Genomic DNA, 288358 nt, shown 5'->3' with positions numbered 1-288358 from the left:
TCTGTGTCCATTACTTCTGCTACACCACCGACTCCATCAAACATTACAGTTGTGACAATTCCTGACAGTAACAGCCCCCATAGCTTTTCATCCATGGAATTCCCACAACTTCCACTGCAGGCATCTGCCAAATCATTACTATTATGATTACTAGTCTGTCTACACTGTTTCCCCACTGTGCCTAATTATTACCATTTAGACCCACACCCATGTGTGCCTCCCCAGCCATGGCAGCTCCCAATAAACAGTGCAGCAGCAGCGGTGGGTGCAGCACAGACTGAGTACTAGGTATCAGACAGGAACCACCCTGTCCCCTACTGCAGGTGCTAGCAGGGCTCCTGGCACAGATCCAATAAACTATGCAGTAGCAGTGAGTGCGCCGCAAAACTCTATTGGAAGAGCAGCTTTTAAACTTGAATCCTGCTGTAAATGCAGGTGCTCCTTTAGGGCTTGGAGCTAGGTGACTCCATACCTGGGGAAGAAGCAGAATCAGTACACACAACATGTGCTGATCCCAGGTCTCCACCATAACAGCACTTCTTGCAACTACTCATCAATCTCTTGAGGTCAGAATAATCAATGGCTAAACAAGATATACATGCTGCAGTATGCTATTTAGTATGTATTTCATTTTTATTATTACACTTTATTTAGAAGTGGTTTGTAGCGCAGTACATATAGCACACATTAGAACTATACAGGGTACACAAAACTAAACTTACTCTAACAGTAACTGAAAAACTAAAACAGAGCATAGGTAACAATTATCACCACGATTCTCAGTACACAATATAACTGAGATGTAGGGAAGCAACAAGGAAGAGCTGAAGTTATAGGTGGAAGCTGAGTAGGAGAAAGCTGTAATTGAAATGTGAGAGGAGAGGGCTGTGAGAACAGGAGGAAAGAAGGACCTGCTCCAAGGAGCTTACAATCTAGAGGGGTGAATGTTTTTGTTCGTATTATTATGTCTCTTAAAGTGTGGTATGTTGTCAAACATTTGTTACGTGATCTGAAATTAAGTTTAAGTTCAAGATCTAAAAGGATGTGGTAACTAGCTAATATGTAGTAGTGGACAACCTTAATAAACAATCTGTAAACAGTATGGTCATGTGAAAATAATGTGTGGCTCTTATTAGGTCAGCCACAATGCACTGTCTGTTGCATAGTTTATGTAATGGATGCCATTGAAGTGTGCATTCTATGTATATTTTATACTTTCAAATGTGCTCATTTATACTGCCTGACCGTCTACTGTTGCAGTCCACAAAAGGGTTAAAATGTAGCAGGAGGTAAAATCATCTATTTTACTCTACTGTGATACATAATGGAAGAGCAGTGGTCACACTTGGATGCCGCTGTGAACCACACAGTTGTAAATGCAGGTGCCCCTTTGAGGGCTCGGAGCCCAGAGCTATGTGACTCCATCGCCTCTGTAAGATACATCTCTGCATCATGACCAGAAAGTCCAGACCAGTCAGTGCTTTCCTCCAAAGTCCCGACCAAACCAGACTCAACCCTCTGAGACTTCACAGTCACCCTAGAAATCTGAATAATCCAGGTATTAAGGACATCCATTGTTAAGCACAGATGGTTTAATCAAAATGAATGAGCTACTAATTAAGTCACCTGTGCTTAAGCATGGAAAGTCTTAAAAGTTAGGGTGCCCTATATTACAAAAGTACTAGCAGTGCCTGTGCCTCTGCTACTAACACTGGTGCACAGTGTGTAAGACCCTGACAAACTCCGAAGCTTAAGGCTCCCATACACTATCCGATTTGGGCCCGATTCCAGTGAGCCCTCCTGTGGAGCAGCCTGGGAAATCAGATCACAGCTGTCCTTAAGACAAGTCGGCCTAGTGTATTGGGGCCTTTAGATGGGCAATGACTGGAGATGTACTATATATAGGCTGGGAGCAAAGGATTTTTTTTTCTCAAACTTTCAATGTTTATTTTTCAATGTTTTATATTATATATAATTACCTGCAGTTTGTATCTTAAAGCTGCATTCACTATGTGGCAGTCTACCAGTTGAACAAAGATTTTTTCCCTAAAACTTTTCATATTCCAAAGGATCAAAATGCTTTGAATGTTCATGTACATGCAGGTAGTATGAATATTTACACTTTTTTGTGAATAATAACTGCTTAGAAGCCTGTCACAAAAGCACTTAACTTTGGAATTTGAAAATCCAATTTTGCCTGTCATCATTCAGAATTGCCTCGGGTTGATTCAAAACATAATTTCCTATACTTGAAACTCATACAGTTCATTATGAAAGCAATTAACATCTCAATACAGTTGTATAGACTTTCAGTTCTAAGCCTTCATCCTCTAATTTCAAAGTGGATGAATTTTAAACATGAGTCAGGTAACAGTAACATAGTAATTAAGGTTGAAAAAAAAAGACATTAGTCCATCGAGTTCAACCTATTTGACTTGTAAAGTTGTAACTTACTGACTTGAGTAAGTCATATCTATAGGCAGGGCTATTTTTGTGCAGGCTCCAGCAGGAACTGTGGCCCTTATTCTAGCTCACTCTTTCTCACAAAATATTTCTTAGATGGACAAAACCATGAGCACTGCAGGTGAGGCAGGTGTTACTTGTGCAGAGATAATTAGATTTGGGTGGGGTTTTACATCTGCCTCACCTGCAGTGCTCATGGTTTTGTCCATCTAAGAAATATTTTGTCAGAAAGAGTGAGCTAGAATAAGGGCCACAGTTCCTGCTAGAGCCTGCACAAAAATAGCCCTGTCTATAGGATTCCCTTAGTGGCCAAAAATATATCCAGTTTTTATTTCAATTCATTAACAGTAGTTGCTGTAACCACCCCACCAGTAATGAGTTCCAGAATTTTACTGCTCTAATGGTGAAGAATCCTCTTCTTAATTCAGTACGGAATTTATTTTCCTCAAGCCTCAGTACATGTCCGCATGTCCTAAGTATAGGCCTGTTAGTGAACAAATCATATCCCAGTTCCATATGATTCCCAATACTGTATTTGAACATACTAATCATATCACCTTTCAACCTCCGTTTATCCAGTGAAAACATATTCCACCTGGTTAACCTATCTTTGTATTCTAGACCTTTTACTAGCTTAGTCGCCCTTCTCTGTACCTGTTCCAAATAATTGATGTCCTTTTTAAGGTGCGGTGCCCAGAACTGAACACAGTATTCCAAGTGTGGTCTCATCAATGCCTTGTAAAGAGGCACTATCAAATTGGCATTCCTTGAATTCATTCCCCTTTTAATGCATCTAGTGTCCTGTTTGCTTTTGCTGCTGCACTTGAGAAGTGTGCATTATTACCCAATTTTTTTATCTATGATGACCCCCAAGTCCTTCTCTACAGCAGAATTCCCTATAATAACTCCATTTAGCCGATAAGTAGCTTGTTCATTTTTGTTCCCATAATGAATTACTTTACATTTATCAATGTTAAACTGCATTTTCCACTTTTCTAGATTATTTAAGTCACTTTGTAGTGTATCTACATCCTCTCCTGAGTTAACTTCCTTACTCAATTTTGTGTTGTCCGCAAATATTGCAATTTTATTCACTATGTCACTTCCTATATCATTAATGAATATATTAAACAAGGTGGGTGCCAATATTGAACCTTGGGGGGGGGCTCCACTTTGGACCTCAACCCATCTGAAATGTATGCCATTTACCAACACTCTCTGTCCCGATTGTGCAACCAGTTATTAATCCAATTACAAATGTTATCCCCTAACCCTAAATAACCTAGTTTTATTAATTACCTTTTATGAGGCACCGTGTCAAAAGCTTTAGCGAAATCAAGAAGTATTACATCAACATATTTCCCTAAATCCAGCCCCCTACTGACTTCTGAATATAAGCTAATTAAATTAGTCTGACATGATTTATTTTTGACAAACCCATGCTGAGCCCTACTTATCACCTTCTCCTGTTCTAAGAAGTTTTGGATACTATCCCTTATTATTCCTTCTAATATTTTCCCCACAATGGATGTAAAGCTGACCAGTCTATAATTTTCAGGGTTAGTTTTGCTACCTTTCTTACATATTGGTACTATGTTAGCTATGCAGCATTTCCTTGGTACCATCGCCAAATTTATTGATTCCTCGAATATCAGATATAATGATAGTGCTATGACAGAACTCAGTTATTTTAGTATCCTAGGATGTATTTCGTCCGGGCCAGGAGATTTGTTACTATATAGGTTCTGCAATCTATTTTTCCTATTTCCTCACTCAAACACAGTTTGGGAGCAATCAAGACCCAAAAATTTAATCTGTGGGAGATCTTCTGAAGGTTTTCCCCTTGTAAATAGTGAAGCAAAAAATTATTGGATAATTCCACTTTCTCTTTTCCTTCTCTTACCAGGGTACCATGCTTATTTTTTAGTGGCCCAATATTTTCCTTCCTTAACCGTTTCCTGTTTATGCAGTATAATTTTTGGGGATTAGATTTTCAATCTGCGGCTACTGTATTTTACATTCAATCTCTAATTTAGCCATCTTAATTGTATTTTTACATTTCTTATTACATTATTTATATGTGGCAAATGATTCGGGTGACCCATCTTGTTTAAACACTTTGAATGCCCTCCTTTTTTAGCTATTTCAAATTTGACTTTGCTGTTAAGTAAATTGGTTTCCTTTTGACATTTGTTATTTTATTTATCCTAGGAATAAATTTATAAGTGCCCACCAGCAGTATTTTTTTTTAAAGTTTGCCACCTTTTAGTAGTATCCATACCTCTAAACAATTCCTTTCAGTTTATATCCTTTAAGGACTCCTCAAACTTACCAAAGTTTGCTTTTTTGAAAATCAAATGTCAAATGTGATCATATTGTGATCACTGTTCCCAATGTCTCCCTTATGGGAGGTAGGTAGATATGCCAAAAAGGAGGCCCAAACAGGACTAAAATAAACTGGCATACACACGGGGCGATTTCATCCCCATTTCTAAGCTATCTAACTAGATTGCTTAGAAATAGAGCACGTGTGTATGGACCGACACGCAACGCTATTGCCTGACTAGATTATGACTGCATGCAGTCAAAATCTAGTCACGCAACGCTATTTCCTGACTAGATTTTGACTGCATGCAGTCAAAATCTAGTCAACGCTTGTGTTCTCCCTAATGAAAACATGGGCAGTGACAGATCATTCAGCACACATATCTGGTGCAATGTTGTGTGCGATCTGTTTTAAGAGATCGAACAAACCACCCGTCGCCTGATTGTACGGGGCTTTAGAGCAATGCATATATTATCTTCAAAATTGTCTTTCAATAATCCTTAATTGGAGGCTTCGAGAGTCTAGTTTATAAGGACTGGTACAAAACACATCTTGAGCATCTCGCTTCCAATATATTACATATATTAGATCTTAACTTTGTCTTTACAAAAAAACTCTACATAGCAGGTTAAAAAAATAACTAAACTTACCTACAATGAGAGGACTACTCCTTCAGCTCCCGAACAGCCAATCGAACACAGCAAGAATGCAAGGTATAGAAATGAGGTGAGGCAAGAAATCCATTCATCACTTGTGAAACAGTTAAAGTTCTTGTTCTGGAATATACTATGTAATTTCACAGGTAGCGGAGTTGCTAAAGGCATCAAAATTGCAGCTGTCATGAATATATCATACTGTACAGAGAATGGAAATCTCTGTTCAAAGAGGCCTTTTGGTAACAACATTTTTACACCGTCCATATATTTTGTTAGAGTGTAGATCCCATGAAGAATTGGAAAGGTTGGTTTTACAATTACCTTACAAAGTCTTCATGGGAAACCCACAAATTTCACAGATGCTCATGGACTTCTAAAAGAGTAGGTGGGTTTTGTTGTGGCATAAATGAAAAATTCATAGATAGCAGTCTCACAAGGCCTACAGTTATGATCTATACTCTGACAAAATATATGGACGGTGTAAAAATGTTGTTACCAAAAGGCCTCTTTGAACAGCGATTTCCATTCTCTGTACAGTATGATATATTCACGACAGCTGCAATTTTGATGCCTTTAGCAACTCCTCTACCTGTGCAATTACATAGTATACTCCAGAACAAGAACTTTAACTGTTTCACAAGTGAACAAGTGATGAATAGTTTAAGGCTATTCTGGAACATAGAAGAGATATATTTTTTAATTTACTAAATATGGTGCGATTATTTTCCACACATAGGCCCTTATTCTGATCGGTGCGGATATTCCCGAATTCTTACGGTGCGGTCCGCACGCCACGCTGTGCTGCCGCGTGCGGCCATCGTCCGTAGAAACGCCCACGTGTCCTCCGCATTCGGACGGACTCACTCTTTAAGAACAGGGCGTGTTTACGGACGACATACAAACCATGCGTGTGCGGGGGAAACACTCAGATTCTGCACGGTATTACAGAGTATGCACGGGAATACCGCATCCGAACGGATGGCAAGTGGTCCGTCCGCACGGAAGCGGTGTATTTACGCAAAACTACCCACTATTATGTCTATTCTGCAATACATCACATGACCCACTTATTCAATTACCTATCCTCATAAAAAAATGTTTATTTGGAATTGGAATCAATTATATGCCAATATATCCTTACAACCATGCCTAACACATGCATTGCACACATTAACCCTTACAGCAATTGAAGTGCAATGGTTTCAATTAAAGCACTGACAAGCGTCCTATTAGTGAGTAATGAGTAAAGGAGTCGATTGTATTGGGTTCAGGTGTTAATGCTTGTAGTCATTAGGCGTTCCGTTCGCCTACCGCAAGACCGAGTGGTTTCCGCAAAGCAATACTTGACTTATGGACACCGCACATTTCTATCGGTTTTGTTCGCGTGCATTCGGAGTGCTATCCGAATGCACGCCCCCCAACATAAGTGTACTCCCCCGTGTCCGCCCATGTTTCCTCCCAGTTTTGCCCACTTTTAAACTACGCCCATGTGTCATTCCGCATGACGCCCATAATACGCCCATATTTCCAGACTGATTGCGGTGCACAGTTTTGTACGGGATTTGGCCGAACAGGTACGGAGTCAATGCGTGGCACATGCGCGTTGCGTTCTCCACGCATGCGCAGACGCCGTAAAGACGCTATCCGAAAGTATGCGGAAAAGTACAAAAGGTTCTATTAAAGGTTCTGATGGACATGTCCACAGCAGCTTCCCAGGAGAGCTCTAACACGATTTGGCACTTGATGTGCCAAGTTTTGCATGTGATAAATTGCATGTGATTTATCATATGCAACTTCCGTCTGAGCCAGACGTTGGAGGGGAGCTGGGGTGGGGTGAGGCTGGAAGCCGGCAGGGGAGGATGAAGAGTGGCAGGCGGGGGACTCACAGAAGCAGTGAGCGGACACAGGTGGGGGGAGAGGGACGTTCTCAGGGTTCTCAGAGAGCCAGGCAGGGGAGATGGGAGATGAGCTGAACAAAAAAAACAACATACAATTGAATAGGAAGCCACTGGTCGGCTAATCTCAGCCAATCAGAGGCCTCCCATTCATTTGTGTGTGTGTGTGGGGGGGAGGGGGTTCTGTAGCTCATCTCCCAGCTCCCGTATCCCCTGTCTGGCTCTCTGAGAACACTGCTGTCTGGCTCGCTCCGCCCGTGTCCGCTCACCACTTCTGTGAGTCCCCTGCCAGCCACTCTTCCTCCCTCCTGCCAGTTCAAGAGCCCACCCGGTTTTGGGGAATCAGAGCCGGCTCAATGAGCCTGGGGCTGGTTATGCTCTGGAGGGGACCCCATGCCATTTTGTTTTACACAAATCCATACACTCCTGTTACTAAAAAAAATCACACAAACATGTACTAAAAACTGCACTTATTTAAAAGACCGCACATTTCCTTTACTAAAAATCACCAGAAATCATAAGTGAATTCTAACTTTGTCTAAAAAAATCGCACCCTATTACATTTGAGAATTTTGCCCAAAAATCGCAACTGTGACGTGCGATATGGTGCAATTTTCTTTTTAGACACCTAAAAAAATCGCACCCAATACATCTCGCCCTATGCCCTCTCTAGGTGAACTCATAAGCTCTTTTGACTATCATCTCTGTGCTGATGATACTCAAATATACCTTTCCTGTCCTGACCTCTCCCCCGCTCTCCTCACTCGTGTCTTCAACTGTCTCTTTGCTATCTCTTCTTGCATGTCCCTGCGCTTTGTTGCACTTAATATGTCTAAACACTGAGCTGATCATCTTCCCACCTTACTGCATAATCTCATCTCCCACAACCTCATTATCTATCTGTCTTGCTCTGAATACTTGATCCCCCTTCTCCTTTAAACCAATCATTCAGCTCCTCTCACAAACCTGCCATTTTCATCATAAAAAATATTTCCAGGATCAGACCCATTTCTTATCCACTCTCTGGTAAACTCCAGACTGGACTTCCGCAATCTCCTGTTATGTGGAATCCCTGACAAATGCCTTTCTCTACTCCAATCTATTCACAATTCTTCATCTTCCTCACCAAATGCACTATATCCACCACTCCTCTCCTACAAGCTCTGTAGCTTCCCTTATCTTTCAGAATTAAATTCAATTCAAGCTTCTCACATTTATATCTTTGACTTTAACTCCCTTTGCACTTTTCATGTGCGCCTCCCTTTCTATGGAATTATTTATCTCTCTTCTTTAGACTCTTCTCTCTGAAAACTCACAATGATACTTCAAGACCCACTTCTTCACCAAATGCAGCCAAATCTCATGCTCACTGCCTACGTCAACTGTGTCAGTCCTGTCTGTCTGGCCCTCCCCTTTAGAATGTAATCTCTCATGAGCAGAGCCCTCTCTCCTTATGTGCTTTTCCTTCTCTTACTTAAACCATCTTTCTCTGACATGCAGCAGGGGCCACTGGGATCACATCGGGTATTAGAGCTTGGAATGCTTGGAGCTAGGCACTTCTCAATTTGTTTAGGGGAGACTGGCTCCTCCCCTCTAAGACCCATCATCCCCCAGTGAGAAAATTGTGCCAGGGAGCCAGGTCACAGCTCTCACTGCTCCTGCAGAATTTCATAAACTGTTTAGGTTTTTCTCTAATTTTCACTAAGGATCCCTTCCCCACTTACTGAAAAGTGTGGCTCCGGGTATCCTGCACCCATGGACTTCCAGGACCATTGGTCAGGACCTCTAAAAGGTTCCTGCCCGGACGCGAAAGTGCTCCTGCCGGCCCTGCTACAGTCACGGTTACAGTGCCTTAAGGGGTGAGTACGGCGCTATGCGCACTTTCCCAACCATCCCCTGCTCTGTCCAGTACAGCCACACTTAATAGCCATGGCTGCTGAGGAGCCACCATTTTCTGAGCGCGCACGCTTCCGTGTCCGGATCCCGCAGCCTCCCTGCTTGTGAGGAGAAGGCGCCGGGTGTCGCAGGAAGCGTGGGTGAGCCGGAGCTCGTGGAGGGCGGAAAAATCTCAGCATCTGCCCCGGAGGTGAAGGCGAGTACTTGGAGGAGAGGGGGGTGTTCTGTGACACACTGAGGTGGGCATGGCATGGCCCAGCGATATGCTATACATTCACACGCACATATATATATTAGCCCTGTGCTTATTCTTTTCATTGTTACAGGATTACTGAAGCCCAAAAGCCTTCTGTGAACCCTATCGGGTTGCAGAGGTACATTGTTAACCTCTCATATTTATATACTAAATATATATATACCCCAGAGGTATTGGTCTGCGGGTGTGCTTTGTGGGTGTGAGTGTTGTGTTCATTACTGTGGTTGGTCACAGGGCCGGGCTCCTTCAGTGACTATGAGGGGCAGGTCCAAGGCCTTGCAAAAGGCATATACTTGTACCATGTGTACAGCAAAGTTTTTGCAGTACGCTGAAGATGGGAGCGCAATAGTCTGTCAGACTTGTTCTGATTCTACATCTGCATCTCAACCAGGGGACACTCCTATACCACAATGGGCTTTGGTCCTGGTGGGTACCATGTCTAAGCTGTCGGCAGAGTTGGCAAAATCTCGCAGAGTGAAACCCACATGGGCGGCTTCCCTGGCGTGATCTGTGGATGCATTGGCTGGCTCTATGAGCAGACCTCAGAAACCTGCCACAGCAGGTCATAAGTGCCCATTTCAGGCCCTGATTCAGGGCGACTCTGAGGAGGAAAACGAACCATTTGAAGAAATGGTGAGTGGAAAGAAGTACAGGATGTCCATCCCGTTACGGAGCCAACTCCAATAGGCATAGAAGCCCTAATTTTGGCTGTAAAGGAGGTCCTACATTTGCCAGAGGACCCACTTCCTGAACCTCAGGAGCTTGCCCTGTTTGGTAATATGCAGAAATCTTCAATATTCTTCCCTTGCCCAAATCAGGACCAGCTTTTAGCGGCATGGAAACACCCAGATAAACGTTTTCAAATACCAAAGCGTTTTCCATTGTTGTATCCATTTGATCCTGTGGCCCTGAGTAAATGGGAAAACCCGCCACCAGTAGACACATCCATATCCCGGTTGTCTAAGAAAACTACTTTGCCAGTCCCACGTGCTTCTTCTTTAAAGGATCCCTTTGATCGCAAAATGGAGTCAACCCTCAAAACCATTTACACGGCAGCAGGAACTCAACTCAGACCGGCCATAGTGTCAGCTTGGGTAAATAAAGCCAACATTAAGTGGGCAGATAGAATTATTGAAGGGTTGGATTCTGATATGCCTCTTGACGAACTGCGCCAATTAGCAGAACACATTAAGGAATCTGCCACCTTCTTAGGCGAGGCAGCAAAGGCTATTTCCCTGATTTCAGCGCGTATTTCAGCAAATGCTATTTCTGCAAGGTGATCCCTCTGGCTTCGCTCTTGGCAGGCGGATGCAGAATCAAAGAGGGCCGTAGAGGGCCTCCCATTCACTGGGGACAACCTCTTCATTTCAGAATTAGATAAATGGATTTCTTATGCAATGGGGGGGGGGGGTTTACCAGCTTCCATCAGCGACTCTCCGGTAGGAGCTCACCTATTGGGCTTTAGAACCCAATGGTTCTCCCTTTCGGATAACCCGTGGGTTCGCAGAATCATCTCAGAGGGGTATCGAATCTAATTCGATGCGACTCCCCCAGCTGTTATTTAACAACAGCATTTCCTGTGTCCCAAGACAAGAGAATCTTCAGGCAATTCAGAGCTTGTTGGAGTCACAGGTCATCATTCTGGTTCCATCGACACAGAGGAACACGGGCTATTATTCCAATCTATTTGTGGTTCCCAAGCCAAATGGCTCGGTTCGGCCCATTCAGGACCTCAAATCCTTGAATCGGTTCATCTCCTATAAACCATTCAAGATGGAATCGATTCACTCTGTCAATGCATCATTGGAACCAAGGGAGTACATGGTCTCTTTGGATTTCAAAGATGCCTATCTGTATATCCCTATTTGGAAGCCTCACCTATTTGGAAGCCAGTGATGCTGTTACAAATGTCCCCAGTGAGTTTTTAGCAAAAAAAAAAAAAAAATTCACTTTCTGGAATGTCTGGTTTTCGGAATAATTCGGATAACGGATATTCGGATACGGGATACTCGACCTGTATTAAAAACAATTAATATAAATTGGACAGAATTATTCTGTTATGAATAGGCTCCACAAGATAAGGAATGCACCAGCACGTAATAGTTACCAGGTGGAGACTGGGTGGCGTTGAAAGTCTCCTTATTTGTATAGCTGTATAGTTTCTGCGATTTGCCATTGGACGAGACCATTTCCAATTCAGGGCTCTGCCGTTTGGATTATCGTCTGCCCCCAGGGTCTTTACCAAGACTTTGGCAGTTATTCAATGGGTAGAATCGCGGGCGGTAGCGAATCCTGTGTAGGATTCACTGCACTTTCGCCGCAATTCTTCCTTCGGGGAGATTCGCCCGGCAGCCACCCCTTCGCCCTATTCAACGTCTCAGGGGCTCTCTGCCCCTGGCAGCGAATTTTAACCCCCCCCCCCCCGGCGAATGCCGCCGGGGAGCTGGGGGAGCTGCAGGCAGGGAGATGGAAGCCTCCCTGCCTGCGCCGGACGCGGTGGGGGTGAAGGAGGGCTGTCGGGGACACAGGGAGAGCCCCCCAGAGCTGGCAGGGGGCTGTGTTAGGGAGCCGCTACACTCACTGGTCCCGATCATGCATATGTAATGTGTGTCAGTGAATAAATGAATATTAATGAGCGGCTCCCGCCACCTGCTGGCGAATATGTAAAAATAAAATAATGATTACAAATATATTCATGTGCTGCAAGCACGTGAATAAAAATAGCATGCCCCTTCACAGAAAAAAAATCTGATTTTTTTGACACCAAAAAAATAAATAAAAAACGCTTTATTTTAAAAGATCAAATTCCAGTTCACCTAAAAAAGATGACGAATATAAAATGGAGAATCGTGGCGAAAAGCAATGGAGAAAGCAGTTCTCCATTTGAGCATTGAATACACTCTCGGGGAATCCCAGTGAAAACCTCATTGAAATACACCAGCGAATTGTACATTGAATAGGGTGAATCATATATTCAGTGAAAAAAATTCACCGCAAGGAATGAAAACAGCCCGATTCGCCGAAAAAACTGTGAATCGGGAGCATTGAATACTGGCCTTTGTCAGTTGTCATCGCGTTGCTCCGGAATCAGGGAGTGACGATAATTCCATACCTGGATGATTTCCTCATCAAGGCTCCATTGAAAGAGTTACTGGAGTCGCATGCACGGCTGACAACCCAGTCTCTCACCAGTCTGGGATGGATCATGAATTCAAGAAATCCTCTCTGGTCCCATCCTAAAGGATCCGATATGTAGGCCTTTGGTTGGATACAGAGGCACAGAGAGTATTCTTACCGGAGGACAAGATCTTCAGCTTCTGACTTGAAGGGTATTGCTTCCTCACAAGGTCAGCCTTCATTTTTGTGTACAACTCTTGGGGAAGATGGTGGCGGCTTTTCCGGCCTTGACGTAGGGGCGCTTCCATTCAAGGCAGGTTCAGTGGGATCTCCACAGGAAAGGAGCGGGATTGCATCTACATCTACACAGATGGATTTGTCTGTTGACCGAGGTGAGACACTTCTTACTGTGGTGGCGCCACAGGGACCACATACACGAGGGAAGACGTTTTGCAATTCAGAACTGGGTTGTATTAATGACAGACGCCAGTCTCCGTGGTTGGGGAGCCGTGGTGCTAGATCTTCGCCTTCAGGCCAGATGGAGGCCCCTCAAGCAACACTTATCCATCAACGTGTTGGAGCACAGGGCGATTTACAATCCCTTACAGGAGGCTCAGGATCACCTTCAGGGACAGCCGGTGAAGATACGGTTGAACAACGCAACAGCGGTCGCCTATGTAAACAGGCAGGGCAGCACGCGGTCTTGGATGGCCATGAATGAAGTAACAAGTATTCTTCAGTTGTCAGAATGGATGAAGGTAGTTCTTGCTGCCGTATTCCTTCCAGGAATAGAAAATCTGGAGACCGACTTCCTCAGCCGGGAAGACCTTCACCCAGGCGAGTGGTCCCTGCACCCCAAGGAGTTCCAGGATCTCACCCGGAGGTGGGGCATTCTCGAGGTAGATCTGATGGCCTCTCAAAAGAATCATCAGCTGCCAAGGTATGTGTTTCAAAGGACCCACACGCCATAGCGGTCGATGCACTGTTGACTTTGTGGGAGTTCGGGTTTGTGTACCTCTTCCCCACTCTTCTGGGTCAGGTTCTCAATAAACTGAAGAGAGAGTCAGTGCAGGCAATTCTAATCACCCCCTGTTGGCCTCGCAGGAGTTGGTTTTCAGACATTCAGACGTTACTTGCGGACGAGCCGGTCCATCTGCCCCTCAGGTACTATCTACTACAACAGGGGCGTTTCTTCCTACAAAGTCTGTCTCAACTTCATTTGACGGCATGGCTGTTGAGACCGCAGTGCTGTGGGCCAAGGGGATTCCACGATTGGTGATCCCAACTTTGTTGAGGGCTAGAAAGCCTACCTCGGCAGCTCACTATCACCGAATATGGCGTTCCTACGCGATCTGGTGTGAATCAGAGGGTTGTAGCTTTCGAGTTTTCAGATTGTCCCGTCTCTTTTTCCCACAAAAAGGATTGGATGCAGATCTGTGGTTGTGATCCCTCAAGGTACAGGTCTCGGCCTTGTCCATTCTTTTTCAGAAACGGTTGGCACTTCTTCCAGCGTGTACTACGGGTCCAACCACCCTTTGTTCCTACAATGTCTCCTTGGGATCTATACCTAGTGTTAGCTTTTCTCTAGTCGGAGACCTTTGAGCCACTTGACAGAGTGAAACTCAAATTCTTTTGTGAAGACGGTTCTTCTATTAGCACTGGCTTCGGCTCGCCGAGTGTCGGAGCTCAGTGCTCTATCATGTAAGTCTCTGTACCTCATTTACCATGAGGACAGAGTGGAGTTACGCACAAGCTCTGAGTTCCTCCCAAAAGTGGTATCTTCATATCACATCAACCAGCCAATTGTGGTTCCTGCCTTACGCGATGACTCCCCAGAACAGACCTAGTTAGACGTGGTGCGGGCTATAAGGATTTACGTGGATAGAATGCGTGGTCTACGCAAATCAGAATGGGTGTTCTACGCAAATCAGAATGCGTGTTCTACGCAAATTATTCGTGTTGTATGATGCTTTCCGCAGAGGTTGGCCTGCGTCAAAACAGACCATTGCACGGTGGATCAAGTTGACCATCCGCAGTTCATACCTGCATGCGGGTCGAGTTCCACCTTCTTCTTTGACTGCTCATTCCACCAGCTCAGTGAGTATGTCTTGGGCCACCAGGTGGAGGGCTTCGGTCTCTCAGCTATGCAGGGTGGCCACTTGGTCATCGCTGAACACTTTAGTTCCCTTTTACCAGTTTGACACTTTTGCTTCTGCTGCTACGACCTTTGGTCGTTTGGTATTGCAGGATCCCCAGTGCTCTCCCTCACGAGGCATGGTCTTTGGAACCTCCCCGATGTGATTCCAGTGGCCCCTGCTGTATGTCAGAGAAAAGAGGATTTTGGTACTTACCGGTAAATATATTTCTCTGAGATCAGCAGGGGCCACTGGACACCCTCCCAGCTTGTGGATCCTGTCTGTTGTGGTTACAACAACAAGCTGGCAGGGTGTGTCAGCTTTGGAAGAAAAGTGGTTCATAAATACAAATATTATTACTGCTGCCAGTGCATGATCAAGATGGCGCCGCTGATGGCTGCCTAGGAGCTGTGCAGCTCAGCCAAATATGTTCCCTGTGTGATAACTGTACTGTCTCTGCTTGTATTGTTACCTACCTGGCTGTTTCGGCGACCAGTGGCGCCGCTGATGGCTGCCTAGGCACTGTTCAGCTTGATGGGTATGTGTTCCCTGTGTGATAACTGTACTGTCTCTGCTTAATGTTACCTACCTGGCTGTAGCAGTGACCAGTGGTGCCGCTGCTGGCTGCCTAGGCGCTGTGCAACTCGGTGGGCATGTGTTCCCCACATGTAATGTCTTAATGTAATGTATGTAATGCCTTCTCCCCCCCCCCCCCCCTTCATCCCTGCTTGATGCTGCACTGTAAATCCACAAAAAATTCCTAGTGTGCGCAAGCATACATGGCCAATAAAATTGATTCTTATTCTGATTCTGATTCTGTTATTGTTTGAGTCCAGTCTTGTTCCTGACTGTGTGTTGTGTGTTTGAGTTTATGCTTGTTCTTTCCTGTTACCTTCTCCTCTAGTGGGCCAATTTCCTCACTGGGGAATGATGGGTCTTAGAGGGAGGAGCCAGTCTCCCCTAAACAAATTAAGAAGTACCTAGCTTCCAGCATTCCCAGCTCTATTACCCAATGTGATTCCAGTGGCCCCTGCTGATCTCAGAGAAATGGATTTACTGGTAAGTACCAAAATCCTCATTTGATGGCACCAAATAAATATTTCTATCACCCTGACATTTTTTTTCAGTGCTGGCTGCTGATGCAGCACTGTTTATGTACCCTGTACTTGTCATTTATTGTATTTAACAATAAATCACTGTTTTATTTATGTACTTTGTATTTATTCACAGCAGATCTCTTGTGGCACCATATACATAAAGGATAATAATAATTTTAATAACAAGCAATGAAACCAATTTGCAAGTACCTTCAATAGAAAAAAATAGCGCAGTGTTAGTTGGATGCAGTGCAGCTGGGATAAACAATAGGGCACTTACAGTGACAGGGGTTGTTGGCAGTGTGGGGGTGCCAGAAAAGTCTACAGTGCAGGGGATGCTTTTCTGTGAGAATTACTGTGCAGGGTCAATGCAAAGGTTAAAATGTTCCACCTCACCATTAGAGGTGGTGGAACTCAGTTCCACCCCATTTCCCTTCACTTTATCCCCTGGGTGCTAGTGATGTCTGTACTGCAAGGGTGTTGGAGTGTTGGTGGAGTCAGCAGTGCGGAGATGTCTGCTAGATCCTCATTGCATTGCTGGCGATGTTGGCATTGCGGGGTGCCAAGGATGATGGAAGTGCATTAGTGTTGCCAGTGTCCTAAATGCGGGTGTTGTCGGCATTGCAGGGTGGCTAGTGGTGTCGGTAGTGCAGTAGCGGCAGTGTCCATCCTGCATTGGGAGCCACCATCTTCACTTTCAAAGGCCCCATTGAAGTCTATGGGGATCCATTTACTGGCTGATAGCCATTATAGATGGGTCTCTCAGCCAATCAGCATTCATCTGCCGATTTTCTATGATAATTTTTCATTGTGCCACCTGAGGCAAATCCTCTAGATCCAACACCGTATTCTAGAGGTTTTGCCCGGAAAATGGATCCGGGGCAGGTAGGGTGATCCGAGCTGTTGCTATCATTTAATTCAATAAAATTTATGTATTTCCCTAACTCACTAGTTCCCAAATTGGCAGGTTGGCAGCTCAATTTATTTATGGTCAATTGATAGGCAAAACAAGTGCTTGTGGCTTCCAATCATACAATTTGCAGACAAAAGCAAATCCTGCTCCTCCTCACATATAAATACAATTTACTGTATTTAATTTCATTCCTTTTTCCTAAATTTCTGAATAATAAAGTTTTGGCATAGGGGTGATGTGAAAATGTTTTTGATGCTCTACAGCACCATGATTTAACAAAAGTTTGGCAACCATTGCATTAACCCATTCATTGATTTTATTTCTACAGTATATATCAATTTCTCATTATCATATAAGCAATATAGTGGGGGGGGGGGAAGGGGGGTATTTATTAAAACTTTGAGAGTGATAAAATTGTAAGAGATAAAGGGGGCATTTTTGTCAATATTCGGTGGAATGTGATATTCAATTAAAGTGACAAAATTTTGACTGTTGGAAAAATCAACATGGCCGGAAAACACGTGGATCGGCAAATTACTAGTGAATCCACATGTTTTAGTTAAAACTGCAGCCATGTTGCACAAGTTTCGACTTTTCACAAAAGGGGAAAAACCATCCTGAAATTCTAGCCCCCCCCCCCCCCAAAAAAAAGGCTAATTGAATTTTCCCCAGAGTAGTAACCTATCAGATTCTGCCTTACATTTTACAGGCTGCATCTGAAAAATGTCTGGAGCTAATTGAGTGGTACTTTATCTCTCACATTGCTCTTTCTACCTATCCACCTAGATCTCCACTATACTGAATTCTGACCACAACTAGACCAAACTTTTTAATTAATTTTTCATTACAGCTTGCACATTGTTGGTATAACTATTTTTAAAGAAAATATGTAGTATCCGGAGCCAGTGAAAAACACACAAACTTGGAACATGCTGGCCACAACCCGCTGTGACAGGGGTCATGGCACCGCCCACCAGACAGACCAAAACCACCCAAAATGTCCCCCCGCTTTGCAAATGCGCCGGATATCACTATTGCATTTTCTTCATTTTTATATCCTGACACATGTAAGACATGACTATACTTTAACTACTTTACATGTTATCCTGATGCATGTCAAGTTTTTAAAGGGAATATGTGTAAAATGTGCATACAGCATTGTTATTCCGTGGTCTCTTCTGAGTGATCAGACAAACAGGCCATATTTTCACTTTTGTAGGGAATGACTGGGGGATATGCCAGCATTTGTGGAAGATAGGGTATATCTGTCCCACCAGTGGCGTAACTATCGCCCCGCAGCCCCCGCGGTGGCGGGGAGGCGCTTGGAAGGTGAGGGCGCCGGGGAGCTGCGGGGCTATTGTTACCGTTCCGCTGCGTCTGCCACGGGATCTTTTGCCGGCTCTCCGTCTCCCTGCTCCGTCTGCAATAAAAAAGGTGAAACACAGAAAATGGCTGCCCCCTTAATGCAGACCGTTTTTGAGGATGCTAGAGGAGGCGGAGGCCTCCTCTAGCATCCTTAAAAACGGTCTGCTGTACGGGGGCAGCCATTTTCTGAGTGACATGTTTTTTATCACAGCAGGAGCCGGGAGAGCAGGGAGACGGAGAGCCGCAGCGCAGACTGATTCGCCGGCTGAAGGTCCCTGGGCAGACGCAGCGGCACTACGTGCAGTGGGTAAGGGGTTGGGGGAGTCGACCTGGCAGGGGGCGCGCAAAAGGGTTGTTGCGAGGGGGAGATTTTTCCATAGTTACGCCACTGTGTCCCACGCATCACTGGTGGCAATCAATACATATTTTTTGGGGAAAAATGGAAAGGTGGTTACACTGTGGCCATGCCCTGTGTAGAATGACACCACTATTGTTTGAAGGTGGGGTAACAAAAACAATGTCATGATATATAGTTAAATATTGGGAAGTATGAATCTCTAGAAATGCAGCTGCAAGGGGGTTTACCTGGCCAAATTATACATACCAGTGTAGGGTGTGAGATACTTGCCCACGCAATTCTCCTAAATTATTCCAGGCTGATGTAATCTTTCTACAAATCCAGTCCTGCTTACAATGAAATATTCTTACCGATGACTTGTGCCTTTTATTTGTTGCATTTCTAAATTATAATCATATACATTATGTGATAATTTTCTATAGTACAGAAATGTCACTAATTCTAGGGATGTGCACTGGCCACTTTTCGCGTTTTGGGTTCTGATTACCTTCAGGTTTTGGGTTCTAATGGGTTTTGCCAAAACACCCCCTCAACGTTTTGGTTTTTGGGTTTTGGGTACTATTTTTTTTTTTTTTAAAGCATAAATTTTGAACACCTCACGCCTCACAATATTGTTTTTATGCCAAAAGGTTGCACAGAAGTAATTGGGTAACTATGATAAGCGACACAAGTGGGGGGCACAAACACTGATACGGCACACTTAATACCACCCCTGGACTGATATGGCACACTTAGCATCACCCCTGGACTGATATGGCACACTTAGCATCACCCCTGGACTAATACAGCACACTTGGCAGCACCCCATAAATTATACAGCAGACTTGGCACTCTTAGCTCACCCCTGGCTCACCCGTCATTACGTCATGCCGCGGTTGGGGCTTCCTTTCCCGAGTCCTGGCGACCGGCTTCTCATTGGACGATCAGATGATGTGACTGTGCAGTGAGTGTGCAGTCACAATGTGCTGCCGCGGCCGCTGGGAACTCGGAGACGATCGGTGGGTGGGCAGCAGGCTCAAGCCTCTCAAGCGGCAGACAGTGAAGGGGCAGGCGGGGGTGAGTGACTACCGTGCTGCTGGGGAGAGTTGCCCGGGCCCCTACCCTCTGTCAGAGCGGCGGGGCCAGGGACTCAAGAACCCTCAAACCCCCTGTCGGTGGCCCTGGTGGGAGATTGTGAGCTTACAAAGAGCAGTACTGGTTGGGGTCTATGGTTGTATATTTATTTATTATGACCACTTATCCTATTTAAATGTTTGAAGCAGCCTATACTATAGACCATTTGTACTGTTAAATATTAATACTCTATTTCATACAGTATCCAGTGTATAAAAATACCAACTTTTAGAGCTGTTACCACTTCCCTAGACTCCAGTACTTACTACAATGTGCTGCAGAGTAGAGTGGGAGATTTTGTATTACATTTGGAAACTCCTCTCTAAAAATCCTGCATTTGCCACTGGACAGTGCATTCACAGGGGAGCATGAACATTTATGCCCATGTGCAGCTGCATTATGCAAGCAGCCATAGCAAATTGGTTTTTCGCCAGCTGCTCGCACACAGCAATGTGAGTGGGGCAGTGGTCATGGTCACATGGCGTTCCCATGAAAACATTAGGTGTTCCCATGGAATGATTATGCAACCGCACGCAAGGCTGCGAACGGATGTTTATTCTAAACATCTATTCACATGCATGCGGGGAAATCGGCGTGCGAGGGGGGGGACATTCGTGCACGCACTGTGCAGCATTTAGAGGACACGCAAATCACTGAATTTCGCAGCTTTGCGGGTTGACCAGAATCACCCCATTATTCTTATAGCTGGGAACCATCAACTGTTCGTATACATATAGTACATGGTATAAACCAGATTGAACCATTTGCTAAGTATTTGAACGGTTGGCTACTTGATCAAGAAAAACACAATTTATCACCAGACAATTCTAGTAAAAGCTAGGATGGTACTGGTACAGATTTATTTTTCTTTTTGTCATTGTAAACTGGAACAATATAAGGAGGCTGTGAGAACTGGGTGAAAACAAGTACATAAATCATGTCGATGCCAAAGTCTGATCTAGACAGAGGGATAAGCTTATAAGGTGTCAAGTATTAAAATGCAATTCCAATGTACTTACACTGCAAAGTATTAAATGCTCAAGTTGCATGGCAACACCGATATGAATACACTACTGTAATATGTACAGAAGGATAAAAGCTTCTACAAACACAAACATATTCACACACACCATAATAAACATTCAAGCATACACACTTGACACACCTTTACAGAAATGCACAAATCTCCACATGTACTACACAAAAAAAACAAATCTTTTGAAGGTACAGTTAGACATCATTTATTGCCACTGAATATTGAAACTCAATCTAATTAAACATGACTGTATAGAAAAAGTTACAGTACATGCATTATTTTATTCTAATTGCCACACTCCCCTGCGTGTTCGCGCAGGGGAGAGATGGTGAACGTCCAGCGTTTTATGGGCGTTCCCATGCTAATGTTTCCATGATGCAGGAGCCGGGGGCGGGCAGCTGACATCAGCTTCCCGTATAGGGCCCCTGCATACCTAAAACACCACAGAGATGTCTTTAGATCTGCAAGTGCTTGCAAAATCTTTGTGTTGGTCAGCAAATTTTGCAGCTTTGCATGTCAACCAGAATAACCTTCCAAGTCTGCATTTAAATGGTTAATAAAAAAAAACCAAAGGTTTCACCCACATTAAAAGATCAACCTGTGTGCATCACATCTAGATAAATATATATATAATAAGCCCACAGAACACTTGGCCTTTGACCCTATCTGTAAACATAAAGTGTGCAGAGCAGAAGATTGGCCTTGCACATACCAGTCACATATACAGACACCACATAGCACAGTACACATTGGAGTCCTCCTCCACAGATAGTCTCTTCCTGACATCTCCATTCTTCCCACAAACTTGTAGTTATTTTCTCATATCAGTTCTCTTGTCCATATGGTTAATTGCAGAATGATGTATACATGCCAGTGTGTTCTGTTATGTAAAGTCATAGGAATGTGGGAAATTTGACATGGGTCAAAGTATGTGAAGATATTCAGAAAGTGGTGTAACCTACATGGTACTAATATCATTGTAAAGAGACCCATACAGCTGCAATAAATGAGGGCAATTGTATGTTCTGGAGATGATTGTCCCAATAAATTGTAGATGAATGGGCTCCCTCTATTGGCGTGGCGATACAGATCAAAAAATAATTGGCATCGCCAGATCAGCTTTTTAAAAATGCTACACTGTAGAGAGGGGGGCTTGGCTATGAGGTCCGCACTGCCCCAGGAATCCTTGGTCTGTACAAACAAGTGTGTTTCCTGGCACTGGCATTAACCCATTGTTAGTGGAGTCCGGTGCTAGTTAGGGGGGTCACACATTCTTTCTCGTTATTTTTAACTATTAACAGAAGGGTTCATTGTTGTGGTAGCAGTGGTGTAACAATACCACCAAGTCCAAGCAGTGGCTTGGAGGATCCAGCACTATGGGGTAGCAGTTTCAATGCGGTCTGGCCGTCTGCATGCAATCTGCTGGAACAGTGGCTGGCAGAGCCGGCCCTAGGCATAGGAAAACCAGTCAATTGCCGAGGGCATTTGCCTATGCCTAGGGGCGACCTCCATAGAGGTGATCAGTGGGGGGGCAGCCGCTGAACTGCTTACCCGCTCACCCGCCTGGTGCTGGCATACAGATGCAGGTGATGCCGCCTTGGGGGCGGGAGCGTGTAGAACTTACCAGGGCACAGTTAAAATATATATATATATTAAAATATATATATATATATATATTTAGCTGGTGGCGGCGGGTGCACTGGGCAGGCTGCCAGCGGAGTGAGCTGTGCTTTGTGTGCAGCGGCGGCAGCAGCAGTCAGCTATCCACCACTGCGGAGCTTTGCAGTCACTCAAGTCAGTGTCTGCAGTAGCAACCCGGGGGGCGGGAATCGGACCGGGTGCCGCAGACCCCGTGGCGGGAGTCACCGCCAGCGGGGTCTGCAGGGAAGCCACACATTCTATCCTGTCACCTGCCCCGCAGACACAACCCTGTCAACCACTACATCTGCCTGGCAGACACTGGGTGGGATGCCCCTTGTGTGACACCCTTTCTGTGTTCTGTACCAAATGGTGTCACTACCCGTCTGTGTTCTGCCCCACCCATTGTGTCACCCCCTTCTGTGTTCTGTCCCAAATGCCACCCCTCTGTGTGGCCCCCCTTTGTGTTCTGTCACCCCCCTGCATGAACCTGACTGTGTTCTTTCAATGTGTGACACCCCCTTTGTCTTTTCTTCCAAATATTGACACACCCTCTCTGTATTCTGTCCCAGCCATTGTGTCACACCCCCATATCGGTCTTCTGCCACAGTGTGGCACCACCTCTGTCTTCTGTCACTGTTTGGCACCCCCTCTGTCTTCTGTCACTGTGTGGCACCCCCTCTTTTTTCTGTCACTGTGACACCCCTCTGTCTTCTGCCACAGCCATTGTGTCACCCTCCTCTGTGTTCCATCCCAAATGTCACCCTCCTGTATTTGCATTATGGTAAGGTAAGAGGCATTACAGTGTGTGGAATAATGCATCATGGGTATTACAATGTGTGGCATAATGCGTAAGGGGCCTTAACGTATGTGGAATAATATATAATGGGCATTCCGGTATCTGCTATAATGTGTAAGGAGCATTACATTGTGTGGCTTTTGTGCAGTGGACATTACAGTGTGGCATAATGTGTAAGGGGTATTATGGTGTGTGGAATAATGTGTAATGGACACGTGTGGTGGAATGGGCAATAACCGTGTGTGGAATATTGTTCAATGGGAAGTATGGTGTTTGGCATAATGTGTACGGGGTATTACTAAAATATGTATACAGTGCATGCTGTGTAATATTTATATGAGTCATTACGTGCTGTGTAATGTGAATATGGGTCACTATGTGCTGTGTAATGTGAATATGGGAAACTACGTGCTGTGTAATGTGACTATGGGCACTATGTACTGTGTAATGTGACTATGGTTCCTATGTACTGTATAATGTGAATATGGATTATTACGGGCTGTGTAATGTGACTATGGGTCACTACGTGCTGTGTAATGTGACTATGGGTCACTATGTGCTGTGTAATGTGATTATGGGTCTCTACGTGCCGTGTAATGTGACTATGGGTCAGTACGCACTGTGTAATGCGACTATGGGTCACTATGTGCTGTGTAATGTGAATATAGGCCACTACCTGCTGTGTAATGTGAATATGGGACACTATGCACTGTGTAATGTGAATATAGGTCACAACGTGTAGTGACCCATAATGACATTACACAGCTGGGTGATGGATGCTGGGTCAAAGATGGCACTAGCGGCTCTGATGCCTGGGTGTACCTCAAACAAAAGGTTGACATCCACATCCCACACCGACATTCACACTGACAGACGCTAGATGTGCAGGAGACCTCTAGCGGCTGTCTCCTTTGCTGCGGAGGCGGACATTTTTACAGGGGAGCAGGGTTTCTGTAATACTAACAGAGATGGCGGACAGGCAGGTGGACGGGTAGGTGGGTGGGCAGGCAATTTAATTCCCCCTTGGCAACGAGTATTTAGCTCCCCCTGGGCAACAACCATTTAACTCCCTCTGGGCAATGAGTATGTGATCCCCTTGACAACAGCTATGTAATCACCTCTGGCCCCAAGCATGTAACCCCCTAAGGCCACAAGCATGTAAACCCCTATGGCAACAAGCATATAATCCCCCTTGGCAACAAGCATGTAATCACCCCTGGCAATGAGTATGTAACCCCCTATGGCAATGGGCATGTAATCCCCCTTGACAACAGGCATGTAATTCCTGTGGTGTCCTGTTATTATGCAGGGGGAGTAGCCTGTGGTGTCCAGTTATTATGCAGGGGGCAGCCTGTGGTGTCCAGTTATTATGCAGGGGGAGCAGCCTGTGGTGTCCAGTTATTATGCATGGGGAGCAGGGGGAGCAGCCTGTGGTGTCCAGTTATTATGCAGGGGGAGCAGCTGGTGGTTTCCAGTTATTATGCAGGGGGAACAGCCGGTGGTATCCTCCTGTTATTATGCAGGGGGAGCAGCCTGTGGTGTTCTATTCTTTTTATGCAGGGGGAGCAGCCTGTGGTGTCCTATTCTTTTTATGCAGGGGAGCAGCCTGTGGTGTCCTGGTTTATTATTATAGTAGAGGAGCAATCTGTGGGGTCCTGCTGCTGCTGCTGTTGTTGTTGTTGTTATTATTATACAGGGCCAGTGCTCTGGTCTTGCCCCCCAGGCTAAAAGTTGCCAGCCAGCCCCTGCTCACAGGTGTCCTTAATGATGTTTGGGTATATGTAGGGGAGTTTATGAATAAAATTGTGGACACCTGTGTGAAAATTAACCATTTCTGCATTTTGCTTTCGGGTCAATTCGCCCATCAGAACCTGGTCTGCATCGTTGGCAAGACACTTTTGAAATGCAAATTCCGTTAGCGCATCCCATTAAATAAGCAATTTGTATACTTTCCAATGGAAAAAAAAATGGTTTAAAAATAAATTTAAACCGGCAAGTGAAATAGTGAGATTTAACGCACAAAATGTGGGATTTACGCGATTTAGCGCACCCTATTAAGTAAGCAATTTCGCCAAAATGTGCAAAAATTATATTTTGTTGCCTAAATATCGCACAAATTCAACTAGCGCATCCTATTATATTTCACCCAGTATGTTCTCAAAACTAAAAAAGAAAGAACATTTAATGGTAACAGTGTCAGTTTCTGTGTTACCACAAAATCTAGGGTGTATAACTCGAAAATGAAACAGGTACAGTATCATACTAAGCTGCAGACAAATAAAGTAATCCCAGGACCTGTATTCCAGCTTGTTCTGCTCCCACACCCCTGAGATTGTTTGGACACAATAACAATAATTATCATATTTTATTGCTTGCTGCAGGGTGATTTCCTTTCTTCAAGGAAAATAACTGTGACAGGGCATTAACTGTCCCGAATCACTAACAGAAGGGGCAGGATAAAGGTGTGTTCTATTAAAACATGTACTACCTAAATCATAAGTCATTTATTTGGGAAGCAGGCAGCTTTCAATGGATTTGTATAATAAATGAAAAAAAATAAAAAATGAGAACAAATATTTATGCAGGTATTCAATACTTTAATTCCCCTTGTGCAGCGAATCCTGTTTTGGATTCGCTGCACATTCGCCGGGTTCCGGACACTGTGGAGGTGAAGGAGGGCTGTCGGGGACACAGGGAGAGCCCCCCAGAGCTGGCAGGGGGCTGTGTTAGGGAGCCGCTACACACTGGTCCCGATCGTGCATATGTAATGATCGGGACCAGTGTGCAGTGAATATATGAATATTAATGAGTGGCTCCTGGCTCGGCCCCCTGCTGGTGAATGTGTAAAAAAAATATATATATATATATATATATAATTGTTATAGCAAGGTGGCACACAAGATTATATAAGTACAGGTGGTGCAGGGTCCATACAATAATTTACAGCAGCACTTTTCTCCTTGAAAGGAAATAAAGACCAGCACTCACGGTTTGAAGGTGAAAGAAGTAGAATGTATTTCAAACAGACATGTTAGTCAATCAGCCTGTCAGCAATCCCGACGGCCGTTTCGACCGGCAGCATGCCAGTCTTCCTCAGGGGTACACACTGCACATCCCCATAGGGTTTAAATACGTTCAGGTAATTGAGATATGGCGCCAAATCCGCCCCTTCTGGAGCGGAGCTGTCAGTCAGCATCTCCCGTGTCGTGCGCGCGGCTCCGGCTGGGAGAGTTGGGGGTGTGTTAGGACGCGTCATGGGAAATCCCTGACGTAGCGTCTGGGGATGTCAAGCGGTGCTTGCGGGGGCTGAGGACTCGCAACTTCTACAGGGGAGTGAACAAAGGGAAGGGAAGAATGACCGGTGTCTGTACAAGGGTTAAGTAAACAGACAGGTATTAAGAAGATGTGTGACTGTCAGCTCCACTGGCGGTATCGTCATTAGTACACTGCGGCACATCAAATAACAATAGTGAAGCCCACATTCTTAAACAGCACCCATAACCTATACAGGGGTGGGTGAGAATGGTAGGGATGCATAGATGGACCACGCTAATCAACCGAACGGGATATCCAAACAAGGGAAAAAAATTGATGGGGTATACTAAGATACCGTTAGTAGGATGCAACCCTCTAGTGCGACGGCACAGTGGGGGTATCCTCCGAAGTATGGTAGTGTCTGGCTCTGCCACCAATATAGTGACGGTCTGTTTCCAGAGTACATAGAGGATGCAACACCCAAAACCAGAAGCATATATACAGTATTGTGTTTTTTGATACCTTACAAGAAAGGAGGTACATTCTTTCCAGAGTACATAGAGGAGGCACCTCCCAAAATCAGAAGCATATATACAGTATTGAGTGTTTAAGGATTCCTTACAAGATAGGAGGTACACTGCAGGTACCGTATGTGGAGAACGGCACAGTAGTGTAAGCCACACTATGTCAACTCAAGTGACAGTTATTCATATACGTCAAGCACACGGCGGTGCTAGAAGGTTATGGTGCACTCAGGTACCGTACGTAATGTTGCACACTTTCGGGGCAACAAGGTGTCAACACTAAAATGAAAGTTACTCATATATGTCAAGCACACGGCGGTGCTGGGAAGTTATGGTGCACTCAGGTACCGTACGTGATGTTGTACACTTTTGGGGCAACCGGGTGTCAACACTTTCGGATGTGGGGAGTCTTACTGGTAGAATAGTTTCAGATAAAGCATCCCATTTTGAAATCTTCGTTCAGTCCTTCGGGTGCTAGGCAGTTCAATCTATAGATCCATTGTAATTCCCTTTGCAGTAATAGTTTGTCTCTATCACCACCTCTATGAAGTGGCGGTATATGATCAATGGGTGAACATTTTAGTTCACCCATTGATCATATACCGCCACTTCATAGAGGTGGTGATAGAGACAAACTATTACTGCAAAGGGAATTACAATGGATCTATAGATTGAACTGCCTAGCACCCGAAGGACTGAACGAAGATTTCAAAATGGGATGCTTTATCTGAAACTATTCTACCAGTAAGACTCCCCACATCCGAAAGTGTTGACACCCGGTTGCCCCAAAAGTGTACAACATCACGTACGGTACCTGAGTGCACCATAACTTCCCAGCACCGCCGTGTGCTTGACATATATGAGTAACTTTCATTTTAGTGTTGACACCTTGTTGCCCCGAAAGTGTGCAACATTACGTACGGTACCTGAGTGCACCATAACCTTCTAGCACCGCCGTGTGCTTGACGTATATGAATAACTGTCACTTGAGTTGACATAGTGTGGCTTACACTACTGTGCCGTTCTCCACATACGGTACCTGCAGTGTACCTCCTATCTTGTAAGGAATCCTTAAACACTCAATACTGTATATATGCTTCTGATTTTGGGAGGTGCCTCCTCTATGTACTCTGGAAAGAATGTACCTCCTTTCTTGTAAGGTATCAAAAAACACAATACTGTATATATGCTTCTGGTTTTGGGTGTTGCATCCTCTATGTACTCTGGAAACAGACCGTCACTATATTGGTGGCAGAGCCAGACACTACCATACTTCGGAGGATACCCCCACTGTGCCGTCGCACTAGAGGGTTGCATCCTACTAACGGTATCTTAGTATACCCCATCAATTTTTTTCCCTTGTTTGGATATCCCGTTCGGTTGATTAGCGTGGTCCATCTATGCATCCCTACCATTCTCACCCACCCCTGTATAGGTTATGGGTGCTGTTTAAGAATGTGGGCTTCACTATTGTTATTTGATGTGCCGCAGTGTACTAATGACGATACCGCCAGTGGAGCTGACAGTCACACATCTTCTTAATACCTGTCTGTTTACTTAACCCTTGTACAGACACCGGTCATTCTTCCCTTCCCTTTGTTCACTCCCCTGTAGAAGTTGCGAGTCCTCAGCCCCCGCAAGCACCGCTTGACATCCCCAGACGCTACGTCAGGGATTTCCCATGACGCGTCCTAACACACCCCCAACTCTCCCAGCCGGAGCCGCGCGCACGACACGGGAGATGCTGACTGACAGCTCCGCTCCAGAAGGGGCGGATTTGGCGCCATATCTCAATTACCTGAACGTATTTAAACCCTATGGGGATGTGCAGTGTGTACCCCTGAGGAAGACTGGCATGCTGCCGGTCGAAACGGCCGTCGGGATTGCTGACAGGCTGATTGACTAACATGTCTGTTTGAAATACATTCTACTTCTTTCACCTTCAAACCGTGAGTGCTGGTCTTTATTTCCTTTCAAGGAGAAAAGTGCTGCTATATATATATATATATATATATATATTGTTTCAAAAAAAAATAATTAAAATATATTCATGTGCTGCAAGCACATGAATAAAAATAGCATGCCCCTTCACAGAAACAAAAATCTGATTTTTTGACACCAAAATAAAAATAAAAAACGCTTCATTTTCAAAGATCACATTCCAGTTCACCTAAAAAAGATGACGAATGTAAAATGGAGAATCCTGGTGAAAATCATTGGAGAAAGCAGTTCGCCACTTTAGCATTGAATACACTCTCGGCGAATTCCACGGAAAACCCCATTGAAAACCACCGGCGAATCGCGGTGAATCACAAACGGCGAATCGCCAGACATTCGCTCTTCATTTGCAGCGAATTGTGTCCATTGAAGAGGGCGAATTGTTTTTTCTGTGAGAAAATTCCCCAGAAAACAAGCGAATTGCCAGAAAAAAATGGCGAATCAGAGGCATTGAATACTGGCCTTAAAGGAACAAAGATCTATTTCATTTAAAACTTACATTAGATTTATATAACATAGATATAACTAACTACCAGGCTAATGGCAATAGGGCTGGTTTAGAATTCCACCTACAGTATGTCCATGATCCAGTGATGGGAATTCTGCTCCACTAAATACTTGAATATTGATTAAAATATTGATTAAAAAATGTGAAAAACATGATTTAAAAAAAAAATCCAAATTGAAAAAAATGCTTTACTTAACTAATAAACGCATTTTCATTGGTTTTTGTTTTACCATTTTCACCAGATATAGGGCTTATCATGCTTGATAAACAGAGCCATTAAAGAAGCAGATTTTACTCTAATCTCAATTATTATCAATGAATCAATAGGTGGCAGCATATTACAATATTCCAGGTGAAAACATAATGCAGATGCACACTCTATAGTACCAAACACTGATCATCAGAATAATTATATTGAACTCTGCAATCTAAATCTGGAAACAAACAGAAAGATGTATCTGTCCAATCTGTCTGGTGGGAACAAAAATCTGAAAATGTATATGAGCATATTACAATCAACATTTGCTCCCAAATACTGGAAAACAGACAAAAACAATTGCTTGGGAAAATTTGTTATATCAGATTGATCTAAACAGTTTGTCTAGCTGATATATCTCCAAAATAAAATAAAACCATTGAAGTCTGTGTTTGTAATTTAATATTTAAAATTTTATAGGGTAGAATAGATAATGCTGATAAATGGAAAGTGTATACCTATACTAATATCAAAGGAACAAAAGCAGTTGTATTGAATCTTCAAAGTGAAGGAGAAACATAAGTAATAGGGCCAATTGTTTGTGTGACTTGGGCAGGGCCGGTGCAAGGCTTCTCAGCCCCCTAGGCAAAAGTTCAACCTACTGCCCCCACCATACTGCCACCAATACCCATTTTTCAACCCCTTAAGGCATACTTGCCTAACATTCTGGAATGGTGGGGAGACTCCCAAAAATCAGGTGGTCCTCCAAGCCCCCCCGGTAAGGTGGGCATGTCCCCTGCTTTCATTGTAGAACCCCCTTTACCAAGAGTACAAGGAGTAGAGGGTAGCAAAGTAGAGAAGTATGCCTCAAGGGAAAGTATGGAGGTGATGTCTTAAGGTGAGCCAATTTGGTCCGATTTTGGCCGATTACTACGGATCTGGCCATGAAATCGGACCAAATCGGCTGTGCGTGACATGCTGTCGGGTGCGATGCGCGGTCCCGTGCGCATGGGACCCTGTGGTCGCACCGGCGGGACGTCAGATGTCTCGCAATCAGACCCATCAGTGGCACATTGCAGGTGCTTTTTAGCACCCACGATGTGTCGGGTCCGATTCAGGTGTGTGCCGGCGGTGAAGCATGTTGATGATTGTGTTCAATTTTGCGCCCAAAATGTTATCTATAGTCCAGAAAATGAGAATATCTTATACCCAAGACCAAGGAGAACCAGAAGAAAAGTCAATGTGGAGAAATGAACTGAAAAAAAAAGAAAGTCAAGAGATTTTAAAATAAAGATGGGGCTCTTATAACCCAAGGTGTTATGGACATACAAAACGATGATGTCTGCATATGCTGTACATTTTCCCTGCTACCAATGATAATGCCCTGCCAAAAGTTGTTATAGTATTTATGTATGTTCATTGTATTTTGTAAAATATGCAGTGGCTATTTACAAAGTCACAGATCCTTATGTTGTATAAAGGCATCGTATTACATGCTTGATAATTCAGAGCATTCTGATTCAATCCTACTGTCTATGTCTATACTGTTTCAATCCCATTGTGTCTAAGTGTCTCTCATTGCTAGGACTGTCAGGTCCTGCCCTCTCCACATCAGTCCTATTCATCAGCACCTATCTCTCTATCCAACCCTTATGTATGGGAAAACACTATGGGGGTCATTCTGGTTGGCTCGCTAAGCAGCGAAAGTTTGCTGCTTAGTGAGCCATCTAACACCGCCCACCGGGCATGGGAACGCACTCCCCTTGCCATTGTCCTGACATCCCCGCTGCTTTGCGAATGGATGTTTTGCATAAGCATACATTCACAGGGTTGCATATGGGGGCAACATCATTCGATGGTTACTAATTTTTATGCTACACACTTTTCTTTGTATACATGATTTCACAGTCTGATTGCAACATTCATTTAGAGCTATAATGTCTTAGTTTCTGTTTTATTTGCTTGCCCTGTGCTGATACTGCCACCTGCTGTCTGCCCTTCCTGCTGCATCACAGATTACACCTCAACTGTTCTTTTCTCTCTCTGTAACACCCGACTGCATTTTAAACTTCTTGGAACTGCTCACCTAGGGCCTGTATCAAGTCTGCTCGCTAAGCAGCCGTCGTTCACTGCTTAGCGAGCAGATAAAGGCCGCTGACACATCCCTTCTCATGCAAGCGTACGGAAGAAAAATCAATCGATGGTCGCCAACTATGGAATCATTTTTCACCCGTTCGCATATAAAAGTCACAGAAATGTCCGAGATTTCAGCAGGAGCTGATGTCATGTGTCACCTACCACGCCTGCGTTCATATAGGGATGCCCAGCATTTTTCTGGGTGCATCCACCATTTTTGTGGGCACACCCAGGAAAAACTGGGCATTCCCATGTGTCAGTCACCATCTGCCCACTGCCCGTCCCCCCTGTGCAAACGCCTTTGCGAATGTGGTAGTCCCCGAAGGCCTTTGCAAATTGGCCCTGCATGTGCGCATAATCGGCCATACGCATGCGCAGAGCCGCTCCACCGGTCCACGGATTTAATACACTGGAGACCGATCCAAGCGGAACCAGGACCCAAGTCCACTGTAAACCATGTAGTGCACCCTAGATGGATGCTTCAGTTAGTACGGTACTTATGTAGTTTCACGGCACCACCGCGCGCACAGTGAAACTTTGAAACTTGGCAGTCTGCCAGACTCTGTGTTTACTGTGCGCGTGCCGCTCTAGCTGTTCTCAGCGCAGCGCGTGGCTGCTTTCCTTATGTAAGCTACATTATCAGCGTATCGCTGGGCAGCAGCAGCGCACGCTGCCCAACGCTGACAGGTCACTGTGGTACTTGTAGTTCCACAGTGAAATAGGCAGTCCTGAGCACCGCTGACAACCCGGCAATTTAGATGCTAAAGCGTCTAAATCCAGAGACTCCCTGAACCGGACACCCCAGCAATTTAGAAGTCTAGATTTAGACGTCTAAATTCAGACTCCCTGCAAACCGCTAAGATGGGGACATCTAAATTTAGACGCTAAAGCATCTAAATTTAGTAGGGTCTAGGGGTACACTATTAAACCTGTTCACAATGACACTAGTCGACGTAACAGCTGTCGACCTTGTTAATTCCACTATCCACGCCAACCCGAAGCGTGGCGAGCGCAGCAAACCCGCGAGGGGCGGCGGTACACGTCCTACGACCTTTTCATACCCCCACTATCCACGTCTGTGTGGAGTTGATTTTATAAAGTGTGGTGAGTGCAGCGAGCCACCGAGCCCAAAGCGTGGTGAGCGCAGTGAGCACCGCGAGGGGACGCGGATAACTTCACAGGTATCCGCGTCCCCTCGCGGGCTTCACAGGTATCCGCGTCCCCTCGCGGGGGTCGTTGCACTTGCCACGCTTCGGGCTCGGTGGCTCGTTGCGCTCGCCACACTTTATAAAATCAACTCCACGCCAGCGTGGATAGTGGGGGTATGAAAAGGTCGTAGGACGCATACCGCCGCCCCTCGCAGGCTCGCTGCGCTCGCCGCGCTTCGGGTTGGTGTTGATAGTGGAATTAACAAGGTCGACAGCTGTTACGTCGACTAGTGTCATTGTGAACAGGTTTAATAGTGTACCCCTAGACCCTACTAAATTTAGATGCTTTAGCGTCTAAATTTCGATGCCCCCATCTTAACGGTTTGCAGGGAGTCTGGATTTAGACGTCTAAATCTAGACATCTAAATTGCCGGGGTGTCCAGTTCAATTGTTTGTGTGACTTGGGCAGGGCCAGTGCAAGGCTTCTCAGCACCCTAGGCAAAAGTTCAACCTACTGCCCCCCCCCCCCCCCCCCCATACTGCCACCAATACCCATTTTTCAACCCCTTAAGGCATACCTGCCTAACATTCTGGAATGGTGGGGAGACTCCCAAAAACCGGGTGGTCCTCGAAGCCCCCCGGGAAGGTGGGCATGTCCCCTGCTTTCCTTGTAGGACCCCCTTTGCCAGGAGTACAAGGAGTAGATGGTAGCAAAGTAGGGAAGTATGTCTCAAGGGAAAGTATGGAGGTGATGTCTTAAGGTGCCCATACACTGAGCCGATTTTGGCCGATTCCGACGGATCTGGCCATGAAATCGGACCAAATCGGCTAAATTGCCGGGGTGTCCAGTTCAGGGAGTCTGGATTTAGACATTTTAGCGTCTAAATTGCCGGGTTGTCAGCGGTGCTCAGGACTGCCTATTTCACTGTGGAACTACAAGTACCACAGTGACCTGTCAGCGCTGGGCAGCGTGCGCTGCTGCTGCCCAGCGCTACGCTGATAAGGTAGCTTACATAAGGAAAGCAGCCACGCGCTGCGCTGAGAACATCTAGAGCGGCACGCGCACAGTAAACACAGAGTCTGGCAGACTGCCAAGTTTCAAAGTTTCACTGTGCGCGCGATGGCACCGTGAAACTACACAAGTACCGTTAGTACTTTTAAAGGCCGTGCCACAAACAATGGCACATAGTTTGGGAAACACTGGTAGGTACTTGTTTCCTAGAACGGCCACAATAGTTAGTAATCGTGTACCTTAAGTGAAGGTACACGACTAACGCGATGGACCCGATTTCCTTTGAAATCAGGTCCATTTTGTCGGCAAAGGCAAAATCGCGTTGATCGCGTCGGTCTTGTGGCATTATAATGGCACAAGATGCGATGGACGCGATTAACAACATTTTACATAGCAAACAATGGGAAATGGCCCAATATGGGCCATTTCTCATTGTATATGCTCCCGTCATGGCTATTAATTAATGCCCCCCCATTGTGAACGACACCCCACGATTGACGCGAACCCGAAGCGTGGCGAGCGTAGCGAGTCCGCGAGGGGCGGCGGTACGCGTCCTCCGACCTTTTCATACCCCTACTATCCACGTCGGCATGGAGTTGAGAATATAAAGTGTGGTAAGCGCAGCGAGCCACCGAGCCCGAAGCGTGGCGAGCGGACGCGTATACCTGTAAAGTTATGCACGTCCCCGCTCGGGGCTCGCTGTGCTCGCCTCGCTTCGGGCTCGGTGGCTCGCTACGCTCGCCACACTTTATATTCTCAACTCCACGCCGACGTGGATAGTAGGGGTATGAAAAGGTCGGAGGACGCGTACCGCCGCCCTTCGCGGGCTCGCTGCGCTGGCCACGCTTCGGGTTGGTGTCAATCGTGGGGTGCCGTTCACAATGGGGGCATTTGAGCCATGAGGGGGTTAAAATTGGGGTCTGGGGACAATTTTACATTGAATCCAATGTAAAATAGGGTCCCAGGGACCCTATTCACATTTGAATCAATGTAAAAATCGGGTCCATCGCGTCGGTCGCATCACATGCGATTTGGTCACATGTGATGCGAACGACGCGATTTTTCCGACCCGATCAAAATCGGTGTGGCCGTTCTAGGAAACAAGTACCCACTGGTATATTGTGTTCCTTATATGCAATTCATGATCTAGTTGACATTGTAGACAATACTTCATTTAGCTATGGACATACTTTAGATATAGCATAATGTGATGATAGCAAACTCATCTAGCTATCATTAAATGTTTCTCAAAATGTCAGTAAATACATTTTCACCAATAAGCAGCAATACTGAGCATTTTAATGCTTATGGAAAGCTACACCTATTAACAATTATTACAACACTATATATATATATATATATATATATATATATATATATATATATATATATATATATGTGTGTGTGTATATATATGGACATATGGATAAAGATAGCGGCGGCTAATTACTGTGCTAATAAGACTGCAGTATAAATAAAATTATATTTATTTTGGTGATAAAATTTATAAGGACATAGGTAAAAAAGAGACAAAAAAATACAAAAAATACAAGGAGGATAGGACAAAAAGTTGTAAAAAATATATATATATATATAGACAAATAAAAATAGGAGTAAAAATATACATACATAGATCCGAAACCTCTGCCGCCTTCAGCGCTTATTTACACACACATGTCACTGTGATATACAGTTCATAGTCCAAAAGTGATCATAAAGGAATTTATAAACTATAGGTTTTAGAACTCTTGGAAGGATTTCAGCTAGATTTGCGTATAAATTGGTAAGTGAGGTTCACCTCCCTGTGATCCCCACACAGCAATAAATACAGTATGACGAGTATTTGCCTTACAGGCTGCAGTCACTGGTATCCTAATCTGTCCATACCAATTATGACTCTTGGCTGAACACTGGAAAATGATTATACAAAAATGTCATTAGCTCAGTCTAAAAAAAAATAATGGAAGTTTTAATGTACTTTCTCCAGGATCTATTAATTTGCAGATAATCTGTTGAGAGTCACCAGCATTATTTATGGGATGACAAAAACAAACATGATCTTTCCTAGCCTCTGAATGGTATTACTTTATTATTGATTCTAATGTGGAAATTGCCAGTAAAGGGGAACGTTTGAATTGCTTTAAAAATAGATCAAAACAAACCAACCAAGCACATTCTTAGGCTAACAGGTAGAAACAGTGATTGGGAGCCTTGTCCAGGGCTGACGATGTTGAGGATGATGTTGTTGTTTGTTTCAAGGCACCAACGAAGACAGTTGTTGTCCGGGGTATGAAAAAGCCCATTCTCATGCCAGGGCAAAAGACAAAAAAATCCACCTCGTATGTATGGAATTATTTCTACCCAAATCCGGGCAACAACTGTCAAGCCGTGTGTGGCGTTAGCAAAGCTATTGTGAGTAGAGGTAAGGACCTTGGGACCTCCTCACTGTTACGTCACTTGCAGCGCATCCATCAGAAGTTTTTGTCAAAAGAAACTGTGAACAAACATGTAGCAGCCTGCCCAACGTCACCGTCCTGCTCCCCTGTCTCTTTTAGCTCCAAGGGCCTGCAATCTCCTCAAACACCTGCATCATCCACATCCTCATCGATTATCGGATTGGGAAGTAGTCCTGCACCCAATGTCATGAGCCTGACTGAATCCTCTCCTATCCTGGATTCCTCAGAAGCATCCTTAAGAGCTACACCTGTTGCTTCTGCTGCTGCTGGTGCTGCTTCCAGGAAGGGGACCAGGAATGGTAGTCCTGATCAGTTAACCAAGCAATTAACTGTACAACAATCCTTTACAAGGGAATGAAGTATGCCAGCAGTCACCTAGTTGCACAGCGTATTACAGACGTCTTAACAACTATGTTGGTATTAGACGTGCGCCCAGTATCCGCAATTAATTCTGTGGGTTTTACCGAGTTGTTTGATGTCCTGTGTCCCCGGTATCAAATTCCCTCTAGGTTCCACTTCTCCAGGAAGGCAATACCCAGACTGTACACGGACATTAAAAATAGCATTGTTAGTGTCCTAAAAAATGCCACTGTACCGACTGTCCACTTAACCACAGATATGTGGACAAGCGGAACAGGGCAAACTAAAGACTACATGACTGTGACTGCCCACTGGGTAGATGTATTGCATTCAGCAGCAGCACCAACAGCAGCAGCAGCAACATCATTTCCCATTGTCATTCAGAGGCAGGCTACTCTGTGTATCACAGGTTTCAGTAAAAGGCATACAGCTGAAAACCTCCTAGAAAAACTACGGGAAGTCATTGCGCAATGACTTACCCCACTTGGACTCTCCTCGGGATTTGTGGTATCCGACAATGCCACCAATAATGTGAGTGCAATACATCTGGGCAAATTCCAACATGTCCCATGTTTTGCTCACACAATAAATTTGGTGGTGCAACATATCTTGAAAAATGACAGGGGTGTTCAAGAGATGTTGGCAGTTGTCCGGAAAATTTGTGGACATTTTCGCCATTCTGCAAGTGCGTGCAGGAGATTGCAACACTTGCAAGAAATTCTAAATTTGCCCTGCCATCAGCGGATTGAGGAGCAGCAAAAGGCCATCCAAAGCTACACCTCGACCTATGACATAGGGAGAGGAACGGGAATGTACCTGAGTCAAGCTCAGTGGAGAATAATTTCCGTGTTGTGCAAGATCCTGAAGCCCTTCAAGGTTGCTACACGCAAAGTTAGTTCTGACACTGCCAGCTTGAGTCAGGTCATTCCCTTGATAGGCCTTTTGCAAAAGCAGTTGGAGAAATTGAAGGAGTTGAAGCAGAGTGAATCTGCTAAATATGTAGGACTAGTAGATCACGCCCTAATTCACTTTGCAAGGATCCAAGGGTCGTCGATCTCTTAAAATCAGATCATTATATTTTGGCGACAATACTGGATCCTAGGTTTAAGTCTTACATTGTGTCTTTGTTACCAATGGGCACAAATCTGCAGAGGTGCAAAGACCACTTGGTCCAAAAATTGTCAGCTGAAGCATAATGTAGCAGGCACACAACTTCTCCTTCAGTTTCTCCCACTGGGGTTGTGAGGAAAAAACTAAATTTTCCTAAGAGACCCACTGCTATTCAGTCCGGAAATATATTTGACATCTGGTCTGGACTTAAGGAGCTTCCTACCATAATGGACATATCTACTGCTACTGCCTATGATGCTATCACAATTGATAGAATGGTGGATGATTGCTTTAGCGATAGCATCGATATAGGTATGTCAGACTGTCCATTCTATTATTGGCAAGATAAAAAGGCAATGTGGCGGCCTTTGCACAAACTGGCTTTGCTTTATTTAAGTTGCCCACCCTCCAGTGTATATTCTGAGAGAGTCTTCAGCGCAGCTGGAAACCTTGTTAGCGATCGGGGTAGGAGGTTACTTCCACAAAACGTGGAGAAGATGATGTTCATAAAAATGAATTTCAAATTCCAACAACTAGACCTCCTTCACCAGCACTTACATCTTAATACACACAGTCCTCCTGTATTGGTTGATTCCAGCGACAACAAATTAATTGTGTGTGAAGAAGAGGATGAGGGTGAGGAATCGGATGCTGAGGATGACATCTTGTAAAACCAGTTTGTGCACTGCCCATTGCCATCTTGTTTTGTGGAGGCCCAAACAAACCAATTGTTTCAGCCACATGTGACAGTCCCTGCCACTGAAGTCCCTGTCGCTGAAACGATTGGTTTGTTAAACTGTGCATGTCCTGTATACAACATAAGGGTAGGTGGGAGGGCCTAATGACAATTTCATCTTGCTCCTCTTTGTATTTTTTGCTCTTTGGGCATTTTTCTTTTAGGATGACGTCTTGTAAAGCCAGTTTGTGCACTGCCCATTGCCAGCTTGTTTTGTGGGGGCCCAAACAAACCAATTGTTTCAGCCACATGTGACAGTCCCTGCCGCTGAAGTCCCTGTCTCTGAAATGATTGGTTTCTTAAATTGTGCATGTCTTGTATACAACATAAGGGTAGGTGGGAGGGCCTAAGGACAATTTCATCTTGCTCCTCTTTGTATTTTTTGCTCTTTGGGCATTTTTCTTTTAGGATGACGTCTTGTAAAGCCAGTTTGTGCACTGCCCATTGCCAGCTTGTTTTGTGGGGGCCCAAACAAACCAATTGTTTCAGCCACATGTGACAGTCCCTGCCACTGAAGTCCCTGTCGCTGAAATGATTGGTTTGTTAAACTGTGCATGTCCTGTATACAACATAAGGGTAGGTGGGAGGGCCTAAGGACAATTTCATCTTGCTCCTCTTTGTATTTTTTGCTCTTTGGGCATTTTTCTTTTAGGATGACGTCTTGTAAAGCCAGTTTGTGCACTGCCCATTGCCAGCTTGTTTTGTGGGGGCCCAAACAAACCAATTGTTTCAGCCACATGTGACAGTCCCTGCCGCTGAAGTCCCTGTCTCTGAAATGATTGGTTTCCTAAACTGTGCATGTCTTGTATACAACATAAGGGTGGGTGGGAGGGCCCAAGGACAATTTCATCTTGCACCTCTTTGTATTTTTTGCTCTTTGGAGCATTTCTCTTTTTTTGGGGTAGTTTATTAAACTGCCACCCTGTCTGCCCCTGCAGTGCCACTCTGCTTCCAAGATGTGCCAGGTTGGAAGTGTAAGGTCCACATGTATGTGATGCCCACTGCTGTCGCTTAGCTTAGTCATCCAGCTACCTCGGTATAACCTTTTGGCCTAACTACAGTAAATTCAAACAATTTTGTGAACTGTGAAGTGATCAAAATTGACTAGAAATGAGTGGAAACTAATGTTATTGAGGTCAATAATACTTTAGGGGCAAAAACAGGCCCAAATTCTGTTATTTTAGCCATTTTTAGCATTTTTTCATAAAAATCCAGATCCAAAACCAAAACCTGCAAGGTTGGTTTTGTCAAAACCAATCCGGATCCAAAACACAAAGGGAGATCCAAAACCAAAACCCGAAAAAGTGGCCGCCGCACATCTCTAATGTCAACATTAGGCATAATGTTTACTTACGTCTGTCATCGACATTCTCATTTGCACTCCTGTAGATGGCATGGGTGGGGAGGGGGGACCAATGAGGGAGGAGGCAGTGATGGGAGTAGGGATGAAGGTTATGGGGTGTGGTGGGGATTGGTTGGGGTTGGGGTAGGTGGTGGGGAGTAGTAGGGGGGTTGGAAATAGGTTTGGGGGAGTTGGACGTGGTATGAGGTAGGGGAGTGGGTGGGGGAAATGGAGTAGGTGGAGGCAGGGGAGTGGGTGGGGGAAATGGAGTAGGTGGGGGCTGGGGAGTGAGTGGGGGCAGGGGAGTGGGGTGAGGCAGGGGAGTGGGATGAGGCAGGGGAGTGGGTGGGGGCAGGGGAGTGGGATGAGGCAGGGGAGTGGGATGAGGCAGGGGAGTGGGTGGGGGCAGGGGAGTGGGATGAGGCAGGGGAGTGGGTGGGGGCAGGGGAGTGGGTGGGGGCAGGGGAGTGGGTGGGGGTAGAGGAGTGGGTGCAGATAGGGGAGGGGGAGCTGCTAATGCCAGCAGCAGGTGCAGCTTCCGAAGATTGGCCCTCTTCCTCCTGCTGTGCTTCTCTGGCTCTCATGCTCGCCCTGGCGCATGCTGTGATGTGAATGTTGGTGAATGTTGATTGAAGTCATATTGATGGTGGTGGGATATACAATGTGTGGAAAAAAAAACATTATTAATTAAAAATTCAAACATAATTTAAAATTAAATATTGTGGCTTTATTTAAAAAAAACATAACATTACTAAACACCTATACACACACATATACACCTATACACATATATACACACTTATACATATAACACGTATGTGTACGTACGTACGTACATACATACACATACACACACATAAACACACATATAGCAAACATTCACATGTACATAGTGGTTAATAAATATACATTACTTACAGCGATTCACATAATGCCGGATCCGGCACAACATCTCCGGCTGCCTCCTGCGGAGGACATTGCCAGCAAGCTGCTGAGCACTATTTTGTAGCAAGGGGTGGAGAGTGGCAACCCCAATGAGCGCCAATTGGTATTGCTGGCGAAAGTGGTTGCTGCGATCGCCGATATGTTGCAGCAGACCAGCCACCAGAATGACATTCTGGCGGCTGCCATTAACAATATGGCGCAGCAGACCAGTCGCCAGAATGACATTCTGGTGGACCTAGCCAGCAGTACCAGGGCGCTTGTTGCGGCCCAGGCAGCCATTCCACCTGCTGCCCCACCCCATGCTGGCAGAAGAGGACACCACCACCCCCTTCCTCAGCAGCTGCTCATTGGGTGTGCCTTACACTGCCAATCATGCATGTTTACCATCATCTATTGGTACTAAAATATAAAATGTCTCTCAGCCAGAACATAATCTCCTGCCTATTTCAGTTTCAATATTCTTATTACTCTGTATAACAGTACATGCAATTAAGTTAAAAAAAATCTGGATTATGCAGGTATGTAGTGATATGACAATGGTCTAGTACAATTATCAATGCAGAACATACGTAATTGAATGATGGGCACTAATTTTAATGGAATACAGGTCTAAAAAGCAAAATACTTTGGTAAAAGGTATTGCTGGTATTGCTAGCGGCAGGGAGTTGTTCATAAGGGTGGGCACAGCATTTGGGGGTGCCTGTGCACCCCTAACACTCAATGTGCGCACACCTATGGTCTAAACATACCCCCCCCTCCCCCCCCCATGGCCGAATCTCCCCGGGACCATGTGAGGGGATATATGCAAACACATCTCCGCGCATGTGCCTTCTTCTAAACGGGAACGCCCAGTCTTTTTTGGGGGACACCACCTGCAAGCCCCTGGCCCTCCAGCCCTGCAACGAACAGTCCGGCAAGTGTGTAACTACCCAATGCTGTAGGCTGCCAGGGTTTGCACATGCTCAGAAATGCGCATGCGCAAACCCCGACCAGCCCCTTCACCCAGAAATCAAATGCATTTGCCAGATTGGGGGCCACATGCACTAAGCTTCAAAAGTGATAAAATGGAGTGATAAACAGCCAACCAATCAGCTCCTACCTGCCATGTCACAGACTGTGTTTGAAAAAATGTCCGGCAGGAGCTGATTGGTTGGTTGTTTATCACTCTCCATTTTATCACTTTTGAAGCTTAGTGCATCTGGCCCTGGGACCGAAATATTAACTAATTGTTAGCACCATGTATTGATTACTCTGAAGTAATTGATTAATTGACAGAAGGCTAAATTTTAAATCACAGGTAATAAATTATTCCTGTTTTGAACTTGACCACTGAAGTGATGAAATAGATCTCTGTCAATTCAGTTTTTTGCTCCTTCGGTGTCTTGTTCCTACCATGTACTGTACTGTATTTGATATATTCAAGTAGAGCATGAACTCTGTTCCCTCATAAAGATATGTAGGATACTGCACATTTGACAATGGTTATAATTAAATGGGGTTAATGTTTTAGCTATATTATCATACTTATAATATTAGAATGTTATCTGTTATCTTCAAAGTTTTATTTATAGCACACCACATGACCTTATTTAAGAAGATTAACAACACAACACTGCTTGCATTTGTACCGAGAGGTTTAATTACTAGAATGGGAGTTCTATTAAAGGTTGGATTTCTCTATGAGCAACCAATCAGAATCAAATTTTTATTTATTCAGCACCTTAGAAGATAAAAGAATCTGATTGGTCGCACATAGCAACATTCCATCTCTAACAGAACTCTCATCTTAGCAAATATACCCATGAGTCTCCTATATGAGCCACTCATGGTGCTGCAAGGTACACCTCCACACTCCGCTATTGGGAGACGCTCCTTGAATGCAAAAAAAGTGTAATTTTATGGGAGGCAGCTATATTGATGGACATGGAGGGCCTTTTTCTGGTTAGGTCGGTGAAACGTACGTACGGCCCGTCACACCGTACGTTTTACGAACGCTCGCGGTGAGTGAAAGTCCGCCCACAGAACAGCCACACACGGACGGTCACAAACACCGACAATGGGGAGTGGCGCACACTTGAGCGTACGCCACCGTGTACGGACAGATCTTTCTCTTAGCCACCGATACCTGGCTTACATCAGAGCGTACGCCACAGTGCACGGACGGATCTCGTCCGTTTTCCCACCAACACCTTCCGTATATCTGAGCGTACTCCACGTTGCAAGTAGAAATTGAGTCCAAAAACATCATTGTTGCTCTTAGACGTGGTTTATGTGTCTTTTCCATAATTAAAAACTGGTATGTTTGTGTTACAGTGAAAAAGTTGACACATCTCGACTCCTGTGAATTGAGTGTCCTGCTTTTTAAAGTAGAAAAAAACACTTTCTGAATGGGTGTAGATGGTTATAAAATAACTACCTTGACATATATAACCAGGTCTTAGAATGAATATTACCTAAAATTAAACCAACCTTTACATGTTGAGAAGTGTAGAAAGATAAGGTTCCAATGTGTTTGCGGGCTGTGTGTGGCTTGCAGGTAGTGAAATAATGGTTTTCACTTAATAGCCTGCAGCATTGCTTATTACATACAGGTGTATGTGTTTGAGTAGTAATCAGCGTTAATTAGCAGACCCAGGCATCCGCTCTCATACGGTATCTGTAGGGGTGGTCTGGAGCTATCTTTGGCGTCCGCCTGTTTTTGGGCCAAAATGCACGGTGCGTTCGCCGATCGAGGAGGTTGTGGCACCGTGCATTTTGTGTGCACACCCCCGAGTACGCCCATGTTTACGCCCAGTTTTCCTCATTATTCCGGCCGCTCCCATAAATACACCCACATGCCGCCGACAATGACCGTACTCTTGCGGACAGGTTTTTTCGCACGGAGAGACCCATCCGTAAGCGGTGTGAGGTCGCCACACATGCGCATTGCGAAAGCTACGCATGCGCAGATGAAAAAAAGGCCCTATCCGCCCGTATACGGTCCCACCGTACCAAACAGAATAAACCCCATAGAGGAGATGAGTGGACGTCTTTGGAGGTGTTCCTCTACAGTTTGTGCAAGCCCTGTGCTGCCGTTTAGGTCTGCCATATAAGTCCAGCAGTGCTGCCCTGTGCTGCAGTATAAGTCTGCCATATAAGTCAAGTGGTGGTGTCCTGTGCTGCCATATTAATCCAGTGGTGCTGCCGTATAAGTCCAAGGGTGCTGCCCTGTGCTGCCATATAAGTCTGCCGTATAAGTACAGCAGCGCTGCCCTGTGCTGCCGTATAAGTCTTTCGTATTAGTCCAGCATTGCTGCCCTGTGCTGCCATACAAGTCTGCCATATAAGTCCAGTGGTGGTGTCCTGTGCTGCCATATAAGACCAGCGGTGCTGCTCTATGCTGCCATATCAGTCTGCTGTATAAGTTTTGCAGTGCTGCCGTGTGCTTCCATATAAATCTGCTGTATAAGTCCAGCAGTGCTTCCCTGTGCTGCTACATAAGTTTGCCACATAAATCCAGTGGTGGTATCCTGCACTGCCATATAAGTTCAGTGGCGCTGCTTTGTGCTGCTTTAAAAGTGTGCTGTATAAATCCAGTGGTGGTGTCCAGTGCTGCCATAAAAGTCCATTGGTGCTGCCCGGTGCTGTCCTGTGCTGCCATCAAATCTTTCATATACAGGAAGTACAGTGGTGCTGCCCTGTGCTGCCTTTATGTCTGACATATATGTCCAGCGATGCTGCCCTGTGCTGCAATACAGTATAAGTCTGCCATTTAAGTCCAGCGGTGCTGCCCTGTACTACAAGGGCGTAACTACTATAGGTGCAAGGGGTGCAGCTGCTATGGGGCCCAGAGCTGAAGGGGGCCCATCTTTGCTGTCTAAATTATATGTTTTACATACATTTATCACCATCATTTGCTAAATAGGGGGCCCTTACAAACTTTTGCTATGGGGCCCATGAATATCTAGGTACGCCTCTGCTGCACTGCCATATGTCCAATGGTGGTGTCTCTCTGCCCTATCAGTATGGGGGTGCTGTTGCCTGTCTGCTGTACTGTTGTACTGTACTGGTGAAGACAAACTGAAGTACAATCCGGACAACTGTGGGACAAGGGGATACCGTCAAATGAAGATGTGGTCCATAATCATGGAGCAAGACTAAAGGCAATTAACACAGACCAAGGCCTTAGCCTTTCCTTGCCACTTCATGTTATTGGCAGCTTGTTTTGTCCTCACTGTCCTCTCTTTCTTGCCTCTTCTCATAATGTGAAAAGTCATCAAATATGGAGGTGGTATGTTTGTTCTATGACTCATAGAACTTAGTTAGCTTTTTCCAGGGGGGCCACCTGTCACTGCAATGATGGGTTTAATAAACTTGGAATTTACTGTTTACACAAAATAAGGGTTGGTGGTTGTTTGGGGGCCCAATGACTACTCCATCTTGTGCCTCTTTTCTTTGTATTATGTGCTTTTTGGAGCATTACCAGCTTGTTTTGTGGGGGCCCAAACCAACAATGCTGTGACCTAATCTCACACCTGCCAGTATCATACGTCATATGTCTTCATAAACTCAGCCTACTAAAAACATCCAATTTTCTTCCTCAGATCCTCTTCCTCGTCTTTGCCAGCTCCTACTACAATGCAGTGACATTCTCTCACACCTGCCCGTATCATACTCCAGGATGTATTTGTCAGCTAGGCTATAAGCTTTAATTTTTCATCCTCAGCTCCTCCTCCTTATCTTTGCCAGCTAATACAAAGACGCAGTGACATTATATCCTGCCTAGCGCCTGCAATCTTCACCACTGACATTTTTTTTTCTGAAGGAAAATTACATCTTACAGCTCTCTGTAGCATTGGCAGCTTGTTTTTTGGGAGCCCAAACAAACCAAACATTTCAGCCATAGTTGTGTGGCAGACCCTGTCGCTGAAATGATTGATTTTTTAAATTGTGCATGTCCTGGTTATACAACAAAAGGGCCATCCTGGCCCAAGGTCAAATGCATTTTGCACCTACAGTATTTTCTTATGTTCCTATTTCTTATTATATACTCTTTGGAGCATTTTTTGTACTGTTTTTTTAAATCGCCATCCTGTCTGTCACTGCAGTGCCACTCCTAGATGTCCCACGTGTTTAAGCCGCCTACTTGTGTCGCTTAGCTTAGTCATCCAGCTACCTCGGTGCAACCTTTTGGCCTAAAAACAATATTGTGAGCTGTGAGGTGTACAGAATAGACTGCAAATGAGTGTAAATTAATGTTATTGAGGTTAATATTACTGTAGAAACAAATATTTATAAAAATCTGTCATTTTAGCACTTTTTTAATGATTCCCCCCCCCCCCCCCCCCAAAAAAAAAAAACCCTATCCAAAACCCCAAAAAAATGTAATGGTGGTTTTGGCAAAAACAGGTACTTATGTAGTATCTGGGCTGCCGATTTCTAAATCGGGTCGGATCGGGAGATCGCATCGCATCGCATGCGACCATGCGATTCGATGCGATGCGATGCGATGCGATGACCCGATTTTTCCATAGGAATCAATGTTAAAATGGACTGAGTCCATTTTAACATGGAATTCAATGGGAAAAATGGGTCCTTTTCATACCCCTACTATCCAAGGGGGCATGGAGTTGGATATAAACCTGTGGCGAGCGTAGCGAGCCACCGAGCCCGAAGCGTGGCGAGCGAAGCGAGCCCCGCGAGGGGACGAATACCGTCCCCTCGCGGGGCTCGCTTCGCTCGCCACGCTTCGGGCTCGGTGGCTCGCTACGCTTGCCACAGGTTTATATCCAACTCCATGCCCACTTGGATAGTAGGGGTATGAAAAGGACCAATTTTTCCATAGGAATCATTTTAACATTGATTCCTATGGAAAAATCGGGTCATCGCATCCGATATCGGATGCGATGCGATGCGATATCGCATCGCATCGCATCTGATTGTATGCCTTAACTTAAGGCATACAATCAAAAAATCGGCAGCCCAGATACTACATAAGTACCCAAAAACAATTCAGATACAAAACAGAAATGGAGATACAGATTTAAAAAAAAAAAAAAAAAAAAACAATAACTAGGGTACTTGTGTATTAACCGGGGCGCCCACTAAGCAAATTGGAAAATTACATCTTACAGCTCTCTGTAGCATTGGCAGCTTGTTTTTTGGGAGCCCAAACAAACCAAACATTTCAGCCATAGTTGTGTGGCAGACCCTGTCGCTGAAATGATTGATTTTTTAAATTGTGCATGTCCTGGTTATACAACAAAAGGGCCATCCTGGCCCAAGGTCAAATGCATTTTGCACCTACAGTATTTTCTTATGTTCCTATTTCTTATTATATACTCTTTGGAGCATTTTTTGTACTGTTTTTTTAAATCGCCATCCTGTCTGTCACTGCAGTGCCACTCCTAGATGTCCCACGTGTTTAAGCCGCCTACTTGTGTCGCTTAGCTTAGTCATCCAGCTACCTCGGTGCAACCTTTTGGCCTAAAAACAATATTGTGAGCTGTGAGGTGTACAGAATAGACTGCAAATGAGTGTAAATTAATGTTATTGAGGTTAATATTACTGTAGAAACAAATATTTATAAAAATCTGTCATTTTAGCACTTTTTTAATGATTCCCCCCCCCCCCCCCCCAAAAAAAAAAAAACCCTATCCAAAACCCCAAAAAAATGTAATGGTGGTTTTGGCAAAAACAGGTACTTATGTAGTATCTGGGCTGCCGATTTCTAAATCGGGTCGGATCGGGAGATCGCATCGCATCGCATGCGACCATGCGATTCGATGCGATGCGATGCGATGCGATGACCCGATTTTTTCATAGGAATCAATGTTAAAATGGACTGAGTCCATTTTAACATGGAATTCAATGGGAAAAATGGGTCCTTTTCATACCCCTACTATCCAAGTGGGCATGGAGTTGGATATAAACCTGTGGCGAGCGTAGCGAGCCACCGAGCCCGAAGCGTGGCGAGCGAAGCGAGCCCCGCGAGGGGACGAATACCGTCCCCTCGCGGGGCTCGCTTCGCTCGCCACGCTTCGGGCTCGGTGGCTCGCTACGCTCGCCACAGGTTTATATCCAACTCCATGCCCACTTGGATAGTAGGGGTATGAAAAGGACCAATTTTTCCATAGGAATCATTTTAACATTGATTCCTATGGAAAAATCGGGTCATCGCATCCGATATCGGATGCGATGCGATGCGATGCGATGCGATATCGCATCGCATCGCATCTGATTGTATGCCTTAACTTAAGGCATACAATCAAAAAATCGGCAGCCCAGATACTACATAAGTACCCAAAAACAATTCAGATACAAAACAGAAATGGAGATACAGATTTAAAAAAAAAAAAAACAAAAAACAATAACTAGGGTACTTGTGTATTAACCGGGGCGCCCACTAAGCAAATTGCTTAGTGGGCGATTCTGTGTAACAAAATCACATTGCATTGCATGCGTTTTTTGCGTGCCATGCGATCGCGTGCGATGCGATGCGATTTTCCTATGTAATTTATTCACTGCTTTCAACCCTCGGTCGGTGCGATGCGATCGCACTGCATGCAAAATCGCATTCGATCGCATGCGATTTTATAGGGTCCAATGCCATTTACTTTACTATACATTTCTATGAGATGCAATGAGATTTAGGCACCCCCCACTATCCACACCACCCCAAAGCGTGCCGAGAGGCAGCAGAACATGTCCTCCCAACCTTTTCATACCCCCACTATCCACGTCGGCATGGAGTTGATTTTAAATAGTGTGGCGAGCCACCGAGCCCGAAGCGTGACGAGCGCACGCAGAATACTTGTAACATAATCCGCGTCCCCTCGCCACGCTTCGGGCTCGGTGGCTCTTTAGGCTCGCCACACTATATAGGATCAACTCCACGCCGACGTGGATAGTGGGGGTATGAAAAGGTCGGGAGGACGTGTTCCACCGCCGCTCGCAGCGCTTCGGGGTGGCGTGGATAGGGGGGGTGCCTAAATGTCATTGCATCTCATAGAAGTGTATAGTAAACTAAATGGTATCGCACCCTATAAAAATGCATGCGATGAGATGCGATTTTCCTATGGTGCCGTACATATGCAAATAGGGCGCCCTGCTAATACACAAGTACTATAACTAGTTATAAATAAGGGTTAGTATTAGCACTAATAATATTTTTAAGGTCAATAGTCTTTTTTTTTTAACAATTGTCCCAGGGAATTACTGGGGTCAAACAACTCATATAACCCCTTATGTCCGATTTTGAAAGAGGAAACACTTGTCTTAGAAGTGAGGTGTGAGACATAGACTATTTTATACCGTAAACAAACCGGGGCTCCTTATAAGCAAATACCCCTTCCTTTTTTTATGAAAAGACTGTCAGTGACCTGACACATTTTAAAATGTAAATAAGTAGAGGTATTTTTTTTAATGTGTATACTGTACTGTATGTCTGGTTCTGCAAGGGTTCGGGGTCAGAAGGCCATGCATGTGTAAAACATTAACCTGGCCTTGAAGATATAAGGAAGTTTCTGCAGTTGGTGTACTTTTGTATTAACCATTACAGCTTCGTGTGTGTAATGCTGTCAAACATGAAATAAACGGAATGATTCAGTAAGACTTGGTAAACTGCGTACATTTTCAGCTTAACGAGCCATTAGATGCCGCCCACTGGCCATACAAATGTACGCCCCCCCTTCCCCATACGTTTGCCCACATTTGCATGCGTATGGACGTGCAAGCTCACACATCCTTTCGCATGCGAGTGTAAGGGTTTACAATCATTCAATGGTCGCCAACCAACGAATGTTTGTGCCACTCATTTGCAAATATAAGCCAACCTAGAATGACTTATATTTGGGAGCGTCTAGCACGTAGAGGGAGCGGGCGCTGACATCATGTGATATCAGCCACCCACCCGCGACAGGCACTGGCTCACCTGTTTCGCATGGAGATGCCCAGCATTTTCCTGGACGCACCCACCATTTTTGTAGGCACGCCCAGGAATCGCTGGGAGTCCCCATGGGCCTGCCCCCTGTCCACCCCCTGCCATGCTCCAATGCTTGTGTGATTTGTGAACAGTTCGGTGACTATGCAATCCATTTGCACAGGGTGGCTGCATACGCACATAATAACAGCTCACGCGCAGTCCCCATAACATCGGAACGGGGATGAACTCGCAACATTGTGAGTTAAGTTGAATCGGGCCCATAGTTTTATTATTAAACAGTAGTGGGTGCAGGGATTGGCTTTAAAGCAGTGATGGAAAAGATTGAACTGTTAAACATCTGTATGTATGAGCTATATACACTGAGAAAGCCTTACCTACATAAAGTACATTCTCATCTTTGGATATCAGGTGCAAACAGGGTAGTTCAAGCAGTTCTTATTTGCTGTCACAATCCATGCACAATTGCCTGCCAGAAAAAGGAAATCTATTAATGTTATGTGCCTTAAGGGTTAATAGTAAAGGATTTCCCTTCATCTTAAATAACTGGAGGTCCTGAATGTGCATGTTTAATTGACGTCACCCCCTCCACTTCACTCCCATGAAATAGGATATGTTTACACTCACAACTGCCTGGAAAGAAAAAAAAGGTCCTTTTTTTGACAGAGAACACTACTCTGTACTGATAGAGATTACCTAGCTTGGACTATCCCCAGCCAGCTGTACCATTGCAAGAAACATGGGGGGTGGTGGAAGGGAATAAATCCTATACCGTCAGAAATGTCCACAACATGTTGGGTATCCTGCAAAGTACCAATCATCCAGACTCCACACTCATTAAATATTGTTAACCCTCTGAGTGCCAAACGAATTTGTCAAAATATATGTGAAAATTGTCAAGCAAACATTTGTATCCCTCATAATGACCTGTCATTTTTACCTTATATAGGAAATGTAATTTTTTTTTACACACATTTTTTATTTGAATTTATATAACAAATGTGAGCGACGCTGGCATTTTTAATGTATATTTTGCACATCTCACACAGTGGCAGGAAATAAGTGTTTCCAATATGCAGACGTGACAGTGTCTTTATAACTGGGTATGGGAAAAAACCGGACCAGGACAAGACCCCCAGACCGCCGGACCTGACATCAAAATCTGCAGTCTGGAGCTTGTAGCATCCGGTCCGGGGGGTGTCCTGTCCGGGGGTGTCCTGTCCGAGGGGGCTGCCTGTGACAATTGTCACCAGGGAGAGGAGGAGGGAGAGAATAAAGTCTCCCTGTATGGTCTGGGCATGTAGCAAAAACCGGACGGGCCCGACCACTCGGGGAGGCTGTAATCTCCCCTCCCCCATGTCCCTGGTGATAACTATCACAGGGACCCCCCCGGACAAGACACCCCCTGGATAAGAAAAAAAAAACCCTGGACGGGACACCCCCCGGACTGGACACTACAAGCTCTGGACTGCAGATTTTGATATCCGGTGGTCCGAGGTTTAGTCCTGGTCCGGTTTTTACATACATCCCTTTGTAATTAAGGTGCAATTTTATCATAGAGCTACTCTGTCAAAAGATTTATCTACATGGTAGAACATATTACACAAATAAAATAAATTACTGTTGTTATTCTCGTAGTTGCTTGAGAATCCACTATTCTTTCACAAGGTATAGCCAATAGAAAAATAGCACAGACTGGATTTATATCAGCGTAATACTTTACTCAACAAATAACAGATCACATTTTTAGATGAAAAAAACAATGGAGAATAAATTAATTTAGACTCAGGTGGCTAGAAAATATGAATATTTACAATTGATTGCCTGCACTCTCCCAAATCCTGCTGTCTGAAATACTTGCCTCAGTCTCAATGTCATCAGGCTGCACCTGACCCTTATGCAGTTGCAACAAAAGTATATGAAAACATTGTATGTTATAATTCCAAGGATGTCAACAGGAATTGTACTTCTGTGCCAATGTACTTCTGCAGCAGCAAAACAAACAGTCTGTGAGGAAGAGAACACATAACTCATTGTTGTATTTCTCAATCCTCATTCTGGTTAGAGATTCCCTAGCTGTCAAGGGTTAACACCTTGTATACTTGCAGATAGATAGTACGGGTTAACAAATAATGTCGGACACAATGTGCCAGTTATACCCTCTGTCAGGGAGTGCATTGGTGTATTCCATAACTGTGCAGTTCACTAAAGGTGTGTTCCTTCCAACAAATGGGAGTGTACTGATTGTGTATCTCTAAGTGTCAGCCTCTCTGTCCTCCTCCCCATTCTGCATTTGTCTCTTCTGGGAGGTCATAATTCCCTGAGGATCTTAGTTCCAGAGGCTGCAGGAGAAACTTTGGGGTGCCATGAGGAAGTCATCCTACACAGGTAAGGGGGCTCCTTCAGCTTGTCAGGATTTCACAAAAAAAAACTAAGTTCAATCAGGAAAAGTTGCTTAGTCACAGAACTTAATAATCATTTGTGCTGTGTTTATTCATGAAGTTTTACGGACTAGTATACACATAACATAGATATTAAGAGTTCAGGTAATTACTATTTGTGAATTTGTCAGTGATACAAAACTGTCTTGTGTGAAAACAAAAGCAAAAAAAAAAAAACATAGAAAACTGTATAATGGCATGTAGTGCCTGGCATTCGTTCTGTCCAACCACTAAGACACTACGGAAGTGCAACAACTAAATCTATGTATCAGTAAAAAGCTCACATACAGGAGATATACCACGTATAGTATCGTCATTGCCCTTGTTTAGCCCTAATAACTACATACTGTATATTTATTTATTGTTTATTAACAGTTTCTTATATAGCGCATCTTATATAGCGCATACATATTCCGCAGAGCTTTACAGAGAATATTTGAACATTCACATCAGTCCCTGCCCCAGTGGAGTTTACAATCTATATTCCCTACCACATGTACACGCACACACAGACATTCTAGGGTTAATTTTGTTGGAAGCCAATTAACCTACCTGTATATTTTTGGATTGTGGGAGAAAACCCACGCAAGCACGGGGAGAATATACAAACTCCGCACAGTTGGGCCATGGTAGGGATTGAACCCATGACCTCAGTGCTGTGAGGTAGTAATGCTAACCACTACACCATCCGTGCTGCTGTATATTTGTGACTTCACAATGGTTTGGCACTTAGCATAATTACAGAAATTGGTGAAAAGGAAATTTGACACATACTGTATGAGACATTTCTGCAATGTGCAGTAGGGAAGTCATGAAGTTACTAAAACCAAAGGTAACATAGTGAAAAATGTATTAAGCAATAATCTTATATATAAGTAAATGGTGAAACTATTTAAAATACCAATAAACTTAAACATTTACATTTTCAGATATTAACCAATGGAAATTCATTGTTCAGTGTCAACCATTCCACATCAAATCTAATAAACAGAGCAGTATAACATGCTCCCTTCACTACAGATGGGATATCCCAGCAGGAATGATGTTTGTCATAAGGCCAGCATCCTGATACAGAGAATACTGACAGAGAACCCACTATCACTACAGCCCTAACCCTCCTTGATTGCATCCCCTAGAAATAGCTAGAGCACCACCTATATGCTTTGAATCAGCAGAACTGAGACTACAGTTATTTTAACTGCAGTGCCATTATCATACCTTCCAACTTTGGCATCTTTAAAAATGCATCTGAAAGAGGGCGGGGCTACTGGGTGGGACATGGCCTCAGTCAGAGTGGGTATGGCCCTCAATGCAACCCCCATTTTGGAGATGTTGTGCACATGCATAGGGCATCTCTTCAGAAAACACAGAGCAGAGCAGCAGTGACCTCCAGCTCCCCCAACTGCCCCCACCCACGGGACACTATGACCCGTGGGAGGGACAGCAAGACTCTCTATATATATTATGGGTTGGGTACAGGATGCCGACAGCCAGGACTACCAACAAAATACCAACAGTAGCATCCCATTAATTACACTTACAGTAAGCTGCCTAACCCTATTCCTTCTCTACCAACAGAGTAACCATAAGCTTCCGCCTTACCTACGTTGCACTGCCGGCGGCCATGTTCCTGTAGCCTTTTAAAATATGTCTGCGGGCTGCGGCTACAGAAACATGGCCGCCGGCCTCCACAGCTACGTGGAGGAGGGCCCGGGCCAGCAGCCTGTTCCCTCTGATCACCCAGCACTTGCAGACGCTGGGTGTGGACGTCATGACAATGACGCCTCCCACCCACGCGTCTGCAGACTAAGGAAGCAAGCAGGCACACACGCTGGAGTCTGGACGAGTCGGGGGACTGATCTGTGGCTGCAGCAGGAAAAATTCAGGAAGTGAGAATCAAACTCACTGAGGTGTCCTGAGGTCAACGCAGCCTGTGGTGTCATGGCATTATTATTATTATACAAAAATGCCATGACACCACAGGCTGCTCCTCCTGTATAATATAAAAGTAATGCCACGACACATTATACAGGGGGAGCAGCCTGTGGTGTCATGGCATTATTGTATAATAATAATAATGCCATGACACCACAGGCTGTTCCCCCTGTATAATAATAATGCCATGGCACCACAGGCTGCTCCCCCTGTATAATATAAAAGTAATGCCATGACACCACAGGCTGCTCCCCTTGTATAATAATTTGTGTCATGGCATTACTATTATTATATTATACAGGGGGAGAAGCCTGTGGTGTCCTGTCTTTTACGCAATGGAGCAGCCTGTGGTGTCCTGTTATTATTATAACACGGAGAGCATCCCGTTGTGTCCTATTATATAGGGGGAGCAGCCCGTTGTGTCCTATTATACAGGGGGAGCAGCCTGTGGGGGTCTTTATATTATACAGGGGGAGCAGCCTGTGGGGATCCTATTATTATAAAGGGCATAGGTGCCGATTCTGTGGGTGCTTGAGGGCCCGAGCACCCACGGAAATTGATGAGCACCCACCCACTTGGCAGCGGCCCACCCGCCCATGTCCCACTGCACTCCCCTTTATGTATTTTGCACTGTTGCCATAATTTGAATATTGGAGACAACTGTTCTGCGTAATATAAATCAGTGTTATTTTGTGGCCATTCCCCTTTCCCAGGAAGCCACTCACCTATATTTTTGGCTTGAGCACCCACCAGCAAAAACATAAATCGGCACCTATGATACAGGGAGCAGCCGGTGGGGTCCTACTTATGGGCCAGTGCTCTGGACTTGCCCTCCAGGCTAAAAGTTGCCAGCCAGCCCCTGCCAGTGATGATATGGGAGAGTGCATTAGCGCTCACCGCTTGTCGCTGACTAGTACATACTAGGTGGCTTTTGAGCTGAAAGCCGCTTAATAGACAAAACTGAGCTGTTTTCAGCTCAAAGTCACCTAGTGTGTATGGGCCTTAAGTTACACCGAACAGCAGAGTTTAGAATAGTTTTACCGCTTGCCCAGCCAATTTAGTAGAAAAAAGTGCATCCACAACCAGTTCCTCAATGTATTCTTTAAAATAAATTTAATTTTTTTTTATTTGATAATTTTTTATCATGACCACAGCTGGACATGATAAATTGGCTTCCCCAGAATACCTCTGGTGAAGACTATCACTTGCAATAATAGACTTTCCCAACAGAGGCAATATGAGTCTATTTGACCTTGGGTAGACCCCTATGGGGAAAAATTACAAAGATTCTGTTCTATTTAAAGTTCTATTTCACATGGGATGTTGCTATAGGTAACCAATCAAAATCTACTTCTTATTTAGCACATTCTAGAAGATAGTAAGGTACTTGTTTCCTAGCACGGTGCCCACATTTTCTACGTACGGCACCATAGGGAAATCGCATCGCAATATCACAATATCGCATCGCATTGCATCGCATGTCCCGCAAAATCGCAAGCGATTATTTTATAGGGTGTGCGATGCCATGACATTAGGTATACAATAATATTTTTGTATGTCCCAGGGGGGGGGGGGTGCGTTAGATGTAACGCACCCCTCCCACACACACACTATCTACGCCACCCCGAAGCGTGGCGAGCATCAGCGGAACGCGTCCTCCGACTTTTTCATTACCCCACTATCCACGTCAGTGTGGAGTTGATTTTATATAGTGTAGCGAGCGCAGCGAGCCACCGAGCCCGAAGCGCGGCGAACGCAGCGAGCCCTGCTAGGGAATGCGGATTACTTTACATGTATTCCGCGTCCCCTCACGGGGCTCGCTGCTCTTGCCACGCTGCTCTTGCTGCGCTCGCCACACTATGTAAGATCAACTCCACGCCGACGTGGATAGTGGGGTAATGAAAAAGTCGGAGGACGCGTTTTTTTTTCATACATTTGTTATGTTCAGTTTTACTTTTATGGATTGTACTAACATATTATACTATATATAAACATTTAACTATTTACATCCGTGGTGTGGCATGGTTACATTTCTAAAACACATGTGATGTATCTTTACACTTCATATGGCCAACAGAGCAAGGAAAATTTTGGAGGAGAAGATCCACTGTTTTGAAATGTATTAAACATTTGAACCAATGCCTAACTGGCACATTAACTTTTAGTACTGCATATAATTCAAATTATGTTATGTAACAAATTTGCTGAATTGTGTAAAAATTACGATAATCCTGGCTGTGCATCAAAATATATAATATTTTATGGAGAGACTCTTGAAATATTTAATCTATTCAAAGGTATAGTTAAATCATACTTGCCCAACATTTGGCTGGACGGGACAGCCAAGTAGGCACTGACCACAATTACCAGCACTGTGAAGTGGGGGTAGGGTCATGATTACATGATTCAGTGCTGATCACAGTCATCGGCAGTTTGGACCTCTCACTTCACTCGATGAGGCTCCCAGATGACACAGAAGAGGGATTCAGACACCAACGGGTAGGTAGATGAAAAACAGATACTTGATTAGCTGTAGGGGCGCCTGTAATAAAGTTGCCATGCCAAGCTGCAACAGAAAAAGGGGTGTCACTCCCTTTTTAATAACAAAAGAATATATGGTGGTTGCGCTATACAGATGATAAATAATAACTGTAATACAATAAGATTAAATAAAAAATAGTGTGCATTTATTAATACATATATACTTTAAAAAGAAGAAAATTTATTTGTTTATTAAAAAAAGTTCATAAATGAACAATAAAATTGGTAATTTTGAAGAAATAGCTGCATTCAGTATTAGGAAAGAATAGCAGTAATATCCCCTCAATTGTGCAGAGTCCCTCTTTTTGGGCCCAAAAGAGTTGATCCAAGTTGTTGGTAACAGTCCCTTTGTATGCTTCATTCAATTGGATAATGGAGGTGGCGTTCCTCCAAGTTGATGAAATATCTGAAGCCGTGGGGGTTCACTTGATCCTAGGGTAGGCAGGATTAGAGAGGGTGGCATTCCTCCATAATGATGTTTGAAGCCTAATTGGAATCCTGGATCCTTGTATTGCTCGGATTTGCCCGTCAATGAGGGAAACCACTCCAAATGGTTCAAGGGGTGGTCTAAAGGTGCGTATACACATCCAGATTTTTCTGTCTGATCTATCTGGTGGGAATAAAAACCTGGAAATGTATGGGAGCAAATGACAATCAAAAATTTCCACCCAAATGCAGGAAAACAGAAAAAAATAAATGCTTTGATAAATTTGTTATATCAGAATGATTTAAACAATTTGTTTTACTGAACTGTCTGTTTTCAAGCGTTTGGGCACAATTTTTTGATTGTCATTTGCTCCCATGCATTTCTAGGTTTTTGTTCCCACCAGATAGATCAGACAGAAAAATCTGTACGTGTGTACGCACCCTAACTGGATTAGCAGCGTTAGTGGGGGGGGGGGGGGGGGGGTTGTGGTGTCAATCACCAACGCGTTTCAACAGCTTTTTCAAATGGCCAGAAAAATCACAAATTCTGCTAGGGCATGTAAACTTATGAGCATGGATCTCCACTGTAATATTATTTGGTGTGGTGGCCAGTTTGGGAGCAGGAGTACTGCCATTTGCCCAATATCGCAATGTTCTGTTGCCAGTTTCAACAATGTCTAGATAACAGTTAAACTTCTTCAAATTGATGTGCTTAAGAATCATGTCATTTTGAACTACTTTAACAGAATATTACACGAAATGTAAGGAATACACAAGGGGGTAGACAATGGTAAGATGAATGAGAAATCATTGACTTCTGTTACGTATCTCCTACAATTTGAATCAGGTATCATTTTGCACTCATACATCTCTAATGCCATCCCCCACACTCTGCAATCATCACCGTTATCCCTCCGCTGAGATGTCAGGCAAGAGTCAGCATGCTGCGATGACACAATGAACTAGAAGAAAGGATTTTCTTGCACACCCTGGGGCGACTCCACCTCTGTATCAGGAACGTGCCAAAGCTGACAGAACACAGTGACCCAGAGAACAATGGGGCAGCTAAACCCGCAGTTCACACAGGGACCCTCTTCACATGGTTGGTGGGTTGAGGAGAAAAGCTGAGCGAGAGTAGAGTAAATGACTTACTGTTTATATGCTCTACAATGGGAACCCATGCTTATGACCTCTCCTTCCAATAGTATGTTCTTGCTTCCTGCGTAAATTACAGAGCAATATAATCATGAGTTAATGGTAGCAATTACATGATTCAATGGTATATTGTATCTGCTATTATAGTTTTCTCTCTAATCACCACTCCTTAAGGCTAGCTTGTCACGTGGGCAAACTGGATGCAAACACAAAAAAAGGCTCATCTACTGTAGGTTGGCACTGTACAACTAAATGAATACATTACATGTGCCCAGAAACTCGGACACTGTTGCACATGGACGCAGCTTGTGATGTGATTATGATAAAATAACCTGAGGAAGAGGTATCAGTCAGCATAAATAGCATGGAAGTAAAATGTTGAGTATACACTTTGTTTGTTCTTTACTTGACTATCTAATTACCAGTTGCTTAAATCTACATATTCCATGTATGGAGAGTCATTTAATCCATACACATATATGTAAAAAACCACAGAGAGGGATAGACCATTTATGTTCTCTTCAGTGATGGCACAATGACAGATGTGGACAGCTACAGTACGGGGTCAATTCAATTAGACACAAACATCTCATGCACACAAGCAAGGCTATTTGTAGCATTTACGGTGTTTCCAGATTTGCAGATTTAAATTTGCTACCCCATCAAGCTGCATACAAACATCAGATAATCCACAGTGAGATCGCACTGTGAGGGGCGCGAGTATGGATGCCATTGTCAGATCAATCAATTTGATCCTAATTGAATTGACTCCTATGAATATGCAGCTGAGAAACACCAGTCTTCCTTCTGTTCCACACCATCAACCATATATCATTTAAATAATATTAACGATACAGACAGTATTATTTAGCAATCTTAAGGCTCATACACACAGGGTGACTTCAGCCCACTGCTGAGTGACTAGTTTAGCACAGATCGCTGACACACATGTGATGACACACATCGTTGAAACACATGCCATGCACCACTGATGTGTACTGAGCAATCTGTGCTGACCAGTCTCTGGTGAGAAAACTGGCGATCTGACTAGATTTTTGACTGAATGCACTCAAGATCTCCCCTGCAATGTACATCGCCGTAGGCCATATACACAGAGCGATCCATGATGAATTTCTAAGCGATCTGACTAGGGCTGAAATCGCCACGTGTGTATGGGCCTTTACATTTTGCTATGAATCTGGAATTTAAATGAAAATGACAGTAACATCTTTTCAGGTATTAACTGAACACACTACTATATAACCGATCATCTAGCACTCCATTTTTGTACATTACACATTGTTGTGTCATTTACACTCCACGCCTAGTAAAATGTTCGCTTGTTAAAGAATGCTCTCTATACTGTAAATATAATTTGAATGATAATACTGTAATTTTGTTTGGGTGAAAAGGAAGGGCATTATTTCTCAGATACTCACTGGGGCCCACACCTGTCATCATGTCAACACTATAACTGATGTAGATAAAAACAAGTCTCTCCCCCTCTATGGTTCTTTACATTTATGCGTATGAAAGAAATGACTAGCCATATATGAATAAAGGTTACATACTGTGCATATATTATATGTTGGCTTAAGCTTTTGTTCATTTCATTGTATATGATAGTTAAAAGATTAGAGTGGTAAATGCCATATAAACACATTTAGTCATTACACTGTCACTATGTATTGTATAGTTTTCTACGTTCACATACTCCACCCGTGTCCCTTCTTTCTTAAGGTACAGTATTCCAGTCACTCTACTAGGAGCTGAGGTGACGAGTGACAGAGAGAGGGTGATACATGGGTCACATTCCACCATTATCTGCGCACAAACATGCGATATAGGCATATGCAGACAGGTCAACCTTGTCACCTTCATGTGACCCTTTGTGTCACGTACACCTGACTCATTTCCGCATACTCGCTGTGAATTGGGTGAAAACAAAGCAAAAAATCACAGTGACACTTTCTTTTTCGGCAGAGAATGCACCTACCTCTATGAAGGAAGCATTATAGGAAACTATGGGGCAGATGTATTAAGCCTTAACAAGAGATAAAAACAGGGATGATAAAGAGAGATAAATGTCCAGCCAATCAGCTCCTTACTGCCTTTTTTCAAACACAGCCTGTAACATGGCAGTTAGCAGTTGATTGGCTGGACATTTATCTCTCCCAGCGGCGTAACTATAGCACCGCAGCCCCCGCCACCGCGGGGGGGGGGGGGGCGCTGTGCATGTGGGGGCGCCGGGGGCTGTGGTGCTATAGTTAAACCCTCCCCCAATCCCCAACAGACTGTCACTTACCTATCGCGCTGGTCCCGGTGGCTCCGTTCTTCTGCTGAGGACCACCACAAAATGGCCGCCCCCATATAGCACAAAGTTCTCTGAAACTGTCTGCTGTATAGGGGCGGCCATTTTGTGGTGGTCCTCAGCAGAAGAACGGAGCCGCCGGGACCAGCGCGATAGGTAAGGCTGGGGGGGGGGGGGGGTTGGGGTGCTTGGCGGGGCGGCGGCGAGGGGGGCGCCCCCCCCTAACGGCGGGGGGGCGCCCAAAACATAGCTACGCCACTGATCTCTCCTTATCACCCTTGCATTTATCTCTTGTTAAGTCTTAATACATCTGCCCCATTTTTTTTAAACAAACCTTTGAGAACATTGGGGCAGATGTATTAAGCCTTACCAAGAGATAAATGCCAGGGTGATAAAGAGAGATAAACGCCCAGCCGATTACCTGCTAACTGCCATGTTACAGGCTGTGTTTGAAAAAAGTCAGTAAGGAGCTGATTGGCTGGACATTTATCACCCTTGCATTTATCTCTTTTTAAGGCTTAATACATCTGCCCCAACATCTAAATCTCTTCATCTCTGTTAGGTGGTAGTATGACACAGTGCAAACCTGCACTATCAAGGATTTAATTATGTAAATTCACACAAATGATCTAAGCTTTATGGAAAGTGCAGCAATCACTGGCATCTATTAGACTGTGCACCTGTTCTTAATGACAGTCTGCTGTAAATTCATATTTATTGATTGTTGCTTATTGTTACTTTCAGGTTAGAATACATTTCTTCCACTTCTCTTGTATTAGTACTTAATCTACATTTCAATGGTTAAATGACATGTATGTATTTATATAAATTGTTGTGTGGTAAATGACTGCAAGCAATCACATATACTGTACATGTAAGATTTAATAGGTTGCCTCTTGCCATTGGCAAATACTGTGCCCATATTTGGCTTTTAAATGGAAAATGGTTCTACCATCTGCGGTCTGTTTTAAATGTCCCTCCCTTCCAGTCTTCATTGTTTAGAGTAGATCAGCTGTTCTATCTGTTTCTGGTACAGCTCTGTTTAAGGGTGAATCAGCTACTCTCCAGAACATTATTTCTGGGGAATGTCTCGTGAAAAAAGTTTTATGAATTTCTTATGAGTAAACTTGCTCTCTTTCAAATGATGACTTGTCCTTTGCAACCTTTTATATGTATGTATTCTCCCATGTAGTCATAATTGCCAACAATCCCGGAATGGTCAGGAGGATCCTGAAAATCTGATTGTTTTTTTTTTTTGGAAAACATATTTATTTGTATCCAAATTGCATAGGGGAGTATTTATCACAGCAGAGATCAAGTGAATTAAAATAAACCACTAATACCGCTTTCACATTGCACCTAGTTACCGGGTTCATGCTGGTTTCTAGCCGGTTTGACCCGGTAATTGGTGCGATGTGAAAGGGGTTACCGGGTCCCGTAAACCGGTAGCAACATGCCAATACCCAATGATGCTCCACTGCTCTGCCCCGCCCCCACATGACATCAGCAAACCGGCACTATTGCCGGTTCGCGGAAGCGTTGTGAACGGACCAAAATGAAGGGTTGCACTGGGACTGAACCATTTCAAAGTCCCAGTGCAACCCTGCATTTGCGGTCATTATATAGGCTGTTTGAAAAATGTCAGTAAGGAGCTGATATTGCTTTCCATACTTTGATAAATATTCCCCCTAGTTTTATATTTTAGCATAAAGGTGTGGTGTCCAGTATATAAGAGCAGTTTATGACCATTTCCCCCCTAAACACATTATCCTCTCTGCTTTGCACACAATTTCATTTCTTTATCCACCTTCACTCACAAAATTCTATATCTTTCCCAGAAGTACATTTCAACCATACAGTGCTGTTATACATTTGCATTTTATGTTATATAATCAAAACACCCATTAATCACAATGAGATTTATAACTTCACTAAACATTAACTTATATACAGTTCCAGTTTGTCATGCATGACATTTACACAGAAATCCATAGTCACCCATTTTGCCATAAAACTAATGATGATAAATTACTTTTATACAGCACTCACAAATTTACACTGGACATAGACATAGTCACTTCTGCAGGTACATATCATTTGTTATTTAATGGACTTGCCAGTACCCTTTTCAGTGCCAATCCCTCCATAAATGATTCCTCCTTGGTATTGTTTCTTTACTTATAAGGTGTTATACAAGTGTGCACAGACACATAGGGGGAAATTTACTAAGATATGTATTCTAGTTCACATGTGATGTTGCTATGGCAACCAATCAGATCCTGTCTACCATCTTCTAGAGGGTGCTAAATAAATAAGAAGTAGATTCTAGTTGGTTGCCCATAGCAATATCACATGTGAAGTACAATACACATCTTAGTTAATTTCCTCCATAATGCTAAATATATAGAAGTATGAAAACAATGCAAAACATAGATAAAAACATTAATATAAATATACCAACTGTGTAGGACAAAAAAGTGGAAATGGTAAGGTGACTCACTGTATCTTAAATGAGCAAATAGTGGTGGGTTGCAGGAGTAAATTTAGAACTACGCCTCTGAACCCAACATATAGGAAACAGGGGAGCGGAAGGCAAGGAAGCAGGTCACTGGTGACATGGATAGTGTTAGGGGAGAACTAGAGGGAAGAGGAAGTTCACAGTCTGTACTAAGGATCCCCCTTATTATTGGTGTCCCCTTTGAATGCTCAAAACATAACCCATTTAACAATTTAAAACCGTTCAATGTTGTATGAGTTGTAATTATTTAGCAAGCCTATAACCTGTTACAAACATAACCAAAATAGCCAGCCCTGCATTCACCATTATACGCAGAAGGTTAATCAATTTCTTGTTAAAATGCTTTTATCTTACTGCCAATCATTTTCGCTGCATCTTGCACCTTACCTTTTTAAGACATGTTTGCTGCCTTTTCCCATATCATCCAAATTTTGCTTTCTGATTCCCAGTCTCAAAATCCTCAGCCCAAAATACCTAGCTGCACAGCAGTGGCCACAATCTAAATCACCTGACACCTGAAGCCCTTGTCTCTAGGGGATTTGTGAGGTAACCGTCATAACAGCTTTGGTCATCTAACTGGTTAATGTACTTTGGCATAGTCTACTGTGCAAGTAGCTGGCTGTTGCTATTTACCAATTAGAACATACGAATTCTCTAGTGGTTGTGACAGTTTCTTGGCACTAACAGTATGACTAATAATAATATCCAATTTCAGTGTATTAACCACCAGACTGGGGTTTGCACTGGCAAGTAGCCAGCAAAATGTTAGCGAGGTCACCTATGATATGGTGGTCTACAGAATAGGATTTATATTGTAGAGTGGTCACCAGACTGAACATAATGTAATACGGTATGCTGAGCACAGAAATGCACTCAGTATTTTGAAGAGAACTCTATACCCTTTGCATTGTAAAACATTACACTTTATGGCATCTGCATGATTTTCATACATTTCAGTGCCTGGGTAGCCTGGGTAATACTACATCTATCTACATGTGTTGCAACACACTTTATAAAGCAGGGCCGGACTGGCCATCTGGCACTTCTGGCAAATTCCAGAAGGGCCGATGGCCAGGTGGGCCGAATTTGAGTCTTTTGAGTCTTTTCTGAGGAGAGGATGGATGTGCTGGCCGGCCGGAGTACACGAGACAGAAATCGGGGTACCTTCGGGAAGGGGGTGTGGCCATGTGTAAAGTAGGCATGGCCACAGTTAAAGTGGGTGTGGTCACACCCACTTTCCGAATGTGTACTGTGCATTTTTATTTTCAAGAGGACACCCACCACTCTAGAAAGTGGAGTTTAACACATAAAAAAACACCCAGCCCCACCCCCACACATGCTGATGCTGTGCTACTGCTGCTGCCTACCTTCCCCAGCAGTTCAGCTCAGCGTCAGTCCCCGGCCCCCGGTGTGCGCTGCGGAAGCTGGAGGGCTGGCATTCCCTCACTAATCAGGTGGTGTCTGTCATTTCTTGCATCTCCGCCCTGTGCCGCGCGTGTGTGAGCAGGGGGAGGTGGGCTCGATGAGTCCTCCTGCAGGGCACCTTGGGAGATGAAGTCTTCTTGGCCAGCCACTGCCCTCTCAGCTAACGCTGCCAGAAGAGCAGTACAACTGGGAAACTACAAATAGAAAACTACAACTCCCAGAGTCCGAGGAGCTGGCTACAAAAATACCGCTACATTCGGTACAGTTAGATTTAGCCAATACAGACCATTAAAAAACAGCAATGTGCTGGCTAAATTGGTACAGTTGGAGGGTATGAGACAGCTGCTGCTGCTGCTCTCCTCTCAGCCAGTGTCGCTGCTCACTGCAGTATCGCTGGGTGCCTCTAGGTGTCTCTTGCTTTGTGCTCAGCTTTGAGCACAAAGTGAAAGCTAAGGTGACAGAGGAAGATGGTGTGCATGCATCAGCTCGGAGGCAGGAGCAGGCAGCAGCATGGGGGAGAGACCTAAATCCAGACCACATTCAGGAGCTGGGATCATACAGTAGAAGGTAGTATTATAGAAACATAGAAACATAGAATTTGATGGCAGATAAGAACCACTTGGCCCATCTAGTCTGCCCCTTTTACTAAACATGTTACCTCAAACCATATTTGATCCTTATTTTTTTGTAAGGATATCAATATGCTTATCCCAAGCATGTTTAAATTGTACTACTGTATTTGCGTCTACCACCTCTGATGGTAGGCTATTCCACTTATCTACTACTCTTTCTGTGAAGTAATTCTTCCTCACATTTCCCCTGAATCTTCCTCCCTCTAGTTTCAGTGCATGTCCTCGTGTTCTGTTGCTCCTCTTCCTGTGAAGAAGGTCTCCCACCTGTACCTTGTTAAAACCCTTTATATATTTGAAAGTTTCTATCGTGTCTCCCCTTTCCCTTCTCTGCTCTAAAGTATACATATTAAGATCTTTAAGTCTTTCCTGGTACGTTTTGTGATGTAGGCCATGCACCATTTTAGTTGCTCTTCTTTGTACAGTCTCTAATGTATTTATATCCTTCTGGAGATATGGCCTCCAGAACTGAACACAATACTCTAGGTGAGGTCGTACCAATGACCTATACAGTGGCATTATTACTTCTTTCTTTCTACTGCTGATACCTCTCCCTATGCAACCAAGCATCTGACTTGCCTTCTTCATTGCTTTGTTACATTGCCTACCTGCTTTTAAGTCCCCTGAAATAGTGATACCTAGATCCCTCTCTTCCTCAGTAGTTTCCATTATAGTGCCATTTATACTATATTTAGTCTTTGGATTTCTGAGACCCAAGTGCATGATTTTGCATTTTTTGGCATTAAACTGTAGTTGCCATTCTCTTGACCATTTCTCTAATCTACCTAGATCCTCAATCATTTGTTTTACCCCTCCTGGTGTGTCTACCCTGTTGCATACCTTTGTGTCATCTGCAAAAAGGCACATTTTACCCTCAATTTGAAATATCACCAATAAAGATATTAAAAAGCACTGATCCAAGTACAGATCCCTGGGGTACTCCACTTGTAACCTTTCCCTCCTTTGACTGTACTCCGTTTATTACAACTCTCTGTTTTCTGTCCTGCAACCACGCTCTTATCCATTCAACTATCTTAGAATCCAATCCCAAGCTTTCAAGTTTATTTAACAGTCTGCGATGTGGGACAGTGTCAAAAGCTTTACTAAAGTCTAGATAAGCTACATCTATTGTATTGTATTGTTATTGTGTATTTTATTTACCCCACCTCTCCTTCTCTCTCTTGGTTTCTGTCCTGTCTGTCTCACTCTCTGTCCATTTGTCTTTCTATAGTCTCTCCCACCCAACCACCCCTCTCTGTCGCCCACCCCTCCACCCCCTCTGTCTCCCCCCCATCCCCTCTCTGTCTCTCCCACTACCCCCCACTCCCCCCCCTCTATCTCTCACACCCCCCATCCCCACCCCTCTCTGTCGCTCCCCCCCCACACCCCCCACACCCCTCTGTCTCTCCCCCCCCCCTCTCTGTCTCTACCACCCACCCTCCTCTCTGTCTCTCCCACCCCCATCCCTCTCTGCCCCCCCCCCTTTCTGTCTCTACCACCCACACCTTATTAGTCAGGGGGAGCAGGCTATGGGGTCCTGTTGTTATTATTATTATTATTATTATTATACAGGGGGAGCAACCTGTTGTGTTCTGTTATTATACAGGGAATAAATAGGGATCAAATTTGGTTTGAGGTAACATGTTTAAAAAAGGGGCAGACTAGATGGGCCAAGTGGTTCTTATCTGCCGTCAAATTCTATGGGATCAGCCTGTGGGGTCCAGTTTATAATACAGGGGGAGCAGCCTGTTGTGTTCTGTTAATATACAGGGGATCAGCCTGTGGGGTCCAGTTGTTACTATTATTATACAGGGGGAGCAGCCTGTTGGGTTCTGTTATTATCCAGGGGATCAGGCTGTGGGGTCCAGTTATAAATATAATACAGGGGGAGCAGCCTGTTGTGTCCTGTTATTATACAGGAGGAGCAGCCTGTGGGGTCCAGATTGGGCATTACGGAGTGTTCCATAATGTGTAATGGGCATTACGATGTGTTCCATAATGTGTAATGGGCATTACGGTGTGTTTCATAATGTGTAATGCCTCCTTTTTCTGATGCCATGCCTACTTTCCATGAGACCACGACCCCTTTTCGTGTAGAAAAGGGGTCGTGGTCTCATGGAAAGTAGGCATGGCATCAGTAAAAGGAGGCATTACACATTATGAAACACACCGTAATGCCCATTACACATTATGGAACACATCGTAATGCCCATTACACATTATGGAACACTCCGTAATGCCCAATCTGGACCCCACAGGCTGCTCCTCCTGTATAATAACAGGACACAACAGGCTGCTCCCCCTGTATTATATTTATAACTGGACCCCACAGCCTGATCCCCTGGATAATAACAGAACCGTGGCAAGGGTCCCGTCTGCTGCAGGTGGGCCTGTGTGCTCAAAATGCCAGGGCTGATTCTGTGCCCAGTCCGGCCCTGCAGAGGAGTATCCTTTATTTTCTACTTCTGTATTGTATTGTTGCTGTATTGTCATTAGTTGGGTGAGTGTACTAACATGTAAGTTAATAAGTAGCTTGATGGGGCAACACAGTAAAGCATAGTTAAACTTTACAGCATCAAATAACTATATCAGTTTTGTTTAGATACAGGTCTCAGCCTGCACCAGATGTTAAAATCAATATTTGAGGCACATACTACTTTGACATTCCAAAGCATCTGTGAATGAATAGCAAAGCACCATACAAGAGATTTGTTAAACACAGGGTGTGTGAGAAGTGCAAAAGAAAAGATAACAAAAAACAGCTATAACTATTGACCTCTTATTATATCACTGCTCAACAGTAAAACAGTAGAAATGTATTTTAAGTATTGAAAAAAAACACCAATAATTATTTATTAATTACATGTATTTATCATAGAACGATCCCTGCAATTAAATTACTGTTTGAAAATATGAATTCTTCTCACAACATGATGCTGAAATAAATGCAGATAGCAATAAGTCATATACAAAAGAAATGATGCATTTAAAACTATTTTGTCTCTAGATTTAACATTTAAAGCAGTGGTTCCCAAACGATCTTGATCATGGAGTTCTAGAGTATCAGCTGTATCCCTAGGATAAAAGTTTTTTTAATGATAAAGGATTTTATTTATGGATAAAGCAGGGGTTCCCAAACTTTTTTGAATCACGGCACCCTAGAGCATCAAAATGTTTTCAAGGCACCCCTAGGCCAAATGTTTCTTATTGGGAAATTCAGAAAAAAATATATAAAATTATGTACATTGTGTTTTTTTTATGTCACAGTTATCTGGTGAGGGACAGGATTTGCTCCTGTTTGTCCACATATGTTATAATTGGCAGCCACTAGCATTGCTTTTGCCTGTTACATTGCACATAACTAATATGAATTAATCCTGGTCCACCAACCCAATGCACCCCTGTAAGTGTCCTGAGGCACCCCAGGGTGCCTAGGCACACAGTTTGGGAACCACTGGGATAAAGCATACTTGCCGACTTTTCAATGTCCCTCTCTGGGAGAAGCCCAGAGAGGACACAAAATGTGCAGGTCGGGGGGCAGGGACAAGACTGCCTTATCAAAGCCCCGCCCCCAATCCACGCAAACACCGCGATTTGCGGGTCCGCGAGTAAGGGTGGGGCTAAAATGACATGAAATTACGTGATTTGCATCATTTTAGTCCCGCCACCTCCCCTGGACCCGTGATTTACGGCACTTCTTTCCCCAGCTCTGGGGGAAGCAGAGGCTCTGGGGGGAATGCGGGAGCCTTGCCCACCTTCCCAGGGGGCCGAGAGGGGGACCCCTTTTTCGGGAGACTCTCGGCCATTCCGGGAGGGTAGGCAAGTATGGGATAAAGCATGGAAAAAATATTGCATTTAGTAAATTATGCTTATACAGTATGTAATTCTTGAGGTCAGTTATGTGAGTGGTGCACAATTGTGCTTCTTATTATCCACATAGGTTATGACTGTCAGCACTAGGTTTTGCCTATCACTTTGAAAAAAGGATTTGGTCTCAGATCACCAGCCCAAGGCACCACTGCAACAGCCTCGTCGTACATAGTTACACAGTTTGGGAGGCTTGTCTATCCAATGGGATCATTGGATAGACAAGCATTAGGTCAACAAGCATTAGGTTGACACTACAAGGTCGACATGCCTCAAGGTCGGGATGACATGGGGTTAGGTCAACAGAGTCATTAGGTCGACAGGGGTATTAGGTCGACATGGGGAAGGTCGACAGTCAAAAGGTCGCCATGGGGTTTTTCACATTTTTTTTGTCCCGACACTCTCGACATGGACACTAAAAACATGCACCGCGTCCCCTCGCCTGGCTCGCTGTGCTTGCCATGCTTCGGACTTGGTGCCTCGCTACGATTGGCGCACTATTTTATTCTCCTACCATGCCCTAGTGGATGACAGGGCATGAAATACCGCCTGTCGACACATGTAGGCTCAAGAAAAAGGTGAAATACCACATGTCGACCTTTTGACCATCAACCTTTCCCATGTCGACCTAATGACCATGTCCACCTAATGACCCTGTCAACCTAACCCCATGTTGACCTTCAGTCATGTCGACCTTCATGCCTGTCGACCTTGTTATGTCGACCTAATGATTGTCGACCTAATGCTTGCCTATCTAGTGACCGTATCCCGTTTGGAAACCACTGGTCTAAAGACTAAAGCTGGGCATACACTACTGTGATGTATCCATTGTGGCAGTGTATGGCCACCTGACCCCCTTGGGCAGGATCGCAGTCGATATATCTCCTGCGATCCTTTCACATGCAATGTATCACATGAGACCCCATTTACCTGCTGCCAGGAGGGGAGCTCCGAGTTGGAGGACCTGTGAGAGATAGAAGTACCAACCACTCAGTTCCTGTAATATTTTAAAGACATCCAGTAACATGTAAGGCAGAAGCTGATTGAATGGCACTTTCTCTCTCTCTCTGAGCGTTGATAAATACCCCTTTAAGAGGCGTGTGAATCAAGCTTATTCAGGGGCGGGCTGGGCCGGGGGGCAGGGTGCCATGTGCCCCCCGGGCCGCTCTATCAAGTACTCCTGCGGGCCGCTCGGTGGACCGCAGGAGTTCACCTCCTCCTCCTCCAGCAGTAGGTGGCTCCGGCCGCGGCATTCGGTATATGGCCGGGACTACAAAAACATGGCCGCCGTCCTCCTGTATGAGGACATGTCACTGCCAGGGAGGGCCTCCTGGCAGTGTCTGATGCAGCACAAAGTTTCATGGGGGAAAGAGCTGGCGAGCAGAGGAGGGAGCATGCCGCTGTTTTGTGTCTTCCAGCCCCTCAGGCAGTTCTGCTGCTGCACGCAAGCTGCTGTCAGCAGCACAAGCTCAGTGCAGAGAGGGGGACGCACCGCACCGCAGGGCGTGCTGTGCGCCGGAGCCTCCACCCACCTGACTGCGTGCTGCTGAAAGAGCTCAGGCACACAGCAAGCCCTGCGGTGCTTTCCCCTATCTACGCTAAGCTTGTGCTGGCAGCCGCTTGCGTGCAGCAGCAGCACTGCCTGAGTCACACAGCGTCACTGAGAACCTGAAGGAACCTCACTCTCTAGAGTTACCCCCAAGCACAGCCAGCCAGTAAGTGTATAACATGTTGGGGGGGGGGGGGGGGGGTGTTGATGTAATAAAAGTGTTTAAGTGGTCAAGTGTGATGCATGGAAGTTTTGCATGGTCTCAGCCAATCAATGGCTTCCTATTTGTTTCTATGGGCTTTTTTTTTATTGAAGTGCTCTGCTCCCACTGTGCAGCTGCCCACTGCAGCGTCTTCTCCTTCCCGGCTCACTGGTTCCCTGCATCGCCACCCCCCCCCCCTGCTGACAGGAGCGGCTTCCTCCTGCCCAGCTCCCTGCGCTGTCCCCCCTGCTCTCTCCTGGTAGGTCCCCCGCCAGCTGCAGTCCCCCGCATGGCTCCAGGCAGCACATAAGATTTAGCAAATCTTATGTGCAGCCCGTCCGACCTCCTGACTCTGATCCGATGTGCACGGGAGCGCGCATCGCGTCGGAGGGGATGTCAACATATGCGATTTGGGGCGATTTCACAGCCCGATTCATACAAATCGGGTGAAATCGTGCCCAAATCGCACAGTGTATGGGGGCCTTAACATAGACCGTGAAACTTGCTTGAGCGAGTGACAGCTGAGCTCAATCAAGTATCTATGGTACAATTAACTCCATAATAATACATATTTATTAAACAAAAAAACCTAATTTCTCTTTCAATGGTCCTGGTGACACAGCTTCACATTGGGATGTAGGAGGGTCCGCAGGAGCCAGGCACCTATCCTAAAGCTTTTGGAGGGTAGGCTCCTCCCCTACTGCATCCCAGATTCCCCAGTTCGTGTTAGGTGCCCACTGGAGTGGGTGCTATTCTAAAGGGCTGCCGGAGCAGCCGAAGGAGTAGAGCTAGTTAGGGTTTTTATTATTTTATTAACTTTTACACTAGCTAGGTAGGCACAGTGTGAGGATTCTCATTAGTGAATCTTCACACTGCTAGCGCAGCAGGAGCTGACAGAAGCGCGTCCTGTCAGCTCACTGTGCACATGGGAGACGCTGTCTGGCCTCCCTGTGCAGCGCTTACAGCTTCTTTTAAGAAGCTGCCTGGGCTCCGGAGCGCTCTGAAACCGGCTTCACGCTAGGTGGGGATCATGGGGGACAGGCGCTCCGTGATGGCGGCGGCCATTTTATGCGGAGCTTACACACTGAGCTCCTGATACGAGAGGACAGCAGTGTTGTTACAGGCATGTTCCGAGTGGTCCCCAGCTGAGGGGGAGATACTGGAACAAGGAGATCCTACAATGGGAGCGGCTGTCTGGGGGTAGTTGGCGCCAAAAGTCACAGACCCCGCAGCAGCAGGGACTTGATCCCTTCCCTCACTCTGTTTTGGCGCCATTCAGAACGCTTGCAGCGGAGCTGAGCTGGCTTACAGATCCTGACAGAGTGATTGGATTTCCTGGGCATCGCTTTCCCCATTCTGAAGACTACAGAAAGCTAAGTGAACTGAGTATATTGGTTCTGTATATAATGTTTGTACATTTAATGCTGGGACTGTGTTAATTGAGAACATCAGGTCTGAGCAACAGCCTGTGGTCTTGGGGGAGGGAGCCTCAAATGCATTGAGCGCTTGCAGTGGTTGTACACTGAGAATTGTCCCTGAGGGGGGCTTATGTATTTATATGCGCTGCTGTGAAACCCATGGGGAGTGAACTCCAGAGGGTAGTACATCGGAACTTGCATGGGCCAGGCCCTAGGCAGGTCTGAAAATGCTTTGGTGCATTACTGGACAGGCAGAGTGATGGCTGGTAATTTCCCTAGACCATTGCCATTCTCTCAGCAGTCCCCTAGCTCTGTGCCTCGGACCCAGACAGATCCTGATTTATTACTGGTCATGCAGGATACTGCTATGGGAATCAGCAGGTTTAAATTACTTGTTGCACAAGTTTTATGGTTATTCTGTGGGGACACCTAAAAGGTCTTATTCAGAGCCATTATTAGCTGCTGATGAGGTAGGAGACTACACAGAACCAAACCAGGGTGATATTTCTGAAGAGTCCTCAGCCTCAGGGGTAGAGGATTTTATTACTGCTGTTAAACAGGCATTAAATTTGTCTGTGAAGGATAAACTCCTGCAAAGGTTGTTTTTTATGAGACAGCGTAAAGATTCTGATATCTCCCTGCAAAGGGGCCTAAAAAACCCCTGATAAAAGGCTTCAGATACTTAAAAGATTTCTAAGCCTGTACCCCATGCCTGAGGCGCATGCTGACCTCTGGAAAAAAGGTCCCAGTGGTAGATGCTTCTGTGACACGTGTATCAAGACCTCAGGTGGAGCCACTGTGCTACCAGTACAAGGAGTAGCAGCGTTTAAGGACCCCGCAGACTAAAAGCTGGAGGGTAACCTCAAAGCATTATTTTAAGGGGTGGGATACACCCTACGCCCTCTGATGATTTCAGCCTGGGTCTCTAAGGCCATGATCGTGTGGGCCAGAAATTTGTGCACTATTTTACACGTTGACCCTTGTGTGTTATTGCTTGCAGAGAAGCTTAAAAACGGCTGCAGAGCATGTATTGAAGTCTGAGAGGAAGCTCTCAAAATGGCTGCCAGAGTTTCCACAGTGTCTGTAAATGACAGGAGAGTCCTCTGGCTTAAGGCTTGGGAGGCAGATAATGTGTCTAAGAAAGCCTTAGAGACAATAGCTTTTAAAGGAAAGCTGTTATTTGCTTCTGAACTGGAAGAGGTTATTAAGCAGGCCACAGGTGGCAAAAGTAGTTTCCTGCTAGTCCCTGCAGCCAAGCAGACATCAAGGTTTCTGCTTTCAGGCCAGCCTTGCGGCCCTCCCTTAGAGGAGGTGCGTCTTTCTGAGGGCAGCCCTTCAGGGGAAAGGTCCTAAAGTCTAAATTTGGTTCCTTTCAAAAATAAGAAACCAAAACACAAAGAAGAGGACAAACCATCTGCATGACTGCCAAGGGTTTTGCCCGGCGGTGGTCTAGATGGGGGGACATCTGACACTGTTCAAAGACGCATGGGCATTGTTAGACCGGGATTCTTGGGTGTTAGAAATTACAACCCAGGGTTACAGAATTCCCTTCAAGGGTCTTCTTCCAAGAAGATTCATTCCCACGCCAATACCAAAAGGGGCTCGGCTCCGTACAGCTCCCTTGGGAGCGGCTCATTCTTTTTTAGAGAAGGGTGTGGTGATCCCGGTCCCCAGAGCGGAATGGAAAAAAGGCTTTTATTCCACTGTGTCGGGTGTCCAAACCAGACGGGTCTTTCAGACCGATTCTCAATTTAAAGTCGTTAATTATCCATTTGTGGGTAGACCATTTCAAAATGGAGTCTCTATGGTCAGTGCTGTGAAGCCTGGACCAGGGAGAATTTTTGGCGTTCATGGATGTCCAGGACGCGTACCTTCATGTTCCTGTTCACCCAGGACATCAGGCCCTATTGAGATAGGAGACCATACACTCGCAATTCCAGGCGTTGCACTTCGGCCTGGCCTCAGCGCCAAGGGTATTCACCAAGATAATGTCTGTAATGGCGGCTGTGCTTCGACTGAGGGGAAACACCGTGATCCCATATTTGGACGACCTGCTGTTCAGAGCGGAGTCAGCAGACATGTTGAAGAGTCACTTGGCAAAAGCCATTGGGTTTTTGGCAGGCTCACGGCTTGTTTTTAAACTTACAAAAGTCTCAGTTGGTGCCGTCACAGAGACTCCAATTCTTGGGGGTCATTCGGGTTACCCATCTACATCGGGTATTTTTACTGGAGGCAAAGGCCAGGGATCTGGTTGCCTTAGTCCAGGAGATTCTCAGCTCTCGGAGCGCATCAGTATGGAGGTGCCTCAAGCTGCTGGGGAAGATGGTGGCGTCTTTCGAGACGCGGCAGTTTGCCAGGTTCCACTCTCGGGTGTTCCAGTGAGAATATTTTGAAGGCTTGGTCAGGAATCACACAGACCATGAAATCTGAACAGATAGTGCTGTCTTCGGAAACTCGAGCCTCCCTGAAATAGTGGACAGACGTGGACTCCCTTCAGTGGGGTTGGTCACTGCAGTCCTGGAGCTGGCTGGTAGTCACTACCGACGCCAGTCTCAGGGGCTGGGGGGGCAGTAGTCTTGGACCTGCGTCTGCAGAGTTTGTGGACTCCATAGGAATCTGCCTTACCGATCAGTATCTTGAAACTGAGAGCTGTGTGGAAAGTGTTTTCTCTAGCGGGAGACAGGTTGCAGAGGCTCCCTTTAAGGATTCAGACTGGCAACGCCACAGCTGTGGCTTATCTGAACCACCAGGGAGGCACACGCAGCAAGCTGGCTATGTGGGAGGTGTCCCGAATCTTCTTGTGGGCGGAACAGAATGTTCCAGCATTATCAGCAATATTTATACCAGGAATGGAGAATATAGAGGCCGACTTCCTGAGCAGGAAAGAGCTGATGGAAGGGAAATGGAGCCTGAACCCACAAGTATTCCACCAGATTACATGGAGGTGGGGAACCTTGGAGGGGGACCTGATGGCATCCAATTCATCCATCAGGTACCCAGGTTTTATGCCAGGATGAGGGATCCACTGGCAGAAGCGGTGGATGCCATGTCTATCCCCTGGGAGGGGAATTCTCTTTATGTTTTTCCACCAGTTCCAATGCTGGCAAGAGTGTTGAAAAAGATACAGGCCCTGACAATTCCAGTAATTTTAGTGGCCCCAGATTGGCCAAGGAGGTCCTAGTACTCGAGACTTCAGAAATTCTCTGTGGACTCATGGCGTCTACCTCTGAGGTCAGACCGTCTAAGACAAGGACCGTTTAACTATCTGGATTCAGCTTGATTAATTTTGATGGCCTGGCAGTTGAAACCGCCATTTTGAGGAATATAGGATTCTCAGAGGTGGTGGTTAACACGATGATTAAAGCCAGAGAGTCTTCTGAAAATTATTATAGGGTCTGGAAGACCTATATTCGATGGTGTGAAAGATAGAAATCACACACATCCCGATTTAAAGTGGCTAAAATTGTTGGAGTTTTTTACAGAATGGACTTTCCTCTGGGTTAAGCCTTCAGTAACTCAAAGTACATATCTCGGCCTTGTCAATTTCTTTCCGAAGAAGGGTTGCATTAATACTGGAAGTCAGACCTTCCTGCAGGGGGTTTTTCTTTATTGAACCCTCCCTACAAGCAACCAGTAGCGCCAGGGGAATTATCTCTGGTTCTGGAGTACCTTAAAAAGGCGCCTTTTGAGCCGTTAAGGTTGGCTGACCTTAGTTTCCTTACAGGGAAGCTGGTATTTTGTTGGCGGTGGCGTCAGAAAAAAGAGTATTGGAGTTGGGAGCTTTGTTCTACAGGTCTCCCTCCCTTATATGTCATGATGATAGGGCTGTCTTTCGGACAGTACCCCAAGATTTTTACCAAAAGTAGTCTCTGCTTTTCATCTAAATCAGGAGATGGTTCTGCCTGTGTTTCAACCCCCAGAGGGTTCTAGGAAAAGGGACAAATTGAGGAATTTGGATGTTGTGCGCGTCTTGCGCGTTTAGGTGGACAGAGTTAAGAGTGTCAGAAAGACTGATACTTTACTGGTTTTGTATGACATACACAAAATTGGTTGGGCTGCTTCTAAGCAGACCATTGCTAGGTGGTTGCGCTCTGTTACTGCGTTTGCATATGCTAAAGTTGGTAGGCCTGTACCGGCCAGGATTAATGCGCATACCACCAGGTCGGTTACCACCTCTTGGGCGGTTCGACTTGGGGCAACAGCTGAGCAGGTTTGCAGGGCTGCCATTTGGTCATCTGTTCATACTTTTGCCAAATTCAATAGGTTCCATGAGTTCGCGTCGGTGGACGCATCATTCGGGCGAGCAGTGATGAGAACTGCAGACCTGAGCGTACCCACCCAAAAGGACCGGCTCTGGAACGTCCCAATGTGAAGCTGTGTCACCAGGACCATTGAAAGAGAAAAAGGGATTTTTGTAAGAATTTACCGTTCGAATCCCTTTCTCTGATATGGTCCTGGTGACACAGCGATCCCTCCCTTACGCTCAGTAAGTATGCCAGTGTTCATGATGTTTCATGTTATAATTGGTTGAAAAGTTAAATTTAAAATTGTGCATATGATATGTGCAGGCGTTGTACTGAGTTAATGTATTCCAGTGGCTTTGAAAGATTGAACTGAGGAATCTGGGATGCAGTAGGGGAGGAGCCTACCCTCCAAAAGCTTTAGGATAGGTGCCTGGCTCCTGCGGACCCTCCTACATCCCAATGTGAAGCTGTGTCACCAGGACCATATCAGAGAAAGGGATTCGAACGGTAAATTCTTACAAAAATCCCTTTTTAACGATGCGCTGTTACTTATGGGCCAGTGCTCTGGACTTGCCCCCCAGGCTAAAAGTTGCCAGCCAGCCCCTGAGCTTATTTCCAAAAAAATTATGTCTAAACTGGTGTATCAGCATGCTTTTATCGTTTGTGTGTGGCTATGTTAGTTTGCATCATCTACAGATTGTATAAAAACCTTTTAGCCTATGTGGAATAGTAGTGGAGACAGTGGTGTAGCTAGGTGCCACGGTGCCCAGAGCAAGGGCATGTTTCGCCCCCCCCCCCTCCCCAATTTGTAGTGGGCAGGGCTCTTGCACTGCGTAAAGGGGGCGTGGCCTAACATTATACCACACACAGTAATGCCCATTGCACATTTTAGCAAACTTTGTAATACCTATTACACATAAAGCCACATGTTGTAATGCCAATTACACATAAAGCCACACATGATGCCCATTACATACTATATAACAAACCGTAATGCCATTTATATACTATATAACAAACCATAATGCCCATTACACATCTGACACATAAGTGCTACTTACCTACAGTACATGCTCATTGCTAGGAACTTCATGCTCGATGCCAGGGGCTTCATGATTGATGTCAAGGGGCATCATGCTCGATGCCAAGGGGGACTGAAATAGCTTGTTGCCAAGGGGGACTGAAATAGCTCGTTGCCAACGGGGACTAAAATTGCTCATTGCCAAGAGGGACTAAAATTGTTCGTTGCCCAGGGGGACTAAAATTGCTCGTTGCCAAGGGGGACTGATATTGCTCATTGCCAAGGGCGACTGAAATTGCTCGTTGCCAAGGGGGACTGAAATTGCTCATTGCCAAGGGGGATTGAAATTGCTCGTTGCCAAGTGGGACTGAAATTGCTCATTGCCAAGGGGGACTAATATTGCTCATTGCCAAGGGGGACTAATATTGCTCTTTGCCAAGGGGGACTTATATTGCTCGTTGCCAAGGGGGACTAATATTGCTTGTTGCCAAGGGGGACTAATATTAATCATTGCCAAGGGGGAGTAATATTGTGCTTTGCCAAGAGGGACCCCCTCCCCGCCCGCTCGCTCCCCGCTCTGCCCGGCTGAGCTGCCCCTGTCTGCAGCTATTTTCACTTAAGTCTCCCGCTGGACCGCTAGCTAATAGGTGCTTGCGGTCTAGCAGCCATCAATGCTGTTTCTGATTGGCTGCTGGACCACAAGCGCCTATTGGCTAGTGGTCCAGCAGCAGTCTTAATAGCGGCGGACATGGACAGGGCAGCTGAGCGAAGCCGGGTAGAGCAGGGAGCAGGCAGTGGAGGGAGCTGGGTAGCAGGCTGTACAGCTCCAGCGCCCTTTGATGTCTCGGCACCTGGAGCTCGTGCTCTGCCAGCTCTGCCCTCCCTACACCCCTGAGTGGAGAGCGATCTATCAATCTCCTTGCAGGAAAAATACTGACTGCTTTATTTAACACTGTAATATAGATCTCACTTTGAAGTAAAACCCCACCCAAATCTATGTCTCTCTACAAAGTTACATCTGCCCCACCTGCAGTACACATGGTTTGTCCATTTGAGAAGGAATTTGTCTTTGCGAGTGAACCAGAATAAGGGCCCTTGTGCATTGCTTTGCCTTCAGTGCTATTAAGATAGATGATCCTGGTTAAAACAAACTGAACTTTCTCTTAATAATGTATTATAACTGTCCAAAATATATGCTTGTGTGAAGTTGCTGCATACCATATTTAATAGGGTTGGGCCAACCCCCAAATCAGCACCATAACAGGGAAAAACACACAGAAGAACACTTTCTATGGCCCCAGACAAAATTTTAGATGTCAAATAGATCAAAGGAATGACATTCATTAACGTTTTCCTTTCAAACTAACATAGAAGTTAGGATCAAGAGCTTATATCTTTCCCTCTGTACAGCTGTCATCATAAATTTCAGGTCTCTTTAACAGGAACACCAGAGGGGACACCTCTTCTTTTTTCTAATTTCTTGATTAATATTAAGTTAAAATACAGAATATCTTGAGCGCTGAAAATAATAAATGTGTTATTTCACACCCAGCTTACAAGGGATGTGCCTTTAATACAGTCAATGAGAAAACAGGTCTATTCATTAATGCAAATGTGATTTAGGTAAGAGCTGTCTCCCATATTTATACATGAAAGTAGAAAATAAAAAAATGCATCAGACCTTACCAAAAAAATTCACATCAGATTTATTGTCATGGCCAAAAATAAGTTTCATATAAAAATGTGCAGTTCCTGGGAATTCGGGGGTGAGTGCCTCACTGTGATCTATTGAAAGTCATCCCTCGAGCCAAGCTATTGTCGATAAATTGGTGCGGCCGATGCCTTCTCCATCCCAGTGGGGGCAACATGGCCAACGCCAGCTGAGGTCACTCCAGGGGAGGGCCTCCCCACCCGAAAGGCCCCATCACATGAGAAAAGTCCTAGCCGACAACTTGGAGGGAGGCTTCTCATTCGGCCCACACACCAGTGCCACCATCACCCTGAATTGGGTGAAGGGGGGTTCCCCTGGCATTGCGACTCCTGGGCTCAATAAGGGTGGGGTGGCAGAGAGGAGAGGTGGAGTGGGGTACCCCTTTCCCGGACTTAAGGGTCGGGGAAATCATGACGTGTGGCTAGCCCTCCTCTGTGGAGAGAGCTGGTGCGAGTTCAGTTTCCAAAACCCTGCAGCCCAACTGCAGTAACTTGGCCCGTGGCTGCCCTGGAGTCACTAGGGGCAGAAGAGAGTGGGGTGTCTGCCAGTTCACCATTCACCCGCATGTGTTTTTTTCTATTTATTTTTTCCTTTTATTTCACAACAGGAGACGCCTCTTCAGGAATTGCCCTGCCACCTGTCCTTAAAAAATTTAAATTTGCAAGACATTATAATTGCAGTATCATATGATAAAGCTATTTGGATGGCACCCTCCTCCTCTACCGGCTCCTATTCCACACTTTCCCAAAACTCATCACCTCTCCTCACGGGATGCAGTTAAAATCCCGGCGGTCGGGATCCCGGCAATCAGAATCCCGACGCCGGAATCCCAACCGCCGAAATCCCAACACTTTCTCCCTCCGTCGGTGTCCACGACACCCCTGGAGGGAGAATAAATTAGCGAGGCACCGGGCCCGCTGCATGGCAAGCGCAGCGAGCCCGCAAGGGGAGGCGATCCACGTCCCCCCCTTGTCGGGATTTCGGCGGTCGGGATTCCGGCTTCGGGATTTTGAACGCCGGTATCCCGACCGCCGGGATTTCATACTGAATCCCTCCTCACAGTCACATTCATTATTACACAAAAAAGATGAATGAAAATAGATGGTACACAGAAAAGAAATCAATACAAAGTGACAAATATTACAAGCACACTGCATTCATCAACAACAAAAAAAAAAACATAAATACAAAAATACAAAGACAGGAGTAGGATAAAACTATGGTGCAGCAGCCCCAGCTCTGGCTTGGGGGAGCCAGTGATCTCGGGCCCACTGAAACATACCTGCTGTACTGTACAAATACACAGTTTGCTGTCACTCAGTAGTAGTGGGTGGCGGTGGCTGTGCACTGTAGCTGTGTACCGTAGGTGACAGCCCGCCACCCCCTCCCCAGTCTCCTCACCTCCTCTGCACCTGGGGGTGGCCGGTGTCATTACCCATACACACTTCCGCTAGTATCCCTTGGTGACGGAAGGCTACAGTATGTAAGCGGATGGGATGTCCTGCCTGAGGAGGGACTGGGGGGTGCCACAAATTTTTTGGCAGGGGGGAGCTAAATTTATAGTTATGCCACTGTGTACAGCACTACATAAATATTTTACTACTTTAAAAAGATATATATAGAGACAAATTGGTGCGTTATAGCAAGGTCAGTAAATATCGCATTTCCTAGGCTTAGATGTCCTGACTCATCCCCTTTATAACTTAACTTATGTTATAAACTACTGTACATATTCTATTGTAACCAGAGGCTACATAACTTGCATAAATCATTGTATACTATGTCTTTGGTACTTTAAAATATTTTTTCTCTAATTCGTACATTTGCATGACATACCTCAAAATAAAAATACTACTCTACCTCAAACATACTGTAGCTACCACATGCAACTGCATGTAGCTCTCGTTCACTCCTAGGAGTGATTTGTAGCACATGACATATGAGATATGACATGCTACAGAAATGTCTCACAGAGCACTTTTGTTAGATAAAAGAACATGATTTTTAGATGTACAGTATACAGGAAGTGACCCGACCAAATACACTCCATTGATAGTTTTGTATTACTATCACTAATCTTAACTGATTGGGTTGATTTGACTGCACCAGTTTATATGACAACACTTCAGAATTGTAGAAGAAAGACGATAAATTATGTATACAAATTATTAGGGTGTGAATTACTAGGTTGACAGTCATGCCATAGGTCAATATTGACAAACGGTCAACACAAACAACACACGAAAAGGTCGACATGAGTTTTTTCACTTTTTGCTTGTATTTGTCAGTATTATAATCGCCTCGCTATTACAATCCACCTCTGTGCCAACATGGATAGAGTAGAAAGAACAAGTCAGTTGAAAAAAAAAATAATTGTAAAAAAAATTATGTCAACCTTTTTATGTCGACCATTAGCATGTCAAACTTTTGTCATTGTTAACCTATTTCACGCCATCCTTTGTCATGTGTTGACCATTAGCATGTTGACATTTTGTCATTGTTTACCTATCGTATGTTGACCTTTTTCATGTGTCGACCTATTTATTGCCTGTTGACTAATAGTGGTCAACCTATTGAATGTCAACATATCAACCAAAATTTGTAGAAGTAATATTGAGTGGGAAACTCACCCAGTTTCCACTGTATCAGAGCAGGACCACGCCGCGGCTATTTCAAAACTCAACGCTGCTCACGAGCCAATCGGTGAGCTTGCGCTTCAGCAGCCAATCAGGAGCGGCAGTGAGCTCCGATTCACTCAAGAGAAGCCTTGAGTTTTGAAAAAGCCGCACCGTGGATCTGATCTGATACAGAGGCAGCCGTGAGAGTTGTCATCTTGCAGACACCTAAAGGCCCCCATACACTAGAGCAACTTGTCCTTAGGACAAGTCGCCCCCGACTTCCCCCTGAGCTTCCCCGGCTGCTCCCCAGGGGAGCTTGATTAGATTGGCACTTGATGTGCCATTTTTTACATGTGATAAATCGTCTCGATTTATCACATGTAAAAAACCAGGGGAGCAGGGGGGGCGGGCTACAGAGCCGGGCTGCTGGTGGGAGCAGGGGGGGGCTGGGGACGCTGCGGGGGACACAGGCGGCATAGAGCCGGGCAGAGGGAGCCGGGAGCTGTCAGTGCTAGAAAAAAAAGCCTATACAATGAATGGGCAACCTGTGATTGGCTGAGCGCTCTCTCAGCCAATTGCTGACTGGCTGAGAGAGCGCTCAGCCAATCACAGGCCGCCCATTCATTGTATGGGCTTTTTTTTTTTTATTCAGTACTGACAGCTCCCGGCTCCCCCTGCCCGGCTCTATGCCGCCTGTGTCCCCCGCAGCATCCCCAGCCCCCCCTGCTCCCTCCACCGCGGAGCCGCCCCACTAGGTCCCAAGTCGGGTGGTCGGACGTGCAGCAGGTCCGACCACCCGACGCAGATCCGATGCGCACGGGACTGCGCATCGGATCTGAGGGGACATCAAAACTAGCCGATTTTGGTCCGATTTAGGCCAGATCCGACTGATCTGGCCGAAATCTGACCAAAATCGGCTAGTGTATGGGGGCCTTTACTCGCCAGGCACAACAAGCAGATCCTCGGCAGCGTGACCTCCCACTCAGCCGCATGGCTGTCCTTTTCATAATGCGGAGGCACTAACAGCAGGAGCATCTCCACCACCTGACAAGTTGGTAGGAAAAGCGCAGTACTGTCCCAGCTTTAAGGACTCCTCATTCTATATCAAGGGAGCTGTATACAATTTTGTAACTATTCTTTCTTCCCACAGGTGTCCTTCTTATTTATTTTTTTTTTTTTTTTATTTTTATTTTTGCATTGCTTATTTTTATTTATTATGATTTCTTATTTTTTTATCTTATTTATCAAGAATTTACCACAAAAACCATAGGCCTCATATCCGTTCTATATTGACCATCCCTCTGCCCGTGCATGTTGTTGGTGGGGATGGAGAAGGAAGGGTAATACCCCGTGGCAACGAGCATGTAACCTCTAGCAGAGCATGTTACTCCTGGCAAATATCAGGTTAAACCTTTGTGGCATAATGTGTAATGGGCATTACTGCGTTTGGTATAACATGTAATGGGCATTACGGCCTGTGGTATATGTAATGGGCATTATGGTGTGTGGTATAATATGCAATAGGCATTACTGTGTGTGGCATATGCAATGGGCATTCCAGTGTGTGGTATAAAATGTAATGGGCATTATGACATGTGTGACATGTGTAAAAGGTGAACATTTTTGGCGCTCGTCTTCGCCGCGCAGAGCCCCTGTTTTTAGTTTGTCTGGCTCCTACACTTTCACCCTGGCTCCTAGATTTTAAAAAAGATTTGTCGAGCCCTAATGTATGTAGATCTGGCATAGTAAAAAAATGATAATTCTATGGGGCCAATCTAATTTCAGACGAAAGGTGTGATGTCTTGTTTCCATGGTGTTTTAATGCCAGCAACGACACTTGAATTTACACCCTTTGGGGACTGGAATCAGCTCCACTTCCCACAAAAGTTCTGGAAACCCTATGCGGCAGTGAACACTTTTGTGCGAACCTCGGCTGCCGTAAAGCACAGCCGCTGCCATGATGACTCTCACCTGTTATTGTGTCAGCAGTTGAACTTCTCACAGCAAAGGCATGTCTCACAAAACATTGAGTAGAATAGGATTGTTGACCATTATGGGTGACATTTATTAGAATGCGATTTTTAGTCACTTCCAAAATCGCCCATTATCACACTTCTAAAAATCGAATTTTTTGCCACAAATTCGCATATCAGCCAATCAAGGCTGAGCTTTGCGTCTCCATGGAGACACATCGACCAACCAAGCTAGCAGCCTCTGTAGCGCTGGGACAGTGCTATAGAAGCTACTAGCAGCGCCGGAGAAAGCCGCCTCACCCCGCTGTCAGTGCGGGGTGAGCTGGCTCTGGAGACGGGAGGGCAGCGCAGGACCCTGGGTTGGTAAGTATATTCGTGATAAAGTGAGGTGTGTGTTTGTGTGTGTAATAAAGTTATACTTTTCTGTGTGTGTGCCTTTTATTTTAACATTCTTTTTACAGGTGGACTACAAGACCCAGTGGGCCCATTACTGCCCCGCATGCTGGGACTTGTGGTTCTCCATGTCCCAGCATGCGGGGGAGGCCTGCTGACACTTGTAGTTCACCTGTATAAAGCAATGTTATGAATGAATGTTTTAACCCTATCAGGCCGGCGTCCAAAGCCCAGGGACGCCAGTGACAGCCCCGGGCCTCAGCCCTGGACAGGTGAGGCCTGGGGGGGTGGCTTTATTGGGGGGGTCCCCACGCCCCCAGGGACCCCATCCAAGGCTCACCAGCCACGGTGCTCATGGTACGGCTGGGGGACCTTATGTAAAATGTGTGGGACCCCCAGATTTTTTGTCCCCCCTATTTTTGAACCAGGACCGGTCCAAGAGTCCGGGGCTGGTTTCAGAAATATGGGGGGACCCCTATGCTTTTTGTCCCCCGTATTTTTGGAACCAGGTCCGGCTCAATGAGCTGGTTATGCTCAGGAGGGGGAACCCCACACCATTTTTTTTTTTAAATTTACTTTTACACATTTTTTAAGACAGGACAATACACAGATCGCAATGATCTGTGCATGGTTCTGGCAGATGCGCATGTCAGAACCTGGTCTGCATGTGTGGCGATTTTTAGTAACATTTTCATGTTTTTGCATCTCATTAAATATGTGATTTTTTATACTTTTCAATGCGAAAACATCTGGATGCGAGTTCCGGCGGTACTAAAAATCGCACCTTCAGAATGTGCAATTTCGCAGCAAAATCCGTTTTTGCCACTAACCGCATATCATTAAATATGCGAATTCGGGAAAACGTGCAATTTAGGCCATTTTTTGCCTAAAAATCACAAAAATCTCATTTTTGCAGCTCATGGAATGTCACCCCTATGTTTCTATGACTAAAAATATGATTTATAGAAGAGCCACTAGGTGTCCTCATAATACCACTATGGTGAAAAAAAAATTCTTAACTGATTATTGACCAGTCAGTTTCCCAGCTAATGCATGGCATTGATTTGGTGCACAGCAGAGGTTCCTAATCTAAGGTATTTGATTAGGGTCATAGGGATATTCAATAAAAATAATAATGAAAAAAAAATAGAACATATACAAAGATATGAAGAGATGTATTGTGGTTGCAGTAGGACCTTTTGGGAAATTCCTATGACTTACAATGTGTAAAAAGTAAATATGGCAGGTAGGAGTTTCTTATCCAGATTTAAGTTGGTTACGTTATGTAGCATGGCTTGAAGCCTATCACGATTTCTGTGTAGGCAATGCAAGTCACTTCTGAAGTGCATTGTACTGTACACTTATCACTTGTACTTCAGCATAGAAGCAAAATGTTAAAAGGTGCTTCAAGAAAATAACAAGACAGACCGATACCATGAATGAGGATAACCAGAGCAGCGTTTTAGAAAAATGGAAAAGTTTAATGTGATGTTTAAACTTTTTGCACACTACATCGTCCTACCTTTTTGTGCTTCTCCAAAAACAATGTCGCTCTACTGGCTCAAGGAGGTTGTTCCAAAGAGTCCATGTCCACCTTAAAGTATGCATAGCAGAACACAGCAATGTAAACTCAATGCAGTTTGTACTGAATTGTGACCCACTTCTATTTGTTACTTAGGTACAGTACAATGTACTAGTATAATAACAGAGTAATCTACTCACTTCCAAAGGTACATACTGTGGGGTGAATTCACAAATTCACAAAATAACTTATGGATCTACTATAACTACTATCACTCCCGTGGCTAGCAAGCAACATACTCTGGCTAGCGAATCACACTCCCGTGGTTAGCAAGCAATGTCCTCTGTCTTTTGTACATGCAACTCAATTTAAAAATGTTGCTAATGACTAGGAGCAAATCATGCAATGTGTACGCGACCAAAGACAAATGATATGTCTTCACAACCTGCCAGGTGTGGACATCATCAGAGTCACTTCCTACATACTCCCATTCTCCATTTTTCCAAGATTTCCACCATCCTGCGTATTTTAGTAATGTATGTATACCGTACTGCCCATCTGACTACCAATGTTGTATGTTGCTGCCCACCACTTTTGCCCACTAAAGATGCTGGCCACACAATGTATGCCACCCAACACTGCTACTGCCCACCAACAGGGGTAATTTAGGGGTGCCCTAGGCACAATATTTTTGGCTGCCCTTCCACCCTATTTTAACATATTCATTAATAAGGTATAAGCCCTAACGTAATCTCCTAGTGCAGCTGATTTATATGATTTACATGCGGCTAATCTCCTAGTGCGGCTGATTTACACTCCTATTTTCAGCAGACGCTGAAACCTTGACCACCAGTTGGTTATCTGAGTCATTTATTTTTAGTCTTTTGTGTATTCCAATGGGTGCCAGGCAGGCCAGCAGTGGCTCAGCTCAGCCACTGAGCCGAAGAGCATCGGCGGAGGCTTCGGAGCTGGACCAGGCCACCATCCTTCATGTGCAGCTGCAGCATGGCCGACTCCGAGTGGTGCCACCAGCAGTGGCGCCTATCTTCACTCGCCACTGCCCACTCCGCTCGGCCATACTGCTACAGCTTCTGTCTCGGCCATCCGATCGATCACATTCTGCCCCTGCAGCGCGTGCTGCCATGTCTGTCACCACTTTGTCTGATTGTGAGTGACTCACATGCAGTCTAGCTGCCTGCTGCTGCCTATAAAATGTGCCGCCGCTAGGCCTGTGCCTCACAGACCCAGTGGCAAATCCGGGCCTGATACTAATCCCCCATCCCAGCACACATAAACATGTCCTTTTGACACCCCCCCCCCCCCCTTTCCCCAGAACATATACACATGTCCCTCGCCTCCCCACCTCCCTTGCACACATTATTAAGACACTTCCCCCAGTACATGTTTACATGTCACCCCCCCTCCCAAGCACACATTACCATATCCCACCCCTCCCCAGCACACATCACATACCTGACAATGTGCTGGTGTGACTAGCTGTAGGGCTGCTCCTCTGCCCATGCCTGCTGGCTCCTCCGAGTTCTCATCTCCAGTGCACAGTCACATGTGCACTATTATGCTCAGCAGTAGAGCATCGGGAGGAGTGGCGGACTGCTGGGCTGCTGCTATGAGGGAGGGAACAGGGGAAGGGCGGTGCTGCTGTCTGACACAAGCAGCGAGGAGGAGAAGAGGGAAGGGCCCTAACACAGACCATACTGTGGGTGCCACTGCCCGCCACACAAAGGGCCTTATTCTAGTTCACTCTTAGAGGCAAATTCCTTCTTAGCTGGAAAAAAACATGTGCACTGCAGGTGGGGCAGATGTAACATGTGCAGAGAAAATTAGATTTGGGTGTGGTATTTCTTCAAAGTAAGATCTATATTGCAGTGTAAAAATAAAGCAGCCAGTATTTTCCCTGCACAGAAACAAAATAATTAACCAAATCGAATTCTATCTGCACCTGTTACATCTGCCCCTTTGCAGTGCACATGGTTTTGTCCAGCTAAGAAGAAATTTGCCTCTAAGAGTGAACTAGAATAAGGCCCAAAGTGACAGGCGCACTGTGTGACAGGGGCAGGCAGCAGCTGCCAGCAGTTAAAATGCTGTACACCAGCAGAGAATTAGGTCAGTGCAGAGCAGGGAGAGCACCTCATTGTCATTTGTAAAACTGTTCAATGTGTATGCACATAATATAATATATAATAAAGTGACCAGCTAGTCACCTGAGACTTTGTTATGATAACAAAATGGTAGTTGCACAGGGTATAAAAGGTATTGGGAGTTCAGACTGGGGAATCAACTTCTTGGTTCAGACTGGGGAATTAACTTCTGCATTGAAGCCTTTTTTTCACATATTTCTTCCATTGATCTTGGACATATTACTGTAGCTGCATGTTAATCTGTGTAGTGCCCATTGTATGAAATTGTAACACATTTGTATATGTAACTTGCAGCATTTGTCCACATTATATATGTCACAAATCATCTGTGATTGGTATAGAGGGTTAATAGACCTATGCACCTAGGTAATTACCCAAAGGTGGTGGCAGAAAGGTAAGTGTATGGTACACTGTGCAGAGAGACTGTTCATAGTATTATATTCCCCTCTGCCATCACTAAGGGAATGGAGAGCTGCATACATGTAGTCCTGATGCTAGTTTGATACAATTTAGGTGATTTAAATTGCTTCCTCTGACCATAGTCAGTGTGCAAACCATCAGGAATACTTATTGAATTCCCTTACATAACCTAAAATGGTATATATTGTTTATCATGCCAAATGTTAAACTTCCAACTCCCTTTAATGTTGTTTCATATGGTAATGGTCCTCAAACAGCATCTACTGTAGTATCAGCATTTTTTTTTTTGTGGCACCGCTAGGCTTGTCTTCTTTGAGTTCAGTTATAGGGTGGTGGACAGGTTTGTGCTTCTGTTTGTCCAATCGGCAGCCACCGGCACTGGTTTTACCTATCACATTGGCCATAATTAACTTGATTTGGTGCTGGAATATCAACCCATGGCACCTCTGCAAGTGACACACTCAGTTTCGGTGCCGCTGTCAATCTGTCATGCAGTATGATATGCCCTGATCCTTATATCAATGTGTTTTATTATTTTACACCTGTTCAAATGTTCTCTGTTCTAGGAGTAACAAGAACGACCAGTGGACGACTACGCAAACTCAGTAACGATGTAACCAGCCCAAGTAAGTGATTCTGTGATTTTAAGATAAAATACATTTGGTGGAAATTTACATCTTAAAATGTAAAAAAGAGCAGTTGATCCTTAATAAATGAAGTACAACTAAAATTAATGAAAATGTTTTGATTACATAAATTAAACCAATTATTATCACATATTCTAATATAGAATTCTGCAAACATACCTGAGTGAATGAAAAATAACCAATTCATACAAAGACATAAAACACAAATTTTTCCTGCAGTTATAAAGAGCCACAATGGAGAAAAACTAAATATTTAGGATAACAAAGCCTTAGTAATAGGGGTTCTATTTTATTCAATAAAGGTTGATAAATGAAGTTTGAATAAAGCTGAGGAACAATGGGGGAATGTAACAGGATGAGAGACTCAGAAAGTGAGAGATGTTGTTTTAAAGCTGCAATCATTTACACTGCAAAACCAGTTTGATTTTGCAGTGTAAATGATTGCCGCTTTAAAAAAACTGGAGATTTAGGACCAAATCTCTCACTTTCCGAATATCTCATCCTATTAAATTTCACGTAATATCTTATTTCAATTCAGCGACCTATAAAATAAATAAAAATGTTCATAAGATTTAAAAGTTCAACCTAGTTGATTTTATTTCATACATCAAATATTGTCCTAGGATGCTGAAAATAAGTAACAGTTCTTTTTCTGCTGAAATTATATATGTGTGTATTAACACATTATTGGAACATTCCTTAATCCAGTTAATCCAGCTGGATATTCAGATCATAATTTCTTCATAAATATTGAATCAATTTGCTAAAATTATAATTATAATGCTGATGCAGTGTTGATATTATATTTTAGGTCCTTGCCACTGTCATATATATGCTTTACTATTGGAATCTAATCGAATATAGTTATATGTGGGTATATAATTATTTTATGTAATTGTGGTAATATACCAACCATATAGCTATAGATGTTTTATATCTTTGTATGAGTTTTAGTAATGTAGGACAAAAGTATATAGTGCTAAATGTTCTACCTTTTGTGTTTGTTTAGGAATTGACTATTTCTATAACAGCAGTTCTTGGAAATACTGCTCAAACAAGAACCCAATCTACCTTTGTTAATGAGAGGACAGCTCTTCTAATACTTGTTTATCACTTTTCAAATGAATTAGGGGTTGTTGAGATCTGTCCTTAATAATCAGAAGCAGAAGTAATTTTTGGTATTTACTTTTTTTTTAAAATAATTAATATTGTCTATTGCAGCGGTTCTCAACCCCAAAGCGTGTTGGGACCATATCAGCATTGGGTTGCAACTTTATGTTAATGGTCATTATGCTGATGACTTCTCTGATCTCTCAGTCAGTGATCCAAGGAGTTTGAAAAATCAGTTGGCTTGTTTGTTACTTCAGACTCTTCGGAGGCAGCTCTGTCCATACCCCAGTGCTCTGCCTATCAGCCTCAGCTGCCTCCACTGCCAACAGCAGTCTGCACTCCTGGCTTCCTCATCTACATGTAGATATCGTTAGTGGGCACATGGCTGGCAGCAAGGGCACACTGCTGTCCTAGGGCATCTACTGTAAGTTGTAGAAAGCCTGCTGATGAAACAGGCAGACAGCAGAAGCCAGCAGCCAGACTCATAGGAGGCTGGTATCAGAGAGAAGGATTCTAAGACTGGGAAGAACTTCTTGTATGTATGTGCAGTATGAGGGGGGGGGGGGGGGGGTAGGGGGGTCCGGAAACAGCAGCAGGAGAGCATGAGGTGGAAGGAGGGCAGAGCTCAGCAATATAGTGTTTGCTGTTTTTTGTTTTTGAGGGGGGGGGGGGGGATGCATTTATTAATTAATCAACTACTGCCTCACTCTAGTCACCCCCTGCCATTCCCCAGTGACCTCCTGCCATCCTCCATTATCCACTGCCTCCCTGTCACTCCCTGCCATCCCATGTTACCCACTGCAACCCTGTCACCCAGTGCCATCCCCTATCACCTTCTGTCTCTCCTATCACTCACTGCCATCAATGTCACTAAAGTAATGAGGGAGGAGGACCAATCACTCTATAGTGTGAACATGGCTGCACTGTCCAGTGCAATACCCTGCTTGGTGGTATATGGTATATTAGGTAGACAATGTCTAAGTCATAGAAACAAAGAAATATAGAATTTGACGGCAGATAAGAACCATTTGGCCCATCTAGTCTGCCCCTTTTTTATCCTTCAGGTAATCTCAACCTTATTTGATCCTTATTTCTTTGTAAGGATATTCATATGCCTATCTCAAGCATGTTTAAATTGTTCTACTGTCTTAGCCTCTACCACCTCTGATGGGAGGCTATTCCACTTATCCACTACCTGTTCTGTGAAGTAATTCTTTCTAACATTTCCCCTGAACCTACCTCCCTCCTGTACTATGTTAAAACCCTTGATATATTTGAAGATTTTTATCATGTCCCCCCTTTCCCTTCTCTGCTCCAAACTATGTTAAGATATTTTAGTCTTTCCAGGTAAGTTTTGTGATGTAGCCCATGCACCATTTTAGTTGCCCTTCTTTGTACACTCCCTAATGTATTTATATCCTTCTAAAGATATGGGGCGAAATTTAATAGGGTTAATAGCCATTTTCGGACATTTTCCGAAAATTGCATATTTTATAGGGTGCGATTTTTGGGAAAAAAATCACATTTTTTTGCCACGAATTCGCACATTTTAAAGGTGCGATTTTTAGTAAAACTAAAAATCTCATCTAGATGTTTTCCCATTAAAAAATATACAAATCGTCTACTTAATGGGATGCGATTTTTAGTAAAGGTTACTAAAAATCGCAAAATAAATAGACCAGGTTCTGACTGGCGAATTTGTCAGAAACATACACAGATCATTGAGATCTGTGCATGGTTCTGGTGTAAAAAAAAAGAGTTAAAACAAAAAAGAGCATAACCAGCCCCGAGCTCAAAGAGCCGGTCCTGGTTTCATAAAATCACGGAGCAGAACAAATAGAGTTCCCCTGGATTTTACAAAACCAGCACCAGGCTCAAGGGCCGGTCCTGGTTCCCAAAATACAGGGGACAAAATGAGTAGGGGTCCCCTGTATTTAAATAACCAGCACCGGGCCCAACAGCCAGCAGGGTAATGCCACAGCCAGGGGGAGACTTTTTATACAAGTCCCCCCGGCCAAAGCATTCATCCCCCTGACCGGTCAGCATGGGCAGGGGTCCTGGGGAAGTGGGGACCCCCCCAAAGAAGGGGCCCCCCCTCTAGAACTTACCTGCCCATGCTGAAGCCCGCGGCTGTCCTTGATGCCCCTGGGCGGTGGTTATCGAGCTGATAAATGGTGTAAAAAAAAATAGATTATAAACTATTATCCTTTACCGTGGAACTATGAGTCCCAGCAAGCCTCCCCCACATGCTGGGACTTGGAGAACCACAAGTCCCAGCATGCGGGGCATTAAAGAGCCCGCTGGCACTTGTAGTTCCACAGTAAAAGAAATAGTTAAATAAACACACTGACACCCAGTAAAAATAAAACTTTAATACATACAAAGCCCACACATACTGATACTTACCCAGGGGTGGATTGGGAATGAAATCCAGCCCGTGAAATATCCCAAAGCAGCCCTAATTGGGGGGGGCTGTGCCGCGCCCAATTTTTGGGGGCGTGACCTAACAATAGGGGTGTGGCCAATTTCAACGAGGCCATGCCCCATTCTCGCCGCTGTGGGGGCATGGCTAGTGGCTCTCTGAGCTGCTGGCTATATCCCCAGCCCCTCAGGCTGCAGAATAGGTGCATGCGCACAGCGTCTATTCTGCAGCCTGTGGGGCTGGGGAGATAAAGACAAAGGGTGACAGGGGGACAACCAACCCCCCCCCCCCCCACCCGCCGTGGGACACTGCCAGCCTCGGGCGGGACACAGGAACGTCCCAAAAAAATGGGAGGTTCCCGCGAAAAACGGGACAGTTGTGAGGTAAACATATGACGCAGGACATATATATACACACACACACACACACACTGTAACGGCAACGTTTCAGTTTTATATAACTGTTGTCAAGTCATATAAATGGAAATTTTTAGTCATACCTTTGTACTCTATTACCTGTTGTCAAGTCATATACAAAAATAACAATGAACACACCTCTTTTAAAGGGAGCATATCACCCATGCAAATGAGGACCGGCGTCGCTGGACGGTGCTGCCATCCCGGCTATGGCCAGCTCTGATGACATCAGCGCATCCTATTTTCAAAAAGTTTACCCCAAAATAAAGCAAAGCTTGTGCTGCTGCATTAATATGTATTAACATTAATACAATTCAGAGAGGCTGGGGGGACAGGCTGTATGTATATATATATATATATATATATATATATATATATATATACTGTAGGGGGTTATTTTAAATTGTCAAATGGGGAGTTATTTAGAAAATAGAGAGATCCTGTTTCAATCTGTACTAAATATTATTGAGAGTATATTATTTCAGGTATAGTGCTTATTTCCGTACCTGAAATGATATACTCTCAATAATATTTAGTACAGATTGAAACAGGATCTCTCTATTTTCTAAATAACTCCCCATTTGACAATTTAAAATAACCCAGCACTCTCAAATAAAATATAAAGGATTCCACTCGCCACTTGCTATTTTAATAAGCAAATGGTGTTGCCGCAAGATCCGGGTCTGTGGAACGCGGAAGTGAGTAATGCACTCGGCTGGACGCTCCACTGTCTTGAACGGAGGTCACGTGGGTTAACGCTGTATCGCGTCTGCTGACACGCACGCACCCGGAAGCCAGCAGAACAGGCAGCTTCCGGATCTATGACCCGCACGCCGCAATACAGGTGATCGGACTCTGCACTGTGATATGGTTCTGGGGTGAGTGTATGCTTTTTATAACTAACACCTGTGTCATCACCTGAGTTGCTTTGATTATACATTTGTCTGACTATGATTGGTTGCTACTCCAGGAGAGGAGGGGTTTTTATGGTACTTAACTGGTGAGTAGGGAGTCTGGTTTTAAGCTGTCTCTGGGATACCTGTGGTTGCTGTGTCTTGACAAAGGGTCTGATGTGGACCCGAAACGTCGACTAACCTTTTAAAGATGTGTCATTAAAGTCTTGCTTTTTAAAGGACTCTGAAAAAGTCTGGTGAGTGCGCTCCCTATTTCTTATTGGATATATATATATATATATATATATATATATATATATATATTTTTTGGTACTTATGTAGTAACTGGGCTGCCGATTTCTAAATCGGGTCGGATCGGGAGATCGCATCGCATCGCATGCGACCATGCGATTCGATGCGATGCGATGCGATGCGATGACCCGATTTTTCCATAGGAATCAATGTTAAAATGGACTGAGTCCATTTTAACATGGAATTCAATGGGAAAAATGGGTCCTTTTCATACCCCTACTATCCAAGTGGGCATGGAGTTGGATATAAACCTGTGGCGAGCGTAGCGAGCCACCGAGCCCGAAGCGTGGCGAGCGAAGCGAGCCCCGCGAGGGGACGAATACCGTCCCCTCGCGGGGCTCGCTTCGCTCGCCACGCTTCGGGCTCGGTGGCTCGCTACGCTCGCCACAGGTTTATATCCAACTCCATGCCCACTTGGATAGTAGGGGTATGAAAAGGACCCATTTTTCCATAGGAATCATTTTAACATTGATTCCTATGGAAAAATCGGGTCATCGCATCCGATATCGGATGCGATATCGGATGCGATGCGATGCGATATCGCATCGCATCGCATCTGATTGTATGCCTTAACTTAAGGCATACAATCAAAAAATCGGCAGCCCAGTTACTACATAAGTACCTATTTTTTTTTTAATACAAATCTCCCCAAAATAAAGCCAAGCTTGTGCTGCTGCTTTAACATCTATTAACATTAATACAATTCAGAGAGGCTGGGGGGACAGGCTGTAAGTACACTGACAATTTTTTTACTTACTGTGAGTCTGTGCCATCGCGCAAACACTGCTGCGCTGACTGCCGGGGATCAGGGAGGAGGTTAGATGGAGCCGTGAGCCGTCGCTCACGAACTCCGCAAAGTTCCACAGGAGGAGTTGCACGCTGCCTCCTCCTGCCGCCGCCCATCGCATCCATCCCAGCAGCAGCGTGAAACAGTCCTGCGCGCTGCTGCTGCTGGGATGGATCACGTGGGTAGCAGCAGCGCAGCCATCCTTCCTCTGGACCGCGGGAGCAGCTGTGTGCGCCCGCATGCGCACTAGCTCTCCCGTGGCCATTTTAACTTTGGGTAACTCGAGGCTGGCCGCGGACATCTTTAATTAGGGCGCAGTGCCGTGGCCCAGCACAGAGATCGGTTATCAGGTTTAGCAGCCCCTTCTGCTTTAAAATGTGCCGGCCCACCGGGAAACAGCCCGGTTTCCCGTCAGGCCAATCCGCCCCTGTACTTACCTATCTTGAGCCCGTCGGTAGGTCCCTGGGTCCGGTTTACTGGATGTCAGTGTGTTTATTTAACTATTTATTTTACTGTGGAACTACAAGTGCCAGCGGGCCCTTTAATGCACCGCAAACTGGGACTTGTGGTTCTCCAAGTCCCAGCATGCGGGGGAGGCTTGCTGGGACTCATAGTTCCATGGTAAAGGATAATAGTTTATCATAATACATTTATCAGCTCGATGCCCACCGCCCAGGGGCATCGAGGACAGCCCCGGGCTTCAGCATGGGCAGGTAAGATCTGGAGGGGGGGGACCCCTTCTTTGGGGGGTCCCCACTTCCCCAGGACCCCTGCCCATGCTGACCGGTCAGGGGGATGAATGCTTTGGCCGGGGGGACTTTTATAAAAAGTATCCCCCCGGCTGTGGCATTACCCTGCTGGCTGGTTGGGCCCGGTGCTGGTTCTTGAAATACGGGGGACCCCTACTCATTTTGTCCCCCGTATTTTGGGAACCAGGACCGGCCCTTGAGCCTGGTGCTGGTTTTGTAAAATCCAGGGGAACTCTATTTGTTCTGCCCTGTGATTTTATGAAACCAGGACCGGCTCTTTGAGCCCAGGGCTGGTTGTGCTCTGGAGGGAGGACCCCACGCATTTTTTTTTTCACTTTTTGGTTAAACCAAAATCGCACGTTTCTGAAAATGTGCCGATTTTCATGACTGAAAACCGCACATTTAAATGACTTAAAAATCAATCGCTCTATATCGCATTTTATGGCGCTATTTTGCCGCGAATTTGCATCTCATTAAATATGCGAAAAGCGGCCCAATAATGCGATTTTAAAAAATGTGACTTTGAACAATTTTTAAACATGCCTAAAAATCGCCCCCTATTAAATTTCGCCCATGGTCTCCAGAACTGGACACAGTATTCCAGATGAGGCCATACCAATGACCTATAAAGTGGCTTTATTACTTCTTTTTATCTGCTACTGATTCCTCTCCCTATGCAACCAAGCATCTGACTAGCCTTCCTCATTGCTTTGCTACATTGCTTTCCTGCCTTTAAGTCACTTGAAATATTGACTACTAGATCCCTTTCCTCCTCAGTAGTTTCCATTATAGTACCCTTAATACTATATTGAGCCTTTGGGTTTTTGAGTCCCAAGTGCATAATTTTCCATTTTTTAGCATTAAACTGTAGTTGCCATGCTCTTGACCAATGCTCAAGTTTACCTAGATCATCAGTCATTTGATTTACCCCTCCTGGTGCATATCTTTGTGTCATCTGCAAAAAGGCATACTTTCCCTTCAAAACCATTTGCAATGTCACTAACAAAGATATTAAGGAGCACTGGTCCAAGTACAGATTCCTTGGGTACTCCACATGTCCCTCCATAGAATGCACTCCATTTACTACAACTGTCTATTTCCTATCCTGCAACCAGGTTCTTATCCATTTAATTGTTTTATAATCCAGTCCCACACTTTAAAGTTTATTTAGCAGTCTGCGATGTGGGACAGTGTCAAATGCCTTACTAAAGTCTAGATATGCCACACCTACAGCCCCCCCCCCCCCCCCCCCCCCCGCTTAATCTATCATTTTGGTCAAGGAGTCAAAAAAGTCAATAAGATTTGTTTGGCATGATCTCCCTGCAGTAAAACCATGCTGTTTTGGATCCTGTAAGTTGTTTAATTTAAGATATTCCACTATTCTTTATTTTAATAGTGTTTCCATTAATTTCCCTACTACTGATGTAAGGCTCACTGCTTCTTCTTTGCTTCTGCTTTTGTGCAGTGGAACTACATTTGCTCTTTTCCAGTCCTCTGGAATTGCACCTGTATCTAGTGACTGGTTGAATAAATCTATTAATGGCGCTACCAGCACATCTTTTAGTTCTTTTAGTATCTTTGGATGTATTCTGTCTGGCCCCATTGATTTATCCACTTTCAGTGTCCTGAAAGTTCTGTCAGGACTTTTCTCCATCTACCTTATTTTTATGAATGTCCTTGCAACTTAACTGTGATCCCTTGCCTTCTCTTTCTATAGTGAATATGGAGCAATAATAATTATTTAGATGATCTGCAATTGCCTTGTCTCCCTCCACCAAATTCTAAGTCTTATTATTCCTCCATTTGATTTTCTCCTTTCACTTATATACTTACAAAAGTTTTGCTTCCTTTATCTACTGACTGAGCCATTTTCTCCTCAGCTTGTGCCTTGGCACGCCTGATCGCTTTCTTAGCCTCCTTGCGTCTGGCAACACCAAACTGTCGACATGCAAAAGTCGACATGGGCTTTTCACTTTTCATGGTGTCAAATGATCTCAACATCTGAGCACGTGTACCCCCCATTAGTGTACTGCTCCCATATGGACAATTTACCAATGCCAGAGTACACGTGGATGGAAAAGTATGAAAATGTAACAAAAAATGTAAAAAATCCCCCAAAACCCACATTGACAATTTCATGTGTCGACCATAGCCATGTGACAACCTTTTGACCATATCAATCATACAGATGGAGCACCTCTCATACAGCACTGGGAATAGTCAGAATGCCCCTGCTGGCGATCACCAGCGGAGAGGCACTCCATCTGACTGGGATGCGCGAACATCTCAGTCACTCAGCAGCAGGGAGCGGAAACCCTGCCCATCTCTGCTTCAGGTCGGGTTAGAGGGGTGCAGCGGGGACCGGCGGGGAGGTGACGGGAGGCGGCTGAGAGCTCCGTCGGAATGGGGCGTGCAAACATTGCATGTGCCACCTTCCGGCGGATGGTGGAGGCTGGCGGTTGGCAATTCTATCGCCAGCCCCCGACTGAATGACAGTGGCTCCATCTGTATGCATGTCAACCTAGATGTTGTAAACCTACCATCCAGATACTATCAGTGTGTGACTCTAAATCAAGGTCGTACTCCTGTTTAGCACAATTTCCCTCTATTTAGGATCCCATGCATTTGTAGTGCAGGGATATTTAACTTGTCGAATATGAATCAGACATGTCTATCTGGTATTAGGTGATATAACAATTTATTACACCCGGTGGCGGCTGCAGCTATGAAGCTATTACCTTTAAGTGCAGGGGGGGATCGCTAAGAACATGGGGAGGGGGGGGGGGCTGCAGCCCATATTTTGTAATACTGTATACATGCTGGATCAATCCTTCGAAGGAACGCCAGTGCTGATTACACCGGACACCTTGAGGCACTCCAGAATCAGCATGAGCAATGATAACATATATGTGTATGCAGTAGGGATCGGTACATCTGTCAGAATGAACTTAGGTCTATAGTCATTAGGTCGACCCCACTAGGTCGACTGGTAGGAAGGTCGACCTGACTTAAGGTCGACATGGGCCAAGGTTGACATGACTTAAGGTCGAATTTGCATAAAGGTCGACATGAGGAAGGTCGACTGGTCATAAGGTCGACATGGGTTTTTCACTGTTTTTTATCCGAATGTCGACACAGTCGACATGGACACAGTTGGCAATGAGAATCGGACCCTCGCATCGCTCGCTATGCTTCGGGCACGGTGCCTCGCTGCGCTCGGCACACTATTTTATTCTCCCACCACGCCCTAGTGGATGGTAGGGCATGAAATACCGCCTGACCTTATGACCAGTCGACCTTCCTCATGTCGACCTTTATGCAAATTCGACCTTAAGTCATGTCGACCTTGGCCCATGTCGACCTTAAGTCAGGTCGACCTTCCTGCCAGTCGACCTAGTGGGGTCGACCTAATGACTGTAGACCTAAGTTCATTCTAATAGATGACCGCTATCCCATGCAGTATGTACTTAGTGATCCCCTCCTGCACTTCATGGTTGGCACTGCAGCCCCTGCTACTTACACCACATGGCAGAAGATAATTTACAAAAAATGAAAGAGGTATAACTTCTAAATATACAGTACATTACTGCAAATCAGTGAAAAGATAATATATCCAGAAAGCCACTATTACTCTCTGCAAGTATATCAAATTAAAATATCTGCCTTTTTGATATTTGCTCTAAGATCAGTGAGTGTCATATGCCCCTACAGCACTTGACCTCTACAACCTCAAACTCCTATAGCACATTGCAAAAACTTTCCCTGTATTCGATGAGTTAAATAGCATGCGCCCAATGTAATCCCTGCATTCTGGCCAAGGATTTAGCAATGGAACAGTATAATTGCTAACAGGTACAGCAGGATCGCTCACTGTAACAACGTATTACACATTGGCAGACTGTGTAGTGATTTGATCTGGAGGACCAGCTTTTTAGAGGGGGTGGGTTATATAAATTTCCATATACAAAAACACAAATAGAATATATATATATATATATATATATATATATATAAATCAAGAGAGGGGTGGGAGTGAGAGAGAGGGAGTGAGGGAGAGAGAGAGAGAGAGGAAGGGAGGGAGGGAGGGAGGGAGATTCAAGTGTTCATGTGTTAGAACTAGTTAATACAAGTAGCTGGAGCACTTTTTTTTACTGGCATACTGTGCTAGGTTTTAGAATAATTTTTGGACGATAGACCGGTCATGGCTTTTGCTGAGTTGGCGACAGGAATAAAAAGGGGGGGATCGAGAGAGCTGAGAGAGTGGAAGATAAAAGAAAAGGGAGAAACGGGGAGGGGAGACTAGAGAAATGTAAAGACAGAAAAGAACGGAGAATGGAGAGTTGGGAGAGAACACATAAGATGAGAGAGCAAAGGAGACATTAAAATGAATGCAAGGTTGAAATAAGGGCTAGTTAGTGACATTAAGGCAAGCGAGGCAGCTAGTCAAATGGAAACATAAAAAAGCATAAATGGGCAAACAAAACTGTGTGTATTATACAGTAAATTGATGACAAACTACTAACAAAGACAATGCAAATAATGCAGCATTGATATAGATTGTAAGCTTGCGAGCAGGGCCCTCCTACCTCTATGTCAGTTTGTTTCTACCCAGTTTTTTTAATCACTGTTGTTTCCAATTGTAAAGTACAACAGAATATGCTGTGCTATGTAAGAAACTGTAAATAAATAAATTGGTGCAGTTACAAAGTAAAATGAAAGAAAACTGCCATTAATAAAAAGAAACTGGTGCTGGAGATGTATCGGTAAGAGAGCTATTCTCTAACATGGCACAAAGGTATTTCAGGCATGTTTGGTGGTAAGAGGATAACAGCTGGAAGCTGGCAAACATCCAGTGACAGGTAAATGGGTTGTTGGCGAGTGAGAAATGCAGGGTAGAGTGCAAGGGGCGGGCGCACTGACTAATCTGAGCAAAGAACAGTGTTGAAAAGGAGATACATTCTGTACTATGAATATTAAATTGAAGGAAGCAAAGAGGGGGTGAAGTAAAGAAAGAGTGACCCTGATGTGGAATGTTCAGAGGGGTCAGCTGAGGTGTGCCAGGCAGAAAGAAAACCTCAGAAAAATAAAGTATAATATTTAACCCCTTTGTTAGTAAAGGGAGCAGTGATGCATTAAAGCATTGTACAATCCTGATTTTATATTGCCCAGTATAGCCCAAAGTAAAATACCTACTGATTCCCAAGGTAGATAAAGCAAATGTGGCACAGTGTGTGTAGTGGTTAGTATTACCGTCTCACATCACTATTGTCATGAGTTAAATTCCCAATCATTGTAGATCTGTGTGTAGTTTGTATGCTCTCTATTGGTGTAGAGGTTTCCACCAGCTCTAATTTATTCATATGCTCCAAAAAACAAACTAGTAGGTTAAAAGTCTCCATTGGCGTATCTATAATGGGTGCAGTGTGTGGTGCAGGGGGGCCCAGGGGGGCCCACACTTTTGGTAAAACTTACCCTCTGGACTGGAGTCCAGCAGCAGCAGAAAACACTTGCCATTTTTCTGGTGATTTGCGCATGCGCAGTGGAGTCTGAGCAGATTTCACAATGTAGCGAATGTGTGCGCATGCACAGTAGGATCTGAGCACTACAGCGCTTAGACCCTACTGCTCCCGGCACCGCTCCCAGTAGAGAGGTAAGGACTGATGTAAATGACTGAAATATACTCTGTAAACCGCAACAGAATAGGTGTACACTATAATTGTAACTAAATAATCTTTTTCTGCATAAATCAACAAAAAACGGGCTGTTTGACGCTGTAATGGTGTACCATAATTACAAACTAATTATTTTCTCAGCTTTGTTTGGGTGTAAACTACTGTTTAGACAATAAACAAGTATTTCATCAGCTTTATAGATATAATTAACTACTTCTAGGCTTGAGGGCAGACAGCTCTGAGCAGGAGAGGGAGGAGGCTGCTGAGGTGACATAAAAGAAGTGGGATGGGGCGGGGCTTAGGGATAAACTTTTCTATTTGGGAGCATGGTCACTGTGATTGTGTTATCCTTGCCACACCCCCTGTCATCTATTTGGGAGCATGGTCACTGTGATTGCGTTATCCTTGCCACACCCCCTGTCATCTGAGATTACATCTGAGAAATCACACAATATACCAGAGGGTTTTATTTTTTAAATGATTGCTATTTGATTGGACATACTGACCAATCCAGTTTATAGGCTATTATATTTACCTCATAGTCATAGTACACTAGGAGATTCAGACAAAATAGAATTGCAAGTCAAAACTGTTTCAGAGAACTTCCATTGTCAGGAGTAGCTTAGAATATCAGCTAAATGCTACACATTTGCTCTGTAGTTGTGCATCTCCAGCAGTGAGAGAAACTGTGTTTTAATTAGAAACACAAATTTCCCAACAGATTAAAGTAATGGAAAAAAATGACCCTCAATAAGCAGGTATACTTTTGTCATACCTTGACAAATATCGAATTTTATACCCTGGAAAAATCCACTCTGCATTTAGAGACTTGGAAGTGGTTCTAATGGAGGCCACACACGCACCTATGCGGGCGCTGCGATGCTGTACGATGGGGTGCGCGCTCCCGCGGCACCTCATCGTACAGTACAAAAAGTATGTGCTGCACATACTTTTTGTACTAGCTTTTTCTAGCATAGCATCGCATCGCATCGCGTGCACATCGTATACACAAGGCATACGATGCGATGCTATGTGTGCTAATTAAGCCCACAACGCACGCCGGGATCGGTGCGTGTGTGGGCTCCATGAGTCTGACTGATAAGAATCCTACCCTAGGGAGCTGCTCAGAGTGGAGGAGGAAGGGATGGAGCACCAGCCCTCCATCCCAGCACTACTTCTGGATGTATTTCCTGCCAGTTGCTATGGAGATGAAATGCATAATGAAGCAACATTATGGGAAAACCATTAAATACCTATATATATGTATATATTCTAATCACCTAGCAAAATTTCAAAATAGCAACATAGAAAACTACAGTATAAAAAATACACATCACAGATAGGGGCCCATTTATGAATAAACATTTGTGACTTATGATAACCACAAATATACAGTATACCCAAAATGTATAACAGGGGGCCTCAGCAGATGTTTTCAATACATGCATTTACGCTGGCAGCCACAACCCCCTTGGTTTCTATGGAGGACACAATGCTGCCATATTTGCCAACTTCCAGAATGTGATGCATTCTGGTGATTGTCTCCCTATGGGATACACATCACAGATGTAGCTGGTGTAGGTTCCCAATTGATCCCTCTGTTCACACCGGCAACCGGACCCCCTAGGGTTCTATGGGGGATGCGATGGGGCCATGTTTACCAACTTCCAAAATACAATCCTGCTGTAGCATACTTATGACTATGCTGCCCCCTTTGCTGCAGGACGAGGCAGCATGGTTGGTGTGTAGGCGGGCATGGCCATGGGAAAACGGGCTGCTCAGGCGCATGGCCGCACGATTGCATCAACATGGCTCCTCCTCCAATAAGCAGCACTGTAAAAACAGGCTTTGTATAGCAGGGCAGGGCTGTGATGATGTTATTCTTTGCAAAACGCATCATCAGCTCCCCCCCTCGAGCTGCCCACTTGTGAACTGTAAGTTGTCGGCCAGGAGGGGGGGGGGGGGCACTTTCCCAACTCACCTGGGAGCCTCCCAACTGAGTTGTTAGCCTCCCAACTGTTATGGGAGGGTAGGCAAGTATGCTATTGTAGACTATGGGCTACAGCTAGTAGATTAATAAACATTACTATAAAAGTAAATCCATAACTACAGGGCATGTCAAAGGACGCACATGATATATGTGTCCAAGAATCTTGCAATCTAGTTGTCTCAAAAGGTGTGAGATGCCGGTATTATGGAACTATAGTTCAGCAAAGCTACAGTATCTGTTCTAATTTCATCAAAGTTTAAAATAAGATAGAAATATGTAGATGTAAAACCTAGGTTTGAGTTTTTATCGTGAAATAAACATTTATAACATGAGCAGTTTAGAGGTTAATTCTTTCTTTTAAAGAGTAATCCTATTTTTAGAAAAATTGAGCTATTAGATGAGAGAACAGCCGCTTCATTCGCCCCCTCTCTTATTCCCATAGTCACTTGGGTTTTCAACTGCACAATGAAGGGTATTTAGAAAATTCTGCTGCTGAACATCAGTCAGCAAAAAAAAAAAAAAGTCTTCAAAAATAAGACAAGGAAAGCAACCAAATTGTTTTTAAATGAGCATTTAGTTCTTATGATTTTAAGGCGGAGGAAGTCGCCAGACATCTGACAGACACACATGCAGAAGATGAAGATAATAATGAGCAGCAGAGACATTCAATAAAGCGACAGCAGAAACACTGCAACATTAGACATGCAAGAAAAAAGATGGAAAAGACCTTTTAGAGTACAGGTCTAGATCAGGGGTTTCTATTGCATAGGACAGGACAAAGAGCACATTTAGAAGAACACAGGACATTAAAGAAGAAAAGATAAGGAAGAGGAAAGTCAGGCACACCTATACAGCATTTTATATATAAAAAAAAAAAGATCATACAGTTGAGAGGAAATAAATATCTAAAAGATAAACTAGGAAGAAGGAGGAGGGATGCAAAAAGAGAAGTAACTGTAAGTAGGACTGTGACAGCCTGACAGACTAAAAAGTACAGTGAGACCAGAGTTGGAGAGAGAAAATTAGGGAGACGCAGACAAAGGAAAGCTGGAAAGAAATCTGACAAGGAGGGAGGAGATAAAAAGACACTTTAGTGCGACCAGTGGAGAGAGAGAACATTTGAGGGTGAATGAGAAAAGTAAAAGGAGGGAGTGAAAGAGGAGAAAAGTGAGAGGCAGGGAGCCACAAGAAAAAAAATTGAAGGAGTAGAGAGAGGAGGACAGAGAAGGTTACCGCCTCCCAAACAGGGGCAGAGAGGCCGGGCTGCAGATAAACTGATGCTGTGGGAGTGATGGACAAGGAGCGCATTTCAGGTAGGAGATATTACTCCAAAGTTCATTCTGTATCTACATATTTTTTTCAAACCCCAATTTCCTATCTGACACAAGATCTAGTGTTGGGAAAGCAGGTCACTTAGGGACATCATACAATGACACCATCCCTATATACTTATTAACCCTATTGATACCAACATAGAATTACTAGTGGAGCTACTGTACAGTAAACTCTCAAAGTCTTTCTATTTCCTTGTTGTGCCTTTGTAATGTGCCTCATTTTTATGGTAATCCTTAGCCGAGATGGAATTTGTATTTATTGTTCACATTAAATGTGTGCACTTTGGAGCAGTGAAATTATCTTTGAATGGATAGAGTTACAGAGATGATGTAAAAGCATATATAAAGCATTGTGAACTGCCATTATATCTGTCTGTATAAAACTAGAGAACCTCTAGTTAATGTATTGTATGGGGCACCCACCCCTCTCACTCTTCCTTTTCTGCACACGTTTCTTCCTCTTTTAGCGGTGTCTCCTAATTTCCTCATGGTTTTTGGTAACTGGGATAAGAGGGAGGGGTGTATTAGGACCCCAGCTGAACCCATTTACCATGCCGCAAGCTATTCAATCCTTTCGTGAATCTTTTTCATTGAGTGACCCCCCTATAAAGAAACTTTGGAAGTCTGCTTGTGTTGCCAGCCACAACTTGGCATTGCAAATGAACACGCTACAGAATATAGGCGTGATGAGTACAACTGCACACTCCAAGACCCACAAAGCTGCTTCTGTTTGAATGCTGACCAGCATAACCTACACCACAACATACCAACAAAGATTTTATTCTCCACAACCAAGTGTGCTCCTTTAACTTGCTGATGTGGGTTAAGGGCGTTAGAGTTAGTTCTGTACACCCAGGCGCGGAGCACTGTTACAAGTAGCTTTCCAGTGGTTAAAGGGTTTTTGGAAAGGGGAGGTCCAGATTTTGTCTGCCACGTGAGCACATAATACTGCAAATCTTAATGCTGGAGCAGAGCAGACCTTGTCCCAGTGTAAATCATATCTGTGTCATCGTCTGGACATTTGTTGGAGGACTTAATCATCTTTGTATTCGTCATTTTGGATATTTAGAGAAATGCCGTATTAGAGGAACAATATTGAATAATCTTAGTGAAAAGTGACATCAATATTCAGGGTTTAATTTAACAAGAGTCTACGAATTAGAAGACTTCATAAAACTGGCTCTGTTTATAAGTAACTCATTTCCTGCCTAAGTGGCATTGAGACTTTGGACATAACACTTGTTTCTATTAAATGGTTAATTGTTTGCTGCTGATCCCTGAGAGCTTATTAAAACCCTCATGACAGCTAAGAGGTCAGAATTCGAAAATCAGAAATCAGCATGTGCAGACCGAGACATGACTGGGAGGATGTGGTCACCAAGGAATTGCTGTCAGCATATTGCTCTCACAGGAAAGGGGAGGGGCTTATCACTTTCAGCCTCAGTTATGTCAGGATACGGTCATTAGGTCGACAAGCATTGTGTCAACACCACTAGGTCGACATGCAGCAAGGTCGACCTAGACCAATGTCGACCTAGATCCATGTCGACCTTAACCCATGTCAACCTTGCTGCATGTCGACCTAGTGGTGTCGACCCAATGCTTGTCAACCTCGTTGTGGTCGAACCAACGATCCCAACCCGCTATGTCTTAGGCTCAAATCCTGCTGGGACTGTCTGGGTAAAAGTGAAAGGATTTCCCTATTATGAGAGGGTACCATATCATGTCACTAATGCATGATTGCACATGTTAGTACGAATGGGATAAGTTATTCAAGTAATCTTAGCTGGTATATTCCATTCTACTCTAGGTAGGTTGCTTTCGGGCAATTTCGCTCAGTCATTTGCCTAATCCACAGCTATGAAAGTATGTTACATGCAGTGATTGAAACTAACACATAAAACAACTACTACAGATGCGCAAATGGTAAAGACAGTTAAGGGCCTATGTACTAAGTGGAGAGAGATAAAGCGGGCAGAGATCAAGTGCCAGCCAATCAGTTCCTTGCTGTAACATGGCAGTTGATTGTCTGGAATTTTATCTTGTCCATTTTATCTCTCTCCAAGGCATAGTACATAGACCTACTAAGATCCTAGGAAAGGAGATCTGTGCCACAGTTAAGGGACATACACACATAGAGATGTGTGCTAAGCTATTTTGCTAAGCTACAGTATTTAGGATAGGTGATTTCCCTGTGTCCAAATCGCCCATAAAGAGCCCATACACATGCAGGGATTTTGCTTAATCAAAAAAGAAAAGGCAGGGTAGTGGTTCAGATTGAATGAGAGATATTGACCACTATTGCTCATTTTGTACACACAGAGATTTGCAGTCACTTGCTAAGCAATTTGACTAGATATTGACTGCGTGCACTGACTTAGTTAGCAGGAGATAAATAGGGGGAAATTTACTAAGGCAAATACGCCTAAAAAAATTGTATTTTCATGGTAAAATATGAATTACACATATTTGTATACCTATTTATGACACATTCATATTTACAAATACGAATGTATATGCCATCGGGAAATGGAAATAGGAATCACCATTCAAAAGAATGGTGATTCCTAGTTTACTAAGTGGCCGTATTAAAATACGGCCGATAATTATCGGCAAACTGATGATAATTGCCGGCAAATACACCAGGAAAATAGACCTCAATTTCCTGGCGTATTTGGCTTTAGCCTGCACGGATCAGTCAGATCCGTGCAGGCTGCAGTGTAAAAAATAAATAAAAATAAATAAATAAAATGGCGTGGGGTCGCCCCCCACAGCCGTAACCTGCACCAGGCTGAAAAAGCCGGGGCTGGTTCTAAAAAATCAGAAAACCATTGACATAGGGGTTACCTGTATTTTTTAAAACCAGCCCCAGGCTCCAGGGCCCGGGGCTTGTTCCCAAAATACGGGGGACAAAATGACTAGGGGTCCCCCGTATTTTAAGAACCAGCCCCAGGCGCAACCAGCCAGCAGGGTAATGCCAAAGCCGGTGGGAGACTTTTTATACAAGTCCTCCCGGCAGCATTCATCCCTCTGACCGGTCAGCCTGGTCAGGGGTCCTGGGGAAGTGGGGACCCACCCATAAAGGCCCCCCCTCCAGGACTTACCTGGCCAGGCTGAAGCCTGGTGCTGTTCCCAGTGGCCACCGGGCTGATAAAGTGTAAAAAAATAGAATTAACCATTGTCTAAAACTATGAGTCCCAGCAAGCCTCTCCCGCATGCTGGGACTTGCAACCACAAGTCCCAGCACACGGGGCATTAAAGGGCCCGCTGGCATTTGTAGTTCCACAGTAATAGAAATAGTAAAAAAAACACACACTGACACACATTAAAAATAAAACTTTATTACATCCAAAGCCCACACATACTGATAATTATCTATCTTGAGCCTGTAGGTAGGTCCCCGGGTCCGGGTCCGATGATATATATTATCATCAAAGCATTGTGATTAAGAGAATAATATGTATAACTCCCAACATTGTAAATACATTTCCAGGAACATATATTGATCAACTAATTTATTTAACAATATAACCAGGGGACATGGTCATTAGGTCTACATCAACTTGGTTGACAAGCATTGGGTCGACAACACTAGGTCAACATGGGTTTAGGTCGACCTGTGTCTAGGTCGACATGTGTCTAGGTCGACATGTGTCTAGTTCGACAGGTCATTAGGTTGACACAAGCATTAGGTCGACACGGGCTAGGTCGACAGTCAAAAGGTCGACATTGGTTATTTCACTGTTTTATGAGCCGACATGTCCCGAAAGGCGGTATTTCATGCCCTATCATCGACTAGAGCATGGTGGGAGAGTAAAATAGTGTGCCAAGCGTAGCGAGGCACCGTGACCGAAGCATCACGTGCGAAGCGAGCGATGCGAGGCCATGCGATGCGATGCAATGCACTTCAAACTGTATCCATGTCGACTGTATCGACATTCGGGTAGAAAAAAACTGTGAAAAACCCCATGCTGACCTTTTGACTGTCGACCTTGCCCATGTCGACCTAATGCTTGTGTAAACCTAATGTCCTTTTTTTTTTTTTAAGGCTCCCGGCCATTCCGGGCGGGTAGGCAAGCCTGCTATGAATCAGTCACATAGGACCGTATTCTAGTTCACTCTTTCTGACAAAATCCTTCTTAGATGGACAAAACCATGTGCACTGCAGATGGGGCAGATGTAAAATGTGCAGAGAGAATTAGATTTGGGTGAGTTATTTAGTTTCTGTGCAGGGTAAATACCGGATGCTTTATTTTTACACTGCAATATAGATTTCACTTTGAAGTAAAACCCCACTCAAATCTAACTCTCTCTGCACAAGTGACATCTACCCCACCTGCAGTGCACATGGTTTTGTCCATCTAAGAATGATTGTCAGAAAGACTGAACTAGAATAAGGCCCATAATGAGAAGTTTGTTACAAATACAACTGTTATTCAATGCTGGTATTTTATTTCAACTGACCACAGTACTGTGTATATACATCACAGAATCCAGGGACTTATTTCAGAATTCAATGGATAATCCTCTGTAAATTACCTACTCAGTAGACCAGTGATTACTGCAGTCATATGGGTAAATGTAATCTACAATTTACCTTACTGTGGCCTCTTGGATGTTGTTAAGCTCAATTTAAGGTTACCCAGTATCCAAACCTGTTTTCTGTGATTCTGTTATACAATACTGAACGTAATTTGAACTTCCATTACAGTATACACAAAAACATTTTTTCAGTACACAGTGCAATAAATGATTAGTAAAGTTCCTAAAAATTATTTTAAAAAAATATATAAGTTATTTTCCAATGTTTAGGTTATTGGATATTACAATGCATATGCCTATTGAACATTTAATTGTGCACTATAGCGCCACCTTTGAGTGAATTTATGAAATAAACTTTTTTTATTTAACAAATGATTAGCGCATCATTTGAATTATCTATAGATTAAATGTCTCATTCGGAGCAGTAGAACGCTCTCCAAAGTCCTCTGAAGTGGGAAACTTGTATTTCTCTAACACTGTACATTAATAATAGTAGACATGTCAAATACAAACTGCGAGTGCAACCATTTTGTGGACTGAAGCAATATTTGTGAGCATATGCATTTAGTAGAAATTGGTTCTTAGTAAATTGCACTGGTTCATAGGAAACTTCTAAGTTGTTTGTTTTCACACAAGACAACAACCGGGTCCAACCTGGGTTATCGAACACGGTTTCAAGTCGTGTCAGAGTGGTTTAAAACCCCATTCACGCCACCGGCTGGATCTGGGCTATTGCCGCGTCTTCCCTCTGGAAGAGATGGGTGATTTGCCTCCGTATACTTTTTCATTTGGTGTGAAAATGGTATTAGTGATTGCAGCCACAATATTTTTAAAGACAACTTTTAAGAAATATGTTTAGAGAAATAATACATCGTGACTCTTAAAGCAAATGAAATTCTCCAGAATATTTCATTAGTATTTGTTTTTGTTTTTTCTTCAGCTCTAGATGTAAAAGACAGTTAAAATATGGCACAGGCTAGTCAGTCAATTGGAGCTCGTGGTCCAGCAGCCAATAGCTAACTGCAGCTGCCGGTTCGTGAGCTCTGATGGGCTGGTGGGCAGGAGACATATTTCAAATGTTCTTCGACGCTGGTTTGAGCCCCTCGTCAGCCAAGGAGCTGAGTGCACACCATGGCAGTGGGCGGTGAGCCTCCACCTCTCTGTCCCCATCATCCCTGCATCTCTCACTTCCTTCAGCTCTACGCCCGTTACCCCTGCACTTTTTCGCCCCCTTGTCACCACTGCACAGCCCACATACACCCTACAGCTATCTCCATACCCCTATACCCACCACACACACTACTCCCCCTGTGTGCCCACATACACCTCTACCCTTACATTACCTACTGCCCATGTCTTCCCAAATGCACCATATACCCCCTACACTCAACATACGCTACTCCTCCTATCTCCTAACACCTCATATACTGCTACCCCAACACATCCTGCACATATCCTCTCACCACTCCGTACATCACATTATTGTCAGTTTGATCTGCATGTATTGTTAATGATATTGAACATACACGCTGGACCCTATGCATGCAATATCAGTAACGATATCAATATTGTCCATATAATTATTGATATATCTCCCAGTGTGTACCCAGCTTTAGTGCTATGAAAAGAGACAAGTTTGTTTGCAATGGGTCTCATTCATTACAGATTTCATTCCAAAATCACAACTAAAATGTCAGTAAGGTGAACAAGCAGATCACACTGAATATCAGCCAGTCTTGTACTTGCTGATTGGTATAACCAAAGACATACTTACGCAGCTTCATCATTCAACCTCTTTCGCCTATACATGATCACACACAGTGTCATTAGCTCACATTTATTGTTCTTTTTTTTTTTTTAATAGAGTAAATTGACCAACCAATATGTGGACAGTGCTATATGCTAAAGGTGCTCTCCATTTTCAGTGTGCCTGACACATTGGTATGCTAATCTGCAATGTGCAATAACTCCAGCAGGTGGAAGTGTTGTATTCATTCCATCCTTGGCGATGAGATCACCACTAAAGTAAATTAAATTTGTGTAATATTTAATGATAGTCTCTTTAATGTCCTGTCTTTATTTAGCATCAGTGCAGAACAGTTTAGTCCAGGTGATGTAACTGGAGGTATTCAGGAAGCTCAGCTTCATGTGTAAGAAGTGACTGCTTGTCACTGCAGGTGGGGCAGATGTAACATGTGCAGAGAGAATTAGATTTGTGTGAGTTATTTTGTTTTTATGCTGGGTAAATACTGGCTGCTTTTTTTTTTCACCGCAATTTAGATTCCGTTTTATATAGGGTAACTAATCCCCAGGGGCGAATTGGCCCGCCAGGAAACCGGGCCATTTCCCAGTGGGCCATTCCAGATTGCCACCTGGCCGGGCCGCCGACCCTGCTATCAGGTGTCATCCTATGAGGCTATGCTGTGGCTGCATAGGATGACGTCACCCGTCTCCTGCATCAGGGGGGACCTGGAGCTGGCCGGGATAAAGAGACTCGGCATAGGTGAGTAGTGCCGTCACTCCCACCCCTGGCAGTAGCGGTGGCGGACCGCCCTCCCACCCCCCGGCAGCAGCGTCAGCTCTCCTACCCCCCCAGCAGTAGGTGAGCACCGCCATCCCTTACAGATTGCGGATCGCTTTACCAATCCGCCCCTGCTAATCCCAGGGCATTTTTTCAATCCCGGGATTCAGGATTGACAAATGCTCAATCCTGGGATTGGTTTCCCTATTAAAAACAACAGGTGCACGGGAGTGAGATAGGCTGTGTGACTGGGAGGCGGTAAGCAGTATAGGTGCGGCCGGAAGTCAGTGCAGCCGTGATTCATGTGTCCAGCAGCGGCAGTGCAGCAGTTTGGCCTGCGCAGCATATCTACTGACATCATGTTACGCTGCACAGGGCAGCATGCCGGCGACGGGTGAAGCTGGACAGAGCAGTGAGTAGGTGCTCAGACACTGCCCGTCATTAGACGTGCATGTGCAGTCTAATCCCGAAACCCCGGCGATTTGGGGGCCAAATCCCGATTCAGGAATTGGCCACCCTAGTTTCATCACACCTCACCCAAATTGAACTCTCTCTCTCTCATTTTGAGAACAAATTTGCCCCTGCAGTCAGGTGTGAATTAGGCCTATAGAGGCCAATCCATACAATGCTTTTGTAGTTCTACTTTGAGAATGTCTTTCAATACCTAGTATTTTCCCCAGTAAAAAACAATACTGTGAACAGTAAAGATATAACACATACAGGGCCGGCGCCACCACTAGGCAGCTCTAGGCATTTGCCTAGGGCGCCGGCACCTGGAGGGCGGCAGTTCGCCCCTCACCTGACCCCCATGTGCATATAGCTGGCCGGGGTGTCCGTGCCGCGGGGGTACCTGCGGCGCTGTCCTGTGTATAAAGCTGCTGCTGTCGGCGGCGGCGGGATCCCTGGAGTGTCCGTGCCGCGGGGGTACCTGCGGCGCTGTCCTGTGTATAAAGCTGCTGCTGTCGGCGGCGGCGGGGTCCCTGGAGTGAATAGAGAATAACTAGCGCTATGCGGTGGCGCGGGAAGCGCTTCTGGGTTTGAAAACACTTGCCGCACGCTGATTGACTGAGATTCAGCCAATCAGCGTGCGGCAAGTGTTTTCAAAATCAGAAGCGCTTCCTGCGCCGACGCATAGAGCTAGTTATTCTCTATTCACTCCAGGGATCCTGCCGCCGCCGCCGACAGCAGCAGCTTTATACACAGTGACAGCGCAGTGACAGCGCCGCAGGACACCCCTGCCCGCTCCAGCACTGCAGAGACAGGCAATACAGGTACCGCCCCCGGGAACCGGGGCGCCCCCACCCCGACTCGCCTGGGGCGCTCCGGTGCCTTGCACCGGCCCTGAACACATATCAAATGTTAGAGAGAGATAGGGGCAGATGTACTCAGCCAAAGAGAGTGATAAAGTAAAAAAAGACAAAATAGCAACCAATTACAGGCTATGGACGGGATGTTCTAACATCCGCAGCCCCCCTCCACCGCCCTTCGCCAGAATCGCCACCCATCGCACCCGGGAGAGAATTACAGTGCAGGGAGGAGGTGGTCACAGGCCCAGACACAAGTGAGGGGGGGTCGTGCGGGGCGGCGGGGGTTGCGGTAGAAGCCCATAGGCTTCTATGGGGTATTTCCAGCCCCATAAAAGCCTATGGGTTTTAGAGAATTCCACAATGCGGTAAAAACCCTGATAATGGGTTTTTACCGCATTTTTCCTTTAGAGAATTTCCCCCTATAATTGAAAAATGCCAGGACCTGATTGGTTGGCAGTATATTTCTCTCCACTTTATCTCTCTCCAAGGTTTATTACATTAGCCTCTCATTATGTAATTTCCACAGAGAAATCTGTGTCGCTACTTTATATAAATATTTATATACATGTTTGTAAACAATAAAGTCATATGCCTTTTAATTTGTTGAATGTTATCAGACTGAAAAGAAGGGATCATGACTAGTATCTGAACTGTAGTGAGTATGTGACATTGCCAAGTTTAAAATGGAAACAGCTTTCAGGCTTTAAATGGCTGATGTGCATTATTACACTGGAATGAGCAGATTTAAACAATTTAATGACCTGTTTGAAATACGTTGTAGCTACATAATCACATTTTCTTTTTCTGCCTATTACATGATATTTTTATACTATTTCAGTTCTCAGTTTTGCTGTTTTTAACCTTACTAAAGGTCCATACACACTGGGCGACTATGACCTGTGTGTATGGACAGCGATGATCGCATTCATCGCTGGGGGGAAAGCCGCTCAGTGCATACACACTGAGCGGCTTTCCCCCTGCCCGGCACCAATGGAGATAGAGGAGCGCTGTGCAAAGCCATCCTGAAAGCCGCTCATCTGCTGGTATAACCAGCAGATGAACGGCTTTCCCGGCGATGTTACGGGAGCTTGAAGCAGCGCTCACCGCTCATCACCGGGCCATACACACTGGGCGGCTTTGAGCTGAAACCTGCTGTTTTCAGCGACTTTCAGCTCAAAGTCGCCCAGTGTGTATGGGCCTTAAAAACTGCATCCACAAACTTACATCTCCAAAATGTCCTACAAAGGCAATGTCCAAGCAGAGCAATACAATAAGGGGGAAATCTACTAAGAATACAAAAAATCTTTTTCGTATTCTTAATACGGACGCTAATACGAATGTTTACGCCATCGGAGGGTTATAAAGCAGTCATATTTGACTGCTTTGTAAATTCCCCTATGGAACACGACTTTGCATACGGCTGAAACAGTCGTATTCATTCATATTTGTAAATACAAATACGAATGTCCCATCAATACGAATACAAAAATTTGTATTTTTGGCATAGTAAATGCCAAAAATACGTATGCGCCAAACAAAATCGTATTTTCGTATGAAAATACGATTTTTTAATCACAAATTTTTCTTAGTGAATTTCCCCCTAAGTGTCAATAGTTCCTACAATATGATGAAAATATCTGATTTTCCATTTAGTCTGCTCTAGACATAGAGAGACGGAAATACCTTAGCCAGCAGATGGTAAAATCTTCAATATCTTCTGAAATGAAGAGAAAGCCTGCTCGCAATGATGTTGCATTGTCTTAAAGAGATACTACTACCTAATAAAATACAGTACATAAAGCTTTTATAGGTTACAGTACATTTGCGCTTGGTTAGTAAGTAAACCCAAAAGTAACTTTTTCTGACAGCTTGCACTGTTCCTGGGTCTATAGTGAGTTTATCCGTATAAATTTTAGAGATGAGCGGGTTCGGCTCTCAAAGAACCAAACCACCCCAAACTTATCTGATCCGAGGCAGGCTCCACAAAGAATCAATCCTTTGCGCCATTTTCCAAATCCAAAATGAGACCGCTCTATATAAGTCCTGATGATCGGCGCCTTCTTCTTTCCGGCTGTGTATTTCAGACAGCACGTCTTGTGCTGTCTGCTGCGATTGGGGCTGATATAGGTTTTTATGGAAGACTACCATGAGGGACAACTATGGGGGACTACTAAGTGTGCCACAGAGGTGAAACTACCATCGGTGCAGCAGGTACAGTACACCAGGGCCCACTGGTGCGCCTGTCACCCTCTTCATGTAACACTCTGCATGTTACCCACTGCCTTGTTGCATGGCGTGGAGAAAGGGGGACCAAATTATATTTTTGCACCTGGTCCAACTCCCCACAAGTTCCTTCCCTGGTGTGTCATATCAGTCCGGGGGTGCTGCCCAGTGTGCCGTATCAGCCCAGGGATGCTGATAAGTGTGCCGTATAATTCTAGGGGTGCTATCAAGTGTGCCATATAACTCCAGGGGTGCTACCCTGTGTGCTATTTCAGTCCAAAGGTGCTGCCTGGTATGCCGTATCAGTCCAGGGGTGCTGATAAGTGTGCCGTATAATTCCAGGGGGGCTGCCATGTGTGCCATATAATATCAGGGATGCGACCAAGTGTTCCATATACTTCCAGGGGTGCTGCTAAGTGTTCCATATAATTCCAGGGGTACTGCTAAGTGTACCGTATAATTCCAGGGGTACTTCAAGTGTTCCATATACTTCCAGGGGTGCTGCTAAGTGTTCCATATAATTCCAGGGGTACTGCTAAGTGTACCGTATAATTCCAGGGGTACTTCTAAGTATACCATATAATTCCAAGGGTGCTGCCCTATGTGCTGTATTAGTCCAGGGACAGTGGCGTAACTACATTTTGGGCGCCCCCCCCGCCGTTAAAGGGAGGGCACCCAGTCACTCACCCGCCCCTCCGCCCACCGCCCGCCGCACCAACCCCCGCAGTCTTACCTAGGTTCAGTACGCGCTGGTCCCGGCTCCCTTCTTCTGTTATGAGGACCACCACAAAATGTCCGCCCCCATACAGCAGACAGTTTCAGAGAACTGTGTGCTATATGGGGGCGGCCATTTTGTGGTGGTCCTCAGCAGCAGAAGGGAGCCGGGACCAGCGCATACTGAACACAGGTAAAGACTGGGGATGGGGGGGTTTGCGGGGGTTGGTGCGGCGGGCGGCGGGGTGTAACATAACTATAGCACTGCAGCCCCCGGCGCCCGCACATGCATAGTGCCCCCCCGCGGTCGCGGGGGCTGCAGTGCTATAGTTACGCTACTGTCCAGGGATGCTGCAAAGTGTGCTGTATCCGTCCAGGGATGCTGCTAAGTGTGCTGTATAATTCCAGGGGTATTGCCATGAGTGCCATATAATTCCAGGGGTGCTGCCATGTGTGCCATCTAATTCCACGGGTGCTGCCTTGTGTGTCGTATCAGTCCACGGGTGCTGCCATGTGTGCCATATAATTCCAGGGGTGCTGCTAAGTGTGCCATATCAGTCCAGGGGTGCTGTCCTGTGTGTCGTATGAGTTCCGCAGTGCTGCTTGTCTGCCATGATCAGTCCAAGGATGCTGCTAAGTCTGCCATATCAGTCCAGTGGTGCTGCTAAGTGTGCCGTATCAGTTTAGGGATGCTGCTAAGTGTACTGTACCAGTCCAGGGGTGCTATTAAGTGCCATACCAGTCCAGGGTGCTGCTAAGTGTGCCGTATCAGACCAGTGTTGGTCTTATTTATTTATTATATGTTAAACTTTTTCCTGACCACTTATCTTATTTAAATGTTTGAAATAGCCTATACGTATAGACCATCTGTGCTGGTAAATATCAATACTGTATTCCATACAGTATCCAGTGTATAAAAGACCAATTTCCGGGGCTGTTACCACTCTTCCAGACTTGTGTACTTACTCCAGTGGGAGATTTTGGATTACATTTGGAAACCCCCCTCTAAAAATCCTGGGTTTTCCACTGCTATAGTAGCCTCAATGCTGGGAGTTACAGCATATTTGCATACCATTGTGTTGTATAAACTCGTTTGTATAGAGTTCTACCTATAAACTGACTATTCAAGATTTGCAGTGAAGTGTTACCATTGACAAAATTGACATTTATAATGTTGACATGGTTAAATGTCATCATAAATGTTGTAGACACCTGGAAAATGTGACATGGGCCTAATGTCCTCCCAGAGGCAGTATTGATAGTGGTGCCCCTCCATCCCCAGTATTTGTGGTCACCATATATACCAGTATCTAATAAAAAAAAAATATTTTATACCCCTATACCTCTAACTCACGCACCTCTCACCCCAGGCTACAACATGCCATTGCTGAGTCTGTGCTCCAGGGATACCACTACCTTCCTCCCTTCGCTCAGCTGTCCATACTAGCGGCTGTGCACTCCAGGGAGAACAGATACAGGGAGCGCTGTGCAAATCAAATCCATAATATAGATCCGGTCCATGGCGAGTGGTGGTGGCAGTGGTGGTGCTGGGGGGGGGGGGCTTTCAGTGTGAGAGGCCTGAACCAGAGCCCTTAAATCCCCCAGCGGAGGGGCATGGACACCACTCCTGGGACTCTGCAATGGTGGAACTGGTGCCTGCTCTCTGTGCCCCCTGATGGCTAACGACCGGCGGCAAAAGTCTCCATTGTCTCCGGGAGTTACACCACTGACTCACCTTAGGAAAGATTTGACTATGTATCAGTATTCCAAAAGAGTTATATGTGCTATTGTAGATATAGAAATACTGTACCAATTATAATGACCTCACCAGAGGGACTCGGTCTTAACTGAAGATACTTGTTACTGGACAGTCCCATTTTCTGGGCAGCATCCCACCGCCTCACCTGTGGCTGGGCACTCAGAGCAAGCAGGTGTCCTTCTATCAGCAAAAAGATAGTTGGGAGGAATGGTTTGCCTCTGACTGCTATCCGTACATGTAAATCATTTTGTTCACAGATTTTAAAAACCTGTCAGAAAATACCAGATTTCCTCTATTTCTTAATGATTGTCTTTTCTCTGAACAAATATAGCATTAGTATTTTGAACATAATGCTTGCTACTTGTAGTTATATTTGTTTTAGACTATGCTGTATTTAGAACTTAAGGAAGATTAAAAGGGGAAGCAAAGGCCTTTTAAATGTGCTATTTCTATTTCCATTTATAATCGTATTTCTTATTTCCCCCTAAGGACCTGAATAGTATAATTCCTGTTATTATCCATTATTTCCAATAAACGTTCAAGTACTTCCTAAAATATATGTACAGCTTCATGTTTATTAATACTATTCCAGTTTGTTGTTACAATATATTATATTGCAAATGAGTATGGGTCATTAAGTCGAACAAGTGAAGGTAGACATACATTGAGTCGACCACTGACGGTCGGCATGCCTAAGGTTGACAGGGTCGTAAAGGGAACGTAAACGGAACCCGCTGTATAGAGTCCCTTATTTTGATAATAATGATCCAATTACATTTCCAAAATAAGTCTAGGTGCTATACTGTATTTTTGTAATAGTATATCAGCCCAACATGTCAAGAGGGGGCCTTGGAACACCAGAAAGCAGGATCTCTGCTAAATGCTATGATAATGGTTGGACTGGGGGCCTAGAACAACTCTTGCATGAACCTATCCTTGACAAGGAGGAGCCAGTCATGGCTCATAGAGGGCATTGGCTAGCAGCATGCCGCCATCTTTTTTACATGTCAGACAGCTGAGCAGAGCGCCAAGAGGTGGAGCTGCTAAGCCAGGTACTGTCTACTATACCAGTGTAAAATGCATAGAAAAATGCATAGACAAATATACCAGGGAAACAGGGCCGTCTTAACATTAGTGAGGGCCCCCGGGCAAAACTTATTCACTGACACCCCCCCTCCATGAATTAGTTTGCCGGGAAGAACCCCCCCCCCCCCCCCCCCGGCAGCCTTCACCCCCTGTGAATTAGTTTGCTGGGAGGACCCCCGCAGCAGCCTCCCCGCGGCGGCATCCCCCCCCCCCAGCAAATTCCTATCTTGACTTCCCCCCCAGCGGTCCGGGTCCAGCCATCTGCGCTGCATGCGATAGCAGGAGGGCTGCTCATCAGTAGGTGCTGAGTCCCCCTGCAGGGCACCTAGGGAATTGTAGTCTTGGTCAGCAACTCCCCCTCACGGGTCATGCTGCCGGAAGAGCAGCGAGCCAGCCGTCCGGAACCTAAGGGTATGCGCCTGAACCCCACAGCCCGGACCCCCACCATCTATCCCATTGGGTTGGGCCCCTAGGTCCTAGGGCCCTTGGGCATGTGCCCATTGTGCCCAATGGGAAAGATGGCCCTGCAGTGAAAATATACCTGTGTAAAATGCATAGAAATATGAACAGACAAGCATTAGGTCGACACCATTAGGTCGACATGCATTTAGCTCGACATGCATTAAGGTGACATGCAGGAAGGTTGACATGACTGTAGGTCACCAAGGGTTAGGTCGACATGGTCAATAGGTCGACACAAGCATTAGGTCGACATAGGGAATGTTGACAGTCAAAAGGTTGACATGGTTTTTTCACATTTTTTTGAGCCAACATGTGCCGACATCATTATAAAATGATAACACCAGAATGAACTTACTGTATAGAGCTAAAAGTGTGCAATTCGGGTGTGGTATAACACACCGACAGTCGGGATTCCGTCAGTCATTAGCCCGACGTCGGAATCCCAACTGCACAGCGGGGGGAGCGCAACAAAGCCCCTTGCGGGCTCGCTGCGCTCGCCACCTATTTTATTCTCCTTCTATGTGGGTCGTGGACCCCCACAAGGGAACAGCCAGGATTCTGACGTTGGGGTAATGACTGTCGGATTCCTGACTGTCGGTGAGTCGTCCGGCACCCGTGCAATTCATGTCAAGAGAATCCCTTTATTGTTTAAAAGTCATCAGCAACTTGCTGCCCATGCCATCCTTCTTGTTCTCTCCTCTCTGGAAGGACCATTTTACCTGGGATTTGCACATACAGTATGCAGTAGTGAAGACACCTAAAAAATGGTGCAGACACCATGGGCGAAATGTAATAGGGTGCGATTTTTAGACTAAAAAAAAATCGCACCAAATCGCACCTTTAAAAATCGCATTTTTTGCCGCGAATTTGCATATGTAATGAGATGCGAATTAGCGGCAAAAAATGCGATTTGCCGCGATTTGCCGCGATTTTTAGTCATGAAAATGTGCGCATTTTCAGTCATGAAAATGTGCGCATTTTCATAAATGCGATTTTGTTCAAAAAAAAACGGCGTGGGGTCCCCCCTCCTAAGCATAACCAGCCCCGGGCTCATTGAGCCGGACCTGGTTCCAAAAATACGGGGGGACAAAAAGCATAGGGGTCCCCCGTATTTCTGAAACCAGCCCCGGACTCTTGGACCGGTCCTGGTTCCAAAAATACGGGGGACAAAAAATCTCCATGGAGACGCATAGCTCAGTCCTGATTGGCTGAGCTATGCGTCTCCATGGAGACGCATACTGTAGCTCAGCCAATCACGCTCTCAGCCTCTGTAGCACTCGGACAGCGCTACAGAGGCTGTTAGAAGCGACGGAGACAGCCGCTTCTCCCCGCTGCCTGTCAGTGCGGGGGGAGCCGGCTGTGAAGCAGCCAGACCAGCGCTGGATCCAGGAATGGTAAGTATGCTGGTGTAAAATTGAGGTGTGTGTGTGTAATAAACTTGTACTTCTCTGTGTGTGTGTTTTTTATAAACATTCTTTTTACAGGTGGACTACAAGTCCCAGCGGGCCCATTAATGCCCCGCATGCTGGGACTTGTGGTTCTCCAAGTCCCAGCATGCGGGGGAGGTCTGCTGGCACTTGTAGTTCGCCAGTAAAAAGCAATGTAATGATATGTATGATGGATTTAACCCTATCAGGCCGGCGTCCACTGGCCACGGACGCCGGTGACAGCCCCGGGCTTCAGCCCTGGACGGGTGAAGCCTGGGGGGGGGGCCCCTTTATTGGGGGGGTCCCCACTCCTCCAGGTACCCCGTCCAAGGCTGACCAGCCACGGTGCTCATGTTTTGGCCGGGGGACCTTGTATAAAAAGTGTCCCCCGGCTGTGGCATGACACCGCAGGCTGTTGGAGCCCGGTGCTGGTTTCAAAATACGGGGGACCCCCAGATTTTTTGTCCCCCGTATTTTTGGAACCAGGACCGGTCCAAGAGTCCGGGGCTGGTTTCAGAAATACGGGGGACCCCTATGCTTTTTGTCCCCCCGTATTTTTGGAACCAGGTCCGGCTCAATGAGCCCGGGGCTGGTTATGCTTAGGAGGGGGGACCCCACGCCGTTTTTTTTTTATAAAAACACTTTTACACATTTTTATTAACAGAACCATGCACAGATCTCAATGATCTGTGCATGGTTCTGTCAAATTCGCCTGTCAGAACCTGGTCTATTTTTTTTGCGATTTTTGGTAACATTTACCAAAAATCGCACCCTATTACATTTGCGAGTTGTATACTTTATAATGGGAAAACATCTTGATGCGAATCGAAATGTGACTAAAAATCGCACTTCTAAAAGTGCGATTTCGCGGTAAAAAGTGCGATTTTTTACCGCGATTTTCAACCTATTAAATGTGCGATTTTCGGAAAATGTGCGATTTCGGCCGTTTTTGACCAAAAATCGCACATGTCTAAAAAATCACACCCTATTACATTTCGCCCCATGTTCCTGGAGACCTGCACATAGACTCTGGCTGCCATAAAACTTAAACGATGGTGCAGCCCAGCAATTCAATGTAAGAAGATATTGGGGGAATATTCTTCTTCACATGTGATGTTGCTATGGGCAACCAATCAGAATCTACTTCATATTTATTTAGTATCCTCTAGAAGATAGTAGACATGATCTGATTGGTTGCCCATAGCAACATCACATGTGAAGTAGAATGCACATTTTAGTGTATTTCCCCCATTGTGTATGCCATACACACAAACAATCTGCTCTTCAGTGATTCGATACATGCTGCATGTAACACCACCAGAGGTGTATTTTCCACAAGACAACGTAGGTGCCTGCCTAGGGCCTAGCAGGTTCCAGGGGGCCCCAAAAAGATATCCTAGCCATCCAAAACATTCCCAGAGGAGCGTTGCGCAACTACCACTTGATGTAATGACATCGCTCGGACCTGCCTGTACTCCCAAAGTCCGTTTAAAGTTCTTAGATAGGATCAAAAATGTAGAGTAAAGCAGGCAGTCAGTTTACTTTACATGTGACACAGGTATTAAGCCTGCTTCCAAAAAATCCTAGTGCCTGATTTAGATTTGTATGCAATGCTGACGATCACGCAACTGAGCATTTATTGGTAGACTGTGCACGCGCCAAGGTACTCTATCAATGGCACCTGCAATCAGCTGGCGGTAGTACATGCATACTGTATACCCGCATGTGCAGACCCCCCACCATCAAAAATGGGGCTGAGTTCGGACCGGTACGAGTGGGTCTGAATCTAACCATCAGTACATCTGTCCCTAAATCTGAGCCTATAAAACATTGTGTAGTTAGTAGCTACTCAATACTACCGTGTACATGAAATTCTATTGTAACTTAAAATGCCAGTGGCTTATCCATAATAAGTGCTGGATGTCCATGGGCCCCTGGGTCCTGAGAGCCATCAGTTCATAGACATAAGTTGGGGGAACACAGGGGATTCTATAGCCCAGGCCCCCTTCTGTCAGGGTCCTCCACCACAATGATGTGAGATGCGGTAATTAGGGCCACAGTGTACAGGTTGACAGTCAAAAGGTCGACCACTATTGGTCCACAGTCAAAAGGTCGACATGTAAAAAAAGTCGGCATTCAAAAACTAATGTCTACCTTTGGCATATCGACCACTTGTCTGTCTAATGCACGTCAACCTTTTTCATGTATTGACTGACCTTTTGCCTGTCACCCAGTAGTGGTCCTACTGACTGTCGAACTTAATTGTGTGGTCCCTATGACCCATACCCTTATGATGTCACTAACTTTCAGTCTTGAGCAGGAGGCAAGCAGGACAGTGTACCATGCAAGCAGACGCACAGGAGTGTCAGGTTTTATGAGCTACAGATGGAGCTTCTAGACCAGAAGAGAGATAGGACCCAGGGATCCCAGCTTCTCCATCTCTGCCCCTGGGTGTCTTGGTCATGTGTACCTATTATCTAATGACAGCATTCAGGTCTAGAGAGAGAGAGAGAAACACAAAGAATGCTCCTGTGTCCTGTCCCACTGTGTAAAGCTGGATACACATTAGACAATTTTTTTATTATGATTTGACAAAATGTTCAAACCGTCTACTGGCCCTTATTCTGGTTGACTCGCAAGGCTGCAAATTTCACAGCCTTACAAGTCCACCTAGGGCCATCTGCCACACGCACTGACGCTTACACACAGCGACTGCACATGCGCCTAAAAGCCTATGCGCAGTCGCAAACTATAGGTCGCGCAGGGGACCAGTTGAATCTGAATAACCCCCACTGTGTACACAGTATGTCACTGACGATATACGCACCGGTGCATTGTAGGCGTCATCCTTGGTCGGCACTGCCTGCAGCTCGATTGGGTGACATTGCTAGCGAGGGCCATGCTGCCAAATGCCGCATGGCTCCTGCCTCCACTGCTGATATTGCCTATGCAAGTGCATACATAGTCGATAACCAGTCCCATCACCCACATTGTTATACTGGGTACACCCAATAGGTATGAGCCATTGGGTATACCTCCCAACTTTTACCTCACAGTCTTTCAAGGAGGGACAAATGCACGCTTGGCTTGCCGATAAAGGGGGCGTGTTCTATAATTGTGTTGTTCTGCGAGGCCACGCCCCCATTTTGACGCTGTGGGGCATGGCCCAGAGGCTCTGCGAGCCTCTAGCCATGCCCCCAGCCCCTCTGGCTGCCGGAATAGATGCTGTGCGCATGCACACAACATCTATTTAGCGTTTGTCACCAACATACAGGGGGGACTCCCAACTGCCCCCCCCCCCCCCCCCCCACCGCGGGACACAGCCGGCGGCGGGAGGGATGCGGGGAACGTTTGCGAAAACCAGGACTATCCCGCTGTATTTGGGACAGTTGGGAGGTATGCATTGGGTCAACCCTATTTAGGTCGACAACTGGAGGTCGACATGGCTTAGGTCGACACCTGAAATAGGTCAACATGGCTAAAGTCAACAGAGTTGGAAAGTCGATACAAGCATTTAAATAAGATCGACAATGAGAAGGTCGACAGTCAAATGGTCGATATGAGTTTTTTGTCCCGAATGTCGACATAGTAGCCATGGTCGTCTAATGCCCCTTTCAGACCGCACTTTTAAAACGGTAAATTGCCGTTTTTTTACCGTTTTAAAACGGTAATGTGTGCGGTCTGAAAGGTCTAGTCCCACTTAACCGGTTAGAAAATGCAGTTTTTTCTAACCGGTTAAAATGCAGGGTCCTACCCGTTTCTGAACCGGTATTTTAGCCAAAAAATCGGCTCAGAAACGGTATTTAGGACCCAGCCAATGAGCTGGGTCCTAAATTCAGCACAGTGAATACTTAATGAGCGCTCATTAAGTATTCACAGCACTGGAGCCCCCCCCCCGCGCGTGTCGACACCCCCGCGCGCGTGTCGACGCCCCCCCGCGCGTGTCGACGCCCCCCCGCGTGTCGACCCCCCCCCCCGCGCGTGTCGACGGCCCCCCCGTGTCGACTTACCCCGTGCCGGTATCTCCGTTGTGGTTCCCGGCACTGCAGCTCAGTATGCTCGGAAAGCACTTATGAAAAAAGTGTCTTTCAGAAAATGGCTGCCCCCATACGGAAGACAGTTTTTTTAAACTGGGTTTCCTATGGGGCAGCCATTTTCTGGAAGACACTTTTTTCATAAGTGCTTTCCGAGCATACTGAGCTGCAGTCCACAACGGAGGTACCGGCACGGGGTAAGTCGACACGGGGGGGGGCGCCGACATGCGGGGGGGGGGGGGGGGGTTAGTCGACACGCGCGGGGGCGTCGACACGCGCGGGGGGCGTCGACATGCGCGGGGGGGCGTCGACATGCGCTCGGTCGACACGCGAGGGGGGGGGGAGCTGCACGGAGGGGAGTGCTGAAGGCTGCACTGGCTTTAACCCTGTATTTGGAAAGTTTCCAAAAACGGGTCTGCCAGTGTCAAAAAATCGGCACTTAAACGGTAATATACCGTTTAAGTGCTGCGGTCTGAAAGGGGTTTTATCTGGCAGACCCGTTTTTGGAAACGTTTCCAAATACAGGGTCAAAGCCAGTTATGCGGTCTGAAAGCAGCATAAGTGTACCGCATCCCCTAGCTTTGGGCACGGTGTCTTGCTGCACTCGGCACATGATTATTTTCTCTCACCATGGTGGATGGTCGGGTATGAAAAACCGCCTGTCGGCACATGTCAGCTAAGAAAAAGTGAAACGTTGATCTTTTTACTGTTGACCTTCCCAATGTCGACCTAATGCTTGTGTTGACCTTCCGACTCTGTTGACCTTAGCCATGTCGACCTATTTCAGGTGTCGATCTAAACCCTGTTGACCTTCAGTGGTCGACTCAATCAAAGCATGTCGACCTAAATAGAATTGATCTGATGACCATATCCCTGAACTCATCTTTAGTAGAATAGACACTGTTGCTATTTTTGTCTATGGCCCTGATTCAGATCTGATTGCTAGTACTGCAAATTTGCAGTGCCAACGGTTATCTAAGGACTGCAAATGCGCATGGATCGTACTGTGCATGCGTAATCCCTCAGGCCCTTATTTAGATCTGATCGCAGTACAAATTTGTTTGGAAAATTGGCAAAGCCATGTGCACTGCAGGTGGGGCAGATGTAACAGCTATAGAGAGAGTTAGATTTGTGTGACTTATTTTGTTTCTGTGTAGGGTAAATACTGGTTGAATTATTTTTACACTGCAATTTAGATTTTAGTTTCAACACACCCCACCCAAATTTAACTCTCTCTGCACATGTTACATCTGCCCCACCTGCAGTGCACATGGTTTTGCCTATTTTCCGAACAAATTTGTACTGCGATCAGATCTGAATAAGGGCCTCAGTGTGAACAGAGCAACAACTAATTGACAGGAAGCTGGAAGCGTTTGGAGGAGGGACCCACCCATTTGAAGAGAGTGTCTGGAAAAATGCAGGTGGTAACCAGGCGTTTTATGGGAGGACCGCTGACGTCAGCTCCAGACCCAATCAACCCATCTTCATCGCAACGCGAGTAAGTCAATGGCTGCTCAGGTCGCTGCACCTGAGAGAGAGAGGGGGGGGGGACCGTCCTATGGTGAGTGATTGCAAATGGATTTTCCAATATTTTCACAACTGCTATTGACATGCGCAGCCATGCACATGGGCAGGATTTCACTCTGGCGGGGAGGTGGCTAACTGATCGCTGGACTATGAAAAGTAGTAGCACATCGATCAGGTCTGAATTACCCCTGATGTAGCAAGTAAAATTATAGATTGTATTTTACTATGTGTATTTTAAGGTTAGTTATCTCAGTTCCAACAAACCTTTATAAAATAATTGTCTGTAAATTAGGTGTGGGGGTTAGGGTCAGGCTGCAGGGAGGGGGGGGGTTAGGTTTAGGTGGCCAGGTACAGGGACTAGGTTTAGGCACCAGCAGGGAGAGTTGTGTGGGGTACACACCAGGACGACACACTCATGATGCACAATGTGAGCAGGTCGTCAGTGTTTCTTCCGACCCGCTCACGATGGATGCGGGGGGCACGAACCGCTCACAATGTGCACCGTGAGCGGGTCCGATACGATGGCGACCCGCACCCAGGAGTAAGGTAGGATCTGAATAACGACCGACCAACCTGCGGGACCGCGCATCGGATCGGTATCGGTCCACACCGGGACAGAAAAGGGCCCAATCACCACACAAACTACATCCAATCGGTCGGAATTGGATCTAGATTGATAGGATCGGACCCTTGTCGTCCTGGTATGTACCCAGCATGAGGGTCAGCCCGCGGGGGTAGGGGGGGGGTTCAGAGAAGAGACACTGTCTGCCACTCTGGGGCAGGGCCAAGTTGTGCACCAGTATGCAGTGATTTGGGAGTCTGGGATAGGAGATGCTCATTTGCAGTCTCCCATTAATCTCCTTCTCTCCTTATTCTTATCATGCCCGCTTCACTAGGAAGAGGGTGGGATGTGGGAGACATGAGCACAGGGGGCTGCCCAAAAAAATGTGCGCCTTGGCTCCTGGCACTTGCGGAAAAGTTAGCAAGTATTCCTTCATTTCTTTCCACTTTATGACTTTCCAAGGCTTAGTACATCTCAAACAGGTTCTACTCACTGATGTTACATACTGTAAGTTATTAGGAAAGTGTTTCATGCTGGGATTGATATCTGTCAGCAGAACACAAAACACCCCTTTGAACAACTTGTTACAATAATTAGCTTTGAATTTTTTTCTGAATCTTATCCTAGACGAGTGGGTTAATCATACAAAGGATCATAGTTGCCTACCCTCCTGCATTTTGCAGGAGACTCCCTAAAATAGCAGCAATCTCCCTCTCTCCCTCATTAGTCTAGAAATCTCCCTCATTTCCCCTAGCCCACATTACACTGGTACATTTTTTGGGAAAATAGGAATGAGAGCTAGATACATTTACATTGAATCATCAGCGCCGTTTCACAGCACTATACCAAGTATAGTAGCTCTTACTACCTGCTTTGGGGCTCATCTACTTTTGGATATGTCATTTAAAAAAATGTAGCAGTGCACACCCACGCTTCTAGGTGCAACGTTCACAATCTCTTTTAACAATCTCTCCATATATGGAACTAGTCACAACCTTTGGGTGGAGCATGACACGCCCCCTCAATGGGGCGATGCGCAAAATTCTATTACCAACTATAATCTCCCTGAAACTAGTTTTCAAAAGTAGGCAAGTATGCAAAGGATAGTAAAAAAAATTACAGATATTATTGGTCCTTTCAGAAAAAATGGTGCTAAGACTACATGACCAAGTGTTTGTCATATAGAAGATGCAACCATTTTGTAGCGGGTACTATTTGGCTATTGTGGCAAATATAATCTTGCCACATTGTTTGACAAATGTTCACTTGGTGTGCTTTTGGGCATACTGTAGCTGATACACCCCTCTGTGTGGCCGGCTTCCTGTTGACAGCTGGCCTTTCCTCTAGCTTGATATTTCTAGAGTTCCTGCTGCCTATCAATCCAGCTCCAGGATATGATGACGCCATCACTGTAACCCCTCAAGTGCTGAACCACCCGCCTTTCATTGCTAAGGAAACAGAAATAGGCACTGAGGATGCTTTTGGAAGTATGGAAGGAAATAGAATTTACAAAGATATCAATGACAGCAGTGGAGGATAAAATGTAATACAGTATGAAGTCATTTGTGGGAGAAATGAAACATAGGATCCTGTGGTGATAACCCAATTGCTATTATATTATTATTGAAAGTGTTTGTTTTTTTAAAATTGAATTCAAATATAATTTGTATACTTAGTTTTGCAACAAAAACTTTTTTCTTACATGTCAAGTTGATTTGTAGATTAATGTAAAATGTCTATACAACATTAATACAAAAAATACTATATATTGGATGACATAAAAGTGTGCGCCTAAACAACACTACATTTCTTTTCTCTTGTTTTTACAGTCATACTGAAGTCATGTAATTACTGCCAGTGTTAGTGAACACGTTTAACCCATTCATAGCCAGTGCAGAGACTTGCAAAGGGTTACAAACGGTTGCCACAGGCCGGCCACCTCAGTGCAGCTGGGCAGTCTGGGGAATGTGAGATGTGCTAGCAGTGTGAATGTGTGTGTGTGTCTGTGTGTGACATGGGTGGAGTTTGAGGCTGCCTTTGCACCATTGATTCAAATCAGCCTTTAGGGGCTGTGTTTCTATCCTCAGCTAAAGTTAGGGAGAGAGTGAGAGACAAAACCCCACACGCATTAAAAAGAAAAAGTTTATAATCGCAGACATAACAGGAGAATCCTTCCCCCTCCCTCTCCTCCTTCCCTCTTGGCGGCAGCTACTGATGTGAGCCCATTTTTCCAAATTTGGGATTTGTTGTTAAGAGGGGGGGGAAATCACTGCTGGGATCCAGGCAGATTCTGGAATTGTGGAAGATCCCCAAAATGTCTGATTCTACAGTAAATGCACACCTGGAAGGCATTATATCTGATTTTGAAGGTACGTATATAACATATTGCTCTTTGCTGCATGTTATAAATGTACAGTATTCTGTTGTGTATGATTAGGGCTCTGTCTGTGGGTTTGCTTGTGAGGAGAAAGGAAGGAAGAAAGATTTGTGATGTCAAACAAGCATTGGAAGAATATATTCTGTATATGCTGGGAAAGAGCACATACTTCAAGCTTAATGCTGAGAAATAGAATGATGTGCAGAACATAGATGGGGTGATACTGTACATACAGATCTCACACACTACATCAGAGATATGGCTAGGCAAAAGTGGCTGTAACAAGTAGACAGGTATTATTGAGAGAGAGAGATGGTGGATGGAGGGGAAAGCAGAGAAGGCTAAAATTGCTCAGAAATACTTGAAAAAAGGTGGTGAGTCATAGAGAGGGGGAGGAAGAAGGAAACATACATAATACAGATTTGACTGCACAAGTTTAGCATATGTTAAGCTAATAAATAGATAAATTATAATGTAATAATTATCTATGTATAAATGAATGACTAGAATATGTAAAGGCGCATACACACTGAGCGATTTTCACCCTCCTGAGCAATTTTGCTGGGGGTGGATGGCTTTCCTTAGCAGGACATTATGGAAAGCCGTCCAATCCATCACTCATCTGCTGGTAATACCAGGTAATACCAGCAGATCAGCGGCGCTGGCGGCCAGCGATGATACGGGAGGACGCATCACCGCTAATTGCCAGGCCGTACACACTGGGCAGCTCAAACTGCAAAACTGAGCAGCTTTCAGCTCAAAATCGCCCAGTGTGTATGGGCCTTTAGTAAAAACAAATAATTTAAAGCAGACGAGGGCTGATATAACTGTATATAACTAAAGCTTTATGATAATAATGTCTCATTGCCTGTTTGCTCATGTAATTCAGATTTGGCCAGTGTGACAGTAAGCTGTGTAGGGAGATATCTGATGTAATTAGGCAATATGTAATGGAATCCAGACAGGATACTGGTGAATCACCAATGACATTTTGCAACCATGCTCGGTCACTTGTAGTCTATCTGCAATTTGATTATAAAATAGATTCCTCTACCAGAAGAAATGCTTGGACAGCAGTTAGATCCGCATTTTGTCTAAGTTTGCTCTACCAGCATGTTAGCACCTGTAAAATACTGTAGCACCTGATAACTGTGTCCCTTTTGCTATCCTCCTGATAGAACGTTCCCCAATTTCTTATGCTAAGGATGGAGAAATGCCTTCATCTTCTCTAGCACATATGACTTTTTTTCCCCAAGGGGTTTTCTTTATTTGATTCATTTGCTGGTCCTTTGTAGTAGTCAAGTGGTGTTTTATCACATCTCAGTCCAGCTGAGAGCCAGCCTGAGCATCTCATGTTTCCCTGTGTCTGTTGCACAGGGTCAGCAGCTGAGCATGTGCCTTTGTGAGTGACATGCTTGAAAGGTGTGGCAGTCACTTGAGTTTTCCCGTTTTCCATATATGCCTTGTGCCAATTGATGGCTTTGATTAAGGAAATCACTTTGACAAGTTGTATTATCTTAGCAGTTGGATTGATTGGCTTCAGATTCGTTTATTGTCATTGCCCCATGACAGGACAACAAAATAACTTTAATAACTGTCCATAATACAGTACTTATGTCTTGTTCTACTAAATATAACTGTATATGTATATCTTGCTCCAAGATAAATTGATTGCAGTAATCGAGAATTTTTAATGACACTTTCAATGTACTTATTGGGTTCAATATCAGACTGGGGCATAAAAGGCCCAGCAAAGAAATGTAATGGTATGGGCCCTTGCATAAGGTGGGGAGCCAGCCACTAGAGGGGGTGTGTCCAGCCACACAGAAACAAAATAACAATCAAATCTAACTCTCTCTGCCAGTGGCGTAACTACATTTTGGGCGCCCCCCCCCCCCCCCCCCCCGCCGTTAAAGGGAGGGCACCCAGCCACTCACCCGCCCCTCCGCCCCAACCCCCGCAGTCTAGATGTTCAGATCCGATATATCTGTGGGTACCTGGGGGAGCGGCAGGCGAGGACCGTAGGCGGCGCAGATGGAGACCGGGGGCACGGCGGGAGAATAGGAAGAAATCCTATTCAAAAGACCGGGCGGCCGCTGATTGGCTGAGCTCTCAGCCAATCAGCGGCCGCCCGGTCTTTTGAATAAGATTTCTTTATATTCTCCAGCCGCGCCTTCGGTCTCCATCTGCGCCGCCTGCCGCTCCCCCAGGTAGCCGTCAATGCAGGTGGGGGGAACGCTGCGAGGCGGCTGGGGGGACGGACGCTGCAGGGGACGGACGCTGCGGGGGACACAGAGGCGGCAGTTACTTACAGCTGAGCCGGGCAGGGGGAGCCGGGAGCTGTCACTGTCAGTACGGAAGAAAAAAAAAAAAGCACATACAATGAATCGGCAGCCTGTGATTGGCTGAGCGCTCTCTCAGCCAGTCAGCAATTGGCTGAGAGAGCGCTCAGCAGCCAATCACAGGCTGCACATTCATTGTATGGGCATTTTTTTCTTCAGTACAGACAGCTCCCGGCTCCCCCTGCCCGGCTCAGCTGTAAGTAATTGCCGCCTCTGTGTCCCCCGCAGCTTCCGTCCCCCGCAGCATCCATCCCCCCAGCCGCCTCAATGAACCCCTGCCCCCTGCTCCCTTCACATTGCAGCTAACGTAACTATAGCACTGCAGCCCCCGGCGCCCGCACATGCATAGCGTCCCCCCGCGGTCGCGGGGGCTGCGGTGCTATAGTTACGCCCCTGCTCTCTGCACATGTTACATCTGCCCCACCTGCAGTGCACATGGTTTTGTCCATTAAAGAGATAATTTGCTTTTGCGAGTGAACCAGAATCAGGCCCATAAAGAAGAGAAGGTTTATGAAAAATCTGTAGAAGCCTATACATTAAAGTGATCTGAAGGCAGCTAGTCCCTTCCTATCATTGTATATATTCCTGGTAATATAGTCATCACAGGAATACTGCATCAGTTTCACTAGCCACCAGTAAGGTTCAGTGAGTGTCAAAGTCTCTCCTTGTTTTATTTATACATACACACACACAGTGACGTACAGTAACTATAAATTGAGCTCCCACCTGCCCAAAAATTAGTGCCGCCTCCCCCCCTCTTTAGTAAAACATGACAATGGTGCAGACTGGATAGCTGGGCCACTGTGCGCCGCCATGTGTAGTTCTGCAGCTCCCCAGGAGTGATATACGCCCATGCGGCTTAACCACCTAGGACACCCTGTCCGCTGACATACTGTAGCCTTCCGTCACCAAGGACCGACCGTAGATACTAGTGGCCGGAAGTGTGTGCAGGTAATGACACCGGCCGCCCCCAGGCGCAGAGGAGGCAAGAACACTGGGGAGGAGGGCGGGCTGTCACCTACGGTATGCAGCTACAGTCACTGGCGTAACTACCGTCCCGCAGCCCCCGCCGTGGCGGGGAGGCGCTGAGGGTATGTGGGCGCCGGGGGGCTGCGGGACGACAGTCACTGTCTGCCTGCCTGCCTGTCTGTGTGTGTGCACCGTCCGGGTCCCAGCTCTCCCGGCTATTGCCGCAGCGCTGCTCTCTCACTGATACAAAAAGTGACACTTGGAAAATGGCTGCCCCCATACCGCAGACAGTTTTTCGTCTGCTGTACGGGGGCAGCCATTTTCCAAGTGTCACTTTCGTTAGCAGCAGTAGCCGGGAGAGCCGGGACCCGGCGCGGACGGATGCGGCCCAAGGTAAAACACACACGCACACAAACACACACATACACACACACACGCTCTCTCCCCTCAATCCCCTTCCCTCCCTCTCCCCCCCCCCCCCCCCCGCGCGCCACGGCTCCACGCTGCTTGTTTTTTTTTTTGTTTTTTTTTGGGGGGGGGGGGGGCGCCCCCCTGCATTTTCGGCAGGGGGGCGCACAATTATTAGTTACGCCACTGGCTACAGTACACAGCCACCGCCGCCCACCAGGGGCAAATTTAGGGGTCAGGCCGCCCCTAGGCACAACTATTGTAATGTAATCATATATGTATATACAATGTTATTTATATTTCATTAAAATTTAACTGTAGCCCACCTCAATATTTTTTTAAGCACTGTGGACTGCTCACTGTACAGAGGACCCGGAGAGAAGGAGGCACTTATTAGTACAGTGATTAGCACATTGTCTCTGTCAGTCTCTCTCTGGCTCACACACTGTGACTGACTGAGCGCAGGGAGGATCTGCGCGTCGCTCAGCTCCTGGATACACAGCAGCCAATAGACTGTGTGTGTAGAGTAACCAATGGGCGGGCACCGGCAGCAGTGAGTCTGAGGAATTTCCGGACATGCAGGGGGACCGTCGGACCCAGCCACTAAGCGGTGATGTAATGTGCATGGCACAGCGGTTGGCAGTGGCGGGTGACGAGCGGCGCTGCCGCCTACACATGATAAATCATGTCTGCGGCGGTGGCGCTTGTCACTCGCTGCTGCCCACCCACTGTGCCATGCTGCTATTTAACAGAATGTTAGCCTGCCTGCCGCCCTTAATTGGTGCCTCACGTGCCTAGGCACAAATTCGGCCCTGCCGCCCACTACTAATGTGTGACCGCACACTGTGTATTCTTATAGGACAGCAGGTATTTTTCAGTGCACTCCAAGCTGGGGCTGTCACTCTATAGTTACGTCACTGCACACAGATAGATAGATAGATAGATAGATAGATAGATAGATAGATGTCGACATTGAAAAGGTAGACATGCATTAGGTTGATCACTGGAGGCCTTAGGTCGACATGCTCAAAAGGTCAACATGGCTTTATTTCGACACACGTATTAGGTCGACATTGGGAAGGCCGACAGTTTAAAGGTCGACATGGGCTTTTCATCTGAATTGTTTTGAGCTGACATGTGCCGACAGGCAGTATTTAATGCCCTACCATCCACTATGGCATGGAGGGAGAATAGAAGCATGGCGAGCGCAGCGAGCCATGTAAGGGTATGCGGTGCACCAATACAGTGTCCATTATTGACTGTGTCAACATTTGGGGAAAACCATGAAAAACCCATGTGGACCTATTGACTGTTGACCTGCCCAATGTTGACCTAATGCTTGTGTCAATCCATATGACTTTAATCAATCCAGTTGACCTACAACCATGTTGACCTTTTGAGTGTGTCGACCTAACACACCAACCTAAGGCCTGTCGAACTTCAGTGGTTGACCTAACACATGTCATCCTTCTAGAGCTTGAACTAATGATCCACACCCAGGTAGATATATAAAAAAATATATATATATATATACACACACACTCTGTATGTGTTGATTTTACATGATTATTTAGCATTAAACAGGAAACATAACTGGCTAGGAAGAATTATGTAAATAATCTGTTGGCGGATGAACTGTATGAAAGCTACCATTTTATAATATGAAGTATAATCAGGGTTGCCGACTTTATAATTCTCCTCTCCGGGAGAAGCCCGGAGAGGAGAGTTCCAGCAGCCGCTCAGGGGCGGGGCTTAAGTGTGACGTCACTAAACCCCGTCCCCATGATGACAAACTGCCAAATTCAGGGATCTCCGTGGAAGGGGCGGGGCTAAAATGATGCGATTGTGTCATTTTAGCTCCGCCCCCTCCTCTGAGACCCGAGGAATGCAGCATTTTAATGCCGCGATTCGGGGCGCAGGGGGGGTCCCCCCTGAATCCGGGAGGGTTGCCCACCCTTCCGGGGGGCCGGGAGGGGGTCCTGATTTTCGGGAGACTCCCGGCCATTCCGGGAGAGTCGGCAACCCAGAGTATAATAGATTTGTACATTCCGATCCTGCTAAGAACGTATGGCTATTTCTGGTTAATAAGTATCAGGCAAATTACAACACAGTGCACAGACACTTTCAGTTCAGTTAACTCAGCCGACACAGTGATTTTAGAGTAGTTTAGGGATATATAAGGACAGTATAAAATATGCCTGTCACAAGGAAGAAAAGCAGTATGTGATAGGTAAAGGTATAGGCACAGCTTAGCAAATTTTATTTTATGAAGTACCCCTGGACTTCTGGGAGAGTAGTCCCACCTCCTGAATGCCACCCACTTCCTCAAGGAATTGGGTGGGGTGGGGGTGTGATTGTGTTATTTACAGTGAATATTTATTTGTGCCCACACCACCACATGGTGCTGCAAAATGCATTATTCTGCAGCAGTGAGTGTTTCTGCAACAACTTATCAATAACATTGTCGTCCAGCCCCCCCCCCACACACACACACACACACACACACACACACACACACACACATCATATACTTTCCGCTACCAGAGGGGAACAACATAAAGTTGTAAAATATGCACAGATCTAATTTACTGATTTTTCTGTGAATTTTTACTAACAAATGTCTAGGCATACTTTATTTTGTATTGGTCTTAGATACAGTTCTGGCCTGTTCGGTGCATCAAATAAAATTGTACTTACAAAGTATTTATCATTTAGCATAATTATCTAATTAATTGGCAATGGAAACCTGATTAGGACCTTATAAAACTGTGAGCTGTGTCTAGATATTTAAAGACCTTTGATACAGTGCCATACATGTGGTAACAGTATTAATTAAAAGCTGGAGATCTTTGGGATTATACTTGAGGGGTGTAACTGCAACTTTCACAGCACTAGTGCAAATATTGTAATAGAGTTCTAAATATAATATGTATGGGGGCCGCGAGAACATGACACTTATCCGGTATTTTGTACCTCCTGCCTCCAAACAAAATCCCTGATAGTGCTGACTATTGGAGATGATTGATCATCTCCAATAGGGATTAATTAGATGTGCCGGTACTTGTGGAGTATCACGGCTCCCACGACCTTCATCGTATGCTGATCGTATGCTAAAAATCGCATCGCATACGATCAAATCACCCGATTTTGCACTGAGATGCATCAAAATGCATTGAAATGTGTATTAAAGTTGTGAAATGCCCCCAAATGCCATTTTCATAGTGCACCACCCCCACTATCAATGTCAACTCGAAGCGTGGCGGTACGCGTCCTACGACCTTTTCATACCCCCACTATCCACGTCGGCGTGGAGCTGAGAATAGAAAGTGTGGCGAGCGCAGCGAGCCACCGAGCCCGAAGCGTGGCGAGGGGACGCGGATACCTTCACAGCTATACGCGTCCCCTCGCGGGCTTCACAGGTATCCGCATGCTTCGGGTTGATGTTGATAGTGGGGGTGGTGCACTATGAAAAATGGCATTTGGGGGCATTTCACAACTTTAATACACATTTCAATGCATTTTGATGCATTTCAGTGTAAAATCGGGTGCCATCGCATCGGATGCCATCGTATGGCATCCGATGCGATCACATACGATTTTTGAGCAAAAATGCTAAAAAAATCGGTAAAAATCGTATCGCATCGTATGCCATCGTATGCCACTACATATGGCATACAATGCCATACGATGGGAGCCGTGATACTCCACAAGTACCGATGTGCCCATTTACCATGGCTAATTACACCCCCCCCCCCTCCCCTTAAAATTATGTTGTCACATCATTAGAGAATCCCAATTATATACCATAATATCCAAGATTCATGTATCGGTAACAAAAAATGAGGTAACAACATATGGCTTCTCTAACATAACTCCAGTTGGATTAGTTGTTGTCTGGATCCATATTAGATAAAAAAAACAAGTATACCCAGAAAAGGACATTTTATATGTATCAACATGTACTTTTTGATCATATTAAGAATTTAATCTGTAGTTTAAAAATATAAAAATAAATACACTTTATTGTTTCCGTTGCCTTCAGTGTAAAATGAGAAAATGCATATTTCATAGCGGGTAAATAATGATAGAACAGCTGGTACGATGGGTCAAGCATAAAAGTACAGTATGCCTCTACAACGGTTCATTGGGATTACAAGTCAAACTTCTCTTTTCCATCTAATTCCTTATTCCACCATTAAGTACAGAGATCTCTGTTACCAAGGAGATAGCAAGACAAATCACTGAGATATAGGAAGTTGTTGTTATGCTCTTTACAAATCTTACCTCATTCTACCTTTTGCAGGGTGAGCAATGAATTTATTTGGGGCTCACCTATTTTACATCCGTGACTGCCACAGGAGTATAATTGGCACTGCTATTTGTGTTTGCTGTCTGTATGTTTTTGTATTTTTACCTGTTTCATTTTTATAGCTGGACATTTTTGGGGGGAATATTTATTCACCTACCTTCCAGTAGATGCCTCTGGAGTAAATAAATTTGTAGGAATCCGATGCTATAACTGTAAATGCATTTGGCACTGTGGGCCTGGTTCATAATTGAATGCAACCCCAATTTATTGCAATGGAGCATTTAGCGGGTTGTCTGTACATGCGCCTAACAGAGGATTTATTCACAAAGTGTGGTAAAAACTAAAATGTGACCATTTTGGGGGTGTTTTAGGATGCAACTGCTGTATGCAGCTGCAATGGCTCGGACATCTTACTTCCTGGGGCGATGTTGCTGGCCAAAAGGCTACTCAGAATTTCACAAGGGATCCTGCATCTTTGTATGCAGTCACTGCCGACAAAGCCATTTGCGTACATCTCTGAATCAGTCCCTATGTGTATCTCAGTGTCCTGTTTCAGAATGATGGTATCGTTTTCATATTACCTTGTTATTGTAGTTGTTCATACTCTCAACATTCGTATTGTCAGCAATGGCAGAATGTCAACAAGAATGTCGACAGACAATTAATAGACAATGTATGTGGTAAGTTTAGGCTGAGATTAATGCTAAGTTTAGGGTTAGGATCAGGCTACAGAAACCTGCATGGACATGCCACATGTCATGCAGACATTCTGGCAATGTGGATGTTACTGTATGTCAGCGTTGACATTGTTAATGCCATTGTGATGACTTCCTGTCCATGTTGACATTCTAAATATAAACATTCAGAATATGTCAACATTATAAATGTTGACATTCTAAACACTGACAAATTCTACCTTTTTCACTTGGTATATATTGATAAAATACAGCTTACTTGCTATTTGTATCAGTCTGCTGACATGTGTTAGTGTTTACTAAGAACATGGCATGTTCTATTGTTCTGTAGCAAATTTCTATTGTTATGAAAATAATACCATTCTTGTTTGGAATTAGTCATGTTTTAGTGATGCATTTTTTGCTAATTTTTCATGTACGCATTAATGCATTGTTCCCTTTTATAACTAAAGTTTTTCATGCATTTACCCTGTGAACAGGAGTTTGCGTGCGAGAGGATAATGTGGTAATGTTTAGCTGTTTTCTCTCTGCCAGCTAATTGGTCAGTTTTATGCATTGCCCCTGGTCTTTCAGTACCTCAAAGTGGGTTAATTAAGTCACCTAGGCAAATGGAGGATGAAAGATGCACCTGTTTTTTCTAAGATACAAATATAACAAATTTGCAAAATAATACTAGGTGGTTCATCACACAGCAAATTCCACATTCCTATACTGTTCCAGTCACTCCTTCAAGCATTCCCAGCTGCTGAGCCATGCTCTTTACTCCTCTACTCAAGTACAGTAGTAGGGACTAAGCTCAATATTTTTATGTTCTCGGTGGGTACTACACACAGTAGCAAAGTCTGCATATTTCCAGTGGCATCTTCACATAGAGATCAAAGACTCGAGAGAGTCTGCTTTCTAGTGCACATGATTCATCTTAGCAAATATGAAAAGCAAAATGTTGACTTGGAAAAGGACGACACCTGCAAAGGTCTATATTTTTTTTATGGTCAGTGTCAACAACAGTGACGTGCGGTGAGGACAGTGGTTGGTGAGGCACTGGCAGCAGAATGACTTGGTGCAGGGGAGCAGCAGGTCCTACAAACATCAAGGGTGCCATAGCAGCTGCATATCCTGCACCTGCCACTGCGCTCAACCTCCGTATACACATAATGCACCGTACACATATGCCCCACATGATTAATGCCCACACATAATGCGCCGTACACTTATGCCCCACATGATTAATGCCCACACATAATGCACCGTACACTTATGCCCCACATGATTAATGCCCATGTACACATAATGCACCATGCACATATGCCCCACATGATTAATGCCCAAACATAATGCACCGTACACTTATACCCCACATGATTAATGCCCATATACACATAATGCACCGTACACATATGCCCCACATGATTAATGCCCACACATAATGCACAGTACACTTATGCCCCACATGATTAATGCCCACACATAATGCACCGTAAACATATGCCCCACATGATTAATGCCCACACATAATGCACAGTACACATATGCCCCACATCATTAATGCCCACACATAATGCACAGTACACTTATGCCCCACATGATTAATGCCCACACATAATGCATCGTACACATATGCCCCACATAATTAATGCCCACACATAATGCACCGTACACTTATGCCCACACATGATTAATGTCCACACATAATGGACAGTACACTTATGCCCACACATGATTAATGCCCACACATAATGGACAGTACACTTATGCCCCACATGATTAATGCCCACACATAATGCACAGTACACTCATGCCCCGCATGATTAATGCACACACATAATGCAAAGTACACTTATGCCCCACATGATTAAATGCCCATATACACATAATGTACCTTACATATATCCACACTGACTGCTCCCCGGCTCTCACTCAGCAGCAGCGGGGATCAAACTTGCAGACATGTGGCGCCCGGCACCTGCATTCCCCTCGGCTACTGCCCTCCCGCCTCTGAGTCTCCCGTATGCCTTGTCCCTGCCCTGGGGCTACCACTTACCCTCAGGCTCCGGGCATGGAGCCTACGGGGTTGAGAGCGTGGACGGAGCTGGGGTGCAGAGATCCGGCCGGAGAAGAAGGTGCTTGCAAAGTTCTATCACGCACCTGCCGGGAAGGAGCCGGGTAGGGAAGGAGAGGGGAGGCGGGGGTGGTGGGGTCTGTAGGGTGCAGCCGCCGGGTAGGGAAGGAGAGGGGTGGGGTGGGGTCGGTAGGGTGCAGAGGTTCTTGGTCCCGAAGTGTGGGGAAGGCGGGGGAGGGGGGGGTGCGGTGCGGAGGGTACAGCTGGATTTCTTCTGCTGCACTGACAGGCAGCAGAGTGACACCAATCATAGCGGTACCTCAGTGACAGGGGCGTGCTCTAATATAGGCAGAAAGCACCCCCTGTCACTGAGGCACCGCTATAGGTGCCACCTATACAGGTTTTTTTAATGGGATTTTTCAGCCTGCTCCTTAGCCCCGCACCCTGCCCGCCTCCTCCTCTGGAACCAGAACATTGATAGCCGGCGGCACTGCTCCCAGTGCCTCCAAAATCAATTTAAAAAAGAAAAGGATGGTGTAAAAATGAATAGGATGATATAAAGCATATACTTATGACACATAAGTATTTTCGGTACTTATGAGTTATCCGGGCGCCCGATTTTTTGATTGTATGCCTTAAGTTAAGGCATACAATCAGATGCGATGCGATATCGCATCGCATCGGTATTCTATGTCCCCTCGCGGGGCTCGCTACGCTCGCCACGCTTCGGGCTCGGTGGCTCGCTACGCTCGCCACAGGTTTATATCCAACTCCATGCCCACTTGGATAGTAGGGGTATGAAAAGGACCCCTTTTTCCCATTGAATTCCATGTTAAAATGGACTCAGTCCATTTTAACATTGATTCCTATGGAAAAATCGGGTCATCGCAAAACATCGCATCCGATGGTCGCATGCGATGCGATGCGATGTGCCCGATCCGACCCGATTTAGAAATCGGGCGCCCGGATAACTCATAAGTACCGTATTTTCTTTATATTATTTTATTATCCGTACTGGGCAGTACGGATGGTGTAATGGTTAGCATTACTGCCTCACAGCACTGAGGTCATGGGTTCAATACCCACCATGGCCCTAACTGTGCGGAGTTTGTATATTCTCCCCGTACTTGCGTGGGTTTCCTCCGGGTACTCCGGTTTCCTCCCACAATCCAAAAATATACTGCTAGGCTAATTTGGCTCCCAACAAAATTAACCCTAGAATGTCTGTGTGTGCGTGTACATGTGGTAGGGAATATAGATTGTAAGCTCCACTGGGGCAGGGACTGATGTGAATGGTCAAATATTCTCTGTAAAGCGCTGCGGAATCTGTGTGCGCTATATAAGAAACTGCTAATAAATAATAAATAATTATGTTTGTCATTAATGACAGGGGAGGCACTGCCTCCCCTGCCTCCCCTGACTGCACGTCCCTGGTCAACACCTTAACACGTGGACCCCCAGTTAGTGTATTGCATGGATCTCCATGTGTCATGCCACTTTACCATTCCCAATAAGAGTCCACGTGGATGGTAAAGTATGAAATAGTAAAAAAGAAAAAAATCACAAAAAACTCAATTTGAAATTTTCATGTAACGACCATTGCTATGTCAACCTTTTGCTTGTGTTGACTTTTTTCACTGTCGACCTGTGCATGTCAACATATTGACTGTCAAACTAGACATTATTGACCTATCATCCAGATCCTGAAACAACAAAATGGGCTAAATATTAAGGACCAAATGTAATAGGGTGTGAGAATCAGAAAGTCTTAGATTTTGGGAGAGTTTTCCCATTTTTTTCAAAGTGCCAATCATTTAAATGGCAAAAACAACCTGGTTTTGCAATGTAAATGATTGCCGCTTTAAAAAATGGGAAAACTCTCCCAAAATCTAAGACTTTCTGATTCTCACACCCTGTTGCATCGGCCCTAGGAATCATCTATGAAAAAAGTCCTATTTTTTTACACTTCAAATAACCCATTGAGTGCCAAGTGAATTTGTCCAAATAGGTGTAAAAATTGGCAAGCAAACATTTCTATTCATCATAATGACCTGTAATGTTTATCTTATATAGGAAATATATATTTTTACACAACATTGTGTATTTGAATGTATATAACAAATGTGAGCGACGCTGGCAGTCAAAGGGTTAAAAGGGATCTGCCGTTGTCACACTGGCGTCATCTATTATATGGGTTAAATGAAGTGTACCAAATCTGTAGGAATTAGAGACGTTACTAGGGCAGGTGGCTCATTGGAAGTGATCATCCCCATTGTGCACAGACTATATATATTGAAAAGCATGACTGCCATAAGGAATGTTTTCTTATGCAGACAATGACATCAACTTACAAAGTATGATTGCTCCCCATTACATGCTATTACTGTAGGTCAGTACTGCCATTTCTCATGAAGATAATAATTATTATTAATGTCGCTATGGTCACATTAGAATAAATTGTTTTAAATAGCTATTAGTTGTCCTTTTTTAGATAAAACACAGATCATGTTTCATCCTGTAATGTTATATTTATAACCAGCCTGTCTAAACCAAACAGTTTTGAATGCATTTATTTACTTGCTATTGACCACCATTGGCAGGATGCTCAGTGATGGCTATGTTTCCTGTGATATCATGTTTCCTTTAACCCCATAGCAACTTTATGTGTGCTATAGTCTATCAAATTCTCATCCTACTTGTTAGAAACTTCGAATAAATCATTTAAAACCCGTACACAGGGGGGAATTTTAGAGCTATTTCGGTACTTCTTTACTTTTACGGCGCCACTCTAGATAGGACAGATAGGATACTAGATAGGATACGATTTGTATGCGATTTGACATAAGATATCGCATAAGATATAGGATAGGACAGATAGGATACTAGATAGGATACGATTTGTATGCGATTTGACATAAGATATCGCATAAGATATAGGATAAGATTTACTATCCATTTCATTACCCCACTATCCACTAGGGCGTGGAGTGAGAATAGAATAGTGTGGCGAGCGCAGCGAGCCACCGAGCCCGAAGCGTGGCGAGCGCAGCGAGCCCCGCGAGGGGACACGGATGTTGTTTGAAAGCAAGTCCCCAATATCGCATGCCATTTGCATGCAATTCCATAAAATACATTCCGTGTCCCCTCGCGGGGCTCGCTGCGCTCGCCACGCTTCGGGCTCCGTGGCTCGCTGCGCTCGCCACACTATTCTATTCTCACTCCACGCCCTAGTGGATAGTGGGGTAATGAAATGGATAGTAAATCTTATCCTATATCTTATGCGATATCTTATGTAAAATCGCATACAAATCGTATCCTATCCTATCTGTCCTATCTGTCCTATCTGTCCTATCTAGTGGCGCCGTGAAAGTAAAGAAGTACCGCTATTTCTAAGCGATTTGAATAGAACGCTTAGAAAGTAAGCACACATTGCCCCGTGTGTACACCCCATAGCGATGGCTGTGCGTGGTGCCGTGCATTGCCATAGCCTGACTAGATTTTGACTGCATGTCATCAAAGGGGGGTATTTAATTTGGGATTCCGACTGTTGCAAAATCCTGACATTCTGAATCCTGGCCGTTGCCGCTGGCTTCCTACACTAACCCCATGGCCATTGTCAAAGACTGATGCAGATTCGACAACCCAATGCTGTTTCCAACAAAATAGTTTAAGCTTTAAAAAAAGACAAATCTGACAGCCTTCACTGCAGTCGGAAATGCAGTTTTGAATAGTAAAGTGAGTGTTATTTAGTTAAGGTAAGATGGCAATGCTGGTGGCATCAAAGAAGGAATTCTGGGACATGTGACCTATTGTGTCCTGTAAACTCACCAGGTGGACATTTCGATATTTCCCATGGGTTTGATTGAATTCCGCCCAAAATCTAGTCATATTGCCAGTGTTCTCATTAGAGAACACTGGTCCGGACAGATCGCTCAGCACACATCGCTGGCGCATCGCATGTGTGCCAGTGATGTGTGCTAAGCCACATGTGCATAAGCACATTGCTCAGTTGTTTCACAGTCTTCAGTGAAACAACTACCATATATACTCGAGTATACAGTAAGCCTACTTTTTCAGAACATTTTTTATGCTGAAAAAGCCCCCCTCGGCTTATACTAGAGTAAGGGGCCCACTTGAGTCAATACGTTTTCCCAGTTTTTATGTTGTAAAATTAGGTGCCTCGGCTTATATTCGGGTCGGCTTATACTTGAGTATATACGGTAAACTGTGTTAAAGTATGCTGCAGAAGTTGTATGTTTCAGTTATACTGATTTATACCTGCCGGAAGATGTGTACATTATGGTCGTATAGTACTGTCTGGAATGTTTTCATCATTTTGTGGTGGGACTTTTCATACAGGTGTTCAGGACACTGCCTGGGGCTTTTCATTCCACCTGGTGAGTTTGCAGGACACAATAGGTCACATGTCCCAGAATTCCTTCTTTGACCCCACCAGCATTGCCATCTTACCTTAACGAAATAACACCCACTTTCAAAGCCATAGGACACTTGAGCCTGACTTTTTTACTAGATCTTATTGTCAACTAGACTTATTTGATTTAGGTCGAATAGAAATAAAAATTCTTAACTTGTTTGTATTGTCAGTTTAAATGTGTAACGCTTTATAAACGCTTAGTATCCTTAACAGCTAAAGTTCAAGGTTTTGATGATTATTTCCCAAGAAATATATGTGACTGATAACTGATATATAAATAGTTGGGTACTTGTGTATTATCACGGTACGTAGTTAGTGTAGCGGCACTGTCAGAATCAGCGTAGTGTACTGCGGCCAGCATAGTCAGCGTCCCTGTCTGATTCTGCATAGTGTTCCGCAGCCAGCGTATAGTCAGCGTCCCTATCAGATTCGGCGTACTGTTCCTGCGCCCAGTACTTTGTTAAGTTGCTTTCTTCTTCTTCTTCTTCTTCTTCTTATTATTATTATTAATAACTAAAATTCAGTTACCAGTTAACACATATCATCATTACTGTCTCAGATGTATGATATGGCAGGTGTTCCTGAAACACCCCCACTATCCATGCCAGCCCGAAGCATGGCGAGCGCAGCCAGCCCCGTGAGGGGACGCGTTACGCGTCCTCCCGACATGTTCATACTATCCACGTCGGCGTGGAGTTGATTTTATAAAGTGTGGCGAGCCCGAAGCGTGGCAAGTGGACGTGGATTACTTCACATGTATTCTGTGTCCCGCTCGCCACACTTTATAGAATCAACGCCACGCCGACGTGGATAGTGGGGGTATGAACAAGTCGGGAGGATGCGTAATGTGTCCCCTCGCTGCGCTTGCCATGCTTTGGGCTGGCGTGGATAGTGGGGGTTTTAAAAGGAGGCATTTGTCAGTATGTAACATGGAGCACTGGCAAATGCCTCCTTTGTTGTGCATATGACGCACTTGTGGACACGGGCAGGGTTGCCGTACCCTGCCACAATAATTACTGAGAGGCACACCTGCGTCTCAGACAGCTGGAGTGCCTCTCCGCCGGCGCCCGCATGATCCCCTCTCCGCCGGCGTCCGCCAGCGCAGGGGATCTGGTGGTTACCGGCACTGTGTGAGAGGCGCTCACTAGGCTTGCCATGGATGACAGGGACAGAGCCATGGACACCAAGGACAGAGCCGGGCTGCCGCTGAGTCCTTACGCTGACTATTCTAGAACCCCAGTATTGATATTATGCCCAACAATGCCACCAATTTGCCACACAATTTCCCTAGTATTCATATTATGCACGCAGTGCTACATTAATAATATTGTACCCCCCAGTGCCCCCAGTATTAAATAATATGCCCCTGAGTGCCCCCTCCACAATTAATATTTTGTCTCCAGTGCTCCCAATATTAAATTCTATGTCCCAGAATCCACCCTCCACAATTCCTATTATGTCCCCCAGTGCGCCCAGTATTAAATTGATGCCCACAATGACACCAGTATTGATATTTTGCTCCAGTATTAAATAGTATGTCCCACAGTGCCTTCTCCAGTACTAATATTGAGCCCCCAATATTAAATATTATGCCCCACAGTGCCTCAAACCCTATGCCCCAGAGTGGTCCCAGTATTACATTTTATTCCCCACAATGCCCTCTACTGTATTACAATTATATCTCAAGTCCCCAAGAAAAGTACTTAACTTTTGTGGTGGCCATTATGCTCCTTATGTTTTCAAGGCAAATCAGTGGGTCAGAATGAGAACGCCAAGATATTGCTGATAACTTTAGGAAAAAATTATAATATTCTGCTCACAATATAAAACCAAATAAAGACTGATAACTTTAAAACTCCAGTGGTTCCCAACTTTTTTTGACCAGTGCGTCCTAGAATATCAGCTTTGTTCAAGGCAACCCTAGTCAAATAGTTTGTTAAATGGATAAATGGATAAATAAAATAATACATTAATTTGTGCTTAACTGTCACCCTCAGGTTTAGTTATGTGGTGGGGAACATAGCTGTGGTTCTAATTGTCCATACATTTTATGATTGGCAGCCACGAGCACTGGTTTTGCCTATCACTTTGACCATAAATAATTTGTTTTGGTCGTGGACCCCCACCCAAACATCCCGAGGAATCCCAGCGTTCCTAGGCACGCAGTTTGGGAACCACTGCACTAACCAATGGATCTGTCTACAAAGAGGTCAATTTAGGCAAGTATATACACTTCCCAAACGGTCGCGAGATATGTCATCCTTTTGTTACAGCTTGACAGGCATATGAATTTGTCTACCCTGGTTTACTGAACACATTACAAACAGCCAGTTGCGACAATATATCTGCAGATGTATCAGGCATCTACTGTGCTGCATGTCCAATGCATAATGTCTGTGAATGATCAAACATACAATATATTGGTCAGTGTGTACCCAGCTTAAGCCAGCTAAAGTTTTCCCAGATCAACTTTCTCCTCATAGTGTGTGCCGGACAGTCAGGATTCCAGCGGTCACAATGCCGAGGCCAAAATCCTGACTGTGCAACTACCTAACCGTCACAATCCGGTCAAACAGGAGCTATTATCCCTGTTGGCAAACCAAGCGAGCCACCAAGCCCGCAGCGTAGTGAGCACAGCGAGCCTGTGAGGGTCTTTTTTGCACCCTCCCCTCCCTTGGGATAACAGCAGCATGAATTCTAATGTCGGTGTACTGACCATTGGGATCCTGACCTTTGGGGAGTCATACTTAACCCCCTCAAAGTATGCCAAATGCACAACCCAGTAGCCGCAAAACAACATGGGAGGAAGTAAAGCCTGAACCAATCCAACAAAGGTTTAGTTACAAAAAAATAAGCACAGGCATTATTGATAGATTAGTTTGCTATATACATACTACACCATGTTCACTCTGTTGTTCTTCTAAAAGATATTTATATGTTTTGTTTTCTAACAATTCATTATTTGACAAGAAAATGCAGCCAGAATTATTTTGTGTTTGATTTGATATCTGCACTTATAGGGGGAAATTTACTAAGATGTGTATTCTACTTCACATTTGATGTTGCTATGGGCAACCAATCAGAATCTACTTCTTATTTTATTAGCACCATGTAGAAGAGAGTAGACAGGATGTGATTGGTTGCCCATAGCAACATTACATGTGAAGTAGAATACACATCTTAGTCAATTTTCCCCTTAGAGCTCTATATGCGCCATAGTTGCTGACAACAGAACAAGCTCGAGAAGAAGATGTAGCTGATCACTGTGAGGGTGGCAGTGCTTTCCACATCATTAGGTCATTCACTCCTACAGGGGTCCAGGGGAAGCCCAAAACATCAGGAGTTTCCAGGAGAGTAGATTAGTCTGATATGCACCTGTGTCAAGTACTTGTACATGATTACATTCCTTCATGATTACTTTCCCTCTACTAAACCATTTTCTACTCCATACTCCCTCCAACGACATCTAGCCCTTGATTTGTGCCATTTGTGCCACCGTGATGACTATTTAAATGTCCTGACCCCTGATGCAGCAATGATGTTTATGCATACCCACCAACTGTCCTGATTTTTGTGTAACAGTCCTATTTTTGGGGGGACTGTCCAAATTGCAGGCAACAGTGTCCTGCAGTGGGGGGGGGGGGCAGTTGGTTGCTCATAGCATCTTTTAATGGGAGACAGAGGTGATCGGGGCATGGCCAGCAGTTCACAGAGCGCTGGCCAAGCCCCCATAGTGACCAAAATGAGGACGTGACTTGTGGTCATCTCTCAGCATTGCTCAGGACCACACACCCTTTTTCAGAGTCCACGGACCATTTATGGGCGATTAGCTTAATGTCAATGTTGGAAAGTATGGTTTATGAACTTTAAGTGCTGCAGAACCCTTGTGTACCATATAATTATAAGATAATAATGATATACTGTATATAATCATGTCATATTGAGCTTTACAAATCCGGACTGGTATTATTTCACATTAGAGGTATAGGAAATGCAACCCGCATTCGGCCGGATAAGAATTCTAAAACATAGAGATTTTTTTTAAACTCTCCCTCAAAAGTATTTTGACAAAATAAAGACATTCTTCATTTCTATGAAAACAACGTTTTAAAGTTTTAAACATGATTGATAAATACGGTATGCCCTCTAGAGTGATCCTTTCCCAAGTTACACATCATGTATAGCTTGGGAAAGCGGCTATTTTCTGCAGGTGATTGTTTCACGATTTTCATATGAGCGAGATTACACACAAAAGCTCACCTTTTATATGCTCTCCACGGATCCCCGCACTTCCAGTGACGTCGCCACTGTGCACCCATCACCACTATAATTACAATGTAAGTTGCCAGTGGGAACAATAAAGTTACATTCCTGTATTGTGGCAAATGTTATACTCAAGATAAGAACTTGCTTATATATAAGCAAATAAAGTTATATGTACAATATATATACACATAGTTGCCTACCCTCCTGCATTCTGCAGGAGACTCCCTGAAATAGCAGCAATCTCCCTCTCTCCCTCATTAGTCTAGCAATATGCCTCATTTCACCTAGCCCACATTACACTGTTATATTTTTGGGGTAAGAAAGGAAAGAGAGATAGATACATTTACATTAAATCATCAGCACCATTTCCCAGCATTTTACAAAGTATAGTAGCTCCTACTAACTGCTTTGGGGCTCATCTACATTTGGATATAAGTAATTTTTAAATATTCCTCTCAGATGTAGCAGTACACACCCACGCTTATAGGTGCCACGTTCACAATCGCTTTTCACAATCTTTCCATATATGGAACTAGACACGCCCTTTGGGTGGAGCATGACATGCCCCTCAATGGGCGCTGTGCAAAATTCTTTTAACAGCTATAATCTATCTCCCTGAAACTAGTTTTCAAAAGTAGGCAAGTATGTATATACAGTATATGTGTGTGTGTGTGTGTTTGTTTGTTTGTTTGTTTGTGTGTGTATACACAGTATACTGTATATTATGCTTTAGGAATGTTTTCCTCGCTGGTTCTTTCTTGCGGAGCTCTTCTAGTTCACAAATATTCTTGTCTTCGTGCATGCACTGCTTTTTTGAGAACTCTCCACAGATGTTCAACAATATTAAAGTCTGGGGAGACTCAAGTTTCTTCCAAAACATTAATCTTTCTTTTCTGTAAGTCCTTTATGGTTGATTTGGAGATATGTTTTGAATTGTTTTCTTTGCTGAAATATCCAACCATTTGTCAGTTTCTTCACTGACTCGGGGTTACTATCTTCTAGGATTTGATGATGCAGTAAAATAATTTCTTCCTTTTACCCAGACAAGATTTCCTGTGCTGCTGGCTGCCACTCAACCCCAAAGCACAAATGAACTCCTACATCTAACCATTGGCAAGGTGTTCTCTGCATCTGCTTCACCTGTTTTTCTACAAATGGATCTTTTGTGTTTGCCGCCAAAAAATTCAGTTTTTGATTTAGCAGTTCACTGCATCAGTCCAAAAAGTGTTCGAGCCTATCTAAGTAAACATTAATCTATTCTGAAGGTCATTAGCTTTGCAATACTTTTCAAAAATTTTAGTCAGATGTGGATAAAATGCTGTAAAGTAAAATGTTTTCAGGAATAAAAGTGTTAATAGTTTATTTATTTTATCAATTAACACAATGCAAGTGAATGAACAGAGGAGGAATCCAAATCATATCAATATTTGGTGTGATCACCCTTTGCCTTCAAAACAGCATCAATTCTTCTAGGTACACTTGCCTGTGCCTCATCTTTGGCTTTGTATCGTGTGGGGAGGCACAGGTCACAGAACTCTCTTAAAGCCTTGTTGTTCATTATTGTGCAGCACAAAACCCTCATGGAGGTGCAATGCAAAATGTATATTGTTCATGTGTATTGGAAATTCTACACATATTTCTGGAGTGGTGCAAAATAAGATTTGTTAAGCAAACTTGTAAGGTGCACAGAGTACAGTAATAAGGACTTTCCTTCTTTTGTAGAATATTTGTAGAATATTTCACAGACATTTCTATTTTGCAAACAGGTATTAACTTTTATCATCCTCTCCATATGTAGACTGTTAACCAGTGTGTCACACAGTACTGTTTGCATACCTCCCAACCAGGGCTGGACTGGCCACCGTGCACTTCTGGCAAATGCCAGAAGGGCCGATGGCCTTGTGGGACAATTTTATGCATTCATTTGTCAGTGCTTTCAGCACCACCTCCTGGGCATCACCAGTGGCGTAATTATGATTTGGGCGCCCCCCTAAAATAAAGGCCACCTCCAACCTTGCTACTTACCCCTCTGCTCGCAGCCGCCACTGGGACCTGCAGATCTACTTGTCTCTTGTCTGCGGTCCCGGGCGGCACTCCTCCTGGCAGGCTTGTTAATGAAAATGACCCACAAAAAATGGCCGCCCCCTAACATCAGAACATTTTTGAGGATGCTAGAGGAGGCCGACGCCCAGGTGAGCCTCCGAAAATGGGCCAGGATCACAACTGTAGGGACGTACTGACAGTCGTGAGGATTGAAAACCCCCAATAGCTACATCGAAAATTTGGTGCATGTCAAAGATCTAGATAGAGAGATAGATAGAACATTAAATATAAAGCATAATAATAATGGTATTAGGGAGTAGTAAGGAAAGTAAAGCATAGGATATTGTACTACACAACTTTTATATACAGTCTAGTTGACTGCTTTTGACTAGATTTGTCTTATAAATGTTTTTCTGCCGTCCCACTGTCCCAGCCTTCCTCAGAACTCTATTGATTGATACCATTTTATTTATTCTCAATAAAACAGTAAATATTTGCTGCTAATTTCATGAAAACACCCCTTTCAGGGTTTATCCACAAATAATAAGTACAGAGAGCATGTATCTGGAAGAAACCACACAAGGAATCTTCGATACCTGCTGCAATCCCTCCTACCCTGCTTGCAGCCACATCCCCCATTGGTTCCTATGGGGAATGCAATGCTGCTCAAAGTATCAATATCATGCAGTATCGTATCAGAACCCGGAGCTACCACCATTCTGAGATGGTGGTAGCCCATTGTAGCCTATGGGCTACTTACCGCACTGCTGGTGGGGCAGTGCGGTCAGCGGGGTGAGCTGGGGTTCAGCTGTGACCACGGATGTGCAGACTCCCTGGCACCCTGCACAGTAGATGGCAGGGATGAGATCCTTTCAGAGCCCCTGTCCTCGAATCAGCAGGAACATACAGCCCCCCAATGAGATTGCATATTGCAATGCGATCCTGGGTGGTAGATTGCATTTTATATGTGATGCTATGGTAAATGATGGCACAGTGTGGTAGGGCAACACTCGAAAGGACCTCAAAAAGAGGAGGGGGACTCCACTATTAAATACCACTACATGTTTAATAATGGATATGTTTTAAATTAAATACATCAGGCAGCACAATTGCTTTGTAAATGCTAAAGACATTTTCCCCAGACACAATAATGGGATTGATTTATTTAAACATACAGTAATTAGCTTTTAAAGATCTTTCTGGAGAAATATAGGGGATGATTGTAGTTGATGCGCAAAGCTGTGAAATTTGCATCTCTCCAGTGTCTTAGATCTGCGGGCTCTCTGTACGGGAAGAAGGCGGGCAGCTGACATCCGCTGATGTCAGCTGCCCGCCCCCCGTGCCCGCATCACAGGCGCATTTACATGGGAACGCCCAGCCTTTTCCTGGGGACGCCCATGAAATGCTGGCTGTACCCATAGGCGCGACCCCTCACCGTTGCCCCACGCCCCCCGTCCGCACTGCTAGGTGAAAACGGGCCGGCAAATAAGCAATTTGCCACGCCCACTCGCACAAAGAGGCATGTGCATAAAAATGTATGTGCTTGTGCAGTTGCTGACCATCGCTGCCCTGAGCGCGCAGGGGAGCGAATGGATCTAAGTAAGGTCCATAATGTCAGAAATTATTGAAACCTTTGCAGTGGTTACAGCTTTTATAATGTAACTGTTATGCAGCTGCATGGAACACTGACAGCCACAACAACAGCTAGTTCTTAAGCTTTTCCTATGTATATAAAAGTTAGAAAATGAGGGGGGGGGGGGGTGACAGGATACCTCCCAGTCTCCACCCCTATTGTACATTTGTCATAGGAAGACTGCAGAACATCTGGCCACTGATAAGAGATTTTATTATTGTGGGATTGACGCGGAGGCCAAAAATTCTCTATGTAAAACACTAACAACTTACAGCTGACTACAAAACAGACTGGAGGAAAGGTTAAAGTTCAAGGCCCCCTAAAAAAAGGCAGTATGGGTTTGTATTTCAAACAAGTGTCAGATTAAGGAAACACTTATTTCCTATTACAGAGATGGAAAGCTTTGATAAACTTGTCTCCTAATAAATGGAATTGAGATGAAGGGCGTTGAATGTAACTTTGTTGTAAAAAAATAAAAAATAAAAAAACAGAAAAATTATTTCCGTTTTCAATTTAGTGATGAAATAGCGTTTTACTTTCTTTAATAAAAAAAGCAAGAATGACTGCCAAGGATCATAACAATATTTATTGTTTAGTCCTCCTCCTACCGTAGCTGCTTGCATTCATTTATTTAAAAAAAAACAAGTAACTCCTGCCTCCTGCACCCTTCATTTGGTAATTACCTTGATGGAACAGATATGTTGCTTATTGTGTAATGCTGCTTACTGTATGTATGCTCACTTACACATTCATGTTTGTGTCAGTGTATATAGTGACATTCTCAGGTCTTGCGGGGTCACATCGGCAACATATGCGCCATCTGCTGGTATTCTCTCCAATGCGTGAAATTCATCCATTTTGTGCAAACATGAATCAAGCTCAAATTGTCTGTGATTGTGAGGAGCTGCAAAAAAAAAAAAGATTTACTACTTTTGGGCAATTGTGAGTATCTATTCAACTAATGCAAGTAAAAGCAGAAACCTGTGCTGCCTATATAACTTTGCCCGCCGCAATTGTGTCAGGTAATTGCACTAATCCCATGCTAAATGCAAGAGTTCAGAAACAGGCCTTTCATCCTTGTACGTACAACTCATACCACTTTCAGACCACACCTAATGCTAGACCAGGGTTATTGCCGTGTCCTTGCGGTACCAACACGGGTCGAGGTGCGGACTGAAAGGGCCACCTCGGGTCGAGCCAACGGGAGTTCAACCCTGGTCCCGACCAGGGTTAAACACAGCTCTATCCCGTGTCAAGTGCAGTGTGAACGGGTGCCTGGGTCAAGCGTCCCGATTTCCCTTCTCAGTATTGAGGAGGCAATGCTGTCAGCTCCAAGCGCTGCCTTTGTGAAGTCATCGACCCGGCAATAAGCCGGGTCAGACGCTGAGCTTTCAGACCGCAAATGCCGTGTTGCTCCGGGGATGGGACCCGTGTCCTAATCCCGGGTGCAACCCGGCATTTGAGGTCTGAAAGCGGTATTACATGGAGCATTTGATACACACCTACTAGTTATTTGTCACTATCCAGTTCCCAAATGAAAAAGCCTTATTTCACCGAAGGACAGACCAGGCAAGTAGAAGAACATGTAAAGTGGCTTCTGCGCATGTGCGGTAGGCAAACATTCCCCAAAATCTTTTATATTTCTATAAAAGAATAAGTTGAAAACTAAACAGAATAGACTGACCAAACAGTTATCTGACATAATAATTATAATTATCACTGCTGTTCACTGCAGTAAAATGATGTACCACTTGATGAATGTATTAAAATACACATATAGAGACAGATGCTCTGAGGGCAGTCCCGTCCCTATGATGCAATCATTCCACTTCTGTGCATGCCTGATTTGCTAAACATTCATATGTGGTGGCCATTGCCAGGAGAGTGCCTGCAGTGCACTCTCCTGGTAATTTTAGCAATCTATAGTTCATTGGCTAAGGCAACTTCCACCTTCTGAAGATAAGATTAACTGCCAGGACTATGGTTGCTTCTACTGATGGAAAATGAGGAACCAGGTCAGATAACGGAGATATCCGCTGTGTTCTCTTCATGTTAATTTTTGGGGGATATGCCGCAAAAATTATTTGATAAATACACCCATAGATGAATATATATTTCTCAAATACAGTAACAGACAGTTCTTTGTGAAATGTTTGGTGAGTTTCTGTTAGTATGGTAGTAAGTTATTACTGATTTCCCTGCATAGATACTAACTAGATCAACTATTTGAATCAGATACATTCATATTACATATCTCATAACTCACTGGTTCATCCGTTACCTTGACCGGGAGGGCCCTTGCATATTCAGTCAGAACAGAAGGCAATCCCATGTACTGGCAGTACCTAGACAGGTACTTATAGTAGCAATTCTACCATCTCAAAAATAGGACCTTTGTCTGGTCTGTCCCTTTCACATATTGGGCCAGATGCATTAAGCTTCAAAAGTGATAAAATGGAAAGTGATAAACAACCAACCAATCAGCTCCTGTCTGACATTTTTCAAACACATTATGTGACATGGCAGGTAGGAGCTGATTGGCTGGCTTTTTAGCACTCTTCATTTTATCACTTTAAAAGCTTAGTGCATCTGGCTAATTGTCTTTTGATCCACTCTTCACCCCACAGTGCTACTTTGTAGGTTGCACAATCTTGTCCACACATACCTAACCTGAGCTAACCACCAAGTGTCTCTTGGTCTGTACATGGTCAGTGCCAGGTGCATGCCAGAATGGGTATAGCTTTAGGGACAGCAACAAATCCAAGATGGGTTGCAAAAATAAGTATTTTGTGTATCTCAAGTTAAAGCTGGCCATACATCAGAACGACCTGTATACGACATGGTCAAATGCAGGTCGTAAGTGCAGTCGAAAGAGCGATCGTATGTTCTTTAAAAGCACATACAATCTGCTTATGACCACAATGGTGCAGCACTTCTGATCTGAGGGCCGACCTCTCAACCTGCGGGACAGCGCATCATGTGCACAGATGCGCACGATGTGTCACACTACCCATTGGAATTGTGCGGATCGTGTGCTCATTGTTCAGGTGTATGGCCAGCTTTAGATGCATACTTGTGGTAACTTCAGTGTATGGTATCTGTTTTAGATTTGTTGTAATTGGCTTACCTAACAGAAATAATAAAGCTTATGAAGTGTGCATTGATTGAAGTCTTGAAGGGAATTAATAAGAAAAATAATATTTGTAATGTTCACTTGCTTCTTTTTCTTAGAATAAATGATTTATGTGCACATCAACGCTTTCAGGTTTTCTTTAAGTCTTCAGAGATGTCAATGTAACCATTACATCCATTACATAAATGTCTGCTTATGTGTTTAGCTCTGGCGTTCTGACTTATATATCGCCAAGAAGAAATTAATCATGTTGATTATTTTGCTATTAATCTCTCCATTAATCTGATCACATGACATCATGCAATTATATACTCAGAAATCAGTGTGTCTGAGTACGGAACGTACAGTATGTCAATCTGACCCATAACTCAAATTTTGTTACTGATGAAAAATATGTTTTATATAATTTAATAAATTGGCAACATAATAAATTAAAATAAAAGTTAGTGCTACATAGCATACAATATCTGCCGGATGCAGTGCATGATTAAGCAATAGGGTGACAGGACTGGGGGGGGGGGGGGGGCATGCAGGTGACAGTCGAGGAATACAATTAAGACCTAATTTAATCCAGCCTTGTAAGCTATCACCCATCCCGATGTACTGTGAGGGTAAAGTTCTTAAGATGGCTGTGTCAATGTAATTTAGTGCTGGAACCATTACTTTAAGTACATTGTGCTACAGTACAAGTTGTAGAGTCTAAAGCCAAAGTCACCTTCACACACCACAAGCATTAGATCCTACATGCTCATTGTATAACCTTTGTTACATGCTCATTGGCAGTATGACTGGTAAGTCTCTGAGTGCCCATACACGCAGTGCTGGCGCCACCACTATATAGCCTGGGGGGGATATTTACATTGCCTGGGGGCATCAGCCACTGGAGGGCGGCACTTGGGAGCAGGTCAGCATCGGACGCCCTCGTCCCCCTTGGAGCCAGGTGAGCAGCGCCGGCAACACCCCTCGTGGAGCGACGCGGTGGTGGCTGCAACTCCCCCCCCCCCCCCAGTAGAGCAGGTGAGTGATGGGGCTGGTCGCAAATCCCCCACACCCCACATGGAGCGTCTAGGCAGCGGAAAATCTCCACCCTCTTGTGGAGTGGGTGAGCGGTGGGGTGCCCCCCCCCCACACACAAACACACACACACCTGGGGCGCTGTGATGCCTTGCACCAGTCCTGCATACACGTGTGTTTAGCAGCATTACAATGGGAGCTACATGTGTATTAGACTAAGGCACATGGAACCTTTAGTCAGGCCCTAACAAGATTGTGCATATTGTGTGAGCTGTAAAATTTGGCAATTACTTGCATTGGACAATGGGGTCCTGATGGTGCCCAGGAAGGTGGCATAGTCAGGAGTGAGGGAGAACTCCCCTAAAAGACTCACAGAGAGTAGTGGTTTGCGTCTATGGAAAGGCTGATAATGAGACTATGATGTACCTTTACTCAGTGCTTTACTAATTTCACTATTTCATCTATATTCATTTATATTTAAATTTTTTCATAACATTTTATCTAGCCCACCCTCCCTGCAGAGGAATCCATATTTCGTGAATAAATTGATCAAAGTACGTGGGAAGGGGAAATTGTTAATTATGCTTATTATTTTACCTCCTGTCATTCTATGCACATTACAACCTCTATCGGTCATACTTTTCCACTATGCAGTGCTGCCAAATATTATGTGAATCTGAAAAGCACAATACTCCAGATCAGTGATTGCAGTCTGCCTGCTCTGTGTATGTGGTTGCCAGGTTGGCTGTGCAAATTGAGAGATATAAAATACACCTGCGTCACTACAAATATCCAACTGCATGAATCTATCCTCATTTCAGTGAAGCACATGCATCTCATATGTGTTCCATTTTATATGGCTGACCTGGCATCTTGACCCAAAGATGTGTTCTCAACATTCCGTACTAGGTTTTCCAATAATTCACCATACTTCCCCAAAAATCTGTTCAATCCATAACATAACAGCAATTTTTATTGCATTTGGCCTTCTGTGCCTTTTTCTGTCCTTGAAATAGATTTGCTGATTCTGGGCTTTGCTTTAACCGTTTCCTGACTACTTTTGGTGAATGAACAGGAGAACACAGCGGCTAGTTACATCTGGGCGTAGGATGTGGTTTTTCTTTGTCAGCAAAGGGAAAACAATATCTGAAAATGCTAATTCTTTAACTGTTTTGTGGCAGAATTCTGGTAACTTTTCTTCTGATCCCTGATGTCACAAATAATTGTTTATGTATAAATTGTTATATAAAGAGATGGGTTGCTATTGCTATAGGTGAATCTCCGAGTACAAGCAATGAGAACTTACAGAGGAAATACCATATATACTCAAGTATAAGACTACTTTTTCAGAACAGTTTTTTGCTGAAGAAGCCCCCTCGGCTTATACTCGAGTGAGGGTCCCACTTGAGTCAATAAGTTTTTACCAGTTTTTTGTTGTAAAATTAGGTGCCTCGGCTTATATTCGGGTCGACTTATACTCGAATATATATGGTACTTTTAGCGAGTAAGGGGCTTATTTACCAATCACAGCGGTAACTATTATTATGAATTGTTGCTTATTGCTGTGGTACATAATGAAATACCAACACCCTCCTTGGTGAGGGAGATTTGCCTTTATTGCCTTTCTAATACCATCAGTAAAATGAAAAAGTGTTGTATGCACATGTTGGCTAAAGACCAGGTGTTTTGAATCGAGAAGACCAAAGAAAGCATTTGCTTGACCCCATTGACCAAACCAAGCTAACAACATCTTTAGATGGTTTAAAACCCCATGCACACTCAACGATATTGTGAACAATATCGCCCAGACAGGGGCTCCTCTAGAGTGTCATCTGAACATGTATGGATGGGGGAGTCCTTGTTAACTACGGCCATGCAGCATAACCATCGTTCTGCCCCTCCTGCGCACATCACATCGCACAGCACAAAAAGTATATTCAGCCCGTACTTTTTGTACTAGATCGCATTGCATCTAATGCAAAAAGCATGCTGCTGTAGCACACCACATGCTTTTTGTACTAGATGCGATCTAGTTAAAAAAAATACAGAGCACATCGCTCCGTGTATGGGCACCTTGAGGACTGAAAACCATATACCACATCATTGCCACATCGTTGATTATGCCTACACACTGCACAGAGTGCCGTTCATCTTTCCACCTGCTGAAGGGATAATCAGGTGCAATGAATGGCAGGCGGACACTCGCATTGGATCGTGATCATGCCCACACATGGAAAGTTTTTAAATAATTGGTCGAAAACATCCATATTGTTTCAATATTTTTATTATGTGTGGGAACCTTAAGGCCTTTACTATTGCCAATCTTTGCAATAGGAAAGCTGTCATTTCATTCTCTACTTGTGCACCAACAGTTGTGTTTGCCTGCTTGTAACTTTTGGCTTGTTTCCACTTACTCATGATTCATTATTTTTACCACTGATACAGCTTTGTCCTTCAAAAGCCCCCTACACACTACACGATCCCTGCTGACGCCAATATTGGTGGCGGCAGGAACCTGAAGGGGTGCTTACACACTTGCCGATGCATGCAGGGAAGGAAGCAACAGCGGGAAGGTGACGGCGGAGCGATGGCCATGCTGCTCCTCTACTCTAGAACTCATTCTCTTAGACCAGCACAATTGGCTACTCCTACACTACACCAATGCCACAGAGAGTAGTACTAACTAGGTAGAATTTGGTTATGGTGCTGCAGTCTCTCCATGTGTTGAATCCACTGATGGTCTCTGCGCCAGTAAATGTGAATGAGGTAAGCTGCTCAGCACAAATCCACTCCTCATTAAAGGGAAGGCTAGTCCATGTATCTGCTACAGGGTTCAGTACTGACTCCTGTTGCCCTCTGCACTAAAAGCAAGCAATGACGTGCAAGGCACTGCCACATCCACCACCACACCCCCCATGTGCCTGGCCACCACAAACACCTGCCCCCCCAGCTGGATCTGCTTTCCAATGACAGCAGCCCCTGTCAATTAAGTACTTCTGCCAGTGTTGCTTTTGCTATTATCGTTAATGGGCCACGATAAGCGAATGACCAGGTTTATAATTAGTATTATTATTATTACGATTAATATTGTGTTGTTGTTATAGTTATACTATAGAAAAGACTTCAGTGAGCATGCTAATAATTTTTTAGATAGCTCAGAAGCCTGAAGGGGGACCAAATTCATCACTATAACTGCAGTCTGCTATGATTCACTATAAAGAAACAGGAAGTCTACCTAATGACACCATTAGCAACAGAGCAAAAGCAGGGACATACAGTAACAATTATAATAACAATATAATTTAGAAAAATTGACATATGGGTTAATGTCATATGTGGATAATTTTTTCATTAGACGCAGGTCGTTGCATTTTAAATAATGAATAGACAATAATACAAAACAAAAAAAGGACTTCTCAAAAACAGAAATGATAGACCCTCGCTGTGCTGTGGAACAGCAACTAAACCAAAGAGCAAAGGAGTATCACCTAACACACCAAATCAATGAAATAAATAAATGAGCATATGGTGGCCTACAGTATGTTATTGTGCTAACACACAACAATAATGTATGAAAATGTATTATTGTCATCATACTGTATACCTAACAAAAAGGAAAAAAGGAAACAATGGAGTATATTCAATATATGATAAGCAACATATAATTCTGTGTGGACAGTGGGCCTTATTCTAGTTCACTCTTTTGGACAAAATCCTTCTTAGATGGACAAAACCATGTGCACTGCAGGGGGGGGGGGGAGGCAGTTGTAAAATGTGCAGAGAGAATTAGATTTGGGTGAGTTACAGTATTTTGTTTCTGTGCAGGGTAAATACTGACTGGTTTATTTTTACACTGCACTATAGATCTCACTTTGAAGTAAAACCCCACCCAAATCTAATTCTCTCTGCACATGTTACATCTGCCCCCCCTGCAGTGCACATGGTTTTGTCCCTCTAAGAAGGAATTTGTCAGAAAGAGGTCCCTTGTCTTCAGCATGCTTATAGCCTGCTCCTCTTAGTGGCTCTTCTTCCCTTTTAGCAGCAATGACAGCATGACATCACATAACAATAGTTATATCGAAGCTGGAGTTATACAGGAGTTAAACAGAAGGGAAACATAAGAAGAACAATGGAGACTAACCTGTCAGCCAACTCTTCTGCTAAGAACTGCATTCATCTACATACTTGCTCTGTATACCCTTCTGACTATATCATCCACTCGCGCGTCTGGACCACCTTGCTCCATTATTGCCACAAAGATCATCTGCTGCTCCCTGAAACATGTGAAATCTAATTTTTATTGACCTTACCACTGTCTTAATACACTGTGTGCCCCATCAGAATACATCTAGCATATATCTGTTTGTGTCCTATATCTGTACTGTTTTACTTGTCTACCTATCTGGCTGGTGCAATCACCATGTGGCGCCACTGAATGGCTGCCTGGGTGCTGCATAGCTCAGTAAATATATGTTGTCCGTGTGCCTCATCGGGATACATCTAGTATATATATATATATATATATCTGTACTGTTACTGGCTACCTATTTGGCTGGTGCAATCACCATGTGGCGCCGCTGAATGGCTGCCTGGGTGCTGCATAGCTCAGTAAATATATGTTCCCTGTTTCCGTGTCGCTCAATAGAGTACATCTAGCATATATCTGTACGTGTCCTATATCTGTACTGTTTTACTTGTCTGACTATCTGGCTGGTGGAATCACCATGTGGCGCCGCGGAATGGCTGCCTGGGTGCTGTACAGCACAGTAAATATATGTTGCCCATGTTCCTCATTAGAATGCATCTAGTGCATATCTGTATGTGTGATGTATATCTGTACTGCCATTGTTGCTCGTTCTGACAACCCTTTGTATTACAGTATGTGCATTATTTTTAATGTCTGTAAAGCTTATTGAGTCCTGTTGGAGAAAGTGCGCTATATAAATAAAACTTACTTACTTACATGCGCCATGCCAGAAATGTAATTAGCTGGGATGTTTTTTTTCTGTTGGAATTACTTTGCAGAGCTGTGATGGAGGTGTAACTAGTTCCCCCCACTTTAAATCCTGCATTTAAAAATGAGAGTGCATTGTTTTATTAAATTATTAGGAGGTTGTGATATTGTTGCATTTTGTATATGTTAACTTTGCAAATAGTGGTATCACTTATATCTTTATTGGAAATAAAGTACTGTATATTTTGTTAGCTTTTCACAGAAAAGTAAACTTTTGCACAAATGGTTGTGGATTAATTGCATCTGGGAGTCCTTACCTCTCTGTGGTGTAGTATCTGTTTGAGGAAAGGGGAAGCGGAGTTTTGCCTATGCACAAGAAACACTGAATGTCAGGTTAAATTAGCTTTCTTGGTACAGTATATTGAAATCCACTCTATGAAAAATAATACATACTACTGTATCTGGTTTTTGAGTGGAGGTGCACCCTAGAGAGTGATAAAGTACAGTGGGGAGGAATAAAGTTAAGATAAGTTAATAAATAAATAAGTAAATAAGTTAATAAGTAAAGATAAGTTGTTTCTTTCCTCCCCACTACTCTCTGTGGTATAGTGTAGAGCTGATGGTGAAGGAAAAAAATAACTTAATAATTTACCTTTTACTCCCTTACACACCAGGGCAATCATTTTAAGCATTCTATGGGGGTGATTCAATTGTTTTCCCCCACTGCTACCACTAAGGAGAGCAAAATAGAGCAATTCAATTGTTGCTTCATTCTTGTGTTCATTAGCTGTGAGAGAGACATTTCTTATCACTGCAACCTGTGGCATCAAGGAAAGGTGTGTGTAAAGGCTGTGGTTTAGACTCCTATATGGGAATTTGGGTGCACCAAACAGGACCTTAGACTGGATTAGCCAATGTTTGAAGCTAAACCCCATTGATTTATGTGCTTAAAAAGTAATGGGTGCATAGTCAGGGCAACAATTGAAATGTTCTGAATGGTACTCATTACTTTGGGTGCCCAAATACATTTGAATCCTCCCGTATATGTTCTTAAAACCAAGAAATTGTAATTTGACACTTGATAACGAGTGGACATGAACTTTCTGGCAAATATTCACTTCATTTTGCATTAATTTCAACATTGCTACAGTGTTCTGAAGTACTTCATAAACTCCACAGTTTTATGATAACACGAAGCACTGAGATCATTATGCTGAAGAGTTTTAAAAATGTACTTCAAAATCCTCTTTGGTAGATAAGACAACATACAAGTCTACATTTATAACAGGCATTTGCAATGTCCATATAAAAGGTATTTACTCTTATGTAGAAAAGTACTATATGTCATACCCAGTGCGAAGGAAATTGGTGATTGATGCAGAGGCAGTGCTAAGAAGAAAATTAAAAAAAGACCTGTGTAGAATCTCCATCTTAAATGTTTAGCTATTAATCCTGGATTGTTTATGATAAAGGAAAAGTGTCCACCAAGTATGTTGCAATTTCATTGAACTTTACTTTCACTAGTTTTCAGAATATTGTATCAATTGACATGTTTATGATAACTGAAAATTTACAAAAATGGAACTGTTATGAGTTTGGTATTTACAGACCAAAATATTTTATTCTACTTTTATATAAATAGTTTAACCAGATGGGAAGAACTGTAACTTAAAATATAAATATTGGTAGTAAATGTGTCAAAATGAAGGGTGTCATGGATAAACAATATATATGCTCATGTATCATAAATGAATTTGTTCATAATATAAATGCTGATGTTCTGATTCTTTTAGCATTGAAGAGGTCTTTTGAGGTCGAGGAGGTTGACCAATCTTTGAACCCCTCCGTCCAACCCCGCAGAACGCCAAACCTATTGTTAAGAGGTGCAACATCTGCTGCCCAGAAATTCCAGGAACCAAGCCCCAGAAATGCAGAGGGACTCCTGAGACATGCAGACATTGGTGGTCAAAGATCCCCCAAATCTTCACTAAGACGAATTGAGTTAACTGGATCCCGGCACCCAGAACCCATGTCAAGACGAACAGAGATCTCCATCGACATTTCGTCCAAACAGGTCGAAAATTCTGCTCCAGCAATGTCAAGGTTTGGTTTGAAGAGAGCAGAGCTACCAGGACATAAACCTCCAGAGCCCATTCCAAGAAGAGCAGAGATCACTTTGGGCAAGCCTCATGAGCTCCGTGGAGAATCTCCAGGCTCTAAGATTCCTGAGCTGCCTCAGAGAAGAGTAGAAGAATCTAATGCCAAACGAATTGAGATCCAGGTACCCAAATCTCCAGAGGTCCTCCCAGGGAAACAGATGGAAAACTCAATCCCATCATCCGCTGTGCTTCACCACCAACCTGAGACCAAACAACAACCTGTCCAGCTAGAGATTCAGCAGAGAAACCCAGAAGGTGAGTCACTTTTAAGTTACCTAAATAGCTTTGCGTAATGCAGAAATGATGCAGAATGCGGTGTGTACGATATTATTAAAATTATTTCAAAAACATAATTTATTAGATAAGTTTAATTAGGTACAGAAGTTTTAGGCAATAGTAGTTGAATAACAAGACTGTTATGTAAGAGTAGAAGTTCTATTGGTAGCCTTAGTTGACCCAAAATGTGCATTTGCTTAATCAAGCATTTGGGCCTTAAAAAAGTACACATTTTAGTCTAAAGTATATAAACTGCTTCACATGTTGCTCTACTGATATTAGACACATAATTCATATTTATATGACATCATAATGATGAAAGCAAGAGTCTAAAATTGGCTGAAAATGCCCACAAATTCAACTAAAAGGGGTCAAAAACAAGTGGAATGGCAGCTAATTTGCAGATCCGCATGGTTTACCCATATCAGATTTTTCGAACAGCCCAAAAATCAGCACTGGCATTGAATAAGGGTGATTTTAAGTTAATTCTTCCTACAAATGGCCAAAAATTGCAGATTTTTCACCTGGTGAAAAATACAGCAATAATTGATAACCCCTTAGATACAATTATAATATTATGGAGCTCATAAATCTAGGTTATATAATGGAATTTCAACTCTATGATGTGAGGATCGGGAAATGGGGGAAATCCAACATGTTGGATTTTACCAACCCAAAAATTGTCTAGATCGATGAGTCAGGGAATTTTGACATTCAATTTTTCCCTGATGGATTGCCGATCATTGATGGCTGCTGAGAGGCGAATCCGAAGGACAGTAGATGTATGGCCAGCATTAGTATTACTTGATTTTTCTTCTACTTAATGTGTTGCTCTGTGGGACAACTCAGTCTCCAGGAGATGTTGCATTTCTAATTTTCTGATTCTTTTTTAAAATAATGTTTGGGTAGATAGATTTTTGCGTTGATTTTTTGGGCGTAAGGTTACAATTATTACTTTACAACACATCACTTTAATATTTATCAGGATTTTAACGGTTTACGTGCATCGTCTGTTTTCACTAACTCTTCATGCATATTTTTGTATAAATAACCAAATACACATTATCACACACTTCCCAGTCTGTCTCATGTGATCAATGAATAGTCCTCAGAATATGTGTTTTTTTACAGTAATCCAAAATGGACTCTTTGTCTGATTTACTAGTCACATGAGTGTTGCTAATTTTTGCCAGCATATCTATAGCATAACTCATTTAACCCTAGCAGCTTTGTTAGAAACAAGCAGAAAATGATTCATCAGTTGAGATACAAAATAGCAGTGCAAGCCCAATAATTGAAATATAATTACATGTTGGATAGAGGGAGCTAATACTAAGTTGTTTTTTAATGTAATATAAAAAAATGTTGCCAGGGATGTTTGGGCCACAACAAAAATAGATTCAGGGGCCACATCTGGGTTCAATGGCTGAACTTGTGGGTGGGAAGCCCACGTGCAAAAATATATTTGGGTCCCCCCTTCAACCCAAGTTCACAATATGCAACACGGCAGTGGGTGACAGGGAGAGGCAGAGGGTGACACAGAGAGGCAGGGGAGACACAGTGTGACAGGGAAAAACTCTGTCTGACAGGAAGAGGATGACAGGGGCACCAGTGGGCCTCTTAGTCCTCAGGGGCCCTGTGGTGCAATGCACCTGCTACACCAATGGTAGTTCCGCATCTGTCTGGGTTACTGGCAAGGTTTTCTTATGCGTTCTGGTTTTTTTTTTCCCTGCTGGGTAATAGAGTTTTTGTTTCTCAGTTTTCAATGAAGCCACTGTGTATAAATGTTGCTTAGAGGTGTGTTCACCCCACTGCAATATAGATGATGAGTTTAGGCTCTATCGTTTGTTTATATATATAAAAAAACTGTGTATCCAAAGATACATAGAAGACAGCTTTCCTTGGTCCTTTTTAAAGTCCAGTATGGCACAATTTATTAATCCATAAAGTTGAGCATCAGACTTATATGCAAAATATGGCAATCTTTTGCCTCTTAGTAATAGTGGGGGTCACAAGCATATTCACCCATCCTTGCAGTTTATGACACAAGCAGTCGGCAGTCGACGGTTCCGTTTCGGCTTGAAGCCTTTCTCACAGACTGACCCTGACTGCCGACTGCCGACTTTAAAAAGGACCAAGGAGTGCTGTCTTCTATGTATCTTTGGATACACAGTTTTCTTATATTTTTGTGTTGACCTGGCACCCGAATTAACCCCTGCAAGGTGTGCGGATTCCTCAAGTTCTCATATATATATATATATATATATATATATATATATACAAGGTGGGGGGGATGGCGGCACTCGAAGAAATAACAGACCACACGGTGGTATTGCAGACCAACGTTTCTGAGCCTTGTGGCTCCTTTATCAAGGTGCAGGAAAGTCTTTCCTGCACCTTGATAAAGGAGCCACAAGGCTCAGAAACGTTGGTCTGCAATACCACCGTGTGGTCTGTTATTTCTTCGAGTGCCGCCATCCCCCCCACCTTGTACATTACAGCAACAGGTCGTTGCGCAACGGAGGGCACCGGATCATTATACCACTAGCCAGTAATGGCATCTGTATGATTGCGGGAGTGCCACCACACCACGTATCTATATATATATATATATATATATATATATATATAAAATTCTAACAGTCACCCCCCTATGGGAATAGCTGCACTTTATCCCTCAAAAGGAACAGCAGCATATTTCTGTCTGACGAGATAAAATACTGACCTTTGTTGAACAAGAGTTATCAACATTGAAGCTACCTCTAAATACAAACAAACTACAGGTAAAAATGTACATGTCAAGACAGTTCAAATAATCTGGATGGAAAGTGAGGGCATGGCAAGACAAAACAAGTTCAAGTTTGTATGGAACATGCTTAGCAAGATCAAAGGAATACTCAGCTTATCATTATCAGATCATTATTATCATTCTGTCCTGAATAATGCATAGGGGTCTTATAATTAGATAGCCTTCTGAATAATGCATATGTCGTCTTATGATTTAGATAGGTTCATGACTTTTCAATACAAATGTGAATATAAACAATAGAAATCATTTGCATTAAAATATATTACAGTATGCTGCATTGTTATGTACAGTAGCGTGCTCTTGCGTACTTCTGCTTCAGCTGTTATGTTTGTCTTTTCTAACAATACCTATTAGGGAAGCAAAGTGTTAAAGGATATTGGCTTATACAGTATTACAAAAATAGTTCTGTCAAAAGGAGTAAGGGGGGTTGTGCAGGGACATCTGACCTAGTGAGTCATGTAATTTACCCGGTAATCTGGGAATTCTACTGCTCTGGGAGGAGATTGGAAAGTTTGGCTGTATTCTTCACTCTAAACCCTTTCCTGGCCAGTTTTAGCTGCAATCTTTTTTTGTTAGAAATCCTTTTTTCTTTGCTTTTGCAGATTGGAATAATGTGCAAACAATACATAATGGCATTTTTTTTGTCAGCAATAGTTTGGACCCAATCAAATCACATTAAAAATGGGAAGAATATTGTGAAAAGTAGTAATGCAAACATTAAAGAGCCTTCCCACCAGAGACAGCTTCATGCTGCTTTCACACTGCCAAACCTGCTCTGACCCGTTGTTTTTTTTTAAACGTTTCTTTAACGGGGTCAGAGCAAGTTTAACCCCATTCACACTGCATGTTGTAAATGGTATATTACTGGTTAATTACCGTTTTTGTACCTTTCACATTGAACCCGATGTGAAAGGTACACAGTAATTAACCAGTAATACTGTATACCATGCAGTAGGCAGAGTGGGTTCAGGGCCCCCCTACACACACAGCCAGCACCTAGTAACACCCCCTCCCCTGGTACCTGGCAGCGAGGTAGGCAGCAGGCGTGCACGGGTCACTAGGAGGGAGCAGATCCCGCTCATTACATATGCACATATCAATGAGCTCTACATTACATGTGCGCATATGAATGAGCCGCTCACACTGCATAAAAAACGTCTCTGAACCATGTAGGCTTTTTACCCGTTTGCATGTACCGGTTAATTGGAACCGGTAAAAGCAGACTGGCACTTTCACACTGCAGCTCTGACCGGTTTAAAATGCTAAAAAAACAGCAATATACAGGTTAAGAGCTGCAGTGTGAAAGGGGTATTAGAGAGGATGGACCCTTGTGCAGCCTTTGTGTGGCTCATCCTCTCTCTCTGACTCATAACTGGCACAGTGCCACAGTCTACTGTGTACATACTGTACCTCCCATGCCGTGTGCATTCACAAAAAGGGGAATAGCCTCAGACAAAGGTACATGGCATCACAGAAATGACCAAGATCGTGAGGTCACGCCCCATTTTCACCATTGTGGGGGCATGGCCAGCTCACTGAGAGATGCTGGCATGCCCACTATCTTTCTGTCTCCTTGAGTAGACAGGGGAACTGCCAACTGCCCCCACCCACTACCACCAGCACGGGACACTGCTGTCCACAGGTGGGATGTGGGACAGTCACAATTTTTTATCAGGCACCAAAAGTAATGGGTGTCTTGGAGCAATTCTTTTGTTGTTCCCAAAATCACCAGGTTTAGCCATGCAAAGTGGCTAAACACATCTAAAGTTCTGGTATGGCACAGAAACTTGAATTGGGTGCCCAAACCAGGTACCTTTCACACGTTTCTACTCTTTAGTAGGGAGTTAAAATAAATGTGGTAATGGGCAGATCTGTTTCTTTTATATGTTCTTAGATATGTTATGTAATTACAGTTATATCCGTTTCACAGACCTAAGCTTCTATCTTGTAAGATCCAAGGACAACATAAAAAAATAACAAGTGTGCCTGGAAGATAAAAATAACTGAAGGAAAGGTTGTACTGCTGTACATTTCCTCTACTACAATGTTCCCTCCCATCTCACTCTTTTTTAAGCACTATAAGTGTCAGGGCAGAATTAAAGGCCTTGTGAACCTGAGGAAGAAAATGTTTAAGGGCCTATTGTAAGAAGCAAAGGAGGTGTGATCAGAGCTATGTGGGTTGGGCTATTGCCCTGTGGGCGTTTACATTACCCACACAGGGCCGGTGCTAGGCACCGGAGCACCCCAGGTGGGGGATCGCCCCGGCACACACCGCCACGCTGTTACCGGGGGGAGGTGAGGGGGGGTTGGAGGATCCGGTCGCTCCGAGGGGGGGGCGGGAGCGGTGCGGCGGCAGCCGACGAGTTTGCTGGGGGTAGGGTGAACCCGCTCACCTGCCTGGTGCCTGCTACTTCGATCCTCAGCGGCGTTTGTGAGGGGCTGGGTAGTGATGCGGTGGCAGCCGCGGAGTTTGCTGGGGAGGAAGCTGCTCACCTGCCGGGTGCCGCGTCTCTCCACAGCGGCGTTGGGCGGGTGGGTTGTCGGAAGTGAAGTGACAGGGTGAGGGTGTGATGCATCGGCAGCCGACGAGGTTGCTGGGGGTAACGGGGGAGCCGCTTAGCCGCTCACCTACATCCAGGGGGTTCCAAGCTCCGGACTACCGCCCTCCAGTGGCCGGCGCCCTAGGCAAATGCCTAGAGCTGCCTAGTGGTGGCGCCGGCCCTGTACCTACACTATTAGCACCAATGTCTCCCTAAATATATCAAATGAAATATTTGTGTGGAAAATAGTAAGATAAGTTTAACGTTTCTTATTTATGGCTGTCTGTGTGGCCTGAAAAGAGGGCGTGGCATATGCTAATGAGCGTGTGACATATGCAAATTGGTCATGCTTAGATGAGTCTATTCATTTGGCTGGGGGGACTCCCAACAGCCCCCCTCTCGCCGCGGGACACTGCCGGCCCTGGAAGGGACGCAGGACCGTCCCAAAAAAGCAGAGCATTACTGCTCCTGTCTGCATGGCCATTTTGTCCCTCTCCCAGAGGCCTATCTGTACAAATGTTGGTGTATGTGCATATGTGGCTGTGTGTATACATGTGTTCTATTTGTATGTGGCTGTGTCCTGGTATACGTGTGTGTTTCCATGAGACCACGCCCCCTTTTCGCTGCGTTGCTTTGCCGCACAAGGATCCCGTCTGCTTTAGGTGGGCCTGTGTGTTCAATATACCAGGGATGATTTTTGGTCCCAGTCTGGCCCTGTATTGCACTCAGGACCACTGAGACAAAAGGCGGGATGTGGTGTGGGAGGAAGTGTGGCCACAGACACAAAACTTTAACTAAAAATATTATGCATTGTGACGGCATGTATTTAGAAGGGGACCATTCCTCTTCCTCCTCCGTGGCTCGTCTAGGGACCCTCTAGGCCTCCCAAGAAAGCCCAGGCTTGGATAATCAGAACCTTCCCCATCCTCTACTCAGCACCACTGACAGTAGCCACACTTGACTCATGTGTTGGCTCTTTTTATGTAATTCATTCATCAAAGAGAAACATAGTATTTTTAGCACTGTGTGCAGTAGTAGCGGATATATTATATGTGTTTGGGGACAGTATACCTTAACAACACAAATTGCCTCAAATAGAGTTAGGAACAAAGCAAAAAATTAAACCTTTCTTTTTTCTCTTTTTGCATGCAACAGATCTTACCAATGCCCAAGGGCGTAACTACCGTAGGTGCAAGGGGTGCAGCTGCTATGGGGCCCAGAGCTGAAGGTGGCCCATCTTTGTTGTCTAAGTAATATGTTTTACATACATTTATCGCCATCAGTTGCTAAATAGGGAGCCCTTAGAAACCTTTGCTATTGGGCAAACAAAAATCTAAGTACGCCACCAGGCCCCACACACTTTCATATCAACAATGATATGGAGAAGCCTGTCAGTTTAACTGTTTGCAATTGGTCAGTGTGTGAGATCATCTATAAACTACACATTTTCCAACTGTCCTAATTTGGTCAGGAGAGTCCTGATATTACTACTCTTGCTTGCATAAAACAGCAGATGCGAATGTGTTTACTCCATAGGTCATAAAATGAGACTAGATTAGTACTTTAACAGTGCTAAACAGGGGTTAAAGTGAGGGGGAATGGGTGGAACTGAGTTCCACCACCTCTAATGGTAAGGGGAACTGAGTTCCACCTCTACCACAGCCCTAAACAGTAATTCCAACAGAAAAGCCTGTTCTAGTGGCTTCTTTTTCTGGCACAGCATATGTGATGTCATGCCATCACCACCACTGAAGTGAAGAAGAACCACTAAGAGGAGAAGACTCTGTGCTTGCTGAAGACAGGGTGAGAGGGGTCTGGAGAAACTTAGAGGTGGGGAAGCTGCTGGAGGAACACAGAGAATGGAGCTGCTGTGGGACATGGAAAGTGAGCTGCCGGAGTGACAGAGACAGATGTGTATAAGCAGCACAACTATGGACCTTATGTGTATAAGGGGCACTACTCTGTGATGTAATATGAATCAAGAGCAGTACATGCGGTCTAAAGTGTATATGATTGTAATACTCTGTGTTGTAATTTTAATTGGCGTTACTATTGTGTGACACACTCCTTCGTTGTGGGATCATCATCCCTTTATAGGAGGTAGGGCACAAATTCCCTGGCACTGGTCTAGACTTTTCCTAATGAAGGGAAGGGGGGTCTCTGTTAGGGGAAAGATGTTCCACAACCGGGACCACTTTAAGCCCTGGTGCTATTCTAGAAAGAAGGGGGTGACATTAATGATGTGGAGTGGCCACATTGGTTTGGGTGTGGCCTAGTGACCCAAACCCTCATTTTCAACTCTCTGTATTGTCCAGAGCTGCAGTGCTGCCCCTTGGGGACCAGTCAGTCTACAGTGCCGGCATCTAAACTGTGACAGTAGCTGGGTGCTGCGCGAAATATCACAGTGCTCTTGTTACTGAGCAGGAGTCGGCACTGTGGTGTCTCACTTCGGCAGGTGACACAACAGATCTATTGTTTAAAAGATGAAAGATTTATTTTATAAATAAAGAAACTTTTTATGTGACTATTATTTCATTATATTTTATTATGGCTTACTTAAGATTAATGGTAGGGGGTTATTCAGACCTGATTACCACTGTGCGAATTTGCACAGAAATCAATTATTGAATGACTGCACATGTGTAGGGACCACAGTACGCATGTGTGATGCCGAACAGCGACAAAAATCAGCAATTATTTTATTCGCAATCTTGCTGCTGAAGGACTGACAGGAAGCCAGCCTTTTGGGGTGTGACCGCCCATTTTCTGAAGCCTCAGGAAAAACACAGGCGTGTCCAGTCATCTTCAGGGTGGGTCTGCGATGTTCCGGGCTTGATCAGCCTGTTTCTATCGCGCAGGTAGAGTAGGTTCTGGGTTATGCAGAGACTGCCCAGACTGGTAAAATCATTAGATGGTGAGCTGCGACTGGATTTGTAGCTAGTCGCTGATTGGCGTGATGTTCGTAAGTACTGATGGTCGTTATAATAAAATAATTCCACAGCACAAAACAACATTTTGTTCACAATGCCCTGAGGGTTTGCATAGGTAGGGAAAATCTTTATTTCAAGGTAAAAATGTTGCTGTGACTTGCTTCAGAACCCATTGGACATCCCTCAGGTGACCAAGTAGGCATTTGAAAGTTTTCCATTAGATTAATTGGGCCAATAATTACATGACATTACAGGGGTTGTGCACCTCAAATGTAATTATTTATTCAGATGAAAAATTATTTATTTTCATAATTTTTTAAAAACTATTTAAGTGGTCTCAGATTACCCCAGAATCACCATTTTTCAACTTTTTTTTTGTATTTTTCATTCAATGTTTATAATTAGTGAAATTATTTGGTCCTCACTGCTGCCAAACTCAGATGCTATTAAAGTTGGACAAGAGTGTGCGTACATATTAACTGATATTTATGAAAATAACATTATCAGCTAATGTGTACCCAGCTATAGACTTCAACATACTGAATTAGATGAAAAGAAAGCATCAATTATATGGTAATAATATGGCCCAATCCACTTTGTTGCAACAAATCCCCTAATGAGACATCTGCAGGGAAAAATAAAATGGAAACCTGTGTTATGATGGCGTATTTTGATAATAGAGGCTCTTATAAGCAAAATTAAGTAAAGGTGACTTTAGTTCATAAGTATTACATGGCATATTTCAGATATAATGAACACTTATGGAAGCAATATGAACTCATTGAAATGAAGTACAGGCATTAACAGGAACCCAGGTTATGTCAGGAGGATGAAAGGATGATAATCTTGAGAAATACAATAAAGTCAACTGTTGCAAAATGTAAAGGTAAAATGTTTATTTTACAGATGGAGCCTTCTTCAGCTAGCCTTCTCTAGATAGCCATGGTGAGCCAAGGTGAGCCAAGGCTTATTGTTCTCAGCTGCAATACAATACATAGAACAATCCGACAGCTCTGGCTCACTTAATCCTATTAAAGGGCTAGATGCAAAGGACTCTATCTGTATACCGGTGTACAGTCCACCGGCGTACCGGTGTACAGTCCTCCTCCTCACTCAAAATGGCAGGTGCGCGGACAGGTGTGGATGAAGGGGCGGACAGATGCAACTGAAGTGGTGGGCTGACGTGGGGTTGCGCTGCATGACCTCTGATGTCATGCAGGGAGGAGCCGATCCGCACAGATGGGCAGCCAGGCAGCACCTGAAGCTGAGCGCTGCGCTTCCTGTCAGCCATAAAAACCTGCACTGCTAAATCCCGATTGGATCCTGGATGACCCAATCCCGGGATTCAAATCCCGCTCATTTTAGCCACAAATCCCAGGATCTAGCCACCCTACTCACAAAGCAGAGGTATTTCGTTGCTCTGCGAGCCTTGCAGCGTCACCCACCGTTCGACTGAATGCCCGCATCCCTTAGTTATTCGCATATTTTTCCCTCAGTGCTGTTTTGCATAAACATCCATTCGCAAGCCTGCATGCAGGACCGAAAGTGTTTACTAATCTAAGTCGCTCTCTGGTGCCTTAGATTAGCGGTGCCCTGCTCCGTGAACAGGTGGGCAGCTGACTTCCAATGACATCAGCTGCCCACCCCCTGAAGGCAGGTAGCCACCCCCTGTTAGCACGGGGACACCCAGCATTGTACATGCTACTGCTTTAATGGCACTTCCTGCTTAATCCTATGAGGAACGGGGCAAAATTACAATATTAATCTCCACTTTCAATTTTCTGGCCTGTAAGAGTTTATCCTATCCTCTGCACTGTGATGCAGCATCTTGCAGTTTAGCTGTTGTTTGTTCATGGCTGTACCTGACCTACCTGGTGAGGCCACAATTCTGACTACGGGTTGTGTTTCTAAACGCAATTAAATGTTTTCTTTGACTTTTTTTTACTGCTTTGCATTGCTTGGCTCCTCCCCCAGCCAGTCCTCACAGAGCGGCATCTGATGGCAGCGAGCAGGCACACTAGACCACAATCATATGTAGATGTCTTTTGCATCTATAAAAGACAACATCTAAAGAACATTTTGAGATATCTCTTCACAGGAAGGGTAAATAGGGTGTCCATGAATGAATGAAGCAAATTATGTTGAGAAATGCTGATAATTACAGTATGTAGACCAGAGGCGTAACTCTGGGAGGCAATGGAGTCATCTGCCGCCAGGCTCCTGCTCCAAAGGGGGCCCTCTCTCCTCCCTTGCAAGTTTCAGTCAATTAATTGAAAGCCACCGAAATCGCTTCTGTGGCTGATTCCCCTTCTAGCAGGACCATAGACATCTTACTTTCTTTACTTCAAACATAGCATACACACACACACACATGCATACATATATTTATATAAGGTGTGCGTGTGTGTGTGTGTGTGGGGGGGGGGGGGGCGAATTTCATCTTGCCTCCGGGCAACTGGAAGGAACTTGCGCCACTGATGTAGACCATTGTGTACATGTTACTAAAATAGCCCCATAAATTGTTTTCATCGCCGGACTAACTCTTACTATGGTGCTTAGGAAGACTGATTACTGCAATCATAAGAATTTTAAGTATTGTAAAAAATAATCTTGATTATACATAATGGAATAATAGTAGAGTGCTGAAAGTCTGGATATAGGGAATTACAGCATGGCAACAGTTATTGGCTATTTGTTTGTTTTTGCTGGCCAAAACCTGATCATAGAGTTGAATCCTTATATAGAAAAAAAAGCTTCTGACCGCAGAGACACTTCCAAAATTGGACATTTTGGCCAAGATGTAACCCTGAGAACAGTGAAGAATGATGAATCCTGCATTGTGGATATTGCACAGTTTAATTATATTTAATACTATCTATAAGTCAACGTCTTGGGCAGCTGTTGGCATTTAATTAGCCCTGTCCAAAGCAGCTGTCCCGCCCCCTGTTAAATCACAGCTACACCTCCCCACCATTACCCTGCAAACAGCTGCCGGGCTGCGTCCCGAGCTTAAGGTTCATCCCCCCAAATCCTAAACAAACGTCTGCAGAATCTGCAGGCCCCCACGAGACGCCAGCAATTATACCCTTTCTGTCCCACTCTGGCTCCTACTAATGGATTGATAGGGACAGTTCCTTCTGCTGCCAGTGAGCACCATGTTGTTAGACAGCTGCCCAGGATGGAGATGAGATGATTAACTGCTTGTGTACTACTGCGGTGGTTCTTACTTTTCTTTTGGTGACATCTACATACGTGACACAAAATGATACATACATTAAAAAAAAATTAATCTTATTGTATTATTAAAATCTGCTAGACATGCCTGAGTAAATATATTTCAAGCAAATTGTCATTAGTAGGAGATATGAGACTTGTGTAATATACTGTACATTGGTTTCAATCTTCTGCTAGGAGGTCACATATTTCACAAAATAAATGTGTGTGCGTGTGTGTGTATGTGTATATATATAGAGACAGCACTTACCCAACCTTGCAGAAGGGAAAAAGACAGACCAGCACTCGTTTTAAAGAAGTATTTGTATTAGAAAGTGTTCACAGCATGGCAAACATCTTTACAAACATCAGACAGACCCGACAGTCTGTTTCAACTGGGCTCTAACCAGGTTTCCTCAGGAGGAAAACTGGTTAGAGCCCAGTTGAAACAGACTGTCGGGTCTGTCCAGGGGCGGATCCAGGATAAAATGACAGGGGGGGCACCATGATAAAAGAGGGTTTAGGTGGGGGAGGGCCAGTGTTAGTGGTGCCAGTGTACATGCTAAGAGAGCGGCAGAGAGAGGGTGGCAATGGGATTAAAAATAGGCCCACCATGGCAACAAAAGTGAAGGATGTAGTTGTGCGCGCGCCGAAGGCGCGCTCTGGAAAAGGGGGTGTGGCCACTCAACAGGGGGCATGTCCTTGAGTGTAGTGTATAACACCATAAACAACTTCTACACATTATGCTACAAAATACTAGACCCCATTATACTTGCCCCTTACATATGATGTCAAATGGAATGAGCCAAAATTAAAACAATGCCACATGGATTGTGTCAAAATTCACATAATGCCACACGGATTGAGCCAAAATTTACATAATAACACACGGATTGAGCCAAAATTCACAAAATGTCAAATGGATTGAGCCAAAATTCACATAATGCCAAATGGATTGAGCCAAAATTCACATAATGCCACATGGATTGTGTCAAAAGTCACATAATGCCACATGGATTGAGCCAAATTCATAAGATGCCATATGGATTGAGCCAAAATTCACATAATGCCACATGGATTGAGCCAAAATTCAAATAATGCCACACGTATTGAGCCAAAATTCACATAATGCCACACGTATTGAGCCAAAATTCACATAATGCCACACGGATTGAGACAAAATTCACATAATGCCACACGGATTGAGCCAGAATTCACATAATGCCACACAGATTAAGACAAAATTCACAATACGCTTCATATACAGGGACATTGTCCACCAAAGGCGCGCATTAAACATTTACACCATAATGTCCATTGCACGTTAAGTTACACGGCATAATGTCCATTATGTATTATGCCAAACACCATAATGCCTATTAAAAATGCTACATACAGTACGTGCTGCTTATCTACATGCTCATTGCCAAGGGTTCCATGCTCATTGCCAGAGGTTCCATGCTCGTTGCCATGTGGGATTACATGCTCATTGCCAATGGGGAATACATGCTCGTGGTAAATGGGGGACAGCCGCCGCCAGGCAGAAGTGATAGCCACTGACAGTGGCAGAGCCTGGCTGTATTCCGAGCACTGCAGGTCCCAGCTATTTGAAATAATACCCATTTCACACCAGAAAATGCATTCCCAGGTTGGCCCCTTTTACACCAGCCTAGTCCCTGCATTTTCTGGTGTGAGGGGGAGAGAAAACCACCCCTCCCCCCCTTTAACCAGTTATCTCATTTAACCGGCTATATCTTCGGAACTAACTGACCCATTTACATGAGACAAGTATCATATTGAAGAACTTTTGAGTGGGTTTTGAATGATTTTGGTCCAGTGAAACTGGAACGTTTGGTTCCAGAATAATCTGCCCTCAAAGAACTTGAACAGCCATGAAATTACATTTCAAAAATAAAAAAATCGATTTACACGCTATATCTCTGGAACCGATTGGACCATCCTGGTATCATATTGAAGGCCCAGCGATTTGGAATTGAATGACATCAACCACAAGCTCCTGTGATGCCAGGAGGGGAACTGGCAGCCGTCGGAACCAGGTGGGGGTCGGAATTGACGGGTCCCATATTACCCTATGGGGAAAATTTTTTTACAGCTTTGCCAGGCGATATCTCCGGTTCCCGGGGGGCTAGAGACATGGGGCTGGGCTCGTTGGAAAGCTCTGGTCCTCATCTACAAAATGAATGACAGGGGGGCACGTGCCCGGGTGCCCCCCCCCCCTGAATCCGCCACTGGGTCTGTCTGATGTTTGTGAAGATGTTTGCCATGCTGTGAACACTTTCTAATACAACTACTTCTTTAAAACGAGTGCTGGTCTGTCTTCTTCCCTTCTGCAAGGTTGGGTAAGTGCTGTCTCTATCATTTGCTGTGTCTGGACCCTGCACCACCATTGCTATATGACTTTTTGAGTGCCGTTTTGAAAAAAACCTTTTATATATATATATATATTTTTATTATTATTATTATTATTATTATTTATTTATTTATTTAGCCATCCCCTTTTTTTCATTTATACCCAAATAAAGTTACAGCATCATGTATACTCCCTTCACACTTAAAACCATTTGCCAGACCCCGCGGGGACCTTTTCTGCAAGAAAGGGGCAAACCATGTCGAAAATCCAAGGATTTTGAAAATGTTTTTTACGATGGTCAAAGTCCTTGGAATTGCAACCCAAGTTGACCCTTTCACTCAGAAAAAGAACCTGGGTTGATCCGCAAATTCCCAAGTCCAAATGCTTGACCTGTCAATTTGATTTTCTGCATGAAATAGGGTACAGTCTGGGACAGAAAAACGTGTGTTGCAAATGCCCTGTAAAGCTGGGACTTTCACCACTTTCCTAGTGAAAGTAGTATAATTACTTACAGTATAACTAAAAAATTGCTACTAGTCACAGTATATAAATATAACACAAACCCCTTTTCCCCAACTCTATAATAACTCATAGTCCTCCTTTGTCACCATACACTCCCAGCAGTTCTTTACATTCAACCACACGAATAACACTCTTCACCGTGCCGCCATCACCATACCCACCAAACACATACACTCCCATTTTTACACATAAAACACCCCTTTCCCAGTAACCACTTTAGTTGCAGTTAAGACTTTGGGTCTACTTGCTTGCCACATGGTGGATGGTACCCAGTCAGCAGGCCCAGATTACATTTGGTGTATGGAGCTGAAGTTCCAGGCCTTCACATAAAATTAGGCCCATCATCATGACTGCATGATGATCATTAGACATACACCAGCTGGCCACATTGTTGGCCATAAATCATAAGTATTAAAATTACATTTCTATTTTCCACACTTATGCAATTTTGGTATTTTTTATATATTTAGGGAGACACTGGTGGTTATAGTGCATGGGTTCTACATTCCTACATGGCATTGGCCTCATAATAGGCCCTTGAACATGTCCAGCTCTAGGCCCAATAGGGCCCTTCATTCAGCCCTGACAGTTAGTATGAAGCACCTGAAAACCACAGGATGATGCTATTGCTGTTGATTGCTGAATGATTCCAATGCTGTCTCTCATCTTAGCTGCACTCTGTATCCACTAAAGCAGGGAGGAAAGCAGGAAAGCCCACTCTTCTCCCCTTATTCTACTGATTGGTTTGACTCTGGTTTCACATCCTTATGGGGGACCCGGCCATCCCCTCGGCTTTATACTTTTATATTTCAGCCTTGTAAAAAAGGGACTGAGTTTATGGTCTAAACAAGTTCTTCCACAATCTTCCACATGTAGGGGTAAAGGACAGGAAGTGAGAGGACAGAGGACAGGCTGTTGGTTAGTGTGAGTAGAAGAGGGAGAATGAAGGACACATGCTAGTGTCCAGGGGAGAGAGATCATGTTGGGACAACCAAATTGTGTTCCACGGTCCCTGGCATTATGAAGCAGTGTGTCTGTTTTGCTATGAAGAGCGAGAGATTCCATATTTTCCATATTTTCAGTATGAGATGGGAGTCAGCAGCTTCTGTGGAAGAGAGTGTGAGAGCAGCAGTTTGCAGAGTCCATTGGAAGGAACAAGGAGGGGTACCCTAGAAGAATAACCCCAGGTGTGAGTTTTGGGAGAGGTGGATCTGGGTGAGTGGCTGTAAGTCACGTGGCATGTTTAAAAGATCCTCCATCAACTAGAGTCCATGAGAGAATCCACAACAAATAGGGGGAGAACACACCAAAGAGAGAACCTGCTTTGGCAATACTGATCCCAGGATACACTGGTATGTACCACTGTCCCATCATTTATGCAGCTGCAGGGAAGTGCTGGACTGATGTACATTGATGGAACTTATACAAATGTTGTGCTGGAGGAGAGGACCAAGTAAGCAAATGTTATTTCTGTGATAACCCTGTTTGAACTTTAAATAAACTGTGTCTGATGGCTCCCAATTCTGCACTGCTCTGCACTGGCACTTGTTAGCCCTCTACCATAAAAGTCATGGAATTAAACTCCTGAGTATTCAGGGCGCCTACTCATACTTATGCCTAACCAATGACCAGCTGGAGCAGAGTAAGTGTAAAGTATATCAACTGTGACGATACAGAGGAATTCTGCCATGCCCAGTAGTAGGTGGGTGATACATATGGCCTTGCAACCCCCCTGTTTCCATTATCTCCAAGATGCTGGGCTGCCTCCAGGCTTCTATCCTATAGATGATGTGAGCATCACACTGCATATATTCACACGCTGAGCAATCACACTGCGCCCTCCCAACTTCCCCAAAAAACAGGACTGTCCCTCTTAAAGTAGGATACTTGGAAGGTATGCCTCTGTCATACTTATTTGTCCTTCAGCATGATATTGAGCCCCACTGTGCGCCATGTTGCATGAAACACAATTTGAGAACTGCTGATCTACAGAATAATATGCCACCAGTTAACAATGTACATGATTAGGCTGCCCTGAGATGCTCATATTACCATCATTCGCTTTTCTGTATGAAGGAAGTGTCCTGGTAATCTACAACAATGACCCTTGTCATGCTATTGAGACCTGCAATGTTTGAATATACATTTATTTTGTATTGGCATCTATAAGGCACATAGGAGATTATTCAGGTTCACGCGCAAAGCTGAGAAATTCACAGCTTTGGGTGTGGTTTAAATGCCGACCGCATCAACTCCCCCCCTCGCACACCGAGTTCCCCCGCATGCGTGTGAATGGATGTTTAGCATAAACATCAATTCGCAGCTTGCATGCACGGAGGTAATCATTCGATGGTCACCAACCATCGAATGAATTCTAAGGTGCACGCAAATCTAGGACACTCTCTGGTGTCTTAGATCTGTGGGCTCCCTATACGGGAAGCGGGCGGACAGCTGACATCCGCTGACGTCAGCTGCCCGACCCCCACACCCATGTCATTGCCGAATAACCATGGGAACACCCAGCTTTTCAGAGGAACACCCATGAAATGCTGGGCGTTCCCATGGGTGCAGCCCGGTCGCGGCAGCCCCACACTCTCCGCCTGCACTGCTAGGTGTGAACAGATGGCAAATCAGCAATTTGTCGTGCCCACCCGCACCAAGCGGCTGCATCTGCACATAAATGCTTATGGTCCTGCGCATAACATCAAATCTGAATAACCTCCATAGTACCAAAGATGATACAGCTACTTATCTGCAAAGGAATCAAGCTTGCCATTATCACATACATTTATATACAGGCTTCCCCACAAACTCTTGCATGACTCACTCACCACAACAGACTTCGTAGCATGCAGACAGCAGGATGTCAGGCTACTGTTACAATATGAAACATTAACCCTTGGTACTACACAGAATTTAGGTAATAATATTTTATATTCAAAGTAAACCAATTGTTGGATAAAAATCAAGCTTAGAAAGAATATGTACAGTTTTTGTATGTAATACATTATGGACCTTATTCTGGTCCATTTGCCCCCCTCCGCATGCACATATGTGCAACCGCTTGGTGTGAGTGGGTGTGGTAAAATAGCTTATTTGCTGGCCCATTCGCACCTAGCAGTGCGGGTGGGGGCAGCGGCAAGGGGCTGCGCCCATGGGAACAACCAGCATTTCATGGGCATCCCCATGAAAACGCTGGGCATTCCCATGGGAATTTGGCGATAAGGCGGATTAGGTGGGTGGCAGCTGATGTCAGAAGATGTCAGCTGCCCACCCTCTTCCTGTACAGGGAGCTCGCAGATCTAAGACACCTTAGATCTGCGAGCACTTGATAAATCATTTGATGATTGGCGGCCATGCGGGCGGCGGGCAGCGTTTAGAGGGCTCACAAAGCTGCAAAATTAAGGTAGGTACCAGCCCGTTAAAATTACGGAACATAACATTAAAGTCAGTAATGGCTTCTGTTTTTGAATTACGCCTAGGGCAACATCTAGTTGGTGCCGGCATGCAAACCCTTTCAATTACCCCCATAGAGTTGAGGAGCAGCATTAGCCTTTATTATGTAGCATTACTAGGCCATACGCACGCATCAGTGATTGCAAGTAATTATGTGTGTGATTAGTTAGCATCTGTAGAAATAAATCTTTATTATATGTCAAATGCAAAATAGCATTGAACTGTTCGTGAACTATAATAGGCCTGTAGTTACTTAATGGTTCTGCAGATGCAAAGATATATTAAGTGTAAGACTGTTGGCAGAATTTAAATGCCCTGTCTTTTCACATTGATTGCTATTTGGCACCTCATGTAAATGGCTGGATACGTTATAGTTATTATGTATGTACAGAGTACAGTACCTCTACAAACACTACAGTTCTACATTCTAGAAACTCCTGCCCAGAAAGTGGCACTATACTTTGTCCTTGCATGTTTTTATACAACATGATCTATAACGACCTAGACCACAGGGGGGCGCTAACACATGCACAAATCCACTGTCATAGGTCTGCTACAAATGTGGCAAGGTCAAATATACTTTTGAACTTTGCATATCAAACACTATTGGGTACATTTAATAAAGCTTTAAAAATGGAAAGAGGTGATTTTGCCAATAACAACCAATCAGATTGTGTCTATCATTTTGTAAGATGCAATAGATAAATGATAAACAGAATCTGTTTGGTTGCTATGGGCAACATCACCTCTTTTCATTTTAAAACGCTTTAGTAAATGTACTCCTACAATTATCTTTATTGACTATGACATATTTCAAAAACTCTCTCCACACCAGTTGATGACACTTTATGCAATGTATTAGAAGTTTTAAGAGTGTATTTCGAATGTATAACATTGTTCCTTTGTTGAGTATATTAAGCGGATATGATGTGATACAAAGGGATAAACTACTTTGGTTATTTGTCACATTATTATAATAATTTTGATTATTACAAACAATGCTTCCATTGCTCATTTCTCCATAGTTTCAAAGGGAATACCTCCCAAAATAGTGGTTGGGACCTTTGATTGGCACAGCCGTGCTGATGCCGAAAATTGGGCATGGCTTCATTGAAAGGGGCGTGGTTTCGCGGGATGACGCTCATGCAAAGCCAGCGCCTACCCCCACTTTCACACAGAATGCATCTATTCAATACTGCTCCTGCTCTGTGGGTAGCAGGGGGGACTCCCAACTGCCCCCTCCCCATTGCGGGACACTGCTTCATTGGGTGGGATGAAAAATCGGGACAGTTGGGACTGGAGGTTTGAAAGGGTGAATCTAATTTTTAAATAACTGACATTTTAAATTTTAAAAATGTATTTGATTTCTCAAAAGTTGTGTGGTATTATGATCTTATGCATTTATACTGAAGGTCTTTGTCCTGTATATACTGAAGATGTGAGTGCATATCTGATACATGTTTAGCAGTTGCCCCCTCAGAGAATGTGATTCACTTAGAAGATTGTATACAGAGAAAGAAAGTGTTTATATTTAATATGTCTGGCAAAGTAAAGATACAGGGAGGGAGGGGGGGAGGGGGGCAGATGACCCTATGCTACAATGAAAGGACAGCCTCTTATGAATTTAACTTCAGTTTCTGGAAATCTGTCCCTTAAGGACAATCATTTGCCTGAATCCTTCTATCAAGTGACTTTTACCCTATTTTATGATCTACCCCTTTAAACAATCCCACACCACGACCATTATTCCTCTCCCCTCGCTCTATTTCTCTCTTCTGGCATCTCTCTCGTTCTCTTGTTTTCTCCTGATCACATCTGTTCCAAGTGTGTGCTAGAGTTGTACACAGAGGGTTACCCAGGGGAATTCTGGAACTATTTCTGCAGTTTAAAGCAGAGTGAGTACTTGGGGAGGGGGGTGCGGTGGAAAACATTGCTCACTATATTTCCAAAAAAGTTCATTTCAAATCACTTCAATGCCAGAACTTATTACAAACGACATATTCATTGTCAGCATTACCGCATAATAGAGCAATACAAATTGGTTTGCTTTCTATGTGCAATCCAGTGCTGCCTATGCACCAAAATGAAGAGCTAACATCAAAGATATAGAATAAGAATGGGAACAAAAACAATCCTGGTTAGATGGCATTTTGAAAATGCTAAGAAATATTACTTGTAAATAGTCCCGACCCCCGGCTCCTCTCCGGAGTCTCTGTCTCTCCCCCGTGTGTGACGTGATGACGTCACACAGATATGCAAGCATATAATTAAAAATGTAGCATATATAGTGGAGGGCCCTAGACTATTTTGCAATACATTTTCCAGGTAAATAGAGGTCAGGTAAGTCCCTAATATTCTAATAGTTCAAGTCTAGGGCATGGGACACCTCTTGACCAGCCAAACCAAACTATTCCAAGGCAGCACACTAGTGAGAGATACTGTAGCAAGTAAAGTATTAAATAGTGGTAGATAAGCGAAAGCAGCCCCCCTACGTGTCATGAGTGTTACTTGAGTGAAAGATGTTACATGGATACGCATTAGACATTGGATAATGAATCAGTCCTCTGCCCCTCAGTTTCTCCCACCCATATATGTTATATAAATGTTATGTCCTAGGTCATAAAAGTGGTATATCCCAATGGTACTCTACCCTCCTCCCACCACACAATGATCCAAATTCAGGTCAGGTGGGAATCGGAACTTAACATCTTGTTGACCGATGACGACTGTAATGCTATCGTCATTAATATTTTTAAATTGTCCAGGTGTATAAACCATTCGGAAATTATGTTTAAGTTAACTCATGAGCTTTACCATACTGTGAATAGGCGGGTTGGCATCATTTGGTCAACCATAAGATGGTCGAAAGTCATTAGATCAAAACCGTTAGATCGGCATACTGGAAGGTCAACAAGGGTCTAGGTCAACATGGGACATGGTCAACAGGTGTCTAGGTCGACACATGCGTTAGGTCGACATGGGTTAGCTTGCAGCTTACTGAACAGTTGTGACACCGCCCCACCGAATTCCACACCCCTGCCGCCTTTTTCCATCGCAATTATGTGAGGGGATGTGTTATGAAGACACACTTCTCCGCACATGTGTCCGCAGCAGTAGAAATCATTTGTTTGTCAGTGTTCATTGAATGGTTTCACCTGCCCCCGGGAGTGGAGACTGACTTATATTTGCAGGCAGCAGGACGACGACAGTTTCACCTGCGTTTGCATGAAAACACCGAGCATTTTCATTGGGATGCCCGTGAAACACTTGGTTTTTCCTTGCCCCATCATTGCCACCCCCATCCGGCCACTGAAACCGCCACCCAATGCCAGAGGCCACTGCCCCCTCATGTGAGCGCCACGCCGACTGTGCAGTTCAGAGAAGGCGCCCGCACAGAAGACCTGCACATGCGCATATGAGAATATGCGCAGAGGCTTATCACCGGTCCCCCATGCGAGGGACCAATGGAACCAGAATCAAGCTCCGAATGCCACTGTAAATGTGAATGCTCTTGCACCAAACAATCCATATATTACAGCACTATTTTAAAATGTATCTTTGTTGCTAAGTAGTCACAACACTCAGTCAAACAGCATTACACGTTAACAGCTTGTTTTTCTTAATGTTCACTAATTTGCAGATGACAAAGTTGTTTTCATCAGTGAAATCTACTAAAATGCACCACTAGGGGTGTTGTAAAAACTTCACCTATTTATCAAACTCTTATGCTCCGTACACACTCTGGGTGAAGCCGCCGGTCGCCGGGAAGCTGCCGCGATCATATTTGTGTACGGGGCTTTACACTGCTACTTCTCTGAGATTACTCTTATGTCCTTGCACCAGTGATAATTCCCACATTGCAGCCTTTGCTATGGGCTGTTTGTCTTGGTGATATTCCTAATGCTAAATATAAATATTCCGTCATTTTGTGAGTCCATCTACTAATCTTCTCCCATCCAGATGTTACACAAACCACATGCGATGTGCAGAGAGCCAGCTGTGGTGGTCAGCTGCACGCCTCCTCTATACCCCACACAGCAGGACTTTGAAGCTGTACTCTTTTCCCCAAACCTCTCTCCCACCTTCCTTCCTTTCAAATCCAATGCACTGTTGTGTTGAAGGAGTAGGACTTTTATACTATCGGGGAAATTTACTAAGATGGGAGTTCTAGTTCACATGTTGCTATGGGCAACCAATCAGAATCTTTCTTATTTATGTAGCACCTTCTAGAAGATAATAGTATCTTCCCTTGTGAATTAGAACTCCCACTGAGTAAATTTCCCCATATGTGTAAATTTCCATAGGGGTATTAAACGCAACACTAATACCCCTTTTCCATCTGCACGCTGGGTCGCATTCAGGATTTTGTACTCGGCAACAACCTGGGTGCGACCTGGCTTGCAAACCCATTCACACTAGAGTCCCCACCCAGCATAATGCCGGGCGGGTGACGTCACTGGGAGGTGGGGTCATGAAGGCGCTGGGAGATAAAAGCATCTCCCAGCACCGGCTTTTGCACTGTAGTGAACGGGACCTGGGTCGCATCGACCCCGGTTACCCATTTACACTACACAGTGACCCAGGTTGAACCCGTGTTCAACCCTGGTCGCTACCTGGGTAGAAATGCCGGGTCTCATGACCAGGGTTATTTCTATAGGGAGCTTTTCCTCCTGCCTAAAATCCCGTGTTTTACGCGCTCCCATGCAAAAACCCGGGATAAGTAGGCTAGTGGAAAAGGGGTATAAATAAAAGGACACAGAAGAGTCAGAGAAGTGTTAAAGCAGATAAATTAAACAGCAGACAAGACACCATAAATGGCAAATTTCCCATGCATACCATGTCTGTGTTAACAGTGTACTCTTAATTAAACTTCCAAAAATATTCTTCTTCATGTTTTCAGGGCCGGCTCTACCACTAGGCAGCTTTAGGCAGCTGCCTAGGGCGCCAGGTTCTAGGGGGGCGCCACCAATTCTGCCTATCAAAATATCAAGGATGTCTGTGAGGATCCTTGTTGTACTTAACGACCTCACCTCCATACTTTCTCTTGAGGCATACTTCCCTATTTGGCTGCCCCCTTCCTGTACTCTGTTGTGGGTGGCAAAGGAGAGGGTTCTGGGGTCCCCCAGAGAAAGCAAGGGTCTTGTCCACCTGCCTGGGTGGCTGGGAGGACCACTGAATTTTGGAAGGCTCCCTGTCATTCCAGAATGTTAGGCAAGTATGTATTAAGTGGTTGGAAAATTGTTATTGGTGGCAGTGTAGGGGTGGGGGGGTGGGGAGGGGGGGCGGCAGTAGGTTGAAGTTTTGCCTGGGGTGCTGAGAAGCCTTACACCGGCCCTGCATGTTTTATACTAGTAGGATTACAGCACTTTTACCAGATTGTTCAATTTTGTTTTCATTTATTTCAGGGAATCAAATTTGTTATTTAATAATAGATACCGCAAAATTCCTGAAGATGACAGTGACCTTTACTGTAGGTCAGAATATTTGTTTATAACGCGAGGTGTTATAACATATACCTTGATCATTATGTATTCTCTTTTTAACCCCTTCATGACAGAGCCAGTTTGTGCCTTCATGACAGAGCCCTTTTTTTCAAATCTGACATGTCTCACTTAAGTGGGGATAACTTTTTTTTGCTTTTACTTATCCTAGTGATTTTGAGATTGTTTTCTCGTGACACATTGTACTTCAAGTTAGTGGTAAATTTGGGTCGATACAGTCTGTGTTTTTTTGTGAAAAATACCAAAATATCGTGAAAAAATGGAAAATTTAGCAATATGCAAAATGTTAAATTTTCTGCTTGTGAGACAAATAATCATACCACTCAAAATAGTTAATAACTAACATAGACCATATGTCTACTTTATGTTTCCATCATTATTTCAACTTCCTTTTAATTTTTTTGGACACTAGGAGGCTTACAATATGAATAGCAAATTCTCAAATTTTCAAGAAAATTTCAAACACTGATTTTTTTAGGGACCAGTTCAGTTCTGATGTGACTTTGAGGGACTTGTATGTGAGACACCCCCATAAATGATGCCATTTCAAAAACTGCACCCCTCACAGTATTCAAAACAGCATTTTGGAAGTTTGTTAACCCTTTAGGTGTTTCACAGGAATTAAAACAAAGTGTAGGTGAAATTTCAAAATTTCTTTTTTTTTGCAGAGTTTCAATTTTAATACATTTTTCTAACGAATACAGTAGATTTTACTAGAGAAATGTGACTAAAAATTGATTCCCCCAATTCCTTTGTTTTCAAAAATATCCTATATGTGGCCCTAGTGTGCACGTTGACCAAACCACAGGCTTCATAATAGAAGGAGCACCTACTTGATTTTGGAGCCTCCTTTTTATGAGATTTTTTTTTAGGCACCATGTAGGTTTCTAGGCACCATAAGTGCTAAAAGTTAGGAACCTCCCCCACAAGTCACCCCATTTTGCAATCTACACCCCTCAGGGAATTCATCTAGGGGTATAGTGTACATTTCAAACCCCCAGGGGTTTCACCAATTTTGGTACAACTGGGATGTGAAAATGGAAACTTACATTTTTTTACACAAACATGCAGTTCTGGCTCAAAATTTTTCATTTTCACAAGGAATGAAGGAGACAAAGCACCCCAAAATCTGTGCCCCAATTTCTCCCGAGTACGGCAATGCCTCACATGTGACCAAAAAATACCAGTTGGGTGCATGGCAGGACTCAGAAGGGAAGGAGTGTTTTTTGGATTTTGCAGCACAGATTTTGGAGGAATGAATGGTGGGTGCTATGTTGCACCAATACAGTGGAACCCCCCCACAAGTCACCCCATTTTGCAAAGTACACCCCTCAGGGAATTCATCTAGGGGTATAGTGTACATTTCAAACCCCCAGGGGTTTCACCAATTTTAATACAACTGGGCAGTGAAAATGAAAAATTAAATTTTTTTACACAAAAATGCAGTTCTGGCTCAAAATTTTTCATTTTCACAAGGAATGAAGGAGACAAAGCACCCCAAAGTCTGTGCCCCAATTTCTCCCGAGTACGGCAATGCCTCACATGTGACCAAAAAATACCAGTTGGGCGCATGGCAGGACTCAGAAGGGAAGGAGTGATTTTTGGATTTTGCAGCACAGATTTTGGTGGAATGAATGGTGGGTGCTATGTTGCATTAGCAAGACTCCCAAAGCACCAATACAGTGGAACCCCCCCACAAGTGACCCAATTTTGCAAACTACACCCCTCAGGGAATTCATCTAGGGGTATAGTGTACATTTCAAACCCCCAGGGGTTTCACCAATTTTGGTACAACTGGGATGTGAAAATGGAAAATTACATTTTTTTACACAAACATGCAGTTCTGGCTCAAAATATTTCATTTTCACAAGGAATGAAGGAGACAAAGCACCCCAAAATCTGTGCCCCAATTTCTCCCGAGTACGGCAATGCCTCACATGTGACCAAAAAATACCAGTTGGGTGCATGGCAGGACTCAGAAGGGAAGGAGTGTTTTTTGGATTTTGCAGCACAGATTTTGGTGGAATGAATGGTGGGTGCTATGTTGCACCAATACAGTGGAACCCCCCCACAAGTCACCCCATTTTGCAAAGTACACCCCTCAGGGAATTCATCTAGGGGTATAGTGTACATTTCAAACCCCCAGGGGTTTCACCAATTTTGATACAACTGGGCAGTGAAAATGAAAAATTACATTTTTTTACACAAAAATGCAGTTCTGGCTCAAAATTTTTCATTTTCACAAGGAATGAAGGAGACAAAGCACCCCAAAGTCTGTGCCCCAATTTCTCCCGAGTACGGCAATGCCTCACATGTGACCAAAAAATACCAGTTGGGCGCATGGCAGGACTCAGAAGGGAAGGAGTGATTTTTGGATTTTGGAGCACAGATTTTGGTGGAATGAATGGTGGGTGCTATGTTGCATTACCAATACAGTGGAACCCCCCCACAAGTGACCCCATTTTGCAAACTACACCCCTCAGGGAATTCATCTAGGGGTATAGTGTACATTTCAAACCCCCAGGGGTTTCACCAATTTTGATACAACTGGGCTGTGAAAATGTAAAAATTTAATTTTTCATTTTCACAGCTCAGTTGTATCAAAATTGGTGAAACCCCTGGGGGTTTGAAATGTACACTATACCCCTTGATGAATTCCCTAAAGGGTGTAGTTTGCAAAATGGGGTCACTTGTGGGGGGGTTCCACTGTATGGGTGCTTCAGGGGTCTTGCTAATGCGACATAGCACCCACCATTCATTCCACCACCAAAAATCACTCCTTCCCTTCTGAGTCCTGCCATGCACCCAACTGGTATTTTTTGGTCACATATGAGGCATTGCCGTACTCGGGAGAAATTGGGGCACAGATTTTGGGGTGCTTTGTCTCCTTCATTCCTTGTGAAAACTAAAAATTAAATTTTTTTACACAAAAATGCAGATCTGGCTCAAAAGTTTTCATTTTCACAAGGAATGAAGGAGACAAAGCACCCCAAAATCTGTGCCCCAATTTCTCCCGAGTACGGCAATGCCTCATATGTGACCAAAAAATACCAGTTGGGTGCATGGCAGGACTCAGAAGGGAAGGAGTGATATTTGGTGGTGGAATGAATGGTGGGGGAGGGGGGCTGGCGCTGCGACTGGTGGGGGGTGGGAGGGGTGCTGGCGCTTCGGCTACCGGGTGGGAGGGAGGGGGGGCTGCCGGGTGGGAGGGGGGGGGCTGGCGATCGGTGGTGATCGGTGCTGTACTTAACAGCACCGATCACCACCGATCACTGTGTTACCGAGCGGCTTAGCCGCCGGTAACACAGAAAACGCTGCAATTGGCTGTTCACATTTGAACAGCCAATCGCAGCGATCGGCGGCGAGGGGGGATGTCTGCTGTCAGGGACAGCAGACATCTCCAAACTGTCACCGCGTCTATAGACGCGGTGACAGTTCAAAGCCATGACGTATATATACGTCAACGGTCGGGAAGTACCTCCCGACCATGACGTATATATACGTCATATGTCTGGAATATCTATCTGTCTATATATATATATATATATATATATATATATATACATATATACATATATATATATATATATGTGTATATATATACATATATATATATATATACATATATATATATATGTGTGTATATATATATATACATATATATATACATACATACATATACATATATACATATATATATACATATATATATATACATATATATATATATATACATATATATACATATATACATATATATATATATATACATATATATATATATATACATATACATATATATACACATATACATATACATATATATATATATATATATATATGTGTATATATATATATATGATTTCATTTTATACATTTTTTTATACATTTTTAAGTTTTTTACATGCGGGGGGGGTTGGAGCTGGGGGGGAGCGCTGCGGCTGCTTCCTGATGACAGTGACAGGGAGCGAGGTAGGGGGAGCGGCTGCCGGAGGGAGCGCAGCTGCCGGGCGGGTGGGAGGGAGGGAGAGCGGCTGCCGGGCGGGTGGGAGGGAGAGCTGCGGATCGGTGGTGATCGGTGCCAGCACCGATCACCGCCGATCCCTGTGTTACCGAGCGGCTTAGCCGCCGGTAACACAGAAATAGCTGTGATTGGCTGTTCACATTTGAACAGCCAATCACAGCGATCGCCGAACGGTGGGGGCGATCAGTGACAGTTTGAAGCCATGACGTATATATACGTCAACGGTCGGGAAGTACTTCCCGGCCATGACGTATATATACGTCAAATGTCGTGAAGGGGTTAATAACTGCCTGTTCCTCTAGTGAATGCAAGATCCAAGAGAAAGGTTGGAATAAAACATCTCCCTTGCCTTTGTTTTCGCTTTACAGGAAGTTTCCCATAGACACACGGTTCAGAAAAACGGTTGCAGATGCATTTTCCACTTACCTATGATCCCTATGTGTTTGAACAGTGATTAACAACTATTTCCCAAGTATTTCTTTAGCAGCTGTGATGCAAATGTTTTTCCTGGTATTGTAAGCAGTAGTAACTAAAAGGCAATGAATCAGCCTATGTCTAGAACACTACTGATGGCTTGTGGCTGTCACTAAATATATGAAATCACTTGACTTTCTAAACGTGTATTGCACAACTAATGCATTACAGAATAGTTCAATGTAGTGATTTATGTAGTAACAAATATATACTTGTATTCACATTTACCGTTTACATATACATTTCTATCTAGGGCTTTATTCTGAGTCACACAATATAATAATAATAGTAAAAACAAAACAAAAAAATTATTTATATAGCGATCTTTCTTCAATAAGACTCAAGGCACTTAACAGATAGAATAAATGTAACAAAGTACAGGAACAATGAAGTACATAAAAGCTTTTCATAAACAATACTTGATGGAGCCGCACTTATTCAAAGTCCCGACGTGCCAGACTGCTCCGTCTCGGCGGGTCGCTTGCTAGGGCTGAATTATGAACATAACAGTGCAGGCAGCCTTCAAAAGTCAGGTGGGACAAGACAATGTCCATGCCTACCACCACTATTGCATTTTTGAAGTCCGTTTGTATTTCATTCATATGCTATAAGTGGGTGAGGGTGATACAAGTGGAAAAGGGGTGACACCAATTGTGGTAGGGGATATTCTGAGTTGAGAAGTTGGAATATTATAACACTGTAATGAGTGGTGGTTCCAGTCAATAAATCAACAGTATTTCAGTATTAAAGTGATTGTGTGTGTGTGTGTGTGTGTGTGTCTGTGTGAACGGAAACCCCCTCCTGAGTATCCTTCATTTGCCCCTGATGTCTGAAAATAGCGGTCTGACCAATCCATCCACACGGTATCAGTCTCCTTCCATGTGCATACAGTATGCCTGATTCAGCACATGCACAGTTACCTATATCTTTCCACTGCACATGTGCAGTATATTCAAATCCGTGAGATGTATCCAACTCAGAAACAGGCTCAAATTGTGAAGGCTATGTGGGGAATAGTATTGTACGGTAAGGTGAAGAGCTATGGATCCCCTTTTATTTGTAATATACTTCAGATACATGAATGTTGCAGATTAAAGTATAACAATTCCAAGTACCTTCTCATGATTTGAGGGAAGTATTCCAAATAAGTTTGTTAATTCGATATCAACATGTACAACTCCCAGAGGGGGTAGCACCCGGCCAGTCACTGCCAACTTTCTGTAATGAATCTCCCACTGACTGAAATCTTTATGGGTTCCTACTGTAAACCGAATTCTGATTGGTTGCCAGTGCATAATGCAGAGGAAACAGCACAATAGGTAAAAGAGTCAACAAATCCCCGTTTCTGTCAACAGCTAAGGAAAATCGAGTCCTTTTGTTTTCCTTCAACAAGGTAGGTATGAGTCAGGCTTAAAAAAAAATAATGGGGGGGGGGGGGTTAAAATAAAAGACCCAGAATGTAATGCTAACTGACTTATTACTCTTTCAAAAACAGTAGTTCTCATATTTACCAGGACATTTGCCATCAACTCTAATATAGATGCATATGCTCTCTGAGAGATACATAGGACACTCTGCTGTACTGTATTTATCTTATTGTTAAATTCTTTTAAAGTTCATCAGCCATTTATAAGGAATTCACTCTTCACTTTGCCATGCTTCCAATGTACGCTCCCTGTTCACTCTTCCTCTTGTGTCAGCATGATGATCTTTTACTTCTGCCACTCCCAAGACTTCTCTAGTGCAGCTTACTTCCTCCCCACTCCCCTGCACTGTAAGCTGTCATGAGCAGGATCATCCATCCTTTTGTTCTATCTCTCTAATAACCCCGTCTCTGGTGCATTCCCCCTCACAAGCAACATCTTTTCTATCCGCCCTTCCCAGTGCTCTGCGTTACTGTATGCTATTGTGTTTAACTGTACCTAACTTAGTTGTCTAAATATTTCACTGTTTTATTTTCCTCTTGTACTGTGAGTTTGAACTATTTTACATTATACTGTTGGTATATCATGGTTATGATTGGTTAGACTGAGTAATGTGATATGTACTATGTTGAATTAAATTTTTGGGGTGTTATTTTTATGTAACATTTATTTCTTAAAGGGTGATGTCTTGAGATAATGGATTAAAAGTATTGGGGATCTAAGGAATGGGTGACTAAAGACATTCTGAAAGTACTGAATTTATATTTCCCACTGAAGGGCAAATGTAATAGGTTGTGAGAATCAGAAAGTGAGAGATTTGGGGAGTTTTCCCTTTTTGTTAAAGCGGCAATTATTTACACTGGAAAAACCAGGTTGATTTTGCCATGTAATTGATTGCCACTTTAACAAAATGGAAAAACTCCCCAAATCTATCTCTTTCTGATTCTCACACCTTATTACATTTGGCCCAAGTGTTTTGTGTCTGAATCGGGTTATGAGACCTTATTTTCTGTCCCCGGTATTAGAAGCAGCAGCTGTCACCACATTTGTGACCATTGCTAAGCAATAGCCAAACCATGGTTCTTTCAGTGTCCTAGATGGTTACGGAAATGATAGAATGTATTTTCTCTTCTCCCAGGCTGCTACAGTTTGCTCTCCATAAATGCCATGCATTGATTGGAGGTTTGGGTTTGATAGGCTCACTTCTGTGCCAGTTATAGATCCTGTGTTCTAAGTAACTAAACCTGCGTTTGTTGTAAATTGATCGCTGTTGCGGACTTGGATTGTTACTGGATTTCCCTGCTCTCATTCTGACTTTAGCCTGTGTTTGGGTCCCCGTCTGTTGTGAGCCTGGACTTTGAGTGCATATTAAGTTTGTCTAACCACCAACCTGTCCCAGATTGTACATTGCTATAATTGGTCTGCCTCTAGCACAGACTCAGATTGCATATTGACCTAAACTATATCTTTGGACGGTATTCTACCCAATTGATTGATTGGAGACAGATAAAGTGGTGAGAGAAAAAGTACCAGTCAATTAGCCCCTAACTGCCATGTTACAGACTGAGGGGCAGATTTATTAAGCTTGGTGAATTCATAAAGTGGATTGTACAATCAGCTCCTATCTGTCAAGTTACAGACTGGGTTTGAAAAACGACAGTTTGGAGCTGATTGGCTGGTGATAAAGTATGAGCCACTTGATCAGCTTAATAAATCTGTCCCTGTGTTTGAAAAATGACAGAAGCTGGTTGGTTGATACTTTGGGCCAAATATAAAGCCGCTCCAGTTCGTTGCAATGCATGGTTTTGCCTCCTAAGTTATTGCCCCTTTAAATAATGTCCAAGTTTGACCGACATCACCTGAATACTGGTAAATGAGTATAGCTTTATGACAAAGACATCTGGCAATGGTAAATACCTTCTGAAGAAGTACTATAGGTTTTTATCTTTTCCCTGTAGGTATTGCCCCTCTGGACCCTCTCTTTTGATGGTACTATTTTCTCTTTTTGATAAATGAGTACAACAAAAAGTGTTGCCAGTATCACATAGTTTCAAGAGTTATCTTGATCTCAGGCACTTCTGTCAGAAGACTATTCACTTAACTTGCTATGCCCTCATGCACGTGTCAGCTTTTTAAAATGATAAGCAGGGCTGATGCTACCACCCACATGAGAAAAACATGATTGGGGGCTGCCGCATAACAAAGTCGGCTCATATGCCTGCTACGTTTTTGAGTTAACACTACCTCCACTAACAAAGTTTCTTCAATGCTTCCTTCCCTACACTTTGCATGGCAATAATAAAGAAAAACTCCTCCTTTCCAGCTTCTCTCGTGCTATCCAGAGCAGTCAACGTTTCCATGGAGACACTACGGTGGTGGCTTTGGCCTTACAGGCAGAAGTGTAAGGGGAAGTGTTTGCACAAACTCTGGCTGAACTCACTTCCTCTGCTGAGAGAGCGGCTGACACAGGAACTTGAAAAATGACTTCACAAGTGTCAGAGGTCTATCCTGAGCATCATCACAATGTATCTATGTTTCCAATGTGCCTTCTCTCAGCCTCCCACAATTTTCTGACCGGTCCTCAAGCCCTTTTACTTTATCCATGTTCTATTATAAAAAGTGCACTGTTTTCCTCTGGAGAACAGGGATGGGCAGTATTCAGAGGATGAGGCAGAGCATAATGCGATGTGTAATACATAGTTTAAAAAAGTGTTTGTTTTCATCTCTTATTACATTATTTAATAGAAATGAAAAAAAAAATGAAATAGAAGATAAAAAATGGGAGATGTACAAGCCAAAGAAATATGGAAAAATAAAATAGCTGAAGGCATTATACAAATATCAACTTCTAGTTACCGGCCAATCAAATACTCCGTCCAGTGGTTCACCCAGTAGGACAGAAGGGAAAGAGACAGGCGAACACAGAGGGTTCTCACTGTTGCTATGCTTTTTATTCCTTCCATAGATCCCTGTAAATAGACAACACAGAAGCACCTAATCCTAATTTGTCACAACACTAAACAACATTATGCTTATCAACAACAAACTGGTTCCTGTTTTCTGGAGTCACTTATTTAAATGAACTGGTCCTGCTGCCCAGGTCCACAAGGTGCACTTATTTATTTAACGCCCAGGCTAATTGATCACTTAACAGGTAATCAGGCCTACCTAATTAATGCCAGTTGGGTTTAGGTACGTTAGCTACTAAAAATTTTGCCATGTAAAATGACATGCGCCTAATGTCCAGGACCACTTATACTAGGTGGGCTCTGGCCTTCCTTTTAGTACAATAAGGGACCTGGGCTTATTGCCTAGAGTCACTCTAATTTAGGGCACAGACCTGTAGTCGGCCTAACTGCCATACAGGATAGAGGCCTGTCCAACCCTATGGGCCGAATGTCCAACATCTGGTGGTTTCCAGAGGAAGTTGTTACCGATGGCCAAGGCTGCCTACCAGTATGATGAGGGAGACTGCAGTGGGGACAGTGTTCCCTCTAAGCTGTGCGCGTGTGCGCGCGCACACAACTCGCCGAGCCCGCGCACAGACATTACAACTGAGCGCACAAAGGTTAAAATCTTGTTTTAGTGTGCCACGAGTTTAATAAGGTTGAAAATCACTGCTATAGTCTATATGTGTGGTGTGTGAAGTCTGTAAACATTCAAATTGCTTTATTAACTCAACAGAACTCGAAACCTAGGCCTGTATACGTTATGTGACGCACAAAAATGTACATTTCCTTCCAAAGTTGCACAGCCAATATCTTTTTCTGCACAAAGCCTTCGTAAAATTAGAGGGAACATTGAGTGGGGAGCAGGGTTAGTAGCTATTTTTCTCCCCCAACAAGCATCACTCTTTGGTCCTCAGCTTTGTTATTCTGGATAAAGAAAAGAAGAGACAGTGTAGCGCTGGCAGGGCTGGCCAATGTCACTGCCTATTGTTTGCTTCATAAAGCCAATGGGGGGCATCTTCCAGCCTCTTCTGTGGCCAGTGGAGCTCTCCATTCTTTGACCATTGAACTGACTGCTCCGCTCAACAGTTTCTAAAGTCAGACATCACAAGTACTTTTGATTGGCTCACAGGCAGTGCTAAATTCAAAATGCAACTGCCACTTCATCCTTTTGGTTACCAGTTGGAGAGCCTCAATTGGATCGCAGCCAGTGACCAACACCAGCAGCCTATGGCAAAGGACCCTTGTCCATGGTCTCCCTTATGTAACAGAACCCTGGTCAGCAAAAGCTCTTGATTTAGTTGAGGATTTGGGGATGGAGGCATGCTGGTTTTTTTTGGAGGGGGGGGGGAGGTTGTGGCGCATAGTGCATTATTTGTGGGATTTGAGTGGCTGTAACAGTCAATCGTTTGCTTTGCTATTAACTTACATCTCTTTTTTGTGTGACTTACTTCAATTCAGAACACAAGCATAGCATTGTGATCTAAGAATACATTGCGCATGCGCTACATATTACTTTTCAATTACCATTTTCAATTATATACATAGTGCGATTCTGTCAAGGTGCCACCTTGTGGCAGAGAAATGTATTGCAGCGAGTGTCAAGAATAAACTTTGAGAATCATTTGATGCAATGTGATTTGTTTTCAATGAACAGTCTATAAATTAGTAGTGTTAAAATCAGTGTCTGTTTAATGTTTCCTATATTTTTATGTCAACAAGAGGTGTTGCTAAAACTGATCCCATTATTTTCTCTATTTTCATTGTGGGAACACGTAACCAAAGCAGAGCACAATTCAGTGATGCTGTGTGATTTGTACCAAATTAGAATACACAGTAACATCCATTCGTAGGGTAGGGGGAACCTTCCACATCTTTCGATGGTTGGTGACCATCGAAAGATGTGAAAGGTGCACTCATATGTAAGGTAGCTCTGAGCAACCTTACTTATGTGTGCATGCTGGCTAGGAAATGGGCGGGCAGCTAACACCCGCCCCACACACATACACACGCGCGCGTCACGGCCTCATTAGCATGAGAACGCCCAGCGTTCTCATGGCTACAGCCCATTAAGCGCTGGGCGTTCCCATATGCTAATGGGGCTGCCCGGCGCCTCTCTCCATCCCCGCCTGCTGTGTTGGGTGCGTGCACCTGGCGAACAGAATGGACAAGGCCATCCAGCGATAAATTCTGCATCTTTTTTAACCGATGGTCGTACAAAAGTTGATGGTTCTTTTCTGAGTTTCAGTGAAAACGCAGGTGCGTCCAGGCATTTTCAGGGAAATCGTGTGATGTCAGCTCCAGCCTCGATCAGTCTTTTTCTACAGCACAGGCCAAGTAGGTTAGTCTGGAAAAATGATTTGTCACAGCCTTGCCTTGCACAGGACAGGATCTCACTCTGGCGGGGCGGTGGCTATCTGATCACAGGCTCTGCAAATTAGCAGAGAACCGGCCAGGTCTAAATAACCCCTATTGTCTATTGTGCTTCCAGCTTAAAAAAGGCTTTAAAACACCCCCCATTTATCAATTTGTTATGTATACATGTTTTCCAGTGCAGCTCATCACATATCACATAGCCTGATGATGTAGCATACTTAGTTAACATGTGGAAATAATTATAATGTTCAGCTAAAAAGAAAGGAATAAAGGATACAACTGTATAAGCATTTAACTCCTGAGAGAGAGAGATTGATTTATTTCAGTATATGATTGTAAATAGTCAGTTAATAATTGTAATTATTTAGAGATTCTGGAGAAAAATGTATGTTATTTCATACCTCCTGATTTTTGTGGTACAGTCCCATTTTTTGAGAGCGCAGGCAGCAGTGTCCCGCTGTCCCACCCATGGGCAGCAGTGTCCGGTGGAGGGAAGTGGGGCAGTTGGGAGGCTCCCCATTACTGGCTACATTGCTTAGCAGGGCATCGGTGAATAGCTGTTGTGTGCACTGCGTCTATTCACGGGAGGCAGAGGGACTGGGGACATGCCCCCACCGCGATGAAAACGGGAGGTGTGGCTAGCGAGGGAGGCATTCCCTTGAAGGCATGCCCCTTTACTGAAGCCATGCCCCTTTTACAAGAATCCTGGGTCTGAATGCTGATAGGTGTGGTCATTTCATAGACAGTATTTTAAAATGGAAGGAACTGACTTGCTGGTACTTTATATCTCTCTTCAATCTTTGATAAATCTCACCCATATGTTCTTCACACACATAGCATATGTCACAATATTTCCTAATGGCCTTTTTATTGTCTTTTTATACAACATATACAACATATGTAGTGTTCACTGTATGTATGTAGTATGTAGTGTTCCCTGTAGGTGCAGGACAGATTAGTGAGTATATTGTCATTTTGTTGCCCCCTTTACTATTACTACTATGTTCAGGCCCATGTATGCCTTATGGTACGTGTGGCTTTAAATATAAGGCTGTGTAGTATAAATGAAGTCTAACGTACAGTGTATACAAGAAGTCTAAAGTGTGTAAAGTACCATCTGTCACCCACATCACATCTTCATGTAGACACCTAAATCTGTTTCACAAGTGACCCCAGCAGCTATGCCTAGAGAACTGCTGGGATATCCTAATGCAGCATTTAATCTGTGTCACAATTGGTCTTCTGTACTAGTCTGTATACCAGAGTCATATGAATCCACATCGGATGACCATCAGATGATGTTATTTTGTTATGTGTACAAGAGGAAATATGGCTGATGGACATTATACTAGAAGAGTGATGTATCTATGTACAGTGTGTGTATAAATGTAGACCTTTCAGCATTACCCCTACGATCAGGTACAACATGCTCTGCTCCTGGATTCCCGATCATTTATGATTACAATCACCTGTGTTGAAGTGATTCATTGATGAGAAAGATGTTTTAACATATAAAAAGAAAATTGGAAGTTTTACCTACTCTATTGGGGGGTGGTCTTGAAAATACCTTGTAAAATGCAGGATTGACGCTCATTTAGGGCTACTCCTGCCACTGCGATGCTTTCACTTTGAGGGGCAGAGCGTTAACATGATTCGTAGGTCATCAAGTAGGAGTAATTTGTTTTGACTCCTACTTGTGTTCTTTAGCCCCGCCCCCTCCATACAGCACCACAACTCCATGCATAATCTCCTCATCCTGCTCACGAGTAGATAAGTACGAATACACTAAGAGCCTGATTCAGACCTGCTCGCTAGGTTACGTATATCCACTGCCTAGCGAGCTGGTCAATGCCGCCCGGCCAAACGCATGTCCCCCCTGCCAAGCAAATCCTCACGCTATCATGCCAGCTGATGTGCACACACATCTGCTCGCATCAGGCCACAAGGAGGAAAAATCATTCGATGGGCGGTCGCCATCGAATGATTTTTCCATCCTTCAGTATGAAAAGTAACTCTATACTTACTCTACACTTACGTTTCAGATGGCCGCTTTCTGCCAAAAGTGTTTTAGGGCACCACAATTAGAGTCCCATTTATCCGACAGAGTTCACCAAGGTGAGCTTGTGTGATGAGTAATGGTTCCTCCATAAATAGTTCACAAAAACATAAGTGGGAAAGACTTTACCCAGTCCCACAACCCGTGATCTAATGCAGAGGAATGTGCTCCCACATGATGTGCACAGCAATACAGTACATGCGTGTAATTACCTATATGCAGAGTTGTATGTTCCATGCAGTGTGTTAGCTCCCTATCCGCACTAATGATTTGCTGCTTGTCATCACCATAAACACGCACATGCACTAGCCTACTTTTTCGGCAACTGACAAAGGGGAATTGACACTTTTGTCCACTTCTGCGTAATCCACAGTCCTGCTGGCGTGCTTTCACTGCCCACTGCCCAGCTGAGGGTGCCAAATACAGCCCAATCCAGTGCATAACTGTTAGCGACCCCTCCCATCTGCTGAACATGTGGGTCAATATGGCCAGGTATGGGTCATAGGGTCGACTCAATTAATGTCAAAATACATTAGATCAACCACTGAAGGTCGATATGGCTTAGGTCGACAACTGAAATTGGTTGACATGGCCAAGGTTGACAGAGTCGGAAGGTCAACACAAGCATTAGGTCGACAATGGGAAGGTTGACAGTCAAAAGGTTCGACATGAGTTTTCTACTTTTTTTGTCATGAATGTCGACATAGTTGAAATGGACACTGTACAAGTGTACTGCGTCCCCTCCTATGCAGCCCATAGAAGCCAGGAGAATGCTCAAGCACAGTACCATCACCAAGACTGTACATGCACCAGGCCCAGTGTTTGTCATCTGCATTGTACAGGTGCCGGGATCTTGGACAGAGGCGGGGACACAGCAGGGGAGACCCAGCAGCGCGGCCAGTAGCTATGCCCAGGTAGTAGTCACCTCTGATCAGGCCCCTAACCAGCCAACTACGATAACCTTAACATCACTATAGGGTGCAAGGAAAAAACTTGTGGTGTTGCTGAATATAATGTGCCAATCCAGACTAGCATGTTGGGTCTATCCCACTGAATTGAAATTACTTCAGTAAAGCAGAGGCATATGATAGCCTAGTGGAGCTGGAGGCTATAACCCAGCTCTACAAGCACAGAAATGTTCATTCTTGGGTTGACAATAAGAACAACAATTTCTCCCAAAATAACATGAGCCTTATAATGAATGACAGCATTCATACAGAATTCACATGGGCATATTCAATTTGCTGCGGCTTATTGCAGTGCCACATGTGAATCCATGTTGGAGATTTTCCATGCAGTAATCTATGATTTAAAAAAAAAACCTGGGAAATGGCTATTTAATTAAATACCCTTTCTCCACATGGTAATTAGCCCACAGGGGATCTATTCCCATTAATGTTCACACGGAGTCAGCTGGCGTATATTTTTTCACAAAGCAACCTAGGTACCCAATGAGGGCCCAGCAGGTCCTAAGAAGCCCCATAAAGATGTCAAAACTTTCCCAGAGGGGCACCCAAATCGGAACACCCATAAGGGTGTGACCTCAGCAAAAACGAGGCATGGCTTTGCAAGAAAAGCCGCAACTTCCCGCTTGCCGTCACTGTAGGGCAGGCATTCCCAACCACAGTCCTCAAGGCACACCAACAGTGCAGGTTTTACTGATATCCAGGCTTCAGCACAGATGTTTTAATCAGAATCACTCAGGTACTAATTTAATCACCTGTGCTCAAGCCTGGATATAACTAAAACCTGCACTGTTGGTGTGGCTTGAGGACCGTGGTTGGGAATGCCTGCTGTATGGGAACCACCTCTAATAGATACCCCAGTGGTATTTCACCCACACCCTCTAGTGCCCATATATAGCCATTGAAGCATTTCCTCCACCCCCAATGAATATCCATGGTAATGGACCACCACTCCTTTAGTGGTAATCAGGAGCTTCTTCAGAGAGGAGGAGGCCCATGTGCAGTCTCCTCCGGCTGGGCTCTTCCTCTCTGTCAGGAGCACTCAGACCCTACTGTGAATCCGGTTAAAAGGTAGCAGCGGACATTTTTCTGGTGTTTTTTGCTGCACTGCTGCTGCCAGCATAATCATAAAATTGACATTCAAAAGGTTGACCTGGAAAAGGTTGACATGAGTTTTTCATGTTTTTTTGTGTCTATGTCGAAATAGGTCAACATAGACACCGTGTAAGTGTACGGCGTCCCCTCCCATGGCTCGCCATGTTTTGGGCATGGTGCCTCACTGCACTTAGCACACTGTTATATTCTAACTCTATGCCCATGTGGATGGTAAAGTATGAATAAGTCTTTATTTTCTTTAAAAATTAGGGAAAACCTCAGGTCTACCTTTTTCATGTAGGCATTTTCCATGTCGACCTTTTGACCATATCAACCTTTTGACTATTGAACTAAATAGTTGTCGACCTTTTGACTGTCGACCTAGATACTGTAGATATAATGACCTTTTGATTGGTTCTACTTACAGTAATTACTATTAACCCTATGATCCATACTCCATGCAGGGCAGGTCACAAAAGTAATCAGTTCCCCAGCTGATCTCTTCAACTGCAGAGAGCAGAGATTAGTATATTGTGCACTTCATTTCACTTTTGTAAATCTGCGCTCTCACTCCAGAATATGATGTTACAGTTACATACCCCCAAATCATAACCTGGGAGTGCACTAGCTGGAGGAAATCAGATTTGCACACATGCACAACAGATATTTTCTTTTCAAATGCTGAATTACCCTGGGAAAGGAATGTAACTATGTCAGAGAGAGACCATCTGGGGCCGGGCACATCCCATGCAATAGTGTCACTTAAGGTAATAATGTTTGTGACTATTAATCTTAGGCCATGTTAGTCACTTGAAAGGGTAGCCAAATATTTGCATAAACCAATCACTGACTTATTTCTATATGTTAAAAAATAAGGTTTTATAAACTCTTGAATTCAGCTGATTACACACTAGGCACTATGTTGAGTGATCTCTGAAATATTGTGCACACTGGGTAGTGTGTAGGCACTACCGCACGCTACCATGTGCTGACAAAGTGATCGTCCCATCTACTGAGCTGCACGGCCAATGGGATGACCCAGCGGCAAACAGGATGTAGCTGAATGCGGTTAATGGAGTTACATCAAGTACATAGCAGCATTACTTGTGCCAGTGTCTACTTAGAAATGCCATTAAAATCACGAAGTACAGCTCACTTGAGAAGAGTTATCTTTTTTAGAAGGATTTTTTGGGTTTAGAACCAGAAAAACCACCTGCGCATGCGCCGTTACCTGCTAGCCACCGAGGGTGCTGTGAGGGCCAAGTTCAAAATGAAGCCCATAGGCTTCTACTGGGTAACATCATATAAAAATGGCATTTTCCACCAGGTCCAAGCTACAGAATGTATGGCATCCTGGAGTTTGGTAAATATAGAAAACGGACAAATCTCAGAACATTTTCGGGGCGCATTTTTAGCCTTATTATTTACAGTTTATGTACAGTTTCTTTATATAGCGCAGCATATTCCGAAACTAGGTTGTACATATTACTTGAGTCTTAATGAGACATGAAAATTCACCAGGGGTGCCTGTTTTTTCAAACAATGTATGTACAGCACTGCTGTCTGTCACTCTGAATAAGAGAATAATCAGCTTTCCTGTCAGCTCCTTCTGGTTAAACTGGCATCAAATATTTTGGGCAAAGAATTTACTAGGATTTTGCGGAATGCAGTGAAACCTCATACTTGCACTCTCCTCCCACCTTCATCCACTCACCCATAGACATTACTCTCATTCCTAAAACACAGCTGGACATACTGTATATGTGGATAATAGACTTCCCTTTACTACCTCTAGTGGGGGCTGTTGTTATTCAAGTCCACCCTGTTCTGTTGTCAGACTGGTACCAGCCGCTGTATTACAATGAACAGTCTGTTCTGACCCTATTCACCCGACACTTCCAGGCTTTGATCTGTGCATCCAGCACAAACTAATATTTGTCCCTGGAAAAATTTTCTCATAGGACTTTTCTTTTTACATTTTGCACTCTTGCTACAATTCCTACCCACAATTGCTCTAATTTGCATAAAATAACATATTTTAAACAATTAAATAAAAGTGAAAAGTAGATATTTATCTAAATTATGCAAATAATGTTGAAATACATTTTTTTAGCTGTTCCTACAACTGTCCCTAGAAATTGCTAAAGCCATAGGTCCCCCATATACTTTGTATGTGACCCACCAGTGGCGTAAGTTCGTTCCAGGTGCCTGGAGGCAAGATATATATTGGTCGTCCCCCCCCCCACACACACACACACACAACCCTAAATAACCTTATATAAAATATATATGTCTGTTCAAAAATATATATAGATAGAGAACACATATATTTCAGACTGCAGCCACAGAACCAATATCGTTGGCTTTTAAATAACTGAATTAATCTTCCAGGGGGAGGAGAGGTGCCCCCTTGGGAGCAGGAGCCCGGCGGCAGATGTCTCCATTGCCTCCCAGAGTTCTGCCTCTGTGACCAACACTAGAGCACCTTTATTTCTATATTAATTAGCCCCTACAGCGTTCCGTGTGTAGGGGGTCATAGCGATGTGCGTCCCCACGCGTTACTATCGCCAAGTGATTAATGTCCACTATGCTAAATAAATCTATAATCGCCAGTGTCAGGGCCAGTGTTCTCAGGGAGAACACTGTCCCTGGCAGATCGCTCAGCACATACAGCGCTGTGTGCTGAGGGATCTAGCATCGCTCAGAGTGCTTAGCAGCAGGGGCGTAAGTAGATATTCGTACGCCTCATAGTAAAAGTTTCTAAGGCCCCCCTATTTAGCAACTGATGGTGATAAACATATCACTTAGAAAGTAAAGATGGGCCCCCTTCAGCTCTGGGCCCCATAGCAGCTGCACCCCTTGCACCTATGGTAGTTATCTCCCCATGTGTAGACCTTACTTTACAAATGATGGATAGTTGTTCATTTATTTTACCATTGTGGACTTTATAGAACTGTTTAATAAAGTAATATAGGTTGTTTTTTTTTTTTAAATGTGACATTAACACATGCCCTTTACATTTTATACACCTTCTTTTCTTGGTGATGAAGCTGAATGTACTTCTTTGTGTACTGTGGTTTCCTGCCATCATAAAATCTCTGATCATCTATTAATTTTCCATTCTGAACGTGGTGAATTGATAAGTGCAGTAAGAATATGTATATAATATGCAGTAAGAATATGTTTTGGTTAAGTTGCATTAATATCTAATTATAATATAACAGCACAGGGCTGCCGTTATAAATTTTGGGGCCCGGAAGTGACAATATCATCAGGGCCCCCTCCCTCCTCTCTCGCCCCCCTCCTTTCTTCACCCTCCCTGATGTGTTAAGCTCTCATGAGCAGGGCCCTCTCTCCTCATGTACTTTTCTTAGAATATATATATATATATATATATATATATAATTGTACAATACAAGATCGCACTCCATCCAACAAGAAGGCAACTCCCAGGGTGTCATCCAGAACTAAGTGACGAGTTCATGTATATAGAGAAAAAAGGATGCACTCTCCAGGTTTTATATAAATGCAGATAAAATCAGCTGTGTATTTGGAAAATCAAAAAGTAACAAAGCATATTGATGTACTCAACGTAATATTAGCGTTTCAGTCCGTATAGGACCTTCATCAGGAGTTTCACAACGTATGCATCAATCCAATGGTAAGGCACAGCGTGGACCACTGTAGGCACCTGCTGTGTGGTCCACGATTGATTGATGCATAGGTTGTGAAACTCCTGATAAAGGTCCTATACGGACTGAAACGCTAATATTACGTTGAGTACATCAATATGCTTTGTTACTTTTTGATCTTCCAAATACACAGTTGATTTTATCTGCATTTATATAAAACCTGGAGAGTGCGTCCTTTTCTCTCTCTCTCTCTCTATATATATATATATATAATCTGCCACCCATATAATTGCTTTAGTGTCCTGTCCCCTGATGTAACTATCCTTATTTACCATGTACTTGTCCTAAATTGTCTTGTACGGTCATTCGTTATTTGTTTTTTGCTCATTTATGTATCGTTAGGCGCTACGGATCCCTTGTGGCGCCATTTAAATAAACGATAATAATAAGTATAATAATGTGTTATAATATAATTATCTGATTTACCACGGGCAGGCTGGTGTGGCAAAACACTGATCCAGATAATGGATCCCAGGCACTGGCAGGCTGCACCACTCCGCGTCTCATTCCCTCCCTTGTTGTGACAAAGGCGGTGACAGCTCCTCGTCCTTCGGGGTCCGGCTGGCACTGTCGCATTTCTGCGGGTTTCCTGTGGGGGCACCTGTCCAGCAGCGCACTCAGGCCACTCTGATGCTGTACAAAGAGCAGCTCTCCACTGTGAGGAAGGATGGCGGCTGCCGACTAGAGGTTATGGCCAGGCGGCTATGTACTGAAGAGGCAGGGGGGTGCTGCGAGGATAGAGTGGCCTGGGCTGTGCCCTACCCCCTCTGACAGAGTGGCTATTCCCGGGACAGTTGTCCCCATAGCACCGCCCTGTCAGCAGCCATGTAACAGCAACTTTTATGTTAAACTGTCACATGCAGGATTAGGGCAGTGCTGGAGAGACGGTTGGTTGGGTGAATATGAGGCCACATGCGCTGTCTGACCCAGATACAGTAGTTTATGCATGCTCAGTGTAACTAGTCATATTAGGTTTAGCTGCTAATAATTAAGCAGTTGCTTTTACACCGCACTGACCAATCAGAGCAAAATCATTGGTTTAATTAGAAGAACAGGCTTATGCCCCATACCATGAGACGAATGTGCCACAGGTGATGACCACTGTGAGTACGGAGACACCGGATACCCACCTTTGGGGTGAATGCCTAATGTCAGCCTCGAATCCTAGTGACGGTAGTCCATGAGCAATACTATACTGGAGCAGTAGATGACCAGCAAAGTCAATAGAGATGGTGCCTGTAGCAAGACACCAGGGGAAGTCAGGCTGCAGCAGAATGGACCACTGCAGTAATTGCCTTTAATAGAGCTGAGAGCTGCTACCTAATGGACAACATTGCACTGACTGACCTGCAGACCCAGCCTGCAGGAATATATGTGCTGAGCATTGCAATGATTGGATCCCCTGCCGTGACATCATGATTTGGGCAGAAGGATAGAATTACAGACTCCAACAAAATGGCCGCCCCTTTGCAGGAGACACAATGCGGCCAGCAGATGGAGAGACAGAGCAGTGACATCAGAGCCGGGACTCCCCGCCCAAGCCTGGAGGAGAGGCGAGCACCATCATGAAGGATTCTGCTGCATACCGCCCAGACCCAGGACGCCGGGACAACATGGAGCGGGAACAGCGCTGGGAGCGGAGGTGGCCTTGACAATGTCCTTTTACAGCAAATAGCTCCTCATGGCGCCACAGGTCCTAGGCATCTAGGCCACTAGAGTGAAATCCCGGATTAATGTGCTTGCTGTGCGAATAGATTTGTATGACTAGCAAATTAAGACACTCAACATGGATTGATTTTTCCACTGGTCACCACTCATCACAAGTGCTGCATATCCTTGGACTTACTCAGCGGCTGCAATGAATACAGGCATATCGGAGCTGAAGCCCCACGCCCTCCCCTAAAACGCGTTTTCCTAGGCACACCTTGCGTTCTTTTCTTGCACGCCTACGTTTTTCTTAGCACTCCCACTAAATGGCCGGTAAACACCCCCAGACGCCTACTTCCTGTCAATCAATGGATTGCGAAGTAGCAGGATTTTATTGCTGGCTAGCATTGGGCACACGCATTGCAGTCCAGACGCATGCGCAGTGTATCGATAATTCACACATAGCGATCAGGTCTGCATTAAGCCCATAGTTCCATTGTGATTCATCTGTGACTTGTTACACATTTAATTCTTGTTGTTTTTCTTCTTTATTTATATGGAGCCACAAGGGATCCTCAGTGCCCAATTACAGAGTTCATAAACAAATTAGCAAAACACTGACTTACAGTTGAATACAATAGAGGACATGTACAGGGTACATAACCATAGCTGCATCAGCAGATGACACTGAAATAAGTATCAATGTGGCAGAAAACCACAGGATTCTGTGCCATTAATGATGGATTTGAGTAAGAGAAGGAAAGAGGGCCCTGCTCTTTAGAGTTGCAGAATAGAGTTGCTAGAACACTGGTTTTTTTTTTCCAGTGTCTGTAATGAAAATAAGATGCAAAATGTAAAGATTACGCCAGACATACTCTCCTTTTGATCTTTTTTTCCTGTGGGAAGGGTGTATTTATGTTAATAAGAGAACAAAACGTAATAATAAAATTCATGCTGATGACTGGAATAATACAGTATGCCTTTACAGTATAAAGTTTACACTGTATGCACAACTCTATATGGCATATGTACCCAAATTTTGTGTTTACTCATTAATGGGCAACTCTGAGTGTGCTCCACTGTGTTTAAGGAAGTTAACCATTGTAGCAAAGTGACGAGTAGCTTGGATGCATGGAGTCTTTGGGTGAACTATAAGAATAAGAATGTGTGGTTGACAGCCGCCATCACACATGTAGTGCCTTCCATTTACCATCTCGAAGATATTTAGAGGAATTCTATTTTCAGCCAAACTGTGCAGCACCCACTGTACATTACAGTAGCGAGATCTTGCACAAGAGCATTTGCTACTCCATCAGTATTGAGCACTTTCATGCTGATTGTGCAAATTTTTAAACAGTGCAAGACACTACGACAATCCACACACTTCCCAAGCAATTCAATTCCCCATGTAGAGGGTAAACACTGACAAGCTTAGGTACTTATGTATTATCTGGGCTCCCATGTTAAATGCACCCCATTTTTTCATACCCCTACTATCCAACTACGCATGGAGTTGATTTTATATAGTGTGGCGAGCGCAGCGAGCCACCGTGCCCGAAGCGTGGCGAGCACAGCATGCCCCGCGAGGGGATGCGTTCTCATAAGAAAAACGGGAGCCCAGATATTACATAAGTACCCAAGCTTATTTTGACCATTCTTAGTGATACTGTTTTTAATTGTTAATGATAGTCATTAACTAGATCTTCTATTTTGACTATATCATCAATGGCTGCATGTTCAGAGCAGGGACAGGATGACGTCACTGAACATTAGCAATATCTTTTTGTGTGTATGCTCTATATCATTTGCCTGGGAGTTTAAGGGAAAGCACTATCCATTTCATTAACAGATTTCACAGTATTGACAATATAAAAGGCACCGTTAAGTAGTTTATATGACAGTGCTTTTTTTATGCCTGTGTGCAGGCTTCTGCTGTGGTGACAGACAGCAATCTGTATTGTATAAGCTAACGCCTGTAGTGAAATGAAAACACCGCTGTGGAAAGCGGTAAGGGTTCTTGCTGCAGGGTAGGGTTAGGGGACCCTTGTTCTGGGAACCAAAAAACTGCTTCACATAAAGCCACATCTGGCGTCCATCTGCTTGTTGTAATACAGAACAGCCTCCTGAGATCTCTGCAAGGGAGCAATGACCAGTATCATGTAACACTCAGCCTTGCAATGGGACCCCCTTTGGGACAGGAAGATCAAATGTTAGGGAAAATCACAGCCACCAATCCTAGATATTTCACTTTCATAAGCATCCGTGTACTGATGTCATATACAGAATACATATGCAGCATCAATAGATAGATAGATAGATAGATAGATAGATAGATAATATATAAATATATATATATATATATATATATATAGAGAGAGAGAGAGGTATATCTATATATCTATAGAGATATTTATATAGATATATCTATATAAACAGATATATCTATATATAAAATCTACATTATATATATATAGAGAGAGAGAGAGAGAGAGAGAGATGTATATAGATATATCAAATCTACTTACACACACACATAGGGGTAATTCTGGTTCCTACACTCACATGCAAATTTGCACTGGAGCACAATGTTTTTCATCTGCGCAGGCACATGAGCATTTCTGTGCATGTGCATGCGCCGAGTGTAAGCGGCCACAGCGAACAGAGTGTTCACTAGTGTGGGGAGGCGGCTTGAAGTCATGCCCATGGAAACGCCCTGCTTTTGTGGGTATTCCCATGCTAATATGGCCGTGACACGGCACACGCAACCCTAAGAGTGTCTTCGTTTTGCGTGTGCACTCCACATCATGGTCGCCAACCATCGAATGATGTGGGTGTCACCCCGTAGACTGCGAATGGATGTTTATGCAAGCATTTATGCGGCAATGCGAATGGCGGGCTTTTAATCACACACATTGGTGCTAAATTCGCATCGCGTATGAACCAGAATATATTGTATACCTTTTTTATTCGTTTTTTGGCAACCTCACATGCACAAACAGAGTTTTGCTAATAATTGTCAGCAGATTAAAAGACTGAAACATACAATCAGCACATGTGGGAACAAACTGTTCTGCTGGAGTTAACATTGCTCTACCACCGCTCTGCTGAAGTGCTTGTCATAATGAGTACAGTACTGTGCAAAGGATTTGGACAGTTGTGGAAAAAATGTTGCATAGTAAAAATGCAGATTTGAAGAAAGATGTTGGGAACAAGCCCCTGGGTAATCACACCAAATATTGATTTGATTTATATTTCTCTTCTGTTCATTCACTTTGCGTTTTTTTTTTTTTCATTAATAAAAATAAACTATTAATAATTCCGTTCTTGAAAACATTTTTTCCACACCTGCCTATAACATTTGCACAGTATTGGACTAGATCACACCTGTCTATTAAGAAGTCATTGGTCAAACATCAAAAAGATGGTAAACTGAAGACCAAAGCAAATGTAATTAAAAATAACAAATTCATTGCAAAAACTATAAACATGTATTTTGATATTCCTGTATTCCTCAATGATGACGAAATAAAAGCTGCACCACATTAATAAAGATATGTACACATTGAGAAGTCAGCTCTGTCTGATAAACTTGACCATTCACTTGAGTGGCCAAGAGCACAAAGCATCCACAGCACAAAGCATTATGGACATCTTCTTATATGTATGTTTAAAAACGGGCAGCACATAATAAAATAGGGGGCAAATACCCGAGCAAAACCCCTTGCCACAGGAAAAAAAAAACAATTGAATGGCACCCTAAGTAAATAAAGGGATGTGGAAAATCTGAGATAGGGCGTATTCGTATCAAACTTTTCATACAGATTACTAGGTCTCCTGTCCCATAGACTCTATTGTAGTTTTCTGTTCTGCAAGAGGTCAGCCATTCATTGATCAGATTGCAGCCGTGCATCCATGATCCAAATGCAGCTGCAGCATGTGTAACATTCATCAGCTGAAATTGTGACCTACAGGAAAGATTGTCAGCAGGCTTAGCTAATGAGATCAGATACTGTATGTCACCTACCGCAAAATGACTACACTACATTTAGGGTTACCACCTAGTCCCTTTAATTCCGGACACATATTAATTATACAGGTTCTGTGGCTTGCTGACTTCAAGACTCCACTTCACCTGATTTTAAACTGTCACAGAACCTGTGTAATTAACATGTGTCCGGAATTAAAGGGACTAGGTGGTAACCCTATTTTAAACTGCCACAGAACCTGTGTAATTAATATGTGTCCCGGATTAAAGGGATGAGTTGGTCACCCTATATTTATATCACAAATGTACCATGGGTATATTCATTAGCCATGATTGCAATGTAGTTAGGGTTTAAAATCAGGTGAAGTGGAGTCCGGAAGTCAGCCAGCCACAGAACCTGTGTAATTAATATGTGTCCGGAATTAAAGGGACTAGGTGGTAACCCTAGTTTAAAACCAGGTGAAATGGAGTCTTGAGGTGTGGCAGTTTAAAACCAGGTGAAAGCCAGCCACAAAACCTGTGTAATTAATACATACCTCCCAACATGACCCTCTCCAGGAGGGACACAATGCTCTGTTTCTGGACATCCCTCATAATGTATCATTGCCATCGCCTATGTTGAACAGGTTAAATGATAAGAAAGGTGCTTCAACACAGGTGATGGTAATCATAAATTAAGAGGAAAGTCCAGAAGCAGAGCAATGTGTCCCTCCTAGAGAGGGTCATGTTGAGAGATATGTTAATATGTGTCCCCGGATTAAAGGGATGAGTTGGTCACCCTATATAAATAGGAACATGACACCAAAATAAAACCCACAAAGCACACAGAACGTAAAAAGTACTGAGCACTAGAGCATATAGCAGGCATTCCCAACCACGGTCCTCAAGGCACACCAACAGTGCAGGTTTTGTAGATATCCAGGCTTGGGCACAGGTGACTTAATTAGTATCTGAGAGATCCTGATTAAACCATCTGTGCTGAAGCTTGGATATCACTAAAACCTGCACTGTTGGTGTGCCTTGAGGACCGTGGTTGGGAATGCCTGGCATATAGCATACATATGAACCAATCTGGCCCTTCAAATTATCAGTTGACCACAGTTTTTCTGTTGAGTTAATGCTTTTGAGCTTTGTACTGATGGCATTATGTTAGTGAAAATAACATTCACACTTTTGGTACAAAGTATCTAGAATAAAGGGGAATAAGACATTTGCAAATAAAAAAAAGCATCCATTGAAAAGTGTAATTTATAATTCTATAACATGCTTTTTTACTGTACTTCAACCTAAGCACATTTGTGCTAATTTCAAAGATATGGGATCTAATTAACAGTTAAAAACAAATACAAATCGGTACTTGTGTACTAGCACGGCGCCCACGATAATTAGTCGCCCGATTTTTGATCGCATCGCATGCCATACACCCGATGGCATGCGATGCGATTTTGACCCATATACAATATTAAATTGTATAAGCACCCTAATGGGTGCTTACAATGTTAAATGCACCCCCATGCCACCCCCCAAGTATAAACGTGAACCCGAAGCGTGGCGAGCGCAGCGAGCCCGCGAGGGGCGGCGGTACGCGTCCTACGACCTTTTCATACCCCCACAATCCACGTCGGCGTGGAGTTTATATAGTGTGGCGAGCGCAGCAAGCTACCGAGCCCGAAGCGTGGCGAGCGCACACGTATACCTGTGAAATTCTGCGCGGCCGCTCGCCACACTTAGGGCTCGCCACACTATATAAAATCAACTCCACGCCGACGTGGATAGTGGGGGTATGAAAAGGTCGTAGGACGTGTACCGCCACACCTTGCGGGCTCGCTGCGCTCGCCACGCTTCGGGTTCACGTTTATACTTGGGGGTTGGGGAGGGAGTGCATTTAACATTGTAAGCACCCATTATGGTGCTTATACAAGTTATAATCGCATCCCATCGCATTGTATGGCATTGTATGTCATATACAATGCCATACAATTTTATGGAACATCGCGCGATATCGCATCGCATACCATCGTATGCGATATTGTCTTCGATGCGATGAGCGCAGTGATAGTACACAAGTACCTACAAAACTTATGCTGTCCAGTTTTGGACTTGAATGAAAAGAATGCAGCAACAAACACACTAGGTGCTGCCTGTTTAACCAGTCTTTCAGCTACAGTATTATACCAAACAATTGTGCTATGTGGGATATTAATATTATCACACCTCCCAACTGTCCTGCTTTTCAAGGGAACGTCCCATTTTCCCATTTCCGGGGCCATCAGTGTCCCGAGGTGGGGGGGAGTTGGGAGTCGCCCCCCCCCCCCCCTCCCCGTCACCCATGAATAGACGCTGTCTTTTCCTACAATCAGATAGATGACTGCCCAGTCATCTATCCTTTACAGCCTACATGACAGAAAAGCAAAAAGAACTGGCCCAATTTCAGATACAGGGGGTGGTATTAGGATTCTGACCCATGGGATGTCGTGGTCAGATAAACGACAGCAGAATCCTGACACCTGCTAGGTAAGCATTCCCCCATCCCTCACTACCTGCAGCCTAAAACCAACCGTCCCACTCCTGCAGCCTAACACAACCCCCCCCCACCACCACCACCACCACCACCACCCCACAAACACATACACACCCTTAGGGGTTTATTTACTAAGATGGTATGTTGCTATGGGCAAACAATCTGATTCTATTGTCTTCTAGAAGGTGCTAAATAAATAAGTATAAATAAGTAGATTCTGATTGGTTGCTATGGGCCATCTTCAATAGAACTCACATCTTAGTAAACAAACCCCTTACTATTCAAGTGGGCATAGTTAGTTAGATTATATAATAGTGTCGAGGCACTGTGCTGGAAGCATGGCAGCGTAGCGAGCCATGCACGGGGACTTGGTACATTCATATCAACATAGATACCCAAAAATACATGAAAAACTTGTTGACCTTTTGAATGCTGACCTTAAGCTTGTGCCAACCTTCTGTCACGGTCGACCTAGGGTATTCAACCATTCTTAGGTGTCGACCTAGTCACTGTCAACCCATTATGCCAGAACCAACCAGCCCTGGCATACTTACTTTCGGAAAGCAGACAGTTGAGATTTCAGCGTTGGCATCAATAAGCAATGTTAAGTTCTGGTTCCCATCTTCTCAGCAGTGTCGGGATTTCGGAGTTGGTGTCCTGACTGCCGAATGCATTCCATTTACAGATTTAGTTGGAAGATGACTACAGACTTATCCACTTCAATGACACCAAAAACAATATATGTGTCTGTCCCTGATTCTTGTCCAATCTAGGGATTTACATGTGCAACAAACTAAGTATTAATCCTGGTACTCAGAGCTCACACTCGGCCGAAGGATCAACCTAAGCGTGACTGAACATTTCCATGAGAGATTGTTCTTACTTACACGGAAATCCCACTACTGTCTGTCCTCGCTCACTATGACATCATTTTTGCTTATGATTTTTATGCATCCCAATAGATTAAAAGTCACTAAAATATTCAGCCCACCCCAGTTAAAACATAACAGAGCACTGCTTTTAAGATTCTTACCCCAAACACAATACAGCTTGACATTATAAAAAAATGTAGTAATCAAATACTATGAGTACTGGATAAGTTCGTTTTTGTCTTATTTGCTTCATTTATAAAGTATTAACGTATATATTAAAATAACAAAGACAAAGCAAATGCAAAAAAGTACACCAATGCAGGAGAAGAGGAGAACAATACTGTATCTCATTGTCACAATACCATAATAAAGACTGCTGCTGATTCACTGCCACAACAAGAACACAGCATTGTATAGGGAGGTGTAAACAAGTGTTATATAGGCATAGTGGAGAACACTTCTTCAATTGTCTGATGAAGGAACCCATCTCCGAAACATGTACCAGGACACGGAGAGGGTTAGCCGTATATATGCCTTCAATCCTTGTTGGTTCTCATATTTCCATTACTATGGAAGTGCTAATAAATTACAATTCAGTCCAAGGGCCTGATTCAGTCCTGTTTGCAGCCTAGAGAACAGGTAAACGATGGCAGTCAACTAGAAGAAAGAAGGCCTCCCCATCTTAGAATGTGAAGGAATTGTGTACACTAACACATCCCTTGGCATGTGGGTGCGGGAAACGGTCATTGGGTCACCAGCCTGTTGGTCGACAGTCAAGATGGTCACTCACCATCGAATGATTTTTCTACCGTTCTCTAAGTCAGTCTAGATTGGCTTTTATTATGCTTGCAGATTGCCGAATACAGGCGGGCGGTGACATCATGTGACATCAGCTGCACGCCCCAAGCAGACATTGCGACGCCTGTGTCTACAGGGGAACGTCCCAGAATTTTCATGGGGACGCCCATAAAATGCTGGGTGCTCCCCTGCTGCCACCCACTGCCTGCCCCCTTCCCTCTCCTCTTCAAGCGAACAGCCCAGTGAGTGTGAAACCTGCCAAAGCCATTCGCTCCCATATCTGCAAATGTGCATGCACAAACTCCGAACATAGGGGACGGGGACAAATTTGGACCCTAATGGGCCAAATTTTGAGCCTTGTTTTTATTTTTTAGCTTATATCACATTCCAGCACTATCTTTTTGGAAATATTACTAATATTTGTATCTATGGATGCGTTTGCCTTTGGTGAGAAATAAAATAACCTTTACATCATGGAACTTTGATGAAATTGCATAATACCTTGTATAACACTCATATTACAATGGGTTGCCTATATTATACCCATTTCACACCGCCAACCCGGCAATTATCCGGCATTTTTGAGTACCGGGTCATTTTGCCGTGTGCAATCTGACCCCAATTCACATTACCCGCAAATTCCCGGGTTGAAAAGCTTTAACCTGGTAATTTGCTTCTGGTACTGCTTTCACATCGCAAAATGCAGGGTCACACCGGGACTTTGAAACAGCATTTTGGGGTGTTCACATCTCCTAAGCGAACCGACATTATTGCCAGTTCACTGATGTCATCTGGGGCCGCGGTGGAGTCGGCACGTCATCAGGGGGGTGGGGGGGCGGGGGAGAAGGCAGCGCTTAGAGCTGTCGCTGTTCCAAGAGCTGCCTCCTCTATAGTGTGAACGGGAAATGGGTCGCACGACCCGTTTAACCCCTTCACACTTCACAGCAACGGACCGGTAAGAACTCTGCTCTTTTTACCGGTTCTTATTGGCATGTTACTACCCGTTTTAAGGGACCCGGTAACCCCTTTCACATTGCACTAATTACTGGGTTGAGCCAGCAAGAAACCGGCTTGTATCCGGTAATTAGTTGCGATGTGAAAGGGGTATTAGTGGGATGCAAGATATTTATTTAACCTGCCCACATTTGTAACAATATGATCATTTAATTTGAAACATTTAAATGAACATTAGTGGTATACTGCTTTCACACTGCAAAACCTGCTTTGACCCGGTTTTTTAAACGTTTCTTTAACCGGGTCAGAGCAAGTTTTACCCCTTTTACACTGCATGTTGTAAACGGTATATTACTGGTTAATTATCGTTTTTGTACCTTTCACATTGAACCCGTTGTGAAAGGTACAAAAACGATAATTCACCAGTATACCACCCATTCCCTGGTACTAGGCAGTGCATCCCCCCTCCCATGGTAGTAAGCAGCGCAACCCCGTCCTCGCTCCTGGTAGTAAGCAGCGCATCCCCCGCCCCCTCCCCTGGTACTTGGCTGGCAGCGTGCAGGGGTCCGATAGGTGAATGGGCAGTGTGCGGCGGGGTCCATTAGGCGAATGGGAAGTTGGCGGTGGGGTCCCTGCGGCGGATGGGAACTAGTAGCGGGGGATGCGCGGCTTACTACCAGGGGAGGGGGGCAGGGGGTGCACTACTTACTACCAGGGGAGGGGGGATGGGAGATGCGCTGCTTACTACCAGGGGATGGGGGGGCGGGGGGATGCGCTGCTTACTACCAGGGATGGGGGGGGGGGGGCAGGGGATGTGCTGCTTACTATCAGGGGAGGGGGGTGGGGATGTGCTGCTTGGTACCAGGGGACAGGGGGGGGAGCGCTGGCAAGGGGGGGACACCAGTGTGGGATCCAATATACCGGTTCAGACCCGTTCACACTGCACAAACAATGGGTTTGAACCGTGTAGGATCCTTCTTTTTACCCTTTTTGAATTACCGTTTTCTTGAACCGGTAATTTAATACTGGTGCTTTCAAACTGCAGCTCTAACCATTTTAAAAGGCTAAAAAATTGGCAATATACCATTTTAGAGCTGCAGTGTGAAAGGGGTATTAGTGATACACTATCAAAAGTGGATTGAAAACTTATAACCAGATTGGATTTGGTGGATTGTTTGTATACAAAAGTATATTATTTTTGTTTCACATGATTGAACCAGCTATATGTACTAAATGTAACTCGCAAGACAGTGATAACATTAACCACTGTCCCTGCATCCCTGGGGTATTGGATAAGTCTCTCACATTTGTACTTGACTCTGAAAACTGAATATCACCTCCCAGAATCGCATTTTAATATGTGAACCTATTGTGGGGATGTATCTCCCTGCACAAGCAGGGACAGGGCTCCAAAAGGAGCCCGTCCCTGCGATGCGCTTCGCTGGGTACATGCACATGTATGGTAAGCGCTGCCCTCGCCTACCTGGTGCGTAGCCCACAGCCTGTAAAGGGCTACTGCCATCCCAGCCCAGGGACCAGATGCGATGCTGCCCAATGTATCAATATCTGTCAGCATCACATCGAGGGGACCTGGCCGGAGGAGGCTGGACATGTGCCTCCTCTCTTAAAATGCCCCAGCACATTCCCCAGTCATTCCCCCCACCCACCCATCTTTCCACAGGTGTGGTATAGCCTTCCAACAGTCGAGATTCCGACGGTCATAAGTCCGACATTGGAATCCAGACTGCCAGTACCCCGACAGGGTGCTTTTCCCTTTGCTGTTAATAAGTTTGACCTCTATCAGTGTTGTTGACATAGGCAGCAAAATATCCAGCAAAAATCTCATGTTGACCATTTTCCAACCATGCCCATGTCGCCCTATTGCTTGTACCAACCTTTTGTCCATGTCGACCATGTTGACCTTTTTCATGTGTCAACTTTTTCACTGTCGACCATTCATGGTTGACCTGGTTATCAAAATCCACTCTAAAAGCATAGCTTTTTGGAGTTCGGCCCTGTTACTTAAGATGGCGTTAGCCTACTGTGGCATAAAGGGTTAACACTATACCTTTGGAGGTAATCTCGTACTAGAGGGATCTCGCAATCTCTGTCCCACAGCTTCGGTAATGGGCCCATAAAGGGGGAAATGTATTAGGATGAGAGATTCAGAAAGTGAGAGATTTGGTAAAAAAATCTCCATTTTTTTTTTTTCAGAATAGATTTTTTTATTAAGCCAAATTAAATAGTAGATTTAACACTTTTCACAATTCCAAGTCCTCCAGTTTTTTTTTTAAAGCGGCGATCATTTACACGGCAAAATCAAACTGGTTTTGCAGTGTAAATGATTGCCACATTAAAAAAAACCTGGAGATTTTTTACCAAATCTCTCACTTTCGGAATCTCTCATCCTATTAAATTTCACCCAGAGTGGAGTTTTTTGAAAATGTTAAAGACTACTCTGATGTCCCAAAAATTGTTATCCCTGCAAGCTAATTTTAGTACATAGCCGGGACAGTATTGTAAAAAATAAAAAATTTCAATATATAGGCGGATAATTGTACAATGTGTTGCTGAAATCTAGCCTCAATGAATGGGTTAATTGTGGCAGTATAAAAAGGAATATGTGCCCACTGTCCTATAGGGCTGATTCAGACCTGATCACAGGGCTGCAACTTTTGTAGTGCAGTGATCAAAAAGGCCCTCATGGCCAGAGTCAAATCCGGCCGCCTGCGCATGGCTGCAAATGGCATCGCAGTCGTATAAAAAGGGAATCACTCAATAGCTAATGGATTTCCCCCACCCCGCGTGCAGTGTCGCATAAGTCTAGACGAAAGCGGTGCTGCAATAGCCATGGAGAGATCGGGGCAGCTACTGACATCAGCGTCTCCCTCCCAACAGCTGGGATCAGCCTGCGTTTTTCAGCAGCACTCCCCCAAACAACCGCTGGGGTGCCACCCACAAATGCCTGGCACCAGTTAATCAACCAGCGTATGGCTTGTGATCACATGCTATTGCTGGCTGTGGCCAGACCGCAGGCACTGTGGAGTGTGCACATGTGCAGCCCTTCGATAATCGACAGGGCTGCGAATTCGCAGCACTGCGTAGTGAGGAGCTGAATCGGCCCCTATGTCTTTTGCACAGCGTGGTTTCCTTGGGAAATTATTGCTCACGCGTCACAAACCTGTTGTATATAAAGGGGTATCTGGTGATAGGTCTACAATGTCTAGGTCAACCCCAAAAGGTTGACCATGGATAAAGGTCGACATTGGAAAAATGTTGACATGTAAAATAGGTCGACTTACAAAAGGTTGACATGAGTTTTTCAAGTTTTTTCCCTTTTTTTACACATTTTCATACTTTAACATCCACTGAAAAATTAAAAACCTCACGTCGACCTTTTCATGTGTCGATTGTTTAAATGTTGACATTTTACATGTATTGAACTTTTGCCATTGTCGGTATTTTGGTGTCGACATAGACACTGTGTAGACCTTTCTATTCACACCCGCGTTTTAGTCTATTCAACTTTCGTTGTCAAGACACTGCTCTTCTCCTCCTCCTCCTCCTGCTGCTGCTGCTGCTGCTGCTGCTGCTGAGGGTTCCCATCCCGAGTCCCGTCCCAGCATTTGTCTGGACTCTGGAGGCCACTGTAGCGTTTCTTTAACCCTTAGCCCGCTGGTGCCCCGCCTCCGTATGCCATGTGACAGGGGGCGTGGCGGTGTGTCTCACAGGCGCCCAGCTTAGATCATATATTCTCCCAGTATACTGTATTCGTATTCGGTGCCTGCTGCTACGGGGAAGCGTGGTCTGCAGCCCGGGAAGCCTGTGCTGCGTAGGTAGGTAGGTGCTTGGCATGGACGGCCCCGTGTACAGGGGGAGGGGGGCAGGGTGGCTGCACCGCAGTGCCCACAGCAGCGGTACAATGCAGTGATCACACCATATGCAGCATGGTAAGGGGGGGTGGGGAGAGCTGCCTATAAACCCCGGGCTATGCAAGTTGGGGGATGATGATGATCTGACTCCCCTGTGGCTGGGGATGATTTCCTTTACCGTAGCTCGCGTCGTGTGTTGCATTAGGAAAGGTGACCTGTTCCTGTATTACATGCATTGCTCTATATTAACCCATACACTGCCGTTAGGTTACTTCCAACACCATTGCAGGCAATCTGTAATGAATCCTCCCTAACCTGGTGACACACGAAACACATTATGCAGTTACTCCTTCAGGAGACGACCAGCAACTGCAGTATATGCATTGCAAATGTAAGGCCTATTGCAGCAGTCTTGCTGAGGTCTGTGTTGTATTGATACTGTACTATAGATGCGTCTTGAGCAATGACTGGTACATGTGCACTTTTTTTATTCAACCCTTTTTTTTTTTTTTTCTTGGAATCTGTTTTTGCTGAAACTTTCGTCTAAACCTGCCTGTATCTGCCCAGGGACAGATGGAGCAATGGCCATATGTCTGTCATCCGTAACTGGTTTTGGGTTGCAAAACACATATTTGCAGTAGTCAGCGTAGGGAAACTTTGCACCTGCACCATCTATCCTCACCATGTCATGTCAGAGGCATCTAACAGCATGGGGGTTATACACTCCTGGGGAAGAAACCCCTCACTGTCATGAGTAGCAGGACAAAAGCTCATTCTCTCTGGTGTCAGGCTTCAATGCAGAATTGTCACACCGTGTAGAGTGCAAATTGATTTAATAAATAGCCACACTGCAAAGATGGTTGCCTCCACCAAACCCGGTACTCTGTGTTGTGAGTCAGGAGAAGGCCACAAATCCAGCATTGTATTGTTTTGATGGATAAGTAATTATTTTAGTATTGCATATAGGTTTATTTGTGACCTATGTAAAAAGCTAATGTTAGTAATGTGTCATTTGTCTTCTTATGACCCTTAATGCACCCATAGTGTTGGTTATTGGTAAAAGGCAATTGGAGGTTGGAACACTAAAACAGGATCTTGCCACTTTGTTTCCTGAGGGATGTTGCAATTTTTTATACATAAAGAAAAAATATATATATTTGAATATTAAATTACTGTTCTTGTTGGTGAGTAATATATTGGAACAGCAGATTTTTTTTCCATTCTTCATGGTTATATTTCTGAATATCCTGTTTGATTATCGTGCATTTAGCCATATTACAATCTTCTCTCACCTCCAAGGGACATTTACTACAGTGCATAGAAAGCATCTCTGCAAGACGCTATCGAAGAAGTTCAAGTGGCCTTAATTGCTGGTATTGCAGCACACATTGAGCTATGTAAATGTTATACAAGATTCAGCAGAATGTTAGAATAATGTTGAGTCTATTTCTTCCTCACTGCTGAAGAGCTGCCTTGGTTTCCTGTTCAGTGAGAGAAGACACAGACATCACCCTCCTTACCCCCCTCCCCTTCTCCCCACCACTCTCATTCTCTACTGTTTAATCTCTCTAATCTGCCAAAGAGGCACACATCCTTCTCAAGATATACTAGGTCGCCTATTCGATAACCTCTTCCAGGTCATGCTGTCCAATTCTTTATAGGTACAACCTAAATTAAATGTGTTTTCATGTTGGCCAATACTTAGGACCGCTGTTTGTAACCATGATTCTTATTTGTTTAATATTAACCAGTATTTATGGCTTAACAACATATGTTTCCCTTACAACTGAGAACAAAAATATCAATAGAGATTAGGGAAAATACTTTGCTAGTTTACAGTCAATATGAAATATTAATGTCCCCTTTTCACAACTGTAAAGCTTTTTTTCTTTTTGGTACTTGTGTATTTTGGCGGCGCCCATCGCATCGCATACCATAAGGCATGCGATGCGACGCGATATCGCGCAGCACTGTACAATGTCATACAATTTTAAAATTGTATTACATTGTACATGGCATACAATGCCATACGATACGATGCAATGCGATTAAACATTGTATAAGCACCCTAATGGGTGCTTACAATGTGAAATGCACCCCCACGCCACCTCCCCCCCCCCCCACTATAAAAGTGAACCCGAAGCGTGGCGGTATGCGTCCTCCGACCTTTTCATACCCCCACTCGCCGCGCTTCGGGCTCGCTGTGCTCGCCACACTTTCTATTCTCAACTCCACGCCGACGTGGATAGTGGGGGTATGAAACGGTCGGAGGATTCTGCGCTCGCCACGCTTCGGGTTGACGTTTATAGGGGGGGGGGGGGCGGCGTCGGGGTGCATTTCACATTGTAAGCACCCATTAGGGTGCTTAAAAGCACCCTTTATGGTGCTTATACGATCTTTCATCGCATAGGGGGCAAAAATCGCGTTGCATCGCATGCGATGAAAACATCGCGCGATGCACATCGGGGGCGCCGCTATAATGCACAAGTACCTTTTTTTTTTTATTGAAATGAACAGTTTAGTGTTTTGCTGTACTTTGAAATTAAAACCTAACAAACAGCACTACAAAAAGTCAGTCTGAGAATTGTACAATTTTGGTCTTATTTTAACTAGTCATATTTTGCAGCTATAACCAAAGAACACTGTTGCAGAACTTCCTGTAACACTCCTTTCACATCATACCTCAGACCCAGGTTAATGACATATGGTCTCGGGTTGAGGTGTGGTGTGAAAGCACCAGCAATTCGAACCCGGTTATAAGAGGGGTTAAACCCAGGTCGCGCTTTTCGATGTGATGTATGTGTGTTGCTTTGTTTTTCACCCTTCTGCTCACTTCATTGCAAACCAGGTAAATTACTTTTAAGGGGCTTATGTATTTATACATGTGGCACTGTGGGGGTTATTTTGGTCCACTCTTTCTGACAAAATCCTTCTTAGATGGACAAAATCATGTGCACTGCAGGGGGGCAGATGTAACCTGTGCATAGATAATTAGATTTAGGTGGGGTTTTACTTCAAAGTGAGATCTATATTGCAGTGTATAAATAAAGCAGTCAGTATTTTTCCTGCACAGAAACAAAATAACACCCAAATCGAATTCTGTCTGCACATTTTACATCTGCCCCCCTGCAGTGCACATGGTTTTGTCCATCTAAGAAGGATTTTGTCAGAAAGAGTGAACTAGAATAACCCCCTGTATCACAAAGGTTATTTTTATTTTACATGAAAATGCCCCTGTTGTGTATGAAACTCAACTCGCCAGGTCAGTGGTCATGATAACCGCTTTCCCTGCAAGTCACTTCAGTGGCATATTGGCATTATGCCCCCAAAACACTAGGATTTCAATCCTGGGATTGGAGTTTCCAATCCCAAGATTTCGAGATTAGACTGCGCATGCGCAGTCTAATGTGGGGCAGCATCTGAACACTCGCTCAGACGCTGCCCGGCTGTTCACGATGCCTGGTCTGCGGCTCTGCACAGCTTGGTGTTCAGAGTTTACGCTATGCAGGCCGTTCAACCGCTGTGCCTGCCCACAGGCCCGGTCATCGCTGCCCGTCTCCCAGAATTGGAGTCTTTCGGGAAATTGAAACTGCGTCCTTTTCCGGAGCGGACAGGAGGCTGCAGCAGTGTGAAGTGGCCTATACACGGGCTAATGGTGTAGTGTGCTGAGCAATCTGTCACTGCCTGTATTCTCAATAGAGAGAACAAAGGCGATGACTGGGTTTATACGACAATGCATGCAGTATAAATTAGTCCCACTATAGCAACGTGCAGGACCATTGCATCAACGTCACACACACATTCATACATTCTGGTCAGATCTCTTAGAAAAACTGCCAAAATCGCCTTAGTGTCATCTTCGGTGCATTCATCTCCAGACCGTCATACTCCATATTTTACAATTGGGGTCAATTCAGTTAGCCACACATAAGTATGGCATATGTCTGTGTACCTGTGATTTTTGTGGCTTTTTTTTTGTTTTTAAGACACACAGGCTGCATACAAAATGAGTAGAGCCGGTACAGGCTACAAGGGGATGCGTTGGGGCACCAGTGGCAATATCTACACAATGTTATAACTGCAACTCTCCCCTCATGGCTCACTGATTTGACCATTTGGTGTTGCAATGGTTTATGTGCTAAATGCTGCTGCTTTCTCAGTTGTTAAATCCCAAAATGTAATTGTAATAGCAAATAATATTCTGTAACAAACCCCACACACAGAGAACAGTCATTTTTGCCTATTCTACTCTGAGACAAAAATCCTTTGTGATAACCGAATATTTTAAAAACTATATGTATCTATAGGTTTAATTTGATCCTCAGTAGTCCACAGATGGTGATTCATGGCCCATGCTAAGCTTTCACGGTAGCACTTCACCAAAGTGAACTTTCCCATTATGCACTGGGTCAGCATCATATTCTGCTGGGGAAAAAGCAACCTGTAGCAAACAGAGTGAGCCCATAAGGGTACAATGCAACATAAATAAAATAACCTATAAGAAACCTAGGTTAAAGAAAAAAAACAAACTGCTGTAAGGGCATCAAAGCACTTCTGCCCTCACCTTGACTTTACATCTGGACTTCTCCACAAAGTTAATATAGATTCTACCACTCTTTCACTGCTGCAGACCAGCAGTAAGTTCTAGAGCTGTGTATACACGGGGGCGATAGGGGCTATAATCGCTGGGAATATGGTCGCAGGCAACCATATTGCCAGTGATGGAAGTGTGCCCCGGCGATAAATCGCCGGGTGCGCGCTCCCGTTTTCAGCCCCATTGTAATCGCTGGTCTCTGGTCGCTGATGGAAAGGAGAAACTGAGCAATATATTGCTCAGCAATGTATTGCTAGCAATATATCTCCCCCGTGTGTACGGGGCTTTAGTCATTCCTTTTTTTTTTCCCTGGAAAAAAAGGTGCTTTTATATCCCTTAGGTATACATGATTAGCATTATTTTATCTACTGTTTTGCTGTTTACCTTTTTTATACAATTTTTAAAGTTATTCACTGAACTCCATTTGTTTTATATTACAGTGAAAACTAGAGAAATGGGAATGTACTAACTCTTAGTACTGGTCTATATGTTAAATTTCCATTTAGTGCAGGGTTGCCGACCCTCCCGGAAGAGTGGGCAACCCTCCCGGATTCAGGGGGGACCCCCGCTGACCCCCGGATAGCGGCATTAAAATGCCGCAATCCTCGGGTCTCAGAGGGGGCGGAGCTAAAACAGCACAATCGCGTCATTTTAGCCCCGCCCCCTCCACGGAGATCCGTGAATTATCTGCTTTAACAGCATGGGATGGGACTTAGTGATGTCACTCGTAAGCCCCGCCCCCTGAGTGGCTGCTGAATCTCTCCTCTCCAGGCAGGAGAATCTTAAAGTCGGCAAACTTGATTTAGTGCCATGGGTAATTAAGCATGTAAAAAAAAATTAAGGTTCATTGCTCACCACCTGTAAGGTGTCAGAGCTAGGGTAGATTTACTAACAAACTGTTTGTCAAAGCCATCAATGACCAATAGCTGTACAATAAAAACCAATACTAATCGAACCTGATCTATAATTAATACTTTTGCCAGCTTTGAACTATCGGACTAAGGCCCTTATTCTGTTTCACTCTCAAAGGCAAATTCCTTCTCAAATGGACAAATCCATGTGCACTGCATGTGCGGCAGATGTAACTTGTGCAGAGAGAGAGATAGTTAGATTTAAGTGAGTTATTTTGTTTCTGTGCAGGGAAAATACTGGCTGCTTTATTTTTAAACTGTAATATAGATCTCACTTTGAAGTGAAACCCCACCCAGATCTAATTCTCTCTGCACATGTTACATCTGCCCCACCTGCAGTGCACATGGTTTTGTCCATTTGAGAAGGAATTTGCCTTTGCGAGTGAACCAGAATAAGGGCCTAAGTTACTAATCATTGGTGGTTTTGAGAAACCAACTTTTAGTTAATGTAACCCCTCAGGGAGAACTATTTGCCTGTGGCATTCCTGCAAGTCTGCCTGATTGACTTTGCCTTGTTAAAGAATTGCCACTTTAAAACATCGGCCAGACTCCTCAAAGTTTCTCAGATGGTTGCAGGCTGTTACTTTCACCTTCTCTTTGTTAACAGTTAGGTGTTCTGAAATGTGTTCAGAAAGAAACCATATTATCTTAGTTATATATCCTCAGAGGCATGTAGTGGCAGTTTAGGTATGAATATTTGTCCAGAGAATTCATCCTTCGTATTTTAGATTATTGTAGGCAAAATCTACACTATAGAGATCTGACCAATCTATTTCATTATCGTTAACTCGGTGGTGTGCAGAAATGTATCTGTTTTGGCTGTGGTTGGGCTTGTCCAGCACTGAAAAAACGGTCGTCCGGTTCGATAAATATTTTCGGTACTTGTTTCCTAGCACGGCCACAATCGGGATCGGTCGCGGCTCTTATTTAGTGCACTTTAAGGGCCGCGATCACCCCCGACGGACGCGATTCTCTTGATTTTTGCTAATCCTGTGTATCGTGTACCATGCTTCAATTACCGCGACACGACCGACGCGATAATTGAAGATTTTCCTGAAATCGGGTGGATTACCAGATATCGGTCCCATCGGGAGCACTAAATGACAGGATTTATTGTCCCCGACGCGACCGACGCGATAATTGAAGAATTCAACGATATCGGGGGTTTTAACATATATCGGTCCCATCGGGAGCACTAAATGTCAGTATTCAATGCCCCCGACGCGACCGACGCGATTTTTTTTATCAAAAGCAGCCATTTTATGGTTGTACATGGCTGCTTCCAATACAACCCCACATTTACACCCACATTTACAAGTTGCACCCTATTTTTAACTCCACCTCAACTATCGGTCCCATCGGGAGCACTGAATGTCACTATTCAATGCCCCTGACATGAGCGACGACATTTTTTTTATCAAAAGCAGCCATTTTATGGTTTTACATGGCTGCTTCCAATACAACCCCACATTTACACCCACATTTACAAGTTGCACCCTATTTTTAACTCCACCTCAACTTTCGGTCCCATCGGGAGCACTGAATGTCACTATTCAATGCCCCTGACATGAGCGACGACATTTTTTTTATCAAAAGCAGCCATTTTATGGTTTTACATGGCTGCTTCCAATTGAACCCCACATTTACACCCACAATTACAGTTTACACCCAATTTATAACTAAACCTGAACTATCGCGAGTACTGAATGTCTGTATTCAATACCCCTGACGCGAGCGTAACTAAACCTGAACTATCGCTCCCATCGGGAGCACTGAATGTCTGTATTCAATACCCCTGACGCGAGCGATTAAATGTTTTTTATTGCAAACACCCATTTACAATTTACACACTATTTCAAACTACACCTGAACTATCGTTCCCATCGGGAGCACTGAATGTCATTATTCAATGGCCCTGATGCGAGCGACGCAAATTTAAACACACATTTACACCCGAAATAATAAATAACACGACACATGATAATATATTTCAACACTTTTATTGAAAAGTTTTTTTTTTACCTTTCTTTTTTTTAAACGTATTTAAAAATTTATTATTTTTTTCCTTTATTTTTTTTTAATGAAACATATTTTATTACATTACATAGAAAACAATCAATAAATACAAATATTATGTTTTTTGTCTTTTCTTTTTTTTTTTTTTTTTTTTTTTTTTTTATTTTTTTTTTTTTAACAATTTAAATGTCATTTTGAAAATATTTTTTGACATTTTTCTTTTTGTTCATTTTTTTTTTATTTTTAAACAATAGGAATGTCGACACACAAAATACAAAATCAGAAGAAGTTGATCGATCAGTACAAAGAGAATAGATGCCTGGCTATCACAACCAGGCAAATTGAAATGAGGCGTGGGAAGATCACGGCACACTACAAAACAGTGCCCACTAATGCAAACAATCACATGAATCCGAAAGAAGTTACAAATATGCAGAACAGTGGTTAGTGAAGGAGCAAAACTAGTACAGCCATCGCAAAATTCAGGAAGACCGCACTGCAACGTTCACCAACCAAAATTGTAGTACATGACTAAAAACTCATTATTGTAGAGTACTCAGAAAGGAAGAGAAACAAGAACATTGCTGCCAAATTATAAATTAAAAGTCAAATTAGCCGAATTAATAATTTGAATAACGCTCTTCGCCTGGGGTGGAGGGCTGCACATTCCGCAATGCGGAGTACACAGCACCAGGCAAAGTCGAGGGATCAGTGGGAGGTGGCATAGGGGGTCCCGGCGCATAGTAAGGGGCAGGCGGAGGAGCAACCGGAGCACTGAACATGGGGGGGTGATGTGGGTGTGGGCGTGGTGGCTGTCTGTGCGCATTGCGGCATGACGTTCCGTTGCAGTCAGCACAGATATCATCCTCTGCTGCCTGCAACATCAGGCCATACAGCACACGCTTAAAGTGGTGTTGCGTTGATCCCTTCCACTTTCGCATTTCTGCGCACACATGATTCGTGAACATTTTGCAGTCATCTGGGGGATTGATTACTGCTTCCTCCTTGTATGGGCAGCAATATTCCTGGCCGGTAGCAGCAGGTCTTGTCGCACGTCTCCTTCTACGCCTCCTGGGGGGAGCTGATGAGGTGCTCGCCACCGCAGGAGGCGCCACCTCCGACAACGACTCACCCTGCTGCGACGACTCAGAGGGAACTACTACGTCAGCACTCTCCTGTGCAGTGGATGAAGAGTCTTCATCCGTAGCAGTTCCCTCTGCTTCCCTCCTTCCTTGCTCCTCCACAATAAAGAGCATACGGTCGTAGTACCACAACTTTGGCTGGTACACATCTGCAGGGTCAGTTCCTGAAGACCGCGACTGCTGGACCCGATTGTGCTCCTTCACCAGCACTGTCCGCATATTAGTGAACTTCTTTCGGACCCATGTGACGTCTGCATTAGGGACACGTCTCAAAGCGTAGGCCGAGATCTTCCCAAAGGCCTCATTCCTCTTTGCCTGGTTGTGAAAATCCATGTGATCTTGTCGCCACAGACATCTATTCTCTTTGTAGAGATCGATCAACTTCTTCATGATGTTTCTATCAACCTGACGGGCCATTCTGTAAAAAAAAAAAAAACAATTAGGTTTACACTATTAAAATGAACGCACTGCACTGTTATTCATTAACACACTACAAAAAAAAACTAATATTTACCTCAGTCAGTAGCAGGTGTAAAAAAAAAACAGTTTTAAACTAATTCCCTTAAACGGCCAAAAAAACACAATCAAACTGAAATACAATCCACAAAAAAAAAAAAATTTTTATCTGAGATATTGATAGCATATGATATAATAAATGCAATTTACACCACATTTGACAACAGAAGTAATTATATATTTGTGTCCCTCCACTATACACACGCACCCAAAGCGTTGCAAGCGCAGCGAGCCCCGCGAAGGGACGCGGATACCTTCACAGGTAAGCGCGTCTCTTCGCGGGCTTCATAGGTGTACACATCACCACGGACACCTGTGAAGCCCGCGAGAGGACGCGCTTACCTGTGAAGGTATCCGCGTCCCCTCGCGGGGCTCGCTGCGCTCGCCACGCTTCGGGCTCGGTGGCTCGCTGCGCTCGCCACACTATTATATTCTCAACTCCACGCCGACGTGGATAGTAGGGCATGAAAAGGTCGGAGGACGCGTACCGCCGCCCCTCGCGGGGCTCGCTGCGCTCGCCACGCTTCGGGTTCACGTGGATAGTGGGGCTGGTACACTGTGAAAAAAAAGGCATTTTGGGTACATTAACAAATTAATTAGAAGCACAATTTAAGCACAACTTACATTATTCTTTTCAAAAAAGGAAATTGTCTTCCAAAGTATTATAGTGTAAATTCACCAATAACCGCAACTGCAATTACACAAAACAGAAAAAAAAAACATCAATAATCAAAATGGAATGACATACAAATCCACCCCCACTATCCACGTGAACCCGAAGTGTGGCGAGCGCAGCGAGCCCCGCGAGGGGCGGCGGTACGCGTCCTCCGACCTTTTCATGCCCTACTATCCACGTCGGCGTGGAGTTGAGAATATAATAGTGTGGCGAGCGCAGCGAGCCACCGAGCCCGAAGCGTGGCGAGCGCAGCGAGCCCCGCGAGGGGACGCGGATACCTTCACAGGTAAGCGCGTCCCCTGGCGGGCTTCACAGGTGTCCACATCACCACGGACACCTGTGAAGCCCGCGAGAGGACGCGCTTACCTGTGAAGGTATCCGCGTCCCCTCGCGGGGCTCGCTGCGCTCGCCACGCTTCGGGCTCGGTGGCTCGCTGCGCTCGCCACACTATTATATTCTCAACTCCACGCCGACGTGGATAGTAGGGCATGAAAAGGTCGGAGGACGCGTACCGCCGCCCCTCGCGGGGCTCGCTGCGCTCGCCACGCTTCGGGTTCACGTGGATAGTGGGGCTGGTACACTGTGAAAAAAAAGGCATTTTGGGTACATTAACAAATTAATTAGAAGCACAATTTAAGCACAACTTACATTATTCTTTTCAAAAAAGGAAATTGTCTTCCAAAGTATTATAGTGTAAATTCACCAATAACCGCAACTGCAATTACACAAAACAGAAAAAAAAAACATCAATAATCAAAATGGAATGACATACAAATCCACCCCCACTATCCACGTGAACCCGAAGCGTGGCGAGCGCAGCGAGCCCCGCGAGGGGCGGCGGTACGCGTCCTCCGACCTTTTCATGCCCTACTATCCACGTCGGCGTGGAGTTGAGAATATAATAGTGTGGCGAGCGCAGCGAGCCACCGAGCCCGAAGCGTGGCGAGCGCAGCGAGCCCCGCGAGGGGACGCGGATACCTTCACAGGTAAGCGCGTCCCCTGGCGGGCTTCACAGGTGTCCACATCACCACGGACACCTGTGAAGCCCGCGAGAGGACGCGCTTACCTGTGAAGGTATCCGCGTCCCCTCGCGGGGCTCGCTGCGCTCGCCACGCTTCGGGCTCGGTGGCTCGCTGCGCTCGCCACACTATTATATTCTCAACTCCACGCCGACGTGGATAGTAGGGCATGAAAAGGTCGGAGGACGCGTACCGCCGCCCCTCGCGGGGCTCGCTGCGCTCGCCACGCTTCGGGTTCACGTGGATAGTGGGGCTGGTACACTGTGAAAAAAAAGGCATTTTGGGTACATTAACAAATTAATTAGAAGCACAATTTAAGCACAACTTACATTATTCTTTTCAAAAAAGGAAATTGTCTTCCAAAGTATTATAGTGTAAATTCACCAATAACCGCAACTGCAATTACACAAAACAGAAAAAAAAAACATCAATAATCAAAATGGAATGACATACAAATCCACCCCCACTATCCACGTGAACCCGAAGCGTGGCGAGCGCAGCGAGCTCCGCGAGGGGCGGCGGTACGCGTCCTCCGACCTTTTCATGCCCTACTATCCACGTCGGCGTGGAGTTGAGAATATAATAGTGTGGCGAGCGCAGCGAGCCACCGAGCCCGAAGCGTGGCGAGCGCAGCGAGCCCCGCGAGGGGACGCGGATACCTTCACAGGTAAGCGCGTCCCCTGGCGGGCTTCACAGGTGTCCACATCACCACGGACACCTGTGAAGCCCGCGAGAGGACGCGCTTACCTGTGAAGGTATCCGCGTCCCCTCGCGGGGCTCGCTGCGCTCGCCACGCTTCGGGCTCGGTGGCTCGCTGCGCTCGCCACACTATTATATTCTCAACTCCACGCCGACGTGGATAGTAGGGCATGAAAAGGTCGGAGGACGCGTACCGCCGCCCCTCGCGGGGCTCGCTGCGCTCGCAACGCTTCGGGTTCACGTGGATAGTGGGGCTGGTGTTAACAATTGTGGGGGCCATTTCACACTTCAATTACCAACCACTTTACATGCAAATTACTATAAAGTAGACACAGCATACTGCCTGCTGCACCATTTCAATAACAAGCACAACACACCTCAAACTGCTCTATTTAACAAATATGTACCAAGAAATCACTACAGTCTATGTCACCATGCATTACTATCAGAAACAACAGACTATTTTGTATGTATTATAACACACAGTACATCATTTCCAGGCACATATTCTCTGCACATAAACCTGTGTTATCCATATTATCATTATTTCCTTGACACTAAAGTCATACACTTCATAAACTACTGCACATAAACACTTTATAGCTATTTAGATAAGCACTACCCCTTGAACATAAGCATTATCCACTCTATACAGCCAATGATAAACCCCTAATCCTCAAACAAATGATATATGAAGGACACATGTATAACCACAGTAAGCACCCCTACCCCTCCAAATCCCCCCCCCCCCCCCACCCCCACCCTCCTAACCCTGTATATATTGTTCACAAACCCAAAGGCCCACCTATGCTCAGTAAGTCTGTAAATCTACTTACTGTTTTGTGCAGGGGCAGGGAGACAGACACAGCTGCTGCGTAGTGCTCTCACTGATTAGCATCAAAATGGCTGCTGATGTCCTTCCCCAGAGTGCTTTTGGCGCGTTTTTTCCGGCAGGCAGAAAAATCGCGTCGGTCGGGCGGTGATGTTACGCTCACGACAATGCATAAGACCGACCGACGCGATATTTCTTTGTATATTGACGGTGTAGCGCGTAATACAGGGAGTTACTTCAAAATTGATCGGTCGCGTCGGTCGGAGCCATTGTGAAATGCTCCCGACGCGACGGACATGTTAAGAACAGTATTAAGCACTGTATAGTGCTTATACTGATCGGTCGCGTCGGTCGGAGCCATTGTAAAATGCTCCCGACGCGACGGACATGTTAAGAACAGTATTAAGCACTGTATAGTGCTTATACTCATCGGTCGCGTCGGTCGTAGCCGTTGTAAAACGGCCCCGACGCGACGTACATGTTAAGATCTTGATTAAGCACTATATAGTGCTTAATCAAGTACATTTCACGTCGGTCGGCAGCATTGAGCTGTTAAGCTCACAGTACATTGCGGCCGACGCGATATGCTTTTAAACATGTCAACATGTGTATCATGTTGACATGTCGACTAAACATGTCAACTTAAAGTTGAGCATGCTTAGTATGCTTAAAAAAAGTGGTTCTCTGTGTCCAAACCATGGTGAGGGCCCCAAGCCCCAGAAGCCTATGAAAATTATAATGTTAATAACCCACACAGGCTTCTTGGGGTTTGCTGCGCTTACCACGATTTTGACTTAGTACTCCACTACACTCACCGCGCTCCAAAAATTATTTGGATAGTGGTGGTGTGACTCCATAGCATTCATCCATCACAAATCATTCATCTGAGACAAGAAACACAAGTGTTTTAAAAGCATTTTTGAAAATTTACTTTTGAATTGAAAATAGAAAAACTTCAATGGCAAACAAAACATATGACATCAGCATTAATGGGGGACACAGAAATGGGGGTAAATCTCAAGAGTCCTTGGGCAATAAAGTCAGGGCAATTAGTATGCGGGCAAAAGGGTTCTCTTGTCCCAGGCTCTTCCGCCACATGAATTCCTCCAGATAGCTCTGGAGCATATGCCTGGCGGTGCCCCTGTGGCGTTTATTCCGCCACTTACATGCCCCCCACATCCGTTCAACATTCTGGGTATGAACCCCTGTTGTAGGGTCTACAAAGTTATAACGGTGATTCACCTGGGCATGTTCATATCCTGCAGCATTCAGCTGTGCCGTACTGTAGGCTCTCCAGCAATCAGTATACACATGAGAGCCCGGCTCCACAAACTGCAGGATAGCTTCCATGAGGGTGTTGGCATCCCGAGTGGCAACCTTGGTGGCGAAACACTGGCCAGTTTCTCTGCATATGCCACCAAAGACCCATTGCTGAGGCAAAACACGGCCAACATTCGCCTGCCTTTTGACGAAGAGGGTCTCATCCACCTCGACGATCATGCCGGGACCTCCAATCCGGCGCTGCGGCTGCGCAATGAGGTCCAGCAGGCAGGCCTCCCTCATGTACTTATTGTACAGGACAGCCGTCTTCTTAGAGAGGGACAAATTCTTCTCGCAGTAGTCAATGCTGGTAAATTCCTGCACCCAGGAAAATATGAAGCGGACCAGCGTAGAGAAAGGCAAACGACAGCCAGGAAAGAACAGTCCTGCTCTCAGACTCCTCTTCAAACGGCAGTCCCTCACGTTACAGCGCCACATGGTCTCCTTCAAATTCAGCCGCATCGGATGACCATTGTCGCACGTAGCCTCTGATGGCAGCAGATGATGGCGCTGCAGAAACGCCACTGCCTCCTCCTCACTTGTAGGCAGTGAGAACATATTCACCTCAGCCATCTCAGAGGTCTTGAAATCACCCACAGAGCACTCCACAGCAGACCAATCCACAGCTCAGGACTAAAGATCAGCACGGCTCAGGGTCAGGATCAGCAGAAATCAATCAGAAGTCAATCGCAGAATAATCAGGATCAGCAATAATCCACTCGATGAACAGCAATCCGCAGCACAAGGCTCAGGATCAACAGCAAATAGTATTCGAAGCACAAGATCAATCAGGGAGATATCACCAGCAAAGGATCAATCGTCCAAGAAATCACTAGCAACTGAATACACGTCTCACTCCTACCGAGACAAACCCACAAAGGCAGTAGGGGAAAGAATAACAGAAGGGGCTGTCAGTAAGGGGCCGGACTATCACAGTAAATATTGACATTGATGCTGTAACTGAGCAGATTACAGAGGGAAGATTTGATATTGACATAGAAACACACATTCCAACACATGAAAACATATGTTACTAGGTAGATTTTATAGGGGGATGGACTATATAGATTAATTGGGCCTATTAAAAAGGGCCTAAACAGCGGGAAAATCGTTGGGCCAATGGGACAGAAGAAAATCGTGTGCATCGTGAGCATCGGGGTGTTTTCCTTAAACATGCGACGCGACCGACGCGATTTAATACAAAGATCGTGAGAAAATAAGTAAATCGGTAGTATCGCGTCGGTCGGGGGTACACAATTTAAATGGTCCCGACTCAATCAACAAGATGCCGATATGAATACCGACGCGAAAAAAATACATCGTGAGTACATAACTATATCGGGGGTATCTTATCGGTCGGGACCATCGTTACCTTACCAAAAAGGTAACGATGACTCAGAAGACTCAGAGTAGAGGGCAGTGTACCACTGCCCGCCGCAATGAAGAAGCTAGTAGAATGCTCTTCCCTCTCCTCTTCCTGGTCCCGCATACCCCCGCTTCTCCCCATGCTTGCCTTGTTGTACAGTATTTTTTTTTTTTTACATGACTGCAGCAGATACATACATACATACATACATACATTACAGTGGTCAAAGTGAAACACTGCTCTGTGCTGCTACCGCTGGTCCCCTCAAAGCTCCCCTGGCCCTTAGCTCTGCCCCCAGACCCCTGCCAGGCACCCACGTGTGGTGTGCCCAGCTGTCATCCCCACTGCCACTGGGGTCCCGCTGAGTGGCTGTTAGAGCCTCGCCCGGAACCCAAGTGGGGTGCGCACGTCTCTTATCCCCATGGCCGCGGGAGCTCTGCCACTGCTGGAACACCTGTAAAACCCTGCTGGACCCTAGGTAGGTTCACTGGCCCTACGTCACCGTGCCACCAAAATTAACAGTATGCCAAGTGAATTTTGGCTCAATATGTGTGGCATAATTTATATTTAGACTCAAAATACATCGTGAGTACATAACTATATCGGGGGTATCTTATCGGTCGGGACCATCGTTACCTTACCAAAAAACCACCGATGCGACGCGATGCTCAAGACTCTCAAGATTGATATCGGTGTGGCCGTGCTAGGAAACAAGTACCGAATTTTTTTTTAAACATATCTGATTGGCTGGTGCATTATTACCATATACTTTATTTCCACTTTATCCTTTCACCAGGCTTAATACATCTGCCCCTCTGTATGGCAGCACACTTGCACAGTGCAAATTATCGCCCTGCTGCAGATCAATGCCCATAGTGAAAGCATGAGGACACATGGGACAAACATAAGAGATTATGCAATACAACAGAAATCTGTTGATTGCTTCTAGTTGATAAAAACAAGAAGTCTAAAGTACTGTAGCAGGTGGTCTCTGGCTGCCTTCTGCCATCAGGATCTATAATTGTGTGTACAAAAAAAAATGATCAGACTTGTGCATACAAAGATGCATGAGACGTGCCAGGGCAATGCAAGCCATTGGAGATTCCTGTACACATGTTAATGAAATCCGGGAATTCCCTTGTGATTTATAAGACTGTACTCCAGTTTATAAGATGAGTTTTATTGCTGGAGGCCTGAGTGAGGTTTGGGAAGTGCTGCTCTGGTCACAATTTTACTTGTCACAAAGACCAGTATTTGCCCATCCTACCTTGTGCCCTCTACTATTGCTGCTATGAAAGGGTTTAATTTCCATATTGTCTGTGATTATAGGGTTTGCCCCGTCAGTGCATGAATGTCATACAAATACTTTTCATCCATATTCCGTTACACTTTACAGTTGGAAACAATAGGGATAAAACAAACTTGTTAATAATAGATGCCAAAGAGGTAGGGAGAACCCTACTCGCAAGCTTATAATCTATAGATGGCAATGAGAAATTATTTTACCAAAATTGTTTTGTTTCTAATCCACTACTCCTAAAAAGCTTGGAAACTTGGTTATATATTCCAAAACTGTATTTAATAATAGTTACAAAACTTTACAACCGGTACTTAGCAGTTTTTTTTCCTTTCCCTTATTTACGTTTTCATTTGTCTACTACTGTCGGTACTTGTTTCCTAGAACGGCGGGCATCGCATGTACATCACATGCCATTATAATGGCATGCGATGCGATGGCCGCGATTTTACATAGAAATGCATGGTAAAATGTAAATCGCGTCGATCGCATGCGGCCAAAAAATCGCATGCGATGCGACCGACGCAATTACCGATTTTACATAGGGAACAATGTTAAATGGCCCAATTGACCCAATTTTACATAGGGAACAATGTTAAATGGCCCAGAGACCCCAAATAGCCACCCTGAAGTGTGAAATGGCCCCCCCCAATTGTTAACGCCACCCCACGATCAACGTCAACCCGAAGCGTGGCGAGCGGCGGTGGTACGTGTCCTCCGACCTTTTCATACCCCCACTATCCAAGTCGGCGTGGAGTTGAGAATAGAAAGTGTGGCGAGCCACCGAGCCCGAAGCGTGACGAGCGGATGCGGAATACGAGCCCGAAGCGTGGCGAGCGCACGCAGAATACATGTTAAGTAATCCGTGTCCCCTCGCGGGGCTCGCCGCGCTTCGGGAGCGTGTTCCGCGTCCCCTCGCGGGGCGCGCTACGCTCGCCACGCTTCGGGCTCGGTGGTTCGCTCCGCTCGCCACACTTTCTATTCGATTTTTTGGGCCGCATGCGATGCGACCCACGTGATTATTTTCCTTGCGATGCCTAAGATCAAAATCGTGGGCGCCGTTCTAGGAAACAAGTACCCTACTGTCTTCCACTTGGAAGCACTGATCTGATACATCTACTCTGGGACCTCGGTTAGCCAGATGGTATAATGTAGGGAGTGCAGTAAGAAAATGGGATCGTATATGAAGGAGCAGAGGAGCAGCGGTCCAGACCCAGGCTGCCTACCTTGTGCCTGGCCGCACCACCTGCTGCAGCGCTGCCCACTGTGTAATGTTAAAGCAGTGCCCGCCATCAATACACCGTACGCTGGACAGCAGCACTGAAACTCCCTGCCCCAAATGCTCCACCCCAGCCTTACCTCCTGCTGCGCCTGAGCTGCTCCATTTCCAGTGTCCCGCATCCCACTCTCCTGATTCTGACATGTCATTGCCATTGCTGTGGCCCATAGGCTACAAGGGGCTACAGTCATTTCAGCTGGCGGTAGTTGCGGGGCAAATATATTGCTAAATCTGGCAGTATTGCATCCCCCATAAAAAAACTATCGGGGAGGCAACTGTTAACAGCAATGGAGGGGCTGCGAATGGAATCGGCGCAACAGTGGTGGATCCGGGGGGGGGGGGGGGGGCATAGGGTACATGCCCTCCCTGTCATTGACACTTTTTTTTTTTTTTTTTAACATGGAGCCGGTGCAGTGTACCTCTGCATAGAAGCAGCTAGTAGTGCTGCAGTGGTACATTACTGTATGCTGCTGCCGGAAGACTCAGAGTAGAGGGCAGTGTACCACTGCCCGCCGCAATGAAGAAGCTAGTAGAATGCTCTTCCCTCTCCTCTTCCTGGTCCCGCATACCCCCGCTTCTCCCCATGCTTGCCTTGTTGTACAGTATTTTTTTTTTTTTACATGACTGCAGCAGATACATACATACATACATACATACATTACAGTGGTCAAAGTGAAACACTGCTCTGTGCTGCTACCGCTGGTCCCCTCAAAGCTCCCCTGGCCCTTAGCTCTGCCCCCAGACCCCTGCCAGGCACCCACGTGTGGTGTGCCCAGCTGTCATCCCCACTGCCACTGGGGTCCCGCTGAGTGGCTGTTAGAGCCTCGCCCGGAACCCAAGTGGGGTGCGCACGTCTCTTATCCCCATGGCCGCGGGAGCTCTGCCACTGCTGGAACACCTGTAAAACCCTGCTGGACCCTAGGTAGGTTCACTGGCCATACGTCACCGTGCCACCAAAATTAACAGTATGCCAAGTGAATTTTGGCTCAATATGTGTGGCATAATTTATATTTAGACTCAATCCGTGTGGCATAATGTAGAATTTCTCTTGTTTCATGTGACATAATGTATAAGGGAGTCTACAGTTGTGTTGCATAAAGTGTATAAGGGGTATATGTGGTGTTGTACGCTGCAATCGGACACGTCACATTTTAAGTGGCCACATTCCCTTTTTCCAGAGGGAGCCTTTACTTTTCCATACCCACTTCAAATTTTTCATTTCGACCACTGTGTCTTATGTAGGTATGGTATGTATGTGTGATAGAGATATAGAATTTTACATGCCTGTGTACTCTATAGCAGCATCTACACCATTTTCTACTGTGTCGGTTTTTATCCCCTTCTATTCTACCTATTCTCGGCCTCTGGGCCATACGGCGTGCACAGGATACCCCCCCCCCCCCCTGCTTCTACCTCTTTTTTGCTGGATCTGCCCCTGTCCGCCTAAAAACCCTGAAAATGGAAGTAATGAAAATAAACTAGTCCATGCACAGTTAAGAAGTCTGTGGGCTTTTTTTTTTTTAGCCTCCTTTCTTAGGTATCTAATTAGATCCCTCCCAGCACTGCCAGTGTCCCTTTGCATATGCACATGTTGACTCTGAGGTCATAAACCTGGAAGACCATCGCTTTTCACAAGGGGAAGCTTTCCTTTTGACCAGGGCTGGTCACTGGACTTCAGGGTTACTGATAGCATATGTTGCTACATATGCGATTAAATGGCTGCTTGATGTGTGGCAGGATGTAAGCGAAAGGTTAGTAAATTTTGGGTGGGGTGTTTATTCAATCCCGGGTCCCGACAGTTGGGATTCTGGCCCATTTTTGGTCTGCTCGTCTGTTTATTGCCAGGCGGGATTCGATGTCCCACCTGCCAGTCAATGAAAAGGGGGCGTGTCTGCAAAAACGGCCGCAGATTTTCGAGATCCGGCCATAATCTCAACAATCCACGGCAGTTGTTCGGCTAACTGACCCGGTTTAGTCCTTTCGTTTTGTGCTTAATTTGGGAGATGCAGTTTACCACAACTAAGTTTAGGGTACAATGCAGGCAATTTATAATAGGCGTTGCATCCCCTCCATTTTACTTGAATTCACCCCCATATTTGAAAACCAAGGCAATATTTTATTTTTAAAAGTGGAAATCTAAAATAAACTAAACTAATTGTTCATGGTTGCTTATCCAAATCACAAATTATTTCATACAAGCCACTTGTGATTGGTTGGCAGTGATAGGGCATGGACTTCTTGATCATGCACCAATAGAGATGGACTGATTTACCAGTGCTACACAGCTCCGATTTGTAACATTTTGCTTTTAAGTACTTTAATAGAATTTTATTTTGTAGATCGCCAAGCAAATAAGATTAAGTTGAATTTACTTGGTAAATACACTATGAGCTCAAATCAATTTACTTATGGGTGCGAGTAAGTTCTGCTATAAACCCCGATTACATACCTCCTGGATTTGAATATTTTTGTTCAAAGTTTCTGTTACTACGAACCTCTGTATTCTCTGCTTCTATTGACCTTCATTTACCTCTTACTGGTAGGTGTGTCTGTTTGGACAGGCGTGCAGATTAATATGCTGCTAATATAGGGCTGTGCTTGATTTCAAGTTGCTGTACAATTGTTTAGAATATTATTTGGCCATCATATGTGTACAGCTGTAACAATAACGTTCTGTTTCCTGTTCTTAATATTGCAGTTGTCGAGGACACTCACCAATACACCGCCAACATGACAGACGTGATCAGGGACGTAGGGGTTAAGCAAGCCCTTCCTACCCGTGGTGTTGGAGAAAAGCCAGCCACAGACTTTGGATATGTGGGGATAGATGCCATTTTGGAACAAATGAGAAAAAAAGCCATGAAGCAAGGTTTCGAATTGAACATCATGGTAGTTGGTGGGTAACTGAAAACTTCTTCTAATACTTATTCTTTTTGCAGGACGTATGAGACTCAGTGGCTGAACTCTGCAGCTAGTTCAGTGAATACAAAGAAACAAAATTGATTTTGGTACCAAATCTGATTTACAGTATCTTTTGGTAATGGCACAATATCTGCTCTTTGGCATACAACCACACTGTTGATTCCTTTTGTGATATTCTCTCCAAGCTGAGAATATAGCCATCAATTCACTTTTTACATTCACTGTACTGACCCGGAGGAAGCTCACTCAAGGTCCATTTAAGCCAGTTATAAAGCGAAAAAAGTTACTTTTCTTTGTTACATAGAAACCTGTAACTGCAGATAATAACCATTTGGCCCATCTAGTCTGCCCCTTTTTTAACCATATTCTTTCCTCAAACCCTGTTTAATTTTTATTTATTTGTAAGGATATATATCTGTCTATATCTCATGCTTGTTTAAGTTGCTCTATTGTCTACCACCTCTGAGAGGCTATACGATGTGGGACAGTGTCAAGTCTTACTAAAATCTAGATGAGACATATCTATGTCCCTTATCTATTACTTTAGTTACCCAGTCAAAAAAAGTCAAGAAGGTTTGCTTGACATGATCCCCCTGAGTAAATCCATGCTGTTTGTGATCTTGTAAATTGCTGTATTTAAAATGATTTACAACTTTCTTTTAAGAGTGTTTCCCTACATCAATTTCCCTACTACTGGTGTAAGGCTCTCTAGTCGGTAGTTGCTTCCGTCTTCCTTGCTTCCATTTTTGTGCAGTGGTACAATATTCTCTTTTCTAGTCGTCTGGAATTACTCCTATAGTTAGTGACTGGTTGAGTAATTCTGCTAATGGTGCAGTCCATCCTCCTATATGTTAAGTTTCTGAAACCATTAAAAAAGAAAACTTCATATGATGGTCTTAGGATCATGGCCAAAATGCATAATAGTAATTTATAATATAATATGTAAATTTTGCTGAGCAATTTCTTTCTTTGTAGAGAATTTTAGAAATAAAAATAGTAGGCATGATGTTATATGTGAATATAAAAAGATACTTAAAAGCCAAATCTGTCATTCTCTCAGGTCAGAGTGGTCTTGGAAAATCTACGTTAATAAATACACTATTCAAATCCAAGGTCAGCAGGAAATCGGTGCAGCCCTCATCTGAAGAGCGGATTCCCAAAACTATAGAGATTAAAAGTGTCGCTCATGGTAAGAAATGGGCAGGTGGTGTGAATTCAGGGTTTGTGGTATAGAACAACTAATGTAGTACCAGGCAAACTGTTAGCTTTTTTCTTTTGTCATTGATTTAAACCAGGGGTAGCCAACAGTTCACATTTTCCAGCTCACCTTTCAGGTACACAGATGCAGTCATTATAGACGGACACATTTTAAAAGATCCACAGGTGGAGCTAATTAAGGAGACATGAAAAATGTTAACTGTTGGTAGCTCTCGAGGACTGGAGTTGGCTACCCCTCATTTTAAGCCAAAGATAAGCATTCGCTCTGGAAATTCTCTTTTAAAATCCAGTTTATTAATAATAGCAGTCATCACACTTTTTTTTAATATTTTGTTATACGTGTTTATGATCCTCTTGCCTTGTTTCCTTCAGAAATTGAAGAAAAAGGAGTGCGGATGAAGCTGACGGTTATTGACACTCCTGGCTTTGGAGACCATATAAATAACGAAAACTGGTATTATAGTTTGGTCATTTATTATTCATGTTGTAAACTGTATGCCTTTTCTATTTAATGTTGTGAACAGAAAGGGTAATAAGATAAGGTGGGTTAATAACGGGTGTAAAAGGTATGGTATATCTGCTACATATTGCACATTAATTCATCCATCCATTCTTGTCCACTATTTGGTTTGATTTGCACAGCAGTGTTGGCCTAAAGTCTGTTGGTTGTGTGAGTGTGGAAGGAGAACATATGTAAAGTTATGTTAGGGCTCTTTAAAGAGAAGGGGTGGTAATTGTGTAGAATAGTTTATGGCAGTAATGTGGCTGTTTCTGTATTTAAAAAAACTTGACTGAAGATGGGAGTTTTCAGGGAATGCTTGGAGGCCATAGGATCATCTTCTTGTGCATGGGAGGGCATTCCACAGAGTGGGCACAACCCAAAGAAAGTCCTGTAACCTGAATTGCAATCGGTAATGAGGGTGGATAAGGGATGCAGATCTTGTGCAGAGTTGGAGGGGATGAGCTGGCAGCTATTTTGAGATCTGAACGGAATGTTAGTTGGTTTAAGACCCATGCAGATGGATGCTTTCTTACCACATGATCTCCATCCTGTGACTTCTCTCAATTTTATGTTATACGGAATGTAGCTATCCTACCAATCTCAAGGGAGTGGAAAAAAGACTGTAAAGTTATGTAGACGGTATACCATAAATGTTATCGATCCAACAGAAGTATTATGCGATCTGTGTGCACCTGTACACACTGTGCTATTTGTAACTCCGGGTGTAGTTTCTTCAGATATTTTCCATGGGGTCAGGAGGCATGTGCAGCACATCAGATCCCAAGTCTCCCGATTTGACTGTTGCAGGAACATTTGAAGCATTTTATGCGAATTCTACATATACAGTACACTCTCCAATTATTGGCCCAATCAGCCAGTTATCAGCTTGATAACTCCACAGAATGTATCAGACTTAACAGTAAAGTAGTGTGCACACAGTCTGATGTACTTTCTATTTAATCCCAATCAAATCGCATAGCACCATGTACACATGAAAATTAGAATATATAGTACAGATCTGTACTATGTAGTCCTTGCTTGCAGTCTATTTTTCTATCCAATCTAGATTTACTTTCGATTACAATAGAAAAAGACCAAATCGAACCGTGTGTACACCCTATTAGTTTTTACTCTGCCCCTCCCCCTTACCCATGTATATTAACTCGGACTATATTGCAATAGATTTTGGCAGCCCAGAACATTTTACTTTACATTTATTTTTTTAACAAGTTTATCTTCATTGCTGCAAGGAGGTTGATACATAATTGTGTCTATTGAGCCAGAAGGTTGCACTTTCAGAAAGTATAATTGTGGTATTTTGGATCTGAGAGAAAATATTCTTAAAAGCCATCTGAATTTAAGTTATTCAATTATCCATATTTCAGAATGTTTTAATATTTCAATGATGTATTTTGAAGTATCTTGTATCTGTATAAACACATCATCACATGAAATGCACGCAAATGTATATTATTTGTTCAAAAAATGTTTCAAAACCTGAAACAAAGTTTGTGTACAATGTCAGCACTGCATTTGAATGCCAAGCAACGTTTTCTTGCACATATTTGTGCCAGTTACATATCATGTCCCCACTACTGTAAGTTTTTAGCAAAAAAAATATATATATATTTTTTTCACTTTCTGGAAAGTGTGGTTTTCAGAATAATTCTGAGAACGGATATTCGGATAAGGCATACTCAACCTGTACTGTTACACAACACCAATGCTCTGCAAAAAAATTTTTTTTCCTGCTATGAGCCATGAAAGTAAAGAAAATATTTTCTGTGTTCACATGACATGTCACCGTAGCTCTGTTCTAGAGCAATGCATTACCTCCCACTTCCATCGGACAAATTAAGCCCCTCCCATGTCTATTTTAATAGAATCAGATGCAGGTAAAAGTGCCATAATCTGGACTAGTGTGATGTTGCTGTATGAACTTAATAAACTACACGGCAAGCTCTGACATGTAGCATCATTTACAAATCACAAAAAAGAGTGTAGTAGTAAATCACTTTAAGCACCGTTTTTAAGGTGCTGTAAAATCAATGTGAGCCCACATTTTGTGGTTTTGCTTATAGTCTGGAAAATGTAATGGCATAAACAGTAATGAGTTACCCTAAGGCCCAAACCAATTGTACTTATAGGTTCATCCACCTAATAAATATAATTTCCTAGGTTTACTTTTGCTGTTTACTAAAGTTTGCACATTTTACAGCACTTTAAAGAGAATATTTGGCCATTCACCTCAGTTCCTGCTCTAACGGAGCTTGCAACCTGTATTACCAACCACATGTACACATACACACTATGGTTTTTGTTGGGAGCAAATTAACCTTCCAGTATATTTTTGGAATGTGAGAGGAAAACCACACTAGTATAGAGAGAATATATAAACTCCAAACAGTCAGGGCCATTTTGGAAATTGTGAGGCAGCAATGCTAACCGGTAACACCGTCCATGACATTGGGACTTACATGCGATATGTTTGTGTGAACCCAAAATTGCTTGTACCTGTAAAAGTGCAACTGATAGGTGCAAAATATGTTAAAAGCACAGCAGTACTGTGTTTCCTGTTCTGTCCAACTGCAGAGCTCAAGTCACTTTGTATGGAGGAACATATTTAAAAAAATGATAGCCTCTCTAGATTTCCTCCAACAAAATACCTGCAAGGGTGGCCTCCCTAACAGGACACTGCATCCTTTTGCATTCCTATGTAGGGATTTGTTTTGTAGGTTAGCCTTTTTTTTTTTTTTTATGAAGTGGTGGCTTTTCTGAGACTTGGAAGGTAGAAACTTCAAACGAGACTCAGTCAGTGTAAAGTCGCTGACTCATAAATAAAGCCATTTGTTCTTAAAGGTGCGTACACACGGGGGGAGATATATTGCTAGCAATATATTGCTTGCAATATATTGCTGAGCAATATATTGCTCAGTGTCTCTTTTTCAACAAGCGACCAGAGATGGTCGCTGTTGAAAACGAACCTCTGCTGGGGGTGCCGCAGAGGTAATTAGCTGGTCGCAGGAGCAAGCTCCTGCGACCAGCGATTACAATGGGGCAGAAAACGGGAGCGCGCACCCGGCGATTTATCGCCGGGGCACACTCCCAATCACTGGCAATATGGTCGCCTGCGACCATATTCCCAGCGATTATAGCACCTATCTCCCCCGTGTGTACACAGCATTAGAAAGCATTAAGGCCCTCGTTAAACTGGCACACCATTGCACTAAACACAAGTTATTTCATGTATATTATCCATTATTTTTTGATTGATCTATGCTTTAATATATAATAACATTCCTTATTATTCAATTACCTCTTTAGCTGGCTGCCTATCATGAAATTCATTAATGATCAATATGAGAAGTATCTACAGGAGGAATTAAACATCAACCGCAAGAAGCGAATTCCTGACAGTAGAGTCCACTGCTGTATATACTTTATCCCAGCCACAGGGCACTCGTAAGTGACAAATATTTGCAGTCCTGTAATGATCATTATGCATGCCATATGCCAATTGTCAGCCACTCGTGTAATTTGTTTAGCAGTTTTGTACAAAACATAGGATTGTATGATTGCTGTGTGGCCAGATGTTCGACTTTGCTCTGATTGTTGAAGCGGTCACCAGTTGCTAGTGATGTATCCATTTAAATAAAATCTGCATAGTACTACCTCCTACATGAGAAGCTCCTAGATTGTTTTTGTTTTATGATTTAAGTGGTTTGAAGCACTACCAGTTAAGAGGGTAGTTTCCCATAATTGTGTGTCAAATACGTGCATTGTTTGGATGGCTTAGGCAGAAATGACCTAAACTTTACTACACAAATAATCATTTCATCACCAAGGGCAACTTGTTTTATTTTTTCTTTAGATTGTTGTAGAACATTTTCTTTTAATATATTCTGTAGTACAGTGGTTCCCAAACTGTGTGCCGTGGCTCCCTGGGGTGCCTCGGGACACATGCAGGGGTGCCCTGGGTTGGTGGTCCAGGACCAATACAAATTATTAATGGTTAATTATTTATGAGCAAAACCGGTGCTGGTGGCTGCCAATCATAAAATGTGGACAAACAGAAGCAAATCCTGCCCTTTACGACATAAGTGACCCTAAGAATCACATATAAACTCAATCTAATTATTTATTTGGGGGCCTAGGGGTGCCGTGAAAAAAATTCTGATACTGTAGGGTGCCGTGAATCAAAAAAGATTGGGAACCTCTGCTGTAGTAGCTTCTTTTGCAGAGTTAAACGAATGCTTGTCTCCATTATAAAAGAGATGGAACCTATGGCCTTATGGTAGGCTTACATTTTGTCAGCAGTATAGCCAGTCAATTTAAAGTAATTTAGGAGGCAAATACCAACTTTTTGTTTTGCATATTTTATATTGATTTAAATCTACTAGAGAAAATCAGTGCAAACTCTTTCAGTTTTTGTAAAGTTCAGGCTATTGCATAAGGGCTGTGTGTTTCTATATCTACATTATTTTTTAAATTCAGTATCTTTTTTTTTTTGTACTGAATTATCAATTTTCTTGTTTTATTCAACTTTTTGTACCATTTTTGAAAATAACCCTAAAGAGGCTTACACATTAGACAGACAAAAAAAAATAATCTCAGAATGACGAGCAATATATTTTTCACAAAATATATATTTTTAAAGGTATCTTCAGTGGCCACATCCAGGAGTATAGCCGTCATTGACGATATTGTCATGATTGAGCTCCACGTACAGACGGCATGGGGGTCACTAATGACCTGCGACACAGTGCACATAGATGATGTGAACGAAAATGTCTATAACAATGGAAGTTATCCTGCATTTCGTATGTGTACACACCTTTTTAACCACCTCCCTTTAAACTGACTTCTGCTCATTTCTAATTCACAAATGCAGATCTTACTATGGGGAAACAAACCATTGTAAAATGTTTCTCATTTTCAAAAAAATACATTGGCTCTGTGTATCCAATGCAGTCATATACTATGGATTTCTAATAATAATCTCTTTGATAAAATGAAAGGAATGGTACCAGAAAATACAGGATTTACATATTATGCTGGTGACCTACTAAATGGATGGGGAGAGCTTCTTGGACAATACTTTGTAACACAACTCTTGTCTATGTATATTATTTGTATATGGTCACTTTATTGTTGCGTTACATACGTGGGTGACAAATTCTGTGAGATTCAAGTGTTTGGGCTTGGTCTACTGTACATTCAGTAGAAGCGATTGGCAAGTTTAGTCAGTTTTGATTGGCTTGTGACCAGACTGATCTTGTTGTGGGCAACAGATGTTCCGATTGAGTAAGATCACTTGCTATATTTGGTCTTGCTATGTGATTGTGTTAATTTAACATTTGACTTTTTGTGAGATCCTTTTTAAGATAAATTAATATTTCTTAACAATATTGAATGCCAGCAAGCTTTTCAAACTGTTCCTTTACTCCTACGTTGAGGTACACATATAGCATTTATCTACGTGATAATTACATGTCTAAATTACGATGCTTACAGAAACTCTATTTAACCAGTTTTTCCTGTTAAAAATGTTGTTGCAGTAATATTTGTTTATGGCTTGATAGGCATTATGTCTAGATTATGTAACAGCCTTGCCGTTATACAACCTATATTCACAGATTACCATTAATACATTGTTTTTAGCTTTGTGAATGGAAAGATGTATTCGACTCTCCAAAGGTGAGGCTTGAGAACCTCTTTACATATGAAATCTGGTGGCCAGGGATTGCCATGTACATATTAGTGCTCTGGCCTGTATCCCTTCCGCTGGGCCACATTAATCTAGAATTCAGATAAAAGTATGTCAAAATGCATATAAAATATTGTACACTTTGTGAAATATTGCAGTTCTTTAAAACTACGGTGTAATGGTGTCATAGTGGTGGCCATGTAGTGCCAGAAAGAGTAAAGCATTTACAGACCTGTAAGACTAAACCCGCCCCAAGCAACAGCAGGCTGCTTGAGATTGGATTCCACGGAGTGCCAATCCATTTCCTGGCCAATTGGATGTCCACATCTACTGCTCAGTGGCGGTGAAAATGTGCCCCCCCTTTCAATAGTCCCTCGCTTCAGATAGATCTCTCTAGTACAGTGGTTCCCAACTCTGGTCCTCAAGTACCCCAAACAGTGCACGTTTTCCAGGTCCCCCGGCAGGTGCACTCATTATTCAGGCACATTTGAAAAGATCCACAGGTGGAGCTAATAGATTGTATTTAATCATCCACAATGTATTCATCTAGCAATCATCAGTCTCTTTTTATAGAAGTACCTGGTCTGCAACAGCTGCTACTGGTCCAAAAACAACATAAATGGAAAATGCAACTGCACTACATCACGTTCGGCAAATTTCTGTTATAATCCATTTCGTAGACTTCACACGCCTTACCAAGGTGTAACAAAGCAAATCTATAAATAACCCTAGTAATTAGAAAATTGTTGTTACATTTGTTAACTGCACATGACTTTTCTATGCCAAACCCTAAGGTGGTGATTAAAAAACAGGTGCATTAATTAAACGTGTTCCTTCCTATCCCACAATGGTTCATAGAGAAGTACAGAGAAAATAAGGATTGCACAAGAAAGCGTAAAATTGGATTCTGCAAAACTGATTGTGACCAAACGAATATTTACAAAAGCTACACCAAAATGGTGCATAACACAATCCCTATAACTATAGTGAAGTCTGTCAATTCACTTTATTTTTTCTTGAGGATTTGATAAATTTCCCCTTGGTACAAACTAAAGATAATTTGTAATGGATGGAAAAAAATGATGGCGTTCTGGGTAAAATGTATCTAACAGCATGTTATGCCACAGGTTCTGTCATGGCAACTATATATTTGCTCCGTATCAACGTATAAAACTAAAACAGAGGTTGGCTAAAAGAAGACACAATTCCAAAAACAAGATCTCATTCCAGAATGGTCGCGCTCACTTATACCACTTTCACACCGCACAAATAACCTTGGCCAGAGACCCGTGTGGTGTGAAAGTTGCAAAAGGAAAAACCCGTGTCCAGCAACTGGCATTTCGACCAAGGTTAAAAGAAGGGTTTTACTAGTGTCTGACCTGTGTTGCTGGGCAGTGTAAACGGATAATCCAGGTTTAGCGACCCGGGTCTGTTTACCCAATAGGGAGGAGGCAGCATCAGCTTCGAGTGCTGCCTCTTCCCCTGGTCCCAGATGGCGCTCCATCCCACCCGTGTGATGTCAGCGACCTGGTTTATTGCCAGGTTGCTGAGGGGAGCTTCACCTTGCAAATGCTGGGTCGCTCCCGGGAAGGACCTGTGTCCAAATCCCTGATGCATCACGGTATTTGCAATGTGAAAGGGGTTTTTGTGACTTCTGCCCATCGAGTGTGCTATATTAGACCATACATAGAAACCTAGAAGGTAAGAGTGCACACTTACCAGTGATTTTCTTCAAACTGCCCGTAGCAGATCATTCTGTTATTCACAGGCATAAACACAAAGATATGGGTCACTATTTCGGCCACACAAATGTGTCCTTCAGGACCCCAACAGAACAAATCTCTTCTACTTCCTCGTTCGTTAAAAAAATATATAGATCTCCTTTTGTTTTGTTTTTTGTATTCCCATCGCTTCCTGGAAAAAAAATTCCAACATTACTTTTTTTTTCTTCGCTCTAAAGCAATAAAAGCTTCAAGCTTTGGCATCCCAATACTGTAAAATTGTCTCTCTCACTGCCAGGTGAATCAAGCCCCAAGGGTCAATTAAAAATGTAGCTTTACAGAGCTGCAGATATTTCCCTAATTAACTGTCTTCCTATATATTTTATTTTAGATTTTATTAATCTGGCTTATCTTATTTTTTTGTCACACAGACTCCGGCCCTTGGACATCGAGTTCATGAGACGCCTGAGTAAGGTGGTGAATATTGTACCAGTCATTGCCAAAGCAGACACTTTAACCCTAGAAGAGAGGGATTATTTCAAGCAGAGGGTAAGTTCCCATCCATGAACGTGTGGTGCCTTTTGTGAACAGTAGCGAGAGGGGTACCTACAATAAGCCGCACACTGTAAAGCTGGAAGATTGAACTGAAAAACTTTGCATTGTTAAATAGTCGCTGCTCTGTTACTGGATTAGCTTGTGACCTAGGAGTCACAACTGAACACAAATTGTTTTAATGGGTAAAAGCAAGCAGTTTGTCACTGCATCTCTTCCAATAAAACTATTTATCAAGGGACTATAGTTGTGATATCTACTGTATAAGGTACAATTATTAGTTTGGTATCTATTTCCTCACAGAGGAAAGACCTGTATTCACAGATTATCATTATTGCAAAGGCAATCATCACGGCGGCATTGTCTGCTTCCACTGGCCTTGATTTGTCATCTGTTTTTGTAAAGCCCCTATGAGCTCTGAACTATTTATCCATAGACAGTGTTGATGTATGAGTTCTCTTCTCCCACATTGACCTGTTAAAATCAGAATACAGGGGAAACCTATATAAACATTTGTGTGCAAACCCCTAATTGTATTTGTCTGACTGTAGCCTTAAACTTCTTTCTGCCTCTGCTATGCAGGAAAGTGCTGTGAGAAACTCCCCATACTGTTAATAGTTTCCTGTATGTGTTTGATTTTTGTGATAACACAAGCTTTAACTCACTCTTGCGGCTTCCTGTGTGCAGATTTCTGCATTCTGCTATATGTCAAATTCTCTTATATAAGTAAACACAGGATATTTTTCGTATATTAGCCAAGCAATTCCATCTCATCTTTGTTTTTACCACACAGATCCGTGCTGATCTCCAGAACAATGGTATAGATATTTATCCACAGAAGGAGTTTGATGAGGATGCAGAAGACAGGCTAGTGAATGAGAAGATTAGAGTAAGTGGCGACTAGCTCATAATAAAATTTATTTTCTATCTCTCGCCGCCTTATTGCCACAGTCCTTCCTAGCATTGCTAAAATGGAAGCACTACAGGGTGCAAAACGTTCCCAAGGCCCACACTCTGATCTCATATGGTCTTCTCTGTGTGTGCAAGGGTTCTTCACACTTGTGAAATGAAGCACAAATCAGACATGTAAGGGGATATTCAATGTCTGGTCACGACTGCTGTGACCCTGTCCCGTTCTCTGCCCGCTGGATGCTCATTTCGCAGGTGGGATTCAATGGCGATAAGGGGGCGTGGCTTTGAGAAGCAGCTGGGAATTGGCAAGCTGCGTCTGGGAACTCATCAATTCCCAGCCGTTCTTGGCAGAACGAGCCCGACTGCTTGTGAAGTTGGGCTTGTTCTGCTGAGATCCCCTGTTCAATGCTGTCGGGGAACACAGCTTCGAATAGGGCCCTGCCGCCATTTTCCTCATTGGGAAAGGCGGCGGGGGATTAAATATCCCCCTTATACTTTGAAAAAGCCCTATTCTCACTACTGAGAGCAGAGCCGAAAACAGAGATGATTAAGTGACTTCACTAGACCCTCCCCAAAATTTTGTGTTGTGTTTCAACAATGTCACGTTCTACCCCTTAATGTTGTAGTGATCAATTATTTTATAACTGAATTCTCAAGCCTCTTCACAACTGTGGTTTGTTGTACCTTTATTACTATGAATAGGAATATTAAACTTCTTTTTACGAATGTAAATATTTGTATTTTTGCCATCTTTCAACCTTTCTATTCTTAACTAGGAAATGATTCCATTTGCTGTAGTAGGCAGTGACCAAGAATACCAAATCAACGGCAGACGGATACTAGGCCGGAAAACCAAGTGGGGTACCATTGAAGGTGAGGAGATGACTACAGTAGGGTCTAATAAATGTCTTCTACCCCTTTCAGATCTACAACCCGGCAATTACCTGGCATTTATAGTGCCGGGTCATTTTGCTGGGAGCAGCCTGGCCCCCTTTCACACTAAACGGCTAATTACAGGGTTAAAAATCCAGGTTATTTGCTGAACAAAGTGGGTATTTCTTTTGTGTGGAAGGGTCAACCCAGGTCATAAATACGGGGTCCTCGATGCAAGGAAAATAGGGTCAGAGACTGGGATTTATGACTCGGATTGACACTTTTACACAGACAAAGGACCAGTGCTGAACGGCAAATTACCGGGTAGAACTGCTTCACCCTTAATTTGTCTTTCTGTGTGAAAGAGGTAATAGTCAGTACTGTTGCCAGAAGAGTATCGGATATTCTGTACTGTATAAAGTAAGCTTAGACTTTTGAAACCTATAGAAAAGACTTGTACCTGCCTTATGTGGACCATACATCTACCCAGCAGTTCCTCAATCACCCAACTCTGATCCGATCGACCTTTTGACAGTCCATTTGTCAAAATACAGAACTGCTTCCTTTTAAGTTGTCTTATTAATAATTTCCAACCCAATAATAGGCAAAACAGATAATTGCCCCAATTAATGGCAATGTAATTGGGCAGTTTCAGCTACTCTACCTATGTATGTAGAACTATCCACTACACTTCTAGGAATGTTAAGTAGAACATTATTGTAAATAAGCATAACCCATACAGAAGTGCATTAAAGGCAGTGATTATAAAAAAAAAAAAAAAAAAACATATGCATTTCACACGAGCACTATATAATCATAGATTAGCTGCAACCAGTATGAAGAAAGGGGAGGAAAAGACAGGGAAATATTGAGCTCTGGATGCCATACAGAAGTCCTATACCTTCACCTGTGATGGGAGAGCCTTTGCTGGGGTGTGATTACCTCATGGTACAATTTAGAAAAGCCTGCTTTAGTGTGTTCTTTATTTTAAATGATCTGTTCTTTACCTTTAGCCCAGGTATGCTTATGATTTGCTGAATTGCGTGTGCTTGTTTGTATAGTAACAAGTGTGAACTTTACCTTGCACTTGGGGGGTGTGTGTGTGTGTGTGTGTGTGTGTGTGTGTGTGTATGTATGTATGTGTGTATATATATATATATATATATATATATATATATATATATATATATATATATATATATATATATATATATATATATATATATATTTATATTTATTATTTTTATTATTTGTTATATTCATGTACTGTATAATGGGCAGTTCTCCCAAAAAACAACAACCATGTAAAAGAAAAAGGTGCCACACATAGACTTGATCAGTTCCTGGAGTAGCTACAGGCAATTCACTGTGTAGAATACAGTGTGATCATGAAGGAGAATTCAGCCAAAGATTAGATACATACAGTTATTGGTTAACAGAAGTAGAGCATTAAGGAACAGAGTTTTTCATTATTAAATAAATCTATGTAGAATTTCAGTGTTGCTCCACATTTATGGTAACATTGTCACCTTTTAAGACCTTTGCATTTGGCAAAGCCACACTGCTAGCACATGCGTTGTGGCTAGCATCTCCTGCCACGTCTGTACTTCATATCGAGGTTACTTGCGCACCCCTCTCCTCCCACCGCCCCCTCTTTCCCCTCCACATCCTCACGTTGTCTTTTGGCTTCAGACAAGCAGCGTGTACAGCACTAACTATAAAGGCCAATACTCTAATAAAGATCTGTAAAAGTCAAACTGGTGCAGAAAAAAATAATAATCAGACAGTATGTTCAGAAACCTCTTTTGTGGTGACTATCTGGGCATCTATTTATATGCTTTTGTTTCCTGTTCATACTTGGCGTTTCCTGCCATCTTGTGGTTACTAAGAGAAATATATTTTTTTTATTTTTTTTAACTTTTGAAGGCTTGGTGAACAATTTGGAAAATCATTGTAAGACGAGGCAAACTTTCATATACTTGGGGAGTTCCAGAAACAGGTGTTTTGTTGACTACACACAGGTGTTTTGTAGAATCCACATAACTTTAATCACAATCAAAACGTCACTGGACATGTACAGAACAGAAAAAATCCTCTAATATAAATACATGGGGTCATCTTACCCAGATAGGGATTTGGAGCCTATAGGGATGATTCCACAGAAGTGATATAAACAATGTATTTACAAGTTCTGTGGAAGCAAAGTCACATAGCCTTTGAAAAGCCATTAGAGGCTCGAAACGTGTCTGGCAGCTAGTGACCAGTCATCTGGATGCAGGGAATCTCTACTCTGGGCCAGCCTTTGGAGCCTGGCAGGGTGCACTTCTGGACTGCAACTTGCCTTTATTCCATCCCCACAGGCTCCAAATCCCTATCTGGGTAAGATCAAGCCATGCATATAAAAAGATTTGTTTCTGTCCTATGCGTGTTTTATGTTATGTATATGTCAGTGTGACATTGTGATTGAAGTTATTTGGATTTTACAGAGTCACCAAAAACACTTGTGTCTGGATCCACTAGTTAGCACGCGTTGAGGGAAACCGTGGGTGACTCCTACTAAGGCTGCAGCTGGAGGTAGCGCTGGGTAGTGGTACTTGTTTTTTCTATATCAATGTATTCTGTGTAATTGTGGGCAGTGTTTGAATTCATTTGTTAGACCGCACATTAAGTAACATTTTCTTTCCTGTCCTTGCAGTGGAAAACATAGGTCATTGTGAATTTGCCTGCCTGCGAGATCTTCTGATAAGGTTAGTGCCACTAGCAAACATGCTCAGAGTTCCTCATAGAAACATAGAATTTGATGGCAGATAAGAACCACTTGGCCCATCTAGTCTGCCCCTTTTTTAAACATGTTACCTCAAACCATATTTGATCCTTATTTTTTTTGTAGGATATCAATATGCCTACCCCAAGCATGTTTAAATTGTACTACTGTATTTGCCTCTACCACCTCTGATGGGAGGCTATTCCACTTATCTACTACTCTTTCTGTGAAGTAATTCTTCCTCAAATTTCCCCTGAATCTTTCTCCCTCTAGTTTCAGTGCATGTCCTCTTGTTCTGCTGCTCCTTTTCCTGTGAAGAATGTTTCCCACCTGTACCTTGTTAAAGCCCTTGATATATTTGAAAGTTTCTATCATGTCCCCCCATTCCTTTTTCTGCTCTAAAGTATACATATTAAGATCTTTTAGTCTTTCCTGGTATGTTTTGTGATGTAGGCCATGCACCATTTTAGTTGCCCTTCTTTGTACAGTGTCTAATGTATTCATATCCTTCTGGAGATATGGCCTCCAGAACTGCACACAATACTCAAGATGAGGTCGTACCAAAGACCTATACAGAGGCATTATTACTTCTTTCTTTGTACTGCTGATACCTCTCCCTATGCAACCAAGCATCTGATTTGCCTTCTTCATTGCTTTGTTACATTGCCTACCTGCCTTTAAGTCCCCTGAAATAGTGACACCTAGATCCCTCCCTTCCTCTGCAGTTCCCATTATAGTGCCATTTATACTATATTTAGTCTTTGGATTTTTGAGACCAAAGTGCATGATTTAGCATTTTTTGGCATTAAACTGTAGTTTCCATGCTCTTGACCATTCCTCTAATCTACCTAGATCATCAATCATTTGTTTTACCCCTCCTGGTGTCTACCCTGTTGCATACCTTTTGTGTCATCTGCAAAGAGGCACATTTTACCCTCAATTCCATTTGCAATATCACCAATAAAGATCTTAAAAAGCACTGGTCCAAGTACAGATCCCTGGGGTACCCCACTTGTAACCTTTCCCTCCTCTGACTGTACTCCATTTACTAGAATGCTCTGTTTTCTGTCCTGCAACCGCGCTCTTATCCATTCAACTATCTTAAAATTCAATCCCAAGCTTTTAAGTTTATTCCTCAAGTAAAGTCCTCATTTGTGCTAATCACTGAAGCTTTTCAGCTTTACAAATTAAGTTGCAAATCTATAAATCCATTCTTAAGAATAAAATGGTTGGCTGCAAGCTGGATGCAATCAAATGTCAAAGAAAGGCCATAACAAAATCAAAATAAACCTTCCCTTAGGAGTTGCTGTAATGGCTTGTGCTACAGTACTATTGCTCATGTATACATATAACATAAAAATAGCATATCCTTGTGTAACCTTACGGTGTCAGTCTGTTTCTGCATACCGAAATTGGTTGCGAAAGATTAATTTTTTTTTTGGGGGGGGGGGGGGCGGAGACCAAGCACCCCCTATTGGTATGCTTACAGAAAATCCACTTTTAAATGGTTACTAAAAATCTGCATAATGGATTCTTGTTGTAGATGTTATTTCCTATGCAGTTTTCATAATATATGGAAATATAAATTTTCCAGGCATATAGAAGAATTCTGTTAAACACATCCCCCGTGTATCAAGCTTCAAAAATTGGGAGTGATAAACAGCCAGCCGGTCTGCTCCCAGCTGCCATGTTGCAGGCTGGCTTTGAAAAATGACAGGTAGGCTGGTTGCTTATCACTCTCCACTTTATCACTTTTTAAAGCTTGATACATCTGTCCCGTAATGTGTATAAATACTTCATAAATGAGCCCCTCACACCTTCATTATCAATACATTTATTTAAAAGGCTTATGCACTGCTTTATATAATTATATCCATTATAAAAGATACTGCTTCAGGGACCATTTTAGAAAATACTAAAGACTATTTCTGAATTCTAACCATTCTGACGAATATAGAACTGATTTACACCCACGTTGGTGAGGTTTATCACCTTTCATCAAAATAAATAATGATCTATACTTCTGTTCATCGTCTTGCCAATTGTATTCCAATGTTGTGCCATCTCCTTCCATGCAGGACGCACATGCAGAATATCAAAGACATAACCAGCAGTATTCACTTTGAGGCATACCGTGTCAAAAGGCTTCAGGAAGGAAATGTGTTCTCGAATGGCACAGGGGAAAAAGACTACTCGTCCAATGAGATTTAATTCTGAGACCAAGCACCCTCTTGTGGTCCTCCTGTCTTTTTTTTGTTTTGTTTTGTTTGTTTGTGTCTTCTGGTCCCGGTTTATCGTGCGAGAGGAAAATCGGGGAAAAGGATGAGGAAGGCTAACCCATTCATTTTCCGAGTCTGATTCTGCCTGGTGTCTGATCAGCAAGGATGTGCCATAAAAGGAGAAAGTGGTGAAGCAGTTAAAGGAAGTGGGAATTTAGGAAAACATAAACCCACTAACTTCTGCATCAGTCACTTTCATTTTATGGGAATATGAATTCTGCAGCCCATTCCTCTTCATGTGGCTCTTTACAGTAGCCTCATTTTATTTAATTGTTACCATATCGAAGAACATGAAATATAGCTAGTATAGTCAAATAAATACCACAGAAATGCTAGTAGTTCTGCTATTCGTACATCATTTCCTTATTGTTTTCCCTGATAACAGAATATAGGAACCCTAGACAGAGAGCAAGGAATGGGCTACCACTTTATAATTTGCCAAATGCTATGTACTGAAGGTTAAACTACAAGGATGTGAATGTAAATGTGCATCACTTGCCATATTACAGGTTAGATACAGTATTTATTGTCTTTGAAAATATATAAGAAGGATGTGCATGAAGTTGGAAAGAAGAAAGTTTTTGATTAAAGGGGTGAAGTCCTTGCTTTTGAGATTCTGTGGTTCAGTTTTAATCGGTCAGGTATTTTTACATTTCAGGTGCCTTTTTTTAATTATTTGCCCTTCTCGCCTTTGTGGGTTATTTGTCCCTGACACAAACATACCATACTTGACTTTTTCTTTCCTTTCTTACTCTAAAAAAAAACCTGTTTACCCTTCTTATTTCACTCCTACTTCTTTCCCTTTTCTTTTTCATTTAATTTAATTTTATTATATAATTACATTATAGTCTTCTTCCTACTCTGGTCTTTTCCACAATATCATTATTACTGAAAGCAGAAAAACATGGATATTTAATTCAGAATGGGAAACTAATGTGCTCCCTTCCATTTGAGAGAAAATAAACTGTTTGTCGTGTATTTAACTTTTCCCATTCAAGTATACTTGTCACCTTGTCATTTTGTGAATTGACCTATATTAATCTCTGGTTTTCCCCTTTCTGAAAATCCTACCATTTGCTAAGCTGTGTTCCATAAAAAATTATGAAAAGTCATAAAAAAAACTTCTTGAGTTGCTATATTTTAGCAAAAAAAAAACATAACTATATCAACTTAAAAGATCTATATATATATATTTCACATACTAGGGATTAAGGTATGAAGCGGCAGGATGCTCAATGCACTTGAAAAGATGCCACCCTGTCAGATGTTTATTGTACTGTCCTTTGTTGAGAGGAAAACAAATGTGTTTTTTTTTTTTTTGTGTACTGCTTATTTGTGATTTTTTTTTTTTCTGTTTATGGCTAAACAAAACAAAATACCAGATTTCTTAAAGTGGCCTTTTATTTGATTTATATGCATCATGACAAATTAGTTTTTTTTTATATATATATAAATAAATAAAGATGTGTTTTTAAAATGTATTTCCTAAAATAAATGTTACAAATGCAGCATTTTTTTTGTCTCTCTCCACTAAACCTTTAAATTAAGCCCCAACCTATTTTCTAAGGACTATTTATGTGGCTACAGACAGATAGGAGTAAGCCCTGTATACACTGGGTGATGACATGAGCAATACTACTCATTTTAGTCCTTGCGAGCGAACTCTCATTATGGGGTATGAAGCAGCGATAAGGGAGGAGAAATGATAAAGTGCCTGATACTTTATCACTGGCCAATCAGATCCTAACTGTTCCTGTTTAAACCCAGCCTGTAACTTAAGTCTGTGCTCCTGCTCCCCTTTAAGTCAGATAGCATATTATTTTATTGCTGGGACTCCTTGGTTCCAGACGGATACAGGATGGAAAAAACACCTGCTCTTGGCAAACTGCTAAGGTTTCCTTTATATAATCTTTATCCAGAAATTTGGGCAGTGATAAGTATAATGCAATGTTTCCAAAAATGTGCAACCTGTGGATCTTGGTGTACAGAGGTGTATTCAGTACTGGCTGACACTAGGAGACCTGCAAAACATACTTGCCTACCTGACCCTCTCCATGAGGGAGAAAATGCTCTGTTCCTGGACTTCCCTGGTAATGCATGATTGCCATCACTTGTGGGGGGAGGTGTTTCACCACAGGTGATGGCAATCATACATTACCAGGGACGTCCAGGAGCAGAGCATTTTCTCCCGTATGGAGAGGGTCAGGTAGGCAAGTATGCTGCATAGCATGCACTGTGAGGTTCTTGAGGACTGAGTTTGGGAAACACTGATGTTGAGGTTCCCAAACGTTGTCTTTAATGCACCTGAACAGTCCAGGTTTTAAGTATATCCATGCCTTCCCCACTAGAATCAGCAAACAAATATCTTGCCCCACTACTTTTTAGTGTCAGTAATCCAAATCAAACATTAAAGTACATTAATGATGCACATACAGGGACTATGGAATGAGGTTGTGTGACCAGTCAACAGAAAGACATTCAAAATATGTGGGGAAGTTCTCAATTATGCCGGTCATTTAAAAAAAAAAAAAGTAAGAAACTGATCTAGACCAGGATAGGAAGAGTTGAGAAAATTCCTGACTCCATAAATAGGATATATTAGCTACAGATAAAAGTGGTTGGGTTTAATCGTTTCAGCAGATTACTTAGCTCTTTAGCTGTGTACGCTCTTTGATTTTTTTTGTTTTTTTTCTTAAAGAAGCAAAATCGAATCGAAATTAAATGTTTTATTTTTAGGATGTTTGGTACTTGTGTATTATAGCGGCGCCCCCGATGTGCATCGCACGATGTTTTTATCGCATGCCATGCACCCAATGGCATGCGATGCGATTTTTGCCCCCTATGCGATGAAACATTGTATAAGCACCCTAAAGGGTGCTTTTAAGCACCCAAATGGGTGCTTACAATGTTAAATGCACCCCCACGCCACCCCCCACTACTATAAACGTGAACCCGAGCGCAGTGGTGCAGCGTCCTCCGACCTTTTCATACCCCCCACTATCCACCTCGGCGTGGAGTTGAGAATAGAAAGTGTGGCGAGCGCAGCGGATACCTTTTGAAGCCCGCGAGGGGATGCCGATACCTGTGAAGGTATCCGCGTCCGCTCGCCACACTTTCTATTCTCAACTCCACGCCTATGTGGATAGTGGGGGTATGAAGAGGTCGGAGGACGCGTACCGCCACCCCTCGTGGGCTCGCTGTGCTCGCCACGCTTCGGGTTCACGTTTATAGTGGGGGGGTGCATTTCACATTGTAAGCACCCATTAGGGTGCTTATACAATTTTTCATCGCATTTTATGCCGTACAATTTTAAAATTGTATGACATTGTACAATATCGCATCGCATGCCTTATGGTATGCGATGCGATGGGCGCCACTATAATACACAAGTACCGGATGTTTTCTTTATTTCACTTAAATCTTTGAGGAGACCTGCAAAAAATACACTGTGTGGGGTCCTAAGGACCGACTTTGAGAACCTTTGGGCTAATGAATTTGTCTAATTAGGGGTCTATTTAATAAGCCTTGGAGAGCGTAATGACTAGATATATTAGGGTTATGGTATTTTAGATCTGCAATGGCTAGGTCTACAGTCATATGGTCAAGGGTGTCCATGTCGACCTAAGTGTACCACGTCTCCTCGTATGGTTTGGTTCCTCGCTATACTCGGCACACTATTCTATTCTCCATCCATGCCGTAGTGGATGGTAGGGTATGAATACTGCCTGTCGGCTCAAAATTTTGTAAAAGAAAAGCATGCCAAGCTTTTGACCTGTGCGACCAATAGTGGTTGACATAACTGTCGACCTAGAGTAAATCTATCAAGAGTCCGGATACCAGATAAATTACCATATTTCAAACTCAGCCTGTAACATGGTAGACAGGAGATTGGTTGTTACTTTACCTCTGCCCATTTTATCTCTCCAAGTTAAATAGACAGCAAAGTCTATTAACCCTATGAGTGCCAATGTTGCTGTGAGCTCTTCAAAATATCCACTAAAAATGTCAGCATTGCTCACAGCAACTGTTTTTGGGTGCAATATTAAACTAAACTTCAACTAATTGACTTGGCTGTATTTGTGTTTATTTAACTAAAAGAACAGTGGATGTTGCCATTTTTAGCCAATATATTTTGAGGATCTTTCACTGCAAAGTTGGCACTTAATGCTGTGTAAGAAAAAAGGTTGGGTCAAGGTAATATACAATCTAAATCATAAAGCACATTTTGCACAGCACTTGTAGGGTTAGTTGATCAATCTGAAACCGCTTAATAAGTTCATAATATGAATTTATAACTTCTCATTATCACCATATAGCACCAATAAACTATAGTAAACTACTGTGAAAGTATACATTTACTTACATCCCAGCATTCCCTAATAGTAAAACTTTGGCAGGACGGGCATGGATGTGGAGTTACATAGCCGTTAGTGCCTGTTGTCTAGTGCTGTCCCTTCATATATTTCCAGAATATCTCTATATGGCCTATTGTAGATTTGGGCCCTTATGGGTTGTCCTAGGGGATAATGTTGCTGCCCATCTCTATCATACAAATGGATACCTTTTTCTGTAACACCATTTACACAACTGTGGGGTGCATTTCCTGAGCTATCCATTAGGAGGCAGCAATGTTTGCATTGTATTTCATTGCGTGCCAGCTGGTTAAGTACATGCTATGCAGCCTAACCAAGTGAAGTATGTGAGTTTAAAAAAATACTTAGACATGACATTCTCTTTTATACTCTAACCCAGGGGTTGCCAAATCTGTCCTCAAGAGCTACCAATGGTGCATGTTTTCCAAGCAACCTGTGGATCTATAGTAGGAATGAATGCAGCATGTTTTAAAACTTTTGGTTCATAACTAGGGTAATTGATAAGTTAATTTGTTTCATGTATAAAACACCAAATTTGTTACAATGTGTGACAGCAGGTCTGCCACATAGTTGTTCTGCTGCTATTTCTAGAGCCACAAAGCCAATGTGTTAATAATTGCACTACAAATGACTGCCAAGGGAGTAATTAAAATTAAAAATTCAAATTAGTAAAATTATACATATGTAAACCAATGCCACATATTTTTGATATGCGTATGTACATATAGAAAAGTTTTTATACATATATTTTTTGTCCTTTCTGAAATTTTGTGTTATGCTGACCATTGATTACAATCCTCATCTCAGAATTAATTGAGATTACATTGTCAATGCCTCCTGGTTAAAGGCATTAAGGATTTATGATGGTCAGCCTCTACAAATAAAAGATATATGAAAGGGTATATATGTGCATATATATCTACGCATATCCATTAGCGTAAATTCCTGTGAACAGGCAACAAATCGCCAGGACAGATTAAATTTAAATAATTGTTAATATAAACACTCAGCAAATATATAAAAAAACACAATACAAATTTATTTTTCTTTATTGTAATCTTTAAGCATCTCCATTGAGCAACTTTGATATTGGGGAAATAAGAGTGCATCCCACCCGAGTTTCTTTCTCTTTTTGTTTTTCATGTTTTAAAATGTGACAGTTAGTAATGACTACAGCTGTGCACCAGCTAGGTAACCTGGAAATCGTGGACCATTGGTAGATCTCGAGGACCGGTTTGGCCACCCCTGCTCTAACCTTTAAAGCAGGTCCTTGGTTTGCTAAATAATATGAGGGACCTTTGTACAAATAAGTGCCAAGGTAAATCACGCAGACTGTTCCCTTCCATAATGGGAACTTTGATGTTCCACTTAAAGATGTTACGGACATGTTCTGTAATAGGTAAATTATTTAGAATACTACTGCAGACTGTTGCTGTAAAACTGTAAAAAGCTGTTATTGTGGCTTTATATCTGTGCTATGTGAAGAACGTAGAAATATTGGGATAATGTTACTGACATTACATTTAGTAGATTGGATTAGCACTGTTTGATGGTGGGATAGTTAAACAGTATGAACACATGTGGCTTTTAATCTGATTTAATCCATATAGGTTTGGACGCTAATCTTTTAGAACGCTAGGAATCTAGTATCTGAATGGTCTAGTTTTATAGGGTCAGCTTTAAATTAATAGTAGCGTTATACCGGTGTTTTATTGAAGGAAACTAGAAGGCAAACAACAGATTAACATTACTACAGATGGACTGCATTACAACCCGCTAAACTCAGAAACAATATGTGCCCTCAACTGCCACGAGAAGACTTGGACCAGGCCCAACCCTCATGGTGAGCATGGATTTGGTAACAACACTTCCTGCGTACTTGAATGTGCTCCTCACTTTCTCTCAACCACCTGTAATGCTCCCATGAGACCAGGACATATATATGACTCTCTGAAAATAATGATTCCAATATTTTCCCCCTTTATGAAAACACCTTTGCAGGGGACTGATTAATGTCCCTTTTTTATTATTATTTTCACCCCCCACCCCACCATGTGCTATTCCTGCAATGTGTACCTCTACGAATTGCATACCCTGCCAGCAGTGACCTTTGCAGTGTACCCAAGATGGTTGCTTCAGATGGTTCTTCTGTGGGCTGGATGTGCTTCATGTAGATGTTTCCATGCAGGGTATATCACTTGACTACACTTATCTGCCACCATGTAACTTTTGTAGTGCACTCAACATGGCTGCCTCACCTGGTACACTTGTGGATGAGGTGAAATATACAGTACATTGATTTGTCTGTCTTATTGGGAACCTATTCTACACTGGAATCACCCATTATGTGTAGCTTCTTCTAGGAATAACCCAGTGCTTCTCAACCTCTGTCCCCAAGTACCCCCAACAGTGCATGTTTTTTTAGGTCACCCAGCAGGTGCACAGGTGCCATCATTACTCACACACTTTTAAAGATCCACAGTTAGAGACTACTTATTTCACTTGTGATTATGTATGAGACATGGAAAACATGCACTGTTGGGGGTGCTTGAGGACTGAGGTTGAGAACCAGTGACCTATTCCACCTTGGGTAGTGCGCCCCAGATGGGTGCCTCACCTGGTACCTTGTTAGAGTGGAATACACAACCCATGGAAGTTGTTATCCAAAATGCCTGCACCAATCCTGCATTGTGATGATAATAGGTACCCCTGGTCTACTGATGATAGACCAGGGGTACCTACAGATGAAAGGTGTTTGGGATTCCGGTAGTCAGAATGCTAGCAGGGTTAAGGTAATTATTCTTAACCCTCAATTTTTGAACAACTGCATGTGTGCAGATCGCAGCGCGAATGTGCAAGGCCAAACGGCAACAAAATCCCGTGATTCATTTACTTGTAAGCCTTTTGCAAGTCGATTGACAAGAAACTGCCATTTGTGGGTGTTAAGTGCCTGGTTTCTGTAGAAATGCAGGTGTTTTAAGGGAGGGTGTGTGTTGTCAGCTCTGGCCTCGATCAGCCTATTTCTATTGCAGAGTTGTGGAAGGATTAGGGTTATGAACACACTGGAAAAATCATTCAATGGTGAGTGAGTTGCGTATGGATTTGCAGCTGGCTTCCGATCCACAAGATTTTCTATCCACTATTAATCAACTGCTTCCTAATCAAGACCATGGACAGCACTTTTATCATTTTCCTTCATTTGTTTGCCTAATTAAATGCCTGACTCACCATTAGGGATGCCAATCCCGGGGCATTTTTTCAATCCCGGGATTCGGGATTGAAAAATGCTCAATCCCGGGATTCCCGGGATCCCGGGATTGGCTTCCCTAAAAATAAAAAAACACCCTGGCCGCCCAAGCGCTGGGCGGGTGGGTGGCCGGGACCGCTGGGTGGCAGGGACCGCTGGGTGGGCGGGAGGGTGGGTGGCACGGTGCGCTTGGTGGGAGGGCTGGTGTGTGGCAGGGACTGCTAGGTGGGTGGCAGGGACCGCTGCCGCTGGGTCCCCGTGAGCGCTGGGTGGGTGAGCGGGCAGGTGGCCGGCCGTGAGTGCTGCCGGCCGTCAGCGCTGGGTGGGTGGGTGGGCGGGCAGGTGGCCGGGAGCGCTGGGCGGGCGGGCAGCCGTGGACGTGCGGCTGTGCCCTGCGCAGCGTGACCTCGCAGCGTGACCTCGTCACGCTGCGCACTCGGGGATTCGGAGAAGCCGGGCAGCGTCTGAGTGCTCAGACGCTGCCCGGCATTAAACTGCGCATGCGCAGTTTAATCCCGAAATCCCGGGATTGGAAATTCCAATCCCGGGATTGAAATCCCGGCGTTTTGGGGGCCAAATCCCGGGATCCCGCCGATCCCGATCCCGGGATTGGCCACCCTACTCACCATGTAGCTAGACTGCAGTAACAGTTCCTGTGTATGCATGCCAAGCCCCTATAGTGACCTCTCCACAGCAGACACATACTGTACACAGTTGTGTTTCTCTTCTCAAACACTCTTTCTGAAGCTGGTGACAGGGTGCTTAGAATGAATGCCCTTTTGTTCTGTTTGGATAAACAAGGCATTGTAAAACATTCATATGACACCAACCCTAGGGCTAAGCTTCATCAGCGATGCTTTACTTGTGATGTAGCTATAGCTTAATGTGCGCCTTAATATTTGACATTATTATTTAAATTTAGTACTTGCCTCGCATGAGCTCTCAACAATTAACTTCTACTGTACAGTTCAATGGAATAAGCATTTAATCATTCCTCATTCTGGAAAGTAAATGTTTTTTTTTTAAATAGACAATGCTAAATAAATTTGTGGTGGAGGAGATGTATGTATGTCATTTGACTAATATTAGAACATCACATTTTTGAAGGAACTTTCCAGTGGCTAGGTGGTCCAGCAGCTGTTACTCTCAGCATATCATTGGCAGTTTTGACCTCTAAATTGCTTTATTTAATAGGATTGCAGCAATGAGTGTAATTCCACTGAATTGCCAGTGGTTTAACAGATTCCAATGGTGGCTTTATGAATACAAGTTGAGTATCCCTTATTCAAAATGCTCAGAACCAGAAGCATTTTGGATAACACATTATTTCGTATTTCAGAATTTATTTTTGATTTCAAAATATATATATTTTAGATTTTTATTAGAATACTCTGAATTATTTGCACAAAGTACATACAGCTGAGTCCAATAAGAAATAAAAAATGTAGTGTATCAAGAAATATGTGATAACAAAGCATCAAAGAAAGGTACATAGTGTTGGAAACAATGCATAAATGAAGAACACGTCTCTCGGAGGGATGCAGTCAAAATCCCGACATTCAAAATCCCGACAAGGTCAAAATCCGGACATTTAAAATCCCGACGAGGGCAAAATACCGACATATAGAATGTAGACAGGTGAAAAAGTCAACATGACTTTCGGTCGACAGGAGTTTTTTCACTGTTTTTTGAACCGACATGTGCCGACAGGCGGTATTTCATGCCCTACCATCCACTAGGACATGGTGGGAGAATAAAATAGTGTGCTGAGCGCAATGAGGCACCGTGCCCGAAGCATTGCGAGCGATGCGAGGGGCTACGGTTGACTTCCAACTGTGTCCATGTCGACTGTGTTGACATTCGGGTCAAAAAACCCATGTCGACCAAAAGTCATGTTGACTGTTTCACCTGTCTACATTCTATATGTCGGTATTTTGACCTTGTCGGGATTTTAAATGTCAGGATGACGCAGCTGCCTAGTTCAAAGAATTATTGTCTGCTATTGTCTCATCTGCTACGGCACCTCAATATCATACTGCATACTGTATGTGTTTCTGTTTCCTGACTGTGTCCTTTTGCTACTGTTTGGACCTCAGCTAGCTGGACTTTTATTGTTTCAGCCTATACAGCTGCCAGAGCTGCAGAGCGTTCTGTATCGGTCTGCTTTCTGATACTGTTAGAGCTGATGTGTCAAAATCGATACCAAACGGAAAACCTAGTTTCCTAAATGTTGGGGAGTATGTCTGAATATTTTCAGTTTAGCCTTCTTATTCTATCCTCTCTTATTCACCACTTTCTAGATGCACTTTACATCCCCTTTTCTCCACCATCCTCATCATGTTTGACCACAGGTGATCTTATACCTAATCAATGTATACTACATTACTTCATTGCCACTCTCTTTTCTTTTGGATGAATGATGTCATATTTAAAGATTGATACTTGGAATGTTGGATTTAATTTTCCTATAAGTGTAAGAACAATTGTATATTTTTAAACAAGATGCATATACAGTAGATTTAATATTTCGCAAGGAGACACACTGAGTTCCATCTGCAATTGCAAAACTCAACACACTTGGGTGGTGAGTGCTCGCCTCCCTACAATTATAAATATCTAAGTCCCAGTATTGGCTAAGCAGTCTTTGTTGATTAATAGAATATCATCTACTACTGATATTGAGGCCCATTTCTCGCTGAAGATAAAATCTATTATGTCCCATATGTCCTTTGTACCATAGATGGGCAAATAGGTATGATGAATTGTTTTATAAATGTCTTATGTACAAGTTATATCCATGGGCTGACTCTAAATTGATTTATATGTGGACTACAATATGGTGGCATCCATGGTAATGGACCGGAATACCCTTGCTAAAACTATTGCACATTCTCCAAAATTATATATTGTATAAAATTATATCTGACTGATGTTTGGAGAACCCAACATCCCATAGAATATTCGTGCTTGTCTGCAGCTCATGGCACTTTATCTAGACTAGACTATGTGCTAATGGCTTTCTCTCTTTACTTGCAAGTGTTTGACAGTACTATTGAACTTATACATTTATCAGACAATGCTCTAGTCTGGGTAACTTTAGCCACTACCATAGATAAAGGACCCTTTAGAAATTGGAGATTCCCCATCCATCCTACGTCTCTCAAATTTCATAGTAGAGTCGGCTCATCAAGGCAAGCATACAGACATGATAATCTGATACAGGAACAGGAGAATACTTTTATGTTTTGGCACACTTTAAAAATGATGCTGAGAGAGAATATGATATCATATGTTACCCAAAAAAATAAGGACTTTCTACAGACATTTAAAGCTACCCATATATCTCTTAGTGATGCCTTTCATCTCCCACTCCAGCAACTAAATAACTATATTGGCGAAAAAATACTAATTATGTAGGCATTTTGGCCAGATATACTGTACTTTCCAGAGATTTTGTTTCTTTATAAATTTGGTATTTACAATGGATGAATATTATCCAACTGATAACGAGACCCTAGAGCTGCTAATTCTATCAAATATCTTTGAAATGCTGATGGAACTTATACTACATTCAGTTCTCAACTAACCTCAGTTCTTAATGATTTTTACGCTTCTATATACACTCACTCACCACCTGATCCACAGGCTCAATTAATGTTTTTGTCACAAATATCACTACCACAGTCAACTTCTAATTTGGCCTCTTTCTTTACTGTTTGGAAAGAAAGGATACCACTGAGCTCAAAATAGCTGCTTAAAAAGGGGAGGGGTTATACAATGTTATAGAATGATTGAGCGCTTGTATAATATGTCTATGTGCATGCCAGAAAAAATAAAATAAAAATTGAAGATAAAATAAAACAGTCAAATAACAGGTAAAGATTTAGCCTTTTGATGTTTCGAACTCCTTTTGGAGTAGGTGGAGTTATTTTCCAATGGGGTGTTAGCGTGGCTTGCACTTTGATGTAATTGCGGAGGTCGCCATTGGGATTGGTAGTCAGCGGTATTCAGGAGGGTGTGAATGCCCTAACTGTCCCTAACCTTACCTCTCCTCAGGGTGTTCTTAATTGGCGGCGTCTTCTCCGTCCCCATCATTCTCCTCCGTTTGCACGCTGCTTCTCCGAAACCGTAAGTTGCAGTCCATGCTTCCGGTGGCGGAGGTGTGCTCGTCTCACGTAGCTCAGTGATGCCGGTAAGAGATGCTCTGCTTGGCTGGGACCTGTCCTGTGTATCAAAGTTTCGCCTGAGCATCCAGTGCCTTCCTTGAGAGATAGGACCCTGAGTCTGTGGTAACTGCTAGTATGCCCACGGGTGGCTTTACACAGAGCGTAGAAATTCTTTATAAACCAACAATTCCTGTGTGGAGGCCGTCATCCCCGGTCTTTACTGCCCAATAACTAATATGGAAATTCTAAGTCATTTAAAAAAAAAAACCTGCTAACTCTACGAGACCAAACGGTCTTGGAGGAGAGTATTACAAGATTCTGTCTGTCGGAATTATTGATAGCCTTTCATGTAATGGATATATTTCCCATCCCTTCCCTAGTCAATAAGGCACCAGACAGGGATGTCCACTATACTTTTAGAACCACTAGCACTAGCCTTATGGGTATCCCCGATCTTTTGTGGGTAGGAGGTGGGTAGAGAAGAGCGTGCACCTTTTGCCAATGACCCATCCACCTTAGACTCTAAAATATTACACCTTATTATGCAATATGTGTCTTTTGCGGGATACCATATTACTGCTTACTAATTATGCTTCTCTTTTCTACTAACACCACTAGGTAAAATAGCAGTTTTAACCCCTTCCTGACACAGCCAGTTTTTGCCTTCCTGACAGAGCCCTTTTTTTCAAATCTGACATGTATCACTTAAGTGGGGATAACTTTTTTTTGCTTTTACTTATCCCAGTGATTTTGAGATTGTTTTCTCGTGACACATTGTACTTCAAATTAGTTGTAAATTTGGGTCGATACAGTCTGTGTTTTTTTTGTGAAAAATACCCAAATGTCGTAAAAAAAATGAAAATTTAGCAATTTGCAAAATGTTAAATTTTCTGCTTGTGAGACAAATAATCATACCACTCAAAATAGTTAATAACTAACATAGACCATATGTCTACTTTATGTTTCCATCATTATTTCAACTTCCTTTTAATTTTTTTGGACACTAGGAGGCTTACAATATGAATAGCAAATTCTCAAATTTTCAAGAAAATTTCAAACACTGATTTTTTTAGGGACCAGTTCAGTTCTGATGTGACTTTGAGGGACTTGTATGTGAGACACCCCCATAAATGATGCCATTTCAAAAACTGCACCCCTCACAGTATTCAAAACAGCATTTTGGAAGTTCGTTAACCCTTTAGGTGTTTCACAGGAATTAAAACAAAGTGTAGGTGAAATTTCAAAATTTCATTTTTTTTGCAGATTTGCAATTTTAATACATTTTTCTAAGGAACACAGTAGATTTTACTAGAGAAATGTGACTAAAAATTGATTCCCCCAATTCTTTTGTTTTCATAAATATCCTATATGTGGCCCTAGTGTGCACTTTGACCAAACCACAGGCTTCATAATAGAAGGAGCACCTACTTGATTTTGGAGCCTCCTTTTTATGAGATTATTTTTTAGGCACCATGTAGGATTCTAGGCATCATAAGATGCTAAAAGTTAGGAACCCCCCCACAAGTGACCCCATTTTGCAAACTACACCCCTCAGGGAATTCATCTAGGCATATGGTGTACATTTCAAACCCCCAGGGGTTTCACCAATTGTGGTACAACTGGGCAGTGAAAATGAAAAATTTAATTTTTTACACAAAAATGCAGTTCTGGCTCAAAATTTTTCATTTTCAGAAGGTATGAAGGAGAAAAAGCACCCCAAAATCTGTGCCCCAATTTCTCCCGAGTACGGCAATGCCTCACATGTGACCAAAAAATACCATTTGGGTGCATGGCAGGACTCAGAAGGGAAGGAGTGATTTTTGGATTTTGCAGCTCAGATTCTGGTGGAATGTTGGTGGGTGCTATGTCGCATTAGCAAGACCCTCCAAGCAACAATACAGTGGAACCCCCCCACAAGTGACCCCATTTTGCAAACTACACCCCTCAGGGAATTCATCTAGGGGTATAGTGTACATTTCAAACCCCCAGGGGTTTCACCAATTTTGATACAACTGGGCTGTGCAAATGAAAAATTACATTTTTTACACAAAAATGCAGTTCTGGCTCAATTTTTCATTTTCACAAGGAATGAAGGAGACAAAGCACCCCAAAATCTGTGCCCCAATTTCTCCCGAGTACGGCAATGCCTCACATGTGACCAAAAAATACCATTTGGGTGCATGGCAGGACTCAGAAGGGAAGGAGTGATTTTTGGATTTTGCAGCTCAGATTCTGGTGGAATGTTGGTGGGTGCTATGTCGCATTAGCAAGACCCCCCAAGCACCAATACAGTGGAACCCCCCCACAAGTGACCCCATTTTGCAAACTACACCCCTCAGTGAATTCATCTAGGGGTATAGTGTACATTTCAAACCCCCAGGGGTTTCACCAATTTTGATACAACTGGGCAGTGAAAATGAAAAATTACATTTTTTTACACAAAAATGCAGTTCTGGCTCAAAATTTTTCATTTTCAGAAGGTATGAAGGAGAAAAAGCACCCCAAAAACTGTGCCCCAATTTCTCCCGAGTACGGCAATGCCTCACGTGACCAAAAAATACCATTTGGGTGCATGGCAGGACTCAGAAGGGAAGGAGTGATTTTTGGATTTTGCAGCTCAGATTCTGGTGGAATGTTGGTGGGTGCTATGTCGCATTAGCAAGACCCTCCAAGCACCAATACAGTGGAACCCCCCCACAAGTGACCCCATTTTGCAAACTACACCCCTCAGGGAATTCATCTAGGGGTATAGTGTACATTTCAAACCCCCAGGGGTTTCACCAATTTTGATACAACTGGGCTGTGCAAATGAAAAATTACATTTTTTACACAAAAATGCAGTTCTGGCTCAAAATTTTTCATTTTCACAAGGAATGAAGGAGACAAAGCACCCCAAAATCTGTGCCCCAATTTCTCCCGAGTACGGCAATGCCTCACATGTGACCAAAAAATACCATTTGGGTGCATGGCAGGACTCAGAAGGGAAGGAGTGATTTTTGGATTTTGCAGCTCAGATTCTGGTGGAATGTTGGTGGGTGCTATGTCGCATTAGCAAGACCCCCCAAGCACCAATACAGTGGAACCCCCCACAAGTGACCCCATTTTGCAAACTACACCCCTCAGGGAATTCATCTAGGGGTATAGTGTACATTTCAAACCCCCAGGGGTTTCACCAATTTTGATACAACTGGGCAGTGAAAATGAAAAATTACATTTTTTTACACAAAAATGCAGTTCTGGCTCAAAATTTTTCATTTTCAGAAGGTATGAAGGAGAAAAAGCACCCCAAAATCTGTGCCCCAATTTCTCCCGAGTACGGCAATGCCTCACATGTGACCAAAAAATACCATTTGGGTGCATGGCAGGACTCAGAAGGGAAGGAGTGATTTTTGGATTTTGCAGCTCAGATTATGATGGAATGTTGGTGGGTGCTATGTCGCATTAGCAAGACCCCCCAAGCACCAATACAGTGGAACCCCCCCACAAGTGACCCCATTTTGCAAACTACATCCCTCAGGGAATTCATCTAGGGGTATAGTGTACATTTCAAGCCCCCAGGGGTTTCACCAATTTTGATACAACTGGGCTGTGCAAATGAAAAATTACATTTTTTACACAAAAATGCAGTTCTGGCTCAAAATTTTCATTTTCACAAGGAATAATGGAGACAAAGCACCCCAAAATCTGTGCCCCAATTTCTCCCGAGTACGGCAATGCCTCATGTGTGACCAAAAAGTGGCAGGACTCAGAAGGGAAGGAGTGATATTTGGATTTTGCAGCACAGATTCTGGTGGAATGTTGGTGGGTGCTATGTCGCATTAGCAAGACCCCCAAAGCACCAATACAGTGGAACCCCCCCACAAGTGACCCCATTTTGCAAACTACACCCCTCAGGGAATTCATCTAGGGGTATAGTGTACATTTCAAACCCCCAGGGGTTTCACCAATTTTGATACAACTGGGCAGTGAAAATGAAAAATTACATTTTTTTACACAAAAATGCAGTTCTGGCTCAAAATTTTTCATTTTCAGAAGGTATGAAGGAGAAAAAGCACCCCAAAATCTGTGCCCCAATTTCTCCCGAGTATGGCAATGCCTCATATGTGACCAAAAAATACCAGTTGGGTGCATGGCAGGACTCAGAAGGGAAGGAGTGATTTTTGGATTTTGCAGCTCAGATTCTGGTGGAATGAATGGTGGGTGCTATGTGGCATTAGCAAGACCCCCGAAGCACGGTGGGTCCCACGGACCAATTACAGCCTTGGGGGCAGGTGGGGTGAGGTGTCGTCGTCACCGATGACCCCCTCATGCCCCCTCATGCCCCCTGACGCCCGGCGGTGATTGACACCTGTGTTACCGAGCGTCTGATTCGCCGGTAACACAGGAAAACGCTGTGAATGGCTGTTCACACTGAACAGCCAATCACAGCGATCGCCGACGGGGGGGCGGCATCGCAGCCCCCCCTGGGCATGCAGGGACATGTCTGCTGTCAGGGACAGCAGACATCGTCCCTCTGTCCCCGCGTCTATAGACGTGGGGACAGTTTAAAGTCATGACGTATATATACGTCATGTGTCGGGAAGTACATCCCGGCCATGACGTATATATACGTCAAATGTCGGGAAGGGGTTAAAGAACATAATTTTTCCAAAAATGTTATATGTAATACAAATGCATCTTATAACATTATTCAAATCTGAAATATGGGGTGAAATTTAATAGGGTGAGAGAATCAGAAAGTGAGCGATTTGTTAAGAATTTTTTTTTTTTTTTTTTAAGCGGCAATCAGTGCAAAATCCCTGGAGATTTCTCACCAAAGCTCTCACTTTCTGATTCTCTCACCCTATTACATTTCACCCATCTACTCTACACAGAACATTTTCACTATTTCTCTGAAATAGTAAAAAACCCAGGATAGCACTAACAGAAGGAGGAGTAGGTGTTCCTGATATAAAGGTTTTTGCTTTATCCGTATTTTTACAATGTATTTTGGATTGGTTTTTAGGTAGATTCACATACACTTCCATTGCTCTTCATACACTTCCATTGCTCTTGAAAATGCATTATATGCTGCCGTTTTACATACCACCAAAATGTTACTACAAACGGCAGACCTTGAAAACGGCAATTTAAATTGTAATTAGCTTTTTCTCTCCATACACGACCTATATTTATTTACAGTTTCTTATATAGCGCAGCAGATTCCGTTGCACTTTACAATTTTAGACTGCCCTCAGGACCTGGACCGGAAGGTCAGACAGACTGAGGACGGAGCTCTGGTACATTGCAGGAGAGAGCATTATATGGGGAGCAACACTTGGTTATAAATGGTGAGTTCATTATTATGTTTGTATGTATCTGATGACGTTTAAGTAAACTGAAACCTTATATTTCTAACTGCATGGAATCAGTTGGATGTTTGGTCGTTTGGAGGGCACCGCAACAGTTGTTCAGAAACGCTAGTGAAGTAGTGCTGAGTAAACAGCGCATATATATATATATATATATATATATATATATATATATACAGTTAGTCCAGGATCCACACTCAGTGTGGAAGCAGAGCACTCTCCAAAATCACAAATCAGCCTTGTGATTTATATAAAAGAAGATTTTAATCCAATAGGTGCAATGAGGTAATATACTCAATAGTAAGTATGCTCCGACGTTTCGGTCCCAACATGGACCTTTATCAAGGAGCCTATAGCATACAAAAGTTACAGTCAGTCAATGCATGCATATGCTGAAAGAAAAAACACATACATTTATACTGGAAAAAATGACATAGTTACGTTTTCTATTGCATTCGCATTCAGTCAACGGCGTGGGTATCAGCCTGGTGCAGGCTAGGGTCAGCAGGCTGATCCAACTGCCCTCCTGCCCGGCTATTTATACCTGAATGGGGTTAAGTGCTGGAGAGCGCCACAGACACGAGTCTGTGTAGCGCTATACAACTTCCGGTAAAATCGGAAGTACGGCGGCAGAGAGCCGGCCGCTGGAACGCACATTTGGAACGCACAGCTTCCGGGTTAGCCGGAGCTGTGCGCGATCTAAGAGAGTACAATTAATCACATATGGTCTGTATAGATGCTGTATTCGGGTAATCGATCATGCAGGGCGAAGCCCAGTGGAGTTATAAGTGTTGTTAATAGGTTGGTATACACACCATATAGCGCTGTCAGTAGCGCAGGTATAAAGCCGGGCAGATGGGTTGTATTTACCAGGGGGACAAGGGTTAACGTGAAATGATGTGACGACGTGATTAGGTGATAATTCAATTGGTGTTGGTGATTGTGTGATGTATGGGGATGGATATTGGTTAAAAGGTACGGTGCTACTAGTGCTAACTAGGTGCCAGGGCACACATCAACCCGCAGCCGCACACATGTATGTATTGGAACATACATGGGTTGGTGAGGATGTCAGTGTGCGCAAGCACCCATGTGTCTAGCGGTGCAGTGTGTTATGGTGGTCATTACGTCCGGTTCTGGAAATGGAATGTGAGATCAATATGTGCAAAGGTGCCGATAACAGATGCACACAAAACGCATATGTACAGTCCAATCAGAGTACATATGGAGTAATGTGAATGCCTCTGTGTGCCTGTGCTATTGGGACTGGTGGGCGTTGGAGTGACATTTTAAGTGCGTGTGATAAATGGTGGGGGAAGAGTGCGTCTGGTGTTCAATTTAAGGTGGGGTGTGACATTCCTGTTATCTGTTAAGGGGTTATTTTAAAAAAAAAAAAAAAAAAAAAAGCTTCAATTAAATGCAACATTTCTATATTTAATCATCATCAGGCATAAAAATCACAGACAATGTTTCACCTTATATCCCCACTCACCCACCCACGTAAACTCCGGTCCAACCCACAGGAAGCAGCACTTTCCAGACGTTCTGTGCGTCACATCCGGACCCGTTACCCAGGCGACGCGACAACAACACCAGCGTCATATCCTGGATACTGTCAACAGACTGTGACATCACCTGTCCTCTGGTTTAGCCGTCCCAAAACCTGAACACAGAATTATTTAAAAACAAAGTAGTAGGCAGAAGGGATAATTAATGCATAGACAATCAATATACATAATGGACACACCTTTGTATCTATGAAAGCAATACATTTACAATGTACAAGTTATAAACAATATATATACAAATACACAAAGAAGCAACACAAGAATTCAAACAATATAAACCAAATTACATCATAGGAATGCATGTAATCCCAAGTGGTCATTAAGTCCATTCAGGACCAAAGTGTTCAATCTGTATATCCAGCGCGATTCACACTGTAAAAGAGCTAATGACCTGTTGCCTCCACGTAACAGTGGAGGTACATGGTCAATGATGATATACCTTAAATTAGCCATGTCGTGACCCGCCTGGGCAAAATATCTTGCCACAGGCTGGTCACTAGTACCTGACAATAGTGCAGCTCGAATAGCAGCACGATGTCCCGCCATCCGTGTGCGGATGGTGGGACATGGGCATGAGATAAGGTACACAATGTACTGGGTGGTACACGTAACTCTGTGGTGAATAGTGTACCTTTTGCCACTAAAAGGATGACAAAAACTATCACTGACAGTTAAGCTGCGGCAGGTCAGGCAATTTAGACATCTATAACATCCATTACGACGGCCTAAAAATGTTGCAGATGGTAAAAACCCCATCTCACACACACAGACACACAAACATGCACACACACATTACAAAAGACTATTTTTCATGTATAAAACATGACAATTTTTTTTAAATGATACATCATCCTTAAAATGAATGCAATAGATGATATATCATGCACTTTTCCAATAAAGCACTGAAAATGTTATATATGAATTGAAATGAATGAAAGGAGGGACATGTCATGGTTTACACAGACCTGTATCAGGCAGACTAGACTCTGCATGTACTGTATCTATTATGTACTGTCTGCTTTTCACTGTGATTTGATATTCATTGCCTGGAATACATATGAGTAGTAAAAGACACTATTAGATACATGTTAACAATTTAGCTGTTATAGGAATAACGGGCGATTCTAGAATTCTGTTATTTCTTTTGTGTTCTGTCTATTTTAAGTTGATTCTTTAATACCTCTCTATAAATTATATATTAAAGAGAAGAATGCCTAGATAGGCGTTATCTCTAGTGATATTTAAATTTCTACACACCAGATATAGACGGGTGTCAATGCCTGACAGTCGGGATCCCTACTGACAGGAGATATTCTCCCTCATGGGGGTCCACAACCCCCATAGAGGGAGAATAGAACCTGTGCTGAGTGCGGCGAGCCATCAAGCCCACAATGGGCTTCATTGTGCCCCCCCCCCATCAGAGTACCGGCGATCGGCATACCAATATCAGTATACTGACCATTTGAGTCCTGACTGTTGGGTCGGCATACCAAAGCCATATGGTGAGAGCAGGGAGGAGGGGGGGGGGGGGAGACAAAAGGGGGCAGGCATCACAAATAAAGCTTAGCCCACTTGCCATTTCCTCTTGTCAGATCTGTATTATGTGTAATATCAGAAGCTGTGTTTACAGTTCATATGCTCTAACCACTTCTCTAAAGGAACCAGGGCAGCCATCAGGGGGTCTGTGCGGATGCTGGAATAGGTATCAGCGTGGCAGAAAACAGCAGGATTTGGTGCCATTAATGATGGTTCATTCAAATTCTCATAAATGCTGTCTATAATTTAATGGGAGCAAGTGACAGCAATGTATACCATGTCCAACAAACCTGTATCTCAGTGGTAGAACTTGTGCAAAACTAGAATTTGGGCCCCCCTCCTCCACCTCAACCAAGTTCTCAATATGCAAGACGGCATTGGGTGTCACAGAGAGAAAGAGGGTAACAGGAAGAGGGTGATATGCAGGGCCGGATTAACAATGGGCCTGATGGAGCTACAGCTCCAGGCCCACTCTCCAAATGGGCCCATTTTGTAGCTGAGAGTCAGGGCTTTCCAACAAGCCTGGCCCCGCATTGCTAGCCCCTGGGAACTGGAGATACCATCAGGCAAAACTGGAACATTTTCCCCCATTTTCCGACCCCCACCTGGTTCCAACAGAAGCTCAAGATTGATCTCAGTCTTATAGTGTGTACAGACGGTAAGATTTGGCTTCCGATGTTCCCGATATAGGGAACATCGGAAGCCATATCGCATGCAAATCGCTCCCGTGTGAGCACATATCGGCAACCAGATAGAGAGGGCAGGCAAGACTATATAGTGCAGATCTGCACTATATAGTGTACATTGTGCCCCTCTAGCATGCCGTGAGATGCAAGTCCCGATGCGATCTGATCACGTTGGGACTTGCATCTCACGGCAGGATCTGCCATGTGTACACACCATAACCCAAATTGCTGAACCTTCAATCTGATACCAGGTTGCTCCATATGGGTTCATTGGTTCCAGAGATATTGTGGGTTAAACAGATTTTTCATTTCTGAAATGTAATTTCATGGCTGTTCATGTTTGAGGACAGATTTCTAAACGGACCAGTTTCACTGGACCAAAAGCATTTTAAAATCATTCGAAGCCCACATGGGTCAGATGGTTCCGAAGATATAGCAAGTTGTTTAAGGGGGGGGGGGGGTTCTCTCCTCACACCAGAAAATGCAGGAACTAGGCTGGTGTAATAGGGGCCAGCCCGGGTAAATCCCTGCATTTTCTGGTGTGAAAGGGGTATTATTTTTAATAGCCGGGACCTGCATTGCTCTGAAAACAGCCGGGCAGCCCCCCTGCTCTCTGTATGGCTGTCACTTCTGCCCAGCGGCGGCTGTCACCCAGTTACCGCAAGCATGTATTCCCCCTTGCCAATGAGCATGCAATCCCACATGGCAATGAGCATGGAACCCCTGGCAATGAGCACATAGGTAAGCAGCACTTATGTAGCATAATTTTAATAGGCATTATGGTGTTTGGCTTAATACGTAATGGACATTATGCTGTGTGGCTTAACATGCAATGGGCATTATGGTGTCAATTTTTAATGCAAGCCTTTGGCGCGCAATGCCCTTTTATGGAGCATATTGTGCATTATTGCTCGATCTGTTTGGTATAATGTGTATTTTGGCTCAATCAATGTGGCAAAATGGGAATTGTGCATTAATATGTGTGGCATAACGTGAATTTTGACTCAATCCGTGTGCCATAGTGTCAATTTTGGCTTAGTCGGTGTGAATTTTTGCTCATTCCATGTGGCATAATGTGTAAGAGGCAAGTACAGTATAAAGGGGTTAATATTTTGTTGTATGATTTGTATAAGGGGTATATGAGGTCCGGTATGATATGTCGGCGGTCGAAATACCGACGCTGGAATCCCGGCCGCCCCCAATATTAGGTGCTGGCCTCAACCCCTATTATTGCGCATAATAGGCCCTTGATAATGTTCAGCTCCAGGCCCATTTAGACCTTAATCTGGCTCTGGTGATATGCTCCTGCTACACCATTGGTAGTTCCGCCTTTGCTGTATTAAGTGAATTGTCAGGATGCATTTTCAAGAAATACTGAATAAGCATCCAGAACAGCATCACAGTGCGAAGGTACACCGTAAAACACTTTCACACTGTATTTTTTCAAGATTGATTAATCTTTTCATTAGTATGGTAAAATGTCCCCTGGTGTCAGTACAAAAAGTAGCATTTATTTTGCTGTTAAATAATATATGATCATAAAAAGGTCTTGGTTGCCATGTCCTCCTTATGCTTTCCTCATTCTCTCTTGTTTGTTTCTACAAAATGATTCGCTATTATGCAATTCCCAGAGCTGGGTGCCAGATGGCAGAGTGCTCTCAGGGCACCATTCTTTAAGGTGCACGACGATGATGGGGAAAATAGTTAGGCTGAAAATCGCTCTGTACTTACACACCGAGCGATTTTCACCCATGGTAAAGGTCTGTAGGGCATTGATTTAGCTTCTTGTCTAAATTATTTTCTAGGTTTATGTCAGGCGTTATAAAAGCACAACAATAATTTCACTTTCATTCTTTATGGTGCATGATAGACATTTATATTCACTGTTTAGCTAATATATACTGTGATTGTTGGGTTACTTGCTTGTTTTGTGTGGTGGATATAAAACTTAATGCAGCCCTGACGAAGTCCCACGACGAAACGCGTTGGGACGTGTCCTCCTGACGTATCAGAACTCCTGTGCTGATTCCTGCTTGTCTGTTGCATCGCCATGCTGAGAACGCCGCCGCTGGTCCATCTGGGTCGGAGTGACTGGAGTCCCCAGGTCCCGTGCCCTCAGCGTGGTGTGTCGAGTACGTTGTCACCGCTTATCCAACCTGGTCGGAAGTTCCTGGAGTCCCCAGATCCCGTACCACACGTGTTTCTCATAAAGAGAACGCCGCTGCACATCTTGGTCGGAGTTACCTGGAGTCCCCAGATCCCGTACCCGTAGCGTGCATAAACTGTCGGTGACTATTTTCTCATGCTGGCTATGTTCATTGTGATGTATGAGCTTTGATACAGATTTTTTAGTAAAATCATAACATTTGGCTCTTTTTTGCGCTCCTTTTTCCATATATATATATATATATATATATATATATATATATATATATATATATATATATATATATATATATATATATATATATAAATGGCCTCAAGTAGGAAGAACTAAATTGTAGATGAGGGTAACCAAAAATGAGGCTTAATATAATCTTTGCAGTGTCAAAGAAAAAGAAAATCATTTTGACTCTTCTTACCTGTACACATCATTCAAATCATCCTAATGACATACAACATACATTTTATCCTACGCTGTGCGCAAGCCTATGCATATTTTTGCGCATACGCAGGGTGCCTGCATTCTCACTGTGTAATATGAGGTGTAAAAGATCTTGCAGGCTTCCATTAGAACTTCATTTGGGACAGTTGCATGCTGGGCCGGATTATAATGGGGCACAAGAGGTCAGTACCCCTGGGCCCTCCTCTAGCTAGGGGCCCCCTGTGGTTGGCATGTATTTTAAAAATATATATATATATATTTTTTTTTTAGCTAAAGGTTTTGTGCATGAGAGTGGGGTAGTGCTGCAGCTTCACCTATCTGCCAATGTGACAATGATTAACGGTGCTGAGCATGAGGAGCCAAGTGTGCAGTGCATTACTGGGAGTTGAATAAGTCCCATGACACTTTGCACCAGAGGGCAGAGGCTGAGACGTTTGTGCTGAGCTCTGATTGGTGTGCTCATTACATGCTTCTCAGGTCCATGGAGAACAGCAGCAGCAGCCAAGTCATGGGAGGGTTTTTAATCAGAGGCAGCACTGGGACCCAGCCAATCCCCTATCATACCTATCATACACAATCATGCTTTTCCTCCGGGCATGCACAAAACTTCATTTTTCCAGTTAAAGACCAGAGATATTTAGCTTCTGAACGATATCACCAAAGATGAGAGTTTCCCACAATTCTCTCAGATCCAAGCTGATAAGGGTCAGTTGCTTCAACTCAGACACTTTCACTCTACAGTAAAGCATATTATTACCAACAGGCCCTTATCTACTTTTGAGGCATTGTGCCTTAGACGGTCTTTCATTCAGGAACTGATTTCCCTCATTTATACCCTGCTCGATGATAAATCTATACCCCAACATACTTCTTCGGAAAGGGCATGGGAATCTCACCTAAGCAATTCTTTAACTGAGGAATATTGGACAGAGATATGGGACAATGCCACCTCTAGCTATATTTTTGGGTACTTGTGTATTATCTCGGCGCCCATCGCATACCACTAATTAAGGTATGCAATGGAATGCGATGACCCCAATTTCAGCCTTTTCCCGGGCTGAGTATACAATTTTAAAATCGCGTCACATCGCATGCTATTACAATGGCATGCGATGCAACGCAACGTGATTTCCCATTGAGTCCCATGTTAAATGGCACCCTCAGACCCGATTTTTGATTGTATACCGACCCTGATGGGTAATAAATATGTTAAATGCCCCACATTGTTAACGACCCCCCACTATCAACGCCAACCCGAAGCGTGGCGAGCGCACCGAGCCCTCGAGGGGTGGAGGTACGCGTCCTCTGACCTTTTCATACCCCCACTATCCACGTCGGCGTGGAGTTGATTTTATAAAGTGTGACGATCACAGCGACCCACCGAGCCCGAAGCATGGCGAGCGGCCGTGCATTACTTCACAGGTATACGCGTCCGCTCGCCACGCTCGTCACACTTTATAAAATCAACTCCACACGAACGTGAATAGTGGGGTATAAAAAGGTCAGAGGACGCGTACCGCCGCACCTCGCGGGCTCGCTACGCTCGCCGCGCTTCGGGTTGGCGTTCATAGTGGGGTGGCGTTAACAATGGGGGGCATTTCACATACTTATGACCCATGAGGGTGGGTATACAATTAAAAATCGGGTCTGGGGGGGCATTTAACATGGTAATAAGGCTTCTGGGTGCCTGTACAATTAGAAATCGGGTGAAATCGCGTATATATGGTATTATGTTCCCTCTAGACTCAGCAAAATACATCCTGGCGCATCGGACAGATCTCGAGAGGATGCGACACTATGGGCACATTCATGCAGATCTGGTGGACATGCACTAAGATAGCTGATTTATTGAAAGAATTCATCAACTACATACAAAATCTATAAATGATGCCCATTCCAAATGACCCCAAATATTGTCTCCTCCCATTAGATGTACCAACACTAGCCAAACAACAAAACAAATTGATGCAACATGTAGTTTCTGCGACTACTTGCCAAATTGTGATGGACTGGAAAAAAATAGCTGCTCCCTCCATGCTCTTCATTATACCCTGCATGTGGCACGTGTATTGCGTGGAATATATGACAAGCATCCTTAAAAACTAAAAAAAATGTAATTCCGTATGGTCTCCCTTCAACAAATCACCTCTCCCTTCACTGTTTGATTTTGAGCCATGCTATGGGAACAGATTATGTTTTTATTCTTATTCCAGTATTTGCCGAGGACACACCTTCTCTTTCTTTGGTACTTGTTTCCTAGCACGGCCAAGGCAAAATCGGGGGCATTGCGTCGGTCGCGTGCATTAACATGGCCCCCGACGTGACCGACGCGATGCCCGCGATTTAGCCATAGGTTCAATGTTAAAATATTTTTAACATTGAAATCGGGAGCATCACGTCGTTCTTGTGCCATTATAATGGCACAAGATGAGATGGAGTTGATTAAGTCCATCTCACATAGGAAACAGTGTGAAATGGGCCAATATGACCCATTTCACATTGTATATGGCCCCGTCATGGGTTACGCAACCCCATTGTGAGCGTCACCCCACGATTGACGCCAACCCAAAGCGGGGCGAGCGGCGGCGGTGTGCGGCCTCTGACCTTTTCATACCCCTACTATCCACGTCGGCGTGGAGTTGAGAATATAAAGTGTGGCGAGCGCAGCGAGGGTACGCGTATACCTGGGAAGTTATACGCGTCACCTCGCGGGGCTCGCTGCGCTCGCCACGCTTCGGGCTCGGTGGCTCGCTGCGCTCGCCACACTTTATATTCTCAACTCCACGCCGACGTGGTTAGTAGGGGTATGAAAAGGTCGGAGGACGCGCACCGCCGACGCTCGCCACGCTTCGGGTTGGCGTCAATCGTGGGGTGTCGTTGAGGGGAGTAAAATTGGGGGTCTGGGGAATACTTTACATTGAATCCAATGTAAAATAGGGTCCCAGGGACCCTATTCACATTTGATTCAATGTAAAAATCGGGTCGATCGCGTCGGTCCCATCGCATGCGATTTGGTCGCATGCGATGCGACCGACGCAATTTTTCCGACACGATCACCCCGATGCAAATCGGTGTGGCCGTGCTAGGAAACAAGTACCCTTTCTTTACCCCTTTTTTCCTCTTCCATCTTTCCTCACTTCTTCCCTCTCACTACTCAGACCTCTGTTTGTCTTTTTTCTCTCCTTATAAAATTGTTAAAAAGGATCACATCTTAAGCTTCATTACAAATGGTTCTTTACATTTTTAATGTATGCTTTTATACGTTTGTATTCCGGAAATACTTCTTTGTTGTACTGTCATCTACCAATAAACAAAGTAAAAAAAAAAAAAAAAATGCAGTCCAAACAAGTTGGACAATACTTTTATTGTAAATATAGTAATTCCTACCAATTAGGTTGTCTTGCATTAATTAATTGATGTATTATTATTATTATTATTATTCACACCAAAATATTCCATAACAATTCCAAACAACTGAAAATATTCCCCTAGGTGGAGCTAAAGCATGCATAAAATAAAAAAAACATTTCAGCTTCTGTAGTTAGAAGCTGCGTCCTCCTAAAGAACAGCAGAGACAGAAGAGATCTTAACAGCTTTGCAGGTCAAAGTCTGGTCAAAATAAGCAAATGCTGGAGCTGATACCAAACAGTTCTTAGTTGCATCACATCAGTGCATTAATGAAAATAATGATAAATACTTAGGACCTTTAAGTCCCAGCATAAGTAATGTCTGTCAGGATGCTGTCAGGATGCTATCAGGATACCGGCATTCAGTATACCAAAGCTGGCATCACTACAGTCGGCAAACCGGTCGGTGAGCATTTTAGGGTCAAACCAGTGTCAACGTCTACAGTGAAGAGGTGGCCACCTAGGCAGCCCATAACACTTTTTTCTCATCTTCCTCTGTCCATTGTCTGTCTTCTTCTGCCTATATTAATCTTTTCCTTTTATTGGCGTGTCAGATATAGCTTTTTCTTTCCACTCTGGCTAGAAGGCCACCATCCCAGTGTTGCCTCTTTTTTTGATGTTTTGCGGGTACCATTCAATGAAGCTGTCAGTTGAGGACCTGTGAGGCATCTATTTCTCAAACAATAAGCTCTGTTTGTGCTCTTGTCATTTTTTTGCATTGAATAGCCTTCATTTCGAAGAACAAGAATAGAATGTCAAGTTTCACAAAAGTTCTCTTTTTTCTGGTCATTTTGAGAGTTTAATTGAACCCATAAATGTGGTGCTCCAGATATTCATTTGTTTGTTTTTTTCCTTTGTTAATGTTGTGTTGGTGGGCTCAATTATCACGCCCGTAATACCCTGCTATTCATATCATTCAGAGAATTTTTGCACCATTTTAATCTGCTTATTTCTCCCCCCAATTTTGAGCCTCCGTTTTTAACTCTGCCTGACTGCACAGTATTCGGCAAAGTGGGATGCGGACTCTTATGAGTGTCAGGCTGCGGACTCCTAGGGGTGGCAGGATGCAGCGATAGTCCACTGTGGACTAGCACTGCAGCCTGCCACCCCTAGGAGAGACAACCACCTGCCCTGCTGTGCAGGGAGCTGCCGCTGGCACAGCATGGTGAGCAGTGCGGCAAGTAATGCCGCACTGTAACCTGTAAGAAATATGTTGCAGGTACGCAGTACCATGTGTCCCTCGAGTCGCTGACTTTTTGTTTTAAAGTTAAAAAGAGCTGGTGTATAGATTGTAATTCGCGCCCACCCGGGTGCATACTCCTTCATTATTGGCTGAACAGCAGCAGGACACAAATCAAGTGCAGACTGCGTGGACATATGCAGTCTGAACTTCCGGACTCATCCGCTTCCTTCACTGCTTCCCACTCAGTGGAGGTGCGTGTGCGGGATGCTGCTGCATGCTGAATGGTGAGTCAAACTGTATGTGTGCTGCTGATCCATCGGTGACACTGACACCCACGGGCTGCACCATGGAGTGTCTCCGATGGAGCAGCAGCACATGTGATAGCTGCTTGGAGCAGAAGACCGGCTATTGTGGGATCAGACAGCAGATGTGGGGGGTCTCTCCAAGACACAGAGCCCAGCCACTGGAGTAGGGGGCAATGGCTGATTGTGAGGAACAATGAGGTAGGGAGGGGTGAGCATTGAGTACAGGATTAGTTTTGGGGGGATGGGGTCATTGGGTCACCAGCAAGTTGTTAGTCACCATTAGGTCAACATGTGTCTAGGTTGACATGCAAGAAGGTCGACATGAGTCTAGGTCGACATGGGTTAGGTCAACAGGGTCATTATGTCGACTGGGTCATTTGGTCGACATGGGTTAGATCGACATTCAAAAGGTCGCCATTGGGTTTTTCACTGTATTTTTAGTCGAAATGTGCCATCAGGAGGTATTTCATGCCCTACCATCCACCGAAGCATGGCACAGCGAGCCATGCGAGGGGACGCGGTGCACTTTAACCTGTGTCCATGTCGACTGTATCGACATTCGGGTCAAAAAATTGTGAAAAACCCCATGTTGACCTTTTGACTGTTGACCTAACCTATGTCGACCTAATGACCCTGTTGATCTTATGACCCTGCGGACCTAGACACATGTCAATCTTCTTGCATGTTGACCTAGAAACATGTCAACCTACATGCATGTCGACCTAATGACTGTCTAACAACTTGCTGGCGACCAACTGATCCACACTCGTTTTGGGGGGGATAAACTTGGGGTGATAGGAACCAATGTTGGTAAAGGCATTAGCTGCACTACAGAGGGCTCCCTTCTCTACCTCCACAGTGCAAAGAAAACGGGCTGTCTATGGTGGCCACTCCTCTAGTGTGGTGTGGTCACGCCCCCTCATGTCACATGTCACGCAGAACATTTCTACTTGCACCACTGATAGAGAGCTATATAACATGTGGGTGTGTGACAGGATATATCATATATGGCTCTCCATGCTGTGTCGGTGGGGTTCTGGAGGGTCAGTAACCCTCCGACTTCTGTCTGCCACACTGCCTTCTGCTGTGGCTCAGCTGCCTGCTGTCTTCTGACATGCCGCTGCGGCCCAGGCGGCTGCTGTATTCTGCACGCCTGCATGTTAGGAGAGTTTTGTTGAGATTTTTTAATGTTTTTAAGTGCAAGGCTGATGGGGGTGACTGGGTACAAGGGGGGGAGGGAGAGGTGCAGCGGTGATGGAGAGATACGATGGGGGGACAGATGGGCAAGGGGGATGGAGAGATGCGGTGGGGACAGAGGTGTCAGGGGGAGTTGGTGGAGCGCAGCAACATCCTGGTGGAATGCACACCACTGGTCTTGCTGGGTGCTTGCACTATGACACAGGTGGAAGGCTACCACTATGGTGGTATGCGCACTCCCCCAAACTTCCAGTCTTAGGGAGCTCAACATGGTAGATGATGTTGTAATTAAAGGGGGTATATATGGTGGTAAGTTAGGGTACTTGTGTATTATCAGGGCGCCAGTTACGTAGTCAGCATAGTGTCCCTGTCAGAATCAGCATAGTGTTCCCGTGGCCAGCGTAGTCAGCGTCCCTGTCAGTATCAGTGTCGTGTTCCCGCAGCCAGCGTAGTTAGCGTAGTCAGTGTCCCTGTCAGTATCAGCGTCATGTTTCCGCAGCCAGCGTATTCAGTACGTTCATGGCTAGCCGGAGCTTACGTAGTCAGCTTAGTCAGTCAGCATGACGCAGTTAGAGTAGTCAGTCAGCGTTGTGTCAGCGCTTATTACATTGTGTGGAAACCATTGACAATTTTTAACCTGCCTGACATGACAGGTGTGAATGAGTTCCTGAAACACCCCCACTATCCACGTCAGCCCAAAGCTTGGCAAGCATAGCGTTCCCCACGAGGGGACGCGTTACGCGTCCTCCCGACCTGTTCATACCCCCACTATCCACGTTGGCGTGGAGTTGATTTTATAAATTGTGGCGAGCGGACC

At 43.9% G+C, this 288358-nt stretch overlaps 1 protein-coding gene and 1 long non-coding RNA gene across 6 annotated transcripts; one reads left to right on the top strand and one right to left on the bottom strand.

Annotated features, from left to right (window-relative positions):
* Positions 1-51969: 51969 nt before the first annotated feature.
* On the top strand, positions 51970-259425 carry SEPTIN9 (septin 9). Of its 5 annotated transcripts, XM_083147870.1 has the most exons (12): positions 51970-52097; positions 88754-88813; positions 163114-163734; positions 241166-241363; positions 242450-242578; positions 242980-243061; positions 246434-246571; positions 250969-251086; positions 251883-251978; positions 252778-252874; positions 255570-255621; positions 257717-259425. In XM_083147870.1, the coding sequence occupies exons 1-12, from the start codon at positions 52076-52078 to the stop codon at positions 257847-257849; spliced, it is 1746 nt and encodes a 581-aa protein (XP_083003996.1). In that variant the 5' UTR covers positions 51970-52075; the 3' UTR covers positions 257850-259425. The 5 variants fall into 5 exon arrangements, with proteins under 5 accessions (XP_083003996.1, XP_083003999.1, XP_083003998.1 ...); XM_083147873.1 differs by lacking the exons at positions 51970-52097; positions 88754-88813 and adding an exon at positions 104363-104498; XM_083147872.1 differs by lacking the exons at positions 51970-52097; positions 88754-88813 and adding an exon at positions 128751-129052.
* LOC146008508 (uncharacterized) lies at positions 152823-206996 on the bottom strand. The gene is made up of 3 exons (XR_014444524.1): positions 206578-206996; positions 195876-195988; positions 152823-153123 (listed from the first exon to the last, which is right to left on the bottom strand). It is a non-coding gene; the product is annotated as an uncharacterized LOC146008508 (long non-coding RNA).
* Positions 259426-288358: the final 28933 nt, after the last annotated feature.

This window comes from Crinia signifera, chromosome 6 (assembly GCF_055691185.1).
Source record: "Crinia signifera chromosome 6, ASM5569118v1, whole genome shotgun sequence".
In the NCBI taxonomy this organism is placed as follows: Eukaryota; Metazoa; Chordata; class Amphibia; order Anura; family Myobatrachidae; genus Crinia; species Crinia signifera.
This window is presented reverse-complemented; position numbering and strand designations above follow the sequence as displayed.

What these genes read in the sequence shown, in the direction of transcription:
- SEPTIN9 (XM_083147870.1), top strand. Translation starts at nt 52,076, where the DNA reads ATGAGGAAGTCATCCTACACAG. An exon ending in GATTAAAAGTGTCGCTCATG is followed by an intron (nt 242,579 to 242,979) that starts GTAAGAAATGGG and finishes TGTTTCCTTCAG; the next exon opens with AAATTGAAGAAAAAGGAGTG. An exon ending in CATATAAATAACGAAAACTG is followed by an intron (nt 243,062 to 246,433) that starts GTATTATAGTTT and finishes TTACCTCTTTAG; the next exon opens with CTGGCTGCCTATCATGAAAT.